Genomic DNA, 244,096 nt, shown 5'->3' on the forward strand with positions numbered 1-244,096 from the left:
TCTACTGAATGAGAGGAACTTGCAAAGGTGATGGTCCTGTGGACAGCTGTAGCACACAGCCAGGGAGGTCTGGGTATGGGTTCCAAATATGCACACCAGTGATCAGAGCCAAGCTAGTCCTCCTGTTATGACAGAGGTGAATATGTAAGTTCTGCTGCTCAGTTGGGCTGTGGGAGTGAACCGGTCCAGCTGGATTCCAGAGGTGCCCATTTAAAACACAAGGAACTGCTCACTTCCCATGGCTTTTCCAACCTGCAGTCAACTGGCCTGAGAGACTGTCACAGGAACTTGGGTGGGTCAGTGCAACTAAAGCCCAGGCCAGGAAACTTCCAAACATTGACATGCTGAGATCCCCTATCTCCTGGACACAGCTCCCAACCACGCTTCCTTTCTCAAGCTACAGCCTGGAGCAAGGAATGCCTTTAACCGCAGGCAAAGCAATGGGGTACCCAACCCACAACCCAAGCCAATGTTTTGTTCATGAGTGGCTGACATGAACCAGTCACCAACGGAAAGCCACGACACAGGGTTCTGCCATGCCTCCCAAAATCCCCCACACTTCTTCTTCCTTCAGCTCAGTCACCAGCACACATTGGGATTTGACCAGCTCAAAATCCTGGAACATCTACCTCTAAAATGCTGAAAGGGGGGGGGGGGGCACCTGCATCACACGGGCTCTGGAGGTTTGGGAAGGTTGCTCACCTATACCTGTTCAAGGGGCAATAAGGAATGCCCTCATCCCTCTGCGCTCATGCCGGTGTTGACCTCTGACTCTCCAGTATGTCCAAGGCTCTGGATATTCAGTCAGATCACACTGCTCCTCCGACAACAGTGACCCTCAAAGGACACTAACAGTGGTTACAGCACAAGAAGCCACTGTCTATATCATCTCCATGTAAATTGTCCCTCTCCCCTGCCCTTCCCCATTGTCCTGTATATTTTTTCTTTTTCAGATACTTATTCAGCTCCCTTTTAAATACTAACCTTGTGTTTTCTAACACAAAATTGTGAGAGCCAAACAATTTCAATGCAAACACACTCCAATCCTCAATGCTATCACAAGCTGTAAAGAGAATGCACACCAAGGTTCACAATCCTCTGGACACAAACCACACCTGCGGTTGCCCCTTTTGAACCAGGGACAGAACAGAAAGGTTTGGGCTTTGGTGCCAACCCTGAGGTTTCAGTGATGCCCTCTCACAACCAACTAAGGCTAACCTATTGGACTGCACACCAGAACCAGTGAGTGCTTTAGCCATAAGAACATAACAATTTCTAGGGTAGGGACATGTTCGGCACAGCTTTGTGAGCCGAAGGGCCTGAATTGTGCTGTAGTTTTTTTTCTATGTTTCTATGTCTCTATAACAACCAGAAACAGGAGTCGGCCATTCCCTCCCTTGTGCCTACTCTACCATTCAATAAGATCATGGCTGATCTTTTACCTCAGCACCACTTCCGTGCTCTTTCCCTATATCCTTTGATTCCCTTAATATCCAAAAATCCAACACAAGAATATAAGAAATAGGAGCAGGTGTAGGCCCTCAAGTCTGCTTCACCATTCAACTTCATGGCCAACCTTCTAGCTTAACACCATTTTCCTGCTCCATCCCCATTACCTTTGATTCCTTTAACTTCCAGCAATCTATCGATCCCTGCCATGAATGCAATTAATGGTTGAGCTTCCAGTTCCAAGCAATTAATATTGGCATAGATAGAGTGGACAGCCAGCACCTTTTCCCCAGAGTGGCAATGGCCAATACCAGAGGACATCAGTTTAAGGTCAGAGGAGGAACGTTTAGGGGAGATATCAGAGGTACGTTTTTTACACAGAGATTGGTGGGTGCCTGGAACGCACTGCCAGGGGTGGTGGTGGGGTCTGATACAACAGGGACATTTAAAAAACTCTTACATAGGCACATGGATGTAAGAAAAATGGAGGATTATGGGCTGCGTAAAAGGGAAGAGTTAGATTGATCATGGAGTAGGTTTATATAGGTCAACACAACATCGTGGGCCGAAGGGCCTGAACTGTTCTTTGTTCTAGTTCCAGTCTTCAGAGGGAGAGAATTCCAAAGATTCACTGCCTTCTGAGTGAAGAAATCCCTCTTCATCTCAGTCCTAAAAGCACACCAGATCCATCCCTTATCCTGAGATCATGGGTTCTCATTCTAGACTCCTCAGCTAGAAGAACCGTCCTCCCTGTGGAGCATCTGTCTTGAATAAACTCAGCAACTCATCCTCCACAGCCCCCTTGGAAAGAGAATTCCAAAAATTCACCCCCATGTGGGGGGATGGAATTTCTTCTCATCTCAAGCCCTGAATGGTGTCCACTTATTTTGAAACTGTGACCCCTGACGCCAGACAGGGGAAGCATGATCCCCGTCAAGCCCTGTGAGGATTTTGTTTGTTTCAATGAGATTGTTTTTCTTAAATTCTGGAGAGTGTGGGCCCAGTCTGCTTAATATCTCTTCCTCGGACAAACCCTCCATCCCAGGAATCAATCTGGTGAATCTTTGCTGCACTCCCTCTCTGCAAGTATTTCCTTCCTTATACCAGGTGTGGTCTCAGTCAGACTCACAACTCCTGTACTTATATCTTCTTGTAATTAAAGTCAAGGTACCACTTGCCTCCCTAACTGCTTGTACCGTTAACTTCCAGTGAATGAAAATGAAATAAACTGGCAGGTGCTGGAAATCTGAAATAAAAGCAGAAAATGCTGGAAACTCTCAACAGGTCGGGCAGCATCTGTGGAAAGAGAAGCCGAGTTGATGGAAGACTCTTCATCAGACCTGTTTACAGCATTTTCTGTTTTTATTTGACTTTCAGTGGGTCTGTGTCCAAGCACACCCAGGTCCATCTGAACCACCTTCTCCCCAGCTGGGAAACTCTGCTTCCTCTGTTTCTACCAAAGTGGAAGACCTCACATCCCCCCACGTTATCTCCCACCTACCAGTTCACCGTCCATTGATTCACCTGAAGCGCGGGGTTACATCGACTGATCCTCCACAGTGGGGAAAAGACATGGAAAATCGGGGGTGGGGTGGGGGGGGGGCGGGGTGGAAATATCCCCCCGCCCAGCCTGACTCCGAAGGCGCAGAACTTCCTACCGGCTGGAAGCGCGGTTCGACCCGGGAACGGCGGGTGGTCGGTGGTTGGAGCCGAGCACGGAATGTAACGGCTTGGATCGCGGAGAGGGTGGCCGGGGGTTAGGGGAGTGTGTATTCTGGTCACTGCCGAGTCCCTTCCCTTTACGCCGGCCCCTGGGACTTCTCTCCCCGCCTCTCGGTGCCCTACCCTTTCTGGTTTGCGTACGGCAGGGCTCTGTGGACAGATGTCTCCCCCTCCCCGTCCCCCTCCCTCAGAGTTTCCCCGCACCGCTGCTTTCCGGACCTTGGTCAAGAGAAAGGACACCAAAAGGGACTCAGACATCGAGTGTCATAGGGTCACACTGCAGGGAAACAGGCCTTTCGGCCCACTGTGTCCGTACTGACCACCAAGCACCCATTCACACTCCTCCCGTTGTAAGCTCCCCACATTCCCAACAACCGTCCCCAGATTCTGCACATTAGAGGGGCAATTTACACTAGTCGGAGACACACCCGGGGGAAACCCACACCATCCTGCAAGCTCCACACAGACAGTGCTGGAGGTCAGGATCGGTGAGATAGCAGCTCCATAAGCTGCGTCGGCAGGTAATTGTGTGCAGCACAGAAATTCACAACACGGACGAAGGCCGCTCGGCCCATCTTGTCAATGCCAGTTGAATACCAGCTGCTGAATGCCAGCTGCTGAGACTAACCCGGTGTCCGGCCCGCAGCCCCCACTTCTGTAAGGTGGTCCCCGCTTGCACCAGCCACACAGGCAGCGAGTCACAGACCTCCGCGGCAGAACCTTGCAGCGAGATCCTGGTCTTCCCTGGCGGAGGCTAGGGATGGCGTTAACTGGTGGATCTGAGGATCTGGTTTCAACAAAATCGAAGCATCTTGAAAGGGAGGTCCAGTTGGGCCCAGCACAGTTTGGGGTTGGAGCGGGGCAAATGGGAGAGGACTATTGAAGCGTGGCTCCCTTGGAGATGAAATCCAGGCGCCCACTTCACTTCCTGACCTCGCCATCCAGGGTCCGCTTTGACCCATCAGCGTTCAGTAGTTCACCGCAGGCGGGAGCATTACCGACGGGCGTCATCCGCTGTGATCAGATCTGCGTCTCCATTCCGTTACAATGATATTGCGGTACCGGGGTCTGTAATTCACAGATCGAACAAGCTGAGAATCCTCAGTGTTATGGAGCAACGATCCATCTGCCGGAGGGACTCAGCGAGTCGAGCAGCCGAGTTCCTCCGGCAGATTGTTTGTTGCTCCAGATTCCAGCATCTGTAGTCTCTTGGGTCTCCACAATATTATGAAAGGGTTTGATGGGGAAAATGTTTATGTTCATAAGCGGCACCTAAGTCCATTAATCTCACAGGGTCACTCCTAAATGCAGGCGGGAATTCTGAAGAAACTCCCTTTCCCCAGAGCGGTAGAGATGTAGAACTCACTTCCACACACAGAACAGCTGAGGCAGATTTCAGGGGAAGCTGGATAAACACAGGAGGAGATGGTTCGGGGTGTTGGAGGGGATGGGAGGGGGCTGGTGTGGAGCACACACGCCGGAATGGAACACAGGGGAACAGGTCCAAGTTATTTTTAATTTAAAATATCTCTTGCAAACCCGTGTGGGCACACTCGCATTTAATTCTCCGTACCAGGTCTGCAGAACGTTCCTTCTTTCCACGGTACCTCCGGGATTCATCTCAACCAACCGCCCCCGTCCTGTGCACCTCCGCCCCACCCTCAGCCCCGGCAGACATTTTCAGGGGAGAGGCACAGATATCTACAGAAGCCTCTCTTACAACAACTGATGTCAAGACAAGCTCTTACTCCGTAGGTTTGGCTCAGCGGTAATGGGCAGTGAGTCTTCGCACTCGCTCGGATCATCTTCTTAATAAGTATAACCATGGTGTTGCGGTGTCGCCCTCCCCTCCCGGAACCCCCCCTTGCCCACCCCGCCCTCACACGCTGCTATATATACGTACCCCCCTCACACCCATTCACCAAGTCCCGCTTGTCTTACCCCTCCGGTTCAACAGAATGTTACCTTCCACCCCTGTGGGGCAGAAAGTACGGTAGATTTTTGATGATACGGCGAAAGCAGAGAGCACCCGACAAAAATTACAGTTTAACTGGATATTTCCCGTCGCTCTCACACACACACTGACAAGGACGCGCACCCAACATGCAGATACTGATTCTCTCTCTCACACACACACAGATGCTGTTACACACTCTCTCTCTCATACACAGCTACTGTTACACACTCTCTCTAACAGATACTGTTACGCACTCACACAGATACTGTTACACTCTCTCACACACTGATACTATTACACACACTCCCTCTCACACACACAGATACTGTTACACAATCTCTCGCACACACACAGATACTGTTACACACTTCACACACAGATACCCTTACACACTTTCTCTCACACACACAGATATTACACACCTCACACACAGATACTGTTACGCACTCTCTCTCTCTCTCTCTCTCTCACACACACACACATAGATGGACAGACATTTTCACGAAGACCGACTAACGTCCACACATAAACACAGGCACGTACACACACCTATACACAGATCCACACTATACGCAGATAGGTTTACGCACACGGACAGACCCGACCAACGGTTAATCGCACCAACATATCTAAGGGCAGCAGTCAACACAGTCCAGATCACAGTTCACATAAAGGCAAATTGTGTAAAAAAAATCTAAAAATATTCATTTAAGAAAAATACAGATCACTTGCTTTTTAAAAAAAAGATCGACGAAACCTTTTAAACTTTTTTCTGCATCCGAATAAAAGTCCAGTTTCGCTGCTAACTGCTTACGATTCGATTAAAAAGGCATCTGATTTCTTGTTCTCTCTGCTTCAGTCCGCCCGGTGTTTGCCTCAGCGTCTCGATCCATCCAGTTAACACCCTGCAGTTCGAGCGGCAGCCCTTTCGCCCCGTTCCACCGCGGAGCGGGAGGCTCCTTTATCTCATTTTGTTTTGTTGCAAATTTACAATGAAAATGGAAAGGTGCAAACACTCCCCCTCGCTCTTCCCACGCTCGTTTCACAGGATTTTCTGCTCGCGTTTTCCGCTCGCCCTCGTCCTCTCGCTGGCTCCGTGGGACAACCCTCGCTCGCCAGCGATAGGATTGGTGCAACTTTCTTTTTGTTTAACCCTCTCCTCGCCCGGAGGGGGAAAACTCGCCGCGTTGTCTGTTTTTATTGTTCGGTTGCTCACGGTAGAGGCTGTCTCTGACCAAACCCCTGAACCCCAAAAATATCCCCTTCCCCTCCCCCACCCCAGGGGTCCAGCCTCCGAAGCCCTACCTGGTTGACGTTTAAAACAGCGGGTGATCTGTTCAGATCAGAAAATAAGAGTTGGTATGTGCGCCCGGCGGAGTTTGTGTTATGTGGCCACTGACACACCGGCACTGTCCTCCTGCTCCGCTCCGGAGGCCGTGGTTCTGCCCTGGTCCCCCTCTGCCGGGACCTCCTCCGCAGGGAGGCGGCTGGGTTCTCCCAGCAGCTCCGGGTCGCTGCTCTCTCTCTCTGTGCCCCCCGTCCCGCTCTCCAGGCTCTTGCTGGTTTGGGAGGGTGAGTTGCTCGTGGACTGGCGGCTCTCGGACGACTCGGAGAAATCGGTGACCGACGTGCCCATGGGACTGCAGCTATACATGTCCTCGAACGAGCTGCGCTCGGCGCTCTGAGGGCTCAGGCTGTCGGCTACCGCCAGCAGCTCACTCGTCTCGGTGATCCTGTTGTCCACCTCGGAGGCCGGCGAGGGCGGGCTGCGAGGTATCATACTGTGGAACCAGTCGCGGTTGTCCTCCAGGTTGTCCAATATCTCCTTGGCGTCGGGGTAAACCAAGTCAGCCCAGGTCTCCCAGAGAGGGTGTACGATGAAATCAATGAACCCAACCTGCGGGAGAAGCAAGGATCGAGTCAGGACAAGTGTTCCCTTTCACGGCGCCCACCACACCACCAACTCCTTTGATGACCTGGACCTCAGCACCACAGAGCCGCAAGATTCTCCCAAGGAGATACCTAAACACCACCTTCCCAAAGCCTACAATGACTCCCAGCTTTTCGTTGGAGGGGGTTCCAGGTGTCCTTTCACATTTCATTGTTAAAGTTATGTCCGTTAACCAGAGAGAGTCGATTGTCAACTGTTGAAGAGCACAGAACGTACAACAGAACAGCAGAGGAACAGGCTCTCCGGCCCACGAGGTCTCCGCCGACCATGGCGCCACATTAAAACTAAACCTATCTGTCTGCATGTCATTCCCGTCCCTCCATTCCCTGCAAGTTCATTTGTCTGTCTAAATTCCTCTTAAACGCCACTACCGTATCTGCTTCCATCGCCACCCCTGGCAGCCCGTTCCAGGCACCTACCAATCTCTGTGTAAAAAAAACTTGCTCCACACATCTCACCTTAAAGATATGCCCTCTAGTATTTGACACTGGGAATAAGATTCTGACTACTCAGATGGATCCTCAACATGATATTCAACAGGTGTCCAACACTTGGAGATTCAAACACCTCTTCTATGGGCTCAGCCTCATCTCCAACACTCACCCTTGTGTCCTTCCTCCAATATTTTTGTAGCTCTTTGAGCCAGAATTTCACTCCCCTTCCTAATTACCTTGGAGTTTAATGGTTTGCTCAGCAGGAATAGTCAACCACATTGTTAGTCACATGTAGACATGATCGGATGATACCAAATCCCCTTCTCTAAAGGACTAAACTGAGCTTTGGCGACAAACCGGAATTTCAGGGACAACCTCTTGCTTTTCCAGAATTTATTTACTGGCTGAATTTAATTTCCCCATCTGCCGTGAGCTGGATTTGAACTGATGTACCCCGATCTGTAGCCCAGGCCCTTGGATGGTGAATGTAGTCGTGTAATCACCCAAACAAAATCTGCACAGAAAGTAAGACTTGCATTTCTATAGCTCCTTTCACATCCTTGGGACATCTCAAAATGTTGTCCAGCTAGTGAAGCTCTTTGGAAGCGCACTCACTTTATAACGGAGGAAATGCGGCAGGGACAGCAGGATCCCACAAACAGCGACCTGATAACGAGCAGGCCATTTGCTCCCGTGATGAATTTTGACCCAGCGAGAACCCTTCAACCCCACCCCCCCTCCGCCCCAACCCCGCTTTCATCTTTAATTCCCGGGGATTCCACAGAAATCCTAGAAGTGATGGAAATCTGAACTCCTAGTGATTGAATCCTCTGCCAACTATTGGAGAAATGGCCAGCAGGGGGTGGTGCAGGTCTGCAGAAAGCGTCAACATGCGGATTTTCCGCGTTGCAAACAGATCACTTCAAACATTTTCGTTTATATTCTGAACGCCCCTGATCTGATCAGGGAAACGGATTTGACAGGCAGGTTGAATTCAACCGTCGGACAGAGCTGGATTATCAACTAATGGCAGTCAGATAACACAATGCGCTAGTGGAACGGGGCTACTGAGTGACTTATGAAGTTGGATGAACATCAGTGGAGATGCAGTCAGCACCACAGAGTTGATGGGTGTCTGGGACAGTTACTGTGTGAGTGAGGGCGCTGGATTGGTTTTATGTGGTGTTGCTGGCATAAACAACATTTATTGTCCATTCCTAACTGTCCTTGATAAGGTGGTGGTAAACTGCCTGCCTGAACCACTGCAGTCCCTCCAATGAAGATATTCCCACAAGGTTGTTGGGCAGGGAGTTTCTCACTTTAGATGCAACCATGATAAAGGAATGGTGACATATTTCCAAATCAGGGTGGTGGGTGACCCAGAGGGGAATCTGTAGGGGGAGGTCCTGTAGACTTGCTGCCTTGTCTTTTTTGGTGGTAGAGGTGGGTTTGGGAGGTGCTGTTGGAGCTACAGAGTGTTTTTGAAGATGGTGCACACGGCAGCCACTGTGTTGTGGTGGTGGAAGGAATGATTATTGATGGTGGCTGATGGGGTACCATTAAAGCAGGCTACTTTGTTCTGGGTGGTGTTGAGTTTCACAACTTTTGTTGGCACTGTATTCAACCATGCAGGTGGAGAGTATTTCATCACACTACTGAATTCTGCCTTGTAGGATGGTCAAAGGGCTTTGGGATGTCAGGAGGTGGGTTACTCAACACAGGATACCCAGTCTCTGACCTGCTTTTGTAACCATTGTATTTATTTGGCTGGGTCTTGGTGAACTTCTGATAAATGGTGACCTCCAGGGTGTTGCTGGTGGGGTCTGAGTGATGGTAACAACATTGAATGTCAGGGGTAGGCGGTTAGACTCTCCCATGTTGGATATAATCACTGCTTGGCCCTTTTTGGCACAATTGTGACTTACTACTTAGCAGCCCATGTCTGAATGTTGTCTAGGTCTTGCTGCATGAAGACATGGGCTGCTTCATTTGCTGAGAAGCTGCAAATAGAATTGAACATTGCACAATCATCAGTGAGTATCTCCACTTCTGATAGCAAACATTAGTAGATACATCAGAACACGGGACTGTGGGGTTACTGAGTGATTGTGTGAAACAGCTGGATCGACAGCAGTGTTTGCAACCTTCGTAACTCAAGGCCCTGGTGGAGCGTGGTTACTGAGTCACTGGATGAACATCAGTGGAGATACAGTCAGTAACACAGGGTGCTGGGGATGAAGGGTTACAATGACACCATTTACTGTCCAGTACCACTTGTCCTGCGATGATGGGCTTCAAACCTTGACAGTCTGTGCAGTGACAGTGCTCCCAACATTTTAATTCCAAGAGTGAGGTTTGCACCCGCAAACATCTGATCCAGAGCCAAGGGCCATAGACAGATCAGAACCAAAAACCAGTGGGGAGATGCTAGTAGAAATCTTGTAGATTTCATTCCATGGCTCCGTGCTTCCTGCTGTCTTGTCCCAACTTTCCCACTATTGGTTCCCTGTGTCAAACAAACACTCCACTCACCAAGCACCAAACCCAGTATTGTCACTGAACCTGCTGACAAGGGCAGTGTCATGTTGTGTTTGGCAAGCTGACCTCCACCTCACAGAAGCTGAACACAGGCTCTCTGACACCTCCTCCTACCCTCCTCAGGGGCCCAAGCACTCCTTCCAGGTGAAGCCCTGATTCACTGCTGCCTCTTCCAATCTAGTGTGTGCATGTGGTGCTCACAATGTGGTTTCCTCTTCCTCTGGACCACAGTACCGCCACACAACATGGTCTCCCAGTTACTGACTCATTTCCTCAGGAGATCTTCCCCTCCACAGTTTCCGACCTCATAGTCCCCCTCCCACACACAGCCCTGCACAGCCCACTTCTAATTCCACTTGAAAATTTACAAGCAGGACTGTCCGAGTAGACCTATTGTTTCTGCCTGCTCTTGTGCAACAGAACTTACTATTTCCTACCTGGACTCTTGTTTCTTGTCCGTTCCATTTCCACTCACCACCTATATCCATGACACCTCCTTTCTAGACATCTTCCTGCTTCCTTAAGCATGGCTTGTCCTCCACCATTGTTTACGGCCTCTCGACTGCATCTGTTCCATTTCCTACACTTCTGCTCTCACCCCACTCCTCCCACCCAGAGCCAGATAGGGTTTCCCTTCTCCTCACCTTCCACCCCACCAGTCTTCATATCCAATGCATTTCCTGTCACCATCAACATAATGCCACCACCAGATGTATCTTCCTCGCTCTCCCGCTTTCAACATTCCAAAGGGAATGTTCCCTCTGCAACTCCCTGGCTCACCCTTCCATCTCCACAAAAACCCACTCCTCTTCTCACAGCATCTTCCCCTGCAACAACAGGAGATGCAACACATACCTTTTTACCTCTTCCTTTCCCACCACCCAGAGCCCCAAACACTCCTTCACTGGTGCCTCTTCCACTCCACTGTATGCTTGTGGTGTTCACAATACAGTCACTGCTACATTGGAGGAAGCAAAAACTGAATGGAGGTGTAGTGACTGCTTTGCACAACACCTCCATTCAGTTTGCAAGGGTGACCCCGAGATTCCAGTTGCCTATCACTTTAATTCTCATTCCCACTCTGATCCTCTCTGTCTTTGGCTTCTTATGCTATTGCAATAAAGCCCTTTGTAAGCTTGAGAAACAGCCCCTCATCTTCCATGTGGGCATGTTTCAGCCCTCAGGACTAAGTATTGAATTCAACAATTTCAGGTAACAAGCCATAGCGTCATACAGCACGGAAACAGACCCTTCAACCCAACTCGAACATGCCAACCAAGATGCCCATCTAAGCTAGTCCCATTTGCCTATGTTTGGCCCATATCCTTCTAAACCTTTCCTATCCATGTACCTGTCCAAGTGTCTTTTAAATGTTGTTATTGTATCTGCCTCAACCACTTCCTCTGGCAGCTCATTCCATATTTGTACCACCCTCTACATGAAGAAGATGCCCCTCAGATCTCCTCTAAATCTTTCTCCTCTCACCTTAAACCTAATTTTTGATTCCCTTTCCCTAGGAAGACTGCGTGCATTCACCCTATCTATGCCCCTCATGATTTTATACACCTCTTTAAGGTCACCCCTCAATCTCCTATGCTCCAAGGAATAAAGTCCTAGCCTGCCCAACCTCTCCCTATAACTCAGGCCCTCAAGTCCTGTCAGCATCCTTGTAAATCTTCTTTGCACTCTTTCCGGCTTAATGATGTCTTTTCTATAACAGGGTAACCAAACCTGTACACAATACTGCAGGTGTGGCCTCACCAACATCTTGTACAACTGCAACATAATGTCCCAACTTCTATACTCAATGCCCTGACTCCCCAGGGCACTGCTGTTCATGTGGAAGTCCTATCCTGGTCTGATTTTGCAGACTATATCAGAATTGGCCAGTTTTGTTGAAAGTTCATTAACTTGTATCATTAACTCAGATTTCCTTTCTCCACAGATACTGCTTGATTTGCTTGGTTTTTCTAGCATTTTTCCCCCATTTTTAATTTTAGCAACTGCAGTATTTGGTATCTCACAGTGCCAGCACTTCTGTCTTCTCCTCTGCCCTCATCCAACCATCTTCATTTACACCTCCTCCTGACAGGTCAGCTGCAACAGGTCATGCTTTCACTGCCATCTCTTTGCCTGCATTAGAACCGTCTGAGTCATTCAATCCCTCTTGGTCTCAACCCTTTTGAATTCTGATGAAAGGCATGAACAGGAGATTAGTTCTCTTTCTGCAGATGCTGCCTGACCTGCTGAGCATTTGCAGCATTTTCTGTTTGTACTTCAGGCTTCCAGTACCTGCAGTTTTCTGACTTTCTATCCTCACAGTAAACTTGGTTTGAGAATTCCATACAATGAAACAATCCTCTGCAATTCTCTCTGATTTGTTTTTAGAAATAATAATTAACTCTTCAAAGAAAGTGATAAAAATCACATAATTCCTGAGTTGCAGGGCTGTGTAGTCTCCAATGTGGGGCTGCACTTGGCGGCTGAAATTCACTTCCATTGAAGTCAATGGAACCAAATTTTGGAAATGAAGAACGACATGGAACTGACACACTACTCTCTAAGCAAATAATAAACTGCGACCATACAATACTTTTAACTTTCCACAAAGTTCTTGCAATGTTGAGCAGCTAAGCATGTGGTGTGGGCCTCAGGATTAACCCCTATCATCAGTGGAGACTCCAGGCCAAGCCTGGGTTGGTGACGTTCGATCTCTCCCCCCTCCCATCCATCTGCCTGGCACTTCTGCCATCTAACCTGGGATTTCTCAATAGAAGCAGTATGTTTGTCACACATTGGGCTGATATCCATGCCCCGCTCCCGCTCTCGATCCCCCTGCTGGAAGAATTCCATCATGATTTTATCCACCCACGTCCGGTACAGGTGCAGGGGCTTGGTGGGATTGCTCAGGTCGGCACAGTGCACCATGTTCTGCAGAACCTGTTGGAAAGGAACATCAGAAGGCTCAATGCATTTTCCAAAAACCACAGTTCAATTCCACCCCACCCACAGGCACCCCATCTCTTCACCACTCTCACAGCAGAAACCATCAGTAGCATTACAGCCACAGGCCTTGAGTAAAAACTTCATCCAGTAATGGATGACAGGTCTGTCACTGAGTAACACTGGGCTACAGTAATGATGGGAACAGGTCTATCTGTAAGACTCGGGATAGTAGTGCTAGGTACAGGTCTTTTACTGTACAGTGGTGATGGAACAGGTTTGTTGCTATGTAACAATGGGACACAGTATTCTGGGTAGAGTTGATCCTTATATAACACTATGTTATAATAATGCTGCAAACCACTGTAAATGTCTGATTCTGGGGCACAGTACTGGTGGTTACCTGTCTGTTATTATTCATCACTGTGTTACCATACTAGTGGGTACAGGTCTGTCACTGTACAGCATGGGTTCAGTACTGGCAAATGCAGGTCTGTCACTGTATAATACTGGGGTCTAGTAATGGTGATGCAGTCTTGCAAGTCGTGGCCAACACACTAGCACTGAGGCCCTAGTTACGCACAATCACCTCCGATGGGCTTGACTGACATTAGACTCTTGAAGCAGACAATCTACTCTGTCACCAGATGAGATTATCTGGTGAACAGAGGAAAACATCAAAGCCTTCTCGAAAAATTGCAAAATGCCCTCACACATGACTGCCAAAGTGGAGAAGGAGCATTCAGGATGATACTGTGAGCCTCAAGGCCGTGCACTGGGTGCACACAGAAACTCAGTGTAAATGGTGGAAGGAGCGCACCACCTCACATTCTACCCACCCACCTCCCACCCCACCTGTGGAAGAGTCTGACGTTCCCTCACTGGCCTCATTAGTCACTTCAGTGTCCACAGAAGTGGAGTTGAAACAAATCATCCTCTATCCCAAGGGACTGCCTAAGAAGAAGAAGGTGTGGTGGAGATCATGTCTATTGACCCAACAATTCTGTCAAGCTTTCTTGTTGCAGTGTTGTACCCTAATTCCACCAAGAATGGAGTTAATCTACAGGTAAGTGGGAAATGGTTCAATCTATGTTTCTTCACCTTCAGAACCACAGTCACTCCGACTTTAATCATTGAGCTGCACTGTGCAGACAAAGTTTGCATATGTGCATGTTTGGAGGAAGAGCTCCAAGTTATTGTTGATTCATTCATTGAAGCACATAAGAGACAGGGCCTGTCACTGTGTAACAAAGGGGCAAAGTGCTGGTGAGCTCAGGCCTATCACAGTGTAATACTGCTGTACAGTACTGGTGGGGGCAGATTTGTCACTGTGTAGCATGGATACAGTACTGGTAAAGTATTGCACTGTATCATTCTGCGGTACGTTTCTGGTAGGAATAGATCTGTCATTGCAACATACTGAGGTAGCTGATTGGTGGGGACAGGTCTGTCACTGTGTGATACATGGGTGGAGTACTGGTTGGCATTTGTCTGTTGCTGTATAATAAAGGGGTATAGCCCTGGTGTCATAGTCATAGAGTCATAAAGTCAAACTGGTGGGGACAGATTTGTCACTGTTTAACACTGAGGGGCAACACCATGTAACAGTATGGTGCTGTTTGACTGTTTGTTTATATTTGGTTCAATGTTGAAACATTTACATTAAAAAATCGACCAAAATTTTAAACAACAGGAAAAAGTTCAATGTAGCAGTGATGAAAGCTGGGAGAGTCTGTACCTGTATCCGGTCAGAATAATTATCCAGCAATAAGACTCCTAAACTCGTAACTTTCTTTGTCTCCACCATTGTCTTCAAGTCTGCCAATAGGTTCATGTGCTTGGTCATGTCTGTTGCCAGCACCTAGATCAGGACAGGGTAGGGTTAAAGAGAAACATAACCAATTACCAAAACAAGAGGCATCTCACTGTCAGGGTCCCCATGAAAGAGAGAGTCTCTCCCTCAAGGATCCCATTCACGTTTCATATTACTTTCACATTTTACCAGGTCAGACAGAAGAAATAAAAGTTGGAGAAAGTTTAAGTAACAGAGATTACAACATAATCCAGTTTAAGATGATTATAGTGAAGGATATAAGAATTTTGAAAGCAAGGTTTATAGAAAAGCTGATTTTGAGGGGCTGAGAATGGGAATATAAACGGGCGATAATACTGGTGTAGAATAACAATCTAAAATGCCGTTCAGCAGTGTGCAGGAAGAATATACTGTGTTAAAAGGAAAGAACAAACTAAACACCCTTGAGAATTCTCAGATGAATAAAGGCACGGGGAATGGTTGAGGGTAAGGAAACACATAACAAGCATTCCTCTGCCCTCTAAAGAGAGAATACGACAGGATTAGGTCGGAAGTTAAAAAAAAATTAGGAAGGTAAGGAAGAACTCTGTAAGTAAATTATAATGAAGTATAAAACAAAATACTAAGTACATTTTATTTTATTGTAAACAAAGGCTGGGATGGGAATGGTGCCAGTAAAGGATAGACAAAACAATAATATGTAATGATAGAGATGGCAGAGGTATGAAATCATCATTTCCTTTAGTGTTTACCAGACAGATAGAACAGATGGACATGATGCCTGATGGTGTGATGAGTAGTGAGACAATAAAAAAAGTGTATATATTAAATAAACTAATCAAACTCAAATACGATATAACCCCTGGTCCAGATGGATTGCAACCAAACATATTAAAACAATTTACGGAACAAAGATATTACCACAGATTTTTAATAATTCAGTACAAAAAGATGTGATGACAATATTTATGTAGAATGATAGAACATGCCCTCGAAATTATAAACTAGTCAGTTGAGTGTCTTTGTCATGAAAAATAATGGAATCTTTACTAAAGGAAAGAATAAAAGAACATCTGGAATGAAAACTAATAATGAACGTGGATTGATGAATGAATAAGGTGAGGAGAATGCAGAGTCAGAGGACAAATAGCAGATTGGATTGCTCCTGGCCTTAAGATAAAAATGCATCATCTAAGTACATGGGAGGTGGAGTGGACTTAAGGCAGGAGCAGTTGGGGAAATGAATGGCTAAAGGTTCAACAACTGAGAAGCAATTCATCACATGGTAGAATCTTGAAGTTTACAGACAGTGCAACAAAGGCAAGCTCCACAGAGTTTAAAGGCCTTGAAGCACTGCTCAGAGCTCATGGAATACCTTGTTCAGCATCTATGTATCAGTTAGTAAGATGCAGGTCTGAGTCATTGGGCCAGATTAAAGAAATCCCAACTACTTTCTTGAGAGAAAGCTATCAAATAGGCACTGGCAGAGATCTGTTGAATCCAGGATATTATTTCAAGGTCATACAGAAATAAATCAAATTAAACTCATGGGAAGTCAAATTAAAATAGATATTAAGAAATAATTATTCTTAAATAAAAGGAAAAATTAGAACAATTTGGGAAATATGTATGGCTGGGCTGGCTGGGAAGAGTTAGGGAATTAGAACAATAGCTTGCTGATTGAATTCAGACTGTGATGGACGTGTGGAGGAAATTGTTGTACAAACCATGTCAATGGCCATTTTGCGAAGGTTCTGAAGTTCTTTCTTGCACAGGTTCTGAAAGATGTTGCAGTTCTCTTGCTGCAACAGTTTAAAGCCCACAGCCAGGTGATGGTTCTCCAAAACTGAGGCATCATTGTACATCAGTGCTAACTCGGAGTCTGTGGAACACAACAGAGACCGGATAAGCAGTGGGGAGATAGACAGAGTTGGCGAGACAGAGGGAGAGTGGAAAATCAGGAGCAAATGTGGAGGAATTCAAGGGGAAGAGGGAGACATAGGGAAAGGGATAAGAGGCAGGAAGAGTCAATGGGAGAAGAGGAGACACAGGGACAAGGAAAGATGGAGCAAGGTAGGGAAATATAGGGGAAGACAGGGAAGATAGGGATGGCAATACAAAAGGAAACCTGGTAAATGAAAGTGATAGAAAGGGGGGAGATCATAGAATAAGACACTGATAGATAGGATTAGGAGAGAAAGGGAAGTGTTGGTGGCGCATGGGGAGAAAGAGAAAATAGAGGAGGAGAAAGTAGGAGAATGGGACAACAATGGAAACTGAGAGATAGAGCAATGGAGAAAGAGACACAGAGAGAATCGGAGGAAGGATATGGGTGCACGTAGAGGCAGGCAGGTGGTGTGGTCCATGTCAGAGAGAAATGAAAAGGTATTTTAAAAATAATTATTCAAATGCTGAAAATATTTCCAACAATATTTTCTAAGTATAATAAACTGTTCATTACTTCAGAGCATTATAAATCTAACACACTCCTTCTTTCCCTGGAGCACAAACAAATATCATTATTAAAATGTTTATATGGAAGCATATCCGAGAATCTAATTCAAGGGTTCAGAGGTCTGTTGCATGGGTATGGTAGCACAGTGATTATGTTGCTGGAGTAGTAATCAAGAGTTCTAAGATAGGGAGATGAGTTCAAATCCCACCTAAGCAGATGGAGAATTAAGCCAGTTAATTAAATACATCTGGAGTTTATAAAAAACTAGTAGTGCATCAGGGACAATTAAACAACTAGATTGTCTCTTTAGAGAAGGAAATCTGCTGTCTATGTTATTCCAGATTGAAGTAACTCTTAACCACCCTCTGAAATAGCCTAGGGAACCACTGTGTTGGGTAATTAGTGATGGGTATTAAATGATTATCTTCTCAACATCCTATTTTCAAATAACATAACAAATACCCAGCAATGAGTAGCTGGATAAAACTGAACTGAACATTTTTGGAAGTTTACAGCCAAAGAGTGAATCCCTTCTGACTACCACAGCCATGGACAATACTTACTGGTATTGATGAGGAATTGGTTGGAGACACCTGGATGGTCAACATCGTGGATTGCGGAGGCAAAAATTGCAGCCATTACCTCAAGATCGGTGAAAACTGCCTGGAAGACAGAGTCAGGAGAAATCGCCAATAGTACTTTTAATCACTGGAGGAAGAGCCTGGAGTTTCCTGAGAAAACTCCGGCAGTTACCCATGTAATTGGTTACATTTCCCCATGTAACTGTGGGGAAGTTTAGGGTGATCACTGACAAGTAACATTGGCACATCAGATACCAGACAATGACCATCTCCGACAAGTAAGAGTCTAACCCTTTATCCTTGACATTCAAAGGCATTATCGTTGATGAGCCCCCACCATTAATACTGTGGAGGTGGCCATTGACCAGTAACTCGTCTGGACCTGCCACATTGAAATGCTGCAGACCATGTGGTGATGGTGCTTCTACAGTGCTGTTGGACAGGGGGTTCCGAAAGCACTGTGGAAGCATGTTCATTGGAAGGGCTGCAGCTATTCTAGAGGAGTGCCCATCTACCCAGCTAGTCACGGGCAACTGGTGATAGGAAATAAATTCCATCACCAGCTACGATCCTTTAGAATGCAGGAAGAGACTTAATTGAGATGCACAAAGTTATGCAGGTCCAGTCAGAATTAATAGGTAATAGTCAAGAACCAGAAGACATGGTTTTAAAACAATCGATGGTAAGAGTAGAAGAGAGGGGAGGAAACTAGCTTCTAGGACTGCAACTCAGTTGGTAGAGTCAGAATCCCTTATCACATTTAAATGGGACTTGGTTGTGTACATGAAGAGGGCAATGGATGTGGTGCTGCAAGGTAGGATTAGGCTGGATGGTTCTTTGTGGACTGGCATTGACATGAAGGGCAGAATGGCATCCTGTGTCAGAAATTTTCCATCATTTTATGAGACCCAGAATGCAAAAGATGATATTGCAAATTCAACCCTCAAGACTGAGAGCTGTTGAAACCTACCTCAAGTGCTGGAGACAGAAGCAAGACATGTGTGGACTGAGTCACATCTGCAGCATGATAATTGTTATGGTAGCACACATCTGGATGGTAGTGGTCTTCGAGAGTCAGCATGTACGTGATGAAGGTTTCCACAGGGATCTTAAATGTCTTCAGCAGCTGTCGCGACTTCAAGATGAAAGCAAAGAATGGAAATTCATTGCAAAGTAGCTGATATTTCATAACATGTTGGCTAAATCATGTTGGAAAATTCAGCCTGATTTGCTGTAAACTTTTTGGGCAAACTGTCAAATGTCATAAATTTCCAGGAGTCAGGTGGGGTGGGAGTGTACTGAACTCAGACCCAAACCTTCTACCCCTGGTACCTCAGTTCAATTCCAGCCCAGGTCTAGTGGAAGCCCTTTATGGAATGCCGAGGGTCAGTGGAGATCAGTTTCTTGTGGGCCCTACCAATCTACTGCAGAGAAAAAGATAATTCAGCAGTAAACTTCTTGGCATATTCTAGATCAATAAGGGTTGAAAACCTCTGAGGATCTGTTGGGAATGTACCAAGGTCAGAAGTAAGGGTGTCAAGGATAAAAAGGAGTGATTTGTGGGATTAGTTGTAAATGAGTGGCCATGAGAGGATGGTGTCAATGTTAAGAGTCATTTTGGAGAGAACCTTTCTCTTTAATAATGGACTAAACAATATACTAAAGAGATATAGATCCAAGTTTGCTGAAACACAAAGATGTGGTTCATTAAGCAGTGTTGGCAGGAGTACAAAATTACACAGAGACATTGACTGATTAAGCAAAATACTGGGAGATGGACTTCAGTGCAGGTTAGTTGTGAACATGTATATTCAATCTAAGTATTATAATGGTGAAAAGCTGCAAAATAATGTAGGGCCAAAGAAATTAAGGCGCCCTTAACTACTAAAAAGTAGCAGTCAGGCACAAAGATACAATCAGAAAGGCCAATTCAACATCAGCCTTTATAACCAGTGGGCTAAAATAAAAAGGGAAGTAAATGTAAATGCTGGATACTTATTAAAAATATCTACTGTACAAATCCTGCATGGGTATGGAGTCACATATAGGCCAGACTGGAGTAACAGTGGCAGATCTTCCCCAAGGGGGATTTATAAAGCAGATATTTTTAATAACTATCCAGCACTTACATGGTCACCATTGCTGAAATTATCTTTTTAATTTCAAATTTATATTCCTCAGCCATCAATTTAACTCATATCTTCAGATCATTAGTAACTTGCTACCACAATACCATTATATTCCTGGAACAACTGAGGCATTAAAAAAGCTTTTAGTTCCCATTTTATTTGATTAGAATTTTTATTCACAAGAAAAAGCCTGTTTGATTGATACTCAAGAATTATCCAATTAAAGGTCTGTTCATTTTGCCGAGGGAAGGTGGGGTCTCATATGGTTGGATATGTCAATGGGGAGGATATGGACGGTGAGGCTGGAATCATGGCAAAGTGCGGCACTAATCCCTCCAGGAGTCACTATCATCCTGAAAGTTGGCACATCTACATTCCCTTTACCCTGTAGGGTCTTGGTGAGAAACTAGAATTCCCAATGGATGGTCAACCAATCAATGCTAAGTGCTGGGCTTGGGAATCCTTCCTAAGTGATCTAAGGAGATTTGGGAAATTGCTAAGCTCTTAGAACAGGACAGAATGAGCCAGTGAGGTCCATCTTCCTGAAATCCACATTCTACACTGAGCTCTGAAGAACTGGATTACCAGCCACTTGTGAGATTACCAGACAAGCAGGTGTCAAGCAGTTAACACAAATAATTTCTTAAAACCACAGAAAAATATATTGATTGTTTTACCTTGAAGATGGTGTACATTGCAACTGTAAGTGGTCGGTGATTGGAATACTCCCCAATCTTAAAGATATCCAGGCCCCAATCATTGATATGTTCCAGTTCCTAGAAGACCATAAAATCAACACCAGGGTCAGTTAATAAACAGACAGCACATGTTCGCTGTACACCATGTCCATCTGTCTATATATATGTTGCCCACTCTTCCTGAGTGCTACAATCTTACTTCAAGGATCAAGCTCAGTTTCCTCTGTCACTTCATAAACAAATATAAGGAAACAAGGCTAACGTAACTGATTGCAGCCAGAAAATCTGCAGTCTCACCATTGCATGTGTACCTATTACTGAAAGAAATTTGTCTTTGATTACTAATGCTAAATGCATGCAAGCCTATTGACTTCAAAGACAAATTCTTCCCCCCCTCCTCCCTTGATGTTTACTCATTTAAAATTAAGGCTTGTGGCCTAAAAAGGACTTGAACCGACAAGTAACCTGATAAAATGTTCCTGTGTTAGCACTCCGTGAGATTTTGCCTGAGAGGTATCTTAAGAAATTTATACGTAATGTATTAAACAATAGTAAGTCAGGAAAAGTGTGTGTTGCATTTCAGCTGTTACACACCATACATTTTGTTACTGGTACAAAAGTAGTTGTAATGGAAGGTTATTTGTGACAGGAGTTTCTGGCCAATTGTGCAGAATATATTAATCAACAAAATTCTTAGAAAGGACTGAAATTAACCTCCAGTGAATCTTGATTGCTGTTACCTGATTGGAACTTCAGGACCAAGATGGGTAGAATATGTGTGGTGTCCATAAATGAAGCAACCATTTCTTACAATACTTGTCAATTCTTAATGCACTATCAATGTCACACATGTGCCAAATAAAGACATATGCATAAACTGTCAAAGCTCTGATATACAGGTTAGAATTCAAGCTGTTTTTAGCAAGAGTTTTGCATGATGTAATGCACCAAGCCCCATATTTGCACTCAGTTGCACTAATCTTTTATGATGCAATTGGCCCAAGATTGACCAAACTCGTGCAGAAGATCATGACATTTCAAGCACAAATTACTTCCAGCATCAGCAGGATCTCCAGGACTTCTTGCATCAACAGGGTTGCTAGGATTTCTTACAGTGGCTTGAAACCCTTGGCACTGGAAATTCAGCCATCTGTGAACATGCTCCAAACACATTTCCACTATCACGGAATCATGGAGATTGACAGAAGGAGACATTCTGCCCATGCCGACACAACTAAAGCCCTAATCCCAATTCCTAACTCCCTGTCTTTTGAAGTTTAGTTAGAACATAAGAAGCAGATGCTGGAGTTGGCCTTTTAGTCTGCTCCACCATTTAATATCATAGCTGATTTTTCACCCCACTGTTACTTTCCTGCACTAACCTCATATCCCATGCTTCCCTTAATATCTAAAAATATCAATCTCACATTTGAATATACGCAGGGACTCCATGGTCCTTTGCAGTATAAAACTCAAAGATTCCTTACCCTGTGGCTAAAGAAATTTCTTCTCATCACTGTCACGAGTGGTCAACCCCTTACTTTTAGATTGTGATCCCTGGTTCTAGACACCCCAGCCAGTGGAAACATCATCCTTGTCAAAGCCCGTGAGAATCTTTAGTCATCAGGAAAAGTTGTTTAGACTGGGTTTGTTTTCTTTTGAATTAAGGAGACTGAGGGAGATGCAATTGAAGTACATAAAATTTTGAGGTGAGTAAAAAAGGCCCAATTTCCCTTTGCAGTGAGGTCAATAGCTAGGATTTATGGAAATTGATAGAAGACATAGGGAGGAGGTGGGTTAAAGGGATAAAGGAGAGTTGAAGAAAACTTTTTCTATGTTCAAGAAGTAGTGGAACTCCAGAACTCACTGGCTGAGCAACACGTGGAGACGCAAAAAATCCTGATTTGAAGGATGGCTGGATAAGCACTTTTATCTTAAGACACTTCCATTGTTCAACTCTATAGTTCCTGCCTCCTGCACCCTATCCCCCTTTTCCTGTGCATTCTGCCATAACTATATACACCATGATTAACTCTTTCTCAACCTCCTCAATTTAAAGATAAATGCTTTTTCCCTCACAATAAACTTCTCACAACATCCTCGTAAAACTCTTCTGAACCTTCTCCAGCTCAGCCTCATCAGTCCTGTTGTGCCCAGCCTGTTTTTCATACAGGTCAACTTTGGTTTTGACCTCTTGGCTCTTATGTTAAATGAACAGGTTAATAAAGGCAGGAGGTTCATTATGTTAGCCTTTTTGATGTAAGGTCCTCAACAGGTACATTCGAAAGCTTTTAATCATTTTTTTTAATTACAAGGAAACTGATCACTGCTCACAAAAGGTGCCACAGTAATTGCCCTGTACAACTTTTAAAGCAAATTTTCAATTATTTATAATCAGGGATTTCAGAGATTAGTGAAAAATTATTCATATATTTGTGGTAAATCCATTTGCAGCAAGATTAATCTAACTGCACCAAATTAACACCCTTAAATATATTGAAATACTTATATTTAATGCAATATTTTTAAAAATGAGTTCAAAAACATTACCTGATTAGGTTGGTTGATGAAAAAAAATTACAAAAAGCAAAATAAATTGGAATTTTAGCAGAAATTTGAGAAAGATAATAATACAATAAAAAGTAACCTGTGCTGTCAATGTCCTGGGAGTGTTTGATGGAACAGTGTAGAGGTAGTTTACTCTCTATCTAATCTGTGCCGTCCCTACCCTGGCAGTGTTTGATGGGGTAGCATAGAGCGAGTTCTAGTTTGTATCTGAGCTGCGATATCTCCAATATCTAAATGTTCCACTGTGCACATAATTCTCCACTTGACACAAAAACAAGTCCCCCAGGATGATGAGTTAAAAGGTGTAGAAAGTATTTCTTGTGTACCCTCGCCAGCTCAGTCTCCTGGTTGGACTGCACACCAAATCGTGGAACGTCAGCAGACGAGATCACACTCAGGCTGTGTTTCAAGCCACTGATTTGTCCCATGGTCTCCAGCTTCTTCTCTCTGCCCCTAGGCACTTCCATTTCATGTGGCTTGTCTTTGAAAGAACAGAACAGACGTTTAGAAAATATAAAAAGAAAGTGGTGCATTTCAATACTGCTTTACACAATCTCAACACAGACCAAATGCTTTATAGCCAATGAGAGACTTTTTGAGTCATGGAGTCATCTGGCACAGAAACAGGTCCTTCGGCCCAACTCATCCATGCCGACCACGGTGCCCACCAAGCTAGTACCATTTGCCCACATTTGGTCCACATCCCTCTAAAATCCTCCTATCCATGCACTTATCTAAATGCCTTTTAAATGTTATTATTGTAGCTACAACAGCCACTTTCTCTGGCAGCTCATTCCATGTACACACCACCCTCTGTGTGAAGAAGTTACCCCTCAGGTCCTTTTTAAATCTTTGATCTCTCACCTTAAACCTATATGCCTTCTAGTTTCTAATTCCCCTTCCCCGGGAAAAAGACTGTGTGCATCATCCGATCTATACCCTTCATGATTTAATACACCTCTATAAGGTCACCCTCAATCTCCTATGTTCCAAGGAATAAAGTCCTAGCCTGCCCAACCTCTCCCTATAACTCAGACCCTCGAGTCCTGGCAGCATCCCTGTAAATCTACTCTACACTCTTTCCAGTTTAATGATGTCTTTTCTATAACAGGGCAACCAGAACTGTGCACAATACTCCATGTGCGGTCTCACCAGCGTCTTGTACAACGGCATTGTAACGTCCCAACTCCTATACTCAATGACCTGACTGATGAAGGCTACCGTGCCAAACACCTTCTTCACCATTCTGTCTACCTGTGACGCCACTTTCAGTGAACTATGTACTTGTACTCCTAGGTCCCTCTGTTCCACAATACTCCCTAGGGTCCGGCCATTCACTGCATAACTCCTACACTGGTTTGACTTCCCAAAATGCAACACTTTGCACATCTGAATTGAAAGCCATTTGCCAATCTTCGGCTCACTTACCTAGCTGATCAAGATCCCCCTGTGATTTTTGATGACCTTCTTCACTGTTTATGATAGCACCTATTTTAGTATCACCCGCAAAGTTACTAACCATGTCTTGTACATGGGTCGTAGTCACTTGTGTCAGAAATGCAGCAGCCAAATTGTCCACAACAAAATCCCATGAATGGCAATGTGACAACGATCAGAAAAACTGTTTTAGTTGTACTGATTGACCTGGACACTACAGAAAACTCCTCTGCTCTTCCTCAGAATTGTTCCTTGTGTGGCGACTCACCGTCTAGTCGGGCGAACCGGCTCGGCAGTCGGGTCGCGTGGCGTCGGAGCGACGAGGCCCAAGATGGCGGCGGGCCTCGTCTTTCCAAGCGATGGGGAGAACCCGCGCGCGGGAAAGTCCTGATGACGTAGGACTTACGTTATTGCCGGTTGTTTTGGGCGGGAACATTCTCCCTTAAAGGGCCCGCGCAAGGCGGGAAAATAAACCAGTTCTGTTTGGCAATCCTCCGAGTAGAGTCTTGTTTTATTCTGCGGTAGCAACCGCTACACTTGGGTCTTTAAAAGAGTAACTGGAAGATTAGATGGGGATCAGGTTTTCTCACAGTGCAGCACCCTCTCCGTACAGCAGTAGGGTGCATCAGCCTAAATATTTGTACCTGAGCCCCAGGAGTTGGACCTGAGCATATAATCTTCCAACTCAGAGGTGAGAAAGAGTGAAGCTCATTGAATAACACAGACTCTCTTACTGTGATAACAGACTCTCAGGTAATAATTAACTGTGATAATTTCTCACTTCTGAACCTGTCTGTCTGCCTGACATTGGCACAGGTACATTGCCACGAGTACACTAGCACTGACAGAGGTAGACTGGCAGGAAGCACTGGCACTGGCATAGTTATACATCTACTGAAGTGGTGCAACACTTGCGAGCAGGCGTCCAGAATTCCAGGAAAAAGTCCCAAGCAATGTTCAGAATACCATAAGGGCCTAAGCACTGAATTCTAAATATAAACAGCAGCCTTGTCTCTGCTTCGTCATCCTGACAGAAGAGCATACATATGAAAGTAATGGGTTAGAGTGGGGAAGGGGCTGGTTTGTATTAGCCTCCATATCAGATTCTTGTTGTCCAGTCCCACACTAGTCACTTCCATGACTTATAGGAGCTGAGAGGAAAATGTTCCAGCACAATTTATTACTAAGTATATAAATCACCTAAATCTTTCTACAAAACTGCAGGATGCAGCTCTCTTCTGACGATCTGCTATTTTACATATAAACCACCTGAATTCCTCAATTGGACTTCAGTCTACAATTCACTCCTGGGTATCTTTCTTCGATATAAAAACCCACCAAACCCTTCGATTAGGTTTCAACATGCAGCTCAATCTCAGGCACCTGTTGTTCTATATGTATACCCACCAAACTCCTCAATTAGATTCCAGCATATAATTCAGCTATCTATATATAAAACAGTCAAAACCTCTTGATAAAAGTCTGGCCTATATATCACGCCAAGGCATTCCCTTCAAAGGCAAAGTACTGATGATACTGGAAATATGAAATAAAAACAGAGAATACTCAGCAGGTTAGGTAGCATCTGTGGAGAAAGAAACAAACTTAATACTTCAGGTCTACGTCTTAGCCAAAAAAAGAACTTCTTCAGAATTCTCTTTCTCCTTTAGAAAAAGTGGCAATTTTGAACTTTCTGAATAAAGCTCCAATTTTTCCTTTTGGAATCAATAAGCCAAATTAATCCCCAGGTGGAAACTTGGCCTTAGATTGCATTTGGTAAATTTGCCCTTTGAAGAAAATCTGTGATGACTCTACCTTGCCATTTGATCTTAAGAGTGAGGTGGAAGCAGCACCAATGGAAGCTGTTTAACCATGCTCATGGTGTGTATAAACTGCCCTTGCTCCCCTTCCATACACAGGAGTGCCAAGTACACAGGCTTTGCATATGAACTTTTTGGTTTGATGGACAGCTCAGGGCTATTGCTTGCTCTTTTAGTCCCTTCTGAAACTGATAGCAGCTTTTCCGATGCAAACATTGAATTCTTCGTCCAGTGAAAGGTTGGTGGTCTCTGCAGAGCTGAGGTAGCTGAACTTTTGAATGACTTCTAATTGGTCCTCATTAGGAGTGTTGGTGGATCTTGCAAAACTTGCGGTCCTGGTGCAATTGTTTCTTTGTGCCGAGGGTGAGAACAAACGCCTGATAAACCCTTGAAAGGAAATCCACAAGATTTTGTAGTGGATCTTGGTTCTGGGTAAGAAGGGCAGAATCTTCAGCAAGTAAGAACACCATGCTTAGTATCTTTCTGACTTTAGTCATCACCATGAGTCACTGAGGTTAAAGAGTTCCCCATTTGATCTTGGATGTAGGCATACTCCACTTCCTATGTTTATAAGTGCATGTTAGTTTGGGAGAGTCAAGAAGATTCCAAAGACTGTAGAGACAAGGGCACATCCTTGCTTTCACCTCTAAGTTGAATGAAGTGGAGACTTCAAACTGATTTGTAGCCTTCATGTCACCATTGGAAAAGGCATGTAAGACTTAAGAGGATCAATGGGTGTCTTGTTTACTATAGGACTGTAAATAAACCAGTCTGCTCAAGGTAACAAATGCTTTGGTTAAATCCACAAAGGTAATGTACGATGGTTGATTTTGCTCTCTGTACTTCTCTTAAAATTGCCGCATGGAAAATATAATGTTTATAGTTGACCTTCCAGTCCCAAATCCACACTACGATTCAGGGTAGACACAATTTGCCAGCTTTTGTAGGCATGCCAGTCTAACCTTTGCAAAAATTCTTCCCGCTTTACTTAACAGTGAGATACCACTGTAGCTGTTACAGTCACCTTTCTCATTTTTATATAGAATGACTGTGTTTGCATCACACATCTTGTTTTATATTGCCCTCATTTCAGCATTTAAACAGTAGCGATGGAGGTGCAATAGCAGACCTTCTTTCCCACATTTAAGAGTTTCCACTGGAATGCCAATTTTGTTTTTAAGGAGCCTTGCCTCTTGGCAATGAATAACCTTGCTTAGCTCTTCTCCAGTAGATGCCACATCTGACCCATACAGATAGTATTTGGTCCAATGATTTGCTGATGATATTTCTTTCTTATGAGTATAGCCCTGTGTGGTGTTCAATCCACTTGGACATTTGCTTGCTTGAATCTGTAAAGGCTTCACTGAACTTCAGGAAAGCCAGTCTTGCTGAACCGGAGTGATCAGGATTACAGCCGGTACCATGAAACGTGTCAGTCTCCTGCACTGAAGGGAGATCACTCCTGTGAATAATAATAAGCCTGGGGCTTTCCTCAGTCCATTACGCATGACTTTTAGATTTCCTGCAGGTAAAGATCTCTGCACTGGCAGCTCCTGCAGCACAGCCAACTCCAAAGGTGTTGACTTGCATCCTTCCTTTGGATCAAAGCAACGAAGCCAAGAGTGGGATACTACTTTCCCCTTGGTGAGTTCTACTTTATTTCCATATTTCTCCTTATGGTTCAGGTGCTGGCTGCTGCAATACATTTAACCTTGGCTGCCTACAGCAATAACAACTTGCATCTACATAGTGAATTTCACTTGCAGTTTTCAGCAATACCAGACAAAACTTGAGATCAAGTTACACTTGCAGACCACAGTCTTTCCTAAAGAGGAATGTTTTAAGTAGTATTTTAAAGGAGAGAGAGAGATGGGAAGATTCTGGATTTTAGGGCTCAGGTAGCTGAAGGCATGGCTGCCAATGGCAAAACATTTAAAGTTGGGAATTACTTAAAACCCCAAATATAGGAGCACAGCTCTCTCAGGAGGCCATAGAAATGGAGGATGCTAAAGAGGGAGGGTTTTGAAAACAAGGATGAGAATTTTAAAATTCAGGTGATGTTTAATTGGGAGCCAGTGTGGATCAATGATGGTCGACGGGTGAATGAGACCCAATGCTAGTTAGGATATTGTGCAAGGTGAGTCCAGCTGGTGAGATATAAGCTGGGAGAGTGATGGCCTGGTCTCAGCAGAATGCCCTCAATATTAAACTGGAGTGTTCCATTCACTCTAACCCCATTATCATAGAGTCAGAGAGCATGGAAACAGCCTTTAGGCCCACTAAGTCAGTGCCAACCATCAAGCACCCAGCTACACTAATCCCACATTAATTTCATATTTTTATTCAACTCACATTCCCCTCAACTCCACCTCCCGCACCAGATTCTACCACTCATCTACACACTAGGGACAATTTACAATGGCCAATTAACCTACTAACCCACATGGGATGTGGGAGGAAACCGGAGGTAATGCACGTTGTGACAGGGAGGACATGCAAACCCCATGCAGACAGCGTCGGAGGTCAAGATTGAACCCGGTTCTCTGAAGCTGTGAAGCAGCAGCTCTGCTAACTGCATTACTTATATGGGCCAAGTGAGAAAAAGTATTGCGGAGAAGAGTCAAACCCTCTGCCAGGGTAGCATTCCTTCAGTATTGCACTGGGAGTCTCAAATTAGGTAACAGGCTCAAGCTTCTGAAGTGAATCACAAACCTGCCATCTTTTGTTTGAGAATCAAGTGTGATACCCATAGAACCATACCTGACAGCGTACAACAGACACATACATGCACATGAATACTGGACATTATACTCACCTAAAAATGTGTTGGATATGAACTCAGAGACCTGGTTTCCCGAACGGCTCATTTCAGATAGCTGGGTTAATTCACGGTTCAGCATTCTCTTAAACTGTTGAGAGAAGTAATGTGTTAAATAAAGGTGATGGTACCTCTGGTAACATTGGAGTGCTATTACTGAGCATAAGACAAGGAGTATAGGCACTTTACTCAGGAAAATTTCTCAATACATTAATTTCTGAATTAGTTAAATCCAATTGCATAGAAATCCAAAGGGTCTGATTCTTAGTCATTCCTATTGAACACAACATCAGTGGATCAAATCTCTACATATTGATGGCTATTGTGTAAAATTGCAATGGATTGAATTCTTCCTGTTCACTCCCATTCTATGGAACTTTAATGGATAAACCTACAGCTTATTAGACACAGACCCAATCAATCAAATTACTCCCATTAACAGCATTGCTTGTAACCCACGTAGATTTAAATCCTTTCTTATTTTTATTCTTTCATTGGAATCTTCATGAAAGCCAGCAAGCCTTGGATTCCTAAAGCACTTTTCATTATTGTTTCAACAGCTAGACAGCCAGTGATTTCCTTTTGAAGTGCAGTCACTGTTAGGAGTGAATTATTCCTTTTTACCTGCTGTGTACTGAATACGTGAATTCTGTACGTCAGAAGGCTGTGGAGGCAGTTGTTAAAGATATTCACAGTTCTGATATAGGTTTTTAGACTGCACAGGAATGAAGGGACCTGGAATCAAGCAGGAAAATGGAGCTGAGGTCAAGACCAGATCAGTCATGACCTCATTGAAAGGTGGCCAGGCCTGAGGGGCCAGTTGGCTGTTCACTGCCCTCATTATGTTCATATGTATGAGATGTTGCTGAGACACACACACCGGCTGGATAGTAGCAGACAAGAGCGAGCTGTTCCGTTTTACCTACTATACACTTTATACATACAGGAGCTGATACTGAAAATTTGCAATAGGTTAAAATGATCATGATAAAATAAAAAATAATATATACTAGAATAGCTCTCTATGTAAATATAATTATAATTAAAGATAGAATTGCTCCCTCTCAGCTCCAGTTACCCGGGTTCAATCCTGCACCTGGTGCTGCCCATGTGAAGCTTCCATATTTTCCCTGTAACTGTAAGAGTTTCCTCTGGATGCTCTGGTTTCTTCCCACATCCCAAAGAGGTGCACGTTAATGGGCCACCATAAATTGCTCCTTGTGTGTAAGTAAGTGGTAGAACCGAGAAGGAGTTGGTAGGAATGTGAGGAGAATAAAAATGAGGTTTGTGTAACTGGGTGTTTGATGGACGCTAGGTTGAAGGGCCTGGTTCTGAGCTGCATGACTCTGTCTATTGCTTGGTCGTTGTCAGGTTTGATGCATTTTACCTTAATGTGACTTCAGCAGAGGCCGCAGACAGTTAACATTTAACCTCGTAACATCCCTCTACTTTCCTAGTGTCCTGGAATGTCATCAGCCAGAGTCCTTACACCTCTGACCAGAGGCTGAAGGATGATGGAGATTACTTTGTGAAGAAACCACCTTGATGACCCACACATGGAGTCCCAAGATTCAGTACTTGTGACAGCACACAAGAAGGGATATGGTCCGGACTCAGGTAGATGGGACTAGGCAGATCAGGCGGTATGGACTAGATGGGCCGAAGGGCCTGTTTCTGTGCTGTAGAAGTCTATGACTCTACAAGTTCACTCGCTCCATGCAGAGAGGATGGAATTAGGTAAGTGGTGATGTGGACCTTCACTGGGATTGTTGGCTCAGAGACAAACCGTGAGAGAGAGGGGGAGAGGGCGAATCCCTTGTTCATCTTCAAATCTAATACCATGAGATCTTTGCATGTACCTGAGAGGATAGGTAGGGCCGCCATTTAAGGTCTCAACTAAAAGGTAACACCACTGATGATGCTGGGCTCATTCAGCACTATTGTGCACCTTGAGGTAGTAAGGGAGGTGGGGGAAGGACAAGATTGACCACATCAGTTTGGAATGGCACGTGCATCTGAAGCACACACTTTATCTGTTAACCATATTTTGCCCCCCCCCCCCACCTCCACAACCACCCTCCCCACCGAAGCCCACTCCAGCAAAGAAAGGGTTTCCACCCTGATTTAAATCCTCAACTGTCCTGTCCATTACCTGAGCAGACCCCTTTGTGGGTATGGGGGTGGGGGGGTGGGGGGGTTGTGTGGAGGAAAAGGAATCATCAGAACGTGATGGTGACACTACAGTGGGCAGGAGGAAGCTCATTGTCTGTGTCTTGTACAGAGCTGCTCCCCCCCCCCCCCATCTTGCCACCCCTCACACTCCATCCCACGTTCCCAGCTCACCTTGTTGGACGCCATTTCACTGACAGAATGCCTGGTGTGCAGGGTCTCCAGCTGATCCAAGCACCAGTCCAGTTCCTCCAGTGTCTCGATGGCCAGCTTGTGGGAGCTCTCTTCTGGAGACAGACAGACACACAGACAGATATTCAGGTAGGTCGGCGAGCTCTGTCCCATCACCAGAAGCACTTGCACCCATGATGTGATGCAGGGTGGGCACTCTGTTTGGGCATCCCCCTTCATCCCTCAACTCCTGGGCACAGGGAGAAGACACTCCACATTCCCCAGTCCTGGTGTAGAAGGTGAGAGCCCCTTTCTCCGCCAAGGCTGACCTTGTGCAGCCAATCAACAGGACACCTATTGCCTGGACTCGGAGGATAGAAGCTGCTATTCCACATGCAAACTCCCAGTGCAGATCCTCTCTCCATGGGTACTGGCTCCTGAAAGGGCGGCTTCAACAATTCAATCTTCAGTATATTAAAGTACCTTTGGTAAAGGTTTTAAACTCCCTGCTCCCTAATTGGCCCTTTTTTTGGTTAATTCAGTCACTTTTCAATTCTGCCGTTGGTTGTTGTTCATGTTTGTTACTCTCTGCATCGAAACAAATTAGTAGGCTCTGCTATCTGACAGGTCAATTAGGGGATGGATAGCATTCAGGGTGTCCCAGTGACCGATTAGGAAGCTTATCTAATCCACAGTGGGAGGGGAGATCCCCAAATCCTCCAGCCTGCTTCCCAATGCCTGCAGTGGACAAATGCTTCTCGTGACCGAGCAGTTTACTGGAAAATCAGACATGGAGCAGTATGGACTGGCAGATGCTGAACTGTAATTGAAAGCTATTAGACTCCAAGCACCTTGGACAAGGCTCAGGTGATGGTGTGAGCTGTTGAGCTGCCAGCACCAATGAAGTCCCCAGAGTGATCCCCAGCCTTGCCTCAGCCAAGGTGATGGGTGGACAGCAGAGGAGGGGGCTGTGGTTGGAACTCCTGGGCTGATGGCACAGAGGTTCTATTGATAGGGTAGTAATCCAGCATCCTGGACTAATGAGTTAGAAGGTAGAACGTAAAACAGTAAAACACAGGAACAGGCCCTTCAGCCCACAATATCTGTGCTGATCATGATGCCAAATTAAACTAATCCCAACTGCCTGTACATGATCTATATACCCCCATTCCCTGACTGTTCGTATGTCTGTCTAAATGCCTCTTAACCATTGCTGTTACATCTGCTTCCACCATCTCCCTAAGCAACATATTCCAGGCACCTACCACCCTCTATGCAAAAAACTTGCCTTGTAAATCTCCTTTAAACTTTCCCCCTCTCACGTTGAAGCTATACCTGCTAGTATTTGACATTTCCATCCTGGGGAGAAATCTCTGAATATCTACCCTTTCATTTTTGTACACTTCAAATCCTACCATGGCAGCTAAGAAATTTAAATTTAGGTATAAACCTGGAATGAAAGGCTAGTGCTAGTAATAGTGATCAGGAAACTAGCAGATTGTTGCAAAACCCTCTGATTCACTAACATCTATCAGGGGATGAAGCCTGCTGCCCTTACCCGGTCTGGTCTCTATATGACCTTGGACCCATGGCAAAGGGTCCTCTGAAATAACCTAGCAATTAGAGATGGGCCACTGAATGCCAGCCTTGGCACCTGCTCTCTTTGAACGAACGAAACAAAATCCAGCAGCTCATGAAAAGTGCACAGGGAAGATGGATGAGGAGAGTGGGAGTCCTGAAGTGGACTTCCTTGCCTCACAACACAACATCCACTAGCTCTCAATACATTCCTGTGAGTCAGGGCATTTAGGCAGGAGACAGGAGCACAACCTATGGGAAAAAGGGAAAATTTCACCAGAAGGCAATCTAGCCAAGGGGAGGAGGCATGCAACAAAATTAAATCAGCTAGAGGAATGATGAATTTAACAATGACAACTTGCATTGACATGGCACCTTAAAACCTGGTTAATCATGTCAAGTCACTCCACAGGAGTGTTGAAGGAGATATTTAGGCAGGATACAGAAAGCTGTATTTTTGGAAATTATTTTAAGTTTGAAAGTGTGTGAAAAACGTCCATTATTTCTTCCATCTCCATGTCACCTGCAAATTACTCCGGCATGAAATCTGGTGAGATTTACACAGTCTGCCGACACACAAACACATTATTTCTTCCCATTACAAACATTCCCTTTGTTTCACCTATTGCCCTCCCCCAACCTTCCCTACTACCTAGACTAATTTGTTTTCTCTCTTCTCAGTTCTGATGAGGGGGTCTTCAACCTGAAACATTAACTGTTTCTCGTTTCATAGATGCTTCCTGACCTGCTATTTTCCCAGCATTTTTGTTTTTATTTCAGGTTTCCAGCATCTGCAGTTTCTTTTTTAAAATTTTTTTTTTAACGTGACACATGCCCCGACTTTAAAGAAAATTTACTAATCCCAAAGCAGATTACCTGCCCCCACTACAAAATCAGGGATTTCTTACACATGATTTTTTACAGATGTAATGCATCATTGTGAACTTGTAATTATACATCATTTATTCTCCGTCTACTCTGTCCAATCAAACACTCCCAGGATTAGTACAGGATGGGTTAGATACAGAGTAAAGCTCTCTCTAGGATTTGTTCTGTCAAACACTCCCAGGGTAAGGAGTAGCATGAGTTAGATCTACAGTTATCCAAAAGAACACCTTTGATCATAAGTGAATTGTACTGTGGTCTGAACAAAATGTCACCAGAGCCAAGCGGGGAAATAAATGGTGGTTCCTGTTGGGTGGTTCCCCAAGCAGATTGTCAAAGACATTTGGCAGAATGCCTCATTACCAAAGAGTTCAAACAAGTACCAAGACCTTTCCAGGTTGGTGATAAGAAATGTCCTCCCAATTAGACCTTTCATGTATGATCTTCATATTGGCCACACCACATGCTGCCCTTGTGATGGCTGTATTGGAAATGAGACCACTCCCCTTCTCCTTAGAGAATGCGTCTTTGCCGGTAAGACCCGGGAAGTGATGCAGGGGTATTGATCTTCGTGCTGGACAGTTTTGGTTTCTGTGCTGTAAGGACTGTTCCCAGGGACTCACATTGACATAAGTATCAGCTGCTGTTAAGAAACCACCAACACAGTGTAAGATATGCCAGGAAGTTGCAAGTATTCCAGAGCAAGAAGTTTTCCTTGACCCAGTGCTGTAAACTGCCTGCTCAAAACTCTAGGTTATGTGCTGGGGGATGAGCTGAAGTTGGGTGCAGTCATTGCAATGGCTCAGTGGGGAAAGGTCACAGTTTAGGGTCCCACACCACTGCACACTATTTAGTTGAAACCTGTAATAAAGCCCCATGAACTATTTGCCTTAAGATTCCAAATGAATGATAACTATTAACGATAACTGCTAATGTTAAGTAACAGGAATAATACATTAAGAAAATGTTAACTTGAATGTTCTATAATACATGTTTTTGAGATTTTGATGACTGAAGCATATTTTTAAATAAAAAATATAAAAACATTAAAAGACGTGAATGGCATCCCCACTCACACACAAAGTGAGCTTCTGATCCTCCACCACTATGGTTACCCCTCACCACCCCTCCAGCCCGTCTCAGACTATCTGTTGTATTACTTGTCTTCTGTTACTTCCAGATTCCACCAATTCAAATTTATTCTGCTAACCTCCCTTTTATATCCTGTGGTGCATTTAAACTCGGGGTTCTTTTATTTCCACTTGAGAAGGCAGTCAGAGCTTTGGTTTACTTTCTCATCCAAATTATATCTCCTCCAACAGCCCAGCGCTTCTTCAGTAACAACGCTGGGAGCAGCAACTGAGATTATCGGCTCAAACCTCAAGATTAGGATCAAACCTATGAACTTCTACAGAGGGGCAAGGGTTACGCCCACCCAATTAAACTGATACTACTGGCAAGAAGTCAATGATGCCCACCATGGCTCTGAGCTCTGAGACTCCTCTGTTCAATTTACTTTACAGCTGATTGATTGGACAGGAGTGCTGGGCATGTGTATATTTAGTAACCTAACTGTCTAACAGCTCCCCCAGGAGCCATTAGCTGCGTTATCGCTGGGGGCAAACTGCAGATTAAGCAGCACAGAGCCAGACCTGGGTTTAAACAATTCCCTTTACTGAAATGAGTAAGAGCTGCTGCCACTTTCCTCAAGAGGGCAAACCAAAGATAATTTGATGATTTGGAAGATAACCTGAGTTTCTTGGAGAGTAATTATTGCAATTATCCTTGATCTGCAATTTCAAAAGGGCCCTTGTGAGAGTGCACCTGGAATATTGTGTACCGGTGTCTGGTCTGTGTAAGGAAGGATATGTTTGCACGAGAGCGAAGGCAATGATGGTTAACCTGGTTTTCAGGATGGGTGTATGTTGTCTGAGGAGAGATGAAGTAGATTGGCTCTATTTTCTCTTGAGTTTAGAAGAATGAGGTGCGATCCCTTGAAACCTACAAAACTCTTATGGGGCTTAGCAGGGTAGATGCAGGGATAATGTTTCCACTGGCTTCAAATCTGAATTATTCTCAAATCGGGGGGGTGGGGGGGGGGAGGTTCACAGACTCAAAATATGTAGCCAACTAGTCAGGACTGAAACAAAAAGAAATGTCTTCACCAAAATGGTAGTGAACCTTGGGAATTCACTGCTGTGGAGGGGTGTGCAGGCTCCATTGCTCAGAATATTATTGATAGAGGTGATTAGATTTTTGGATTTTAGAAGGAGTCAAAGGATATGAAATTAGTGTGGAATGTGGCACAAGGGAAAAAGGTCAGTCGTGATCTTGTTGTATAGCAGAGCAGGCACAAAGGGCTGAATGGTCTCTTCCTGCATCTATTTCTATATTTTAAGTAAATTCTGGGCTGTTGCAGGCCAAACTGCACATGACATGGATTTGAGCATGGATGAAATTTGGGATTTTCCATTCAAATCTCAGCCCTTGCAGAGAAGGAAATCGCCAACCTTGGTCTCCGGTTTTCATCAAGTTAAATGACCTCACCAGAACAGCTATACTGGGGGAACTGCTGGTAGGGGGGCAAGTGGGGCAGGGTGGGTGCTTGGAAAAGGAAACCAGGGGCTCAGAGGAGGGCAGGATCCGCCTTGGCTGAGACTGGAGGCAGCTGTTATTTGACCTTGGAGGCCATTACAGCTAACTCCAATCCCATCCTCATCGCACACACGCACACCCAGGAGCCTCTGGGAGAAGATCAGGGGGTGGGAATTCTGCATGTATTTTCTGGTCTCTGTCCCAGGAATGCTGAGGCCATTTGTGGCCCCACTCTTGCTGCTTTGGCTGTGACCTGCCATCCCAGCACACAACCAGGGTGAAACCAGTCAGCATGCTGGGGTGGCTCAGTCTCCACTCCAGGCTGTGTGTTCACCCACTGTGCCACAGCCAACTGCAGAAATCTCTGGTGCTGCTATTCTAAGGGTAACAGCGGCATGTCTGTGGTTGCATGCTCAGTTTGTTTTAGTTTGTTACAGAACTCCAGAAAGGTGTATAAGATGGATAATGAGACCCAACCTCGCAGGTGGACCACTGGGATTGCTAGGGACTGAGCTGTGAAGAAGTTCCCACTCTCACCAAGCCCTAAAGTGAGGGGTAGGAACAGTTGGCATTGACCTTCCCGGCAGGCAAGGAGCCTGAAGCTGCGATGTGAGTTATCCACCAACAGCTCGAGGTTGCCAACAGACAAGCAACATGAGGCCAGTCTACAGAGAGCAGCAGTACCCCTTTAAATATGCAAACAAGGGGTGCCAGAAATTGCTCAGTGGTGTGAGTGGATGTGAGAGGCTTCAGACCTGGAGATCATCCGATGGGCACCTTCCAGCACCTCGGTATGTAAAAGGGTTAAGCCGGGAGAGGACACCAGTGATAGATGACGGCGTGACTGCCTGGGATGGGGGGGAAGGGCAGCTGGCATGGTAAACCAACAGCTGGGAGCAAAGAACCAGCTTCAGGAGTTCTTATTAATGGCCCTCTGCTGACGTCAATCGGATAGTTAGCATACTCACTGCAAAATGAGAGGCAGCCCTGTGTGGGCTCCCCAGGTACACTGCCAGATGGTGGAAGGAAAAACCCGACCTGGAATTTACTGCTCTGAACTAGGAATGAGGTCTAGGGGGCATGGAATGACTCGATCCAATTCCTGGGTTTTCATGGATCTGTGGGCATGCCAATGTGAGTTCAAAGCCCAGAAGATCATTTCACAATGTACCATCTCTGCCCCCCGCAACCTTAAGACAGTCAATTGTGGATTCAAAACTCGACTCCTGAGACCAGGGTACTGAAATCTAGGCTGGTGTTCCAGTGTAGTGTGGAAAGAGTGCTAAACTGTCAAAGGTGTATCTCTTGCTTACAATCTTATCCTGAGACTCTGTCCGTCCTCTTAGGATAGGTGTAAAAGATTTCATGCACTAATTCAAAGAAGAACAAGGGAGTGCTCCCCGGTGTCATTGTCATGTTAGGACTGGTGACCAAAAGCTTTGGGTTTTATGGAACATCTTACAGGAGGAGAGAGGCAGAGAGATTTAAGGGGGGAATACTGGATGTTAGAACCCAAGCAGCTGAAGGCACAAGTGCCAATGGTGCAGTGATGGAAATAGGGTATTAATCGAGAGCCCAGAAGAGGTGGAGTGCAGGGTCGAGGAATTATAGGGCTGGAGGAGGATACATAGGGAGGGAGGCATTTGAGAACAAGGATGGGAATTTTATACGAGGTATTGTGTCAACTGGAACATTGAGAAGCCTGGAGGTTGTGAAAAGTGCTGGGAAAATCTTTTTCATCCCATCACCAACCAGAAATTGTCCTTAATCCTATTCCATTGCCATGACAGGGTAGAGTGAGCCATCTCCCCAAACTTTTGATATATTTGTCCAATTAAATATCAAAGGTGCCGGCCAGGTGAGTCCCAGTGCAAATGGTGGTGAGGGTGGTACTTGTGGCCAACGGGGCTGCTGCAAGTGAAACACCTCCCACTTTTTCCACCTTAAAGGACCCTTCACCCCTGCCTCTTGCCACTGTACAGTAAACATCCCCACATGTCCCATCTGTGGAGAGATGAAAATCCTATTTGTTCAAATAGGGCAGAGATTCTTTACCAACCACACTGGACATCGGTGGGAGTACTGTGTTCATTTCCGACACCATGCTAGGGAAGGCGCCAAGGCCTTGGAGAGGAGATCTATCAACATGTACCAAAATTAAGTTAAGTTACTCAGAAAGACTGAAGGATCTTGGATTGCAGTCGCAGTAACGGAAGAGGCTCTGCGTACAATTAGTTGAGCGGTTCAAAATTATAAAGGGCTTTGACTTTTGAAGGGTTTTGAAAGGCTTTCAATCTCCAGTGGCACGATTGAAAGGGATCAGCAAAACACCCAAAGGGGAGAGGAAGACAAATATTTTTATGCCGCCAGTTGTTAATCTGGAACGTGCCACCTGAAAGAGTGGTGGAAGCAGATTCAACAGGAACTTTCAAACAAATAATTGAACAGGGTTGTGGGATGGAGCAGGCAATGGAACTGATTGGAGAACTTATTCAATGAGCCAGCAGAGGCCCAAGGGTCTGAATGAGCTCCTCCTGTGCTGGGAGGATCCGTGGAGTTTGAATAAACAAGACTTGCAAAAGTAGCTGCTCTTTCCCTGCAGGGTCAGGGCAGACAGTAGGAAGGTCACAAATTCAGGAGGCACAACCTCAAACCGATTAGCTCAATCAGTTCCACTTCTCCTCACCCTCCCACAACCACCAGTGTTGTCCCTACACCTCCTAGAGGTGCGAACGTTCTCTGATGTTACATGGATGGCAAAGATCACCACATTCTGTGCTCTTGACCTTGGGACTATTCTGAACCTCTGGACAAAGCCAAGACTGATGACTGTTCGCTGCAGCGAGAATCATAATGGAGCCTGTGTCCAGCCACAAGCCTGTGTCCAAGCACTGCAGCATGCTGATGAGTGCCATAGCTTTGAGAGGAAGAAAAGGGGATCTCCAGTTAAGGAGGATCCAATCAAATCTTTCACTCACCGAGTGGGATCGGCCGCATGACCCCTGGGCTGCATCCTGTCGATCGCCAGCTAACGGATGAAGCAGAAAGATGGATGAGAATCATGTCCATTGCCAAGTCCCTTCATGCACACTCTCAGGTTAACCTTAAGCCTCGCTCATGGAAATAGTAAATGGAACCTCTCATTAAAGGTGGCTATCCTGTCAGACACTCCTGTGTCTGATAGAGTGCAGACAGACACAGAATGAAGCTCGCTCTACCTGTCCCAAGCAGGGACAGTGCTGAAAACAGTATGGGTTAGATGCAACAAACCTTCCTCGACATTGCTCCGACAAACACTCCCAGGGCAGTGACAGCACAGGTTACATAGAGAGATAAACACCCCCTACAGTGTCCTTTAAATGTTCCCAGGGGAAGAACAGTCTTTGACTTCCTTTTGGGAGCCATGCGAGGTATTTCTATATACGAATGATATGAACTTGAGGGTGTTTGATGTACACTTAAAAATCTGCACGGAACAATACATTTTACAAACTGGTGTTCCTGAAAGAAATGTAATCAAATATATATAAAAAAGTCATTTGATAATGATAATGTATTATTCAGTAGGAGTAACATTCACTCCCTCTTTCCAAGAGAAATAGCTTTTTCAATATTCTATTCTTTGTCCCTCTGCCCTGGTTCCCATGCTTCACATCAACTCAAAGCATGTGTGGGTAGATAACTGACGACTCAGGCAGCAGTTTCTGTCAATCCTAGTCCCAGTTTATCCACTTCAGCCACTGTACGGCAATCCAAGAGCAGGCAGCCCCTGTTCTGCCCCTTCCCCAGCCCAAGCGACTAAGACAGTTGTAGACAGCATAACCACCATCTACGCTGACAGCCAGGTCAACGTTGACCATGAGGGGAGCTGGGACCTTCCTGCTCTGCTGGGCTGAACATTTCAAACTTTGTGTTCCAACTCCGCTGGAGGAGTCAGTCCAACACTGGTCAGTGGGAATTGAGGGGAAGGCCTGGAGCAATCATGGTCATGGAATGCTTGTGTGGTGCTACCTGCCCTTCAGAGAAGCTCCAGTGCATGTTGGTATGTGCTGCCCATTATGCCCAAGTTAGCTCCTGGCTGCATTTCGTGGATCCCATTCTAAACCAGGAGCATGATCAGGAGCTGCAGGTGGAGAGTGCATAGACTGTTACTCAAATTGTTTGACTGAAGTACCTGAACAAATGTTCCCACTGTACCTTCCCCCCAACCCAGAAGTAAAACCCTTACTTGCTCTTCACTTGATCCTGTAGATTTGTCAGTGTGGCAAAATTATGCCTCACAGTCCGTAAACTGGCCAGCACCTGGGGAAAGACAGCAAACAGAACATGATTTACCAAAAGTAACCTCAAATCAAGAACTCAGGTAGTCCACGCAAACAAATGTCCCTCAGCAATCTCTGAGCTAGGTTAGGGAGCACTAGAGAGTGAGGATGGAGGTGGTTCATGGGACAAGAACCAGTCATGATCCAATGACCAGCTGGGTGAGGTTTTGGAAAGCAACCAATGGGCGATATTGTTGGAATCTGTGCTCCTGCCTAGCTGCAGGGAGAAGCTTGGACTCCAGTTACAGTCCCAGTTACAAACCAATCCTTAATCTGTTTGCTTTTCCCAGGTCCCTGATCTCCCTTTCCCCTTTGCATCCATTTGCCTGCCCCTCTGAATTTCTTGCCAGAGTTAGAAATGTACAATTGGTATCATCCATGCCTGAATGGGCAGCACTCACACTGAAGTCCTGTGCAAATACTCAAACACAAATGTAGGCCAACACTCCAGTGGAGGACTGAGGGAGCACCTCAGTGCCTGAGGTGTCATATTTTGGGTGAGACGTTAAACCAAGCCTCTGCCTGCTCTCTCAGGTGTCTCTTCTCTTTGAAGGAAAGCAGGGTAGGAATTCCCATTGTCCCTCAACCAAAAGGACTGAACATCTTGTTATTTAGTGATTATCCCTTAGTGATGTGTGGGAGTTTGCTGTGTACAAATTGGCTGCTATTTCTCTTACATTACAACAATGACTACACTTCAAAGTATTTCATTAGCAGAGAGACTATTTGAAACATTTTGAGATCATGGAAGGTGCTGATGATTGCAAGCACTAAAGAAGTTTAGGGCCGATGCATATACTCAGCATGTGAGACTGGCACAGATGCAGGACAAGAGCCCTGCACAGACTCAGGATGAGAGCCCGGCACAGGTTTGGGACAAGCCCCTGTACATACAAGGAACCAGTTATCTGCACACACTTGGGATCAGGTCCTGTACAAACACTGTGACCTGGACAGATTCAAGATCAAGTATTGCCATAGACTTGGTTACCTTTTGACAGTCAAATCCATCTGTAGGCTCAGTAAGATCTAAACCTATGGGTAAACTGTCTGGCCAGTCCTTGTCCTTGGACTCAGGCTCAAGCTGAGGTTCAGGCTCACATGCTGCTTTGGACAGATGGGTTTCTGATTTGCAGCAGCAGCAGCAGCAATTTCTAAGCATGTTCAACTCTGCCATAAAGGGCCTGTGTTTCCTAGCAACCTTCAAATGAAGTCATATGCCAATTTCGGAGCTTATGATTGGCTTATGTACCAGGTGTGTAGAATTCTTGATTGTTCTCCAGTAGGTAAGAACAGTTAATTCAAGGAATTTTGACCAATCATAAGGCTGATTCTATGTGGGGTACAATGGTGTCACACAGGGCTTCTGACACTGGAATGGGCAGCAGACAGGGGAGCCTAAAAGGTTAACTCATCATAACAGCAATGGGCAATGTGGAATCTTTCCATGCACTTTCATGCTATGATTCTTTATCGTTCTAAATCTATGAATGATTTGAAAATCTCTCAAAATCACGGAATCTTGTCCACGTTTGTGCTGAATCTGCCCCACTTTACAGACTGTGCGAGCACTTCCACAATGTGTGGCATTGGTATTGGTATCGGTTTATTATTGTCACTTGTACCGAGGTACAGTGAAAAACTTGTCTTGCATACCGATCGTACAGATCAATTCATTACACAGTGCAGTTACATTCACTGGTTCAAGAGGAAAGCCTTTCATCAGTCTTCTTAGGAAGCAGCTAGTAATAGGCAATAAACACTGACCTTGCCTGTGATGCCCATAATTACCAAGAATGAATTAAATAAAACCATCACTATTGAATCCGATCTTCATTTTCCACAAACTTACAGAGAAGGTTGCTGGCAAGTGATTGGAAGGATCAAATCTGTCCAAATTGATTTTTTGTTTTGTTTGAGGATCATTAATTTTACCAAGTCTATTGACTGGAGCAAGGACCTTGCAGTTGTCTGGGACCAAGCAGACCAATGCCACCGGGACATGCAAGTTAATTTTACTGTACGGCTAGGGGGAGTCTATGGGACTGACCATGACCTCTGAATCATATTGGTTGGACATGTGGTTTAAAAACACTTCTAGAAATCCATGCTGACCTTTTAGTTGTTTCTTCAACGTTTGGCAAAAGTTAAAATTTGCCTTGACTACTGTCCATCAAAATTCTACATGACCAGAACTTGGAAGTTTATATCTGTTCTTGGACATAGTGTGTCATTGCTGAACCATTTTCAATTGGATTAAGAAAACACTTCCACTAATATGGTCACAGAATGGTTGGGCTGGGAAAAGAACAAAACATCCTTCTGATGTAGAATGGACCAGCTCTTGAAATTAGGGTTGAGATAACTTTATTCTGCATCTCACATTGTCTTTGTCCTGGGAGTGTTTGATGGTATGGTATAGAGGGAGATTTACTCTGTATCTAACCTACGTTACCTTTCCTTTGGGAGTGTTTGAGCCAACAGTGTAAAGCGAGGTTTACTCTGTACCTAAGATCATAGAACCACACAGCACAGAAATGGGCCCTTTTAGCCCACCTTGCCCATACTGACCATGACGTTATGGCCACATTAGGCCCGTATCCCTCTATGCCTTTCCTATCCAAGTAACTGTCCAAATGCCTTTTAAAGTTGTAATTGTATCTGCCTCCACCACTCCTCTGGCAGCTCGTTCCAGACATTCACCATCTTCTGTGTGAAAAACTCACCCCTCAGATATCCTTTAAATTTATCACCTTAAACCTATGCCCTCTGGTTCTATACTCCCCCTGCCCCGGGAACAATGATTCTGATTATCTATCCTATCTATGCCCCTCATAATTTTATAAAACTCCATAAAGTCACCCTTCAGCCTCTTATGTTCCAGTCAGAACAAACCCAGCCTGTCCAATCTCTCCTTATAAGTACAGCCCTCCATTCCAGGCAACATCCTGGTGAATCTCTTCTGCACTTTCTCTAGTGATACCACATCCTTTCTGTAGTATGGTTACCAGAACTGTACATAATACTCAAAGTGCAGTCTAACAAATGTTTTATATGGTTGCGATGTGACAGCCCAACCTTTATACTCAATGTCTCAGCCAATGAAGGCAAGCATACCTTCTTCACTAACCTGTCCATCTGTGTCATCTCTTTCAGAGAGCTATGGACTTGCACCCAAGGTCTCTGCACCATCATCAGCACCTTAAGATCCCAGCCACTAACTCTATATATGTCCTGCCAGAATTTGACCTCCCAATGTGCAAGATCTCCCCTCGTTCTCTCCATTCTTCTAAACTCAAGAGAACATAGTCCTAGTCTACTCAATCTCTCCTCATATGGCAAACCCACCTGGAGTCAGTCCAGAGAATGGAAACTCTGTATCTAACCCATACTGTTCCTGCCCTGGAAGTGTTTGTCAGGAAGTGTGGATTAAGATTTACTCTCTATTTGACTCCTGCTGTCTCTGCCATGGAAATCTTTGATTTTTGACAGTATTGTCATCCCTCCAAATTCTCTTCACTGTCAAGCACCTGGTTATTCAGTCCCAAGCCTTTCAATTCCTTTGGTGTCCAAAAATACCACTATACTATGAATGGCAGTCACCGTACACTTAGGGACATTAAACCAAAGACTGCCTGCCCTCTCAGGTAGATCAGCGTTCTGAAGAAGAGCAGAGGTGTTATCCTCAGTGTTTTGGCTCAATATTTATTCTCGAGCCAGGATAATAAGAACAGATTATCGCATTTCCTCACACTGTTGTTTCTAGGATATTACTGTGTGCAAATTGATGGCCAAAGTGACCATATTTCAGAAGGGGCTTCATTGGCTGTAAGTCTCTTTGGGAAGCTCAAGGTGCTGAAAGGCAGGGTGGAAATACAAGAGTTTTTCTTACATGTTCCAGGAGGTGGCTGGGCTACTGCACAAGCCTGAAGAGAAAATGTCTGTGCTTGGGGCAATGTGAGGTGGAGAGTGGGAGACAAAATTGGAAAACATTTCCCTCTCTCTCATTCAAACAGGGACCCAGTTGTCCTACTCACCTGAGCAAATGGAGTCACAATCATGTCTTCTGTATGACTGAGCACAAAAAGAATTAAAGAGTTAGAACAGAGGTCCTCCATATATTCAACACATTGCAAACTTGCAATGAACCAAATACTCAATGAACAAAGCTAACTAAGTTTCAGCAAAGCAGAAGATGTTGAGGTTCTCCCAACAAACCAAATCCCACTGCAATTCAAAGTTTTATTTGGGTTGGGGACTGTCTTGGGATCAGCACCTCATTGTACTTCCATATTTCTTTATGACATTGAAGGAGGTCACTCAGTTCACCGAGTCTATGCTGGCTTGCAACCCAATCACATTCACCCACTAATTTTCCCTGTAAACTATTCTCCCACATTCCCATTAGTTTTACCACTCACACTAGGGGAATTTACAGTGGCCAAATAAACTACCAGGTTGCTTCCTACCCACTCTGCAGGACTTGAGCAATAGTTATTGCATCGTTGGGTTGAATTCAAGACTCCACATAAATCTTCTGGTCCAACAGATCAATACCCCCCCTCAATTAGCTGAAGATCGGTGGACAGTACTCTTGCCTCCTAACTGAAAGGTTCCGATCTCACCAGAGGCTGGAGCAGAAAACCTACACTGACAGTCCCAATAACGCACAGAGGGGGTATTGCACTGTCAGAGGTGCTGTCTTTTAGATGAGACACGAAGCCAAGACCCTGTTGTTTTTCTCAGGTGAATATTTTATACCTCGCAGTTTTTTTAAGGGAGATTGCCCACTGAGTTGAATGAATTTACCTTCAACCAACATTATGAAGGCAGATGATCTGGTCACTGTCAACAACTTGCCTTTATATTGTACACTTAGTGTGACAAAAACATCTTCAAGCACTTCACAGGAGAATTGTTAAACAAGGCTAGCAGATAACACATTGCTATTGTTGGGAGCTTCCTGTGCACAAACTGGCCATTGGATTCCCTACATTAGAGGATGTATTTAATTTGCTGTAAAACACGTTTAGCAGCAGCAGGAAGCAAGTTCTGAAAATCTACAGTCAGCATCAGAATTTTGATTCCTCTTCCACTGACCTTTTACTACATAATGGACCATTACTGAAACCACAATCAGGTCAGGCTACATATCAGCAAGCTGCCCTCTCACCCTATTACCGGCTGAGAGAACTGAAGGATATATGAACTAGAAATGCAGCAGAGGATAGGGAGAGGAAGACATTAAAGAGCTTTTGATATTTTTAGGAGGAGTTTTCTGCAGAGGGTCATAGAGTCATACAGCATGGGAACAGGCCATTTGGCCCACTGTGTCCATGCTGATCAGTCGGCATCCATCCATATCAATCCCATCTTCAGTCTTCGATGTGTAGGCGGTTCAAGTGCTCATCTAGACACTTAAATGCTGTCAGCCACTCTGCTTCCATCACTCTGTCAGTCAGTGTATTCCAGGTACTCACCACTGGGTGACAAAAGCCCCCCTTAGATCCCCCAAAGATCTCTTACTCCTTACCCTAAATCTATATCCTCTAGTTTTATCTACCTCTGATATGGGGAAATGTCTCCTTACCCTAAATCTATATCCTCTAGTTTTATCTACCTCTGATATGGGGAAATGTTGCCTGTAGTCTATCACTGCACAGAAATTAGTGACTCACTCATCGCTGCTGCTCAGAGTGAACCAGATTCTTTGTAAGACCTTGGTGTCATGTTTGACTCCAAGATGTGCCTCAAACCACCATGCTATCATTGCAACTACTACTTCCACCCCTGTACATTGATGCAGCCTCTGCTCATCTGTTGCTGAAACCTCATCCCTGCTATCTCTTCTTACTGCTGGATTTGACTATTCCAACACACTTCTGGCTGACCTCTCTGTCCTACTCTATGTAAAACTTGCGTTCAGCCAAAGCTCTTGTTTCCGGGTCCCAACACGTGTCGAATCTGTTCGTCTATTACCCTTGAGCTCATTGACCTACGCTGGTTACTGATCCAGCAATACTTAGATTTCAAAATTCAAAATCCTTGTTTTCAAATCTTTCCGTGGGCTCAAAAATAGCATTTGTTTCTTGATGTGGGCATCACGGGCAAGGCCAGCATTTGTTGTCCATCTCTAAATGGTCTTGAGAAGGTGGTGGTGAGCTGCCTTCTCGAACTACTTCAGTTCTTCTGGTGAATGTGCTTCCAAAATGCTTTTGAGTAAGGATTTAGACCCAGCAATGATGAAGGAAGGGTGATATATTTATAGCACAGGATGGGGTGCAACTTGGAGAGGAACCTGCAGGTGGTGGTGCTGTCCTGCATCTACTGCCCTTGTGCTTCTTAGTGGCAGCAGTTGCAGGTCTAGAAGGTGCTGTCAGGTCAGCCTAGACCAGTAACATATATATTGTAGACGGTATACATCAAAGCTACTCTGCAACAGTGGTGTAGGAAATGAATAGGCTGGTAGATGTGATGCATACCAAAGTAGCTGCTTTGTTCTATATGGCATTGAGTTTCTGAAGCTCCTGCCTGACACACCGTACATAGAAAGGCCTTAGTGTCAGTAGGTGAGTTAGTTGCTGCAGCATATCCAGCCTCTGGCCTGCTATTGTAGCCAAAGCATTTATGTGGTTCATCCAATTGAGTTTCTGGTCATTGGTGACATCTAGAATGTGGATGGTGGGGGACTTGGCAATGGCAATGCTATTGAATGTCAAGGATAGCCCACTATATTCTCTTTTATTGAAGATAGCCATTAACTTTTGTGATGTGAATGTTTCTTGCTGGTTAACAGCCCTTGTTTAAATGTTACCCAGGTCTTGCTCCATGAAGACATAGCCAGCTTCATTTGTTGAGGGGTTGCGAATAAGATTAAATTTTTGTGCAATCATCAGTCACCTTCGGACTTTATGATAGAATTAAGGTTGTTAACAAAACAGCTGATGACATTTAGGCCTGGGACACTACTCCGAGCTTCTGCAGTGACGAGGCTGGGATGACTGATCTCCAACAAACACAACCACCTTTCTTTGTGTGAGGTATGACTCCAACCCCAGTTAGAGGGTTCTCCCCTTGACGTCTATTGAGTTCAGTTTGAACGGGGCTTCTCTTGATGCCACACCCAGGCAAATGTTGCCATGAAGTCAAATGAATTGAATCTCACCCCACCTTTGGAATTCAGCTTGCTTGGTGAAGTGGGTTGGAGGTGTCTGATCTCAACAAAACCTAAACTGGGCATCAGTGAGCAGTTTATCAATGAATAAGTGCTGTTTGATCGCACTGTTGATAACACCTCCCATCACTCCGCTGATGATCGAGAGGAGATAAACTGTATATTAATTAGCCAGATTGGATTTGAGTTGCTTTTTGTGGATTGGGCATATCTGGGCAGCCTTGATCAACAATGACTGGATGCCAGTAACTGTCCTGGAACAGCTTAGTTGGAGGTACAGCAAGTTGTGGAGTGCAAGTCTTCAGCTGGGATGTCTTTGCTGTATCAAGTGTTCTCAGCTGTTTCTTGATATCATACAGGGTGAAGAGAAATAGTTGGAGACTGACTATTTTGACGGGAGGGATCTCAAAAGGAAGCCAAGTCTGCTTATCCACTTGACGCTTGTGTCTGAGTATGTTTGCAAATACTTCAGTCTTGTGTTTAGCATTCACATGCTGTGCTCTACCAATATTGAGAATGGGGATGCTCTTAAAGCTTGCTCCTATTGGTTTTGGAACAAGTAATTAACTACTTACAACAAGATAGTAGAGCTTTGATTTGATCTATTGGTTGTAGGATCTGTTTGTTATCACATGTTGGTGTTGCTGTTTCGCAGACACTGTTCCTAGCTACAGCTTCACTGGGTTTGAACCTTATTTTTAGGTATGCCTGGTGCTGCTCCCAAATGACCTTCTGCACTGCTCGTTGAACCAGGGTTGAACCCCCAGCTTGATACCAATGGTAGAGTTAAGAATATGCATTATAGATGGGAGGTTCACATTCTACTCATGCTGGTGGTTCACAGTACCTCAAGAATGACCAGTTTTGAGTTGACAGAACTATTCTGGGACTATTCCATTTCGCACAAGTGCAGTGTCACACAGCACAATGGAAGGTGTCTTCAGTGTTAAGATAGGACTTTATCTCCACAAGACTGGGAAGAGGTCAGTCCAACTAATACTCTCATGGAGAGATACCTCTGCAACAGATAGACTGGTGAGGGCAAAGTCAAATAGGTTACAATAAATTAATCCCTTGTGTTGATTTATTCCCTACCTGTCACAGACCCAGTCTGGCAGCCATGTCCTTCAGGACTTGGTCAGTGTTAATTCTATGAGAGAGTCTTGGTGATGGAAATTGAGATCCCCCACTCAGAGAGGATTTAGTACCCTCATTACCCTCAGTGCTTCTTCCATGGAAGGAGCACTGGTTCATCAGCTGAGGGAGGACAGTAGATCATAATCAGGAGGAAGTTTCCTTGCCAGCATTTGACCTGATGCCAAAAGACTTCATGGACTCTGGAGTCAATGTAAAGGAGTTTGGCATCAACGTCGAGGACTCCCAGGGTTACTTTCTTCCTGCCTGTATACCACTGTACTATCCATCCGGTGAATCTATCCTGCCGCTGGGACAGAATATACCTGAGCATTGTAACTGTGGACAATGATGGTGAAGCATGATTCTGTGACTATGACAATGTTGGGCACCACTCATCATATGTTTTTAGGAAGATGTTGCAAGGACAACTTGGCTGTGAACAACTCTGCTGTGTCTGAAATTGTTGTCTAGATCTGGTTTTCTCCTTACTCTGTTTCAGCGTGGCAGTTATGAGACTACTGAAAGGCTTGATGGGCTGGTTAAACAGCAGCTGAGGTCGAACCACACTGCAGTGGGTATGGAGTCACATACAGATCAGAATACATTAAGGATGGGCAGTTTTCCTCCCCGAGGGTTTTTTTACATCACCAGTATGCAAATTAGACTTTAAAAAAAATCTAACTGATTGATTTAATTAGTCATATTCAAATATCACACCCTGCTGGGGTGGGATCTGAACTCACATCTCTCGACTGTAAACCAGGGTTCCTGGATTACCTGTCTAGTTAATTAACCATTGCAGTACTGCTAACTAAGACGTGCACATCGTCACATATATCACATGAAGTCTCACCTTCCAGTACCCACCTTTTGGTAGCAGTCTACTGTTGGTTCATCTTCAACCAAAGAGATTGTCCATTTGCTTGGCAGAATGTCCCCAATTCACCTCCATGAACAGAATAGCTCCTTCTCTATTTCAACTTTTCCTAGGAAAATCTACAGCTCCTCCTCTTTCCTATTCTACTCTCCTTTCGATCGATAGGTTTTTGAAATGCCAAATCAGTGTTGGCACAAGTGCCACCTCTAGAACTGTATTATCTTCTCTCCCATTGTTTCATGAATCAAACCAGAGCCCCCTTCCTCATGGTGAGCAGTCGAGTAGATCCAGTACCAGACTCAGTTGGAAGGCAGAGTTCCTCAGACACGTTCTTCCATTTGCCCAATCCCCAAATTTAATCACTCTTCCATTGGTGGCCTGGGCCTCAAGTTCTGGAATTCTTTTCCCCAACCGCCCTGCCAATTCCTCTCTTTTTTAGGACACATCTTAAAACCTATATCCCTGACTAAATTTTGGCCCTTTGTAGCTCAGAGTGAAATTTTGTTTGCTAGCACACCTGTGAAATATGTTTACTACATAATTGGTGTTATTATATAAGCACAGGCTTTGCCAGAAACAGCAGCTGGTTGCACAGCACTTCCAAAGTTTGGTCCCACAACAGGACCGAATAGTAAAACGTACTGTTACCATTACAGAGTACACTTGGCATGAGTGTTTCTCACACTACAACCTTGCCTACACTTGGGAAGTACTTCACTGCCTGGGAAGTGTCTGGGGTGTTCTGAGGTTGTGGAAAGCAATGGAGAGGCATCCATTTGTTTACTCCCTCTTTACAGCACAGAACTTTATAAAACTAAAGGTAAAGTTTAAGTAAATTTTAAAAAATGAATAATTTCTTTAAGAATGAAAACAAACAGAATAGGACAAACAGATGGTGTTTTTTTTAGGAATTCTGCAGTTAAGTGTGTGAACGGTTGAGGCAGCGTGATGATTGTGTGGATGGGACAGTCACCACTGTTCAGACTGATGAGTCCCAAGTCCACAAGCTCACTTGTGAGATCAATGGGTTTGATGTGCAGGGACCAGCACCTGCTCCAAGGTGGATTTTAACTGGGAAAAGGGAATCTCTTCATTAAATGCTCTGATATGCAAAACTATACTTTAAAAAGTCTTCATTTTTTAAAAAATCTTCATCTCCAAAGGATTCCAACTAACGTCCAGTGTATTTCAACAGCCAGGGGGAATGTGCATAGGGGAAGGCATAACACTTCCACAATAAAAGTGGGGGGGGGGGAGGGTTGGGGAGTGGATCTACTCTGCAGGCTGTGGGAAGGGGTGCTGATGCAGTTCCAAGGCGGGTAAGCACAGTTGTATGTGTGTGAGGGAGAATGCAGTTCCACAGGGCTGCCTTTTTGATTCATTCTCAAGCCCAGTGCTATTCAAATAGTTTTTTTCTGAGCCATTCCTGCCACCACCTAGGCTTCTATGGCTCAATATGACAATGCAAGCAGCCCCTGAACCCTCAGGAGATGATCTTTTCCTTCTCCTGCGAGAGCTGACATTGTATATCACAGAGCCACTCAACTATGTCAGCTGAGGAAGTCAACCCTTCCCTGCAATGCAGATTGGTCTAAATATGAGGGCGCACAAAGTAAATCGAGTAAAAACTCTGTGAACTGCCACAGTGTCAAGTGCTGGGTAAATCCAGCAAGACCGAATTTTTCTAGCAGTATTTCTTTCCTTGTTCAGTTTGTAAATGAACATAGTTCAGGAGGAGCAGAGGGGTGAGGACATATGTAAGGAAAGAGAGGATGTGAGCAAGACTGAGTGTGGGTGAGAGTGAGGTTGGGGAGGGTGCTGTGGGTGGGAGTGATGGTGGGGGAGGGAGTGAAGGTTTCTGTGGTTAAAGTGGATGGACAGAAGGAGACCTGTATCAGGAGCGATGCTGGACTAACTCAAGTGAGCACCATCTGGCCTGCTTGGTGTGTAGAGTTGAGGGGAGTTTAAATCACCTATTCCCTTGGAACAAAGGGGTCAAGTCTCATCCATCTGAATCAAAGTCAGTGGAAGTGAAAACTGTGCATGGTTTAAAGCTGGCTGCTGATTTGCCAGCACCCTTTCTTATCTAAGGTCAATTTCACCACCAGTGTTAGCTTTGTTAAGACCTTCATAGAGGGGGATCTGGGCCACAATCTGATTGCTGGAACACCGAGGTGTGGTGAATACAACATCAAGGGGGAACCCATCTGATGCAGACTTTCCCACGTCTCCTTAACGCAGAGTGGGGAGAATTTCAGTAGGTGCATGCGCACTGCCTCTGAATGCTGCCAGGATGGTCACTGATGTTTGCTGAACATGTCATTGGTCAGTTGTCTGACATGGTGCCTGTCCAACATAGAGTATGTTCCTAACATGGAGCATAGTGTTTCTAACATAGAGTCTATTAGGTGCCGTGCATATTACAAGGATAATCCTTACTCTAACATAGAGTTAACCAACATGGAATTGCAGGTATTGATTTTGAAGCACAAAATGTCCAAAGTCTTGCTGGTAGGATTAGCTGAGGTTGTCACATTTAACCTCAAGCAGCATTAATCCAAGACAGCAATTCGTAGTGGTTAATAAAAATAAAAAGCCCCGAAATGTGGGGAGGTATGAAAACCCTAGGCTATCCCACACTCACTACCATTCCCCTCCCTCATCCCAAGTCTCACACACCAATACTCAGGACAGTGTTGCCTCATGGTTAGTAGACTGTGGTAAGGTGGACAGGTGAAAATCTAACTTACTTTCCCAGTGTCAGGGCAAGGACAGGCTCTGAGCATCGTGAAGCCAAGGCTTGTCTTGGGTGAGCCTTGAAGTAGTTACTCCTGGTACCGGGTTGTTGGAGGGGAAGATGAAAGCCATTGGAGACAGTCAATTTAGTTTCATTCCCCTACCCCGTCTTGTCAGTTCCTGTTGACAGATGACCTTCAAAAACCAACTCCTCCACCCATCCCAAGTCTATTCACAATTACAACTGCCCTCCAAGCCAATTGGATCAAATAGTTACCAATATTCTAAGACATCTGGAGTCTCCAGGATTTAAAGATTAATTTCCAGGAATTTGGGCCTGCAAGCAAATGCCCAGGTGAAAAGTTATCAGTGGGCTTAAAGAAAAGTATTATTTTAAAATTTTCTCAGACTTGTTTATAAAAATATTTGTGATGAAGAAGAAAATGCTATTTGACTGAGACAAGAGTCACCCAATCAGGAAATGGAGGGTATCACAAAGATGACCAGTGGAAGTGTGGGGCAGGATGATAGAAGGCAGGAGGTCATGTGATGAAATAGCCAGGAATATGTCAAAGCAGAGTGGGCAACACGCTCTAGATGTTGGTGGTCCATATGGATGGCTGCCAGGATGCCATTTCTGCTCATCATTCCAGTCCCAAGGCCTCTGAAGAAAGCCTTCTTTGGTCAGGTCTCCAAAGCAAGGCCTGGAACAGCCTCTCACTTAGGCCCTCAAAAGCAGGCCTCAGGCTTGACATCATTAGTCAGGCAAATTTCTCTTCAGCTTCTGATTTAGAGCAGCGATCTAATCAAAGTTACCACAGAGAAAACAAAAGTAATATCACTTACATTTCGCTGGTGATTGAGGAGTTCCGGGACACATTCTTTGGGGAGATATCATAATCACTGTCGGAACGGTACAGGAAGGACTCCCGTCGCTGGCCATGTGCAAAGTTCGCCTGCAGCACCAGCCCCGAGCTGGGACTCGCCTGAGGGTCGAGAGGGCTGCGTGCCGCTGTGAGTCCATTCTCCACATCGAAACTGCAGAGGAGGACATGGGTGTGAGGTCAGAGCAGAGCGGAGGACTTGTCGGGTTTACCAATCCATTTGGAATGAGCGTTGTGGCTGTCAGAGTAAGTGTGGAGTACCAGCCCTTTCACCCCAACTAATGCCCAAGCAAGCATCAGGTCACTTTACTAACACATGGTAGTGTAGCAGTTAGCGTAATGCTTTACAGCACCAGCGACCTGGGTTCAAATCCGGCCACTGTCTGTAAGGAGTTTGTACGTTCTCCCTGAGTCTGCATGGGTTTCTTCCGGGTGCTCCGGTTTCCTCCCACATTCCAAAGACATACAGGTTAGGAAGTTGTGGGCATGCTATGTTGGCGCTGGAAGCGCGGCGACGCTTGCGGGCTGTCCCCAGAGAAAAACTGAGCAAAAAGATGCATTTCACTGTGTGTTTCAATGTACATGTGACTAATAAAGATATCTTATCTTATCACAACACAGAGGAAAAAAATTCAGCTTGACTTTCTCCAGATATAGGAAGAGGCCTCTTTTCCCCTCAGGCTTGCTCTGCCAGTCATTTGTTCAAGGCTTATCTATGTCAATTCCATTGACTCACATTGATACCCTTACCCAACAAAAGGCCAGTGACCTCAGTCATGAGACCTCCAAGTGAGCAGAGAAAACACGATTCTCAGTACCGACCCTGTCAAATACATTCACCATTTCCGATGGCTTGGTATCTGGGTCCGATTCCAGGGCACACCCTTAAGGATGGTTGCCATGGCGTTGAAGAGGATGTGGAAAGGATTTACGAACATGGTCCCAGGGCAGAGGGGCTTCAGTGACTTGGACAGACTAGAGCTGGGAGTAGAGAAGGTTAGAGGAGGAAACTTATTTGACGGTTCAAGACTATGAAAAGTTCTGTTAGAGCAGATAAGGAGAAATTGTTTCCAATGGCAGTAGGTCAGTGACCAGAGGACACAGATTGTAGGAGATCAGCAAAGGAACCAGTAGGGAGAGGAGGAGAATTTATTTTTCCATGCAGCAAGTTGTTGCAATCTGGGATGCATTGCCTGAAATGGCAGGGATATATATTCTACAGAACTGTTCAAGTACCACCAGATAAAGGCTCGAAGGAGAAAAATCTGTACAAAGAAAGCACAGGGACTGTGACAAATTGGAGACTCTTTCAAAAAGCCAGCAGGAATGCCTCCTTCTCTGTTGTACAATTCCATGATTCATAGAGGTCTCCTTAAGAAAACCTGTGTGCTCAAAGAAGGACTGTTCTGTAGAACCAAAAACCCTGAAGCTCAGAGATGGGCCTTTGAACCAACTGATATTTACACTCAACACAAACCTCCTCCACTCTCATTAACCCTTTCTCATTTGTCTCTCTAAATCCAAGCATTTCTCTGGCCCGTTCATACTAAATGGAATGGAAATTCGGTGACCAGACTAAAATCTGCTGGGTGAGGAAAACAAAGGGCCCCAAGGAGTTTTCCACCAACCAACTCACCTGAATCTCCTGACCCCAATGTAAAATCTTCATGATCTTAACATGATTGAATCACCCCACTCCCAGTGTCTCTGCACTGTGCATGATGAAGACATTTTATTATCTCCACTGCAATTAAATGTTCTTGCTCCTGACACTTGCCACAGGAGGAGGCACTTGAGCCTGTTCTGCCATTCAGTGCTATTGCCACTCGTCTGAATTTTAGCTCCATTCATCTGTTAACCATTTGTTAACCAATGTTATTTAAAATCTGAGATTGATGGATTTCTGTTAACTAAAGGAATTAAGGCATCTGAAGTTAGGTCACAAATTAACATGATCTCATCAAATGGCAGAATTGAAGAAGTTGGGGAGGAATTTCTCTGAATTCTGTGTTTCTTCAAACCCTCAAACAGCAAAAAAAAATTGATCAATCTCAGTTCTGAACATTTTCATTTGGTTATAGCCTCCAGCATTCACAGCTTTCTCAGGGGAGAGTTCCATGTTGAATTCACCAAAATACATCAGTGTCTCTCCCTCTCTCTCTCCCCCTCTGGGTGACAAACTAAAAAATAAACAGCAACCATAGTCATCAATCTCTGAAGAAGCTGGGATTTGTCTTGCTTTAATTTCACCTGGTGGACACATTCCAACCGATGGGAGTGATTTTTCGTTCAATCAGTGCTCCTTCAGGGATTTATAAAACCCTGCTCCTACTTCCCTCCTTCCTTAACCCTGACAATGAAAATATATATAATTCCTCCTACAGAATGGAGTCGAAATTCAGGGATCACAAGTTTTAACTCCTTTTGCCGTGGTTATAGACCACCTCTGAGTCAGAGTTTGAAGGTTTGAATGCCACTCTAGAATATCATAGCCCATAATTTCATGTTTCTGTGGTGTGTGCTTTTGGAGATAACCTGGCCTCAACTGGACCAACTGTGACAAATTGGCACTGGGCCAAGGTCAAGTCCAAACTGACCCCAACCGAGGCTGGGTCCAAACTGGACCCCCATCACAGTCGATCTGAAACCAGTCCGACTCAATCGCAGGCCAATGCCAACCTGACCTGACCACAGTCATTCTGAACTCCATCCATCCCTGAGTAAATGCCATCCATGAGTAAATGCCATTTAATCGTATTATTGACTACACATCCGTCACTGTGTTGATGATTGAGAGAAGACATTTGGTATGTCACCAAAGACTCTAGCAAATTTTTACAGATGTACGGTGGAGAGCATTCTGACTGGTTGTATCATTGCCTGGTATGGAGGCTCCAACGTGCAGGATCGAAAGAGACTGCAGAGGGTTGTAGACTCGGCCAGCTCCATCACGGACACAACCCTCCCCACCATTGAGGACATCTTCAAGAGGCTGCGGCACATGAAGGTGGCATCCACCATTAAGGACCCTCACCACCTGGGACATTCCCTCTTCATGTTACTACCATCAGGGAGGAGGTACAGGAGCCTCAAAACCCATACTCAATGTTTCAGGAACAGCTTCTTCCCCTCTGCCATCAGATTTCTGAACAGTCCATGAACACTACCTCGTTATTCCTCTTTTGCACTATTTATTTATTTTTGTAACTTATAGTAATTCTTATGTCTTTATGTCTTGCACTGTACTGCTGTCGCAAAACATCTAATTCCACGACATATGTCAGTGATAATAAATCTGATTCTGATTTTGATTCTGACAGATCAGGCAGTAATTAGCTGGATTGGATTTGTCCCGCTTTTTGTGAACAGGACATAATTGCCCAATTTTCCACTTTGTTGGGTGGATACCAGTGTGGTAACTGTGGTTGCACAGCTTGGCCAGAGGTATGGTCAGTTCTGGACCATGGGTCTGCAGTCCCACAGTTGGATGTTTTCTGGTCCCATAGCCTTTGCCATATCCAGTGCTCTCAGCAGTTTCTTGGTATCAGGTGAATAAATTGAAGTGGGTGGAGATTGGCTTCTGTGAATGAGGGGATCTCAGGAGGAAACAAGGTGGATTATCCACTCCACACCTCTAGCTGAACATGGCAGCAAATGCCCTAGCTGTGTCTTTTCAAATTATGGGCTTAGCCCTCCCATTGTTGAGGATAAGGATGTTCTTGGAGCTGCCTTTTCCCATTGGTTGTTTAATTGTCCACCACCGTTCAGAAGCAGATGTAGTAGAACTGTAGAGCTTTGCTCTTATTGTGATTGGTGAGGTTGCTTAGCTCTGTTTATTACACACTGTTTTTGATGTTTACCACTCATGTAATCCTATGCTGCAGCTTCACCGGGCTGGTACCTCCATTTAGGTACACCTGGTGCTGATCCTGGCAATCCTAAAACTTCATAATGGTAGTGAGGATCCGTCAGCCATGAGATTACAACTGCAAAACTTCCTTACGCTTGTACTTAAATCATCTCTTATTAAAAGCTAACACACCATTTGGCCTCTTGATCGCTTACTGCACCTGCATTGTTGGCCTTCAGTGACATGTATACACGGAACAGCTGTACCATTAATCCCATGAATTTTATCTTTCTAATGTCTATTGTATGTCTAGTGCCTTTGTGAAAGACCTTTTGAAAATCTATACCCACAGCTTCAAATAGACTGCCACATCAATCCTCTCAATTACTTCAGCGAGAACTCAGTCAAGTTAATCAAATGCAATTTGCCTTTAACAGTCCATGCTGACTTTGATTTATAATCCCTTATATTTCCAAGTGGTAATAAATTTTGGCATGGATTAATATGCCTTTTAGTTTCTCAACACCAATGCTGGGCTGACAGCCCTCCTGTTGCTGAGTTTATCCCTCTGCCCTCCCTAAACAACGGCACTTCCCCATATATAAGTGCTAAAAATGATTGGAACCAGTATAATTTCCACCCTCTTCTCAGTACCCTTGGAAGAATCTCATCCGGACCGGGTGACACTTCTACTTTGTGCGCTGCCAGCCTTCCAAGCACCTCAACTGTGCTTATTTATATCCCATCCAATGTTGCTCCCACTCCTTCCTTGCAGCAGCCTCCTTGTTGATGAAGGTAGATGCAAAGTCCTCCTTTAGAACCTTAGCCACACCTTCTGCCTCCATTGGAAAATCTCCTTTATGTCTTGTGGTTAACATCCACCCACCCCATCCCGTTTCCTTAACTGCTTATGTGTTTCGGAACTTCCTTCTGTCAGCTGCAGTTCTATTCTGCTGCTCTCTCTTTACCCATCCTAATCCCCCCTCCACTCTCTGCACCAGCTGGGACCTCTGCTCCATTATAGGCTTCATTTCCACCCCTTCCGTCATCCAGAGGGACCAATCATTTGACATGCCCATCTGGGGATGTGTCTACCCTCTAAAGGGACCATCCCCTTTGTAAAGGCCTCTCATCAGTCGGTGACGACAAACCCCTGCCCAACCAGAGCCAAATGCTACCAAAAACAAGAGGGCATAGTTTTAAGGTGAGTGGTAGTCAACTTAAAGGGAACCTTAGGGATAAGTTTTTTTTCACACAGAGAGTGGCTGATATCCGGAATGTGCTGCCAGAGGAGGTGTGGAATCAGATACAATTACTACAATTAAGAGGCATTTTAATAGACACTTAAATAGGTAAGGGAGAGAAGGATATAGTCCTAATGCAGGCAAATGGGATTAGTGTAGGTGGGCAAGAAGGTTGGTGATGGGCCGAAGGGCCAAGTCCTGTGTTGTGCAACTCTCTGACATTGTGCAGGGGCAGGAGGGGATGTTTCAGTGCAGTGGAGAGGGTGAACCGTTCCCTGACAATCAAACACTGAGAAGGAACAGATGATGATCTCCACAGCCAAATAGCGAACCAGATGATCACTGCCTTGACTTGCCAGTGAAAGTCAGAAGTCAACTGGTACGAGGCAGAACAGCAGCCCGTCTGGGATCAGCAACAACTGACAGAAAGGGAGGCAACAGAGAGAAAAGTTGCACAGAAGCCAATTCTGTTCCGGCAGATTGTGCTGGCAGATGTGGTGGGAATGTCATGGTTATAATGCTGAACTAAACTGATCTCTCTCTCTCTCTCTCTCTCTCTCACTCTCTCTCTCTTTCTCTCTCTGTCCCTCCCTGACTTCTTGCTTCGTGACTATTTGCTGCCTGCCTTTACAGGGTGGGGATTGACGTCATTGACAACATCTGTTTTTGCGCACACTGTCTCCACGGAAACATAGTGACACGGCATTCACCAATCCGAAACACCTACAGCATTTCCTCATTAACCCTCCACACTCTTGCAGTTTTAACCATTTGCCGCTCATTGCACAAACCCTGAGGGCTAAATTTGAACTGTCTGAAATCAGTAAACCCTTTGCAATTCTTTGTTATTCTAACCTGCAGAACAACTCCCTGCTACCCCAAGCCTTTAGTCTGGCGTTATCTTTCTCAATTTATAAATTTTCTTTCTCTGCACCGCCCAGTCACACATTTCCCAATCGGGACAGTACGGGTTAGATCTGGAACAAAACACTAGCTCCCCAGTGATGCCTTAGAATGAGACTGTCTTTGTTTTATAACATAGGAAGCCATTCAGCCCACTGTGTATATACTGGCTCACAAAGCAATCCCATTCTCCAATTAATTTTTCCCTGTAAACACTCCCCTCACATTCACATCAGATTCGACCACTTACCTGCACACTAGGGGCACTTCACAGTAGTCCATTACTTTACCAACCCATACACCTTTGGGATGTGGGAGGAAACCAGAGCACCCAGGGGAAATCCATGCAGTCACAGGGAGAACGTGCAAACTCCACACAGACAACAATGGAGGTCAGGATTCAATCCAGTCTGCTGGTGCTGTGAGGTAGCAGTGCCACACAAAGTTGTAGGTTTTGGGAGGGGTGTAATGAATACACAGGAGATAATGTGCTGCAAATCCCACAGTCCACATTAGAAAACTATGAGTGGGTGAGGCAGAGCTGTGGGAAACAGGCTCTGTCAAATGTGAGGGATCTGGAACAAGGCCACATTGCTATTCCAAGGGATCACACAAACGTGCACAGAACCAGGCCATTCTGTCCCACTACATTCTGCTAGTGTTTCTGCCCCACACCCAGCCTCTTCCCCTTTAACCCATCTCTCTTATTTGCCTCAACCCCTCCACGTGAGAGTAGGTTGCACTGCTGTTTGCAGAAAGGGGTTTCTCCTGAATTGCTGATCTCAACAGGTCTTATTATGATGGCTGCTGGTTATATGAAACCCATCAGACATGGAAGTGTCTTCTATAGACTTCTGCTATCAAACCTTTTCATACTCTTAAAGCCCCTGGTCAGGCCAGCTCTCAACCTTCTCAACTCAAGGAAGGAACCTCAGCCTGCTCAATCTTTTCTCATAACTATCACCTCTCAGTGTTGGCATCATCCTTGTTAATCACTTTCATACCTACTCCAGTGTTTTGTGTCCAGTTTGGAGACTATACAGAGGATAGTTCTCCAAGTGTGATCTAAACAAGGACTGATAAAGTTTAACAGAACTTCTCTGCTTTTCATTTTTATCCCTGTAGAAATACACCCCACCACCTCTCCATCACAAGACCTTGTTTTTATTTATAGCTTAATTAACCCAAGTCACCACCTTCAGACATTGTGCACAAAGTCCCCAGCCTCCTTTGTGGCTCTTCGAATATTTTTAAGCAAGGAGAATGTTTCTTTACTTGCATGATCAAAAGGCAGGACCTCGCTCTTAAACATATGGAAATTCATTTCCCCATTCTTGTACTTTGTTCTTACCCCTGTCTTTATTAACATCATCTCCCAATTTGGCATTTTCTACAAGTTTAAAAATTGTAGATGGATTCGCAGGTCCAAACCGTTTATATAAATGGAGGGCAGTGGGGTTCCTGCAGTGGTCCCTGCACTGGAAACAAATCTCATCGCCACCCTGATTAGCAACCATGAACTCATACTTCCTGTTTCCTGTTTCATCTCCAGCTTGTTCCCCGCTCTGCCTTCTGTCCCCTCACTCTGCAAGATCTGACCTTAATCAGTATCTGCTATCAAAGGCTTTCAAACCTCTAAATATATTACAACTACTACATTACCCTTAGCCATCCTTCCAATTAGTTTTCAAAGAATTCAAACATGCAGCATAAGCATGATCTCTATTGGAGCCTATGCTGACTATGCTTCACAATATTTACATTTTGTAGATCTATTTGTCACATCTTTGAATAGAGATCAATTATCATTCCATGCCGACTTTCATCCATTTGACCTTTTGTTCCCTGGACTTGTTCTGCCTCCATCACTCGTACACATTTCAGTGACATCTTACAGGTTTATAAATGTGACCGTTTCCAGCAATACATGAAAGCAGTGAGGAGCGAAGGGGGGAGGGAGAGCAGAAGAAGGTGAGGAGAAAGGAAAGAGCGGGGAGAAGGAGTGAATTAAAGGAGGGATAATGCAGGGGGAGCGGAATGGAGGGGTGGAGTGGGGAGCGAGAAATGGAAGGGGAGGGAAGGGACTGGAAGGGGAGGGAAGGGACTGGAAGGGAAGGGAAGGGACTGGAAGGGGAGGGAAGGGACTGGAAGGGAAGGGAAGGGACTGGAAGGGGAGGGAAGGGACTGGAAGGGGAGGGAAGGGACTGGAAGGGGAGGGAAGGAACTGGAAGGGAAGGGAAGGGACTGGAAGGGGAGGGAAGGGACTGGAAGGGAAGGGAAGGGACTGGAAGGGGAGGGAAGGGACTGGAAGGGGAGGGAAGGGACTGGAAGGGAAGGGAAGGGACTGGAAGGGGAGGGAAGGAACTGGAAGGGGAGGGAAGGGACTGGAAGGGGAGGGAAGGGACTGGGAGGGAAGGGACTGGAAGGGAAGGGAAGGGACTGGAAGGGGAGGGAAGGAACTGGAAGGGAAGGGAAGGGACTGGAAGAGGAGGGAAGGGACTGGAAGGGAAGGGAAGGGACTGGAAGGGAAGGGACTGGAAGGGGAGGGAAGGGACTGGAAGGGGAGGGAAGGGACTGGAAGGGAAGGGAAGGGACTGGAAGGGGAGGGAAGGGGAAGGAAGGGGAGGGAAGGGGAGGGAAGGGGAAGGAAGGGGAAGGAAGGGGAAGGAAGGGGAGGGAAGGGGAGGGAAGGGGAGGGAAGGGGAAGGAAGGGGAGGGAAGGGGAGGGAAGGGGAGGGAAGGGGAGGGAAGGGGAGGGAAGGGGAGGGAAGGGGAGGGAAGGGGAGGGAAGGGGAAGGAAGGGGAAGGAAGGGGAGGGAAGGGAGGGAAGGGACTGGAAGGGGAGGGAAGGGACTGGAAGGGGAGGGAAGGGGAAGGAAGGGGAGGGAAGGGGAGGGAAGGGGAAGGAAGGGGAGGGAAGGGGAAGGAAGGGGAGGGAAGGGGAGGGAAGGGGAGGGAAGGGGAGGGAAGGGGAGGGAAGGGGAAGGAAGGGGAGGGAAGGGGAGGGAAGGGGAGGGAAGGGGAGGGAAGGGGAGGGAAGGGGAGGGAAGGGGAGGGAAGGGGAAGGAAGGGGAAGGAAGGGGAGGGAAGGGGAGGGAAGGGACTGGAAGGGGAGGGAAGGGACTGGAAGGGGAGGGAAGGGGAAGGAAGGGGAGGGAAGGGGAGGGAAGGGGAAGGAAGGGGAGGGAAGGGGAGGGAAGGGGAGGGAAGGGGAGGGAAGGGGAAGGAAGGGGAGGGAAGGGGAGGGAAGGGGAAGGAAGGGGAGGGAAGGGGAAGGAAGGGGAGGGAAGGGGAGGGAAGGGGAGGGAAGGGGAGGGAAGGGGAGGGAAGGGGAGGGAAGGGGAAGGAAGGGAAGGGGAGGGAAGGGGAGGGAAGGGGAGGGAAGGGGAGGGAAGGGGAAGGAAGGGGAAGGAAGGGGAGGGACAAGAGTTGGCAGATTCAAACAAAATGATTTCATGAAAATAGATGCATCCAGAATCCCAGTTTCTCTGAGCTGCAACAACAAAGAAACAAGTAAGAACGTTTTTAAGTTACATATATTTTTGAGGTCAACATGGGAAATTGCTTTATTCAACAGTCAACTTGCGGACTTCTCATCTGTCCCCTTCTAACCCTTTTCCCCATTGACACCCTTGACTCACCCTGTCACATAGTCTCCTCCAACCTCCACTCCTTCACAGACATTGCTGCTCCCTCCTAGCCCCTCTTCCTATCCCTCCCTCGCCCGACCCCTACTCAATCTCACAACCCAAACCTTTCCACCCCCTTGGTCTGCGCCACCCTGGTTTCCCAATCTAATCCTGTCCCCTAGTTCCTCCCTCAGCCCCATCCTTTCATTCCACACGCGTGCGCCCCCATCCCCACACCCCTCACAAGATCACGTAAAGCGCGGAGAAGTGGATGGAGAAGATGACAGCAGCATTACCGCCTTCGCTTCTGCACGATATTGATGGGATGGTTGACGGAGAAGGGTGAGCCGCTGCCACCTCCCAGCCCGGGCACCTTTTCCACCGTCGGCAGGAACGTGCAGCTGCTGGGCAGACTCATGTTGCTGCCCAGACACCGGCCTCTCTGGCGGAGCCAGCAGCTGCTCACCAGACAGAGACCCTGGCCAGCGTTAGGGGTCAACTCCCGCCACACGGATGCATTGCCGCGACCCTGTAGGTCCCTCCATTACGTCCGGAAGAGCACTCCCTCTGTGTCCAACTGCCTCAGCACTTTCCATGCTCCTCCCTTGCAGTGGGAGGGGAGGCTGGCTTCTCTCTGTCCTTTGCAGCCGCCCCCCAACCCCCAAACCCTCCTGCTCCCTCCCTCCACACTGAAAGCTGTCTCCGGACTAGCAGCCAGCAGTGACTGCGGGTTTCTCTGCAGTTGGAGCCACTCACAGTTTGCCTCCCGCACAGCCGGCACCGTGCGTCACAGCCCCAAGCAGGGGTGGGATCTCAGAGCTCAGTTAACCCCTCCGGTTCGTGTTACCCTCACAGGCTGTCCTGTCCTTCTGGCTGGCTCCTCTCCTTCACCAGCTGAATGGGGTTTTGGGCCAGGGATCACCCCTCAACCCTTCCCCCCACCGCCCCATTCCACCACTCAGCTCTGCCTTTACATGCGTCTGTGGCCTCCCTCTGTTAATATCAGCAGTTTAACTCCTAATTGGTCCCAGATGTCAGTGGCTCCAGCATCGCCCATTCTTCACACATCTCCAGTCTTCCCTCTGCTGGTTCTAAGAGATACCTCCTCAGGATCACTCACTCACACCAGACACACATACATGCACACCTACATACATGTGCTAACAGATACACATGCACTCTTACACATACATGAGCACGGGTGCACATAAAACACACCCACATGCATGTGGGCACAACACAGATACATGTGCAAACACACACACAGGTGCACATGCAAAACCACATGAACATGAACACACATGCAGATGCAAAAACACGTGCACACACAATAGATGGCCTATTACACAATAGCTGGCCAATAGATGGCTACACACAATAAATGGCCTACACATGTGCACACAGAATCATGAAAAATGTTATTTTTTCATAAGATAAGCTCCCCACACACTCACGCTTCCACACACACTCATGCACTAATCCATCTGGACTGTGCATGAATGTAGCTGCAAGTGTGCTTTCCTTACACACTACGTCACACCAGTGGTGGGGTGTTTAGAGTTGAGTGACATTTTAATCACATTATGGAGTTTGGTCGGGTAGCTTTCCTGCACTCACACTGTGTTAGGGTTACAGCCATCACATTTACTGCTTATCTCTGATTGCACGTAAACTGAGGGGCTTTCTGGGTAATGTCAGAGGGCGCTAAAGGTTCAGATATTGCTATGTGCCACAGATAGGCCAGACTGTGTAAGGACTGCAGACTTCCTTCCCTGGACATTAGTGACTGGTTTCCAGAAAGTCTGGTGCAGCAGTGAGGCATTTCAGTTGTGGCCCAGGCCTTGGGCATGTGACTGGGAACCTAAAGTGTGCCCTCTGGCCTCCTCTTCCAAGGCTGAACTGGGGATGGTGACCACAGGCCAATTACACATGTGCCCTCACCAGTGCGCAGTAGGAGTGAAGAATGATTAATGGCAGGACTAGGCTACTGGCCGCAAAACGAGTAGAAACGTCTCGGCAAGTTACCCACCACAAGAACAAAAATATTTAAGGATCTTTTGGGCACTGTCTAGACTGATAGAGTGTCTGGCCATTCTATGTTAATGTCAGGAAGTGCATCTCCTCACAAAGGACAGTGAGTATCTTAAACCCTCTCCCCTCCTCTCCCACCCACAAGAAACTGCTGAGACTGAGGGTCAAGGAAAATTACAAAAGGGAGTTTGATTTCTCTTATGCAAAAGGATATTAAGCACCCTAAATGAAGGCAAATAGAATGGAGATAACAATAGGTTAAAGGGCTGAAAAACCTCCTCATTCTAACCCCTCCTGCCGTAGCTCCCTTCCTATTCCTGTCAACTTCTCCAGCCCCACCACCCACTCCTCCAATCCTTGCCTCTTCATCACCCCGTCCTTCATCATCTCACCATGGGTCCTCAGCTGCCATGATCCTGAGCTCTGGAGTTCTCCCCCTAAATTCTCCACTATTCTCTCTTCCCTTAGGACACTCCCCGTTTGATCAAGTTTTTGGACATGTCCTAATATCACCTTTTGTGGCTCAGAATTGTTCTCTGTTCTTGTGTGCCAACTTGGGACATTGGAAGCACGAGGAAAATACAAGTTCCTGCCTCTTCTGCTCTGCATTGTTCCACAGGGGACAGGATCAGGAGCCAGTCAAGATAGGTGTGGGGGGTGGGGGGGGGTTGTTGGCGGGGAGGTTGAAAGTAAATAGGGACTGCAACAATCTTTTCAACATCTGGCGAGGTCTAAACAGCAAAGGAGACTGAGTGGCCTGGGTTATTCCCCATTGCCCCAAGCTAGTGGTTACAGTAGAGGTTTCCAGTATGAAGCAATCCTTAAGGATGGAGACACTAATGGAAAAGATGACTGGGTTGGTCACGATGTGGGACACTGATTCACACCACCGAACAGTTTGAAAACATTTGTGCCTTGCAAAAGGCTCAGAGGACAATGGGATGGGGTAGGGTGAGGAATTTAAAGGCACAGTGAGAGGGAGTCAAGTCTGACAGTCCTCCCACCCTCTCTGCCTTGGCGGGGAGGGGTCAGTCTGACCATCACCCCAGGGTGGCTCACAGTCTGCTTGTCCCCGCACCACTCTGTGGTGGTAGTTATCATCTGAATGGGCTGCTCGGTGCACTAATTACACTGTGGTGCAGAGAGCTCGATCTCAGTCTCTCTTCAAGGTTTGAGTATACAGTATCTCACTCCATTTGACACACTTTTATTTTTTCAAAGTATGGCTTTGGCACTTCAGAATGTTCCAGAAGTCTCTGCAACTCCATGTGATTTATTTGCCGTAAGAGACTGGGCCCATAGTTCTGGGCTCACAAGAGACTGCAGGTGCTCCATAGCACTGGGCTGTTACTTCTGTGTTGGGGTTCATTTGGCCAATAAAACCACTTCCACTGAACAACCTTCTTCTCAACACGAGATCCAGGAACAATGACCCCCTAAAACCCTGATATCAGAACACTAGCTACAGATGTGTTGTTCATTCTTTTACTGCCCTATGAGAGAGGTCTGCATTTCCCTAGAACCTGTCATCAATCCTAAAGTGCCTCACAGTTGACGAAGCACTCTGAAGTGTAGAGACTGCTGTAGTGTAGGGGACAATTTGAATGCAGCAACATCCCATAAACAGCAATGTGAGAACATCCATATAATTGGCCCACAGTTAAATATTAGTTCCAGGACACTGGTCCTCAAGGTAGTGATTGTGGGATCACTTCCATCCACCTCAGTCAGAGGATTGTGGCTCCAGCCCAGCTTCAGAGATACAGACACATGATTGAGGCTGGCTCTCCCATCGTGGGACTGAGGGAATGCTGCATTGTCAGAAGTGCTGACTCTCGGATCAGGAGTCAATGCCATGGCATGACTCGGTTTATTTCAGTGACCTCGGGTGGAACACAACAAAGTCCATTTCAGCGTTGTTTTGCATCACTTGGAAACTTTGACCAGCCATCTCTCCACCTTGATTTCTGTCGGGGCAGCACATGAAGCGCTACTCCCCATGCAACTTTCCCGTGGGAGCATCGAAGGGAACGAAGGACAACAGTGTCCCTGGGTGCCCATCATCTGGCAGTCCCAGGACAACTTGGTCCCACACTGAAAGGACCCACCCAGGACACCTACACCAAATTTCCTGCATTCCCATTCCCCACCTCCCCAACCCACTAAATCTATGCCTCAAACCTATCACCTCGCAGAGTTCAAACCACCCCAATTTGTGCTGATATCCCGGCCTCCGCTCCCTTGTCCCACACAATTCACCAGCACCAGAGCTTCCCCACAGGCAGTGCCAGAACGTCCCTGATCCTAGTACTGTTGGTGACCTCCCACCTGCACCCACTCTGCCCCCTGGCATGGCATCGGGACAGGAGGGAGCGCAGCTCAGCGTCAACCATGAAAACATCCAGCACCCAGCCAGCAGGTGTGATGATCAAAGGAATTGATTTTGGGTGGGGAGATTGAAGGTCTTTCGTCTGGTGTAGGGGCCCCAGAACAAGAGGACAGGACATTAACATGTGTGCCCAGCCATTGGGTCTCTTCCTCTCAGAGAGCGCAGGGATCCTCTCAAGGCTGGGAGGTGAGTCACCTGAAAGTGCCACTGTTGAGCGCGATGGATATTTGGTGGGATCTGGGGATAAAGATCACTGAAGCAAATGGGTGCACAGTGTTAAGACACTGATCAGTCACGGTCTGATTGAATGGTGGAATCTCCTGTTGCTGTGTGTCCAGAGCAGTTTTATTCTCTCAGTCACAAGAAGCCAGATCATAACTTACTATCCCTGGAGAGCTTGGAGAGGCAGTAAGGAGGAATGTCTGATTGTGGTTTTTTGCACTGATGTCTTTTGTATTCTTCACTGTTTTGTACAATTCATGCATTCCATGTTTTGATGGTTGTTGTCTGAATGTACATGTCTGTGATACTACTGCAAGCATTTCATTGTACCTGTACCTCACCATACTTGTGCATATGACAACAAATTAGTATCTGGCACTGTGGTGAAAGTGGGATCAACAGCATTTCCAGCAGCCAACACACAGTGGCAGCAGAGAGCTACACAATTCTTGTCGCTCCATTGCTCTACTCTTGCAGGAGAGATAAAACTGTCAGTCTGCATTTAATATGGACTGTTGACAAGCTTTGGACATCCCAAAGCAATTCAGACCCCTGAAATCCTTTTGATCTGCTGTCACACTAATAGGAGGCCTGCTACACCAACGGATCACAGGCTGCCTTCGGCTGAATCAAATCACTTGGACAATCACAGACCCAACAGGCCATTCAGCCCATCTTGTTTGCGCTGGTTCCACACTCTCTGCCCACATGTGCACAACCGCACTATATTAGCATTCTTATTCACCTACCAGATTTGATTTTTAGATCAAACACGTAGATTTTGTCTGCAAATTTACATGTGGGCTTCAACATTTGCATGATGATTGCACTGTTGTTGTTATTGTGTCCAACACCCTTCATGTAAGGGGACACCTACGACACCTCACCACTACCAGATGTCAGCTGGGAAAAGATATCTCTTCCGATTCTCATTGGTTGCCGTGCCTTCAGCTACCTGGGCCCGAGATCTGAATTCTCCTCCCCAAACCTCTCTGTCTCTCTTCTCTCATCACTTCTTAAACCTGGCTCTCCCACTGAGGTTTGGTCAGCAGTCCCAATGTCTCTGGTGTCAGACGTTAGTTTCAGACTCCTTCTTGTGAAGCTTCTTGCATATTTTGGTCCATTAAAGGCAACATATCAATGGATGTTTTTGTTGTAGTTGATTTAGAAAACAAACCTACACTTGCAGAGAGTTTGTCACATCCAGGACCTCCCAGTGTGCTTATTGTGCCAATGAAGTTTGAACCACAGGAGTGAGGGTTATACAGGGATTGAGCGAATGTTCAGGAGTTTGAGGCCATTTGATGTAGTTAGTTCGGGGAATCGGGTCCAGCAATGGGTGAACCCGTGACCAGAGGAAGTTCAACAGGAGGAGGATGGACAACAGTCAGGGAGGGACGGGATGAACGATGCGCTGTAGGGAGTCATTATGACCTGCAGTGCACTGCTTGAAAGAGCAGTCGAAGGAGATTCAATATTGGAAAGATATTGAAAAGGGGAACAGAATCACAGCGCAGGAGGCCATTCAGCCCAATGAGTCTGGAATGGCTTTACACAAGAATTATCCAGCTGGTCCCACTCCCCTGTCCTCTTCCCACAGTACGGCAAATTCTTCCCTTTTGGGTACCCTTCCAGCTCCCAGTGCTACAATTGAATCTGCTTCCAGGACTAGCCCTGGCCATGCATTCCCCACCCAAACTACTTGTCAGATTAAAAAAAAGTGCTCCTAATATCACTTGTGGGGAAAGTACAGTGGAGTGTGGCTTGACAAAGAGCCCTTTCAAAGAGCTGGCAAGGGTTTGATGGGCCAAGTGGCCTTCTGTGTTGCAAGGTAACAGTTAAGCTGCCAGATGCTGTGTAGCTGACAGTAATGTCCACGGAGCCCTATAGCTGACACACAATGCTTTGTAGCAGAAGCATTATGTGTCAGCAATAGGGCTCGGTGGACATTGCTGTCAGCCCCAGTCAGGAGGCCATGGATTCGAGCTCCACCCTCAGATATGGAGATCTCAGATCGTCACTTGACCAGATGCAAAAGACGCCACTGTCTGAAGAGCGACATTCTCCATGCGATATTTCTACCCCCAACCAATATCACTAACAGATTTTCTGACCAGTATTGCTACATTATTTGTGGGATCTAGCCGTGCACACACTGGCTGCAGCCCTTCCACATTATAACAAAGACCACCCTTCAAAGCATTCTTTAAGGGCAGTGTTGGTGAGGGACACCCCCCCCCCCCCCAACAGGAGTGTAAAAAATTGCTGCAGAAATGTAAATCTGTTTAGTCATGACATCACTGAGGGCGATTGGCAGTGCAGGGAAAATTCTATGGTCTGTGAGAAGCAGGATCCCAAGCTCCAGTGAGAACACTCGACTTGAGATAATGTTTTATAAGCACACAACCTGCATTTATAAATACATGCTAAGTGATCTATTATTTTAGAATCTTGTCTCTCAAGGGACAGTGCTCAGATCGGGCTGGGTTCACACAAGTCTGAGAAAGGTCCAAACTTATTTTCTCAATGAATTCCACTGACTGCTCCAGCAAGGCTGGAGAAAGACTTTGATTTCCCTTCCAACAGTCATGGAGGACTCTTCATGTTTTATTTAGAACCTAAAGATCAGCTGAGGTTGTTGACGCACTGTCCCAGGGCAAGTCTGCAGGGAGTTCAGGACTTCATCAGAACAGGGAAATAGCAGGCTCCAGCTTCACACATAACTTTCCAGCAGCATCTGGTTTGACTCTTTGCTGACCCTGGCCAGTGTCTGGGCCAGGATGGGGAAAGGGAGGAGTTCCTTCATCCCAGGAATAACTCTGAGGGCTAGCCCTGGAATATCGGACATCTCAGCACACCATTGGATGCAATGAGGCAAGAAAAGTCCCACAAGAAATAAAAGTAGAGGGTGCTAGAAATAGTTGGAAGATCCAGCAGCACTGAACGAGAGAGGAAAAAAGTTCAAGGCTCAGGTTAATCCATCTGAACCATTAACTCTGTTCGCTCTCCACAGATGCTGCCTGACATCCTGAGTGTTTCCAACATTTTGGTTTTATTTTTGATTTTCCGAATCTGCGGGTTTTTGCTTTTCAATAAGTCAGAGCAACCTGCCCTATCCAAATACCTCAGACAGGAGAATTCCCAATGGAAAACCCAAGAGTTAGGATACACCAATTAGAGATGAGAAGGAATAAAACCAATCAGCACAAGTTCAAACTAAATGTGAGTGGCTGGGTGAGACCTACCCCTCTTAGAGCTGGTGCAAGAACTGATTGATTCAATGAATGATTCCTTGTCTAGAAAGGTTAAATCATGAGGATAGTTTGTACAGACTACACATGTAACCCCTGGAGCAATAGAGACTGACTGGGGAATTTGCGGTGATTGTGACACACGAGAATGCAGATGCTGGAATCTGCAGCAACAAACAAACCGCTGGAGGAACTCAGTGGGTCAGGCAGCATCTGTGGAGGGAAACAGACAGTTGACCTTTTGGGTCGAGACCACCGACTGCCCATTTCCCTCCACAGGTGCTGCCTGATCCGCTGAGTTCCTCCAGCAGCTTGCTTGTTGTTTAAGATGATGAATGGATTTGTTTGGGTGGAGAGATTGAAAGTCCTTCCTGTGGTACAGGGGCCCCAGGACAGCAGGGCAGAACCTAAAAACGTGTGCCCGACCATCAGAGCTGATGGCAGGAAGCTCTTCCTCACTCAGAGGGCAGTGGGATCCAAATTGTCTGCACTCCTGGAGGCTGGGGATCACCTGAAAATGTCAACGCCGAGAGACTTAGATGTTTGTAGGGGTCAGGATTAAAGGTCACTGGAACAAGTGGGTGCCTGGACAGATCAGTCAAAGTCTGATTGAATAGTGGGACAGACTAGAGGGGCTGAATGGTCTTCTCTTGCACTTGTGTCTCAGGGACAATTTTCTTCAGTCAATCGCAGGAAGCCAAATCATTTTGCTACTTGTGGGAGTTGCTGTCACTGTACTCCAACATTGTCCATGTCTGTGGAGAGCTCAGAGATACAATGAAGTTACATGTCTCAGGCTGGTACCCGGTGCTGGGGTGATAGAGGGGACCAGCAGCAGTTCAAACAGCCAGAACATGGTGGCAGCAGAGAGCCACATGACCTTCACTACGTCTAGCTCCATTTCTCAACCCCTAGAGCAGGAAGGATAAAGCTATTAATGTGCATTTATATAGTACTTTGAAATGAGATCTTAAACCAAGGACCCTGCTGCTTTCTTAGGTGGATGTTAAAGATTCTACTGCATTGCTTCAAAGTAGAGCGTGGGGAAGTCCTTTCCATTGTTCTGGGACCAATATTTATATCCCAATGAATATCACTAACACTAGGAGCAGCTCTGGGCTCCAAGCCTTTGGGAGGATATATTGGAGGGACCGAGTGCAGTGTGGATTTAGATCAGTGATACTGAACTTCAAGCATTTAATTACAAGGTGAGATTACGCAAACACAGACATTGTCCCAGGAATACAGAGATTAAAGGGAGATTTGAGTGAAGCTTTCAGGATATTACGGAGAATTTATAGTACAGAGAGAAACTTCTGCTAGTTGGGGTGTCTGGGATCAGGAGGCAGAGTCTAAAAATCAGTGAAGTTTGGAAACACCCCTAAAGCTAGAGAGTGGGGGGGGGGGCATCTGAAACTTGCCCCATAAATAGTAATTGTTAATGATTGATTTCTGTTAACTGAAAGGATAAGGGATGCAGGTAAATGAGAGGTGAATGGAATTACGTCACAGATTAGCTACGATCGTACTGTACGGAGGAACAGGCTCGAGGGGCTGGATCACTTCCTCATATCCTGCGCTGCAGTTATCCATTTCACCCCGAACCAAATCTGTGCCCCTCCCCTCTGCCTGCAATACTTCTCAAACCTTAAAAACATCAGTTCAGCTGATATCTGCAGCCCAGCCCCACAGCACAGTGTCACAACACGAGTCTCCCAAAGATCAGCCAGTATTCCCTTGCACCTTGGAACAAGGATTATTACCCTTCAGCAGGTGATAAAGGAATGTTCCTACAAACATTAAATGCCCTGAGCCTCTTACAGTGGAGAAAGTACCGCATGGGATTCACAAGGACACCCTGCCACAGCTGTGAGGATTTTTGTCACAATTTTCATTTAAAAAATGACAGCCATGTCCTGCTCACATTAGAGAGTAAAGGGTCTACCACTGAGGCATTAGCATCTCCTACTCTGCTAACCTTGTCACCCCACTCCTCCTCACCCTCACCCTGGGCTGTTGCACTGAGCTCCTCTTATAGCTGAGGCATTGTGGCTGATGTTGGGTTATGTCCATCAAAGACAGGGAGAAGATGTGGACAGGAGGAAGCCATTCAATAGGATAATGGTCAATCAATATTTTATCCACCTGCATTGCTTCCATTCTCTTTACTGGAGGCTGAGGGGAGACCTGATAGAAGTTGATAAAATTATGAGAGGCATAGATAGGGTATACAGCCAGTATCTTTTTCCCAGGGTTGAAATGTCTAATACTAGAGGGTGTGCCTTTAAGGTGAGAGGGGGAATATTCAAAGGAGATGTACAGGGCAAGCGTTTTTACACAGAGAGTGGTGGGTGCCTGGAATGCACTCCGAGGTGTGGTGGTAGAGGCAGATACGATGGAGGTGTTTAAGAGGCTCTCAGAAAGGCACATGAATATGCAGAGAATGGAGGGATATGGACCATGTACGGGCAGAAGGGATTCGTTTAATTTGGCATCACTATCTTGATTGGTTCTGCACAACATTGTGCAGAAGGACCTGTTCCTCTGCTGTACTGTTCTATGTTACATCTCTATCGATCCCAGATTTAAAGTACGCCCTGACCCTGAATTTGTAGAACAACCAGCTGTTTGCAGCCTCATTGCCCGTCACTCCTCAAACCCGGTGTCTTCCGTCTCTGTAACATCACCTTTGATCATCCATGTCTCCAACTCTTCTTGCTGCCTCTGCCATCTTCAGATGGCAGCCTCCTGTGTTCCAGCCTTCATAACCTGAGGTGCCCATGTCCTACCTCACACCCATCACCTTTCTTCCCAATCCCCTCTGTGTCTCTGCAAACCCTCCAGCTCCATAACCAATGAGATCCCTGCACTCAGGCAGCCTCTTACTGACCTCCAAATTGAATCGCTCCAACATTGGCAGCCCGAACCAGGCCAGAACACTGGAATTTTTCTCCCTAAGCCTCTGCCCCTCTCTCTCCTAGGCAGGCACGGTTGTGTAGCGGTTAGCATAACGCTTTACAGTGCCAGTGACCCGGGTTCAATTCTGGTCACTGTCTGTAAGGAGTTTGTACGTTCTCTCCCCGTGCTGCGTGGGTTTCCTCTGGGTGCTCCAGTTTCCTCCCACATTCCAAAGACGTACGGGTTAGGAAGTTGTGGGCATGCTATGTCAGCGTCGGAAGCGTGGCGACACTTGCAGGCTGCCCCCAGAACACTCTACACAAAAGGTGCATTTCACTGTGAGTTTCGATGTACATGTGACTAATAAAGATACCTTATCTTAGCTTACCTAAAACTATCTCCTTTGACCAAACATTAAGCGGCTCTCCTACTCTGCTGGGAGTCAGTCTGTAGGAGCATCTGAGAAGACTGAAAGTGCTCCAGAGTTGCCAGCAGTTGCTGAACATAACCCAGTCGGAACACATCCCGACAGCAAGGGAGGCATCCCACCATCAGGGGGCAATATTGAGATGCCTCCAGAGGTATTGGATGGGAGAGTAAAGGTTTCTAAGGGGGAGCTGCTCATGGTTTCAGTGCTGGGAGGAGGGTTGCCACCGGTTCAGTGCATCGGACAGTCAGAGAGGGAGGTCGGGGAGACAGAAGGGGAGAAGTTGGTTGAATTTTATCAGTGCCTCAGCCAGAACCAATTGTGCAGCAGAAGCAGGAGAAACGTGTTGCCAGATGCAATGTGGTGACCCTGCCTCAGCCCCAACCCCAGACTGGTGTGTGTCGCCTCCCACATGACTCTAGCTGGCTATTCATCTGCAGTAGGCATCGCAGACAAACTCCAACCTGCCCTTATGGGTCATCTGCAGAACCGTTGCCTCAGATACCAGGGCAGTCGGTACGTGTGGGGCAAGGAGGAGGCTTGGACTCCGTGGGTCGATGTTCACTTGGGAAGATGAAGTGAGTCTGCTTTCAGGCAGGAGGCAGGGAGTCAACAAACCCACCAGCCCACGCCAGCCGCACAGGCTTCAAGACTTAAGTTTAAAAGGTTGCCTCAAAGTGCCACACAGCCAATGTAGAGTGCAGGCACGTCTGGACGTCTGGCCTGCAGTCATGGCTAGATGTCTGGGGGCAGTCGTGGCTGGAGGTCTGGGAGGGGGGGTGGGAGTAGACACTGCTGGACTTGTGAGGGGGTCAGACATGGCTGGAGGTCTAGGGGGGCAGACACAGCTGAGGGTCTGGGGGGGCAGACATGGCTGGACCTGGATGACCGGTGGGAGTGGGGGTGGGAGTGGGGGTGGGGGGGGGGGGGCAGCAGACACTCTGGACATAGGAATGCTGCAACCAAAGTCTGCACAGCAAGCTCCCACTAAATGCATGTGACTATAAGCCAATAATCCGTTATTTATCAGTGATGGCCAAGGAACTGAGGCAACTGCTCTGCCCTTCCTCCCACACTCCAGGGCCGATAACTGGGTGTGCAGACAGGGCTGTGGTGTAAGGTCCTACCCTGGTAGTGGGGTAGAATTGCACAGGAACATCAACCTGGATTCCCTGCACCAAGCGGTGGTGTTTGAAGCCACGACCTATTTACTTGGGGGGCGGGGGTGGGGGGAGGTTAGAGAAACAAACAATACCTACAGCAGCAGCCACGCCCGCCATCACAATCTGCCAATATCACCGATCATTGCCAACACAAGCTCAAGCCTTGCATCAGTGCCCACGTCTAACCCAGCAGCTGGCCTCTGGATCAATGCACATACAGCCTGAGGCAACATCCTGCACTCAGACACAGGAAGACCGACATGTAGTGTTTCCACAGCCCAACTGACACTGTCAGAACTGAATGAGATGTCTCACATGACAAGAGGTAAAACAGCTTGTTGCAGAAAGCATTACTGGCATAAGGAGTGTTTTAAAGGCAGTGGGGGTAAGGAGGACAGGGTTGGGAGGAGGGTTTAAGGATCGAGTTCCAGACAGTTTAAGGGATGGCCGGCAATGGAGGGGCGATGGAAATTGATACGTGCAAGAGGCTGGAATTGGAGATCTTGGAGGGTTTTCAGGCGAGAATGGGATGCAGGGATAGTGAGGGCAGAGGATGGATTTGGAAGCAAGAGTGAGGATTTTAAAATGGAAGCATTGCTTAACCAGGAACCAGTGTAGGTCAGTGGGTGATGGGTGCGTGTTAGGCTGCAGGGTTCTGAATAAGCTCAGGTTAATGGAGGGAGTAACGTAGACAGGGGCTGTGGCTGATGGAGTCTGTCCTTTGAGAACCTGTGCCAACAGGTGCTGCAGCCGGGGATGTTGGACTGTTCTCCCTAGAGCACAGAGGGTTAGCTGACAGACTATTTGGGCTCTTCTAAACCAGGACAACTGAAGTTCTTCCCAGTGATGAGGGGTGGGTGGGCTGAGAGGGACACAGGTTGAAGGTGATCAATGAAAGAACCAGAGAAGAGAGCAGAAGTGTTTTCATGTAACAAGTGGTTTTGGTTTGAAACCTACTGCCCGAAGGGCAGAAGAAGCAGATTTTATTTTTAATTTTTTGCTGCCAAGATGTGGGTATCAAAAGCTGGACTCAGCATTCAGTTTCCATCCCTTGAACTGGGCGGCTTGCAGGGCCCTCTCAGAGGGTGGTTAAGAGCCATCTCATATTGGTTTGGGTACGGTAGTGTCGTGGATAAGTTACTGAACTAGCATCCAACACTTGGCATGATGGCCTTTACATACCTTTTGAAATCCCACCACAACAGCTGGGATATTTGAGTTCAAAAGAAGTTAAATAAAACTGGGATAAAAATCTAATAAGCATTCATGAACATAAGAAACAGAATCAGGAGTTGGTCATCCAGCCTCATGATCCACTCCACCAGACAATAAGACCTAACCTTAGCCTCAGATCCACTTTCCTGCCTGTTCTCTGTAACCCTTGACTCTGCAGTAGAGCAAAAATGGGTCCATCTGGATCTTGAAGACCTTGCATCAGATGCTGCCTGACCTGCTGAGTTCCTCCAGTAGTTTGTTTTCTGCTCCAGATTACAGTATCTGCAGGCTCTTGTGTCTACATTCTATTTGCCTTTCTAACTGCTTGCTGTACCTTTATGCTAATACCTCGTGTTTCATGTATGAGATATAGCCTAATGATAAGCAGAGTACATCAGAAAGAGATAGTGTGTATAAATATAAGAATATACTCCTAGTTAGAGTCAGGACAGGGAAAATTTATCTGAAGGTCAAATTAAAGGATCTTTATCCAAACATGAACACTATTCATAACTTTTTAAATGAATTTCCAAAGAAATAAATGAGTACGATCTAATAAGCATACAGATGTGTAGTTGCAAAGTGACCAAGAGTGGGAATTAACTATTCAGGAAACTTAATTTTTGCAAGAGATAGGCAAAATGACTTAGGAGGAGAGGTAGCCCTGATGATAAAGGATGGGTTGAAGGCAGCTGAGAGAAAGGATCTTAGCTCAGAAAATCAAAAAGTGTGGCTGGAGCTAAATAACAAGGGGGCAGAAAACATTGGTAGGAGTTGTCTATGGGCCCCTAAGTAGAAGTGTTTATGTAGGATGTAGGATGCATGAGAGCCCTCTGTACAGCAGCATTTTGTAATCTCTCTCCATTTAAAAAAATCTCTGTTCTTCTATTCCTCTTAACAAAGTACATAACTTCACATTTCCCTTTATACTCCATCTGCCCTTTTGTTTACCCACAAGTTAACCCATCTATATCCCTTTGCAGACTGTTTGTGCTATTGTCCTGATTGCATTCCCATTTATATTTGTGTCATCAGTAACCTTGGCTACAATGTACTCAGTTCCTCTATCTAAAGTCATTAATGACGTTGTAAATGGTTGACACCCCAATACTGATCCCTGCAGAACCCACTAATTACAGCTTGCCAACTTAGAAATGATCCATTTATCACAATTCCATTTTCCACTAGTTAGCCAAGCCTCCATCTATGCTCATAAAGTATTCACAACGCATGAACTCATATCTTGTTCAGTAACATTGGTGGCATCTTACTGAGTGCCTTTTGGAAATCTAAATACACTACATGTACTGGTTTCCATTTACTGTCCTGCTCATTACATTCTCAAAGGATGCTAATAAATTTATTAAACACAACTTCCATTTCACAAAACACATTGACTCTGCTGGATGGTATTATGATTTTCTAAATATTATGCTACTACTTAGTATCGTATTCTGCCATTTTCTCAAATGACCAATATCAGGCTAACTGGTCTGAATTTTCCTACTTTCCATCATCCTTTTAAGGATGTTACTTTGTGGTCTTCCCATTACCCGGAACCCTGTCAGGATCCAATGAATTTTCTACAGTTGTAATCATAAATATATCCACAATCTCTGCAGCCATTTCATTTATGATCATGGAATGCAGACCATTAGGACCTCAGGACTCGTCAGCCTTTGGTCCTATTAGTTTTCCTAAAACCTTTTCCTCCTGTGATAATGACACTGGATTTTCAGCTACAAAATATTTGTTCAGTGTCTTTCCTTATTTCCTATGTTTAACTCCCCACTGAAGTGGTCCTCCACACCATTGCTGCTAATTTGGTTATCCCTGTCAGCATGTAGATTAAAGCCTCCACGATTATTGTACTGTCCTTGTTGCATGCACCATTAATTTCTTGAATGACAGTCCATCCTAAACAGTTGTATTTAGGGGCCCATAGACAACTCCTACCAATGTTTTCTGCCCCCTTGTTAATTAGCTCCAGCCACATTTCTTGATTTTCTGAGCTAAGATCCTTTCCTCAGCTGCCTTCAACCCATTATTATCAGGGCTACCTCTCCTCCTTAGCTGTTTTGCCTATCTCTTATAAATATTTAAGTATTCTGAGTAGTTAATTCCCACTCTTGCTCACTTTGTAACTACATCTCTGTAATGGCTATTAGATTGTACCCATTCATTTCTACAGAGTTTGCATTCAGATAAAGATCCTCCAATTTTACCTTTGCAGAATATTCCCCTGTGCTGACTCTAACAATGGGTATATTCTTCTATACTCGGTGCCTCCTACTGAGATACTCTGCTCATCTTTAGGCTCTCCTGTACTATGACCTTTCCTTTCTCAGACAGAGAGCAGCATCTCTTCCCCCATCACAAATGCTTTCACTCCCCCAGTTTGAATGGCCTTTTGAGCTACACCTTCATGTGCAGACCAGAGCACCCTTTAGAATTCTGATGAAGGGTCATTGATCTGAAAAGTTGGGTCTGGTTCTCTCGCCTGATCTGCTCAAAGGCTGACCAAGTAAGAGAGAGCTGGTGGCACTGCCGCTCCCCTCACGTTGGACGGGACCCCCGGCTGTGGGGCTAAACCCAAGAACCCGTGAGGGGAGATGAGGGGAGGGGAGGGGAGATGAGGTGTCAAAGTCCACCGGCCACCAAGATGCTCCCCCATCCCGTTACTCGGTTACTCACCAAATCCACGAGTGCCTGCGGCTCGGAAAGCGGCCGAAAGAAGGGGGTCTCAGGCGCTCGGCGTCCTCCCGACCAGCCATCGCTCCCGGACTCTTGGTGGAACCGTCCGGCCACTCTCCTCGCTAGGCGGAGGGGGGCATGTCGGCGGGCCGGTGGGACCGGGCAGAGAGCGGCGCTGAATCCCGAGTGTCCCGGAGTGGGACGGGGTCGGGGGGGGGGGGGGGGGTGGTGGTCGCGGCTGTTCCGAGCAGTTGGGGAGGGGAGTGGGGCTGGTGCTGGGTTTGCTGCCGCCGCTGTCCGCCAGCCCCACGTCCCGATGCCAGCCCCGGAGACCTGGTTCGGCCCGGCACTCGGGCAACTGTATCACCCAGTCCACCGGGCGCTCGATGTGCTTCCCGGACCGTTCGGTCCCGCGCCGATTTCCGGGTAAGGAGGTGGGCTGGGGGGAGGTCAGTGTCCCACGGCGCTCTGCTCCTCTCACTGAGTGTGAACCGCTGCCGGTCTCCGCCCAGCTTCTCACCTGCTGCCCGCTCCCTGCCACAGTTCTCCACCCCCTGCAGTGGGAAATCCCCTCCCCCTCTCTTCCCCATTCCCCTCTCCCCCTCCCCTCCTCTCTTCCCCCACACTCTTTCCCCCTCTCTCTTTCCCCTTTTCTCCTTCCCACCTCTCTTTCCTCCAATCTCCTCCTCCCTCTCTGCCCACTCTCTGTTCTCCGCTCCCCCCGTTCTACACTCATTCTTGACCCCCCCCATTCTCTCCCCACTTCCACAGAGAGCCCGATTTCTACTTCATTCTCACTTCCTCAGCCTTGCAGTGACTAAATAAAACTCCGATTTTTTTTATTGCATTGCTAATCCATGCCACATTTCTCAGGATAAGGCGCTGTTTGTTTTACAGGGTGTATCAATGGAGTGCGCAAAGTTTTATGAAGACAGTTCCAACTATCTCAGGCACTCTTGGAGATAACAAGAATCCCATTTTCCAAAACCTGCCCTGTATCTCGGGCGGGAAACTCAAAGTACTGACGAGGAAGGAAGACGTGGATTCTCCCAATGCTTTCCCCTTTGGCCCAGAGCGCTCAGTAGCTATTGTATTGGTGTTGGGGTTAAGGCCAGCTGCAGTGCTTTGGAGTATCTCATCGGAAAGCTCCACTTCGGAGCACCGAAAGCTGGTTGACCCGCCCCCTTCCCATCCGGGGAGAGAGGAGCAATGCATTGCCTAAGAAATAGGAGCAGGAAATGAAATGTAAAGAAAAACTCTGCAAGAAATCCGAAATAAGAACAGAACCTGCTGAGGGTTACAAGCCCACATGTAGCTACCTTGCCCAGCCTCCTCCCAAACTGCTTCCTGTAAGGACCATTCCATGCTCGCAGTTTCCCTGGCTCCCATTTATTCTGATAATATCTTCAAAGTCAGTGCTTCTGCAATGTCTTCATTTTCCTTAACTACAGCTTCCTCTCTACCATAGTTAGCAGGGCTCCACTGCATCTTCTTCATTCCCCACACTTGCTCTGATCCCCATCTCCCAGCCACTGTCCTCACATTCCACCTCACCAGTCTTCACATTCAACCGATTGTCCTCTGTAACTTCCATCACTTTATGAGGTTGCATCACAGACACATCTTCTCACCTCTCCCTTTCAGCATTCCGAAGGGGCCATTTCCTCTGCAACCCCCGAGTCCATTCTCCTATCTCCACCAAACATTTCCCTTCTCACAGTACTTTCCCATGCAATCTCAGGACATGTAAGATCTGCCCTTTTACCTTGTCTCTTCCCACCAACCAGGGAACCAACCATACCTTCCAGGTGAAGCAGCAATTTGCTTGCATGTTTGTGTATTGGATTTGGTGCCCAAGACATGGTTTCCTTTACACTGAACAAACCAAAACACAGTGACCGTTTTGCAGAGCACCTCCATTCAGTCCACAAGGGTGACCCTGAGCTTCTAGTCACCTATTACGTTGTCTCCATCTCACTTTCACTGTGATCTCTCTGCATTTGGTCACCTATACTTTTCCAATGGAGCTTGATGTAAACTCAAGGACCAGCACATCATTTATATCTGAAATTATTGAATTCAACAATAACCAGTGCGTCTAAATTGGCCAATTCCAATGTAACATCAACTCTCAGGTTTTTTTTTTCAGCTGGATCTGCTGACCCTATCCAGCATTCTCATTTATTTCAGATTTCCGGCAACCAGTGTGTTCTGTTTCTCGTAGTTCCAGCATGTTTTTCTTTTGGTTTTATCTCTGCTGCCCTCATTCACCTTCTTCTATTCACACTGCTCCAGACAGATCAGCTGTCTTAGATAGCACCAAAAGCAATTGTGTCACCTGGGCAACCTTAATCTCCATCGTATCTCAGACATCCCCTTTGTTCTCTCCACCACTCCCCGTCTATGCAATTTAGGCACATTTGTTTTCTCACTTTTCCAGTTCTGATGAAAATTACTGACATGAAAATTTAACTCTGTTTCCCTCTCCGTATATGCTGCCTAACCTGCCGAATATCGGCATCAATTTCTGTTCTTATAAACAGGAGCGGGAGTCTGCCTTATGGACCCTTGTACCCGCTTCATCGTTCAATACGATCAGATCAGTGGTATCCACTCTGCCTACTTGCTGATCCTTGTGACTCCCTGATAGAAAGGGAACATGAGAGTAAATCAACAAGAAATATAAAGACAACCTGGGAGAGCTGCTGTATGAAAAAAAGAAAAAGATTGGCTAAGACACACATGGGTTCTTTATAGAGAGAAGTGGAAGACATTTTATGGGGAATAAGGAAATGGCTGAGAGATACACAAACACTTAGTGTCTGCCTTCACAGAAAAATCAAAACAATCTCCCCAAGAAATAATCATAAACCAAGAATCCGGGAAGTAAAAGAAATTAGTATCGGTAAAGAAATAGAACTAGAGAAGTTAATGAGCCTGACAAATTCCATAGTCTTGGTGATTTGCATCCCAGAGTTTTAAGAGGTGGCTGCAGAGAAAATGGATGCTTGTGTTATAATTTTCTTAAATTCTCTGGATTCTGGAAAGGTCCCTGCCGATTGGCGGATAGCAAGCACAACCCCACTATTTAAGAAGGGAAAGAGAGAGAAAACAATGAACTACTGTTGTAAAAATGCTGGAGTTTATAAGGGAAGTGATATCAAGACACTTAGAAAATAATAATATGCTTGAACAACAAGGATTTATAAAAGGGAAATCATATTTGCCTATTCTTTGAGGATGTACCTTGTAAAGTAAATGATGGGAAAGTAGTGGATGTGGTGTATTTGGATTTTCAGATGGCTTTCAATAAAGCCTCACACGGCAGGTTAGTGAACATAAGAAATAGGAGCAGGAGTAGGCCATCTGGCCTATTGAGCCTGCTCCGCCATTCAATAAGATCATGGCTGATCTGGCCATGGACTCAGATCCACCTGCCTGCCTTTTCCCCATAACCCTTAATTCCCCTACTATGCAAAAATCTATCTAATTGTGTCTTAAATATATTTAATGAGGTAGTCTATACTGCTTCCCTGGGCAGAGAATTCCACAGATTCACTGTTCTCTGGGAAAAGCAGTTTCTCCTCATCTCTGTCCTAAGTCTATTCCCCTGAATCTTGAGGCTATGTCCCCTAGTTCTAGTCTCACCTACCAGTGGAAACAACCTTCCTGCCTCTTTCTTATCTATTCCTTTCATAATTTTATATGTTTCTATAAGATCCCCTCTCATTCTTCTGAATTTCAGCGAGTATAGTCCCAGGCAACTCAATCTCTCCTCATCGGCTAACCCCCTCATCTCCAGAACCAACCTGGTGAACCTCCTCTGCACCGCCTCCAAAGCCAGTATATCTTTCCTCAAGTAAGGAGACCAGAACCGCACACAGTACTCCAGGTGCGGCCTCACCAGTACAGTTGCAGCATAACCTTCCTGCTCTTAAATTCAATCCTCTGGCAATGAAGGCCAACATTCATTTTCCTTCCTGATAACCTGTTGCACCTGCAAATCAACCTTTTGTGATTCGTGCACAAGCACTCCCAAGTCCCTCTGCACAACAGCATGCTGCAACCTTTCACCATTTAAATAATAATCTGATCTTCTATTTTTCTTTCCAAAGTGGAAGGCCTCACATTTACCAATATTGTACTCCATCTGCCAGAGCCTTGCCCACTCTCTTAACCTATCTATATCTCTCTGCAGACTCTCCGCATCCTCTGCACAATTTGCTTTTCCACTCTATTTAGTGTCATCAGCAAACTTGGATACGCTACACTCGGTCCCCTCTTCCAAATTGTTAATGTATACCATGAACAGTTGCAGGCCCAGCACTGACCCCTGCAGCACCCCGCTCACCACTGATTGCCAACCAGAGAAACACCCATTTATCACAACCCTCAGCCTTCTATTGGTTAACCAATCCTCTATCCATGCTAATACATTACCCCCAACTCCATGCATCCTTACCTTATGGATAAATCTTTTAAGCGGCACCTTATTGAACGCCTTCCGGAAATCCCAGTATACAACAACCACCTGTTCCCCTCTATCCACTGCACTCATTACATCCTCAAAGAACTCCAGTAACTTTGTTAAACAGGATCTGCCCTTCCTGAATCCATGCTGTGTCTGCCTGATGGAACCACTTCTATCTAGATGTCTTGCTATTTCTTCCTTAATGATAGCTTCAAGCATTTTCCCGACTACAGATGTTAAGCTAACTGGCCTATAGTTACCTGCTCGTTGCCTACCTCCTTTTTTAAACAGTGGCATGACATTCGCTGTCTTCCAATCCACTGGGACCTGCCCAGAGTCCAGAGAACTTTGGTAAATTATCACAAGTGCCTCTACTATAACTTTCTCCATTTCTTTCAGTACCCTGGGATGCATCCCATCAGGACCAGGGGACTTGTCTACCTTTAGACCCACTAGTTTGCTCATCACTGCCTCTTTAGTGACAGTGATTGCATAGAGATCCTCACCTCCCATCGCATCCATAACATCTCTCTTTGGCATGTTAGACGTGTCCTCCACCGCGAAGAGGTCGTTCAAGGCCTCGGTCATTTCCACATTACCCAATATTAATTCCCCCTTCTCATCTTCCAAGGGACCTACATTCACTTTAGCCACCCTTTTCCGCTTTATATAGTTATAAATCTTTTACTATCTGTTTTATATTTTGTGCTAGTTTACTTTCATAATCTATCTTCCCTTTCCTTATTGCTTGCTTAGTGGTTCTTCCTTGCTTTTTAAAGTTTTCCCAATCTTCCAGTTTCCCACTACTCTTGGCGACTTTGTATGCATGAGCTTTTAGCTTGATGTCTTCTTTTATTTCCTTGGTTATCCAAGGCTGGCTCTCCCCACCCTTACTGTCCTTGCTTTTAACTGGAATATACTTTTGTTGAGCACCATGAAAAATCTCTTCGAAAGTTTTCCACTGTTCCTCAACTGTCCCACCATATAGCCTGTGTTTCCAGTCTACGCTAGCCAACTCCTCCCTCATCCCATTGTAGTCTCCCTTGTTTAGGCATAATACACTGGTTTCAGATCAGACTATTGCACCCTCCATTTGTATGAGAAATTCAATCATACTATGATCACCCTTTCCAAGAGGATCCCTAACTACAAGGTTAATTTTACCATTGCACAGGACCAGATCTAAGATAGCATTTTCCCTTGTAGGTTCACTAACATGTTGTTCAAGAAAGCTGTCACGGATGCATTCTGTGAAGTCCTCCTTAAGACTGCCTCGACCAACTTGATTCACCCAATCTATGTGTAAGTTAAAGTCCCCCATGACAAATGCTGTTGTGATTACGTTGTTAAAGCAAATGGAATTGAAGGGTCAGATACTAGCATGGATTGAGAGTTGATGAACAGATAGAAAATGAAGACTAGAAACAAATAAACCCTTCTCAGATTGGCGGACTCTGGCTAGTGGGGTGCCGCAGGGATCAGTGCTTGCATGCCAACTATTCAGAATCTATATCAACAATTTGGCCGAGAGGACTAAAGTAACATTTTTAAGTTTGCTGATAAAATGGAACTAAGTGGGAATGTGAGCAGTGATGAGGACACAGCAGCTTCAAGGGGATATAGACAAGTAAGTGAGTGGGCCACAGTATGGCAGGTAGGAGTGCAATGTAGAAAATGTGAGGTTATGCAGTCTGAAATAAGAACAGAAATGCTGAGGTGTTTGTTTATATAGAAGTTGGGAAATATGCTCCAAGGGCCCTGGGTGTCCTTTTGTACACAGACACTGAAAGCTAATTTGCAGATGCAGCAAGCATTTGAGAAGACAAATGGCATGTTGCCCTTTATTATGAGAGGTCCAGAGTACAAGAGGGAAGATGTCTCACTATAATTACATAGGGCCTTTGTGAGATCACACCAGGAGTATGTATATAATTTGGGTCTCCTAACCAAACAAAAATGATTAAACTTGCTGTAGAGGGAGTACAGCAAGGATTCACCAGAGTGGCTACTAGAATGTAGGTCTGGTATATGAGGACAGATTGAGTAGACCAGTCCCGTATTCTCTTGGGTTTAGAAGAATGAGATCTTATTAAAACATTCAAAGCACTTGGAGGGAGGATGTCTCCTCTAGTTAGGAAGTCTAGAATGAGGAGTCAATGTTCCAGAACAAGGGGAAGGCCATTTGGGACAGAATTTCACTACCTGGAGAGCTGTGGAGACTTAGTTATTGATCGCATTCAAAACAGAGAGCAATAGACCTTTGGATATTTGAGGAATGAAAGGATATCAGGAAAATGGTATAGATGCGGAAGATCAGCCGGCTTGTTGAACGCCAGAGCAGACTCAAGAGGCCAATTGAGCTCCTACTCTTCCCATTTCTTATGTTTTCCTTTACTCCAAAAATCTATCACTCCCTTGCATAGACTCCAAAAATTCCCAATTCATTCTCACCTTAGTGTTAAGATAGTACTCGGTGGGGCAGGCATGGGAGTGTAGTGTTTAGCGTAAAGCTTTCACAGCGCCAGCGACCTGGGTTCTCCCCATGACTGTGTGGGTTTCCTCCGAGTGCTCCGGTTTCGTCCCACATTCTGAAGACGTACGGGTTAGGAAGTTGTGGGCTTGCTACGTTGGCGCCGGAAGCATGGCGACATTTGCGGGCTGCCCCCAGAATATTCTATGCAAAGATGCATTTCACTGAGTGTTTCGATGTACATGTGACTAATAATGAAATCTTATCTTATCTTATCCTGAAATTATGACCCCTAGTTCTAATTCCCTGTTTAAGGGAAAGCATCCTCTCGGCATCCACTCTGTCAATACCCCTCAGGATCTTCTATCTCCCAATACAATCACCTCTGATTATCCTACACTATAGGCCCAAGTGCCCAACTCCTTCTTATAGATCAATGTTTTCATCCCTGCAACCAACTGTGGCACTGCCTTCACTTAAAATGTTTTTCAGAAAGATATAGAAGATACCATGGGACAATGAAAGAGTCGAGGACTTCTTCCTGGTGTCTCAATAAACATCAGTAAAATAGATGACTATTAGTGGTATCTTGTTGTGCACATCGTGATTCTTGCAATTCCCTGCATGACGACTTCAAAAGTACCCTACTGCTGTGTGGTGCTTTGGTACATCCTGAGGCTGTGAAAGGCATCATGGAAGCACTTTTTGTTTTAACTTGTCCAACTCCCATTTAAAAATGTTTATGGGATCTGTTTGTTCCTCCACATTTTCAGTGACAGTGTTTCAGATTGCAACCACTCCAATGAAAAAACATTCCCCTTCAGCTTCCATCTTGTTCTTTTGCCACAGATTTTGAATCTGTGACCTCTAGTTATTGACCCACATGCCTGAGGGAATAATCTTACTTCGATCTCTATTGAAAAGCTCTCATCAGATTGAAATTTTCTATAGGGGCCCTTCTTAACCTCCTAAATTCCATGGGAGACAGTCCTAACATATTCAACCTCTGTTTACAATCTAAATTCTTTACCACTGTCAATTCCTGGTAATTTCCTCTCATTTCTGCAAGTTTTCAGGTAAAATGCCCAGATATGTACCCAACCATCCAGGCGAGGTCCAGCCAGTGTTTCTAAAAAAATCCTGATATGGAGCAGAGAAGGTGATACTTTAGTTACACAGTCCTCTTCTAGAAGCTGCATTCTGCTTGGACACCACACCTGGGTAGGATATATTGGCCCAGAGTGGACACAGCAAAGATTCACCAGAAGTTTAAAGAATGAATTAAAAGGAGAAGTTGCATTGACTAAATTTGTATTCCTTTTAGAGAGATTCTTTTTTTTCTAAGTCTCCACAGAGACTGTCAAAAATTGCCAATGTCTACTATATTCAAGTCGTCATAGCGGGGCATTGGGAAAAGTTTTCAATAAGCAATAACCGCGCCTCAGGTAAACCTCGGCTATGATACTGCCACTGCACAAAGCTTAGAGAGATTAATGGGTGATCTTATTATGAGGCGCAATAACAAGACGGTTATTTTGGAGTAGTGAGTTCAAATGCCACCAGCTGGACAATTTAAATTCCATTAATTAAATCACATGGAATAAAACCTGGTATTAACAACAATAAACATGAATCATAAAATAAAACTAGGAGATTTAAATGTTCAAAATTATTCAGGGTTTCAGCAAGATAACCAAGGAGAGATTGTTTACAGTGGCAGGAGGGCGGGTGACCGGAGGACACGGATTGATCGGCAAAAGAACCAGAGAGGAGATGAAGAGAAATGTATGACGCAGTGGGTTGTTGTGATCTGGAACGCACTGCCTGAAAGGATGCTGGAAGCAGCTGCAGCAGGGACTTGAGCCTACATTTACCTGTCCTGTGGCCTGTGAATATCTGTCCCAAAGTGAGTAAGCTCTGGTTTCTGTGTTTCCAGGCCAAGTGCCCCAAAGGGTAACAAATAGGAGACAGAAGAGACTGCAGATATTGGAATCTGGAGCAACAACCAAACTGCTGGAAGAACTCAGCGCGTCGAGCAGCATCTGTGCAGGGGAAAGGAATTGTTGGTGTTTCAGGTTGAGACCCTACATCAGGACAATGAGTAGTGCTGCTCCTCATTGTCTAGTTTCTGTGAGGGTAGATAAATCACTTGCACAGCTGAGGGGAAGCTCATGCTCGGTTTGGAAGACTGTGATTGGTGGCCCAACCCAACTTTCATTCCACCATTTCTGGGCTGAGGAATGTTGATACACGTTAAGGGCCATAAAATGGGTACAACCAGATCCAAAGTCCAGGCTGCCCAATCATCTGCTTACTTGAAGGAGGATGACTCCTCGAGATGGAGAATGAGCATTGGGGTGGCACTGAGAATGCTGAGTCCATTCGCTGGGAGCACACAGAAGAATTGTGAATAGAAGGAGTGCACCATCTCCCAAGCTTCCCACCTGTCCAGTGCAACTCCGGCCTCACCTGTGGCAGAGTCTGCAGTTCCCACATTGGCCTCACCAGCCATGTCAAAACCCAGACAACCCAGATAACTATTTTTCATAGGCAATGTCTCCCAGCCAGTCATCCGCAACTGCGAGAGACTGTCTAAAGAATACAAATTAGCTCATGGGGCAAGAAGAGGCATTCAGCCCCTTAAGTTAATTCTGACATTCATTCAGATCATAGCTGATCTGGGTCTTAACTCCATCTGCCCACCATTGGCTCCACAACCCTTGGCACCCTTGGCATATAGTTTTCCAATATCTGATGAGCCTCCAGCCTGAAATAAACAGCAGGTGGAAAATAGGAGAAACAGTGCAGTATGGTCATCAAAACACCTCCAAAAATGCTGATCTAGGTTGATGTAGAATAACCATCATAACATTTAAATGACAGCCTACATTTATATAGCATCCTTTTCATAATAAAATGACCCAAGTTATTTCACAGAAGGTTATGACAGAAAATATGACACTGAACCACATGAAGCAACATTAGGACAAGCAATCAAAAGCTTTGCCAAAGAGCTAGGTTTCAAAGGGCATTTTACTAGGGAAGAAAGAGATTGAGGGGAAGAGGGTTAGGGAGAGAATACCAGGCAGTAGAGGCAGAGCCGGCTATGGTGTCATGATGGAAATCAGGAATGTACAAGAGGCTAGAACTGGAGGAGCCAGAGACCTCAGAGGGTAGTAGGACTATTGTTACAAAGATCAAGGAAGTTAAAATATTTTTCTCTGCACTAATACTGAACTTAAAAATGCAGACAAACAGGAACAACACTGGAGATGTCAATGGTGTTAGCATGAGGAACAGAATGACGTTACAGGGCTTGTAACTACATGTTGTTAAACTGCAAAACACGGGCAAAGAGCAGACAAGAGATTGTATGAGATGATGTGGTTTATGTGGAAGGGAGTGCCCTAACTCAAACAAGTAAAGTGGATTGGTTAGTAATCTGAGAGCTGGGAAGTGCAAATAATCTCTCGGATAATTGGTAATATTTAATTTCTGTAAATAATGGGCTTGAGTTAAGCTTTGGATTTCCTTGTCAGCCTGTCAGCTATGTCACGCAGAAAGCAAGCAAACGCTAGTGGCTGGATAAAGTAACACGGTTAATGTAAGACTAGCTGTGATCGTGGAGGCCACACCAAGCTAAACATGTAACTTGAACCGCACTTTTCACCAACGTTCCGAGACTTGTATGTTTCTCCACCCACAATTCAGCAAGTGTGCTCCCTCCATATTCCCCTCAGCGCTGTCACTCTTCCTCCATACTCCATATCAATATCATCACTCCCCCCCCACACTCCTTTGTCAGTCATCACTGTCCCTCCACACTCCCTTTAATGCCGCTGATCTCCACGTACACTCTCCCAGCTAATGATGTTTCCCTTCTCATTCCTTTTGTTAATATTGTCACTTTCTCCTCCATGTTTGCATCCTGTTCCTCTTTGAATGTTCCTGTGGAACCTTTTTCCAACAAACCCCTGGCATTGCATTCCTGGTTACAACAAATCACTGTGTGAGAAAATATCTCCCTCCTCTCCTCTCTGTATCTTTTAACAATTTTATTGAATCCAAGTCTACTGGCTCTCAACCGTCCTGCCACAGGAAACAGTTCATCTTTATTCCATGAAAATCCCTCAAAATATTGAACAACATTAAACTTCCTTTTAACTTTCTCTGCTCCAAGGAGAACAACTCTAGCTCCTCCAGTTTCTACAAGGACAGAAGTGAACACAATTCTCCAGATGAAGCCTAATGAGTGACTCTGAATGTTGAAACATCGATCCTCCATGACGAAATCTCTCTCACAGTCATGAATCCAGCTCCAAGGAAGTAGTTTTGGAAGCAGGAAAGAAATAATTGCATTGATATAGTGTTTTAACATTCCTTTCAGGATGCCAAAGAAGAACTTGGAGAGCACAGTTACTGTTGTAACGTAAGAAACACAGCAGCAAATTTGTGCACGGCAAGCTCCCAAAAACAGCAACGCAATAGAAACCAGATGTTACTTGTGAGTGAGGGATTAATGCTGGCCAGAGAACTCCCCTATTCTCATGGAATTTCCTGAGAGAATGAACAGCCAGCATTTCATGGTTCATCTAATGAACATCACCTTCATCAGTGTACACTCTTTTACTAGAGGGTCAACTACACCTTTATGCTCATATCTCTGGACAAAAGATCAGAAGAAACAGAAGCGGGATTACGCAACACCTTGTGCCTGCTCCACTAGTCAACAAGTTCACAACTGACCTTTTACCTCACCACCATTTTCTTGCACTAACCACACGTCCCAAGATTCCCCTAATATCTGAAAAATCCATCATTCTCTTCCTTAAGTATCCTCTGTGACCGAGCCTCCATGTGCCTCTTGGGTTGAGAATCCCAAAGACTTACAGCCCTCTGGTTGAAGAAATGTCTTCACACTTCTGACCTGTACAGTCCATATTTTATTTTGAGACTGTGACTCCTGGTTCTAGATACCCTAACCAGGGGAAGCATCGACCCTGCATCTACCTGTTAAGCCGGAGAAGAATTTTGTTTTCGATGCAATCACCTCCCATTCTTCCAAACTTAAGAGATATAGACCCAGTCTGCTTAATTTCTCCACATAGGACAATATCCTCATCCCAGAAATCAGTCTGGTGAATTTGTGTTTCACTCCCTCTATTCTTCTCTTAATAGGGAGACCAAATCTGTACTTTCCAGGAGCAGTCACACCAGAACCCTTTATAACTAAAGTGGAACACTTTTCCACCTGTCCTCAAATAAAGACCAACATACCATTTGTGTTCTGAAGTGGGACTTGACACCAGAAACTTCTGATTCAGAGGCACGAATACTAGAAACTAAGCCCAGGTCAGCACTTAAGCATCATTCTACTCTCCACCCTATTACAGGGCTTTCACTGAGGGCGTGAAAGAGAATCTAGCCATTTCTGATTATGGGAAGGAAAACCATAACCTGTATCTCTCTGAAAGCTGGAGACCAATCAGAAGGCACGAAAGACCAATCTGTGCTGTCCCTCTTCTGTAAATGTTTGACGGGACAGTGAAGAGAAAGCCTTACTCTGCATCTAACCCATGCTGTTACTTACCTGGGAGTGACCAATGGGACAGTGTAGATGGAGCTTTACTCTGCATCTAACCTGTGCTCTACTAGTCCTAGGAGTCTCTGACAGGACTTATGCTCTCCCTGTCCTGGGAGTGTTTCATGGGATGACCCTCAGAGCTTTATATCTAACCCTTTTGTTTAATACTCAGACACTGAGCCACATGAGGAGATTCAGGGGCAGGGGAATGAAAGGTCTGTCAGAAAGGGAGGTTTTATCTACCATTTTCTGTATCCAGCCCCTCCCATCCCTGATTGACAGAACAGTGCAGAAGGATTTACTCTGTATCTAACCTCTGATGGCCCTGCTCCTGTATCCCTCTGGGTTGGATCTTTTTCTGTTTGTTATTTTATTTTAAAATATATTTATTAAGACATAAACAAAGCTTAAAATGTTGTCCCCCTTGTCCAAGATGCATTCTAGCCCCTGCAGCCCTCACTGGTCACATCGGCCTCCAGATAGCCAGCAGTTATCATGCGCTCCCTCTCCAGGGACACCCAGGCACAAACACAGTCAGCACCATCACACCCCCTGACAGCCCTCTGTTGAAAGTAGTATGGAAAACAACCCTTTCTGCTGCAGGCAAGAAAGGCAGCAAGGATGCTCTCAGGTTCCAGACTGTTGGTAATTATTGTAAGTTGATCCTGTGGAATGGAAAGCTAATCCTGCAACCTCCTCTTCCTCATCACTCTGCCTCTATCTGTTCACGGGTTGCTGAGCAGCCAAAGCCAACACAGTTGAGCAATCCCAGGTGATAACCCCAGACAATTTGATCAAACTAGTTCTCTGAGAATCAGAAATTCTTGTAACTCAGTTCACCAAACTCGCAGTGGTAAAACTATTAGGTTTGGGTCCTGTTGCAATCATTTACTCTGTTTCACTGGAGGTTTTTATTTATTGGGCCTCAGGTGATCTCAACATAATTCACGGAAACCACCCCCCCCCACCCCCCCGCAGTCCAGTCACAGTTGCGATGGGAGCCAATATGTGCACAGCAAGATCGCACAAAAGTGAGTGTGGTGAAGGTCAAGCAATAACCAGGTATGTGCTCAGATCATTAAAATGGTTCATGGGTGCAGAAAACAATCACAAAGACAAATGCAGTGCTGGGCCTTTTATCTCGAAGGCTGGAGTACAAGGGGTATAAACCATGCTGCAGTGATACTGGTGAGACCACACTTAGAACACTGGGAGAGCAGCCCTGGACCCCTGAGGAAGGATCTATTAGCCTTCAAGGAGATACAACCAGAATGAAGCCTCCAAGGGTTAAATCACAAGATTACACAAACTATGGCCATAGTTAGGAGTTAAGAGGTAATTTGATCTCTGATTTCAAGATACTAGGAGCAACTGAAAGGGTCAACCGTCAAAGATGCCTTCCGAGCCACCCCTCTTCCTCACTTTGGGAAATCAGACCACCAGGCTGTGCTCCTTCTCCCTGCATATAAACAGAAACTGAAACGGGAGGATCCAGTACAGAGAGTCGTGCAGTGCTGGTCTGAGGAAGCAGATGAGCTCCTACGTGACTGCTTTGAAACAGTGGACTGGTCCATGTTCAAAGACTCAGCTGCCAGCCTTGATGAGTATGTCACCACCATCACAGACTTTATCAGCAAGTGTGTGGAGGACTGTGTACCAAAGAGGACAATACGGGTGTTCCCAAACAGGAAACCATGGATGAACCGGGGGATCCACTCCCTACTAAAGGAGAGGACTGCTGCACACAAATCTGGTGATCCTGATCTGTACAAGAAATTGAAGTATGACCTTCGGAAAGCTATCAGGGATGCCAAGAGGCAATACCAACTCAAAATAGAGTCCCTGACCAGCCGCCAGTTATGGCAGGGCTTACATGCCGTAACAGGCTACAAGATGAAGTCGGGCTGTATAGCTAACAACAGCGCATCCCTTCCTGATGAACCATGCATTCTATGCGTGTTTTGAACAAAAGGGAAGTGGATTGTCACCATCCACCCTGACAGCCACCAATGCAGCTGAACCTGTGGTCACAGTGAAGGACGTAAGATCAGTCTTCTGGAGAGTGAACACGAGGAAAGCACCTGGCCCAGATGGTGTCCCAGGCTGCGTGCTCAGATCTTGTGCTGATTAGCTGGCAGAAGTATTTGCAGACATATTCAACTTATCCCTGCTTCAATCTCAGGTTCCCTCCTGTTTTAAGAAGACTGCTATCATGCCGGTACCAAAGAAAAGCAAGGTAACATGCCTCAATGACTACCGACCAGTGGCTCTGACATCCACCATCATGAAGTGCTTTGAGAGGTTGGTCATGGCATGCATCAGCTCCAGCCTACCAGACAACCTGGACCCATCACAATTTGCCTATCGGCGAAACAGGTCTACAGCGGACACCATCCCCTGGCCCTACACTCAGCTCTGGAGCATCTGGACAGTAAAGATACATACGTTAGACTATTGTTTATTGACTACAGCTCTGCCTTCAATACAATAATTCCAAGCAAGCTTGTCACCAGACTCTGAGACCTAGGACTCAACACCTCCCTCTGTAACTAGATCCTTGACTTTCTAACAAACAGACCACAATCTGTGAGGATAGGCAGCAATACCTCCGGCACGATTATTCTCAACACTGGTGCCCCACAAGGCTGCATCCTCAGCCCTCTACTCTACTCCCTATACACTCATGACTGTGTGGCCAGATTCTGCTCTAACCCCATCTACAGGTTTGCAGATGATACCACCGTTGTAGGCCGTATCTCAAACAGCGATGAGTCGGAGTACAGGAAGGAGATAGAGAGCTTAGTGGAATGGTGTCATGACAACAACCTTTCCCTCAATGTCAACAAAACTAAAGAGCTGGTCATTGACTTCAGGAAAGGGGGTGGTGTACATGCACCTGTCTACATCAATGGTGCTGAGGTCGAGAGGGTTGACAGCTTCAAGTTCCTGGGAGTGAACATCACCAACAACCTCTCCTGGTAAAATCACGTAGATGCCACGGCTAAGAAAGCTCTCCAGCACCTCTACTTCCTCAGGAGGCTAAAGAAATTTGGTTTGTCCCCTTTGACTCTCACCAACTTTTACCGATGCACCATAGAAAGCATCCTATCTGGATGCATCACGGCTTGGTACGGCAACTGCTCTGCCCAAGACCGCAAGGAGCTGCAGAGAATTGTGGACACAGCCCAGCTCATCACGGACACCAGCCTCCCCTCCTTGGACTCTGTCTTTACCTCTTGTTGTCTTGGTGTAGCAGCCAGCATAATCAAAGACCCCACCCACCCGGGACATTCTCTCTTCTCTACTCTTCCATTGGGTAGAAGATACAGGAGCCTAAGGGCACATACCACCAGACTTAAGGACAGCTTCTACCCCACTGTGACAAGACTATTGAACAGTTCCCTTATACAATGAGATGGACTATGACCTCACGATCTACCTTGTTGTGACTTTGCACCTTATTGCACTGCACTTTCTCTGTAGCTGTGACACTTTACTCTATACTGTTATCGTTTTTACCTGTACTACATCAATGCACTCTGTACTAACTCAATGTAACTGCACTGTGTAATGAATTGACCTGTATGATCGGTTTGTAAGACAAGCTTTTCACTGTACCTCAGTACAAGTGACAATAATAAACCAATACAAATACCAGACAAGAACTGTTCCTGCTGGATAGGGGGTTTTGGACAGAGGGCAAAGTCTGAATATTCGAACCTAGATTTCAGATGTGAAATTTGGAAATGCCTTTACCATCAAAGGTTGAGGGAGATTTAGAACTCTCTTCCACGAATGGCAAATTAATTGTTAATTTTAAATCTGATGCATTTTACTCAACTAAAGAAATCAAGGGATATGGGGCAGAGGCAGGTGTGTGAGACGAGTTCACACATCAGCCACAAGCTCACTGAATGGCAGGAAGGGCTTTTGGGGTTGAATGGCCTCCTGCTCCTATGTAGCTGGTTCTTTTTTATGTGATGTAGTTGAAGGATAAATATTGGACCTTTGGCCATTCCCCAGGGATGCCTCTGCTAAACCGATGTTGACAGATGTTCAGGTGCACTCTCTGCCCAACAGAAAAGACTTTGGGCTTCGCTCAGCAGTTGGCTCAACCTTAAGGTTGGCAGCACATAATCCAGTCACCATCTTTCAGATCAGACCTTAAACTGAGACCGGTTGGACCCCTCAGACAGATGCTAAGGATCCCATGGCACAATCCTGAAGGAGAGCAGGAGAGTTCTCCCTCTGTCCTTCATGGATTAAAATTGAGATTTGTTTGTTAACACAAGATTGCTACATCTTGCCCTCTGATTTTGGAATCACATAATGTGAACTCCTTAACCTGTGGGTGGATAATGTTGGCTGCCACATACTTTTGATAGATTAATTTTTCCACATATCCTTCCTGTACAAAGTGCTGGCCTGATATTAAGAAGATACAGAGTTCCAGATTTTGCAGAAGTCTTTGAAGCCATGCCAGCTCCATGATTTGAGTTGGAATGCATGGCATCTTTCAGGAGCTGTCAGACTAAATAAGGAATGGAGCTGGCTGCCTCAGCCATCTCCTGTTATTTTTAACATGTGTTTCCAATTGACTGCATTCCAGTACATTCAAAATCAGCGCTAAATGGTTTTCAAACAAAAACCTCTCTAACGAGATAGGAGTTGACCAGGAAACCCTCACGTCTTGGCTCAAGAGTAGTTCTGAAACTGGGAACTAGACTATGTTCTGTTGACGTCTCTCAATCAGGTAATTCTGCAGAAAACATTGAGCAGGAAACAACCATCCAGGAGGTTTCAGGGCAGGATGATAATAACCTGTTGGCTGTTCAAGCCCCTGTCAAGCACACATTTCCAGAACTGAGGGCATACTGCACTGCCAATGGTGCCAACCTTGCTATTGAAGAAGCACAGCATCTTTACAGTTCTGAGCAATTTTTATCCTGCTACGAACAATCACTGAAACAGACGATCTGGTCATTCTTGCACTCCTGTTTACATGATCTTGTTGTGCATCGGCGGACTGCTCTATTTCCTATGTAACAACAGCAAATGAACTACTAGTAGTAGTTCACAGGTTGAGTTTGGGAGGTCCTGGATCATGAAAAACATCATGGAAGTGCACAGCTTCCAGCTGGAAATTTTATTCTAATGGAGTGGTTGACGAAAGGAATCCAACTCCAATTAATCCACTATTGAGCCAGACAAAAGATGAGGATGGTGAGTGTTGGCAAACTTTGACCCACCACCCTGAAATCAATGCAGTCAACAAAATCCACAGTAATACTTTCCTTTTGATTTTTCTGCACTGTTTAACTTTTTGCTTTGTTCTTTATTCTTTGTGACAAAAACTTGGCTAAAGAAATACAGATTGACCACAAAACCCTCACACCCTGGCTCTGGAGTAGTTCTGAGACTGGGAACAAGTCTGTGTTCTGTTGGTGTCTCTCAATCCAGGAATTGTGCAGGAAACACTGAAGGGGAAAAATAAACATCCAGGAGATTTCAGGGTGTGATGATAATAACCTGTTGGCAGTTCAAGCCCCACTCTAGGAGCAATTCAACACTTCCAGTACCAAGGGAGTACTGCATCCTAAATCAAAACGTCCTGTTCACCCATTACCCCAGCACTCCTTGCCCTGACTTTCGCTACACCAGCGGCTCAATACAAACATTCTCTATTCTCTAAACTTATCCCATGCTATATCCACTGATTACTTAGTGCTCTTCTAGTTTTGGGCCACTTCTACAACCCTAGCTATAACTCCTAATTCCTATAAGTCCTTGTGACATAGAATGAGCTTATTAAGTCCATTGAGGTCAGCTCTTACAGCATCAACATCAATCCCATTCCCCACTCATTTCCATGCAACCTATTCTCTCTCACATATCCCATCAACTAATTCCCCTACCATCCACCTACACTGGGGGTAATTTACATGAACCAATTAACCTACCAACTGGCATGTCTTTGGGCTGAAGGAGCAAACTGGAGTACCTGGGGAAACCCATGCAGTCACAGACAGAAGATGCAAACAGGCAGCAATGGAAGTCAAAACTGAACCTGGGCCACTGAGTCCGCACCATTACCTGTAGAGCCAGTGTGTTTCCCATACCAGGTCATCTGTTTGGAAACCGAGAATTCCACGCGCTACTTGTACTACCATTGGTGATTGTACCTTCATTAGTCAAGGTCCAACAGTCTGGAATGGGAAGGGCTGTGGTCCAATGGGATTCTACATAAGGGAAGCAAATGGCAAGGGGTTTGATCCTTATATACAATGACAAGGTAAAGGTACTTTGGGACTGAGTGAGAGGGCTGCCAACGGAACCTATCTAGCCAGACTAGATTGGCCAAATGGTTTCCTTCTGTGCTGCAACAACTGTATGATTTCATAATTACTGCATTGGTAAGAAGTTGCACAATCGATAATCTGGCCAAAGCCATTTGCTAAATTCCAGGCAAATAACCAGTAGCAATGAGCACGATCACTATTATTTTATAATATGCCTCCTACAATCATTGCAGGAGTGGTTTGTTGGTGGCTTAGGAGGGAGTCGGGTGGGGGTGGATTCCCTGGGCCGGCCAGCAGTGGAGATATCACAAGAAGACCCCAGCGGGTGGTGTTGTGTGTATGAGTGTGTGGGGAGGGGGTAGAGTGGGGGTGTGGTTGATGAATGTGTGGGGTATTGTTATGGTTTGGTGCAAAGGTCTTAAGGCACAGGATAGTGAACTGTATTAATGTATAAATACTGCAGTATTTGAAATTATTAACTATCATCAAGTAAACTCTTAATATCATTCAGATTAAAGCAAGAGCATTATTTTTATATAAGTGCTTCAGTTAGAATAGACTGAGAGAAATGCATAGAATGTTATTTTACCCACCACAGAGGCAGGTACTCAGTAGAATGTGTTCAGCTCACACACAGACCTATTGTTAGCTGCAATACTTCTTTGACATCCAGTTATAATCTCCAGATTTTTGCCAATGAGGCAACAAGGCCAGTGTTCCAAGGGAAAGTGGGTAAAAGGACCATAGGAACAGCAGAAAGACAGTCAGCCCATTGAGCCCGTGATCTAACTCCGCACACCCATGATTCTATCAGATCCCTTTCTGCATTCAGTTAAAAGAAAATCAATTTCAAATTTAAAACTAACAGATGACCTAACATCAATTGCTGTTTGCAAACCTATCATCCCCTGTGTGTAGGAGTGTTTCTGAGATTTATTCCTGAAACCCAGACTCCAGTTTTTAACATTGGCCCCTTAATCTCAGACTTGCTAACCAACAGAAATAGTTTCTTTCCATCCACTTTATCAATTCTCCTTAACTTCCCAGTTAATTTTCAATTAACTCACTCCTTATCAAGAGAAACAAAGGACTGCAAATGCTGGGATCTGGATGAAAAACACAATGATGCTGGAGGAACTCAGCAGGCCAGGCAGCATCCGTGGAGAAAAGCAGGCGGTCAACGTTTCAGGTCAGGACCCTTCTTCAGGACTTCCAGCATCCTCGTGTTTTTCATCACTCCTTATCAATCTAACTTCCAAGAAATAAGACTCCAGTTTGTGAGATCTTTTAACTTAACCCTTCTGGTTCTGGTAAGTGTACCCTGCAAACACTCTGAGGTCAATCTCTCCTTTGTAAGAAGGACTAGAACTGGAACAGAACTGGACCATGTGATCCATGTGTGATTCAGCCAGGGCTTTGCATCACTTTCATCACTGGTTATATAGGGTGACATTGGTATAGTTGTTTTGATTGTTTTCTTTACCTGTAAATGATCTGCATACCTGGAGCCCTCTTTGGAATTTTACTATTGGCATCTTTTCGCCATTTAGAAAATACTCAAGTTCTATCTTTTCAGTTCCAAATATGAAGACTTCACATTTTCCTACAATGAATTCCATTTTCCACAATTTTGTCCAATTGTTTATTAATACCTTTTTTTAATTTTATGCTTGACCAAGGAATTTATTGATCATGGACTTCTGGAAGGGGAAGTTGGGAGAACACACACCAGTCCTCATTGAGAGGTCAGCAGTGGAAAGGAGGAGCAGCTTCCTGTTCCTGGGCATCAACATCTCCTGGGCCCAACACGTTGATGCAATCACAAAGAAGGCACACCAGCAGTTCTACTTTGTTAGGAGTTTGAGGAGATGCACAGGATTGCAAAAGGCTGCAGAGGGTTGTAGACTCAGCCAGCTACATCACGAGCACAACCCTGCCTGCCATTGAGCACATCTTCAAGTGCCTCAAGAAGGCAGCATCCATCACTAAGGACCCTCACCATCTGGGACATGCCCTCTTCTCGTTACTACCATCGGGGAGGAGGTACAGGAAGCTGAAGACCCACACTCAACCGTTCAGGAACAGCTTCTTCCCCTCCACCATCAGATTTCTGAATGGTCCATGAACCCATGAACACTACCTCGTTATTCCCTTTTTTTGCACTATTTATTTATGTTTGTAATTTGTAATAATTTTTGTCTTTGCACTGTACTGCTGCCGCAAAACAACACATTTCATGTCATGTAAGTCAGTGATAATAAATCTGATTCACAGAATCACGGAACTGTTACAGCAGAGAATCACACTGTCAAGCTCCTCACATCTATGCCAGCACCTGGCACAGCAATCCCATTAGTTCCACTCCACTGCTCTTTTCCAATAGCCTGCAAGCTATTGATTCTTAAGTGACTACTTAGTTCCCTTTTGAAGGAAAAAGCAAAAAACTGCAGATGCTGTTAATCTGAAATAAAAACAGAATATGGTAGTGAGAGTTAAAGTTTCAGGTCAACGTTTTTCCTTCCATTCGTGCTGCTTAACCTGCTGAATATTTCTAGTATTTTCTGTATTTATTCCCCTTCCAAGGCCGTAATTTGACCACGTTTTCCCCACCCCCACTCCAGCAACCAGTGAGTTCTCTGAATAAGATTATTTTCCTCACACCCTCTTTGTACCTTTCACACATTTAAAATCTGTATCCTGTGGCATTTGAACCATCTGCTAATGAGAACATCTTTTCTCTATTTACTTTTTCCAGACCAGTCATGTTCATCTATATTTCTATCACATTTCCAAGCAGAACGGTCCTATTTTCTCCCGTCTTACCTTGGATCTGAGATCCTTTATGGCTGGAATCACTCAAGTAAATCTAATCTACATCTCTCTTGATGTTCACATCCTTCCTACGGTTGGGTAGCCTGAATCGGACACAGTACTCCCATTTGTGGATTAACTAGTGTTTTGTCCAGGTTCAACCTAACCTCCCAGCTTTTGTACTTTATGCATCTACTTATGAATTCCAGGATCCCATATGCTTTACCAACCACTCTCTCACATGTCCTGCCAATGTAAAGGTTTATGCACATGCACACGCTGTTCCTGCCGATCCTTTAGAACCACAGCCTCTCCTTATACCTTTTATTAAAAATTCTGCTTACAATGGTATTTTTATGTTGCTGGCCATGTGGCTTTTTATCTCAACATCAAAGTTAATAAATATGATGAATTGTTGTGACCTAAACACTGATTCTAATGGTATCCCACTGCCAATTTGAGTACCTGCGCATCATCCCTACTCCTTGTGTCCTGGTTCTCTTTCCTCTTGTAGTCCTGTAATCAGTAGTTTGGTCAGTGCTCTTCCAATTCTTGCCTCGTGTACCCTATCCTTACCACTTGTGTCTGTGCCTTCAGCAGACAAGCTCTGCAGGTCGGCAATGGATTGGGAGGTAGTCTATGGGGATTTTACACAGCAAGAATGTTTAACCTATAGTTAATTGGAACGGGAGGGAAATTCTTGGCCCATTGGGATGTTTGAGAGCACTTCCAACTAAGTCTACCAAGAGCTGTCATGGACTTGATGGGCTGAATGGTCTCTTTCTGTGCTGTAACAATGTTATGATTTGATAACTGATTGCAAGAGTTTGTGCAACTGATAATTTGGCATAATAATGTTTGGTGAATTCCAGGTGAATAATTATTTGCAAAGAACAAATACCAACTGTTTTGCACTAAGCTGCCTGGAATTACTCCGCCCCCACACAGCCAGAACTTTGAACACCTCCAGTTTATGCCAGAACACCAGATCTTGTAGTCAGTCACAAGTTACTTCTGGATTTTTTAAGAGTGTGCCGAGCACAGGGCAGATGTAGAGCAGGAAGAGCTGAGCTCAAACACAGGGTGAGCTGTAGAATCATTGGAATCTAATTATAATCTCCAAGGTGTTAATAATGTAGACCAGCATTCACAGGCAAGGTGCCTCATCCTTGGGTTTGGGTCAGATGCTACAATGGCTCACTGTTGGTCAGTCCTCCAGCACACTCACTCAGAGTCTCTCAGCAGCTGTGGGCTCCTGTCACACCAGTGTATGTCTGCCTGACACTTCAGTGAGAGCCGCACTGTCAGACAAGGTGATAATCTGAGCCCCTTTCAACCCTCTTCAGGCTGATAAAAGGCTCAAACTACTTTGAAGAAGACAAGAAGAGTTTTCCTGGGTGTCCTGGCTGATACTTATCCTCAGATCATGATATACCATTTTCACAATGCTGTTCCTATGAGTTTGCTGTGCATGAGTTGGGTGCTGTGTTTCCTACTCTGCAAAGCTGAATGCACATCAGATTAGTTTATTAACCACAGAGGACTTTGGGAAGTTACTGGTATGGCAGTATAGACACTCAGAAAGATGAGCTCACCTCTCACCTCTCACACAGGGCTATCAATAGCACCAAAACCTCGGAGATTATCCAATTAAAATCTCTGTGGTTTTGATGGTGTGAAGTTAACCATCAGTTTATTCGAGAAGGGAGGGGTTGTGGAGGGGGGAGGTGATGTGTTGAGTTTCTAACTGGAGGTCATCAGGACTGTGCATGGAGAATGTTATTGTTACTACCTGAAGAAGGCAACTTCATCACTGCCGTGCCTTGCTGATGCCACTGATCGGAGACCTAGTCCCTCATGCACACCCTTGCAATGGGTCCCATTCACCCTTGTGTCCCTGTGCTCACAGACCCATACTGCTTCCCAGTTTGGCAATGGTAATTTGAATTTCTGACACTTGTTTTCAAAATTCCCGCATTGTCTCAGCTCCTCCCATCATTACTCTCGCTTGTACTACAGCTCTCGGTGCTCTGTCGATTACAGGTTCACTTTGATCGTGAGCAGCCATCGGCTTACCCCCCTGAGATTCGTAGGGGATACAGTGGTGAGGAGTAGTTATATTATTGGACCCACAATCTGTAGGTCTGAGTTCAAATTCCACATGGAAGTATTATTATTGTTGCATAATTAACAAAAACTGGTCATTGATAATGATAAGTACATCTGGTTCACTCACATCCTTCAAGGAAGGAAATGTCCTTACTCGGCCTGGCCAATACGTGACTCGAGACCCACCAATGTGGTTGACTCTGCAATGGCCTATCAGGACACTCAGCTCATGGGCATTAAGAATGGGCAATAAATACTGGCCATGGCAATGATGCCCAGAACCTGAAAAAAGACTAAGCAACTACATTAACAGTGCAATATAAGTGTAGCTTGTTATTCTTGCAGTGTTATGCTTGGCTTAGGCAGATCCCAGATATAAACGTGTGATTGCAAGCTGAGGTTTCCACACTCACTAACCATGAGTCAGCTCAGCAAACAGAGACAGCAGCTCACAAAGCAGCATTCCATCCCCAGGTCACTTCTGCAGGTCTGTACTGCCATGCTGAATAGCAAGGGCAGCGGATGCATTGGTATCTCAATGGAAGTGAACAAGGAGTGTTGTCCATGGGAATTTGAAACATTAGCAATGAACGGGAAGGGCAATGGGACCACTGTGATAGCATTCAATAGGATGAACAGGCAGGGTTCGGCCCATTAACATTGTATAGGGTGGTAAAGGAAATGTGTCTGTTCAGGTTGCACATACCAAGTGAATCATAGTGTTATATATGAAAGAAATTGTGCAACCAATAATTTGTCTGGGAATGCTCTCGGAATTCCAGGTAAACAAATATATTCAATGACCAAAACTATTGTTTTGCAATGTATTCCCTGCAATTACTCCAGCCCCTCACTGCCAGGGATCTAAACTTCTCTTGTGTAATGCAACAAAACCAAATCTTAATGGAATATCCTAAATCACTTATCATGGTGGGGTGGATTGAATTTTACACTGAGCACAGAGGAAGGTATTCAGAGAATGCATTCATTTCTCACACAGGGCTATCAATAACACCAAAACCTTGAAGATTATCCAGTTATAATCTCTTTGGTTTTGATGGTGTGAATGAGGCAGCCAGACCCCACTCTAAGGTGAGGTGTTCCTTCAGGTGGATGGACTTGGGGAAGGGTGGGTGAGAAGTCAAGCTTCTCAATGGAGGACAGCAGGGAAAGGGCCTTTCAGTACAGGTGGGTGGAGGTGACCTCAGCTCTCTCACCTCAATCTGAAGGCCATGGACTTAAGTCTCAAAACAAAGGCTGAAGACCATATTTCAGGCTGACACTTCCTGCGCCAATATTGAGGGAGTGCTGCGCTGTTGAAAGTGCCATCTTTCAGTTAGGATACTAAATTGAGACACTACCTCATTTCTCAAATGGCTGTGAAAAACAGTTTTAAATGCATCTCACTAGTGATCCAGCCAATATTTGCCTCTCAATCAAAAAGTAAAATCGATTATTTGGTTGTTTACTTCATTCATGAGGATGCTGCATTTTCTACAATGTACAGTGGTAACCCAGAGGGAGCCGCAAAGAGACCGCATATGCTGGAGTGTGGAGCAAAAAAACCCAAACTTCTGGAGGAACAGCGGGTCAAGCAGCATCTATAGTGGCAAAGGAATCATTGACGTTTTGGGTTGTGACCCTGCATCATCTACCTGCATTACGACCCAAATGCAGGGGTCCTGATGCAGGATATTTACCCGAAACATTAACTATCCCTTCGCCTCCACTGATGCTGCTCAACTCACTGAGTTCCTCCAGCAGTTTGCTTTTTGCTCTAGTAACTTAGAGACCTGGACTAACTCTCCAGAGGTGTAAAATTCAAATCCCACTACTGTATCTGTGGAATTTAAATACAATTAAAAATTATATGGAATTTAAAAATACTATTTGGTCTTGGAGCCGATGAAATCACTGGTCTGTTCACTAATATCTTTATAGGGAGGAAACCTGCAACAGGTGGTATTGAATCGCTGTTAAAACTCCAGCACCTTCTCAAGGGCAATTAGGGATTGGCGGTAAATTCCGGAAGTGGAATAATAAACATTGCCATATACGGAGTCCAAGTTTCAATGGTAACTCCTTGGCTGTAAAAGTGCACTGAGAGTCCTGAGATTCATCTCAGGTAATGCCTCATAAACCTGAGAGAGAAAACATGGGTGACACAGTGGAAAAGTGAGTAGAGCAGCTGCCTCACAGCGGTAGCGACCCTGGTTTAAGCCTGACCTCAGGTGCTGTCTGTGTGGAGTTTGCACGTTTTATGCATGGGTTTCCGCCGGGTGTTCTGGTTTCCTCCCACATCCTACAAACATGCAGATTGGAAGGTTAATTAGCCACTATAAATTGTCCCTAGTGTATGGATGAGTGTTAGAATCTGTGGGGAGCTGATGGTAACGTGGGAGGAATAAGATGGGATTTGAGTAGGATTACTGTAAAATGGTGCTTAATGGTCGGCACAGACTTGGTGGGCTGAAGGGCCTGTTTCCACGCTGTATAACTCTATGGCTTTAAAATAGAAGCCTTGGGTGAAAGAATAGTCTCCAGTTGGTCAAATAGCAGCATTCCACCATTCCACCAGAATACATGTTAACCAGCTCAACTTAAAGTTACAAAGCTATGTAGATGCAACCTTTAAAAACAATTAACTGGATGTAAGAAATAAATTTAAAATAAATTAACCCTGTCCCCTTCTTCATCCAAGTCCATGCTCAGATGACTGCTGAACTCAAACTACATTTACAATGATGATGGATGATTTGCAACAAATATACACTCCTTAAAGGCACAAAGACAACAGAAAAGGTGGTTCAATCATAGATAACAGGAAAAATTATAGTACTAAAGCTAAGGAAAGCTTTATAAATTCGCTAGTAAAAGCAGTAAGTCTGAGGAATGGGAGTGTTTTTGAATTCAGCAAAGATTACTAAAAAATTGAAAAAGAAGAGAAAATAGAGATCATGACTGCAGATTTACATCATTCCGCCACTGGTGGACCTACCTTCAGCTGCCACTTTAGATACTTTGGGATTCTACGCCATGGAAGTACATAAGAAGAGGTTTACGCCAAGTAATTGTTATCTCAATGTGACTTTAGTCCATGTCAGTGTGACTACTTCCCTATCCTCACCACTGTTAAGCCCTTTCTGTTCACACACAGACCTCTCTACCGTGTGTTTGCTTCCTCCAACTCTGTCCCTTTGACTTTGCTTTAAAGCTTGTTCTCCCCACGCCCCCAATTCCAGTTCCTCCACTCCCCAGTCACAATGCTTATCCCACCCAATCCCTCCAATCCCAATCACAATCCTTGCACCTACCCAGCCCCTCTACTCTCAGTCACGATGCTTGTCTTGGTCCAGTCTTTCTTGGCTGCTGAAGAGGTGTTCAAGATTACAACCGGTTTTTGTTAAAGTTGAAGCAGTTGCAAATGTTTATATTAAGTTAATTCAGGTGACAGAAGCAGGTTCAAACATTTCAAGCATGGTTTATATTTTGCAAGGAAAATTTAACATTGATGTAAACACTGCATGTAATTCAAATGTTTCCGTGCAGTAATTCTAACTTTATTGAAACTTACGTTAAACTTAAGCATAACTTTTCGTCAACCTTTGTAACAACTGCCCTTGAAGTTTACTGATTCACTTGAAACTTCAAATGTAAGCCTTTGTTAATTAAAGGCAGTTGTACCTGACTCACAATAACAACTTGCATTTTATAGACCTAGACATGGTAAAACATCCAAAACACCATTGAAGCAATTACCCAACAAAATTTAGTAGGCAGTCCAGAATGGCAAGATTTGGTGGGGGGAATTAAGGCTCGATTCTAGAAGGAGGATTAAGGAGCTTCTTAAAGAATAAGTGAGAAACAGAAAGTTTAAGAAGAGAATTCTACAGAGCAGGGGCCCAGGCAAACTAAAGGCACAGATACCAGTGGTTCCAACAATAGAAATCTGGGATCTAGGGGGGCCAGAGTTGGAGGACTTCAGAGGTCTTGGCTTTTTTGTAGGCCTGGGGGAGATTATAGAAGCAGAGAAGGGGGTGAAACCCTCAGGCCATTTGAACATGGGAATGAGGATTTTTTTTTTAAATGAGAAGATGCAGTTTCTGGAGTAGGACTGAAACAAGGACCATTCAATGTAAGTCAGTGAGGCCAAGGGTGATGGGTGGACAGCATTGGGTGTAAGTTATGGTAAACTGGCTCTCTGAGAAGTGCTGGGGTGAGGGAGGGGCAACTCCCACCCGCACACCCCCAAACCAAACCCCAGAGCTCTATTAGCTTCCAAGAGGCTCTTTGAAACTGTAACAGAACCCTCAATCATCTCTTTGTGAACCGACTGGAGCCTTTCGCTTCATTCTGGGTGAGGCAAAGGGGTTCCATGAACCATTTCAAAAACCTTATCATTGGATTGTCTGTCCACCCATCGGGCCTCTTCCTGTCTCAATGAGATTCTCAAGAATTCTGTACTAACTGGACTGCGAGAGCAGTACCTGTGAGACAGTGAGTGCCAGGAAATGTGATTTGATGGTTTCCGAAGCATTAGTGCTATGGCATGTTCTCTCCAAGAAAATGGCACCTCTCATTGGCATTTAGTTTTGGTGTCTTACCAGAGTGGTCAATTTTCACAAGTTGTTCTTGCTGTCCAAGTTATTCTCTTCAAACATTTGAACCGCTATTCTCTTCAAACATTTGGTTCTTGAACCAACCATGATCTTATTGAACAGCAGAGCAGGTGTGAGGGCAGGTACCTGATCAGAATCAGCTACTCAACTCAGCACAATATCCCTTCTGACTCTCCCCTGGCTGCACTCCGACCATCCTTTAGCTCTTCATAACCAAAGTGAAATACTCTTTGAAATATTCATTTCAAAGTGTAATGCAGGAAATTTCAGAGCTAAGCACACACAGCAAGATCCCACAAACTGCAAATTGACAATACCCAGATGATCTGGTGGTTTATAGGTGTGTGGAGTGCCATTTTTCAGATGAGTCACAAACCCAGGCTCTATCCCTCTCTCAGAAAATCTCATTCCATTGTTTTGAAGAAGAGCTGGAAAGTTCTATCATCCCAGGCCAAGGGGAAGCTGGATAAACACAGGGGGATGAAAAGAATAGAAGAAAAGGGTGATATGGGGAGATTGAGAGATGTGGGGAGTTAGAGACCAGCAAGGAGCAATTGCACCAAATGCCTGCCTCCGCGTGCTTTATGTTCTAAGCACCAGCATTTAACTTTATCAACAGGCTGGTGCCTGCATGGGAATCTGCTGCCACCCAGTGGTGCAGTTGGAAAAGGCTTTGTCCCAAGAGCTCAACTACAGAAGGCAGGACCTCCGAGACCTCATTTGGTGCTTTCACCACTCTAACCCAGACCAAGTCACATGCATTGATGTTACAAGGAGGATTCAGGTAATTCGGCCTTCCCAATCACACCTACCCAACGCCTGACTCCTCATCCTATACTTCTTCATCCTGTTATCCACAAGCATGTGTGGGAATGTGATCTGCAAGGAGGATGCAGAGAGGCTCCAGGATGATTTAGAGTGATAACAGGCACAGAGATGTACGGCGCAGAAACTGAACCTTCAGCCCACCATGTCCATGCCGACCGTTTTGTCCACTACACTAATCCCATTTGCCCATGGGAGGAGCCCCTCCTGCTTGTTGGAAGTGCGGGTCCCATCTGATGGAAAGACGGTGATACTTGGTGTGGGTTCCCAGACTTCCCCTATAATTCCCAACTACAAGGCCAGGAGCTCTGGGCAGGGTTTTCTAGCTCATAGGATGAGGTTAGCAGGAATTCCCTAGTGGATCTAACCCTGGGCAGACTGAAGGCAGCCCTGCAGTGGGAGAAGCTGCAGACTCCTAAGCACTGTTTCTTCCTCCACTGCTGGGTTCGGCATCCTGGCTGAGGAGAGGTGGCATAACTGGCATAGGTCAGGCATATCCACCTAAGACCAGTGCTACCTCAGTACTCTTGACCCTGCAATAATATAAATATTGTCAATGTTCCCCATCTCCTAGACCTGTGGGATGGAGAGGGAAAATTTCTCTCAATCTCAGAACCAGGCTCCTGATAGCTTTCACAGCTGGGGACAGTGGATCCTCTTTAGCTGGATGCCAAGGCAGGGACGGATCCTGGTCCCATATTGCCTGCAAGAGCAGGAGGTCAGGGAGGATTCCTCCGCTATTGACCTAAGGGTGTGACCTTGATGGTGGTGGGGCCAGATAACACAGCCAAAGCACTTGCTGCACTACGTGAAGTGGGTGTGTAAGCCTCTCGCAGCAACTGTCTAGAGGAAGATAGGGACAGTGTGGAGACAGGGAGGACTTAGACTCTATCACCATCAAAGCTGTGGACACCCTCATGCTCCCTAATGAGGCTCCATTCAACACCACTGGGGAGCTCTTGGATTTCCAGGGGTTATTGCAATAAAGTCCATCTAGCTGTTGACTGATGGTTGGAGATGATGCTGCTTGTGAGGGCTACCCGTACTGTCCTCAAAAAGTTTGAGGACAAGGGCAAGAGCTCAATTAAGCAGTGGAGATTCAAGGCTTTCCTCGCTGGGCTGCTGAGGGGGTAGAGAGCAATGAACACTTGTGCTCTCTCCTCACTGCAAGATGCTGTTGACTGGATTTTAAATAAGTTTGCATAAAGATAACCATGGTCAGCCTCAACATCAGAGGGCCACTCAGCAGATTTATTAATCGCTCGGTCTTCAGGGAAGGGGGATATGCAGTGAATTTTCTGCAGGGAAAATTCTGGAAGCTGAAACCATCTGGCTCCTGGATTGGCAAGATGAGGGGAGTCTTCATGAATCAGCTCAGCTCTTTTTCCAATGAAGTAACGAACTTGTTAATCCCCACTTTTCAGCCAGAGATTTGATAGGTTCAGGAGCTCGTGCCATTTGCCTGAACAGTGAGCTCTTACATTTTGTGAACGTCTTTTCTCTCCAGGCCTGGCACTTTGCAAACTGTGTCCACACTCCTGAGCTCCATCAATCGCAGAAGCGCATCATCCTTGGCAGGATGGACTTCAACATAAGGTGGGGTATTGCTCTGGTCCCCAGTGTGGCCAAGTGTCAGTGGAGAAGTTGAGGGAACTGGTCAGTTTTCATGAGTTGGTGGATATATGGTGAAATCTTCATCTTGGCTTCAGCACTCTCAACAGAGGTCTGGAGGATGGGGATCCTTAATGGATTGCCTCTAAGCTTCACAGGCTTGTACCTACTGTGTCTCAGTGGCTTCCACGCGGCTGGTGTTGTGCTCAGACCACCACCGTGTATCAGGAGAGCTCACCTTGCTGCACTATGGGCGGGGTCTATATACTGGCACACCTTCAACCAGAGGGAGGACAAGCATTTACAGGATTCATTCTGCTTCTCGACTAACTAGAGAAGGAAGCAGGAGGTTTTTCCCTTCTTGAAGCTGGGGTAAAGGGCGAGCAAAACACATGTTTGTCAGGAGTAGGTAAATGGGTCAATTAAGAGGTGGAGGTCTGAGACTGAGCATCTTGAGAAGGATAGGGTAGATGCAGATAAAGCTCCATCTACTCTGCCCCATTAATGTGCCTCAGCACCGTCCCCAACATAGCACCTCCAGTACACCAGTGTGACCATTGTTGTGATGTTCTGCAGTGTACAAGAGCAGTTTAAGTGGAATAAGCCCAGCCTTTTTTGTGGCTTTTGCCCACTTGAAAATCCTGCCTAAGGGTTTAAGCAGATACTATGCGCTGTTGTTATTTTAATTTTAATTGGTCCTCCTTATCTGAAATCAATGATTCTCTAACAGCTGCAGATATACTGTCAAACCTGGCTATTTTACAAAGAGTGCATCACCACTGCCTGATCTCCTCAACTGATGTACTGACGGAATCACAGAAGGGGATGTGGATGAATTAGAATTGGTTTATTATTATCACATGTACCGATGTACAGTGAAAAACATGTCTTGTATACTATTCATACAGATCAATTCATTACACAGTGCATCGAGGTAGTACAAGGTAAAGCCATAACAGAATGCAGAATAAAAGGCTTGATGGTTGTGGAGGAAGTGAATTGAAGGTCATGGGGAAAGATGGGTAAATGGGGTTGAGGCACATTAGCTGAATGTTGGAATAAACTTGAGGGATGATGTGCTGGCATTGGAGAGAGTCCAGAGGAGGTTTATGAGAATAATCCTCAGGATGAAAGGGCTAATGTATGAGGACCATTTGATGGCTCTGGCCCTGTACTCACTGGAGTTTAGAAGAATGAGGGGGGATCTCATTGAAACCTACTGAATACTGAAAGGCCTGGAGAGTGGATGTGGAGAGGATGTTTCCAGTAGTGGGGGAGTCTAGGACCAGAGGGCACAGACTCAGAATAAAAGAACGTCCCTTTAGACAGGAAGTGAGGGGGAATTTCTTTAGCCAGAGGGTGGTGAGTCAGTGGAATTCATTGCTACAGACAGCAGTGGAAGCCAAGTCATTGGGTATATTTAAAGCAGAGGTTGATAGGTTATTGATTAGTAAGGGCGTCGAAGGTTACAGGGAGAAGGCAGGAGAATGGGGTTGAGAGGGAAAGATAAATCAGCCATGATCGAAAGGCGGAGCAGACTCAATGGGCCAAATGGCCTAATTCTGCTCTTATGTCTTATGGACAGAATGACTCCCCTGCTCCTAGAGATATACTCAGAAGGTAGATGCCTCAGCTCTTGGTCATAGCTTCAAGACCCATTGCAGAGATTAGATTCCATAATTCAGGCTGATGCCCTACAGGAGAACAGAGGAAAATTTTTAAAATTTATTTGTTCACAAGGATAAGCTCATCACTGGCAACACCAGCATTTATTGTCAGAAGTGGACTGAATTCATGGGCCCTGAAGCACATACAGGTCAGACCAGATAAGATCTCCTCACTGAAGGACATTAGAGAACCAGATGTTTTATAAAGACAGTCTGAAAACTGATTGTTACTGAGACTAAAATATTTTTTCAGATAAATCAAGATTTATTTAATCACATGAATTTAAATTCCCTTGCTGCCATGGTGGATTCACTCCAATCTCTGGATCACTGGCCCAGAAATTTAGCTGCTGGCCCAGTAACTTAACCACCAGGCCTCTGTACCCCAGTGCAGCACTGTCAGAGGTGATGCCTTTTGGGCTGTGATGCAACATTGACGTTTCATTTGCCCTGTGACGTGGACCAGAAAGATTCCATGTCTCTGTTGGAAAAAGGGGCAGCGAGGCAGGGTTTATTCCCAGCACTCTGAGCCTATGTTTATCGCTCAACCAATACTTCCACACGTCAGGTTTAAGGTGCTGGGGAGTAGGTACAGAGGAGATGTCAGGGGTAAGTTTTTTACTCAGAGAGTGGTGAGTGCGTGGAACGGGCTGCCAGCAACGGTGGTGGAGGCGGATACGATAGGGTCTTTTAAGAGACTTTTGGATAGGTACATGGAGCTTAGAAAAATAGAGGGCTGTGGGTAAGCCTAGTAATTTCTAAGGTAGGGACATGTTCGGCACAACTTTGTGGGCCGAAGGGCCTGTATGTGCTGTAGGTTTTCTATATTTCTATGTTTCTCTGCTCTGCAGCTTGTTGTTTTATGTGAAATCTTGCTGTGCAGAAATTGGCTGATTATTCTTCCTACAATTTACCAGCGCCTTTACAGCAAAAGCATTTTCACTGTCTGTAACGTGCTGTAGCTCATCAGGAGGTAGTGAAAGGCACGATAGAAATTGCAGAACTCTCCTTTCCTCTCAGTTTCACCCCGGTACCCTGAGGAACTCACACCAGAAAACAAGGGCAACAGAAAGGAAAACAAATCCTACTCACAGGTTCTGCTGTTGACAGGGCTTTGCAATCACAGTCTAAACTATCTAAAAATAACCGTCAAACGGTAAGGGAGTGATTCACTGACATTTATAACTTGGTTACATTTTCATCTAAACACCAGGCTTACGCTTGACCAGTGGAGAATTAAACAAATCATTTTTTGCAGATTGGGAGGATCCAAGTTGACAGAATGCAGAACTTCAAAACTGTCTCTATTCTATTAATAATCATTTGGTTGCTCCTGAGCATAAACGTCCACAGTCGTCTTCCTCTCATCATCTCTCTTGTTCCGAAAGCCCCTGATTCTTGCTGAGGATGACAGAAAGAGAAAAACAAAAGAAAGCGATAGACAAAAAGGAGAGAAGCAAGTGAGTAAGACTGAGCAAGAGAAGGAGAAAAAGAAACAGAGAACATGAGAAATAAAGGTGAAAGAGAAAGAAAAATCAGAAAGAAAGAGAAAAACAGAGGCAGAAAAAAGAGAAAGAAAGAAAAAGGAAAGAATGAAATGAGGGAGAAAGAGAGATACTCAGTGGAACAGTCTGTTATTTTACAAGGTACACAGAGTCTTACACCCAGTGACGCATGGTGTGTTATTACAGAGCCTCATACTCACATTATTGCTCAATGTATACAGACTTTCATACCTAGGACAAATCAGTGTTATTGTATGCTGTGCACAGGGCGTTACACCCAATGTCACATGGTGTACAATTGTATGATATATACTGGGTATTATACTCAATGAGACACACACCATAGAATGTTATTTTAAGATTTAAGAATGGTGACAATCACCATTGTCACTTTATGTACATTATAACCTAGTGACACAGTGTGTTATTTGATAATGTACACAGTGTAATACCAGTGACAAACGGGGTGCTATTGTATAACGTACACATATAACACCCAGTGCAACACTGTGTTGTGGTATAATGTGCACCAAGTGTTGTGTCAGTGACAAACGGTTTGTCATTGGATAATGTACACGGGGTGTTGTATCAAGTGGTAATGTTACCGGTAAATGTACCTCGTGTTTTATGCAGTCACACACGAATAATCCGTGATTCACGCAACAAACCGAATCGATTTAAAATTGCATATAACTTTCTTTCCCGCCTGTAACTCGCTGCGCCTTTCAAATCTGCGCCGTTTACCTGGTTTGCGCCACTGTGAAGCGGCGCTGCATACGGATGCTCCTGTTCACCAAGAGCTTGCGGAAGAGCAAAGGGGAATTTCGCGGCGACGGTCTTGGGGAGTGGGCCGGGGACTTCCCGGGACCTCGGGAGGAGGCCATCGGGTTCTTTGCGCCGTGGGACCGCTCGTCCGCGGTGCCATCGTCACGCAGCGGAGTCACCGGGTCACTCTCCTCCTTCGCCCTGGCCATAGGGAGGACCGATCTCCAGCCGGCGCCTGGAACCGAACCCGGCGCGCACTCTCGCCCGCTCCAGCCTCCGGAGCCGCACGGGAGACTTCGCAAACTTCGGCTCTTAAATCCTCAGAGAAGCGACGGGGTTTTGTGGAGAGAAAACTCTCACACTAAAACTTCAGAACCATCGCCCGCAGCTGAAGTCAGGAGCTGGCGCTGATGTTGCGGCCATCTGACTCTAAATCATTTGGACCTTTGTTGAATTGAGTATAAATAACTCTATCAACGAGACATCCGCAGAGCAAAGGCTGCAATGAATCAGGCTCACAGCTTCTGGGGAGGGAGGGAGAGTCTGAGCCGACCCCCAGCTCCACTTCGACCGAGAGCAAAGTTTTCAAAAGTTGCCCCGCTCACACTGCCAACCTCTCCACAGTTGCCTCCGAGGAGGTTCCGAAGTCCACGGGTCGGACTGCAGCCTGGGTCCAACCCCTCTCCAAATAAAGAGATTATCACCTAAACAGTTCGAATCCAGCGACTGCCGCGGCGAACGAACGCTGCAGCACACAACCCGAAGGAAAACAAGTTTAGGCACGGAAATGGAAAGTTCAGTAAAACCCTGGTTAGTTTGGGCTTCTCCTACTCAATGTGTAAAAGCGAAGATTCTCCCTCTGTCTCTCAGATCCCGGCTCCAGCCTGTGTCTATCAGGAACGTTATATGGTGTCGGCAACAACAGCTTTCATTTCTTTTAACACTTTACAGAAAGTTCTACTGTGCTTCACAGGAACCAGAATCAAACAAGAAAATGACTGACACTCGGGCGGCTTGAACAAAGAATATTGAGCAGTGTCTCAGAGAGAGAGGTTTCAGGGACAGGTTTGGTCATTCTCCAAACTCTGGCCCCTTTGAATAAATATACTGGAATAAACATGATCTTTAATTCCTTCTATGTCACCTAGTCTTCCAAACATCCATGAATTTTAAGAACAATCGGATTGTTTTCCAGCATTTGCTACCTTATGACAAATTGTCCTACATGGTTATATCGGACGCATTAAAATATAAAACTTTGTGTCAGAAAACTACAGCTGGGGGGAAAGGTTGAAGTGACTGCTGAGAATGGAAAGAGAAACTGAATGTGTGAGATGGGAAGGTTCAAAGCGACTGGTAGGTGGCACAGCATTCAGATGGGGTGAATGGCCTATCTCTGTGCTGTCGGCACCGTTCAGTGCTGTAGAACTGAAAGGAAGAAGCCACCCCACCATGGCACCACTCACAAACCCTGCCCCCACCCCCAGCAGTGGCACCGTGGTGCAGACAGTGGCCTCAATGCTGCTGATTCGAGCAGTGATGGATTTATGGTGGGAGCTCTCTCTGTAATGCATGATCTTCTCCCAGCTGTGGGCAGTTACAGTCAGGCTTCACTGGTTCCAGGTCAAGCGGGTAGACCGTGTATCTGCCACTGCTCATCCTCTGCTTCTCCCCGAGTCCTGGTCAGTAACTGCCTGTTATCAGAAGGTCGGCAGAGTCCAAACCAGCATTACACCTTGTCTAATCCCCACTGAGAGGCACACTTGGGCTGTGGGGAAGTCCCACAGCTGAATAAAATCTGTATTTGTATCGGGGTTAAAAGATGTCCCAAGACACTTCACAGGATTGTAACAGGGCAACATTTTACACCGGAGTGATATTAGGTCATGTGACCAAAGAATAGGTTTTAGGGAATATCTTGTTGAAAGAGAGTCTGAGAGGTAAGGAATGAACTGCTGAGCCAGGGTTGATTGGAGAGATAAAATTCAGGACGGTTAAGAGGCCAGGGTTGGAGGAGTGCAGAGATCTTGGAGGGTTATTGAAAAGAGGGAATTGCTGAGTGGAGAGACCTTGGAGAAATTTGAAAATAAGGACGAGATTTTTAAAATTAATGGCTAGCTGGATTGGGAGCCACAGTGGGTCAATAGGAAGGAGGCGAATGGGTGAACTCCATCTTCTCCACTAATTACTCTCCCTTGGAAACAAGATGTTTTCTTCCACAAAAAAAATACATTTACATGGTCTGTTTTCACTAAGGTTCAGAAGAATGAGAAAAAGATCTCATTTAAAATGCACAACATTCTGACGGACTCAGTAGGCTGAATGCAGGAAGGATGTTTCCCTTGGCTGGGGGACTTAGAATCAGGACTCTCAGTCTCAGGATACAAGGTAAGACATTAGGACTGAGCTGAGGAGAAACGTCTTTGCCCTGAGGGGAATGAACCTCCAGGATTCTCTACTACGGAAGGCTGTGGATACCAAGTCACTGACATATTTGTGAAGGAGATGAATAGAATTCTGGACATTAAAGATATCAAGGGCAAGAGTGGGGATATGGTATTGAAACAAGGGATCAGCAATGTGGCGGAGCAGGCTTGAAGAGTCGACAGGAATATTCCTGCTACTATTTTTCTGTACCTGTGCTTCTATCTGGAAAAAAATATTTGGCCTTCAGGATAGAGAGAGAAACTTTCAAGGAGAAATCATGGAGCAACTGGAGTTTGTAGTTTGTAAAAGATAGATGAATTATTAAAATTGGTAAAATTGGTAAATTGGTTTATTATTGTCACATGTACCGAGGTGGAGTGAAAAATTTTGTTTAGCATGTGATCCACACGGATCATTTCATCACATCAGTACATCGAGGTAGTACAAGGGAAAGGCAAAAATTCAAAAGGGAAAGCAATAGCAGAATGCAGAATAAAGTGTTACAGTTACGGAGAAAGTGCAGTGCAGGTAGACAGTAAGGTGCAAGGCCATGACGAGGTAGATTGTGAGGTCAAGAGTCCAGGTTATGGTACAAGAACAAGGACATTAGAACAAATAGAAATAAATTTGTATACCTTAATAGCCATTACACATTTACAAAATAACCAAGGCTGGGAATTAAATATTTCACAATTCTAACCTTCAGAATAGGCAAAATGGAAGAGGGGAGTCGGTAGTCCTGATAATAAAAGATGCAGTAAATGCTGTAGAGAAAGAGGATCTAAGCTCAGAAAATCAGTAATAGTGAGGATAAGTTCATGAAGTGTAATAAGGATGGTTTTTAGCTCACTATGTTGAAGAGGGAAAAGGCTATTTTTGGATTGAGAGTTGTGCAGTGAGAAAGTAATTAATAATCTCGTAGTTATCAGACCTTTGGGAAGGATGATAATGATATAATAAAATGTCATATAGAGATTGAAAGTAGTTCACTCTGAAATCAGGACCTTAAAACTAAACAAAGCAAATTATGAAGCATGATTTGGCTGGGGTAGATTGGGAAACTATATTATAAAAGTCTAACAGAAAAGTGGTATATCCATGCCCGGCAAAGGCTACATATGGCATTAGATCAAGGAAGAGGCTGGAAAAGAGCAATAAGGCTGAAGATTCATGAACTTTCAGATTTCAGCAAAGGAAGATTGAGAAGTTGAACAGAAAATGGAATGTAGGATATGGGAGCAATCTAGCAATAAACCAAAACAGACTGTAAAAGCCTTTATGGATATGTAAAAAGCAAAAGATTAGGGACTGAGACAGGCACAATTATATTGAAGAGTAAGGAAATGGCAGAGAATCAGTTTTGTGTTTTTCTTCATAGAAGAAGACATAGCAAACCTCTTGGAAATAGTGGAGAACAGGTCTAGAGTGAAGGAGGAGCTGAAATAAGTTAGCATGAGTCATAAAGCTATTGGAGAAACTAATGGGAGTGAAAGTCAGTAAACCCCTAGGACCTGAAGAGTGGGCAAGAAGTTGAGGTGGCTGCAGAATTAATGGGTGAACTGGCTGTTGTTGCATGGTTTCTAGAATGGATCTCATAGATTGAAAGCCGCACATGTAACCCCACTATTTAACAGGAGAGATAAAACAAAGAAATACAACTAGCCTGACTTCAGAAAGATGGAAAATCTTAGAATCTATTATTAAGGAAGTGGTAACAGGTAACAGTAACAGAAAACAGAAAACCTTTACCAAGTGAGTAAGAATGAGATTACAGAGTACGACAGGGGTCTGTTCCAAAGAACTGTTCGTAAGTCAGAAATGAACAGGAAGAGCTGTGACGAGACAGTGAGCAGGCATGAGAAGAGTAGCTGTCAGCCAGTCTCACTGACTCAGTGAGTGAGCGAGTGAGTGAGTCTGCTCAGTGCTCCCAGCTCTACTCGGCTCGACCCAGTTCCTGATTGTTGCAGCTTGGTGGGGGGGGGCGGTGGTGGTGAGGAGAGAAGGCACATGGAAATGTCCCACTCCCACTCAGCCCCGCAGCATCCGGCAAATCCATCCCCAACTGTCCCACCAATCTCCCACTCACTCGTATGTACAGGCTGTCCATTAGTCAGATGTTCATAACCTGATAAGTTAACATCCCAATGATTCTATCTGATCATTCTGGGGGAAAAACATACTTTTACATTATTTCAGGATGACATTTTTTAAAATTTTAGGCACAAATACAGCTTTTGTAGTTGATCAACCCTTGACCAATGAGTGTGGACAGACATGCTGGGAGAGGCAGTGGGTGTATCTAACAAAATTAGGTGCCGGCCTGGTGAAACTGTAGCTACATACGAGCCAAACAGTAGAACTAAATTAAGTGATCCCAGAACTAATAGATTCGATTAAAGCTCTGTAAAGTACTGTAAATGGTGGTGGACAATAAACCGTCTAATAGAAACATAGAGCTTCAAGAACATCCCCATTTTCAATGGTTTGGGCCCTGCATCTGAGTGCTGAATACAAGGCTGAAACATTTGTGGTTATGTTCAGACAGATGTGCCATGTGGATGACACATCTCGGCTTCCTCCTGAAATCCCCACCACCACAGAAGCCATTCTTCAACCAATTCATTTTCACAAGATCACAAGATCACAAGATAAGGGAGCAGAAGCAGGCCATTCGGCCCATCGAGTCTGCTCCAAGGAAAAGGGAAAAAGAAATGGGGTGGGAAAAAAGAGAGAGAAAAAAAAACTATTCTAATCCCATTTGCCAGCCTTATCCCCATATCCCTTGATACCCTGACTATTTAGATATCTGTCTATCTCCTCCTTGAATACCCCCACTGATCTGGCCTCCACTGCTGTGCGTGGCAAGGAGTTCCACAATTTCACCACCCTCTGGGTAAAGAAACTTCTCCTCATCTCTGTCTTGAAACTGTACCCTCTAATTCTAAGATTGTGCCCTCTGGTCCTGGACACGCCCACCAAGGGAAACAGCCTAGCCACATCTACTCTATCCTTACCTGTCAACATTTTAAATGTCGCTACGAGGTCCCCTCTCATCCTTCTGTACTCCAGCGAGTACAGTCCAAGAGCCGACAAACGCTCATCATACTTAAGCCCTTTCATTCCTGGAATCATTCTCGTAAATCTCCTCTGAACCCTCTCCAACGTCAGCACATCCTTCCTAAGATGCGGGGCCCAAAACTGCGCACAGTATTCCAAATGAGGCCTCACTAGCGCCGCGTAGAGCCTCATCAACACGTCCTTACTTTTATACACTATACCTCTCGAGATGAATGCCAACATAGCATTCGCTTTCTTAACCACTGATCCAACCTGGTGGTTAACTTTTAAGGTATCTTGTACGAGTACCCCCAAGTCCCTTTGTACTACCGCACTATCAATCTTCTCTCCTTCTAGATAATAATCTACCCGCTTATTTCTACTTCCAAAGTGTACAACTGCACATTTCTCAACATTGAATCTCATCTGCCATTTCCTTGTCCATTCTCCTAAACTGTCTAGGTCCCTCTGCATTCTTTCTATTTCCTCTATGCTCCCTACTCCTCCACTTATCTTGGTGTCATCCGCAAACTTAGCCACACAACCATTTATTCCATCATCCAAATCATTGATGTACAAGGTAAAAAGGAGAGGCCCCAACACCGACCCTTGCGGCACACCACTAGTAACCGGTAACCAACCAGAACGAGATCCTTTTATTTCCACCCTTTGCTTCCTGCCAACCAGCCAATTCTCCACCCATTTTGCTACACTGCCCATAATTCCATGACCTCTCATCTTATTACACCACATGATAGCAAGAAACAGTAAAAGCTATGAGTCTAGACAACATGGCTGCTATAGTACTAAAGACTTGCACTACAGAACTAACTAGGCTTTGAGATAAGTATGCCCTATTTACAGAAGGCAGGGCAAATCCAATTCAGGTGATTACTGCCCGATCAGTCTACTCTCAATTGTCAACAAAGTGATGGAAGGTGTTGACAATAATGCTATCAAGAGGCCAATCAAGTCATCATTTGACTGAGTGTGGCATTGAGGAGCTCTGGTATAACTGAAGTGAACTGAACCACAAACATCTTCTTTAATGCCATGTATGACTCCTAATATTGGATTGTTTTTACCTTGATGCCCACTGTCTTCAAAGAAGATGTTTCTGGTTATTGGAGTTCAATCATTCCAGTGCAGGAAATTACTGCAGAAGCTATACTTGCCAGTATCCTGAGTCCAACCACCTTTAACTGCTTCATCAATGACCTTCCTTCCATTATAAACTCAGGAGTGGAGAAGCTGACTGATGATTGCACAACGTTAAAATTTCATTAGCATCTCTTGAGCAAATAAAGCAGTCCATGCCTGACACAGCCAGACTTAGATAACAGTCAGATATGGACTAATAAGTGCCAAGTAACATACACAATACAAAAGAGTCAATGAACATTTCCAACAGAGTGAGCTTAATCGCCTACCATGACATTCAAATGGGATTACCATTGCCAAGTCCCCACCACCAATATCCTCGGTGGTCACTATTGATCATAAACTCAACTGGACCAGCCACATAAATACTGTGGCTACAGGGGAGGGTCAGAGACTTGGTAAACTGTGCTGAGTAATTTACCTCCTTACATCCTAAAGCTATTCCACCATCCACAAAGCACAACAGTACACTTGCTGGATGAGTGCAGTTCCAACATCATTCAAGAAGCTCTACGCCATCCAGGACTAAGCAGCCTACTTGTTTAGTACCCAGCCCACCACCACATTCATTCCCTCCACCATCAGCACACCACAGTGCAGTGTGTACCATCTTGCTTAGCCCACATTGACAACATCTTCAACACCCAGAGCATCCACCACCACAGTGGACAAGGGTTTGTGATGCATAGAAACACCACCATCTGCATGTTCTCCGCCAAGTCACACAGGGTCCTGACTGGGTAATATATTGTCATTCCTTCATCGTCGCTGGGTCGAAGTCCAGGAACTCCCTATCTATCAGTACTGTGGGCGTGCCTTCACCAGAAGAACTACAGAGGTTCAAGTAGGCAGCTTATCATTATTTTTTTCAAGGACACTTAAGGATGGGCAGAAAAAGCTGGCCTCATCAGCAACGCTCAGATCCCAAAAAACAAATACATAAACAAAAAGATTGAGAAACATAAACAAATCTGAAGTCTTTTGGAGGGATGTGAACATGTCCTGGAGCCTGGTCTCTGGCTCCCGTTAAGAGAGGGACCTATGCTGGGTTGGAGTCGAACCATTCTTTATGGTCTCATGGGAAAGAGATGTATCCTGGCTGGGATATATTCACAGGAGTTAATCATAATAAATATGACTGGAATGCATTCATTACTAGCATTAGACATAGCTAATATGGTTTAAAATCTGTTTCCAGTATTTATAACTATCACGTCAAAACCAGCGGGCATTAACTTTCTGTAGACAATGCCCCATTCGCCTGCATTTTCCATGTAAGTCTTTATCCAATTCCCTTTTGAAAATGCATATTGAACCTGGGTCCCTCATCTGTTCAAGGAGCATCTTCTGGATCACAACAACCTGACTTGCAAAAGAAATTTTCCTTGGATCCCCCTCTACTGCGGATTATCTGAAAACTCAGTTGCTGAGTTTCCTTGCCTGTCTTCCTCATGGAGGACAACATACTGTACCTCCTAGTGATGTCATCCAAAACAAAGAACGTAATATAACAACTCTAAAAATTACTTCTGTCAGCATTCAATTATTTTATATGTTTCCATCTGTTTCCTGATAAACATGTCCTTTTCCCACCCCTCCTTGGAATGTACACAAAGGGCTTGCCAGAATGAGAGGTGATGCAGTCAGAACAACAATCCTCCTTTCCTGAGCAGGGTCAAGTGCTCTTACAGACAGAAAGCCTGCTTTCTGGATGGAATTACAATTGGTTTCAAGACAACACTCCGTTTAGAGAAAACTCCTGCAAATCCCATGTGAAATTCTCTCTTACAATTTCTACTCTCTTGGCTTCAAACACTGTGATTGGTGTTTGTCTAAGACTTGAAAGAAGCTTTTCTTGTTGCTGTGACCTTTGGTTAAGCAGTAATTGAAGAAAGGTATGGAAAGAACCAGGCTGGGTGAGAGAAAAGGGGTGAAAAGAGAGAAAGAGAGAGAGAGAGAGAGAGAGAGCTACAAGAAATAACTGAAACAGAGTGAGAAAATTAGAAAAGTCAAAGACAGAATGAAGCACAGAGAAAGGGATGGGGAGACAGAACAAGACAGACAATGACACCATTGAGAGAGAGGGAGGGATGGAGAGAGTAGAAAACACATTAGGAAAAGGCTGAGCAAGAGATACAGAGTGTGAGCGAGAATGACAGAACACTAAGACAAGAAACAGACCAGAAAATACTGAGAGTGGAGGGAGAAAGATCAGAGAAAGAGAAAAAGTCGAAGTGAGAGAGATGGAGAAGAAAAAATGGACAGTCTCTCAGATAACTCGATGAAGATTGAGGCAGACATTCAGAAAGCGAGAGGCAGAGGAATACCAGAGACGGAATGGATAATAACACTATGATAATGAAGAAACCAGGGAAGGAAAGCTAGAGAGAAAGAAAAGAGGAAAATGGTGTCAAAAGTATGGCGAGACCAAGAAACCAACAGGAATAATACAGACAAAGGTGAGCAAAGACAGGGAGCTACATTTCAAGCTTATACCTTGAATCCTCATAAAGTCATAGTCATAAATTTATTTAGCATGGAAATAAGCCTTTCGGTCCATCTTGTCCATGCCAGCCAGGATGCCTTCTTCAGCTGGTCCCATTTGCCTGCATTGGGCCCATATCCCTCTAATCTTTTAATTTCCATGAACCTGTTCAAATGTCTTCTAAACATTGCAATTGTACCTGCATCTACCACTTCTTCTGGCAGCTCATTCCATATACTCACCACCCTCTGTGTGGAAAAACCTGCCCCTCATTTCTCCTTCAAACCTTTCCCCTCTCACCTTAAACCAATGCCATCTGGTGTTAGACTTCCATACTCTGGCAAAAAGATTGTGTCCATGCAGCTTATTTGTGCCCATCATGATTTTATAAACCTCTATAAAGTCACCACTCAGCCTCCTTCACTCCAGGGAAAAATATTCCCAGCCAATCCAGTCTCTCCACTTAACTGAATCCCTCTAGTGCTGGTGAATCACATCTGTATTCTTTCTAGCTTAATCACACCCTTCTTATAATGTGGGAACCAGAACCGCACACAATATTCCAGGGGTGGTTTCACCAACATCCAGTGTAGCTGTAACATGACTTCCAAATTCTTGTACTCAATGCTCCATCTGATGAAGGCAAGCACACCATATACCTTATTCACCACCTCGTCTCCATGTGTTACCACTTTATGGGATCAATGTACGTGCATCCCTAGGTTTCTCTGTTCTACAACACTCTTCAGGGCCCTGTCATTTACTCTGTATATCCTGCCCTGACTTAACTTACTTTGCACTTGTCTGAGTTAAATTCTATCAGCCATTCCTTTGCCCACTTTCCAGGTTGATCTAGATCCTGTTTTAACTTTAGACAACCCTCTTCACTACCCACCACACCACCAATTTTGGTGTCAACTGCAAACTTACTAATAATGTCACCTACATTCTCAACCAAATGGGTTGTGGATTGAAATCCCTGGCAGTTTGTTGGGCAGCTTCTGTGGGAGTGCAAAAAGTCCTTTCCCCAACCTTATCCCAGGGGATATTTGGCTGATGATTGTAGTAGATTTGCAACCCTCCAGAAGATGGAATCTTTCTGTGAGCTTGAGTACCATGGCATAAAGGGTGGATGTTAGGGTTAGTCATCATTCACAGCCACTGGGAACATGGGGAGACCAGAATGAGACCCTCTCAGTGGCTTGTCTTCCCTCCACACTTTCTTTTTCAAGATTGTTGCTGGAGGGTTATAACCTGGCTGTAAGATGAAAAAGTAGCCTCCCAGTGAACCCAAAACAGACAGAATTATGTTCTTTGTCACAAATCTTGAATTATCCTTTGTGTGTTCTCAACACTGTTAAATTAGAGTACGAGCTCAGATGAGTCATTCAGTCCTGCAGTTAATCCTGCCCCAATCATACTATTCCCCAACAGAGGAGGAGATTCTACTTTTTGAGTAAGGGTGAATGAGTGGTGCTTGGCACCATGGTTGGACCATGTACAGAGCCCACAGCTGATACTAGACTGTAACTCTGTGTCCATCTCATTCTCCTTTCAAGTTTGGCTAGCTCATTAGCACTCCACCATCTCATCACCTACAAGGGCTACCAATTTGGCAAAATCACCATTTTAGAAGTGTCGTTTTGTTTTAAAATCTCCCTTTTGCCTCTTCACCTCCCTAACTCTAACCTCTTCCATAGCTATAAATTTGCCATTCACCCAATGTCTCCAACATGAAACATTTCTTTCCAAGATAGTAATGGTCGCACTTCAACAGTCATCAGAAGGAAATCACTTTGTCTGTAGGAGACACTTTATAAATACAGGTCTCCTCGGTCCTCCTCAGAGTTCCTTGATCTGAGTTTTCCCCAAGGTAAACTGTAAGTGTGATCAATGTAAAGAAGCTAAAGATGCATCAGGTATATATATTTATTCCCAGTTCAAGGACACTTGCTGTTGATGCTTTGTTGTTATGACAATGACTCATTCTAAACCTGGAGTTCAGCAGAATGAGACAAGCATAATTTCTGAGAGGGATTTACAGAGAGATGCTGAGGTGCTGCTTCCTCAGGCTGTAGAATCTAGAACTGGGAGCACTATCTAAACACATGTGGTTGGCTATGTAGACTGAGATGAGGAAGAATTTATTTTCTCACAGGTGATGAATAGAGTCATGGAGAGATACAGCACAGAAATCGGCCCACCAAGTCTGCATTGACCATCAAACGCCTATTTTCACACCAACCTTAACCTAACGCATTTTATTCATTCCACATTTCCATCAACTACCACCATGCCCCAGCAAGACACCCCCTCCCCCCCAGATTCTATCACTCATTCTATCACACTGCACACAAGGGGCAATTTACAATGACCAATTAACCTACCAACTCACATGTCTTTGGGATGTGGTTAAGAAACTGGAGCACCCGGAGGAATTCCATACAGTCACGGGGAGAACGTGCAAAGTCCACTCACTCAGCAGCTGAGGTCAGGACTGCACTCGGACCCCTGAAGTTGTGAGGCAACGGCTCTGTTAGCGGTGCCACTGTGCAGCCCTAGAGATACTTTCAAGTCTTCCACCCCCCCCCCCCCCCCCCCCCCCCCCAGAGCTGTGGGTGCTCAGTCATTGAGTATAGTCATGTTTAAGACTGATGGATTTGTGGGGTTTGGGGGAACTAAAGGATGTGTGGTCGGGGTGGGAAAGTGGACAAGGCAGAAGACTGCGTATGATCTCATTGAATGGTGCAAAGGGACAAATGGCCTCCTCCTACCATGTTTCAAACATTTCTAAAGGAGGTTGGTGAATTGATGTACTTAAGAGCAATCCAGTACACACACGAAGAAAAAAGACACAGGTAATACTGATAGATTGAGGTGAAAAGGATTGATGTGTAGCATGACCACCAGCACAGACAGGGTGGCCAGATGGATGTTTCTGTCCTGTAAATATGATGTAAGCAAAGGACTTAGACATGGCAAAGGAAGAATTATATTCTGGACAGAAGATTGAAAACAGGCAATTTAATATTCCTCAGAGTAAAAGCTTCTGCATGGAGTTACAAACAGGTCATTTGAAAATCAGCAGCATTTAATCGAAAGGTGTGGAGAGAGCTTTACTTTGTATCTATTTTATTAAAAAATCTTTATTTATATATTTGCAATATTTACATTGTTTTCATTTAAGTATTTACTAAAGTTACAGCACTTTCAAATTAAAATATTATGATTCTTGTCCAGGATGCACGCCAGCCTCTGCAGCCCCCATTATTCCCAGAAGGCCTCCAGAGGGCCAGAGGACACGGCGTTCTCCGTCTCTAGGGACACCCAGGCTTGCATTAATACTCAGAAGAGGGCAGGCAGTCAGCTCAGATGGACCCCTAGAGGGCCCGCTACTTGGACCTGTGAATGGCCACATTGGCTAGGTCCACGAATAGACTGATGAGGTCTCATGACTGACTCACCAACCCCCTGCCCTTCGCACAGGTATTGAAAGATTGGGACCTCTGGAGGATGGGGCTGAAGTGCAACCAGAACTTGAGAAGCAGCCCCTTCCAACTCTCAAACAGGGACTACAACCTCTCATATTCCATGTAAATATGGAACAGGGGCTTCTCCATGCTGCAGAAATGGCAGACAGTCCTGGAGTGTGTGAGCCAACATATAAAACCTATTGCGTGACACTGCTCTTTACAACAATATCCAGCCCAGGTCTCTAACATAAGGAGGAAGGTCTCCCATATACAGAGAATTCCACTGGGATAACACCATGAGGGTCCATCCTGCCATCTGCCAGTGAGGGCGAGGGGTGGGTTGCAGATGAGGGCAAGGAAGTAGGCATTTCTGAAAGGCAGCTAGGGGTGTGACTGGCTGCTGCCCCAGCTCTTGGAGCATGTGACAGAATGTTGAAGAGAGAGCTTTACTCTCTATCTAATCAGTGATATGTCCCTGCCTTGGGAGAGTTCAATGTGTGTGTTGGAATTGTAAAACACAGAGAGCATTTGGAAGTAAATCTGAGGGGATTGTTTACTGTTTGTGAGAGAGCTCCTCCGAGTTCTAAATGACTGATAGAGGCCAATTTAATAAACCTAATCAAGTCTTTATCTTGAAATATATAAATCTACATTGCTGCACAGTTTGCGGCCTTGTGTACTTGTTAATCATCTCTAGGTAGTTTTTATGATATCTATATTGTTCCCATCTAAAATCTCTTGGCAATCTTTCTGCCTTTTAATCTAAAAGATTCAACAGAGATTCCTCTCACCCATATGCCAACCCAGAGTGTCATTGAATTACACAGCATGAAAACAGGCCCTTCTGCCCAACTCATCCATGATGACCAATGCATTTTCTGAACGAGTCCCATTTGCCTACATTTGGTCCATACCCCTCTAAACCTTTCCTATCCATGAATTTGTCCAAATGTCTTTTAAATGTTGTAATTGTACCCACCTCTGCCACTTCCTGCCCCCTTTCACCTTAAACCTATGCCCTCAAAGGATCAATGGTTCTCTCAAACTATATCATGTTTAAACTTGGAAAAAATTAGGAGGGGTACTGTTGATCCTTCGCTTAAATTTGAGGAAGTTTGGAGTCCATTTATTCAATATTTTCACATGATATAGATCTCCTTATAATAACCTTTCAATTTAGAGGAACAGAGTTGACGACATAATATTGCTCTGTTTCTATTGAGAAATTTTAGTCCAGTTTTTTTTTGCTTTTTGAATTTTTTTTTCTTTAGCTTAGTTTGGTTTGATATATTGTTTATGATTTTTCTTATTGTTTTGGGGATTTTTTTTCTTTTATATTTTATAATAAACCTTTTTCTTTTATATTATATTCATTCACTAACAGATCGTTGGATCTACAGTTTTTTTTATACTTAATTGTTCTTTATGATTATCCATGTCATGATTGTCTCTTGATCTCTTTGTATTACATGTATAAACATTGATATATTAATCTGTACTAATTTGAAAACTAATAAAAAGATTGAAAACGAAAGAAACCTATGCCCTCTAGCTTTAGACTCCTCTAACCTTAGACTGCCTACCATATCTATGCTCCTTATGAATTTATAAACCTCTTTAAAGTCACCCCTCAATCTCCTTCACTCCATGGAAAACAGTCCCAGCCTTTTCAGTCTCTCCTCATAATTCAAGCCTTCTAGTCCCAGGAACATGCTAGTGAATGGTTTCTGCACCCTCCCTAACTTAATCACATCCTTTCTATAGTACGGCAGCTAGAACTACACACAATATTCCAGGTGAGGTCTCACCAACGTCCTATGAAGCTGTAACATGATGTCCCAACTCTTGTACTCAGTGCCCAGTCCGATGAATGCAAACATGCCATATCCTTCCTTACCACTTTGTCCACCTTTTTCAGCACTTTCATGGAACCATGTATTCGTACCCCTAGATCTCTCTGTTCTAAAACACTCCCCAGGGCCCTGTCATTTACTGTCTAAGTCCTGGCTTAGGACTTAAACAGTGCAAAGCATCACTTTGCATTTCTCTGATTTAAATTCCATCCGCCATTCCTTTGGCTACTTTCCCAGTTGATATAGATCTTTTTGCAAACTTAGACAACTTTTTTCATTGTCCACCACACCACTAATTTTGGTGTCATCCACAAACTTACTAATCATGCCACCTATGTTCTCATCCAAATCATTAATATATATGACAGACAACAGGGGACCCAGCACCGATCCCTGCGGTACACCACTGGTGACAGGCCTCCAATCTGAAAAACCAACCTTCACTATCATCCTCTGACTCCTTCCTCCGAGGCAACTTTGTATCCAACTGGTTAGCTCATCCCAGATCCCATGAGACCTCACCTTCTGGACCAGTCTACCATGCAGGACCTTGTCAAAAACCTTACCAAACATGTAGACATCATCTACCACCCACCCTTTGTCAATCCTCTCAGTCACCTCTTGAAAATACTCAATTAAATCTGTGAGACACAATTTCCCACGCACAAAGCCCTGCTGACTGTCCCTAATCAGACCTTGCCTTTCCAAATGCAGATAGATCCTGTCTCAGAATTCCCTCCAGTAACTTACCCACCACTGGTGTTAGCCTCACTTGCCTGTAGTTCCCTGGCTTGTTCTTGCAGCCCTTCGTAAACAAAGGCACATCAGTCACCTTCCAGTCTTCTGGTACCTCAGCCATGGCTAAGGAGATAGAAAAATCTGTCAGGGCCCCAGCAATTTCTTTCCTTGCTTTCCACAATTTCCTAAGGTACACTTGGTCAGGTCCCAGGGATTTATCCACCTTTATGTGCCTCAAGGCCACCAACACCTTTTTTGTAATATTGATCTGTTTCAGGGCATCACTGTTCTCTTCCCTAAATTCCTTGCTTTCATGAACTTCTCCATGGTACATACATATAAAAAGTATTCATTTAAGACCTCACCAATCTCCCATGGCTCCACACATAGATGACCACCATGATCCTACAGGGGCTCTATTCTTTGCCTAGTTACCCTTTTGCTCTTAATACACTTACAGAATTCTTAGGATTCTCCTTTACCTTATCTGCCAAGGATATCTCACATCCCCTTTTTGCCCTCCTGATTGCCTTCTTAAGTGTACTCCTACATCCCTTATACTTCTCAAGGGACTCCTTTGATAGCAGCTGCCTATACCTATCAAATGTCTCCTCCTTTTTCCTGACCAGACCCTCAATATCCCTTGTCAACCAGGGTTCCTAAACCTGCTAGCCTTACCCTTCACTCTAATAGGAACATGTTGACCCCATGCTCGGCCTATATCACCTTAAAGAGCCTCCCACTTGTTAGACGTTCCTTTACCTGCTAACAGTCGCTCCCAAACTACCTTTGCAAGTTCCTGTCTAATATCATCAAAATTAGCCTTGCCCAAATTTAGGACTTTAACTTGTGGACCAGTCCTATCTGTTTCCATAATTATTTTAAGACTAATAGAATTATGGTCACTGTCCCCAAAGTGCTTCCACACCGACATTTCAGTCACTTACCCAGCCTCATTTCCCAAGAGGAAGCCAAGCCTCCAGTGGGCTCAACTACATCTTGCTTGAGAAAACTTTCCTGAACACACTTAACAAATTCTGCCCCATCTAATCCCTTGGCACTGTGACAGTCTCAGAAAATACTGGGGAAGTTAAAATTACCTACTGTTAAACCCTATTATTCCTACAGCTATCAGCAGCATCCCGACATATTTGCTCTTCTAATTCCTGCTGACTAATGGGGGGCCCTATAAAGTGATCACTCCCTTCTTATTCCTAAATTCTACCCATACACCCTCACTGGACGTTCTCTCATCCTAGTCAAAAACACAACTTCCCCTCCTCTCTTACCTCCATCTCTATTACACCTGGAGCATTAGTACCCAGGAACGTTGAGCTGCCAGTCCTGCCCATCCCTCAATCATGTTTCTATAATGGCTATAATAACACAATCTCATGAGCTGATCCATGCTCTGAGCTCATCTGCCTTACATGTCAGTCTTCTTGCATCAAAATAAATGCAGTTTAGCCTATAAGACCTTCCTTGCTCCCTTCCTTGCTTGCCCTGTCTACTGAACTTGCTTGCTTTAACTTCTATATTTGCCTCAGCTTTCTCATCTGCTGACTACTTTGGGTCCCACCACCTCCCTGCCAGACTAGTTTAAACCCTCCCAAATAGCTCCAGAAAATCTCCCTGCCGGGATATTGGTCCCCCTCCAGTTCTGGTGCAACCCATTGTTACATATGCACGGAGCAAGAATGACCACGGTGCGGTAGAATAAATGTCTTTACTGATCCATATTAATCAAGATACAGAAAGTGAGCAACTTCCAACTGTAGATCCACAAAAAGATCTGCGGAGACCTAAAAGCACGCGAGTCCCCGAAATCCCTCACCAAAAGTGAAGTTGCGTGTGTCAGAGGGCGTCATTGTTCTGCCAAGCGACCGGCCAGCCAGTGCGCGCATGTGTACAGGCGCATGCATGCGTAGTGCCACATTCATGCCATCGGTCCGCTGGACGATCAACTGACCGGTATGCGCATGTGCATGGGTGCGTGCATGTGCATTTGCTGTGTTCTCCGTACGCTTCAACCCTCCCCCCTATAGGAGGGAACTGCAGGGGAAGAAAATAGTTTAGGTGAACAGAGGGAAACGTTGAGAATATTTTTCCGCCACTATCCTGCCTGGTATCGGCTGACCATCTGACACACCCTCATGGACCGCCACAGGGGGGCGGCTTCCGTCTCGGTGTCTCCCTGATTAGCCAATGCCGAGGTCGGTGGGCTGCGAGGGTCCTCCTCTCTGGATGAAGCGTCCATTGATTCACCTACTTGAGCGGTAGCTTCATCGGCAGGGGACGCTTCTGTGGCTTCGCCAGGTCCTCCATAGGTTCACTGGCGCACGTGATCCAAATGTCACCTGACAGTTCATCCATCCGGCAGTTCAAGTTCTGCAACTTGACTATTACATTGTCGGACGACGGCTGGTTGCCAGTTTTCTTCGTGTGTGAGTCGAGTGTAGACCTTGTCGTCGGCACCAAATGTTCACGGCCTAGTGTATGTATCATAGTTTTGTTTCATGGCCTCCTATTTGCTACAAATTCGTTCCTGGACAGCCGACAGCAGAAGATCCAATCTGGTGCGTAATGTGTGTTTGATCATTAATTTAGCGGGGGAAGTGCCCGTTAGTTCATTTGGGGTGATTCGGTAATGGAAAAGGAAATGGTTTAATTTCGTCACCAAATCACCCTGTGTTTGTTTAGAAAGGCCTCATTTCACCGTTTGCACTGCTCACCCAGCCAGGCCATTTGATGCTGCGTGATATGGAGCTGTTGTCAGGTGTCTTATACAATTCTTCTCTACAAACTCCTTAAATTCTGCACTTGTGAAAGCCAGGCTATTACGGATACAATCATTTACGGAATACCAAATGTTACAAAGACAGACCATAGTTCAGTTATAGTAGTTGTTGAGGAACATGACGTTCAGGTAGGTAATGCCTCTATCCACTTCGAATGGGCATCCACCATAACCAGAAACACATGTCCCCAGAATGGTGCAAAACAGTCGATATGAATGCGCTTCCACGGAGAATCGAGCCAGGCCCATGGTTTAAGGGGGACCTTTGGTGATGCTTTTTGTGTCTTCTGACAAACAGGGCAGGTGTGCACCATATTCTCAATATCAGTGTCAATTTTTGGCCACCACACACAGCTTCTTGCAAGTGCCTTCATTCTGACCACCCCAGGTGAGCATCACGCAGATTGCGGAGTATGCACGCGGCCTTGAAGGGGAACCACTACTCAACTGCCCCATAATATGCAGCCATCCTGTAGGCTCAGTTCATGTTGGCGATTTGTAAATGGTTGAAATTCGGGTGAAGGGCTGGTGGGCCAACCGACGTATAGTGCTCTTTTTACCTGCAATAGGAATGGATCACAGGCTGTCCACTGCCTAATGAGGTGACTTTTGACTGGTGTTTCATCTAGGCTTTGTAACAGGTGAACAACCTCGAACAGAGAGGTGCCGGATGCTGTGCCCTCGACAATTAGTAATCTGCTTAAGGTGTCGGCAACAACATTTTCATCTCCGGGGATACACTTCATTGTGTAGGAGTAAACGGGTAAGGTCAATGACCATCGTTGCATTCTCGGCGATGACATTTGTTGGATAACTCGTGTCTCCCCCATTAAGCCTAGAAGAGGCTTATGATCTGTGTGGATTTCGAGAGGCCGCCCAAGTATGTATAGGTGGATGTGCTTGATGCCAAACATAATAAGCTAGGGCTTCTCAGTCAAGTTTGGAAGATAGTGTTCACTTCTTCACAGCGGCCGTCTCCTTGTGTGGAGTTGACGGTTGAGTTCTGTCACTTTTCCGCGGCACGTTGCTTAGCGAAGCACACCTTCTCAAGGTGCCCTACCTTCTGACAGAACCGGCAGGCGGTCTTTGATACTTGCAGTTGGACCACTGGACATGACTTTCACCACAGCGATGGCATCTCTGTGAAGGCTGATGTGATTTTGATTGGAAGCTTCAAGTCTGCAAATGCTGGCAAACATTGATGTTTTTGGGAGGGAGCCCCTTGCTCCAGAACTGCCTGAATAAGTAGTGCTGGGGTCAGTTGAATCTGTGTAAGGCCTCTCTTGACTGCCTCCCTGTGATGAGCTGTGGAGCACGCTTTCTCCCAGGAAAAGTCGTGCTTTTTGAACAAGAGGTTCTCACGCGTCTTCTCATCATAGAATCTGATAATCAACGCTTGGATAAGCATCGCTTCAATGGATTTGTTTGGTTGGATGTCTTTGTATTTGCATTCCTGCACAGCCAGAGTTAATCTTGTGATGAAATTCTCATCATCTCATCTCATTCTCATCTCATCAGGGGTCTATCACAGCTGTGAGAACGCGAAGCGTGTCATAAAGACATTGTCCTGCATCCCCCAAACCTCAAACTCGCTGGCCAATTCAGATTTGTTCTATAAGTGCAGAGTGTCAAAGTATTTCTGCCCAAGTTTTCCCAAGTGCATGTGAAGCAGCTTGAGTTTGGTAGCTTCCTCCAGCTCCACCGTTGGTGTTAAAACTGGTAGAAGTTTGATGTCATCCTGGAAGGTTTTTTCCCATTGTAGCCAGCTTTCTGGTGTTGGTTTTGTCATAGTTGTGGCCCAGAATGGATTGGGTGCTTGAAGTAGAGAGGCCATTCTTGTTTTGATCCTCATTGCCAATTGTTACGTACTCACGGAGCAAGAACAACAACGGTGCAGTAGAATAAGCATCTTTACTGATCCATATTAATCAAAATACAGAAACTGAGCAACTTACAATTGTAGATCCATGAGAAGGTCTGCGGAGACATAAAAGCACGCGAGTCCCTTAAGTCTCGGGCCAAAAGTGAAGTTGCGTGCGTCAGATGGCGTCGTTGCTCCGCCCAGCGATCGGTTGGCCAGTGCGCACATGCATGTAGGTGCACGCATGCGTACTGCCACATTCGTGCCATCAATCCGCTGGACGATCGTCCAACCGGCATGCGCACAGGTGCGCACATGCACATTCGCTGCATTCTCTGTAGGGTTCGTCCATACGGTTCACCCATCTCTTGTATAGATCACCTCTACCCCAGAAGATATCCCAGTGGTCCAAGAACCTGAATCCCTCCCTCCTGCACCAGCTCCTCAGCCACACACTCATCTGCATTATCCTTCTATTCCCACCCTCACTAGTGCATGGCACTGGGAGTAATCTAGAGATTATCAACCTTGAGATCCTGCTTTCTAACTTTCTGCCTACCTCCCTACATTCACACTGCAGAACCTCATCCCTATGTTGTTGGTACCAATGTGTACAATGACCTCTGGCTGCTCACACTCTCCCTTCAGAATGTTCTGCAACTGCTCGAGGACATCCTTGACCCTGGCACCCGGGAGGCAACATACCATCCTGGAGTTTCATTCACGGCCACAGAATCTCCTGTCTGACCCCCTAACTACTGAGTCTCCTTTCACTACAGCTCTCCTTGACTCTTTGAAAGAACTCTCCCATTAGTCCCACTCCATGCTTTTTTCCCGCAACCATGCAGGCTTTTCCCTTCACAAATGTATTGCGTTATGATGAGTGGTCATTGACCAGAAATGTTAACTCTGCTCCTCTTCCCACTGACCTATCGTATGTTTCTAGTATTTTCTGTTTTATTTCTAATTCTAGCCCCTGCAATATTTTGCTTAAGAACTTTGTCCCTTTGAAGGTTCCTGACGACTCTGCTTCCACCAGCCTTTCAGACAGCATGGTCCTGATCAGACCAAATTGATGTGTTGTAAACATTTTTCTCCTTTCCCTCTGGCAGTCTGAGAATTTGAACTGAATTTTTAAAAAGTACAGGAACAGAGCTGGCTTTAGGAAAGGAGACGACATGGACCAGAATACCGCTTAAATCCACTGGGTTCGCTCATAACCCTGATATAAGACTAATTTGGCTCCAGCTCAAAGCAATTTGGCTGAGTTGAGCCAACTCCCTAAGACTCCCCCAATTTGTCTGAGCCAACTCCCTAAGACTTGGCTTTCAGTTGCCTCTGGTCAGAAGACAACTTTTCCCCAGGCAGGTAGAAAAGGGCAGTAAAGAATAGAAATTCACATGATAGCTACGGCCCAAGAACAAATATAAATTTTACAACACAGTGCGCAACTATCCACACATATTGCTCCCTGCAGGACCTCCACCATGTGTGTTCTCGGGTTTCCTGGGGTGATCCACACTTAACACTAACACTCTGGATGTTTTTGAGGAATGAGGAAGGGAGATTTCCTGGGACGTTCTTCCAAGCAGGAGATGCAATTCCAGCTGTTATCCCAAGGCGGGGAGGGAGGCTCAGGGTTAAAAATAGGGTAAAGCTCCATCTACAGCATCTTATCAAGCACTCCCAGGGCAGGGACAGCATGAGTTAGAAACAGTAAAGCTCCCTTTGCACTGTCCCACCAAATCTTCCCGGGAGATAACCAGCATGGGTGAACTCTGATAAGTACTTTTCCCAGAAGACTGGGACATATCAGACATTGATATGTATCCTTGGTTCCCTTTAGACCCATTTTAATTCTTGAGCTCAGATGTTGCAAGTTCTTTACAAAGAAAAGTTCTTCAATTTAAAATTGTAACTATCAGAGCAAAACGCCAAATACGGAAGGAAAGCACAAAGGGTTATATAGGAGCACACCACTAGAGGACTCCACACCACAGATGTGGAGTCCATTACAGCTGCATCTCCCGCTGGGGAAGGCGTGTCAGGAAACCTCCCTTCCTCATTTCTCAAAAATATCCAAAGAATCTGTGTTAACCACGGTTCAGGTAACTCTCCCTCACCTCTGAGTCAGAAAGTTGTGGATTCAAGTCTCAATCCAGAGACATGGCACAAAGCCCAGGCTGACATTCCTGGTACCAGTTCTGGAGGGGGTGCCACTCTGTGGAAGATGCTGTCCTTTAGGATGAGGTGGTATTCTGAGCTGCCTTCTGCTTTTTCAGGCGGATGAAAAAAGTTCACATAGTCACTGTTATGAAAAGGAAGGTATTTCTCCTATGCCATGGCTCACTATCATCCTTCAAGCAACATTAATTAATAAAAAATCTCATCATTATCATTTCATTGTTTGTGGGATCATGCTGTGTGCAAAGTGGCAGCCATGTAACCTTATTTTACCCTACATGTGCAGGTTGGTGACCAGCTACAGCCTCCAGTACCTCCTCTGGCATCTCCCTTGCTCCCTGGAGCAGGATCCTGGAATTAGATATGGTTTATTAGCACCATGTCTCAAAGTCAAGTACCACAGTTACCAAGGCAACCTTCAACCTCTACAAATCATTTTAAGCTACAGACTTTGGTCTTCTCTATACCTGTCAACTGGAGCGAATTCACCAGTGAAATGACAAGGGCTTATGATTTGGCCACAAGGACCCAATCTCCTCAAGCTCACCTTCAGAGTTAATGTTTAGGCCAATGATCTTTCTTCCATTCTGAACTGAAATCTGAAACATTAATTCTGCTCCTCCTCCACAGATCCTTCATGATCTGCTGAACATTTCCAGTTTTATCTATTTCATTTTACATTCTGAGAGGGATGGATAGGGTAGGTGTTCAGGGGCTGTTTCCTCAGGCTGAGGCATCCAGAAACAGGGCCACAGTCTCATGGTAAGACGTCAGACATTTGGGATAGATAAGGAGGAATCTCTTTATGCAGAGGTCATGAATCTTTGAAATTCTCCACCCAAAGACTGTGGAATCATTGAGCTCTCTGTTTACAAAGGCCTTTGAACTTTTAAAAGCCTCTGATGATAAGTGAAATTTAAAAACAGTTCAAAATGGTTTGTAATAAAAAAGCACAAAATACAAAAAATATAATTACTTAACAACATTTAGATTAAACAAAATAAATTTAAGAAAAGGTACTTGTCTGCACCAACCTTTTTAATCCAGGCCAACAACCCCATTCAAATAGACACAGCCATGTTATCTAAACCAATCATCCTGGCAAACACCATACCCAGTTTCTAAGCTCTCTTCATTGGCCAAACCCACCATCCCTGAACCCAGTCTAATGAATCTTTGCTACAATTCTCAATGGCAATTAAGAAAACCAAATCTGTACACAATACTCCAGGTGCAGTCTCAACAAGCCCCTATATAATTATAGAAATACATCTTTACTCCTGTATTCAAGTCTTCTCACACTGAAGGCCAACATAATATTTGCTTTCCTAATCACTTACTGCACCTGCAGGTTGGCTTTAAATGACTTGTGTACAAGGACACCTGGGTCCCCATGAACATCAACATTACCAAATCCCTCACCACTAAAAGAAAATGCTCTACCTTTCTATTTTTTGCATCAAAGTGGATAACTCAACATTACATACATTAACTGGCATCCGCATGTTCTTGTCCACTTACTCAGCTTGGTTGTAATCCCTTGAAGCCTATTTACATCCGCCTCCCAGCTCACAATACCACCCATTTTGTATCACCAGTAAACCTGAAATTTGACATTTGGTCCCATCAGCAAATCATTGACACAGATCCTAACCAGCTGGAGCCAAGCACCAATCCCTTTGGTATTCCATTAGTCACAGTTCACCAACCCGAGAAAAATCTTTGCTTACTGTCCAATAACCAATTCTCAATCCATGCCAGTGTATTATACCCAATTCCATGTGCTCTAACCTCGTTGATCAACCTCCTGTGTGTGACCTTATCAAAAGCCTTCTGAAAATTCAAATGCACCATATCCATTGGTTCACTCTTATCTATCTGCTAGTCACATTTTCATGAACTCCAGCAGATCAGTCAAACATGATTTTCATTTCATAAATCTATACTGACTCTGCTCAATCTCATACTTTTCAAGGCATTCTATTTTCACATCCTTCACTATAGATCAGTACTGACATTATGCTAACAGGTCAGTAGTTCCCTATCCAGTGTCCAAACCCCAAGTTTAGCATCAGTTGACAGTGTATTTAATTCCTCATGGTTACGAAAATTAAGTTTTGATTTTCCAGGCAGGGCTGCACATTATGGCGATGTGAACTGAATATCTTTGATATATAGGTGTCCCTATTAGGAGATGTCAGAGGCTGCTCATGGCTACAAAGCATCTTTTCTCTTAATTTTAAGGTTATTTACTCAGTCACTGAGAGGAAATGGAACAGACCAAAAGAAAAATATAGACACTAAAATTCATCCAAAATCTCATCAAAAAACCCAGCCAACTTCATTTATCGCACAAGTATTCTGGGTCTTCTCACGAAACCTGTCATGAAATACAATCAAGTTCTTGAACTTCAGGAAGATTTAAAGAGATGATGAATAAAGCAGAATGGTATGTATGTATGTTTGAATGGATCAAGACTATTTAACTATTTAAAACCTACCACTATGACCAAGTTTTTGGCTGCTAATCCCAATACCTCCTTCAGTGCCTCTGTGTTAATTTTTATCCAAAAACACCCCTACAAGGCAGCTTGAGATGTTTTGCTGTGTTAAAGATGCTTTAGAAATGTAAGTAATTGTTGTCTGTGTTTGTGTACCTACAGTACAGTATATGTAACTATGCACATAATTTACATGTATCATACACACATACATATGCACTGTAAAATCCTTACACACCCACACACAGCAGGGAAGCACTTAGAGTCTGCTCTGCAATAGCGTCAATGCTTTAGCCCACACACAACAGAAACTACCTCTGTTGCTGTGTTGACATCCAAGGACTTTCACTCCCACACACAGCAGTAGGGAACACGTGGCATATTCATCATTTGCTCCTCCCCCCCATGTTAGCTTGCCTTTGTTCTCTCCTAGATCCACCTCCAATGGCTAAGTAATTCATTCCAATCTTCTCCCCTCCTCTCCTGAAAGCAATGCTGCCTCTGTGAACTGCATCCTGAGAGAGCTTGATATCCTCTGAACTCACCAAAAGGATGCCACTCTTTAACATTAGAACCTGAAGAATGAGTTAAGCCCCTTTGTTACTCCAGAGGGCCCAAGTGTCTCTCTTACACAGGTACAGGAGAAGGTCATTCAACCCCTCAAACCTGCAATACTATTAGACAATGGTTACTCTGCACCTCAGCTCCATTTATCTGCCTTAGCTCTATTTCCTTCAATACCCTCATCTAAGTGGACACATCACCGAGCAAATGCACTCCTCTCTACTGAAGTATTGGGACTCCTACGTGCTTTCATCTTCTTTTCATAGTAGGCTGTGACATAAAAGGGAGAAAATTTTGGAAATACTCAGATGATCAGGCAGTATCTGTGGAGAGAGAAACAGTTAACATTTTGGGTGGGTAGACTTCCATTGCCATGATCGCAGATACACCTTATTTCATGTATTGTGTATTAGCAGTGAACTACTGTGTATCAAGTAGTTATGGTGGAGAAACCAAGCTTTGCTCAAGTACCACTCTTCCAGGTGAAGCAATCATCGAGCCTGAACCAACGCTGCTAACCATGCACTGGAAAGAATGGCTAGATTGTTAATACAATGCCTCATCAGCCATTCCAAGTGAAGGTGAAAGATCTACAGGCCACTTTGGCGATGAAGAGCAGGGAGTACTTGCTAATATCTTGGGACCAATACTTAAACCTCAGTTGACATCATCATAAGCAAAGCAAAACACTTGATCTGTTTATGGGATTTTGCTACGTGCAAGCTAGTTGCTATACTTTCAGTAACACAGATTACATGCTTCATAAAACTTAATTAGCTGCGAGTTGCTTTAGGAGGTCCTGAGGTTGTGAAAGGGTCCACAGAAACAAATTCTTGCTAAAGGAAAGTGTTAACTGTTCTGGCGATGCTCACGAGCTGGATATGCAAAGTGAGAGCTATTTTAGGTTAGATTCTGCTCTGTCGCATTGCCAACTTGTTGAACACAGACAAACAAAGTGGATCTGGCTCGTTTATCCTTTCACGTAGGAAAATAATACTTCAGTCAGAGAAAGAGTTACCAGTTGTGAGGAGAAAGAGAGCAGACATCTGAGGAACTTCAGAATTTTCCACCCCAGAGGACTGTGCATGCTTAGTTGTTGTGTAGGTTCAAGGCTGAGATGAATAGATTTTTGGGCACAAGGGGAATTGGGGGATATTAGGATTGAGCAGGAAAATGGATGAGGCACAAGATTAACTATAAATTTATTGAATAGTGGAGCAGGCTCAAGGAACTAATGGCCTCCCTTTCTCTCTGATGTTATGTCCTTAGGTGAATGAATATCTTATACAACTGGCTTCAAGCAGCTCAGTGCTAATCAGGGTAACCACCAGGGTTGGCCCTGTGCTGGGGCTCCCTGCATGCCTAGACACGATGGCCAACAGCTTATGTCTATAAAAAACATCACACTTAAGGCCATTTCTGTGGTTGCTGAGCAACGGATTGTCATAGTAGTATTAGCTGAGGGTTGTGAGTCTCTAACTCCAGTGTACAGTTGTCTTGTGTCCACGAAGCAGAAACTTCCAAATTTCTATGATAACAGGATTGTTTCTGGATAGCAGGCGGGAAAATGTCTCCAGTTAAGGAGAGGGTAAAGTAAACTGAATGGCTGATCCTTTATTTTGATACTGTGACCCCAGCCATGAGAAACATCTACACTATTGAGCCCCATCAGATTTTCACGTTTCATTGGATCACTGGTGAAATGAAGGGAACAAGGCTCGACTTTACTGTAAAAGCAGGGATGGCATCCAGCATTGGAGCTTAAGGGGAATGAGAGAGGAAAGTTTAGAGGAGCTATCAACATAGTCAATGCAATCAGCAGCAAAGCAGGAGACCAGGGGAGAGAGGGAAGGTGTTGGGCATTTGAGACTCTTATATCAAGAAATAATTGCACTTTGATGTGGCAGCACTTTCACTACATGGACTGCAGCAACTCAAGACCAGCCACCGACAGCTTCTCAACAGGTATTAAAGATGGGCACCAAATGCCAGCCATGCCACCAACACCTGCAATTTGAAAATGAATACATGGAAAGGTTTCAGGATATCTGACACAGGAAAAGGGCCACAGCTATATAAAAAAAATGATGGACCAAACAGGGAATGTGAGAGGAAATCTAGGATCTCTGAAAGTTAAAGTTTTTGGAACTGGAAAGTTATGTCTTGGTTGAGAAAGAAGTTTCATAATGAATCAAAAACAAGTTAGGAAATGTGTAAATTGGATGTGTTTTTATAATTATCTGGTAAACAAATCTATGTTTTACTTTGCGTTAAGTTGTACTAAGATACTTAAGTAAGTACAATTAACACCTGCAGTGATCAAACATCATGTGATCAAACATTTTGTGACAAAATGACATCACCTACTTCTGCGATCAAACTATCATTAAATAAAATTGGGAACTTACTGGAGGAATAACAAGAGTCTGCAATTTTCTTTCGGAGTCCTTTCCATGTGCCTGACGTGCTCAGATATGCAGTGTAGGTCCAGATGGTAGTTCTGTGACTTTGACTGGCACATCATTGCAGGGAGATGGTCTGGGTCTCTCAATCAGAAGCAGGCCTCCAAATCATGTAAGGCTTGTTTTGATGGAAAACAAATTTAAGGTCATAGACCTCACAGAGGTTCTCCTTCACATTCCCTAGCCTTTCCTAAACCTGATCATGATCACCACCTTTCCCTCAACCTGATCTGTACCCTGAGCACCACCCCAGCAGCTTGTTGTGACTGCCTCCTCCACTGATAAGCCAGCCTTCGAGATGCTCTGGGTTGCACAGTAGCACAGCTAGTGGAGCCATTGCCTCACAGCGCCAGAGACCTGGCAGAATATAGGGAGGTTCATGAGAATGTGGGGAGAATTTTAATTTACGCTGATCTTACATTAATTCCACTTTTTAGTTTAAATGGGTGGTTGATAATTGGCAGAGACTTGGTGGGCTGAAGGGCCTGTTTCTGTGCTATATCACTCTGTGACTTCTATTTCCTTACAAATCCTGTTCCAAGCCTCCACCCCCACCAGTGGGCACCTCTGCTCCTCCCCTCCCCAACCCACCCCACCATGGCCCCCAGGACCCTGATTCTCGACCTATGGGCTTTGCTTTGCTCAGCCTGCAGTGGCAGAGTACCTGGAGAAGAAGCCATTGTGTGCCGTGAAGTATTACGGCAGTGTATCTATGGTATTAGCTGCCATATACCGTTCATTTAATGTGCCTTTCCTGGTGCTGAGGAATTTTTAGACACAAATGCACAGCCTATTTGTATATCATGTGATCAAGAACCCCATGTTTAAACGTACAATCAAGTGTCATGGGATTGAATAACACAGTCTTCTGTGCTGGATGCTTACATGAACTCAGTTACCAGTTACTCCTGGAGCCATTTGAGGGAAGCAATGAATGAATTGTTTACATTTGCTTTAATTCCACGGGCCTGCTGCACGCAGAACCTCTTGTATGATTTCTATTTATTTAACAAATGAGAGCTTTGCATCTTTGGTAAAAGTGATGACTCATTCACTGCTGTCTGAGCCACTGCAATCAGGACGACAGAGCAAGGCCATGCCTAGAAACTGGTATGACCCAGATGAGATTTGTCCTACTTTGGACAGGACATACCTGGGCAATTTCCCATACTGTTGGGGAGATACCAATGTTGCAGCTGCACTGATACAGTTTAGATACAGGCTACTTCTGGAGCACAAATCTCCAGAAGTACAATTATCGTGTCTGGTTGCGTATATCGAGTCCTTGATTTATCCAATGCTTTCAGTTGTCCTTCGATATCACGTGGAATGAATCAAACTGGCCAAAGACTGTCTTCTGTGACAGTGGGGACCTCAAGGGAAACCAAGATGGATCATCCTTTTGATAGCTGTGGCTGAAGAAAGTTGAATGAGCTATATCTTTGGCGTTGATACACTTGGATCTGCCTCATTAAAGATGGGGATCCCATGGATTAGGGAAACTTGGGGGAAACCTGAGTGGAGCAATAAAACACTGACTCAAGTTGACTGGATGGAACTGTGATAAATATGAACAAACATTACTGAATGGAGGAGTAGAGAGCAATAGGATTGCAACAAACATGAAAGTTTCATCTCCATAACTAACTAATGGGATCACAGTGGGCCCAATGTTTAGGCTAAATTCAGAGCAATCCCAGATCCTGGAAGTCCTAGAGTTTCCCTCTCTCATCTGCTGCCTTAAATCTCTCCATGCTGCATCCTTCCAGTTGCTATTTTATGCATCTAGTGAACTCTGCTTCGTAAAGCTATGCTTCTTTCCCATGACTCTTCCTTTCTCCCACACTGAAAACAAAATCCCAACTTTTACTAGATCTGCCGATCTGGACCAGGCTGGGTTCAGATCATGTGTCCTTTTTACAAAGTACCCAATTTTACAATCAACTAAAATGCATGAAGTGAAATGGGCCATGAGGCCTGGACCTACCCTCACTTATCCACCCCAAGTGGGTTGCATTAAAATTGAGGCTTAATGTTCATTACTTCATCTCCCAACTCATTCTCTTTCTTCAAGGAGTCTGTCACTTCCCACAAATCCTGCAACCACCCACCTCCATACCCCTACTATCCAGGATCTTTTGATTTGAAGTCTGCCATCACTAAATCATTGCTGTAGGATAAATCTTATCTGATATTTTCATGTCAAGAAATATGAAAAAAAGGCAAAGAAATCAAAGAAGACACAATACTGAGGGAAGCCATTCAGCCCAGCATGTCTGTGCCTATCAAAAAGGCCTAACACCCCTTCCTAGCACTAGGTCTACAGCACTGAGGGAGGAGGAGTAAATCAGCTGTGATCTAAATGATTGATGAGAAATGCTACAGGATTTGAAAGGCCTCACCCCATACCCCATATCTATATTCCTAGATCACCTGATGAGTCAGAGTACAGGACGGAGATAAGGAGCTTAGTGACATGGTGTCATGACAACAACCTTTCCCTCAATGTCAGTAAAACAAAAGAGCTGGTCATTGATTTCAGGAAAGGGGGCAGTGTACATGCACCTGTTTACATCAATGGTGCCAAGGTCGAGAGGGTTGAGAGCTTCAAGTTCCTAGGAGTGAACATCACCAGTAGCCTGTCCTGGTGCAACCACGTAGACACCATGGCCAAGAAAGCTCACCAGTGCCTCTACTTCCTCATGAGGCTAAAGAAATTTGGCATGTCCCCTTTGACACTCACCAACTTTTATCAATGCACCATAGAAAGCATCCTATCTGGATGCATCACGGGTTGGTATGGCAACTGCTCTGCCCAGGACCGCAAGAAACTGCAGAGAGTTGTGGACACAGTTTAGCTCATCACCGAAACCAGCCTCCCCTCCATGGACTCTGTCTATACCTCTCACTGTGTTGGTGAAGCAGCCAGCATAATCAAAGACCCCAGCCACCTGGGTCATTCTCTCTTCTCTCCTCTCCCATCAGGCAGAAGATACAGGAGCCTGAGGGCACATACCACCAGGATCAAGGACAGCTTCAATCCCACAGTGATAAGACTATTGAACAGTTCCCTGATATGATGAGACAGACTCTTAACCTCACAATCTACCTTGTTTGATCTTCAGAAGATCACAAGACAAGGGAGCAGAAGCAGGCCATTCGGCCCATCGAGTCTGCTCCAAGGAAAAGGGAAAAAGAAATGGGGAATGGGGAGAAAAAAAACTATTCTAATCCCAATTTCCGGCCTTATCCCCATATCCCTTGATACCCTGACTATCTTGCACCTTATTGTCTACCTGCAATGCACTACCCTGTAGCTGTGACACTTTACTTTGTATTCTGTTATTGTTTTTACCCTGCACTACCTCAATGCACTCTGTAATGATTTGATCTGTATGAATGGTATGCAAGACAAGTTTTTCACTGAACCTTGGTACAAGTGACAATAATAAACCAATACCAATAACTAATCTAATGAGAAGGAGGCATGATTCTCTCTCGGCTGCGAAGACCTAACGAATGACACTCACCTTCTTCTGTTGGTTGCTAGCATCAAACACACTGCTGTAACCTAGTCAGCAACTTCGCCAAGATCCTGGGAAGAGATCCCAAAATCACATTTGAGTGCCAGTTGTAATGTTGTAGTTGCCAAGGCAATTCAAACCTTGTTGAATTCAATTTTTAAATTTCCGCTCCTTAATGGCAAAGAGCGAAATGGTCAGGAACCTTAAGCTGCAACCTTGGGCTTGCCTCACTGATATACAGTATATTAGAGGCACACTGTTCTGCTAACATTGAGGGAACTCTAATCATTATCTAACTTGTGCTGATCCTGCCCTGGCAGTATTTGATAGGACAGCGTGGAGGGAGCTTTAGTCCATATCTAAACCTTGCTGTTCCAGTTCTGAGTGTATTTGAGAGAACAGGTTTTATTTTGCAGTGCTGCACCACTAGTGACAGCTGCAGATATTTACACTGACTCTCAGGAGGAAGCTGAGTGCAGGCATGGAGGAAGAGGCAAAGCAGAAGGTTTGTTACATAGATGTGGACAACCTGATGTAGAGTAACCAAGCTTTGGGTGTCTGGAATGGATCTGCAATAATCTATGCCAAACACAGATTAATTCAGCAGGTTTGAGATGTGCATCTGAATCTTCTTCCTTCCAGGCTCAACAAACTGATCCCACAGCGTGAAGTTGTCACACAGTAGTCTGGACAGACACTTTGAATGCAATGTCATCATTGGTGGTGCAGATGAGGTAGGCTATAACTCAACTTAATCAAACTGGAGGAAACTGCTTGAGTTGGAGACAGGACAGTGTAGAAAGTGTGTCTAACCTGTGCAGCTCCCGACATGACTTGGTTTGATGGGGCAGTGAAGAAGAACTAATATTTGCTGTTCTTGCCCTGGGAGGTAAGATGAGACAGGATATAGGGAGCTTTATGCTATCCCTGTCCTTTACGCCATGCTGTCCCCGTCCTCTGTTTATTTTATATGGCAGTGTAGTGGGAACTTTACTCTGTATCTAACCCATGTTCTTCTTGGTCTTACATTGACCTGGGAACATGGAATGGACCTTGTGTTGGTGTTTTATATTACTCACTTTGTGAAAGCAAGAATTCACAGTAAAAATAAACATTTTCCAATATATGTATCACTCCCAGCACTGGTCTGCAGATACTATATCTCTAAATACTGCACCGCACACTGTACTATGTAATCAGGGCCATCTCACTTCTTACAGTTCTCTGCAGAGGGGGTGTGTGTCTGCACAGAACATAAAAAAATGCCTTATGAAAACCTTGAATAATAACCAGTGACTCAGAAGCCAATTACAAAAAGATAAAGAATGGAAATGAACAAAGAAATCTATTTCGAATGTAAAACCTCACAGATCTGAGCCCCAAACTATCTGTTGTACTGCCTAATCAAAATTTCTGTTGCCCTTGGAAATAAAGGGTTTAGGTACAAAGTTGCCAACGGTGGAAAATATTGAGCAACTGAAGCATTGGTGCCAGAATATCTGCTTGCATTTGCTTTCTGTGTGTGTATGTGAGAGAGATGGAGAGGGAGATGGAGAGAGAGAACTCATCACATTGATTGTGAGTTGGTTAGGGCCAAGCCTTAATTCAGAAATGGTGTGGGAGTGCAGGGATGGGTTCTGTAAGATAACATCCCCCCATACACTGAAGGTCTGGAAGTCTTTACTCATCTTTACAGTTTAAGTATCTTATTATGATCCCCATGAATAGCTTGTTTGTTTCTTTTAATAGATCTTTCCAGTTGGAGCCAGTTGCCCAGTTACTGCTTGCAAAATGAATTAATATACCTTAAGGTTTGGTGAGAGGTGGAACTTCATAAAAGGGTCAGAAAAGACCACTCTTGCAGTTATTTTGAAACACAGCCTCCGCTTTATACAGTAGTGCAAAATTCTAGCCTTCTGAGCAGCAGCTCACACATAACAACCTTGGTATCATGTGTTTCACACACTTCACCCAAAGCAAAAAGCACAAGAGGCTCGAACAACATACCAAAGAATTAGTCATTGTTTGCAGGTTTGAGCTCATCAGGTATTCAGCTCGCAATTTTACAAGTCAATGAAAGTGCTTTCTAACAAGCCTCTCACTTATGAAATTATTGCCATTACGTCCAATCACACTGGAAACAAACTCAACAATGATGCTGTGATTTGCTAACCCACTGAAAAAAAAATCACAGATTATTGGTATTATGTAAACCATAATGTGCATCAACATGCGGTCAAACCCTTGGTGAATAACTGGACTGCCCACAAATCTATCCCAATCAGCTTCCCCTCTTCCTGGTCACGGCCTGATGTTCAGCCAGACTGTTTGCAGCCTTTGTGTCCCATCTGATTCTAAACTGAGTTTCTAATCCTGTATCCACCCCACTGACAAATCACCTTCTTTCATATCATTTCTCCAATTCTGGCCTCTTGCACATCCCATTCACTGTCACACTGATTCTGTGTCTACAGCTACATGTGCCCCAAACTCTAAACTTCCCTCCCTAGATCTCTCCACCTCTTCACCTTTCCCTTCCTTTTATGATAGGGTTTAAAACTGACCTGATATGCCACTGAAGGAAGCCATAGCCCAGTTACCACCTGCAAAGTTCACCAATTCCAGCTACTAGTAGAGCAATCCTAACAGTCCTATTCTCCCACTCTTTCTCAATAACCCTGCATGATCTCCTATCCTAATGTATGGCTCAAGTGTCAAATTGTGCTTGATTACACAGCTCAAAATACCTTGGCTCTGCATAAATTGAATGTGGTTGGCACTTGAGGCAAGTGTTTGAGCAGAAATTCAATGGAAGAACATTGCCTTGTCCCCACTGTTTTGCCATGTGTAAAAGTCAGTTTTGAAACAAATAACTAAAATATGAATAAGCCATTCCCTGTGAAAAAACACACAATCTGGAGCAGAGCCCAGGGGGTCCAAGGCTAGACAAGTGCTGATGATTGATTTGGTTGAGTGAGATTAATTACACTCTATTTGCAAATAAAACAGAAAGAAACATTTGCTAAACACTGCCTCCTTAATTTGTTTTGTGAGTACAGACATGTTGTTTTCTGAGTGCATCCTCAGGTTATCAGAATCCATCATTATTCAGAGCATATTGTGACTATCACACAAAGTTGCTGCTTCCTGTTTGCAAATTCTGCAATTACTTCACAGCTACTGATGGCCAAATGGAGATGGAATATCTTTCCATTTTCATCCTTTATAAATGAATGGTTAACCCTCATCTGGAGGTTGGGTCCAAAACTGGCCACTGCACTTTGGGAAGGATTCCAAGTCCTGGAAGATTTGCCAAAATGCCACCACATGATGAATGGCTTCAGCTTTTCTGAGACACAAGAACTGGGTTATTTTCCTTAGTTAAGGGGAGATGTAGTCAAAAGTTTACTGTTAAATTTTCCAGAGATTTTAGAGTCATAGAGTCAACAGATATTCCCATCACTCATGTGCCAATGCATACAGTCATAGAGTTATACAGTGCAGAAACAGGCCCTTCAGCCCAACTCATCCATACTGACCAAGGTGCCTATCTGAGCTCTAAACCTGTCCTATCCATGTACCTGTCCAATTGTCTTTTAAACATTGTAATTGTACCCACCTCTACCACTTCTTCTGGCAGCTTGTTCCACATACCCACCAGTCTCTGTATGAAAAACATACGTCAGGTCCCCTTTTACATCTTTCCCCTCTCACCTTAACTCCATGTCCTCTAGTTTTATTCAACCCTACCGTGGGAAGAGACTGTGACCATAAACCTTATCTATGCCCCTCACGGTTTTATATACAAGGTCACTCCTCAGCCTCCAATGCTCAGATGGAAAAAAGCCACAGCCTATCCAATCTCTCTGTATAACTCACGCCCTCCAATCCCCGTAACATCTTTGTGAATTTTCTTTCTATAGCTATGTGACCAGAACTGCACACAATACCCCAGGTGTGGTCTCGTCAATGCCTTGTACAGTTGTAACATGACATCCCAACTCCCGTACTCAGAAGCAGGTGTAGGCTATGTGGTCCCTCAAGCACACTCTGCAATTTTATCTACCTCACCTTTACTTTCCCACCCTGTCTCTGTAACCTTTGACTTTTTGTAATGTCCAAAAATCTGTCAGTATCAATCTTGAAAGTACTCATTGATAGAACACCACAACCTCCAGTGTAGAGAATTTCAAAGGTTCACAACCTTTTGAATGGCAAGTCCCTTAGTCTAAAACTCTGCCCCCTCTTCAGCCTGAGGAAATAGGCCCTGAATCCACCTCACAATGGTACATATCAAAGAAATTTGCTCTCATTCTCCAAATCTCCAGAGACTATGGCCCATTCAAACCAGTACCCTTGAAGGGACAACTCCCTCAATGCAGGAAACAATCTATTGAATCTACATCACTACCTCCAAAGCAATATATGGTGTCTTTGATGTGGAGACCAAAAATGCACATGGGTGCGGACTCCCCAAAGTCCCATACAACCTACTCTTATACTCTAATCATTTGCAATAAAGGCCAGCGTTCTATCTGAATTTCTACTTGGGTGCTGTTAGCTTTCTAAGATTCATGAATCAGCACAATCAGTTCCTGTTATACACCAATGTTTATCATTTTCATGCCATTTTGGAAATATTCTGGTTCTCTTTTCTTCCTGTCAAAGTGAAACCTCACATTTCCCTACAATATATTTCATCTGACATCTTCTGGCCTACTCACTCAACTTGCCAATATCTCTTGACAGACTCTGCATTGTACTCAACTTCTGCCAAAGACTAAATCGTCAGCTTGGATAACTTGTATGCTGTCATTTTGAGCATTCAATTGTGATCCCTACAGCAGCCCAGTAGGAGCAGTCTACCAATCTGGTAATGACCTGCTTGTTCCTCCACCCATTCAAACTCTTGCTTCCCCAAGCTTCACCCTTGTTTTGAGGGACGTAAGCGTAGAAGGGTTTGTGTAGTACTTGTCTTAAACTTGGCTCAGTGGGTAGCCCCTTGCTTCTGATTTTAAGATCATGGGTTTAAGTCTCACTCACTGAGCATGTAGTCTAGGCTGACAGTCTTACTCTGTCAGGAAGTGTTACCTTTTATAGGAGACATCAAACCAAGACCCTGCCTGCTGTTCAAGTGGTAGTGAAAGGAACTATTTTGAAGAAATGAAATTGAGTTCTTCCTGGTTTCCCAGTCAGTATTTCAGCACTTAAAACAGGTTATCTAGTCAAGCATCTCATTTCTCTTTGAGGGAATTTGCTTGCATGAATTGTCTGCCATATTTCCTATACTGCATCAGCAACTATGCTTCAATTAGGTGCAAAACAGTTTGGGGTGTCCTGCAGTCATGAAAGGTACAATGGAAATGCAGTCTTTCTTCAGTGGTGGAAAATAGGAATTGATGACGAAGGTCCATCTGTTACATCCTGGTAAATGATAATGGAGTTATTAACTATTCACCAATGTCAAGTTCATCTGCAACAGATCAAGACATGAGATAAGTGGGGCACAGATTTGGAATCAGAGATCCATCCATTCCTCTTGAACAGCTGCACTATCCAGAGATCATGACTCAAATTACTCATTGAATGAGTCCCAAAATTTTATTTGTTGTGAGAAATCTAATTTCTAGTTAAATTAATCTATATTCCCAGCACTGTCTCCTCTGGCAGTCTGTTTCACATACTGACCTCTCATGCGATAAGCAGTGTAGATGTAAGGCTGCCTAACTCTTGGGTGTAACAAAAGCTACTAAGTTACATAGTCTTTTTGCATCTTCTTACAAAAATACGTCATGCTGAAGCCATGCACTATTGATCTCTGCCTTCACCTTCTCAACAATAAAGAAAGCGAGTCTGGCACTGGGGTCATCCTTTTCCAGCTACTGAACTAATCTGGTACCCATTCAGTAAAAAAAAGGAGCTGTTTTGCATCCTTGTATCAATACTGGGCACTGTTCTGATCTTCACATTGCAAACTGGACACATAGATACTCCAGAAAATGCATGGAAAACAAAGGATTCACAAGGATGTCAGAACTGCAAGGGTATATTTATTGGAGAATCGTGAACAGGCAAGGGCTTATGTCTCTAAAGGAGTGAAGACTGAGGGATAACCTACTGGAGGTCTTTAGCATTACAAAGGAGTTTGACAGGTTTGAGATGGAGAGGTGTTTTAGCTGTGAGAAATTAAAATGCGATGGTTATAAAATCAAGCTATACAATGGGGTTGGGAAACATTAAACAACTTGAAAGTAAGAGTAGATTGCAGGATTTTTCAAACACTTTAGGAAAGTGTGATAGGGAGCAACAAGAGTCAGTCTGACCTTATGCCCAGCACATTTTGCTCACATAGTTATGAACCTTTCCACAACAGAAGCAATTTGAATCAAACCCAATCTCATCAGGCTGACAGAAACATTTTCAGGCAACCTGCTGCCTTATAATTGTAATGATGCAATATCAAATCAGAGCCACAATTTGCCGTCAATATAGTCATTTCTTTTTATCCTCACTTTCTACAAGAGAATTCAAACGGAAATAACTCCAACCCATCATTACAGCCCTTCCAATTGCACAGTGGAATAAACCTTTCATTCTTTCACTTTTCCAAGTTAACATTGATAGATAAAGTACCTTTAAAAGAATTACTTATCTTCAATGACCAAGTGTGAATATACAAACAGGCCTTTTGCAACATCAGACCTATTCCATCTATTCTTTAACTCTCCACTCACAGGCTCTGTAAACTCAAACATGTAATCCCCCTGCCCACTTCTTTCCCCACAGCCCATGTACAGTCTAAACAGAAAATGCTGTGAAAACTCAGCACATCAGGCAGCAGCCATGGAAAGAGGAGTGGTCAATGTCTACGATCCTTCATTGACTCAGGTTCTGTCTGACCTGGTGAGTTTGTCCAGCCTTTTCAGTTTTTGTTTCAGATTTCCTGTATCTGCAGCTTTTTTTTATTTCCACATACAGTATACCCCCATGATAGACTCCAGCCATGCATTCAATCTCTCAGAGGTTTCTGTTCCCTTAAAGGTGATCAATCATATTAAGTGGCATCTTCACATCTCCACCATTCAATCTTTTCCATGACAAATCTGCCCCCTCACTCCCCAACAACAGATAACCATTGCATCACTGATGTTTTTACATGTTAAGCATTATAAGATTTTGTTAAGTAGATAGAATGTGATAAAACAGGTAGACTATGATAGAAACCTGGTCCATCTTCAGCTCCTGTTGAGGGTCATTGACTGTGGTCAGTGAGGGATGAATTGAAACTATAAATTTGAGGAAAGGGAAATGAAACTGTGAAAGGACAGTAAACAATGGGATCATGCAGGGGTCTGCGTAATGAAACAAGTTCCAACACCTCTCTCTCTGTTGATCAGGGCAGCCTTGTGACATAGCACTGTCCCCAATTACACTCTCAGGATTAATCTGTTTTATATAATGGAGTATGTGGCACATACACGTGCAACACACACAAGCAATCACACACCCATAGACTTTCTACACCTTGCAACCCATTAACACATTCAGTGCCACCTACAAACGCAAACATAAACACCAATGTTAAACACAACACCCACAAGCTATGTCAAAAAAAAAGGGTATTTTTAAAAGGATTACAGTCTTTCTTGCTCTGGGATTTATTTAACACATCTTTGGCGATCTTTCCGGTTGTCGCTTACCGTCTGAGCCCGTGGAAGGAAGAAGGCCAGGACATCCGTGGCTTCTTCAGCCCGGGTCTGTCACCGTTCTCTAGGGGTTGGTGGTTATCCAGAGCTCGCTGGTACATGTACCTCTCCGTGTCCGAGTAGAACCGCTGTTTGATCTTGATGTGGGTCCTGGGTTGTCTCCATAGATGTTTGGGAGGTTTGGCTGCCCCGGCCCCTTCCCTGAGCAGGGCTGAACATTTCCCCGGCTCCATGCGGAGACTTGGGGCGTTGCGTCTGAGGGAGAATGAGCCTAAATTGGGTTTGAGCGTTCGGCGCACCTTCAATGAAACAGTTGAATGGGTTGGACCGTAACCGAATCGACCTCCCTTTGTCTAAATCCTGAACTGATATTTAAAGGCAGCAATCAGCTTTTGTGCAACTCTACATACATTTAAACCTGAGGCGAGGAGGGCAAATTCTAAATGAACACCTGGGTTAAGATTCAGGTCGCTGTCCACAGCCCCGGGTTCTGAAAGTTCAGCGAGAAACGCAGTCCAATTAAATTTTAGACAAACCAATACATTTCCATGGAAGCGACACTCAGATTAAAAAACACCGGTCTGTATGACTAAAGCGAACATGTACCCTAGCCATCTATTAAAAGATTTGGAAGCCGATTACATCCAATAAATGTTTTTTTGACGAACCGGTGATTTATTGATAGAAGCAATTTACCGATTTCAGTCTATCGAATCAAATCAATAGCCCCAAAGATCAAATTTTAGAAAAAAAAACTTCAGATATTTCATTTAAAATCTTGGTCAAAGTTAAATAAAACTTTTTTCCCCATTGGAAACCACAGCATTTACAATCTCAACAAGGAATCTTTGGGAAGGATTTTTCTACATTTTTGTGTTAAAACTGATATATTTCTATCCTCAGATTAAATGTTGAGTGGCTGGGGTTGTAGCGAGGGCTGCCTGTTCCGCAGGAATGGCTCGGCGCTGCTGAGATCGGCAACAGACTTGAGTTCCAAGCTGCCCGGGTGGTATCTGCTCCAATCGGATTGAAGTTAGGGACGGGTTGACAGCTTTGACTAATCTTGCAATTTCAAATAATGAATAAACAATTAAGCCGCTGCCCGTTGAGCGACTGCGAAGGGCTCCGTCGTCCTGGACCGCGGGGAAGATGTATTCTCTTCTGTTTGATTCTCATCCGCGACCATCGCCAAGAGCAACACTAAACCAGGAGCCGGGATTGATCCAGTTGTTCTCCCACAGACTCAACCCTCTGGGAAGGAGCCTTCGTTGTGAGGAATCAGGAACCAGAGCTCGCAGAGCGCAATTACTGACACTGGCTTCTCCAGCCCCTTCCAGTCACACGCACAGTGGGATAAATAAATCAGGAGTCAAACGCCAGGTTGTGGAACTCAAACCTGATTCGTGGGCTTGGCTATGGATTTATTGATTGAAACACAGAGCTGACACTCCCTAAATCAAACCCAGAGACAGGGCCCCCCAAATACAAATAAAGATTAAAATAGCTAAAGAAATATTCTTCCCCATAAAGTTCCATGGAATTAGATCATCGTTCAAAAATAATGTTATAGACTTTGAACAGGAGAAGACGCAATAAATGTCGTTATTCGGGGCAGATATTTGTGGTATTCATTCATGGGAATGACGGCGTCATGGACAAGGTATTTATTGCCCATCCTGATCACTCCTGAGAAGGTGATGAGCCGCCTCCTTGAACATGAAGTCCCTGTGGTGAAGGTGCTTCAATGGTGACGCAGGGAGGTAATTCTAGGAGTTGGACTCGGCGACAACAAAGGAAGGACGGTATATTTCGAAATCAGGATTGTTCGTGACTTGGAGGACAATCTACCGGCGGTGGTTTCATCTGCGCCGCTGCCCTTGACTGGTTTGAAGGGAGAGGTTGTAGACTTGGGGGATGCTGCCGATGGTTATTGCAAATTGGGCGTGGTAGCTTTACTCTTCCACTGGGGAGGCATGGACTCGGGGTATGATCAACTTAACAGGAAGAGAATAGAGCTGGAAACTGAGCAGTCCCAACTTTCTATCCACGAATACAAAGCCAAATCCCACACTAGCTGTTTTCCTGCACTACCATCTAAATAAGTGGAAGTTATATATCCAAAAAGGGACTGGGATTTGACTGCTGGGTGACTGGGGTGGAAGCAGCTCCCGCTCCCATTCATTTATCACACCCCAATGACACCTTGCTGGAAAAAAAACCTGCCATGGTAGTTGAGGATCAATATATTGTACCCAGTTTACATTATGATACCCCAATGATCAAATAGCAAGCTGGCAGTTACTATCCAGTGCTGTGACTGAAGTGAAGCTACATGAATGGGGTGGCATAGGAAATGGATCCCAAGAGCACTCAATGAGGAAAACCGAGGGACAAAGATCCTGCTAATAAAAAAATGATGGAAAGTTTCCTTTGGAAAAAAACACTTGGCAATGTCTCAATAAATTAAGATGTCAGAAAAATAAACTGAATTTTAGCTGTATAAAAGCCAACTAATTGGCAGTATTTGATACTGAACAGATTGAACAGATTGTTGCACAAGAGGTTTTGAAGGATTGATGCCCTGATTCTGAGATTAAGTGAATGAAAATGAGATTTTGTCTGGTAGAATTTGTCTTATCTTGTTCCCTGGTATGAATGCAAACACAGAATCAGTTGGATACCCAGGAAAGTTAAAGAAAATTGGGAAAGAGCACAGGTGAAGAGAATAGAGAAGTCAAGGCCAGGGAGAGATTCAAAAATGAGGTATAGAATTTTAAAATTGAAGTATGGTTGTCAGGAGGCACAGGGGGTGATGGTGAATAAGAATTGGTGTAAATTAGGATATGGGAGAGTTTTGGATCAGCTCAAGTTTACAGGTCCAAATGGCTGGGCGGAGGTGTGCTGGAATAGTTGAGTCTGGAGAACTCAATCACTCTTTGCTGGTTACAACACAGGTAAGTGCACAAGAAGGGAACTTTCACTATGAGGCTTCCAAAAGGGTCGCCTTTGGTGACAATGCTAATGTCATTGTTTTTCCACATTAATGTCAGTTTGTCCACTGCTGCAGTTCCTGTTTGCTTCTCCCGTCTTTATTTCAAGAACTGATATTCAATCTGGTGTGACAAAGTAACAAATTAAAGGTGTTCATCATTTTCAGCTGAAGGCTATGCAGTGTTATTTTTTTCTCATGACTGAATTGATGTTAATTAGAATATAGCTTTCTCTTCACATTAATCTCTATTCCATAAATACCAGATATTTTCTTGATTATTGCTAGAAGTTGCAATTTTAGATCACCTCCAGCAATTTGTAATAGGAAAGTTCAGAGCTATGTTTTCCAGGTCAACCTTCATCCATTTTAGCTATCCAAAGCCCTGCTACTCGAGAATGATGTGCCTTTGACTTCCCCCATTAACCCATATGGACTCACTCTATCAGATACATTCTCTTTCTCCTACCCATCCCTCCCACTGACCTACTGACCATTTCCAGCATTTTTTTTAACTTCAGATTTTCAGCATCTGCAGTTTTGTGATTTTCCCCCAGATGTCCATACCCGAGTTATCCATCATCTCCTGTACCTGATGATTGACTCTGCCTCTTGGTGCAACAATTCATAATTTAAAATTCTCATCTTTGCTTTCAAATCCCTCCATTGTCTCTCTGCTCCCTATTTTCTAATCACTTCTAACTCTATAAATGCTGTGATCTCTGTACTTTCCCAATCCTGGCCTTCTGAGCATCCTAGTTTCTTTTGTGTAAATCATTTCATCATTGTTAGCCATGCTAAGCTCCGAATTCCCTACCTAAACCTCTCTGCCTTTGAGATGCTCCTTAACGCTTAGTTTATCCTAATATCCCATTTGTTGTCAAATGTTGTTTATAAGTCACTGCTTTCAAGCATCAGGGGACATTTTACATTGATAAAGGCCTCATACAAATTCAAGTTGTTGTTATAAATGACTCAGATAAGTTCAAGTGCAGTAATTGTTACTGGAATAATCTGCGTGTGGGGAAATTATTGATATTTGTGTCAGGATCTGTACTTATTTAAACAAGCAATTTTTCGCAGAATCATAAAATCATTGCTGTGCAAGGTAATTATGGCCCTTCTGCAGACTCTGGTATACATACTGACAATGCTGCAATATTTGATTAAAGGCAATGATTCTGCATTATGCACACTCATGCCAAGCAGACAAGTTTCAGTTATTGCAATTTTTTAATTAACTTTGAATTCAATACATGTTGCTACTTTCTATCATTATTTAAAAGCACTAAACTGGTCAGTCAGATAAGCCCACACAGAGTTTATCTGATTATTTCAGTCTTACTGAGCTTTCTGTTTACTGTGTGGATTAAGGACAGTGATGCATTGAGATTTTTTTTACCTGGGAAGAGGGTCAAATGAAAATTTCAAAATCAAAACAGATAAAATTTTGTGGGCATGGGGTTTATGTGAAATGAACCAAGGCAGGTAGATGGTATTATTGTAATTAGCCATGATCTAAATGGTTGAGGGGAGAATGACCTCCTGTTTCTATACAGTTCCACCAGCAGCACCAACAATCTGTTGTGATAACATAGGCGAGCACAAGGAAACTAAGCAGCTTTTGATAGCTCAAATCCTGTAAACTCACTGGAAACTGCACTGTGTGCTGTTCACATCCATGTTCTTCCTGAACTTCAACATCTACAGGTCCATCAACATTCACATCCACAAGACAGACTTGCTGTAGAGTTGCCACACCCTAGCTCTGCGCACTCACCATCCAAGAACCACTCCTGGATCATCCACTCTTCCTATTCTAGTCCTCATCCCATTGTCTTTCACTCCATCACAAAATCCTATCACTCACTGCTTCTCGCTCTCTGATCCCTGTCCCCTAGAAACCTTCTCCCTTTGAAATACTCTTCCCAGGGCCCCCATCTCCCTGAAGCACACCTCCTTTGCCTTCATGTCTTCCTCTCCTCAACCAAATTCCTCTTTCTGTTCTAGGCTATTTTTGTCTATTCAATGACAATGGAATAACTTGGGTTAAGTTCCTACTTTTGATCTGCTTCATGGGTTTGAGTGGAGCCTGTGGCAGCAATCACTCCATCCTGCTATCTCAGGCAATTAGTTAATAACATTATTTCATTCTCTTCAATGTGGTCTAATAAAGGAAATGGATGTTGCATCTGTGTGGTATGATTTCTAAGCAAAGGCTTTTATCCAACTTAATTCCGTACTTAATGAAAGTGATCTGTTTTGTCCGGTTAATGTGATATAATTTTCTACCCAAACATGATTTAAGATATTTGCTTTTTCCGTCTTTTCAAGGATATATTTCCCTATCACTCACTCGTTTTTCTGTGTGTGTGTTTTTTTTCTGGTAGGTTTACTTTAAACCCATTTCAGATTAACACCAGTGTTGACAAAGCGGAGAGCAGGATTTGAAAGGGCCCTGCATTTGCACCTCCCCTTGTGCTGGTTCCAATTTTATCACCACTATGTCCCCTTCCCATTTTTCTCTCTCTCTTTATTCAAGCCACCGTCAGCTCTTATCTCTTCCCCTCCCCATAACAGATACCTTCCTCTCCACGGTACAGCCACACTGTTACATCCTCTGTTGTTCAGATACCTTTGCCCTCAATAAACCTTTATTGGGCTGTATTGTTTACATACCATTAAAATCAACCTAAGGTAAATGAGGCAACAGAATATAATAAGTCACATAAGAACATAACTGTATGAATAGTAACTTTGTCAGTCAGCAAACCTGTGACTTTTAACAAAACACAAAAAAACTAATTAAATAAAATCAGATAACCTTCAAATTTCCCTTGTGTTTGAACTTGATTAGTAGAGAACTTCAATATTTATTAATGTTGAAACACCTGCTGTCACCTTCTGCAAATTCAGCAGATAGGTGCCCTCCAATTGCTTACTTTCAGGAATAATAATATTAGATAAAATAAATACTCAGCAGGTCAGGCAGCAGTTATGGAGAGAAAAACAGAGTTAACTCCTTAGGCCGAGTGCCTTCACCAGAACACAGCCTAGCAGTGTTATTGGTTTTAAACAAGTATAGAGGCAGGGAAAGTGAACCATGGCCCAGAGACACAAGTTCAGATCTCACTATGGTAGCAGGATAGATTAAATTCAGTTAATTCAATCCAGTTCATTTATTTTCAGTAAGGATGACTATGAACTTATTTTTAAAACATAATTTGTTTCTCTAACACTCTTCAAGGAAGGGAAGTTGCTGCCCTTACCTGATTTGGGTCTATTTATGGCTCCAAATGTACAGAGATCAAGGGAATCATGGATGGGTAACAAGTGCTGGCCTTGTTAGCACCGTCCACCATTTTTACACCATGAATGCATTTAAAAAAGACCAAAAGATAAGGCAGGAGAGGCTAAATGACGAATGGGATCATCATGCAAGGCAAAAGATGGAGGTCAAGGGAAATAAAAAAAGAACTCAAGAAGGTTGACATTTCATCCAGGATAAAGCAGTCCGTTTGATTGTCACTCCATCCACGACCTTGAACTTCACTCCTTCCACCAATGGTGCATAGTAGATGCAATGTGCACCGCCAACAAAATGCACTCCAGTTACTTGACTCAGTTCCCACCACCCCACAATCTTTGCAACCAAGAAGGATAAAGACTACAGGCACATGACAACGTCACCCACTATAGAGCTCCATTCCAATTCAGACACTGACTGACTTGGCAATATATTGCCATTCCTTCATAGTCACTGGGTCTAATTTCTGGAATTCCCATCCCAAAAGCATTCTGGAGCAGCTTCACCAGAAGGACTGCAGTGGTTCAAGAAGGTTACGCACTATCATCTTCTCTGGGCATTCGGAGATAGGCAATAAATTGCAGCCTTGTCACCCTGAGAAATGAATAATTAAGTCAAGAAGAGGTGTAACTGGAATGCAGAAGCATGTGAAATTGTTAAACTCAGTGCTGAGTCTGGGAAGTTGTAAAGTGTAAAGTCAGAAGATAAGGTAGCATTCCTCAAAATATAATGGAGCATCAGTGGATTGGAAGTGAGGTGGAGAATTAAAAGAATTCAGGATCAGTCTCCACTATACAGAAGAGACATTGAATGCCACTCACTGCCCTAGGAATTGGGCTTCACCCATCTCTGATGTGCCAAACCGTCACTGCATCCAGCCCTGGCACTCAGACTGCTCCACCACTGTCTCAATCTCCAGCTGAGCTGGCTGACAGAACCCAAGTCACAGGTGTCAGGTCCCTGCTGCCTTCATGCTTCTCCTCAGAGTCAGCCCTCTGCTCATGAAGAGCAGTGTGAAGAGGAACATGCCTTAGCTCTTGCAGGAGAGAGACGAGTCTTGTATGCAATTTCTCTTTCCCTGCAGAAATATCAGTTTTTCAACGTATTTCCCTACCTTGTTGTGTTCATTACTCTCAGCTGCTGTGGCTACTAATCTTACTGACCACCAATGATATTCAGCAGCAGTTCAAAGGCTTCAGAATTGTGACCAATATTCAGACCTGCAGAGTGGAGCAGGTCCAAGGAAAATGTATTTGTCCAGAGGTCACAGTTATCACAGCAAGTGCCACTCATCAGGAAATTATTATTTAATTTGAGACATTGACAGCATAGGGTTAGGGAATCATTCATATTCAGTGCTAGTCTACATGCACAGACAGATGTGAAACAATTTTGTGCATCAGTTGGGCTCACCTTACTATGTTGACATTAAGAGGCTCTCTTGCTTTGTGGTGGGGTCTAGGATTTTTCATGCTCCTAATGAAAACTGTCTCTATTAGGAAGTCCCTTATATCCATGAAGATAATATCTACCCCCTCCACTTGGCTGGGAGACGAGTTATAGATGCTGAGCAAAGGCATCTCCTCCTGCCTTCTGTTCTCCAGGCTCTGCAGCCTCCTTGTTCTTCTTGCTCTGGCTGCTGCAGCTGTCTTTGATTGATTCAGGTGCACAGTATGCAGCACACAATGATGAAGTATGAACATTTGCTTATCATGTACTTCGGAATAATACAGGCATTGAAATCTCATCATCAGGAAACCTATGGCACTTTGCACTGTGATTGTGGTATTCACATAGCTCTCATGTGGGTGGAGGGTGCACTGAAATGGGATTCAGGAAATGAAGACAGATCATTATTCCCCAGGATCCAGGCAGTGGAAAATGTCTGGCAGTGCAGACTTCCTTAAGATGAAGGAGTCATCCATGCTTCCCAGAAACAAGGCATTCACCATGTAGAAATTCATTGGTGGATTGGAAAACTTTTTCATCCATAAAAGGGTCCAGGTTGTTAAGGGAAGCCCTTATGGGCACATGAGAGCAGTCAATGGCTGCCTGCATTCATGGGAAGTATTCCAAACTTGTCTTTGTGTTCCGGTGGTTGCTATGTAATATGGGACGACTTTTCTCTATTGCTCTCACTCCTTTGTTCACCTCATTCCTCTTCACTACTTCAAAATGCTTGTGCCTATTCCCCTGACCATTTAGTTTAAACTCTCCCAACCATACTAGTGAACCTCCATGCAAGAATATTGCCCCCATCTTTTTGTAGTGCAACCTATCCCTTTTGAATTGGTACTTCCTGCTCCAGAACCAGTCCTAATGCTCCAAGAATCCAAAGTCCTCTCTCCTGCACCATACCGTAAACCACATCTTCCTAATCTTCCTACTTCTATTGTTGGTGGCCTGTGGCCAGAGATCAGTACCTTCAAGGAATTACTTTTAATGTCCTCCTTAGCCCCTGAAAGTGTGACCATAGGACCTCAGAACCTGCCCTCTTTATGGATTAGGTACATGTTCACCATTAGTACCATGGTCACAGCTGCATTGCTTCAAAGTATTGTCACTGCCAGCAGTCTCCATTGCTGTGCACCAGTTTCAGAGTGTCCCACACCCTGAAGAATCCTACACTTCCTGCCTCTTCTCTTCTTCTGGATGGTTACACAGTTACTGTCCTGAACTCTCTGCAGTTGTGAGGTGGTTATCTCCTAGAACACAAGACCCAGGAAACTTTTAGCCTCGGCAAAAACAAGCTGCTGGAGGAACTCAGCGATTTGAGCAGCATCTGTGGATGGAAAGGAATTGTCAACCCTCCGGGTCGAGAGCTTGCATCAGGACTGAGAGTGGAGAGGGAAAGTAGCCAGTATAAAAAGGAAAGAGGGAGGGGTGAGGCAGGTGATAGGTGGACCGAGGAGGGATGAGGAATGGTGGGCAGATGGAGCAAGGGAAGGGTGAAACTCAGCTCCTCAATAACTGTAGCTACTCCTCCATTTCAGAAACCCTGAACTTGAGCTCAAGTTTCTGGAGCCATTTCCTGTACATCTGACACATGAACTTTCTGCATGGTGCAGTAATTGCAAGCAACATTCCCGCTCTTCTTTTCCCTCCCAAACCCCTTCCTCAGAGGCTGACTTTCATGAGGGTAAGGCGTAAATGTTCCATTATAATGCACTACAATAACACAACAACATCCACCTGCAGAGCATCTTTGAAGTTATGAAATCTCCCAAACTGCTTCACAGTAATCAAACTTTTACTCCAAAGACTGCAAAGAGATATTCAGACCAGTGACCAAGAACTTGGTCAAAGGTGGAGATTTAACTGTGGTGAGACTGCTGGGAATTTAAAAAGGGAATTTCAGAGCTAGGGGTCTGAGGCATGTCCATCAGTGGTAGAAGAAAGGAAATCCAAAACATGCAAGAGGTCAGAAGAACATGGAGAGTAGTTGGAATGAGACTGGGGAGGAGCAAGAAAGGTGGTGGTGAGGTTGAGACAGAGGATTAGGGTGTCCCATTGGGCAGGAGAATGAGAAGAAGGTGGCAAGAGGTGGTCTGAAGTGCAATCGAGTGTGGTGACAATGTGAGAGTGTGGGACAGTAACAGCTTGGGTTTTGGCCTCTTATGCTCAAAGTTCTTTGAAAACCTGAATAACTAGCAACATGATTATAAGAAATGGATGTCCATTCAGATTTCTAGAAATTACCACAAATTGAAGGTGAAAAGCTAAACATTTTCATTTCAAACCGTAAAGTTGAAAGATATCTGGAAGCTTAATAACCACACCTCTCATCTGTTCAGACTGAGGTCTGACTGTTGGATGGACCCCCAACAATCACTTCCATTCATCCCGCACACCATGAACTACCAGGGGAGTCCACCCTACCCTGAAACCACCTCCAAGGACATAGTCTTTCAGAGTGGACTACAAACTAAAAAGAAGAAAACAGGAGTTATAAATCAATCAGGCCTATGTCCTCCATAGGTCTGGTATAACGGAGCCCATCACAACACAAACCAATGACTCAACCCATACCTCCATATACTCAGTACAACACAGAATGCCATGATGCAATCAACTCAACTCCTTTCCTCCACACACCAGGTTCAACATATTCCATCACAAACCCCACCCACTCAAAGGACATTGAACCATCAAAATTTATTCATTGAAACATTCTTTTTTTTAAATCCTTATCCCACTTAAGAGTTAGCAAACAATTGACACTGTCTCTGCTGTAATCTGTCCCATTGCCCATTATCTTGTGACTGTGGTTCAGTGAGATGCACTCTGGATCAGGTGACCCTATAATCTAGGATGACACTCCCAAGGCAGTTTGAAGGAGTGCCACACCCTCAAGAGGTGATGAGATGTTAAATCCAGGCTCTGTCTGCCCTCTCTGGTGGGCATGAAAGAACCCATGGGATTATTTTGAAATAGAGAAAGCAAGTTACCTCTGATATTACAGACAGTTGAGCCTGTAACTTCATAAGAGAAGCTAATATCATGAGAAGGTTTGACCTACGGGCACACGCGCTTACAGCAAAGGCAGAAGCAACTGCAACAGTTCAACCAACACACAGCCAACATTTCATGGGCAATAGGTCCCAGGATGGTCAGATCCCCAGCCCCTCCTACCTTGTGCCGCTGCCATGTGTTGGCGGTGGTGACGTTTCTCCTTGCACAAGGACACTTATCCTCATCCCTGAGTCTTCCTTCAGTGTCCAAAAGCTGTCAGACAGTCTGGACTGTCGCCACGACAGTGGAGGGAGCTGCAGAGTTCCAGATGAGCGTCTCTTAACTAGGCCAAAAGTGGAGGGCTGGCATGGTGTCAGCTGATCGGGGGAGTCCCTGTGTTTCTGGGAAAGGAATGACAGAAATGGAAAAACGGGGTGAGAAAAACAGGACAATTATTTGTAACAGGAGGGAAGATGCTGGATGCAAATAAACTTTTTGGAAACTTATTGACTGCAAATAAGCAGAGTGATATTCACATCAAATACACAGAAACAAAGCCGAAGTACCATTAATTCCAAGAATGGGCCCATAACTGTCAAATAGTCAGACAACTGGATTGGGCTTTCATTTAACATCTTGTCCAATACACTGGACTTCTAACAACATAGTATTCCCTCAGAACTGCACCTGCAGCATCAGTACTCAATGCTCTGTGGTGGGCTTGAACATATGACCTACTGACTTGTAGGCATGGATATTCTATCCACTGAGGTCACCAGGAAGAGGAAGCAGGGCTGATCACCAGTGGCAAAGCACAATCTTTACAGGTGTGTAGTGGAAGGGAATGGAAAATCCATGCTAGAGGTGAGTGGCATTGAACTTATCACACGGTGCTACGCTGCTGTGTGTTACTGCTGCTACTTGGTCTTGCTGAAAGTTGAGGAGTGAAAACCAGATCATTAAGTCTCCAGGAGCCATAATAAATCATAGCTCTATTCTCCAGATGGAGATTCAAAAGTCATTGATCACATGGTAACGGAACAGCCCATACATTAGGAAATGTGTACATAATTGAATCGACTGTGGTCAAGGCAATAATTCGAAACAGCAAGCAGATTAAAGGGTTCAAACAATCAATGAAACCGTTCACTTGGAAAACAAGAATAATTTAAAAAGATAGATTGCAAATATCAGCTGGACAAAGCTGTGATCTTTACTTCCCTCAGATCTAACTTTGTGACAAACATTATGCAATTAGTGTGTGTGTGTACACATGTGTTATATACCTGTGTCACGTGAACAGTGGCAAGGAGAGTCAACGTTCATCAATGAGAGAACTACCTAGACAGTGACAATACTTACAGAAAGAAATATTAGAGATAGGGAGAGACTGATAAGCAGTTAGAGCAAGATCAAGAGACAGAGCATAGGTGGGGAAGTGACAGAGAAAGTGCACTAGAGGTAGAGAGCAAGAGAGGGTGTGAGAAAGAGGAAAGGAATGAGAAAGGAAAGGGAATGATGGGGGGGGAGAGGTGGGGGGAGAGGGGGGAGGGAGAGGGGGGGGAGGGAGAGGGGGGGGAGGGAGAGGGGGGGAGGGAGAGGGGGGGGAGGGAGAGGGGGGGGAGGGAGAGGGGGGGGGGAGGGAGAGAGGGGGGGAGAGAGAGGGGGGGGAGAGAGAGGGGGGGGAGAGAGAGGGGGGGAGGAAATATTTAAGCCAGGTAAAGAAGGCAAAACTCAGTTTACAGCAGATCTATTCAATGGGCTTCCCACATTACACCCTCCTCCTCAGGCTCCAGAAAACACCATAGTTTCATCACTGAAGGTGAGAGGCTGGAGCACTGAGCCATCAGCCCCCTTCACGCAGCACAACCCATCACTCCCCATCCCCTCCTTCCCACTGTATACTGTGCTCTTCCCTCTCCAGCACTCCCACCAGAACTCCAACTTTTCTGGTGTTACTATTTGGTTGGTATGTTATAGTGTCATGGCCTGGATTTCAATGCCTTTTACCAAATTTGCATTTTACTGGAATGAGCAGAAACATCAGGGTCAAACTGCAGTGAGCAATTAGTAATAGAAGACACACTTAAAGTGGTTTAATCATTAACAACACCTAACTCAACGCAGGCAAGCGATCCAGCCTCAGAGTGAATCAGACCCCTGCTGCGATCGGGAGGCTTTATTCTTTCATGGGATGAGGACTTCACTGGCAATGCTGTCATTTTTTGTCTTTCCCGAATTGCCCTTGAACTAAGGAGACAGCTGAGAGTCAGCCAGATTGGGGATCTGTATTCGCATCCAGGCCAGACTGGGTAATGATGGCAGATCTTTTTCACAAAAGATGCCAGTGCACCAGATGGATTTTGACAAAAATCTGGTAGTTTCTTGGCAATTGCAGTTAAACAAATCTGGAATTAAAGCTGATTACTTGAATTTAAATTCCCTGACTGCTCTGATGGGATTCAAACTCAATGTTTCTGGATCAATGGTTCAGAACTCAGGCTTTTAATCCAGGAACTAATGTGGCCCCGTGATTTCTGTGTGCTGGAGAGCACTGCAGGTGCCAAAGCCTAATGCTGCAGGGTGAACACAGACTTTGCTGATCTGTCCCAAACAAGAGGAGGGAAGACACAACTTGCCTCTCTATTCCTTGATCAAAGAAGGGGTGGTAGGGGAACAAGGAGCAGAAACCATTTCACAATAGAAGTATTTATTTGAAGCCAATTTTTTGTACAATAGGCACTGTGGCAGCCAATTTGCACACAGCAAGATCCCACAAACAACAGTGTGATTAATGGCTGGAACATCTTGGGTTTATTTCTAAAGAAATGTTGATTGAATGGAGAGGGAGACCCAGTCAGGTCTCCAATTCCTGAACATAATCCCTTGAGGGTGACAGATGAGAATCTTGGTGTGATGCCTTCTCTGGTTGAACTGATCAGATCATATTCACTATCTAGCTCAGTAATGAAGGAAGAACATCGGGAGAGGAGGAAGCTGCTTTGCAAATCAATGTCTTTGATAAACCTCACCTTTTGATCTTTTCCATTTTACTCAGTTTAAAACTCAATTAATTCCCAAGAGACCCTGCGAGCAGGAACATAGATTGCTTCTGCAACATTAGAGGTGAATCACATCTCTCAGCAATTTGTTAAAAGAGGAACGTGACCTCTTCCTATGCTCTGAGCGCCTAATCAAATCTATTTAAATTCAGAGTTAGTAAGAGCGCTACGTCACTTAAGCACACAGCAATGAATCTGTATCAGTCACTGTTTAACAATTAAAAAGGGCAACAAGATCTGGCGCTTTCAGATATGACGTTCCTGCCAATGCTCCTGCAGATATGATGCTCATTATCCATGCGTTTGTTAACTCAAATCTGATGATTCTAATACACCATTGGCCAACCTCCCATCTTGAGTGCTTATCCAACACACTACTGACTCTACCCTAACTCTGACCAAGCCAGGTACACCCAGCACCCAGTGTGCTCACTGAGCTACACTGGATCCTGCTCCTACAATGCCTCATTCTCATCCTTGTTTCAAATCTCTTCATGACCTTGTTCCCTTCCCTGCCTCTGTACTCTCCTCCAGCCCACAACTTCCTGAGATAGCTTTGCTCCAATTCTACCCTTCATGCAACCCAACTTTTAAGTGATCCACCAATGGAGTCTTCTATCTTCAGCTACCAGTGCCCTAAGCTTTGGAGTTCCATCACCTTCCCATCCTTCCTTTAAGATGCTCTTTAAAACTTCTCTCTTTGACTTTGGCTACATCATTTAATCACTCTTTAAACAATGTCTCTGGGTTTTATGCTGCTCCTGTCTTTAATCATTCCACAAAATAATGGCACTTTTGAATGCAAGTTGCTATTGTTGAGGTTGATTGCAGGCTGGTGACAGAGCAGTGGGTCACACAGGCAACACATCAGACACCAAGTTTCCCAGTATGGATATCCTCTCTGCCCAGTGTAAATAAGCTCCACACCAGCAATGGAAAAGTTTTCTGAAGAACTGAAGGTCAGAGTGCACAGAACATTATTGCAAGTAAAAAGCAATAAATTCCTTGGTCACAGATGAACTATACCCAAAAACTCTGAGTGATGTCAGAAAAGGAAACGAAACAGATTCCAAGAAGTTGGGTGGAAAATGGAACTGGTGCCAAGAAATATCTCTGAAATAATGATACTCCCTGGCCAGACATTACATCTGAAAGATGTTTTGCAGAATGGGATCTGTGAAAACAACATTGTATTCCATGCACTCAAACACTGGGAATACAGGAGACTTTCATCATGTTGATAAGAGTAGGTTAGTGATTCTAGGACTGGGCTAACAGCTGAGGTCATAGTTGAAATACAGGGCATTAGACTGAAAACTGATAGATGGTACCAGGGGTTAAGAACTGATACCCTTTTGGGAAGGCAGCCTGTTAATCCGTAACTAGATGCGAGTCCAGACTCAAGTTCCAAGGGTGATTTAATATCCTCAGTCCAACTTGGAATTCATCGTCTCATTTCCTCATTTTCTACCCCACCTACCCATCTGTTTGCATTTACTGCTGGCAGACCCTCACCACCTCTGGTCCTCAGCATCTTCTCACTCTCACCACTCTCTTTGAGTTCATCAGCCTCCTGAGATCTCTCCCTCCACATGAACCCTCCAGTCTATGCCTACAGACCACCCTCTCCACCCAAGCATCTCACAAACCAATGACACACAAGGATATCTTGGAAAAGAACCTCATGTCCAAATGATCTGCTCAGATGTAAAATTAAAACCCAACCTGAACCCAACTCAACCAAGGCCAGGCCAAACCCACAGAAGCCCAAGGACATAGGACATAAATCAATTGGAAAGTTTGGTGGAGAAGTGGCAGACAGAATTTAATCTGGACAAGTGGGAGGTAAATCATTTTGGGAAGTCAAATGGGGCTAGGACATATGCAGTAAATGGTTGTGCAATAAGGAATGTTCATGAACAGAGAGACCTTGGAGAGAGTCCATCGTTCCCTGAAAGTGGCAACATAGGTCGACAGGGTTGTGAAGTAGTCATATGATATGCTTGCCATACATAGTGAAGGACTATAAATTGGGACACAGAATATAAAAGTTGAGATGTTATGTTGAAAAATTACAAAACACTGGTTAGGCCGTACTTGGAGTATTGTGTTCGTTTCGGGTAGCCACACTATAGGAAGGATGTGGTTGGGCTGGAGAGAGTGCAGAGGAGATTCACCAGGATGTTGCTTGGATTGGAGGAATTTAGTTATGGGGAGAGAATGGATAGGCTGGGTTTTCCCTGGAACGAAGGAGACTGAGGGGTTGACCTGACAGGTCTATAGAATAAGAGGCATAGATAGGGTAGATAGTCAGAATCTTTCTCCCAGTGGTAGGGCTATCAAAAGCAAGAGGGCAAAGGTTTAAGGTGAGAGGAATGAGTTTTAAAAGGGATCTGAGGGGTAGGTTTTTTTTATGCAGAGACTTGTTGATATCTGGAATACACTGCCAGAGGAGGTGGTGGAGTTATATACAATTACTATGTTTAAGAAACTTAAATAGACAAGGCATAGAAGTACATGTTAATAATGCTGGCAAATGGGAGTAGTTAGATAGGCAAAAAGGCAAGCATGGATGTGGTGGGCCAAAGGACCCATTTCTGTGCTGTTCAATTCTATGACTCTATTATATTTTTTGTATTCAATTCTTTGTGACGTGCCTGTGGACATTGTATGGAAAATCCCAACCTGGCTACGGAGCACACCTACAGCGCTGTAGACAAGAACAAACTCTTGCTGGAATGTGGTTGATGTTATTCAGCATGTACTGGGCAGGCTTGGCATGGCCATACCTCACCCAGCCTGGCTTGGCCCAAAAGCCTGAGGACTAACATTTTTCATGTCTGACTATATCAGAAGCCAGCCCTTATGCTCAGGTCCTGTAGGTTTGGGTTGGGTAGCTGAGCTTTATTATGTCCCACTCCATTCTCCTCTTCCACCTCCCTAATCACCCTTCCTTGTCTTATAGTAGATAAATCTCTTTCAGCTCATTTGATGCGTAACTTTTTAAGTTCTCATCTGCTCAACATTCACTCTTCAATCACCATGCCCATTCTACTTGACAAACACTCACCTCCAGTTTAGTTGCTCTGGTTCCCATTAAAAACAACAATCTCTCTCACTCTGATTGTTCCCATGATAGGTCCCTTATCTTCATTCCCTTAAATTCAGTTGGGCAGATATGGCTGGGAGGTGATGGAGAGTGATGGGGTTGTACTGTGGGGAAGAGGATGGAGAGTGAAAAACACGACGATGCCGGAGGAACTCAGCAGGCCAGGCAGAATCCGTGGAGAAAAGCAGGCGGTCAACGTTTCGGGTCAGGACCCTTCTTCAGGACTGAAGATAGGAAAAGGGGAAGCCCAATATATAGGAGGGAAAAGCAGAGCAGTGATAGGTGGACAAAAGAGGGGAGGCGGGCTGGGCATAAGGTGGTGATAGGTAGATGTAGGCAAGAGATAGTGATAGGCCGGTGTGGGGAAGGAGGGGAGAGCAAGGGAATAGGGCAAAGGTAAGAAAGAGAAAAAGGCTAGTAAAGGGAAAAAGAAAGGGGGGGTTGTGGGGAAGGGGGATGGGGATTACCTAAAGTGGGAGAATTCCATATTCGTGCCATTAGGCTGCAAGGTTCCAAGATGGAAAATGAGGTGCTGTTCCTCCAGTTTGCACTTGGAATTCTCCTGGCAGTGGAGGAGACCAAGGACTGACATATCAGTGATAGTGTGGGAGGGGAAATGAAGTGACTGGCAACGGGAAAATGCAGATCGTGGCTACGGACAGAGCGCAGGTGTTCTGCGAAACCGTCACCTAGTCTGCATTTGGTCTCACCAATGTAGAGGAGGCCACACTTGGAGCACCGAATGCAGTAGATGATATTAAGGGAGGTGCAGGTGAATGTCTGGATGGAAGATGGAGAGTGATGGGGTTATACTGTGGAGTGGAGGGTAGTGGCTCAGTACTCCAGCCACTCCACTGGCTATCACTCACCTTCGGTGATGAAACAATAGTGTTTGTTTACTGTCTGTGGGGCCTGAGGAGGAGGGTGAAATACCTTTATTCCTTAATATCCAGAAATCTGGTAATCTCTGCTTTTTAAGAGCTCAGCATCTGAGACTCTATAGCCCTCGGAGGTGGAGAATTCCAATGATTCACCACCCTTGAAAAATGTCCAACCTCTCCTCATTTCCATCTTAAATGTCCTGCACCTAAATGGGCTAAAGTCTGATAAGTCTCCCGGACCAGATGACATGCATCCCCGGGTTCTGAAGGAGGTGGCTTTAGGGACAGCGGAGGCATTGGTGATCATTTTCCAGGAATCGATAGACTGCGGCATGGTTCCGGAGGACTGGAGGGTCGCAAATGTAGTTCTGCTGTATAAGAAAGGTGGGAGGCAGCATAAAGAAAATTACAGACCTATTAGTCTGATGTCGGTGGTGGGAAAGTTATTGGAATCAATCCTTAAGGATGAGGTTATGGAATACCTAGAGGTGTAAGGCAAGATAGGTCCTAGCCAACATGGTTTCATGAAGGGAAGATCCTGTCTGACAACCTATTGGAGTTTTTTGAAGAAATCACAGGTAGAGTGGATAAGGGAGAGGCAGTAGATGTCGTGTATTTAGACTTTCAAAAGGCCTTCGACAAGGTGCCACATAAGAGACTGATTAATAAGATGAGAGGTCATGGAATTACAGGTAGGATAACAGAATGGGTGGAGCATTAGCTGGTTGGCAGGAAGCAAAGGGTGGGAATAAAAGGATCTGGTTCTGGTTGGCTACCGGTTACTAGTGGTGTTCCGCAGGGGTCGGTGTTGGGGCCGCTTCTTTTTACCTTGTACATTAACGATTTGGATGATGGAGTAAATGGTTTTGTGGCTAAGTTTGCGGATGACACCAAGATAGGTGGAGGAGTAGAGAATATTGAGGAGACAGGAAGGTTGCAGAGAGACCTAGATAGTTTAGGAGAATGGGCAAGGAAATGGCAGATGAGATTCAATGTTGAGAAATGTGCAGTTGTACATTTTGGAAACTGAAATAAACCGGCAGATTATTATCTAGAAGGAGAGGAAATTCAAAGTACAGAAGTACAAAGGGACTTGGGGGTACTCGTGCAGGACACCTTAAAGGTTAACCACCAGGTCGGATCGGTGGTAAAGAAAGCGAATGCTATGTTGGCATTTATTTCGAGAGGTATAGTGTATAAAAGTAAGGAAGTGTTGATGAGGCTCTACGGGGCACTAGTGAGGCCTCATTTGGAATACTGTGCACAGTTTTGGGCCCCATATCTTAGGAAGGATGTGCTGATGTTGGAGAGGGTTCAGAGGAAATTTACGAGGATTATTCCCGGAATGAAAGGGCTTACGTATGATGGGCGTTTGTCGGCTCTTGGACTGTACTCACTGGAGTACAGAAGAATGAGAGGGACCTCATAGAAACATTTAAAATGTTGAAAGGACTGGACAGAGTAGACGTGGCCAAGCTGTTCCCCTTGGTGGGTGAGTCCAGGACCAGATGGCACAATCTTAGAATTAGAATGTACAGGTTTAAAAACAGAGATGAGGAGAAATTTCTTTAGCCGGAGGGTGGTGAATTTGTGGAATTCCTTGCCATGTACAGCAGTGGAGGCCAGATCATTGGAGGCGTTTAAGGAAGAGAAAGATAGATACCTAGTTAGTCGGGGTTACAAGGGATATGGGGATAAGGCCGGAAATTGGGGTTAGAATAGGTTTTTTTGTCCCTCCCCACCCCCACCCCCCCCCCCAAATTTCTCATTACTTTGTCTTTCTTCCTTTTCTTTGGAGCAGACTCGATGGGTGGAATGGCCTACTTCTACTCCCTTATGATCTTGTGACCTTATTTTGAGACTGTGTCCCCGGTTCTAAACTCTGCAGCCAAGGGAAACATTCTTTTTGCATCTAGCCCGTCAGGCCCTTCAACAATGTTGTAAGTTTCAACGAGATCTTCCCTCATTCTGCTAAACAACATAGAATATAGACCTTGTCCATATCTCTCCTCAATCAAACCTGTCACCTGTGGAACCAGTCCAGTGAGTCCTCACTGCACTCACCCAGGGCAAGTATATTCTTTTCAGACAAAGAGACCAAAACTGTACACAATACTCCACTTGTAGTCTCACCAAAACCTTGTATATTGCAGTGGGACATCTTTACTGCTGTACTCAGATCCTCTCAAAACAAAGGCCAACATACTGCTTAACTTCCTAATCACTTGCTGCACCTACATGCTGACATTTAATGACATCTCAGAGGACACCCAGGTCCCTAAGCATATCCACATTACCTAATTCTTCACTATTTGAGAAACACCAGGCTTTCCCAAGTTCTGCACCAATCTTGATATTGTTCCGCATTATGTTTCATCTGTCACATCACTCAGCACGTCCACGTCCCATTGAAGCATCCTCCTTCTCACTCACGATCCCACCTAGTTCCTATCCAAGCTTGGAAATGCGACATTTGGTCTCTTTAGCCAAATCATTGATGTAGGTTGTGAGTAGCCTGGGGCCCCAGTACCCTGATGACCTGGCAAAGATCCATTTATTCCCATTCCGTGCTTTCTGTCTGACAACGAATTCTCAATCCATGTTAGTATTTTACCCCATAACTCGAACTTTGTTGACGAACATCCCACATGGGACCTATTGAAACTCTTCCAAGAATCCAAAATGCACCACATCCACGGGTAATTTAGTCAAAAATGATTTTCCTTTTATATACCCATGCTGACTCTGGTCAATCCTATTATTCTTTTCCAGATATGCTGTTATTATGTCCTTCATTATAAAGTCCAGCATTTTCCTTCCCATTAACATTAGGCTACAGGTTGGTAGTTCTGTTTTTCCTTCCTTTCTTAAATAGTGGGATAATATTTACTTCCCTTCAATTTACAGAAACAATCTGTAACCACCTCTTTCAAAACTCTGGGATGTAGATCATCGAGTTCTTCGGATTTAACAGCTTTCAGTATCATCTCTAGTGTCCTTTTTTAACTCATACTTATTTCCTCTAGTTCATCATTCTCGCCAGATGCTTGATTCTCTGGTGTCTCAGACAGGTCACTTGCGTCTTTTTTCATGAGAACAAACACACCGTAGCTGTTTAGTTCCTCTGCCACTTCCATATTACCCTGTATAAACTGGCCCACTTCCATCTTTCAGGGACACGCATCTACGTTCACAAGTCTTCTCGTCATTCTCCTGCCCATCAGTCCATTTCCCCAACCAGGTTTCTCCTGCCCTACTGTGCATTTGCACCTTTTTCCAGCTCCTCTCCCATCTCCCTTCTCTAAGCTCATCCTGTGCAGGAAAACCATCTATTGATATTTTTACCACAATCTCTGAGCTTCTGTCACTGCAAACCGAGCCCACGTTTCGGCAGTTAGTGCTGAACTCTGCTGAATCAGCTCAGGTAAAAATAAAACAAATTACCGGTGAGTATTGAAAGGGTTAAACTTCTCGTTGCAATAATGTGTTGCAGTGACGCTATCCTGCTGGTTGAGGTTATAGGGCACCATTGAGTGGGCGGCACAGAATGAGTGAAAAAGCTAATTAACAGACAAATCAATGGCCATGTGTCATGATATGGAGCATAAACACTTTCAACAGTGCTAGGCATGACAGGCGGCTGAGGAAACTCATTAACGCACTGGCTAGTCAAACCAACACATGCAAACCGCAGCATTCTGGAAGCGACTGCCTGTGGCTGAATGGCCTCCACAGCTTATAGGGGCTGCAGGTCTTATCCAGCCTCAAGGGGATAGACACTGAGAATTCAAAGCAACCAAACTTCAAGCAATTTCAAGTGGGCAGGTGGACCATGCTAACAGACAAATTGGTGATTCATGTAGTGGGGAAGGTGCAGGGACGTATTTTGGAGTGTAGCAGTGAATAGGGTGCAGTGAGCGGCCCTGGAAGGTTGTTTTCAGCAGGCTGGCCAGGAGTGGTGGTGGTGGTGATGTTTAAGCTTCAGTCCTCCTGCTCCAAACATCAGTCTCCCTGGAAATGTCAGATAATGTGGCCATTCAGCCCCTCAATCCTGTCCATGTGGTCTATCAAACTACGTCCGCTCTGCATTTCAGATTATTGGGACTCAACACTTTCCTGCCATGACAAATGTTGAAATGGAATCATCTCACTGAATAAGAGACCATTTAGTTTCTTGAACCTGTGATGCCATTCATTTAGTTGATCCAATCTGTGCAACTTTATTTGCTAACCTATTCTTTGGTTATAATAATGATGATTGACAAACGTTGAAAGCTGGTTACAGCAAGTATGGGCATATTAGGTGATCAATGTCAGAACAGTGGGGGCAGGGTAGCGGGAAACGATGTCTGAGATGAAGCCAATGATCATCCAATTGGAAATTACAGTCCTAGGCTACAATCAAGGAGAACAAGGAGGTCAATGTTCAGATGTAGATACTGCAAGTCCAGGCAGAGAACACCAGAGGGCAGAGGGGATAGTCAGGTAATGTTCAGAGAGACAGAGCAGGAAGAAAGGATCTGGCCATGGTGGGAGGTACAATGGAGAAGCAATGTCATGGTCATGGCTTCCAGCTAAATGACCATGCTCAATCTACACTTTCTCCTTCATTCATTTCCCTTTCTCCAGTCCTTCCTCTCTCCTTGAGTTGTTCTCTTTCTCTCTCTTCATGCCTCTTACCTCCTCCTCTCTCAACCCTTCCAGGACAATCAAAAAGGAGACAGAGAGGGACAGAGAGGGGGGTGCGGGAGTGCGTGAGACAGAGAAAGGAGTGAGAAAGAGAAAGCAAGAAGGAAAATCTGATGAATGAAAGGAGAGAAATAGACAAACCATTATAACTGCCACTCACATTATCTCAGACAGTGGCTTCTTGTAATGATTTTGCTGTTGCCAATAACATGTCCTCTCAAGCAATCCATTGTTTCTTGGATTACATTATCATATCTTTAATACTGTCATCTCTCCTGTCAGCAACCCCTCCCACATTACCCAAATCTGTAAAATTTCTAACTTTCTTTCAGTTCTGATGGAAGTCCATTGACCCGAAAAGTTTCTTTCTCCAGGCCCTGCCTCACCCACATGATGAAGGGTCTCGACCCAAAATGTCGACTGTTTATTTCTCTCCATAGATGCTGCCTGACCTGCTGGTTTTCTCCAGCACTTGTTGTGTGTGTCACTGCCGGTTTCCTGTTTTTTTTTGTATTATATGGGTTGAGTTGCAGATTCCGTACCACGTGGCCCAATAGGCTTGAGGGATGAATGAACTGTTTCTGTGTTTCTATGTCAATGACCTGAAACAATGATTCCTGGTATTTTTGATTGAAAGCAAAACTTGTAAAATAGCAACTAGCAACACTTCCCCCTCCCTCCCCTTCCCCACACCACCACCACCACCACCACCAACAACCATTAATGCCTGGTGACAACATGAGCCACTCCTTTTAAGGAACCAAGACTAACCTGGAAATTCCCAGTGACCATGATCAAATGCAGAGCTAAGGCAGCTATCATTCTGAGTATATTTTTTGATCACTTTCATGTGAACCAACTAAATTGCCTCAATATTATTAAAGCTTCTCAGACAATCCTGCAACCAGGTAACATTCCCCCAACCAAGTGGGTCATTCACATCAGGTTGGGAACTACTGATCTAGAAGCAATCCCTTCCTGTGGTGCACTTGACTCCCAGTCTTCCCTTCACGCAGTGCCCACACAGGCAGCCGCATTGGCTGTAAGGATTCTCAGCTGTGTCAAACTAAATTCAAGACCCTATTCCCAGCACACACACATCCAGAATGAAATTCCCAATGCCAGTACCAAGGGTGTGTGGTACTGCTGGAGGGGACATCTTTCTGTTCAATCAAGGTTTTGCCACTGTCTGTCCTTCTTCGAATCTCAGCTTAGTGCAAAGGGAGCTTTGAAGATCAAAGCTAACTTTGGTCAAGTATCAAGGGATTACTGAATGGATTCCCCCTAGAATGTTGAGATCAAACTCAACAGAGACAGTGAAGAACATGTATCTTACTGTTGGTTTGTGTGTCCTGTTACCACACTGGCATTACTCATTCCAATAAATTTCCCAAACAGTTTGATGCATATCTGGAATTCCTCCCCAAAATGAGTCATTGGCATTGGGGGTCAATGGGAGATGGATATGATTGGATCTTTGTTGGGAAAGGGTTTCACAGGATCAGGGAGTAACGGTCAGTTAATGACATGCACATGATGTGACTGAATGAAGGTACAGACTCAATGGACTGAATGGTCTCCTCCTAGTGACTGCTAATGTGGGAAACATGAGGTTTTGATTGATGAAAGGACAAAAATAGAACAAAGCTTTCCTATGTGAGACTCCAAGGGATCGTGTCCTAGTTACAAACCCCTGAACAGAGTTTGGTCTCAAGGGTACAAATATCAGAAGCCCATTCAGGAATTAGAGAGGAACGTTGAAGGAATTAGATGAAAGACGTTGAAAACAGGTAAAAGAAACAGAAGCTTGGGATATCTGGAAAAGCAAAAGAGAGGTAAAATGGGGAGTTGGACAAAATCCATCTTAGAACATACAGTATAACACAGAACAGTACGGCATAGGAATAGGCCCTTCAGTCTATGATGTCTGCTGACCATGATGCCAATTTAACCCGTACATCTGCCTGCACATGGTCTATATCTCCATTCCCTGCCTGTTCATGTGTCTGTCTAAATGCCTCTTAAACATTGCTATTGTATGTCCTTCCATCACTACCCTCAGCAGTGCGTTCCAGGCACCTAACACCCTCCGTGTGTAAAAAAAATCCTTGCAAATCTCCTTTATGCTTTCACCTTAAAGCTATGCCCTCTAGTATTTGACATTTCCATCCTGGGAAAAAGATTCTGACTACCCTATCTATGCTTCTCATTATTTTATATACTTCTATCAGGTCACTCGTCAGCCTCCAACACTAAAGAGGAAACAATCCAAGTTTATTCAATCTCTCCTTATAGGTAATACTCTCTAATCCAGACAACATCCTCGTAAACATCTTCTGCACTCTCTCCCCATAATGTGGTGACCAAAACTGCACACAATACTCCAAGTATGGCCTTACCAAAAAGTTTTATATAGCTGCAATATGACTTCCCAACTTTTATACTCAACACCGCAACTGATGAGGGCAAGTATGCCATAAGCCTTCTTTACAACTCTACCTATTTGTGTTGCCACTTTTATGGACTTGCACCTCAAGATCCCCCTGTACCTCAATACTCCTAAGTTATCACAAAAAAAATCTTGTTTACTGATGTCCTTCAGAGGAGGAGTTCTGCTGTTCTTACCTGGTCCAGCCTATGGATGATTCCAAACCATGCGACATTTATTTCCCCCTTCAAGTAGGGAATGGGCATAAATGCTGACATTGCCAGCAATCTCTACATCCCATGAACAGATAAAAAGAAACCCATCTGGAACTCCCCGGATTCTGGGCGGCTTCTTTGGAGACAGGTGGGTGAAATGGCACTGCACAAACACAACCTCAGCGAAATATCTAAACTCGGATCGAAACACTGAACTGAGGTGGCTCAGGAAGAGATCACCAGACAGACAAGCACAGTGGGTTGTATTTAAAGGATTAAATGTCTTTTAATTGAGTGCTACTGATGGGGGGGGGGGGGGAGGGGAGAGAAGAACAACATGAATCCAAACGCTCAGCAAACTGTGGGAGGAATTAATCCTCAAACTGACTGCAGAGCAGATTAACTCTGCAGCACTTGGTTACCAGGTGATGTTTAATGTAGTGACAGCAGTAAGGCGAAAATGGCAAGATTGCTCGATGCAATTAGCCTGAGAAGATTCGGTTGTGGGCCCCTGCAGAGGTCAGACTTGTGAGATTTTAGCAGCTGTTTTCATCAGCAGTTGGCAGCGAGATTGAGGCCTCTGCAGATGAACTGCCTGAAGCAGCAGCAAATCTCACTGAGTGGCAAAGCTTGTAATTTGGGTTGCAGTCAACCAACAGAGAGGGATACAAGACTTGATTGGGACCGCACTTAGCAGAGGAGCAGCATTACATCCAGGCAGACAGCACAGAGAGGGAGAAAGCACAAGAAAGTCATTGAAATAGGAACAAGGGCAGAGTTGGGGTTCAAATGCAATTCTAGTAACTAAAAGGAGAGGTAATTAGCTTTTGTATAGTGCCTTTCATAACCTCAGGAAGTCCCAAAGTGTTTTACAGAAAATCAGGAACTTTTTGAAATATAATTACTGTTCTGATGCAGGAATCTCAGCCCAGGTACACAATACAAACAATAATGAAACAAGTAACCTGATCATTAGACCTACCAACATTGATTGAGGGATAAATGCAGGCCCAAGGCATCCTGCTCAACTCCTCTGCTCATCTTTAAGATGAAATAGGATCCATCTGGATATAATCTTAACTCTCTACCTCATCTCCACTCTTAGGCAGATCATATAACCTCTATTTCTGGAACTCAGCAAAACCGAGAAAGGTGAAAAGAGGGGTAGGTAACATTCTCAATTGACCAGGAATTTAACTGAATTACCCATATTATAAAAAAACAAGGGCAGGTCAGAGGCCAGATATCTGGTGCTGAACAATTCACATCTTGATACACTTTCCACCATTTGCAAAGCACAAGTCAGCAGTAATGATGGAATATCTTTCATTTGCCTGGATGAGTGCGGGCCAACAACATTCAAGAGTCTGTGAACCATACAGGATCAAGCAACCCACTTGACTGGTACACCATTCACCACCCTACACATTCCTTCTCTCCACTCTGACACACTGGGGCTATAGTGTGCAACATCTTCAAAATGTACTACAGCTACTCATCCAGAGTATTCCAAATGTGCATCCCAAATCCAAGAAGAGCTGCAGCACATGGCTAACTCTTCGAGCTACACGTCATCTTGACTTGGAAATGTATCTCAATTCCTTCATTGTTGCTGGATTTAAATTCTGGAGTTTTCTCCATAGCAGCACTGTAGAACAACTTTCACCACCCAAACCCAGTGGTTCAGGAAGGTTCACACTCCATTTCTCAGAGGCTGTTAGTGTTCAACAACAAATGCCCAGCAATGCCCACGTTCTATGGGACAATTAAAGTAAATCTGATGATTAGTAACTGGCAATAGAAAAGGTGAAAGATAAAACCTCACACCAGTAAGGGAATTGTCTCTGACAAGAGACTCACAACTGTTCTCCCACAGCTGAGAAAGCCACCTATCACCTTCTCACGAATGCAACAATGTACAGAGAGCTTAACTCCTGCCTGAGTGTTTGATGGGACACTGTGGATGGAGTTTTCCTCTGTACCCAATGCTGATACTGCTTGCTAGGGTGGAAGAACGTTCAGTCCCTTATTCTAACCTTGACGTAAAGGATACAAGTATTAAAAAAAACTGAATGTCTGTAAATCCAGCTGGCACAAGACAAAAGCATCATTGAATTTAAGTCAATGCAATCTAGATCCAGACTTAAACCAAAAATTATTAGCTTACCAACAGGCACTGTTTGAATTTAGTTTTCAACAAATTCTGCTAAAAGAGTCTCATTTAAAGGTCATGACAACAAAGCCTCCTTAATCTGCCAATCAATCGCCTAAAGCAAATTTGAACAGTGCAAATCTAAATCAAAGGCATATTTAACATAAAACTGATTTGATTTTTGGGCAGATTATCATCTTCAGATCAGGAGCAGGGCAGCCAAATGGCCCTCAAACCTGTTCTACCATTCAGTAATGTCATTACCAATCTGATCTTGGCCTCAACCCCATTTGCTTGTTTCCCACTAATTTGGGTTCCCTACAGCTCAGACTTCTGTCCATCTCAATGCTGAAATTATTCAATGACACAGTTCTGGTATTAGAAAGCTTCAAAGACTTACAAGCCTCAGAGAAGAAATTCCTCCTCAACTTTGTCTTAAATGGACACCCCCTTATTCTGAAACTATGTCCCCCAGTTCTAGACTTTCCCCAAGGGGGTGAAAACATCCTCTCAGCATCTACCTGTCAGAATCTTATATGTTTCAATAAAATCACCTCACCGTTCATTCTGGGAAATCTCAGTGAGTAGAGGTCCAGCTGTTCAACCCTTCCTCAAAAAGCAACCCTTACATCCGGCAATCAACCCAGTGAAATTTCTCTGGACTGTCCCAAATGCAAGTATATCCCTCCTTAAAAAAGGATCCCAAAAGTGCATGTTGCATTTTGGTTCAGTCTCAAAGTCTTGTACAGTTGCAACAAGATTTTGCTACTTTTCTATGCCATCCCTCTTGTAATAAAGACCAACATTGCGTTTGCTTTCCTAATGACTTGCTGCACCTGGATGTTAACTTTCAGTGGTCTACGTATGGGGAAGTGATCCTTCAGTTTTTTCTGTCTTGGTCAGGCTCCCATCTGGAGTCAGTTCAGGAATCACCTCAGAATAGATACACTCTTCGTGCTGACCTACACTGGCTCCTGGTCTGGCAATGAGTCTATTTCCCTTTCAAAATCCCTCCAAACCTTCTCCCCTCCCTTATCCAGCCCTATGACACACTCAGACCTTAGCAGCCTTCCCAGCACTAGTCTCTTGCCCATTCACTATTTTAATTGCTCCACCACAGGTAGTCACATCTTCGGCTGCCTGAGCCCTGAGTTCTAGAATTCTCCTCCTTTAAAATATGAACAGAAATGCCTCAATGACCAAAGTATTGGTCATCTCTCTTAATACCTTCTTGTGTTTCAATTTTTGTTTTGCATAACATCATGAATACCTGGTGTTTTACTATATTAAAGATGCTTTACAAATTGTTGACGTTATTGCTGGCTGTGGATAGAGTGCAGGTCAGATTCACTAGATTAATGCTGGAGTTTAAAGGAGTAAATCTGGACAGTAAAGACACCTACGTTAGACTATTGTTTATTGATACAGCTCCACCTTCAGTACTACAATTCCAAGCAAACTCATCACCAAACTCCGAGACCCGGGACTCAACAACTCCCCCTGCAACTGGATCCTTGACTTTCTGACCAACAGACCGCAATCAGTGAGGATAGGCAGCAACACCTCCAGCACAATTATTCTTAACACTGGTGCCCCATACGGCTGCGTCCTCAGCCTTCTACTCCCTTTATACTCCCTTTAATAAACTCAGAGCAGGAAGTGAGCACGAGTCTCTCGGTGTTTGAGGTTCACAGTGGCCTTATTCATTCAGATTAACTGCTCTAATGAAACAAATTGGTCTGACAAAATAACTTCAGTTTTCCACAACAATGGCAGAGTGAATGAGGGCTAATTCTGCCATCTACAGACCATACGAAGCATCTGTTAACCCAGACACGTTTCATTTTCCATAGTTATCTATTCCACCAAGGAAGTTAAGAAAGGCTGGGGTCTGTTACCAGAATCTGTAAATCCAGAAAGGGGTAGTTGGGGCAAGGTTTGGGAGTGGTTGGATTAGGGTGACTTGATGGGTCAGGTACAGATTGGAAGGCGGCTCTTTGATAACTATGGTTTCTCCCGTAATCATTGGGAACTTGGTTGCAGAGCGCAGTATCCCAATGTGAACATTGAGATTTGAGTGGCCTTCAATAAACAGGGCCTCTCATTGCCACAGTTCATTTATTATTCATTTTCTGTGAATCTGAGTGTCACTGCTGAGGCATTTATTACCCATTAAATGCCCTTGAAGTGAGTAGCTTTCTACGCCATTTCAAAGGGCATTAATGAGCCCACCACATTTCCTCCCCTGAAGGAATGAACCAGATGGCTTTTCTCAACAATCCAATTATTTTGTGATCATTACTCGTGACAAGTTTGTTTTCTTTTTCCAGGTTATCAATCAAATTGAAATCCACAGCTGCCGAGGTGGAATCTCTGGATTGTTAGTCAAGGCTTCGAGATTTTTCATCCAGAAGCTAGTCCTGGTTTGTGAGCTGCTGCAACACCACTAGCTCAAAGTTCCTCAGTCACCAATAGAGCACTGGAAGTGGCCATTCAGCCATTCTGTTCGTCTTTTTCCCTCCAAGGAAGTAACCCCTATTTTTCTTCCATTATTTCCATATTTCAGTATGAAATAGAAGGAGTCCATTTCACTGACTCCATGCTGGCTCACAGAGAAATCCTATTCTCTACTAATTTCCCCTCGGACCTATACTCCCCACAATCCCATCAACTCCTCCGACTTTATCACTTCCCTACATACCAGGAGCAATTTACAAAGGCCAATTAACCAAACAACCACATACCTTTGGGGTGTGGGAGGAAACCAGAATACCTGGAGGAACTCCACACAGACAGGTAGCGGTTAATGTAACGTTATTACAGCGTCAGCAACCTGGGTTCAATTCCAGCCACTGTCTGTAAGGGGTTTGTACATTCTCGCAGTGTGTCTGCATGGGTTTCCTCCGGATGCTCCGGTTTCCTCCCACATTCCAAAGACGTACGGGTTAGGAAGTTGCGGGCATGCTACATTGGCGCCGGAAGTGTGGCGACACTTGCGGACTGCCCCCAGAACACTATGCAAAAGATGCATTTCACTGTGTGTTTCAATGTACGCGTGATTAATAAAGAAATCTTATCTTATTTGTCAGGATTGAACCCGGATCACTGGAGTTCTGAGGCAGCAGCTCTGCTAGGCATGCCTTAAAGTCTATCCATGCCCCTGAAATCTCTGTCAGGATCAATGCAATTAACATAAAAGGCAACTTGTTGAGGGAAAGTGAATCTATCGTGTATCTTGAAGCAGAGAAAAGCAGCAAGTCAGGTGGTTATTGGGGATCTGTAGACAGGGGAAGTCAGTTTGATTTCCTGTGATGATGTAACTCAGAAAGTCCATATTCCTGATTCTGTTTCCCCATGGGCTACCAACTCACTTTCACCAGTAGTTTGAGATCTAAAATTGGGAAGAGCTGGCTCCACTCAGCACCCTAAATCTCCCCCAACTCACACTAAATTCTATTTAGCCATCACAGCCACATCCTGTAGTAAAAAAATGTTCAACCTCATTTCCAGATCTCTCCAAGGTCTTGCCTCTCCCAATCTGGGTAATCTCCTCCTGCTCTCTGAGCTCCCTTAATAAAGGCCTCTTGTTCATCCCCACATTTAATTGCTCGGCCATTGGCAAGCATAGGCTTCAGCTGTCTGAGCCCCAACCTCTGCAGTTCCCCCCCAAATCCTCCCTGCTTCTCTTCTTTTTTGCTCCTTAAAACCCTTAGAATTTGGTCATCATGTGGCTCAGTGACAAATTCTGGAAATGTTCATGTGAAGCACCTCAGAGGTTGTTCGTGCTGTAGAAATGCAAGTCATTATTTCTGCAGGAAATGAACAAGGATTGGTGAGGACAGATCCAATAGGGGTAGCAGGATTTGGTAAAAGGCAATTGTAGCTTGGACACCTTGTAATTGGTGCTGGGGGGTGTCAGCAAGGAACAGGCTGAAATCTGAAAGGTCACTGATTCCAACGCTCAACTGAGGTCATGGTGGGAACGAGGTGACATGCTCAGTGATGAGGAGAAGGCTGTTCATTTAAGGTTAATCTGAATTTTCTCCTCAAACTATCAGAGGACAGGTGAACTGGTGTTCAAGCTTTCTACTGCAATGGCTGAGGAAGAGTGGGGTATATCAGATCAAAGGGTCAGAGCATGAAATGCTGGTCAAATAGAAGCTTGGCTACTTCCACTGTTTTAGCTCTTCCTGAAGTTCTTCAACAAGCATCCATCATCAATTGGACAACCTTGGTTTAAGCTCGCCCTTACCTCCAGGCTGCCTACACAGAGTGAGCTCCAGCTTTTCTTCATTGTGGAGATTCCTGGTTTCACCGTCCTCTTCTGAATGAACTGGATAGTGCCTGGCAAGAGGAAAGACAATGCTTTTACACTTCTTTTGAATACCATACCTGAGCTTTATCCCATGAGGCACCTTCTCAATGCTTTTGTTAAACATCCTTTCATTTTCTGTGAGCAAAATTCCTATTGGATGTATCATTATCAATTGATGGGTAACAATTACACAATGTCAACATTGCTAACAAGGCTGGCACTCATTGTCCATCCCCTTTAAGCCTTGAGAACGACACAAACCTGATTTGTGAAATGTTACAGAAGGCAGCGAGACTGGAGTCATATTTGGGCCCAAAATGAGTAATGACTGTAAATTGCCATTCCTAAAGAATACTTGTGAACCAGAATAGTCTTTACAAGTATTCCACTTCTGGAAGACTCCAAAACTAGGAGCTGAAAATATCAGACAAATCCAATGCAGAATTCCAGTAAAATCTTTGCAGAAGGGGGAAGTGAGAATGTGAAACTCAGCCACAAACAACGGTCAAGACGAGTAATTTGGAAGCTTTCTGAAGGAAACTAGGTGAGTTTGTGAGAGCAAAGGGGATTAAAAAGGATGCTTAGATTAGTTGGATCTGTATAATTAATGCTGACTTTTGATATCTTGCTCAACCCTCTTAAAAAGTCGAGAGAACTGCAGTGCAATACTTCTCCAACCACTATAACTCTTCCAACATAACAGCCCCAACTCGCAATCTTTTATCACAAATCCCTGGGTTATGAATGCCTGATTTACAGACACCCCTACATACAAACAAGCTCCCATAATATTAAATTCAAAAGTCCAACATACATACATGTTTGCTCCTACAAATGGCAAAACTAGTTCTCTCTCCCTCTCCACTTGTAGTACTTGTTCTTTTTGATGTTTCTTTCTTGTGTTTTTAATGCCGTTCATTACAATACCATGGGAGATATGGTTACCATATCGAGTGATTTTTGTGTATTTTCCAATTTATGGACAAAATTGACTTATGGACATCTGTAAAAACAGAACCTGTTCAGTCCCCAAGGACAGCCTGTATCAGGACGGAGGGGAGTACAGCGAGCCTCCAATATTATAATTCTTGTGAACAAGGAACAATTTCTACACATTGACTTTCCACTGTGGCATCAGCAAGGCTGAGCTCAGTGTAATGATAGTGTTTGGCAGTGCAACACCTTCATGCCTGCTCATAAAACAACAATAAGGGTAGGTCTTATGGCATGACAAGTGTGCCGGTTTATTCCTCAGTCTGCTTTCCAAAAGCAACCAGTCCCTTCTTTACAATAAATCACAAAATGCAGATGCACAGACAGGAGTAATGTGGATGCGAGGTGACTGACAGTGTTGGTGGGGGAGATTCATTCATATTCAGTCAGACATTGTGGGAGTGCCAAGGTTTCCTGTCCCCTCTCCTGAGTTAGCTCGGGGAGTTGGGAGAGGAGGGTACAATGGCGGACTGGTGGATGGAGGTGTGAAGGTGCCAGGGTGGGCAATCAAGAATGGACGACATTGTTTGGAGGCAGGCCAGATGTTTCAGTATGGATCCAGGAGGAAAAAAGGACTTGCATTTCTTTAGCACTTTTCACAACCTCAGGATATCCCAAAGCCCTCTACAGCCAACTAAGGACTTTTCGAAGTACATCCACTGTTAAATGAATGTAATGGAGGAAATGTGGCAATCAGGAATAATGACCAGAAGACTGAGGTATTGGTTTGGAATTAAATACTGCCTGTGAGGACTCCACCTACTCCTCTTGAAAATTATGTCTGTAGCATCTTTTACATCAATCGATGAGGCCAGAAGGGGCCTCAAGTTTAACACATCATCCAGCCTAGAAGAATGGAGTGAATCTCTGGAGCAGGAACTTGGAATCTGTGGTATGGCGAACATTAACCTGTCTGATGATTGCCTCCCGTGGCCCCTGTAAGGGTGACTGCTGCACACTCCGCAAAACTAACCAAGGCACCAGCTACTCACTGGCAACATGGTTTGCCTGAAGCAGAAACCCACCTTCCAAATCCCCACCATACACAGCACAAGCTACAGGGCCCAACACTCGAAGCAGCCAGGCATACTTGCCAACTTGGGGCTGCTCTAAACAACATGGTGGATGGGTGTATTCTCCAGCAGACTGATTCCACACACACACCACATTGGTCTGGTTTTCCACCAGAGAAAATGTGTGCTGCGCCAGACAAATTCCAGGCCAGAAATTTTGGGAGTACAGTAGTCTAGTGATCACATATCAAAAGCAAAATATGGTAGATGCTGAAAACACTCAGCAGGTCGGGAGGAATGTGCAGAGAGAGAGAGAGAGAGAGAGAGAGAGAGAGAGAGTTGAGGTTTCAGACTGATGAGCTTTCATAGGAGCTGAAAACAATTAGAATTGAAAAATGTTTTAAGTTGCAGAGAAGGGAAAGGAGTGGAGGGAACAAAATGGAATGTCTGAATTAAAAGGAAGACCATGAGAGACTGTATGGCATAAGTGGGGGGTTGATCACCACTGTGATGCCCTCTTTGCCACTATTGCTGCCTGGGACACTACACCCATGTGACCTGAATGATTGAAGGGTCTGGGCATGTCACGTAGGTTCTCTATCAAGGGGGATATCCCAAAAAGAATTGAGGAGGAGGAGCTTAAAGTGTAGCAGTTAGCGTAACGCTTTACAGCACCAGCGACCCAGGTTCAATTCCCGCCTCTGTCTGTAAGGAGTTTGTACGTTCTCCCCGTACCTGCATGGGTTTCCTCCGGGTGCTCCGGTTTCCTCCCACATTCCAAAGACGTACAGGTTAGGAAGTTGTGGGCACGCTATATTGGCGCCGGAAGCGTGGCAACACTTGCGGGCTGCCCCCCAGAACACTACGCAAAAAATGCATTTCACTGCGTGTTTCGATGTACATGTGACTAATAAAGATCTTATCTAAAAAAAAGATCTTATCTTATACTCCATTCCCAAAGCTGGTTTCCTACCTGAGTTTGGAGAAGAGAATAAAGATGCAAGAAGCTGAAGGGTCAGCTGATTTCAGTCCAGCTCTGATAGTGCGAGGATGATTCATTGTGTAGCCAACTCATTTAACTTCAGTCTTAGGGTGGGGCATCACTGGCAGAGTCAGCATTAATTACTCATTGTTAGGAGGTGATAGGGAGTCATCTGAGGAGGCTCTTCTGAAGCAGGTGAGAGCCAACCATTCCTGGTGTGGGACCGGAGTCACATAAAGGCCCAGAATGGGTGAGGCTAGCAATTCTATAAATGAGCCTGTTTGATTTTCTAATGGCAAGCTGACAACTTTACTCACTATTCTTATACTTTTATTCCCAACTTTTCTCAGTTAAATTCAAATTCTTAAACCAGCCTGGGTTAGTAGTCTTGTAACTTGATTATAACTCTAAATGTACCTGCATAAACTTGGACTATTATCCCTTGAACACTGCACAGTCTATCACTGGGGATGATGACCGGTGGTTTACCAGAATGGTCCCGATGATTAGGGGCTTTTATCCTACGGACAGAGTGGAGGAGTTGAGGTGATGTTTCCCTCTGAAGAGAGAAGAGTGCAGGGCATTTTAATCCAAGTGTTCAAATTCAGGAAGGCTTTAAATAAAGGGCAAAAACAGAAGCTGTTTCCTTGGCAGGAACATCAGTAACAAGAGGATAAAAAAATGTTGCACAGTGAGTTGTTGTGATCTGGGGCACACAGCCTGAAAGAGCAACGGAAGCAGATTCAACAGGAACTTTCAAAAGAGAACTGGGGAAATACTCAAAAGGGAGATAAAAGAAATGACAGGGTTATGGGCATAGAGCAGGGAAGGAGGATTATTAGAAAACTCTCATGAAGAGTCAGATCAGGCACCACGAGCTCAATGGCCTTCCTCAGTGCTGTGGTTCCATTTACGTAGAATATGTCACATGGCAAACACACTGTACTGTAACACGCCACCCAACAATGTTAAATAGTGATGGCTCAGTGACTCTTTGTTTCAATAAAGCTTTCACTGTTTTCCCCGTCCTTACATTCAGCATGTCACGAAGCAAAAGCTTGCTTTAGGGCAAAATTGATTTCCTTGTCTACGTTATCTTACAGATTGTGATAAGCTTGTTCATTCTAGATTAAACTGAAACAAACCATACAGAGAGAGGTCAATTAAAAGGCACAATCCATTCCCCTTCACAAACAAAGAACTCTTGAAACTGAATCGCTGGTGGAATGTCAGGAAAAGAGGCTGCCAGTGACTCAAGGTTTGAAGGACTGGGGATGAGTGGGGGAGAGGGACTAATGGGACAGTGCCTTTGGCGAGCAGGTGCAGCACAATGGACTGAATGGCATCTTTCTGTTAAGGTCGCACGACAAAGTAACAAGTCGATAATCTTTTTTATTAACATTGTTTGAGGAATAATTGCAAACCCAGGAGAATATTTATAAAATAACTGTGGGAAAAAATGGCTCTAGAGCATTGGCTTCTGATAACATTCCAATAGCTCTTTGGGGAACAGAACCAGTTAACCAGAGCCAGGTTGGCTTCTGTGCCATTCATCACAAATTTCCTCATTGGCTCCAAATGACAACAGACAAAGCATGCAGCACACATCCCAGCAATGGATGATATAAAGCAAACAGGCAGAGAGTCCTGGACCAAAAGTAGTCACCTCCACCCACTGCTTTCCCCAGTGGAGATCAGTTATGTGAGTGCAACCCCAAGGTGGAACCCAGGAAACGGTAGGTCTATACACCTTGCAGTTGGTCAGTGGGTGGAGCTCTTATTTTCAAGGCCTTGCTGGTAAGACAGCACTCAGCTGCACTATCAGAGGAGATGTATGGTGGTCCAATCCAGTAACTCAATATAACAATGTATTATTCCACATTTCTACATTTCCTTATACCATGAAATGAGGCCATTCACCCCATTGAGTCTATGCTGGTTTACAGAGCAATCCCATTCCCACTGTACTAGCCCCTTTAATTTATTCTCCCCACATTCCTATCAACTCCTCCAGATCCTATCCCCATCTACACTAGGGAGAATATACAGTGGCCAATTAACCTACCGATCCTTGGAACATGAGAGGAAGCTATAGCACCTCGACAAAGCCCACGTGGTCAGAGGGAGAAAATGCAAACTCCACACAGGTCACTGGAGCTCTAACGTAGCAGCTCCACAAGCCGAGCCATCACTATTTAACTTGTTGCTGGATGGCATGGTATTGTACAGTTCGTATTCATTCTCAAGATCTGGGCATCACTGGCAAGTCCAGCATTTATTGTCCATCCTTATTGACCATGAGAAGGAGGCGAAGAGCTGTCTGCTTGAACTGCTGCGGCCTTTCTGGTGCTGGTACTCCCGGTGATGAAGAAGGAACAACAATGCATTTCCAGCTCAGGATGGTGTGAAATTTGGAGGGGAAATAGTAGATGGCAGTATTCCCATGCACCTGCTGCCCTTATCCTTCTTAGTGGTACAAGTTGTGGGTTTGGGAGATGGTGTCAGTACAACCTACAGGATGCAGTTTACCTCCCACTACAGCGCAAATGGCACTGCAGCCATAGAGTGCCAGGTGGTGGACAGAATGAACATTTAGACCGGTGGATGAGGTACCAATCAAACTGCTCCACCCATGATGTTGAGCTTTCTGAGTATAATTGAAATCATCCAGGAAAATGGAGAGCACTCTGCTGCATTCCTGGCATGCCTTGTAGATGAAGATAATACTTTGAGGAGTCAGGAGGTGAGTCACTCACTGCAGGATGTCCACCCTCTGACCTGGTACTTATGTAGCTGGTCCAGTTGGGTTTCTGGTCAATGGTGATGCCCAGGATGTTGACAGTATGGGATTCAGTCAGTAACACCATTGAACATCAAGGGTAGGTTCTTAATCTCTCATTTTTGGAGCTAGTAATTAGCTGCCCCTTGATTGATAAATGTAATCACGAAGACGACGCACCAGCACCTCTACTTCGAGAAGCTGAAGATTCGGCACATCACCAAATACTCTTAACAAACTTCTACAGATGCACAGTAGAAAGTATCCTGACTGGTTGAATCATGGCCTGGTATGGTAATTCCAACACACAGGGACGCAAGAGACTGCAGAGAGTAGTGGACACAGCCCAGCCCATCATGGGCTCAGCATTTCCCACCATCGAAAGCATCTATATGAGATGCTGCCCCTCAAAAGGTGGTATCTATGATCAACGATCCCCACCATCTGGCCTATGCCCTCTTCTTACTGCTACCGTTGGGCAGGAGGTACAGAAGCCTGAAGTCCCACACCACCAAGTTCAAGAACAGCTACTTTCCAGCAACCATCAGGTTCTTAAACTGACCTGCACAACCCTAATCCTACTTCAGCAATGGAACACTAAGGACCACATCTTGCACCACATTGGGCTTGTTTCTAACTATGTTTTTGTACTAATGTCCTGTTTTGTATAGTCTCTTTTTTCACTGTCTTGTATAATTTATGTTCTGTGTGTTGTCTGAATCTACGTGCCTGTGATGCTGTTGCAAGTTTTTCCATTGTACCTGTACCTCACTGTACTTGTGCACAAGGCGATGAACTGGATGACTTGACTTGATTGTAAAAGATCTTTTAGCACTGTTGGAAGAGGAGATGGAGATTCTGCCAGGTCACTGATTCATCAATTAAGCATGAAATGAGGAAATAGTTTCTCACACAAGCCTGGTACTTCTCCTACCTTGCTGAATGTGGTGGAGGTAGTGGGGTAAAAGAAACTTCCAGGACAAGGAATGAAAGACGTTTATTAGGTTTCAAGCAACAGGGAGCAGAGGTGGGAGAGTGGAGTTCAGGTCGGCCACGATCTCATCATCTGGTGGGGCAGTGCAGATCCACGCACTCTCTTCACATGGACCCCAATACTTTGCAGGCAAGTAAAGGTTATTACACTGCTCAGAGAGGAAAGCTGTGAAAAGAAGTTGCACCTTTCACAACTTCAGTGTGACTGCAAAGAGATTTACAGCCAATGACAGACTTTTAAAGTGTGGTCACTGTTGGATCCTGTGGCAACTAATCTGTACACAGAATAATCCCACAAAGAGCACTGTATCAATGGCCCAATTGTGTGTGGGATAAATATTGGACAACATACTGAAGAAAACTCTTCTGCAAAATACTTTTAGGAATTCTTTTTACGTCCACCAGGGAGAGAATGGAGCTCATTTTAATGACTCATCTGGAAAGAAACTTCATCTCCAAGTGTGCAGCACTCCTTTAGCATTGCACCTGAAATATCAGCCTGGGATTATTGTTTTTGTTTTTATGTGAAGTGCCATCCAACGTCAATCAAAACCCAGGGGAGTCACTGTTAGAGGCCTCAGTGTCCAAGTTACAGCTGCTGGCCCACTGGGTTGCACTCTCACCTCTGGGTCAGAGGGCATAAATTCAAGACCCACTCCAAATATTTGACAAAATTCTCAGGCTCTTATTCCAGTCTCACACTGAGCATGTGCTGTTAAAGATGCCGTTCTTGAATAAATCAAAGTCACATCTGCCCTCTTAGGTGAGTGCAAAAGAACCCATAGCCACTCTTTCATAGCAAGTCCACTGTAATGTTTAGGGTGATACTTATCCATCACCCCTTGTGACTCAACGAACTTAATGGTTTATTGCTTTGCTGCCAAATTACTCTCTTTTTCCCCAGTCATTACACAGAAGTTGCACATAATGCAAGTTCTTGATTCTCATGCAGTTGGTCTGGTTACCTGGTTCAATGATTCAATGGCAGCTGACTCATAGCCTCCAGGAATTTGGGATTAGAAAACCGAGAGCAGCAGCCTCTCTTGATTCCAGAAAGACAGACAGTAAGAGCATTTTCAAAATGAACTCTGAATTGCTAGCTGCTTCTGGAACATACTGACACAGCACAGACACGTTCTTCCTGCAACTCAGAGAAATAGCTTTGAGATGATTCTAGTAAGTGTTTATCTCAGCACTGTCGGCCCCCTCTCTTGAAGGAATTGACTCCCCTATCAGAGATTTACAGATAGATTGACCATCTTCCTTCACTGTGGGTTACCACAAGATATCAGCAGATTAAAACAACTTATACTTCCAGCAACTTGACATCCACCCACATACGTAGATATTAGGATAAAAGGTCAAGGAGGATCTTAAATAAAAGAGAGGTAGAGATGTTTATGGAGGGAATTCCATAGTTTAGGGCTTTGACAGCTGAAGATATAGCTACCACTGGCAGAGGAATGGAAATTGGGAGAGGTTACAATTAGAGCAGAGATTTCAAAGGATTGTAGGTCTGAGCAGGTTAGAGAGATGGAGGGAGTTGATGTAAATTGTAGAGAATAAAAAAATGGATTGATGTAGAATTAGTGTAAAGGGGTGGTTGGTGGTCAGTATTGGCAGTGGTCTGAAGGGCCTGTTTCCATATTGGATCTCAATGATTCTATGAGATAAGGGAGGGGTGAGACTATGGAGGGATTTGAAAGCAAGGCTGAGAAGCATGGCAAGCACAAGGATAGTGAATAAATGGCCTTCCCAGTTAGTCCTTCCGCTGATTTGGGACCCTACTGCGTAAACGACACTGAAAGCAAATCATGACGACAAAAATGTTGAGAGATTCAATTTGATGAAATCAACGCAAAACAGTTTAAGGAAACACAACGCTTCATCTGTATGTTTAAGAGGCTTGCCACACAATCAAACAAGTCTTGGAAATTTGCATATTGGAATCAGCACAACTTTAATAAAAGAACTTTAGAGAATTCTAAAACCTGTCTGACCAGGAGGTTTTCAGAGCAGATTGGTTACTGAGAGCACAGGACAGGGTAATTCCCCATGGATTGGGCAGGGATTGCGATTCCAGGAAAACATTTCCTTCGCAAGACAGGATTATAATGCTTGTTTACATGCTTGATTAGCATGGTCAGTGACTGCCAATATTTCCCGTCAATAGAGTGTTTTTTTATCTGGATGCCTTTAAGAGGAAGCTAATCAGTACATGAGCAACATTGAAAAAGAGGCAATTCAGCCCCTTAAGTCTGTGTGCCATTCAACAACTGACCTGGAGCTTAACTCCATTTGCCCAACTTGGCTTCATATCCAAGCATCTACTGCTATTTTTGGGAGACAATCTCAGATCATTACCCTTCCCACCCTTTTAATTCCTTTCTGAACTTAACCCACCCACAAGCCCCACTCTCACCTGTCTAGTACTTCAGTTACTTCCTCTAAATTCACTTAGGTCAATCAGCCATCCTTCACAAGTCCATGCTGGCTTTCTCCAAAGGAGAAGAAAGATTAGACAGATAGTGCATATTTTAGAATATTAAAGACTGATTGAAAATAAGTTGAAGATGAAAGAATTGAAAGGGTGGATTGAGAGAAACTATTCTCTCAGCTAGGGGAGTCCAGAACAAGGAGACATGATTGTAAAACTAAACTCAGGCAGCAAAGGATGGAAAGAAATTAATGGGAAAATTGTACCATGTTAGGCACAAAGAATGTTGCCAGGATTATGCGTTCAAGTATCTGGAGATGGGATAAACCATGACCCTATGATTTGCAGATGACAGTCCTATCCTTCTCACAAAACAGCTTTTTTGGTTATGAACACCTTCATTTCATCACGTGGGTATTACTCTGTTGATCTCTTACAAATCTGAACTCGAAGATGCCACATATTATCAGCTGGATAATTCCTTGTTTGGTATTGGTTCTGTGTCTCCCTTGTTTGGCAGAGTGCCCATCCTGGCCACAGGCATCAGTTGCTGAGCTAAACCTCACTTTATGGCTGCTGACTGGAAGTGGACAATGACATATCAAGCATAGGAGTATCACTGGTCTGGTCCTCAAACACCATATGCATGCACACAAGAACATGAGCATGTGGGCAGACATAGGAACATACAATCCAAGACAAAGAAAAACATGCATACACCAAGCTGACAACACCCATAAACACCCACAGGAATCTGCATGTGCGCACACACACACACACACCCTATGCATTTTTTTCTAGACTGTCGTCATAAGCAAGAACCCATGCAGCTTCTTCCTCTTTCTCGTTCTAAGGTACTGAAACCTAAAGCTGCTCTTGTTCACCATTTGGTTGAGAGACTCTCTGAGGAACTTTCAGGGAAGGAAATGTAACAAAAATTTTATTTATTCAGCTCACTGGAGTCAGGAATGTTTGTGGTTAGGAACAAGACATTCAAGTTCAGTGTCAAACACAGAGCAGGGACAGCACAGGTTAGATATAGAGTTAATCTCCCTCTACACCCTCCATCAAATGCCCCAGGGCAGGAAGAGTGCAGGTTAAAGACAGAGTGAATTTCCCTCTCCACCATCCTGTCAAATGCTCCCAGGCCAGGGGCAACACAGGCTGGATGTAGAGTAATGTTCTATCTGCCCCTTCAAACTATCCCAGCCAAATCCCAAAACAGCAGCTCATGCTACAGCAGTGAGATGTTTTCTCATTCCCTGAACTTACTGTTCTGAAACCTCTGCACAGTTTCCAGTTTGGTTAGATTATGGGAGATTTTGCTTGCCCATTTTGTGTTTGGAGAGTTTGTCTATGGAGTGCAGACATTTGACCTGAAACACTGAATTTTGCACTGGCTGTCCAACAGTCAGACATTGTTACCAGTCCTTCCCTTTGGCACCCGCCATCCTGTCTCATGTCTTAATTGTTGTCAAGGAAGGGAAAGGCAGAAAGAAGAAAAGTTGCACAGAAAGGACCCCCTAGTGAAGTGGGGTGAATGAAACAACCAAGCCTTGGCGTACCTCTAGAGTGGCTGTGGGTTATGTAAACTTGTTTGTTGCTCTGACTGCAGAGCTTCGAATCAAAGCACAGAATAAAATTATGGGAAGATGATTTTCCAATGTTACTTGGGTGTAGAATTGCAACGATATCGCTGTTTCTCCCAAACCTCCTCCAGCTGTGCAGCCCGCCAAGATTTCTGCACTCCTCCAGTTCTTGCCTCTTACAGCCCCAAATGCAATTGCTGCACTGCTGGCAGCTGTGCACTCAGCTGCTGCAACCCCCATGTATAGCCAAGGCTGAGGTGGACTTGACCCTTAACCATAGGGAACTTATGGGTTACAGAGGACAGGCAGGAAAACAGAGCCGAGATATGTCATAACCTTACTGAATGATGAAACAGGCTCAATGGACAAAATTACCTAATCCTGTTGCTTTTTCTCGTAAGCCTCTCTCGCTCTCTTTCTTTCTCCCATTTCTTATTCACAAAGCCTCTCTAATGCAACATTTTGAATAGACTTTTTGAAGCCTTCTAATATTTCATTTATCTTGGTCTACATTTCCATCCGTTTAGATGCCTGTGATTTTTTTGCTGCAATTGAAGGAATATGATAAATTCAAGTTCTTTTTGTAATTATGGCAATCCAAAAAGCCAGGCATGGTGTTTCAGTCTTTCTGGAACGGGCTCAAGTCACGATCTGCATTCTCTGGTTAATTTTCAAGGAGATGTGCAGGCTACATTAATTCTGCGGACTGTCTTGGACTCTACCCATGATTACAATGAATGATTAACCCAGTCATGGTCAAGAAGTCTCCTCTGAGGCTGATGACACCATTTGTGGAAGACTGTAAAGAGGGGAGGTTGGGGGGGTGGGGGGGGGGGGGCGGTGATTTTTGGACATCTTTGGCAAAATGGAAGCAATTGTTCAGTAAGAGATTGGCCGACTAAAATGGAATTTCAAAACAGGCAGAGATTCCACGTTCATCCCCTCTCTGACGAGGTTAGAGACTGGGATTGGCAGTGGTGGTACGGAGTGTTGTGTCCAATTGTAGTAATTTCTCCCTGAATAACTGGCCGTAGTGGAAACTATACAGTTTTCTTTAATCTGATCAGCTATCCCGATTCCTGGGGTGACACAATCTTCACTATCTATCCAGGGCAGTAAAGCTAGCATTACAATCCCACTGACAATGCAGCTCACATCTCAATCCACACCTTGTGTTCCAATACCCTTAGTTATCCATAACCTGTAAACCCACATGTCATTTATCAATTTTGCAATCACTCACATCCTGTTATTCCAGCTGCAGATAGCCCATTCCCATTTACTAACGCCTATAATTACATAATTTTCCTGTTTCCTGGATAATGGTTCAGCCTTAGATTGTCACTGTAGTCTGGGGCCAGGTTGCCATTCCTGTTCCATTAGTAGCTTCATTTTCAATCCAAAGGCAGGCAGTAACACAGGTATTACAAGAGGCCAAAACCTCTTACTACGACATCAAAAGTGAACTGTCCTGCACCCCTCTCACATACAGTCAGTCATCCAATCCATTCCTGAGTGAGGAATTGCCTTGAGGAAAGATTGAGATTACACCTACAATATCTGTGGTTGGAAACAATGAGAGGCAATCATATAATGGTTAGCGCACAAAAGGAGGCCATTCAGCCTGTCAAGTCTGTACCAGCTCAAGGTAAGAACAATCTAGTTAGACATATTCCCCCACCTCTCCTCATAGCCCTACAAATTCTTATCCAGGTCTCATTTGAATAATACAATTGAATCTGTCTGCACCTCGACCCCTGGCAGTGTATTCCAGTCATTAACCACTCATTGTATTATTGACTGGATTTTTCTTCATGTCACCCCTGGTTCTTTTGCCAATCACTTCATTCTGTACCCTTTGTTCTTGACTTCTCCACTAATGGGAAAGTTGCTCTCTATCTACACTGTATAAGCCCTTCATAATTTTTAAATACCTCTATCAAATCTCCTCACCACCTCCTGTTTTCTACAGAGAACAGCCTCAGTTTTTACAGTCTATTCACTTACCAAACTCCCTCATCTTTGGAACAAGATTCAGTAAATTCTGCACCCCAAGTGCAGTGCCCAGAACTGGACACCATACTCCGAGGCCTCACCATTGTTTTAATAACAGGGTAGATACCGTGACGAGATTTTCCTCTGCTGGGAGAGCCCAGATTGGAGGGCATATTCTCAGCATAAATGATCAGCTATGTAAGAATAATGACTGTTTCTAATCCATGTCAATGAACTCTTTCTCCTAGTCAAGGGAAAGAAACATGGCCAATGTTCTGGGAACGGTGGATTGTCCCAGACCATACGGATATTGTCCTGAATGGACCAGTCCATGCCTAAATAGCCGTGCCAGGGTGGATCATATGGGCCAGTATGATGCCTAGGCAGATGGACATAGCCTGGGTAAAGACCCTCAAGGAGAGAAACAGATGTCATTTCCTGATAAGGCAGAGATTCTCCCTCTCAGGCAGCAGGATGATAACGGTGCTGAGTCATGAGAAAGACAGCTCTCTAGTTGCCAGGCTTTTTCCCAGGACGCACAGTCGACCCAAGGATATCCATGGTCAGTCCATCCAGCCCCAGGGACGTACCTTCCAAGGTCATTGTTTACTTCCTCCCAGGTCAGGAGAACATCCAATTGATTGGCACCCTCAGTACTGACCTTAAGTTGGTCCTCCAACAAAAGTCTGCCCAATCCTCACTATATAGGTCCAGGGGGGAGCCAACCAAGCTATCAATTCCTTCCAGGTCCATGATGAAACAGATCCATTGTTGGTCAGTAGCTCCACAAGCTGCTTATGCAGCTTCCACTACTTTTCAGCAAGTAGAGCAAAGTTAAGGAACAAAGGTAAGAAGCTGGATCCAAGGCCTCAGTTACACCCCTGAGAACCCTACGAACTGCAGGACCCTCAGTGCACCCTTCTGTTTATATGTCTGCCCAGGAGTGGCAGTTTCAACCAGGTCACCTGAAAGTCCCAGGCCTTCTCCTCCTCCTGCTGCTCCACAGGTCAAGCTACAAAGCTTCAGCCAGGCTTTTCCAGCTGCCCTGGGCCAAGCATCAGGGATGGTGAGGAAGTTTATGGTAAAACACAGTGCAAAGTACAAAGCTTCTCTATTGAGTCATGCAGCTCTGCTCCCAAGCCTCTAGATGTTATATCACGTCATCCACTCACCAACAATCTTCCTGCACACAGCCACCACCTCATAGCTTATACAAGTGTTCTTCACCGACCTCAGAATAAAGCTCTTTTTCTCCACTTATCCATGAGCAAAAGTACGTGAAATACATGATTCTTCATTTTCTCTCTCTCTCCCATCACTGACAAAAGTAGGGTGCTTCCAACCCCATTCAACCTGTTCCTGCCCTGAGTGCTTTTGACAGGACAATGCAAATGAAAATTTATTCCGCATCAACACTTTTTTTTAAAAAAAGAACTATGCAGCGGGAGTTTTACTCTGTCCTGTAACAGTGAATAATATACATTTAGTCTGTACCTAACCCATGACATACATATTCGGCGACACTTATAAAATTTGTCACATGCCACAATGCAAGTTCCACAGTGTTCCTTTTTGCAAGGACAGTTGAACAATGTTTTTGTTTCAAGCAATTTGCTGGGTGAGAAAGAAACCTAATCTAACCACATGCATCAAAAAATGGTACATTGTTGCTAGGATTTTCAGAGGCTCCCGCTGAGACATACGTATATTAAACTCTAAAGTCAAAGGTAAGGAAACTAATGATAATTCTGCAGTGCAAGCTATTTTAACTGGATAATCTTCTTCATAAAATCATATAGAACACAGAACAGTACCCACAGGAACATGCCCTTCGGCCCACAATGTTGTGCCAAAATAATTAAGCTAATAACACCCAATCCCTTCTGCCTGCACATGGTCCATATCACTCCATTCTCTGCATACTCATTTGCCCATCTAAGAACCTATTAAATGCCTCTATCATATCCACCTCTACCATCACCCCTCCTAGCCCATTTCAGGAACATAAGACGGTGTAAAAAAAAACTTGCCTGGCACATATCCTTTGAACTTTCCCCCCTCACCTTAAATACATGCCATCTAGTATCAGACTTCTTGACCCTGGGGAAAAGATGCTGGCTCTCTACTCTCTCTATGCCCCTCATAATCTTATGAACTTCCATCAGGTCTCCCCTCAGCCTCTGCACTCCAGAGAAAACAACCCAAGTTTGTCCAACATCTCCTTATAGCACATGCCGTCTAATCCTGGCAGCATCCTGGTAAACCTCTTCTACACCCTCTCCAAAGCCTCCACTCCTTCCTACAATGGGGCGAACAGAATTGAATGCAATGCTACAGATGCGGCCTAACCAGAGTCTTCAAAAGCTGCAACTTAATGTTCCGACTCCTGAACTCAATACCCCAGCTAATAAAGGCAAGCATGCCACACACCTTCTATACCATTCTACTGACTTGTGCAGCCACTTTCAGGGAGCTACGGACTTGGACTCCAAGATCCCTCTGTACATCTACGCTGTTAAGGGAACGCTGTACTTTCCCTTTACATCTGATCTCCCAAAGTGCAACACCTCACACTTGCCCGGATTAAACCCCATCTGCCATTGCTCCTCCCATATCTCCAACTGATCTATATCCTACTATATCTTTTGGCAACCTTCTACACTAGGCACAACACTGCCAATCTTTGAGTCATCTGCAAACTTACTAACCCACCCGTCCACATTTTCATCCAAGTCAATTATAGCAGAGGTCCCAATCTGAATCCCTGCAGAACACCACTAGTCTCAGACCTCCACCCCAAATAAGACCCATTGACCACTACCCTCTGTCTTCTATTGGCAAGCCACTTCTGAATCCAAATGCCCAAGTCACCAAGGATCCCACGCATCTTAATCTTCTGCAAGAGCCTTGGTGAATATGGATGCAAAGTAGTCATATAGGACCTCACCCACGCCTCCGCCTCCAAGCGCATGTTCCCTCCTTTACCTTTGAGTGGTCCTACCCTCTACCTAGTTATCCTCTTGCTCTTGATGTATGTTTTGAATACCTTGGGATTGCCTTTAATCCTACTTTCCAAGGACTTTTCACCACCCCTCCTGGCTCTCTTAATTCCCTTTGAGTTCTTTTCTGACTTCTTAATATTCCTCAAGACCCCTATTCGAATTTAGCTTCCTGAACCTTACATATGCTTCCTTTTTCTTCTTGATTAAATTCACAATCTCTCTCGTCATCCAAGGTTCCCTTACCTTGCCATCCGTGTCCTTTCTTCTTACTGGAATCTACCAGTCCTGTGCTCTGTGCAGTTGGTTTCTAAACAACCCCTATATGTGAGATGTGGACTTAGCCAAAGCAGCTGTTTCCAATCAACTCCCCCAGCTCCTGCCGTAATTTACCCTCCCCCAATTTAATACTTTCCCACAAGATCTATTCTTATTGTTACTCATAGCTGTCTTAAAACTTAAAAATATGGGCTGAAGTTTTTTGAAATAGTTTTTCATAACTAATTAACATGAAACTCAGTGCACCACATCAGTTCCCCATCCTCCTCTGGAGGGTCTTTGCTTGTAACCAACACAACTGTGCAGTGATGTCCCATCTTGCATTTACTTTGCATTAATCCACCATCTTTGTCTCCAGTACTGAGAGGGATTTAAACCTTCAAAAGATCACCACCTAGCTAGACTATTCTTTGCACTAATGCTTTGTGTGATTATTGATGGAAGAAAATTCTGGGAAACTATCAGAAATTGTTGCTCATTGAAAAAAAATAAAGGAACCTGAGGCTATTCACCCCCCACTAGAGCCTAATGTGCCATTCAAATCTTGCCTGGTTTGTTTTTAAAGCATCTCCCCATCTTGGTTCTACCACCCTTGCTCGAACAAAAATATCTAACCATCTCAGTTTTAAGATTTCCAATTAACACCCAAGTTCAGCTTCTCTTTTGAGCGAGAGAATGCCAGATTCCTATCAGCTTCTGTGTGAGATTCTTGGTTTAAGGTTCTAGTTCTAGTTACCACCATGCCTTGCTCTTCCCCCTCCCCTCCCCCCCCTCCCCCCCCCACAAAGCCCTAGAAATTTCTCTCTCTCTCTCTCTCTCCCCCCCCCCCTCTGTCTGTCCAACCAAACAACAGCTTTAATCACAAATTAGATCAATGTTTAATCTTCTACACACTGGGGAATGCAATCCCAGGTTGTGCTACCTCAGCAAACAATGCAAGAACATAAAACATATGGTCCTTTCAGTCTACCCAGCACTTAATCAAATCATAGCTGATTTTCTACTTCAACTGATTTTCATGCCCTATCCACATATCCCTTACATTAATATCTAGAAATCTATCAATCTCTGTTTTGAATTAACTTAACCACTGAGCCTCCATGTATGGTGGTGAATTCAAGAATTCACCAGCCTCTGAGTGGAAAAAATGTCTCCCTATGAGAGTCCTGAATAACCTACCCCTTATTCTAGGATGGTGGCCCCTGGTTCTAGACTCCTCAGCTGGGAAACATCCTCCCCACATCCAGCCTGTTGATCCCTGTACTGTTGAATTCTGCACTGAGATCTTCAATCATTTTTCTAAATGCTGGAGAATATGGTCTTAGTCTAATCAATTTTTCATCATGTGGAAAAACCACCATCCCTGGAACCAGACTAGTGAATCTTCACTGCACTCCTGCTATGGCTACATTCTTTCTTAGGTAAGATCATCAAAATTGTACACAATAGTCTAGATGTCATATCACTAAGGCCCTTTGCAATTCAGTAAGACTTCTTTGCTTTCAGATCCTCCTTACCTTCTGTGTACTATCTGAGCCAATGTTTCTTAAACCAGAGCTCAGGCTGGGAACAGGCTGACTGGAGGAGTTGCCTCGGCTGACCGTTCTGTGCTCCGACCAGTGGCACGAAGCTCGAATGTACTGCCCTTATCACTAGCTCACTCCACCCAGCACCACAAAAACAAGTGTTGCTAAAGCACCTTAATTTATCAAAATACCCCAAGGCATCTCACAGGAGCAATACCTAGTGCAATTTAACTGCAAGGCCCATCCATGGCATGCAAGCAAATACTGGGCAAAAGAGGGAGGTTTTAAGGACTATCTTAAAGAAGGAGGGAGGTTCAGCGAGGGAATTCAAAGGCTCAGGAGTGAAGACAATGGGGAGCACTATCCTGTGGCAGAGAGATGGAAATTGGGGGATGACCACAAATGAAACTGGGGGCAGCACAGAGACCTGGGAGGACTGGGGTCTGGCAGGGATTTTAGAGATAGGGAGGAGACTGAGAGCATGGGGGAGATGTCCGTGAGTAGGGAATGTTTGTGAAATATTGAATATTTTTCCTAAGGCCACACTGTCATTACCTGCTGCATAGAAGTTGTCCAGGGCAGTCCCTTCCACACACAGCCCTCTGCCCCATTGATTGTACAGCTGGAAACTGCTGGGGGATTCCCTCAAGCAGCAACAAGTTTCTGGGACAGATGTGGAGGCACTCCTCGTGGCTCACAACCTTCTCCCTCCCTTCCCTGTGTCCTGCTGCCTCCCTCACGTGAAACACAACACTGCCCATGAGCCCTTTAAATGGGCGCATCTGGCCAGAGATTAGAAGAAGAGGCCAATTCTGGCCCTGATTCAGAGCAATTAACGCTGCACAATGAGAATCCTCGTCACTGGAGCAGTGGGAGCGTTTCTCCACCTGACTCCTGCAAATACTCCCCCGTCAGAGGGTGACAGGGCTTGGGGAAGCGCAGTGATTGGGGGGGTGGAAAGATTTTCAAAATGGAACAGGAACGTTGCTTCCCCTCACCCCAAAACTCGGCTCACTCTGAATAGAAAACACTACAGATTAACATTGAATCCACTGTACAGGCCATTTGACCCGTCCACACAAGCCTCATTCTCATCACAACCCCCTATCCCTCTCCCCCTCCTGTGTTTATTCAGGTTGCCGTTATACCCCTCTCTGCTCATCACCCAACCCTTTCCCGTGGGTATGAGTCTCACATTACCTCACTCTGAAGGGAAAGTAGTTTTTCCAGAATTTCTGTCTGGATTTACGGGTGACTGACTCACACTTTACAACTCCCACAAATGGAAATATCTTCTCCACGTCTACTCCGTCAAACTTGTCCTTTGAAAGTCTTCTGTTACTCTCTCCCCCGCACCCCCCCCCCCCCCAATAAGGCTTTGTTGCTCCTGTTCTGTGTTACGGGGGGTCCGAATGGTAAACTATCCTGTAGCCTAAAGCTTAATCGATGGATGAACTTCAGGCCATTAGTCGGACGCAGCCTCAGCGTTAGCTGACACCCAGAGAACCGGTGACTTAAAACAAAACTTTGGCGGTGTTTTCTTACCTGTCTAATCGGCTGTCAAGGCACTACCTGCCTTTTGTGGATCAAAACGTTCCTGCCTTCGCTCTGCTGCTCTCCGGGACAGTGACTGGAGCAGATTTCTCCTTGAAGAGGATCGCTGCTTCCTGCCAGCGCTCAGCGCTCTCGCCCAGTGTCGTTCAGTGCTGACAGCTTTCTCCCAGCCGCCAGATCCTGATGTGTGCGCACAACATACCCGAGTCTGTAAATATCCCTAAAATCCTACTGTTTATCGGCAAATTAAACATTCGAGGCAGCACCCGGTTAACTCTTTCGGTGCACAAAGTAGCGCTGGCTGAAGAATTACTTAGACTACAAGTCGGAGTGTTGCAGATAAAGGCAACAGTTGCCGCTTACAAAGTACCTTTAATGATACAAAAGGTTCCAAGGTGCTTCGCCAGGGAGGGTTGTGAGACGGAGTTTCACTTCCAGGCACGTGAGGAGATAGGAAATGAAGTGACTGAAAGTTCCGGAGGGGGTCTGGCAGGGAATGTCAGAGCCCGGGGCTCAGGCACGGTGTGGGTCGGAGGTGGGCAAGAGGCCAAAACTGAGGAGGCTCGGAAGGTTCCAGGGCTGGAGCGGCGAGTTCACGGAGGGGGTTAAATACACCTCCTGCAAGTCCCCTGTCACGCAGGATTCCTTCAAGCCCCTCCGTCCCTGAGAGATGAAGGACAGTGGCTCAAGAGATGCCCCCTCCCGCACACGTTCCCGTTCATTTCACCGTCTCGGTGGCAGCTTGGAACCCACGTGGCCGAGGCTGGCGTTACAACACAGGTTTTAAAAAAAAGTTTTCTAAAGAACATTTCTTCACCTCAAGATGGCCTTGTACCTCTGCAATACAGTTACTGTTGCAATGTCGGAAAAGCAGCAAGCCGATTTTGAGCACGGCAAGATCCGATGAAAAGTAATAGCCAGATAAAGTGTTTCGATGGAGACACGAGAGACTGCAGGTGCTGGGATCTGGAGCAAAAAACTAATTTGCTTCGATGCTGTTTAAGAACTAAACGCAGGAGGGACCCCCTGTACTTCAGTACAGTGGCTGTGGGATTATCGATGCCCACTTAAGGATAGCACAGGTTTCAAATTAAATGACAGAGGCACGTACAGGAATTTCAATTTGCCTTATTTTGAAGGGACAAGTTAAAAATATGATACACATACATGAATATCTAAAAAAACACCCTTTATATGGTGAAAGTTTGAACTAAAGACAGCAAATGCTGGAAATACCCAGCAGGTCAGACAGCATCTATGGAAAGAGAACCAGTAAACATTTCAGGTCAAAGACCCTTCGTCAGAATTACTGAGTGTTTCCAGTTTTCTTTTTTTTAAACGCATTCATGCGTGTCCTTAACATGCTCAATGATCAGTGCCCGGGTTGATGATGCAGCACTCCCTCAGTACTGAGATAAATGTATGTACATCACTTGCACTGTTGGTGTTGAAAGCCCCTTCACATTTTATGAGCAGAGAAACCACATGCTAAGTGATGGTCAGGAATAAAAAACAGAAAGGACTGGAAATAATCAGCAGGCCAGACAGCATTTTATGAGAGTAACAGAGCTAATGTTTCAGGTTGAGGACACTTTATCTCTGTTTCACTCTCTACAGATACTACATGACCTGTTGAATAGTTCCAGCATTTTCTGTTTTATTTCAGATTTCCAATACCTGCAGTTTTTGCTTTTCAAGTTCCTGCTGAATCTATTTCCACCGCCCTTTCAGGCAGTGCATTCTAGATCGCAGCAACTTACTGCAGAAAAGCATTTCGCCTCAGCTTCTCTCTGGTTCTTCTGCTATTTATCTTGTCCTCTGGTTACCAATGTTGGTAAAAACAGCTTCTCCGTATTTACTTGATCAAAGTCCTTCATCCTAGAGTGGGTGTGAGAGTGGTGCGGAGGTTGCCAGAGTGATTTGGATACGTTGAACGAGTGGGCAAATGCATGACACATGCAGTATAATGTGCAGTCTAGTCCACTTTGGTGGCAAAAACAAGAAGGCTGATTATTATCTAAATGGTGAGAGATTAGGAAGGGGGAGGTGCAGTCAATGAAAGTAAGTATGCAACTGCAGCAGGCAGTTAAAAAAGCAAATTGTATGTTGGCCTTCTTAGTGAGAGGAATTAAGTATAGGAGCAGGTATGTCTTGCTATATTTGTACCTTGAGTATTGTGTGCATTTGTGGTTTCCTTATTTGACAGACAGATGTTCTGGTAGGAAAAGGGTACTGAATGTGAATGATATGGCCATGATCATATTGAACAGTGGAGCAGGCTTGAATGGCCAAAAGAACATGAGAATGAGTAGCCACCTGGCCCCCTCAATCCTGTCCTGCCATTCAATATGAGTATGGCTCATCTGCCAAGGTGTCATCTCCTCTTCTCTGCAACTTCCCCATAGCCATCAATTCCCAGATCGTTCCAAAAATTATCTTTAAATTCCCCAATGTTCTAGACTCCACAACCCTCCAGGCAAAGACTCACTATCCTCTGTGAGAAGAAGTTCATATGCACCTCAGTTTTACTTGACCAGCTCTAATCTTGTAACCATGTCCCCTGTTTGAGATTCTCCCGTTAACGGAACCATCTCAACATTTACCGTGTGTGTGTGTGTGTGTGTGGGGGGGGGGGGGGTGTGTGGGGGTGTGTCTGAGAGAGAGAGAGTTGAGGGAATCAGGAGAGAGCATGCAAGTGAGTGAGAGAGAGAGAGCATGCAAGTGAGTGAGGGAGTGAGAGCATGCAAGTGAGTGAGAGAGAGAGAGCAAGAGCATGTGAGGCAGAAAGAGAGAGAGAAAGAAAGAGGGAAAGAGAAAGAGAAAAAGGCAGGGTGTGCAAAGCTGTCACCTCCAGGACAGTCCCGAGAAAAGTGCCTTTGGAGGTGCAGTATCATCTTTAGGATGAGAGATTAAACCAAGGCCCCACCTACCCCCCACCACCCATGATGTTTATGAATAAGTCCACAGCCGATATCTTGAAGAAGAGCAGACAAGATCTCCTTGGCATCCCAGTATAAGTATGTACCTTCAAGTCACATCTTTAAAAAGAGATGATCATCTGCTTATTATCATATTATCATCTGTGGGATCTTACTGTTTAAAAATTGACTGCTAATCTTTCCAACCCAACAATGGTATGCCAGTGGGGGGAGGGGGGGTGGGGGAGGGGGTGGTGTTAGGTGAAAGGTGCCAGAGAAATGCAGGTCTCTTCCTTTTTGTATTCAAGTGTTACACATTGTTTGTTGGATTGCTAGCATCACTGCAGTTGGCTCCTCATTACTTGTGTTTAAGAAACTGATTATATCCCAATGTTTATCTAATAAGGGTCAAAACACCAGCATGAGCCAGACACTGGTTTATATTTTAGCTGTTTAATGCCTCCCTTTGATCAGCAGCTCTACAGACTCTCTGTGCTTTTGGATCCTTAAGAGCTGTTATGGACAACCTCCAGTCTGTTTATTGGACTCTCTGCCTTGGCTGTTTCAAGCTTACACACAAGTTGCAACCCAAAAAATAACAAGAATCCCTTGCAGACTAAATGTGTCACTATTTAACAGGAGGAAAAGGAAACTGGTAGATTATCACACGTTACTGCTTTACTGAGAAAGATTCACGTTGACCTTACAAGGATATTATTAAAAAAACAACAAATAGGACCTGGGAAAGCTCCGATATACCAACCAATCTATTCCAGAAGGCAATATCATTTCCATCTATTAGCCTGCTCTCCCCCATATCCCTCAATTTTAACAAGTCACCTCTTTGTAGAAGGTCCTCACCTCTACTATTAGTTGTTCCTCCCAAATCCCTGGCACCACCAATTCCTCCCACATCCCTCAGCCTCAGCAACTCACCTTCTCCCTATGTCTCTTAATTCCAGCAACCCACACCTTCTCCATGTATTTCTCAAATCCATTAACTCACCTTCTCCCCATGTCCTTCAACCTACTGATCTACACTCTCCCTTATCCTTCTACCCCAATGACTCACTTTTGCCATCAATCCCTTCAGTCCCAGATATCCATTATATTGGTTTCCTCTATAAAAACAACAAGAGTATTATCCTTGAAGTAGAAAGTTGCTCTATGGCACATCCAAGGTAAACAGAGGCAACCGTGTATCACGGCGGAGAAAGAGTGACCTAATGTTTGATCTCAAGGATGAGGGATCCAAATTAAGGAATGTTTTTGAGAAAGACCAGCAGATGGAGAGGAGGACAGGTTTTGGGGATGCACAGTAGCATAGCGGTTAGCGTGACGCTATTACAGTGCCAGCCATCGGGGTTCGATTCCCATCGCTGTCTGTAAGGAGTTTGTACGTTCTCCCGTGTCTGCGTGGGTTTCCTCCGGGTGCTCCGGTTTCCTCCCACATTGCAAAGACGTACGGGTGGGTTAATTTGGGTTTAAAATGGGCGGCGTGGACTTGTTGGGCCGGAAGGGCCTGTTACCACGCTGTAAATAAAACTTAAAAAAATATAAGAGAGCCGGCCCATGTGGTGGAGTGAGGAGCAGAGTGGGAGGCCCCAGAGAGAGAGGGATTGGAGGATCAGAGAGTTGGAGTAGGCAAGGTGATAGCTCTACAGGAAAGCATTGAGCCAGGAGGGAGGAAGGCTGTGGGACTTACATACCCCTGGGACAGTGTTTGCCTCTGGTGTTCTGATCTGTGCGGTAGAGAAAGGAAGGGAACTTATCAGGCTGTGGGTGAGAAAACAGAAACGCAAGGCCCAAATGTTCTTGAAAACAGACTCACAAAGTTGAAACATTAGTCACTGCTGCTTTTTTTTAAGGTTACTATATTCTTTGAGTGTCATGAAAATTCAGTGGTATGCTTTCTGCTCAAGTCAGAAAACTAAGGGTTCATATTCACATTCCCAGAAACATTGAGGCTAACTCCAGGCTGCAGTAACAAGGGAGCGCAGCACCGTTGAAGGGGCAGCAACAAAGGAACATCGCACTGTCAGAAAGGCAGCAAGGAGGAAGTGTTGCAGTCTCAGGAGGCAGCAAAGAGGGAGAGTGGCACTACTGGAGAGGCAGCAACAAGGGTGCCTCACACTGTCGGAAGGGCGGTATTGAGGAAGGTCCATACTGTTGGAAAGGCAGAGTTGAGAGTGCTGCATTATCAGAACAGTAGCAATGATGGAGCAACGCATTGCTCGAATGGCAGTAATTATGGGCTATTGCACTGTTGGAAGGACCTTCATTCAGATTTGATGCCAAAATGATACCCTAGAGTCATACAGAACGGAAACAGGTCCTTGGGCTCAACTGGTCCACGCCAACCAAGATGCCCATCCAAGCCAGTCCCATTTGCCAGTGTTTGGCCCCTACCTCCAAAACCTTTCCTGTCCATGTGTCTGTCTTTTACCCGGTTTGGTCTCAAATAAACATAAAAATATCCCATGACCATTGCCTTCAAGATGAGCATGAGAGCTCTCCCCTTGTGACCTGGGCCCATTATTTATCCCTCAGACATTATCAACAAAGGGGACTATTGGGTAATTATCACATTATTGTGGGATCTTGCTTTGCACACATCGATTGCTGCTTTTTGTACACTACAACAGTGACGACAGTTAAATACTCAACTAGTCCTCTGGAGAGTGCACCCTCGGGAAGCATTTTACCTGGATGGAGTCCCCGGCTGTGTCCTTAGATCCTGCGCAGGTCAGCTGACGTGGGTATTTGCAGATATTTTTAACCTCTCCTTACTTCAAACCAAGGTTCTCACCTGCTTTAAGAAGACCACTATCATCTTGGTACCAAAGAAAAATAAGGTAACGTGCCTTAACATGCCGCTCGGTGGCTCTGACATCCACCACCATGAAGTGCTTCGAGAGGCTGGTCATGGCACACATCAACTCCAGCCTTCCAGGCAACCTTGACCCACTTCAATTCGCCTGCTGCCAAAACAGGTCCACAGCGGATGCCATCTCCCTGGCCCTACACTCATCTGGAGCATCTGGATGATAAAGACTTATGTCAGACTACTATATATTGACTACAGCTCCATCTTCAATACCATAATTCCAAGAAAATTCATCTCCAAACTCCTAGACCTGGGACTCAACACCTCCCTTTGCAATTGGATCCTTGACTTCCTGACCAACAAACCACAATCAGTGAGGATAGGCAGCAACCTCTACCACGATTATCCTCAACACTGGTTCTCCACACTGCAGCGTCCTCAGCCCCCTGCTTTACTCCCTATACACTCATGACTGCTTGGCCAGATTCTGCTCTAACTCAATCTACAAGTTTGCAGATGACACCACCAATATGGGCTGTATCTCAAATAATGATGAGATGAAGTACAGGAAGGAGATAAAGAGCCTGGTGGCATGGTATCATGACAACAACTTTTCCTTCAATGTCAGCAGAACAAAAGAGCTGGTCATTGACTTCAGGAAACAGGGTGGTGTACATGCTTTTGTCTATATCAGTGGTGCTGAGGTTGACATGGTTGAGAACTTCAAGTTCCTAGGAGTAAACATCACCAATAGCCTGTCCTGGTCCAACAACGTAGATGCCATGGCCAAGAAAGCACACCAGCATCTCTATTTCCTCAGGAGGCTAAAGAAATTTGGCATGTCTCAGTTGACCCTCACCAATTTTTATAGATGCGCCATAGAAAGCATCCTATCTGGATGCATCAGCGCTTGGTAAGGCAACTGCTCTGACGAGACTGAAAGAAACTGCAGAGACTTGTGGACACAGCTCAGCACATCACAGAAACCAGCCTCCCCTCCATGGACTCTGCCTACATTTCTTGCTGCCTCGTAAAGCAGCCTACATAATCAAAGATGCCTTCAACCCCAGACATTCTCTCTTCTCCCTCTCTCATTGGGTAGAAGATACAAAAGCCTGAAAGTACGTGCCACCAAACTCAAGGACAGCTTCTACCTTGCTGTTATAAGACTATTGAACAGACCTCTTGTGCAATAAAGTGGACTCCTAACCTCACAATCTACCTCATCATTGCTGGCACCTTATTGTCTGCTAGCACTGCACTTTTCCTGTAACTGTAACACTATATTCTGCATTCTGCCCTACCTTTTCCCATGTACTACCTCGATCTACTGATGCGATGAAATGATCTGTCTGGATGCCATGCAAAACAAAGTTTTTCATTATACCTCGGTACATGTGACAATAATAAACCAATTTACCAATTTTAGTTCTAAAGCATTTGAGACATCCTAATGCGGTAAGAGACATTAAAAAAATGTGAGACTTTGGTTATTTTTAGGTTTATTTTTTTGAGGTGCTTCTAGCAGAACATGGGGGCACGAATGGAACAGATCATATCTTCACCACTTCCGCTAGTGTTAAATTGTCAACTCATAATCTCTGTGGCTCATCAAAACATGAAAGGAGTTGGACTGCAAACTTTGCAAATGTGACTCTCGCTGTTATTCTTTCCCAGCAGCTCCCGACTGTGAAAGGCTTCTCTCTTGTCACCTCCAACTCACACTGTAGTGTGTTCAACCCTTACTCCAGACACTTACGTGCAAAAATCAGACTGATACCTCCAGTGTAGTACTGAGGGAATGCTGCACTGTTGGAGGGGCAGTAATGAAGCACAGTTCTATTGAGGGAATACTTCACAGTCAGAGGGGCACTAGTGAGGGAGTTCTGCATTGTCAGAGGTAGTACTGAGGTAATGATGTACTGCTGAAAGGTCAATATCATTGGAGCGATGTTCTTCTGTCTTCCGACAATGTGGCGCACCCTTGTTGCTGCCTCTCCAGTAGTGACACTCTCCCTCATTGCTACCCCCTGAGAGAGCAGCACTTCCTTCTTGCTGCCTTTCTGACAGTGCAATGTTCCTTTGTTGGTAATTCTCTAAACACTGGAAGTCCAGTTTTGATCAGTACAGGGTTAAACATGTGGGGCAGAGCTTGTGATGTAACTGCAATGTTACATAACTGATACTACACAGAGGTCAGACATGCTACATAGAGGCCAGATTTTCACTGATACTACACAGAGGTTAGATTCTCACTGGTCCAATTTTGCAAGGCTCTCAATTTCATTGGGAACTATTCCAAGTAAATTTGAATTGTCTAAAAACAGGCATTATTTGTTCCAATTTCAAGGCAAATAAATGGCATTTCCTGTCAGCTAGTTAATAAACTTCCATGGATCCAGCCCTTAATTAACCAGGGCATGGTATATGATACCCAGATCCTTTGAGCTGTGGAATACAAATCATAGAACATAGAACATTACAGCACAGTACAGGGCCTTTGGCCCACAATGTTGTGCTGACATTTTATCCTGCTCTAAGATCTATCTAACCCTTCCCTCCCACATAGCCCCCATTTCTCTATCATTCATGTGTCTATCTAAGAGTCTCTTAAATGTCCCTAAAGTATCTGCCCCCACAACCTCTGCCGGCAGTGCGTTCCACACACCCACCACACTCTGTGTAAAAAACTTACCCCTGACATCCCCCTTATACATTCCTCCATTCACCTTAAAATTCTGTCCCCTCATGTTAGCCATTGTCGCACTGGGAAAAAATCTCTGACTGTCCACTCGATCTATGCCTCTTATCATCTTGTACACCTCTATCAAGTCACCTCTCATCCTCCTTCTCTCCAAAGAGAAAAGCCCGAGCTCACTCAACCTATCCTCATAAGACATGCTCTCCAATCCAGGCAACATCCTGGTAAATCTCCTCTGCACCCTCTCTAAAGCTTCCACATCTTTCCTATAATGAGGCGACCAGAACTGAACACAATACTCCAAGTGTGGTCTGACCAGAGTCCTATAGAGCTGCAACATCACCTCATGGCTCTTGAACTCAATACCCTGACTATTGAAGGCCAACACTCCAATACTCCTTGTTAACAACCCTATCAACCTGTGTGGCAACCTTGAGGGATCTGTGGACGTGGACCCCAAGATCATTCTGTTCCTCCACACTGCTAAGAGTCCTGCCATTAACCTTGTATTCTGCCTTTGAATTCGATCTCCCAAAGTGTATCATTTCACACTTATCTGGGTTGAACTCCATCTGCCACTTCTCAGCCCAGATCTGCATCCTGTCAATGTCCTGTTGTAATCTACAGCAACCTTCTACACTATCCACAACACCACCAACCATTGTATCATCATCAAACTTACTAACCCACCCTTCCACATCCTCATCCAAGTCACTTATATAAATCACAAAGAGCAGGGGCCCCAGAACAGATGCCTGCGGAACACCACTGATCACCAACCTCCAAGCAAAATACGTTCCATCTACCACCACCCTCTGTCTTCTATGGGCAAGCCAATTCTAAATCCACACAGCCAAGTTTCCCTGGATCCCATGGCTCTTGACTTTCTGAATAAGCCTTCCATGAGGAACCTTATCAAATGCCTTACTAAAATCCATGTACACCACATCCACTGATCTACCTTCATCAATGTGCTTTGTCACGTCCTCAAAGATTTCAATCAGGCTCATGAGGCATGACCTGCCCCTCACAAAGCCATGCTGATTGTCCCTAATCAGCCTATGCTTCGCTAAATGCCCATAAATCCCGTCTCTAAGAATCTTCTCCAGTAATTTGCCCACCACTGATGTAAGACTCACTGGTCTGCAATTCCCAGGGTTATCCCTACTCCCTTTCTTAAACAAAGGAACAACATTTGCCACCCTCCAATCATCTGGCACTACTCCTGTGGCCAGTGAGGACGCAAAGATCATCACCAAAGGCACAGCAATCTCTTCCCTAGCTTCCTGTAATAGCCTTGGATATACTGTATCCCGTCCAGCACTGGTGATTTATCTATCCTAATGTTTATCAATAGTTCCAGCACATCCTCTTTCCTCACACCGACATGCCCCAGCATATCAGTCTGTTGTACGCCATCCTCACAAACATCAAGGTCTCTCTCTCTGGTGAATACTGAAACAAAGTATTCATTAAGGACCTCCCCTACCTCTTCCAACTCCAGGCACGTTTCCTCTTTTATCCCTGATCGGTCCTACCCTCACTCTAGTCATCCTCTTATTCTTCACTATGTGTATAATGCCTTAGGGTTTTCCTTGATCCTACTCGCCAAGGACTTCTCATGCCCCCTTCTAGCTCTCCTAAGACCATTCTTAAGTTCCCTCCTGGCTACTTTGTAACTCTCCAGAGCCCTGTCTGATCCATGCTTTCTAAACCTCAGGTAAGCTTCTTTCTTCCTCTTGACAAGATATTCTACATCTTGTGTCAACTACGGTTCCTTCACTGTATCATCCTTACCCTGCCTCAATGGGCAAACCTATCCAGAGCCCCATGCAAGTATTCCTTAAACAACCTCCACATTTCCGTTGTGCACTTCCCCAAGAACATCTGTTACCAACTTACACTCCCAAGTTCCTGCCTAATAGTATCATAATTCCCCCTCCCCCAGTTAAATACTTTCCCATATCGTCTGCTCCTATCCCCCTCCAAGTCTATGGTAAAGGTCAAGGAGTTATGGTCACTATCTCCAAAATGCTCTCCCACCGAGAGATCTGAAACTTGACTGGTATTGGTATTAGTTTATTATTGTCACTTGTACCTAGGTACAGTGAAAATCTTGCCTTGCATGCTGATTGTACAGGTCCATTCATTACACAGTGCAGTTACATTGGGTTAGTACAGAGTGCATTGATGTAGTACAGGTAAAAACAATAACAGTACAGAGTAAAGTGTCACAGCTACAAAGAAAGTGCAGTGCAATAAGATGCAAGGTCACAACAAGGTAGATCGTGAGGTCATAGTCCATCTCATCGTATAAGGGAACCGTTCAATAGTCTTATCACAGTGGGATAGAAGCTGTCCTTAAGTCTGGTGGTACGTGCCCTCAGGCTCCTGTATCTTCTACCTGATGGAAGAGGAGAGAAGAGAGAATGACCTGATCAGGCTCACTGCCTAGTACCAGGTCCAGTATGGCCTCTCCTCTAGTTAGCCTGTCCACATACTGTGTCAGGAATCCTTCCTGTACACGCCAAACAAACTCCATCCCTTTTACACTAAGGAGGTGCCAATCAATCAGTTTGGATGATTATCCCATGGCAGCAGGGAAAAAAGGACCAGGACATCCATTCCTTCAAGACTGTTCCATCACAAAATTAGATCATGGCTGGTCTATAACTTTACATGACTAATACTCCATTCACGACCTGAAACCTTTATTTCCTCCACTACCAGTGCACTATGGCTGCATTGGGTACCATCTCCAACAGCGTCATTCTGGTGAATCTGTGCTGCACCTTCTCCAGTGCCAATATATCCTACCCAAAGTGTGATGCCCAGATGCAAGCACAGCAATCCAGATAGAGATTAGTGATGGGGACACACCAAATCCAAGATACCAGAAATCATAACATTGACCACATGAACTGAAGGAGACTCAGTGAATCTGCAAAACAACCAATGTGTTAGGAAATGGAAACTGGATTACCAGGATACTTAAAAGATAGCTCTCTTTCTCTGTCACTATAAAGTGAAATGTGACTTTTATTGCCATGAATTTTAAGATTTGCAAAGTCCAGTGTTTAATTTGCACTGTATTTTCATCTCTTGGAGATTTCTGATGAGGAGAGACTTCTTTTTCAAAGATTGACCATCTTGTGTTTACTCAATCAATGCTGCTTGACCTGCTGAGTTTCTCCAGCATTTTCTGGCTGAGATTTCTGGTGTCTGCAGCATTTCAGATTTTCTCCCTAACCTGTTGTAAATCAAGTCCAATTATCAGCCACTTAGCAGAAGGTATGCAAAGACTCAGGAGCAGACAGTGATTTATTACACAAGCAAGATATCTGATCAGCTGTTCTTATACTTCCCATTTGTGTAACCTCACTCTGTCTGGATGCTTAATCCTGAATTTGAAAGGTTTGTTTATTTTCATTCATTAACCCTGGACTTCCAGCCAGAAAAATCGAGTTGCTGCTCAAACTAACCCAAGCGGTGAAATAAATCTTTAATTTAAACAGTTCTTGATCTCTAATAATTTCCTCCAGTAATGTCCCTTGCTCTGTTGAGTTGTTTTACTGATAAGGAAGGAATTTCAACATATCTAGATGGAATTGAAAGTAACAAAAAACTTGTAAGCCCTTCAACTGGAAGTACGTCTCTGGGTTGGAGAGTAGACAATTTATTGGTGAGGTTGTCCCTACCTTGTTGAATTGATTGTGAATGTGATTTCAGTCTGAACTAACCACTGTTTCCCATTGTCTTTCAGACTGGGAAGATATAACTGTGTGTCACTTTATTCAGTTCTTCAAGAAAATTCCAGAGTGGATCGGGAGCAAGCTGATACTCTGATAAAATTCCATTATTGGCATTGGGATAGGAGGCAGATTGTCCTGGAAGAGGTCAAGACTAGCAAACCATGAACTTGGTTTTATGTGACAAAAAAACAGAAAAGGCTGGAAACACTCAGAAATGAGAAAGAGTCATCAATCTGAAATGTTAACTCTGTTTCTCTTTCCACAGATGTTGCCTGACCTGCTGAGTGTTTCCAGCATTTTCTGGCATTGCTTCCGATTTCCAGCATCTGCAGGTTTTTTTTGCTTTTCATTATGATGTTAGTACTGGCCTAAAATTTCCTGTTGAGCTACAAGGATCAGGCATATGTGCATGGATTTTCCAGGAGTAGGAGATGGCTAGCTACATTTTGAAGTGCCTAGAATTAGAGGCAAAACTGTGACATGGACAAACCAGAGGAGAGTAGTGAAGGATGGGGTAAAATCCATCACTGGTTGGTGGGAATTGGTCTGTTTATTACAGGGCTTTGCTGACAGTGAGATAAGATATCTTTATTAGTCACATGTACATCGAAACACACAGTGAAATACATTTTTTTTTGCATAGAGTGTTCAGGAGGCAGCCCGCAAGTTTCACCATGTTTCCGGCACCAACATAGCACGCCCACAACTTCCTAACCTGTACCTCTCTGGAATGTGGGAGGAAACTGGAGCACCTGGAGGAAACCCATGCAGACATGGGGAGAACGTACAAACTCCTTACAGACAGTGGCCGGAATCGAACCCGGGTCACTTGTGCTATAATAGCGTTACACTAACTGCTACACTACCGTGCCTGCCCACTGACCCAGGCTCTACATCAATGTGCTTCTAAATTGCTTTTAACTTTTATCATAGTAAAACATTCCAAGACACCTCATGCAAGTATTACAAAACCAACCTGGTACTTACCTACAAGATACCGCACAAGTGATCAGAGCTTTGTTCGAAAGGTAATTTTTAAAGTGTCTTAAAGAATAATAAAGCAAGGAAGTGTTGAAGCACTTTGTTCAGATCAGTGTCATTTGGAATGTTGTGCTCCATCTGCAGATAGTGTTGTGAATCAAGTCCACTAGTAATATACTGTATGTGAAGCAGGTATCCTGGGTTAGAATTTGAAATCATAACATTGTCAAGAACTTCAATGATCTTTGTTAACTAACTCCATCCATATTAACTTAAATCTGTTGATCTTTCTCATCCATCCAACATATTGACTGCACCCCCACAGCTCCCAACCACTGCACTCCCACAAACCAGACTGGTTGGATGGGAGATTGAGCTGTCAGCAATGCTGTGAGCAAAGATGTGTGTAAACCACGGTTTGCTGATCTGCACAAACTCTGCACTGAGCTCAGACTCTCCTGTAAGTTCCTGATACCACCTCTCTCACTTAGAAAGACTTCTGCGTCTATGATCCTTTCTCGACCCATGACTAGTTTTCCAGCCAATTCATTCCTCTTTAACTTAGCAAGGTCCCAGGAATAGCACCAAGACAAATAAGAGTCTTTCTTTTACTAGAGTTGGTTTAGAAGGCAAATGTTTCCTGAAAACATCCGGGAACATTTGTCTGTTCTTCAAAATATGACTATTAGATCTTTTATTTTTATCTTATTGGCATACAGAACTTCATACATCAACCAGAAGGCATTATCTTTGGTATGCAGCTCTTACTCAGTATTGCACTGACTACAGGCCTGAATTATGTACTCATGTCTCTAAAACAGGCTAGTTCACAGTCTCATAAGTATGGGTGAACGGAAGGTTGTCATGAAAACTCATTATATTGAAATGTCCCCGCTTTAAGTCAGCTTGCATTAATCTTTCTTAAGAGATCAACAACACTGTATCTCACTGCAATTGAACAAGCAGGTTGAAATGGGACAGATGAAGATGAAATTGGAGTGGCTTTTGCTCTAATTCTAAATTGGTGCCTACATTATTCCTGGAGTTAATCTAATCTGACACAAAGCTGGCCAATCTCTGCAGCACTTGGACTAGATATATTTCTAGAATAACCCAACCCTGAGACTTGACGCTCAGAAGAGTCTCGGCATTGGCTCCCCTTAAGTAAATGGTCTTTATTCTCTTTCACTCGTGAGCCACTAGTAGGAATAAACAGGTGACGAAGTTTGGAGATCATATCACTGACCCGAGGAGAATAGGTGGTCACAAGGTTGGCCTAGTTGTCCTCGAGAATTGCTTAGGGTCCTTGAGGATGGGCTGGAGCTTGTCTGCTTTAGATTTTTTACTCTAGATTTTTTTTTGAGGATTCTGAGATTAATGGTTCCACACAAAGTGAGAAGGAAAAGGGACTAAATTCCAGGAGTCAATGCTTTGGTAACAATTATCCCATTTTTAAAAATTAAATCTCAGTGACAAAATACATGGAAATCAAAGTGTAAATCATTAAATTGGTTTGTGTTTGAAGAATTCAACGGTTGATCTGATTAGATATCACTGAAGGAGTCCATAGCAAAACACTCAACTGTAAAATATGATCCAAACCAAACTTGAATTCCAGACATCCTTTGCAGTAAAACTTAATTCACTGGTTTCCCACATCTCAATTCACTGGAGACCTGTAATGGGTTTTCTGAAATATGTAATTTCTCAAACTGGAACCACAGAACATTTCCAAAAGAAAATAATTACTTTCCCTAAATATTTTGAACAAAGGTCAGATCTGGGGTTTAAAAAGAGAAGTGGGGGGAGGAGACTGATATGGGACTTTACTAATGTTTAGTGTAAGGAAAATGGGAGAATCTCTGGATAGCAGCCTCCTTTTTGTCAGGAGAAGGAAGGTGCACTGCAACTTCCAGTTGGCAGATCTCTGTATCACTCTGATACCATTGGATAGCTAAAATTTTGCGCTACGTGTTCAGTGCTGACCACCTCGGGAACTTCCTGCCTTAGCCTTATAATTCTGTGTCCAATCCATTCCAAGTGCAAGACTTAACATCCAGATTAAATAAAGCCTCAGTTTATAAAAAGCAACATTAATCATTTGGATTTTGTTACTGTGGTTTAAGTTGTTGAAAAGAACATAAGTGCATAAGAATTATGACCAGGAGTCAGCTTTTCACTGTATTGTGGTACACGTGATAATAATAAACCAATACCATTCGGCACCTTGAGCCTGCTCCATCAAGGCTTATGTGAGTGTGGCCTCAGCTCCACTTTCCTGTCTGTTGCCTGTAACACTTGTTTCCTTTTTGAAGTAGAAATCTGTCTTAATTTACTCAATGATTCAACTTCCACAGCTTCCATTGATTTTCAAAAAAAATCTCATTTCCATCTTAAATGGGCAACCCCTTATCCTGTTGATTAAACAGGAAACATTTGCTACTTCAGATCTTCCAGTAACTTAAATTCCTTCCTATTAACTGTAGTTAAATAATAGATATTTTTAATGACTGACTTGATATGGATCCAGTTGCCACAACTTTTGAAAAGCTTCTTTTAACCCACCATTTGATTTTGAGGATGATGCAAATAAAACAACTTAAATCCAACCATATTCAATGCTTCAAAGTAAGGCAGTCTGTATCTGCATACAGCAAGACCTGGACAACTGATAAGATATCTTTATTAGTCACATATACATCGAAACACACAGTGAAATGCATCTTTTGCATAGCGTGTTCTGGGGGCAGCCTGTAAGAGTCGCCACACTTCCAGTGCCAACATAGCATGCCCACAACTTCCTGTCCTGTAGATCTTTGGAACATGGGAGGAAACCGGAGCACCCGGAGGAAACCCACGCGGACGCGGGGAGAACATACAAACTCCTTACAGACAGCGGCAGGAATTGAACACTGGTCGCTGGCGCTGTAAAGCATTACGCTAACCACTGCACTGCCATGTGGAAACTAATAAAACCAGAAAATGCTGGAATCACTGAGCATGTCAGGCAGCATCTATGGAAAGTAATACTCATGCCATACAAGTGCCAGGCAAAGACCATCTCCAACAGAAATGTGTAACCAGCTCTCCATGAAATTCAAAGGCATTATCATTACTGAATCTACAATATTTACATCTGGTGGTCACTGGAAATGCAGCTGGACTAACTACATTAATAGGATGGATAAAACTGCAACATAGAATGCCCTACCTGCTGACTCCATGATCTATCCACCATCTACACAGCACAAAGTGGAAGCATGATCCAGTGCCCTCCACCTATCCAGATGAGTTCAGCTCCGACCACACTCAAGAGTTTTGACATGATTAGGGACAAAGTAGCCTATTTGATTGACAGTCCACCCATCCTACATATTCATTCCCTTTCCCACTGGTTCTCTGCTGCCGACCACAGTTACTCACTATATTTCCTCCAATAGCACTTCCCAACCCTGCAGCCTCTAGTACTGAGGAGGACAAAGACAGCAGGCACAAGGTAACACCACCCCCTCAGATTCTCCTCAAAGTCACACACCATTTAAACTTGGAAATACATTGTCATACCTTAGAGACACAAGAGACTGCAGATGCAGGAATCTGGAGCAAAAAAAAACGAGCTGCGGGAGGAACTCAACAGGTCAGGCGGCATCTGTGGAGGGGAATGGACAGTCGATGTTTCAGATCGAGACCCTTCACTGGACTGAGAATGGAGGGGGAGGGGCGGGACAAGAGCTGGCAAGTGATAAGTGGACCCGGATAAGGAGGGGTTGATTGGCTGATGGACTCAGGTGGGGGAGGGAAGGGTGGAGATCGTGACAGTGAGAAGTGGAGACAACAAAGGGCTGCAGATTATGGAAACAGGCAAGAAAGGAATGTGAAGAGTGGAACCAAATGAGGGAGGGGTGGTGGGCAGTGGAAACAGGGGAGGGGGGCCCAGTGAGAGGTGTGTGGATGATGGGCAGATGCAGTAGGTGGGGAAGAAAGAAAGAAACTGGGTAATGGAGGGGGGGGGCGGAGGGGCGGGTTGGAAAGAAGGGGGCTACGTGAGTGGAACACAACTCCATCTGCCAATCAACCCGTCCTATCACTTGCCAGCTCTTACCTCTTTATACTGGCTGTCTCCCCTCTACTCTCAGTCCAGATGAAGGGTCTTGACCCGAAACGTCGACTGTCCATTTCCCTCCACAGATGCTGCCTGACCCACTGAGTTCCTCCCGCAGCTCGTTTATTGCCATTCCTTCACTGCCTTTGGAACTCCCTTGCCAACAGCACAGCGGGAGCACCTTCACCGCACGTTGCTGCAGTTCAAGGCAGCAGCTTGTCACTGCCTTCTCGAGGAGAGTGAGGGGTGGGCAAGAAGTAGCAGCCTTGCCGGTGAAGCCAGCATCTCATATGTAGTGATGTTCAAATAAAAATGTTGGAAACGAATTGGTCCTGCAAACAAACTGAAGTTCAGAAAAAGAGACAGGAGTGGCAGGTGTAATGAGTTGCTCTACATGGTCAATTTAGTTACAAATTAAATGTTGCCTTACCCAGCTGGTGCCCTCTCAAATACATGTTTAGAAAATATGGAGTACAACAGAACAATTGCAATAAGGACTATCGTGTATAATTGATTCCATATCCATTATTTCAAAGAGAAGGACATTCTCCACACCCATCTAGGGCAATATTTATCCCCAAACCAACAGCACTAAACATTGAACTGACCGTTATCACAATTGAGACTTCTTTTGAGATCTCGCTGTCCATAGATTGGCTGCCATGCGTCATAGAGCCATACAGCATGGAAACAGGCCCTTCGGCCCAACTCATCCATGCCGACTGTGTTGCCCAGTGAGCTAATCCCATCTGCCTGCATTTGGCCCATAACTCTCTAAACCTCTAGATAACCACATACTTATCTATGCCCACCTTAACCACTATTTCTGGCAGCTGATTCCAAATACGCACCACCTTTTGCATGATGAAGCTGCCCGATGTCCCTTTTAAATCTCTCACCTCTGATCTTAAACCTACGCCTTCCCTAGGAAAAAGACGATGTGCTTTCATCCTTTTTATGCCCCTCATGATCTTATACAGGTCTACCTGTCAGGTCACCCCTCAGTCTCCTGCATTTCAGGGAATAAAATCCTAGTCTACACAACCTCTCCTTTAACTCAGGCTCCCAAGTCCAGGCAACATCCTGGTAAGTTTTTTCTGCACTCTTTCTAGTTTAATAACATCTTTCCTATAACAGGACGACCAAAACTGTCCACAATATTCCAAGTGCAGCTTATATAACTGCAGCATAACTTCCCAACTCCCATACTCAGTGCCCTGACTGATGAAGGCCAGTGGTGCCAAACACCTTCTTCACCACCCTGTCTACCTGTGATGCTGCTTAAGTGAACTATGCACTTGCACTCCTAGGTCCCTCTGCTCCATTACACTCCCCAGGACCCTACCATTCACTGTACAAGTCCTACCCTGGTTTGATCGCCCAAGATGCCATACCTCACATTTATCTCGATTGAAAGCCATTTGCCAATCCTCAACTCACATAATTAGTTGACCAAAATCCCCTGTAATTTTTCATAACCTTCTACACTATCCACACCACCACCTATTTTAGTATCATCTGCAAACTTACTAACAATGCCTTGTACATTTACATCCAATCCTTTATATAAATTACAAACAACAAAGGCCCCAGCACCGAACCTTGTTGCATACTGCAATATTATTGCAGTATCTGCATTCCAAAAGTACTTTACAAGCACTCTGAACATTTTTGGTTATGAAAGGTGCTAAAGAAATCTAAAATTGATTTTTGAGCCCACACACCATGGATTATTTCAACTACACTGGTCAGATAAATATCTGGTGGGAGTTTGAGTTTGAACTTCTCTGTTCAGAAGGCATGGCTCTTGATTAATCTGGTGTGAAATCACTAGATCTCTTATCTCAAAGCACAAACCACAGGCAACAATGCAACATTTCCCCACCTTCTGTAAATATTGCATTTGAAAAGAAACCTCATGACATATGGGACAAAGAATCAGCAGGAAATGCCAATAGGAGAGACAGAGGCATGGTATGAGACCCAAATGGGGCAGAAACACTGGCACAGAGCAGGTGGACCACATGGTCTGCTTCTGTGTTTTAATTCCTATGGTTTCATTTGAAGGGTGGCAACCCTTTCCCTTTAGGCTTGAACCCAAGGCCCGTTTATCAACTCCAGGCTTTAGCACCTACCAGTCAGTTGGTTACATCTTACTTTTGTTTTCAGTCACAACCTACAGAGAAATTCTGCAAAAGCTTTCTAAGATTAGACAGAGTCTCACACTTAGCACTTCCAGTCAGGGCACGAGCAGGAAATGTTAAATAGACTTAAGTTTCCTTTGCAGTGTCACACTGCACTTTTGGAGACCGGGGACAGCATGGGTTGGTTGACTGGAGTTCACCGATCAGGGTGAACCAACTGCGCTACAGTATGTTGGAGAATGGGACTGAGGGACAATGGAGAGAGCCAGGGCACCAGAGAGAGTGTGAGATTGTCTTCCAACTACATTCACTGGTCTGAAAATGAAGAGGAAGAGACTGAAATCTGGTAAAAGACAAAGAGTTTAAAAGGAGCATGTGAAACACGGCCCCAGTGAATTTAAACATGTATTTAGCTCAAACAGCTAGTGAATAAAAAAAATTCCTTGGGGTTAGTAAAACTAAGTAATCTAACTGGATTCTATTTAAAGTATATTCTTTTGTTAGTTGAGTTCATCCAATAAATAGGGGCGAGGAAGGGCATCTCAGATCTATGGAATGCGCATCCTTTGCGGGAACTCCACAAACCAAGGGGAGAATTGCAGGAAGAGTTGTCACAAACTCAGAGTTATGGAACTTGAGCAACAGCTGATGTCACTGCAGTCTATCCATGAGGGCAAGTGTTTCATGGCTAGCACACTTCAGGAGGTGATCTCCCCACAGCTCAAGAGAGGGCAGAGAGAGGGTGAATGGCTGACTGCCAGACAAACCACATCAGGCAGGAAGTTCGGGAGGCACCCCCTCCGGAAGGGCACCTTCTTCTCCAACCAGGTTCAGTTCTGAGTACTAATGGAGAGACGGTAGCCCTGGGGAGTGCAGCCAGAGCCAAGACCATAGCACCATGAGTGGCCGAGCCACACAGGAGGGTTGTGAAAGGTCAAGAGATCATTATTTATTGGGGATTCTAGTTAGGGCAGAAGACAGGTGTTTCTTTTGTTGCAGAAGCCATTCCAGAACGGTACATCATCTCCTTGGTGCTAAGGTGAAGGATGTTGCTGACAGCAACAGTAAATTTTGGAAGTTGGGGGGGGGGGGGGGGGGGGAGTGGATTGTCAGAAGTTACGATTCATGCAGGTACCCAAGGACATAGCCAGCGAAAAGGATGAGATTCTGCAAGAAGATTTTAAGAATTTAGGAGAGAGAATAGCCAGCAGAACCTCAAATGAAGCAATCCTAGGATTAGTTCCTGTGCTAGTGAGGGCAGATATGGGAGAATGATGCAAGAGGAAGGGATTTAGATTCCTGGAGCTTTGGGACCTGTTCTGGGGGAGGTGGGACCTGGCCAGACTAGACACATTGCAGTCAATAGAGTTGATATCAGTGTCCTCACAGGAAGATGTGCTAGGTCTGTGGAACGGTTTAATCTGATTTGGCAGGGTGGGGGAGGGGGGATTTGTCCTCGGGAAGGAAGCATTAAAAAGGAGAGAAAAGGTGAAAAAAGTATTGATAAATATCAACAAGACAAGTATTAGAACATTTTTGGACAGAACCACACTAAGGGAGTGGCTAGCTAACAGAAAACAGAGGGTTGGGATAAAATGGTCTACCTGAGCCCTGCTGAGAAAGCTCAGCTGATATGCTGCCAGGTCTTAGCTGTGAAAGTCTCCACTCAGCTAGGATGCTGGACAGTACTGCTCTTAGTGCTCTCCTTCAGCAGCCAGAAGTTGGTCATAAACCAACCAGTTGCCTCCAGTTGTCCTACCTCCTGCCATTGTTGCCAAGACCTGGAAGAGATTCATTGTTTTCTTTTGGCACAAAACACTAGGTCTTTGTTTCAGTTTGAGTCTCCCAATTGAAGGTTGTGGTCAGTTCCTGGAGGACATTAACAGCTTTTTGATCCATGGCGTATTATCATCGACATACTTTTTACCCGGGGGCTCAGATGTCATACACTTATATAGCAAATTAGGACATTGTTTGCAGCCAGTTCATATCAGTCTTCCTCTCTACCCCTTTGCTAAGAATGTAAGGACAAACCCAGCCTTCACAAGCCCTCAGTTTAAACTTGGTAATGGAGAAGCTTTTTGAAATAATCACTGGGGAAAAATATCAAGTCACTTGCAGAAGTCCTAATTGAATGTTTCGAATGAGGTAATAGAGAGGTTTAACGAGGGTAACATTGTAGATGTCATCTATATCAATTTTAAAAAGGCATTTGACAATAAAGTTAGCTAATAAAATTAAATCCCACTGAACATAGAAGGATATATGGCAAATAGATAAAAAAAAATTAGCAAGGACAAAAAACATTTGCACATTAGAACAGCAGAAACAGAAGCAGACGTAGACCATTTGGGCCCTCATGCCTACTCCATCGTACAGTATCAGGGCTGATCCTTTACCCGAGTGTCTTGAATATACTCCATGACTGAACTAGTCAAATAGCCTACACCTCTTTTATTACTATGACCCCTGGTTCTAGATACCCCAGCCAGAGGAAACACCAACTTCAGAGTTTTGTACATTTCAATGGTAGATTGTTCCTGTTAAAACTGGAGGTAAGTGGACAGTGATGTCCCCAGGAGTTGGTGGTGGGACCACTGACATTATTGACAGAGACTAACTACTATAGATGAATTCTTGATCTCCCAATGGACTTCATCATGGCCCTTGCACTTTATTTGTTTACCGCACTGCACTTTCCCTGTAGCTGCTACGCTATATTTTGCCTTCTGATTTTTTTTACTACCTTAATATACTTATGGCATGATCTGCCTGGAGGGCACACAAATTTTCCACTGTATCTCGGTACTCGTGACAATAATAAAACCAATTCCAATTCCAACTAAGGCACGAGTGTGTGAGGTAAGAATTCAAAAACCTTGCAAGTGCAGTAAACAATGTTGAGAATAGACTGCAAGAGGGTATAGAATGGGCAGAGAATGAGCAGGTGAAATTTAATGCAGATAAGTGCAAAATGACAGATTTTACCAAAACAGGGATGGAGAATATCGATAATGATGGCAGTTATAAAAGGGATGCAGGAGCAGAGGAAGCCAGGACAAGTGTGCCGAAATACTTGGTGGTGGTAGTACATGCAGAGATTGGTTAGCAGAACATGTGGGATCCTGAGCGATAAAAATAAATGCAAATCTTCTCCAAAGATCAGCCATGACCTTATTGAATGGCAGTATAGGCATAAAGGGCCAAATGGTTTCCTTTGGTCTAACAGGGAGGCTGTACTGAAACTGTGTCAAACACGATTGTGTCCAAATCTGCTCACTGCACTTGTGAAAGTGCAGAGGATGCAGAAAAGCCTTACTAGCATGGATACAAGGATGAAGTATTTCATCTACAAGGTGGACTAGAAAAGCTTGTAGCAAAGATGGAGAGATTTGATAGAAGTGTACAAGATGACAAGGGTTTCAGGAGAATAAGCTCAGTGATGGTGCTGCCACATCCTATTTCCCCACTTGTTTCCTGTAACATATTCTTTCACACTTGTCCACTAACACCCACACCCTCCAATTCTCTCAGTTACCACCAACACTAGAAAAAATTTACAGAAGTCAATTAATCTCACAACCAGCACATCTTGGGGATATGGGAGGAGACCAGAGGAGGCCCACAGGGTTATGGGGAGGACATGTAAATTTCACACAGAGAGAAGTGAAGCAGGGTCACTGGTCGCAGAGGTACCACTGTGCTGCCCGTGGACAATGGAGTCGCTCGGGGTACATTATGCACTCAAGTTCATTGTAGTGCTACTTCCAAGTGTTGTTCAATGAAGAGGAGCACTGATTCTTCAGCTGAGGAAGATGATAGGTGGTAATCAGGAGGTCTTCTTACCCATGTTAGATAACACCATGATTTTTCCTGGTCCTAAAGTCAATGTTGAGGACTCCCAGGGTTACTCCTTGCATTACCACTGTACTATCACCCCAGTGGGTCTGTCTTGCAATTGGGATAGGAACCTCTGAGGAATGTGATAGCAGTCTGGTATGTTGTCTGGAAGTACAATGGCCTCAGCCTGTTGCTCAACTTGGTAGGGCAGCCCTCCCAATTCAGTTGCCAGTTTCCAGATGTTTGAGGATTTTGCAGGGTGTCCTGGACTAAATGTGCCTTCATCAAGTCCAAGTCTGGTACCTCGGTTGATATCAGGCACCCCGATGTTTTGCTACAGCTGCTTGGTACAACCCAGTGCCTTGCTGGCCAATCTCAAAAGGTATGGAGTCACAAACGCTGCGCCAGGTAAGAACGGCAGATAACCTGGATGGCACATGCTTACTATTAATGAACAGCAGCACTATTACTCACTGTTTACCTAGTTAAGTGAATTTTAATGCCCCAGATGTTGTGCTGAGATGTGAAATCAAGTCTCTAGCTCTTTAGTCCAGGCCCCAGGATAATCCAGTACAAGCGTGACTTTGCCACCATTGCAGGATTTTAAACTTCTCATCTGGGCATCTCTATCATTCCACTTGAACCCACACCTCCCCTCTCCCCCCGGAGGAAGCAGCCCTTCTTTGTTCACCCTGTCTAATCCATCAATCATCGTAAACATGTCAGTAAGATCTCTTCAATCTCCCACACTCAAGCTGACTCTGCAAAACCAGTCTTTGCCATTTAACCCCTTCAGCCCCTGTGTAATTCTGGTAAATGTGCATTACACTACCTTCAAGGTCAAAGTATCCATCCTGAGAACTGTGGTGTCCATTCGAGCTCTAACCTTGCAGGGATGGGGAAGGAGACTGGGGTGCCTACTACCTGCCCAGACCACCCTCATCCACCCCTCCTTCCTCCTGCCAGATTTGGGTGGAATCAGATGATCAATCCAAATCTTCACTGGATGGACTGAGGGTTGGAGGGGGAAGAGGCAGAAGGCCCACCTGCTCCATCTAGTGGCAGCTCAGCATGTTGCACACTCTCCTCCAGACCAGGAAGTTGGGCCTTTGTCTGAATTCAGCACGAAATTCCAGCCGCCGCTCTTGGGACTGCCCTGAGGGAGGCCAGCACGGTCAGAACCCTGCTTTTGGGTGAGTCCTTAACCAGAGGTCCCATCTGCCCTCACTGGCAAATATAAAAGACAGCAGATCCTAGTCTGAAGAGCTGGGTAATTCTCTTCCCAATGACCCAATGCCAATATTCTCCTTCAGTCAACATTACTTAACAAATGGCCTGATTATACAATTTCAATTTGCGAGATTTGCTGTGTGCAAATTAGCTTCTGTTTCACCCATTACAGCAGTAACTGCAAAATGTATCTCACTGGATGGGACATCCAAGGTGATGAAAAAGCCAACCAAAATGCAAATTTCCTGCATACTTAAAATATAATTTAATTTCTCAAATAATTCAGAATGGTAAAAATTTCTATTAAAAATAACTATAACCAGAACATTCAGCAATTCTTCCTCAAGTGGGATGATAGGGAAAGTGTGACTGGTTTACATTGGCCAACTTCCATTGAATCAGAGGTTCCAGGCCCTCAAGTCCACCAGGCAAGGCTCTGAGGCAGTGTTACCGCTCAGTTTCCTGGGGCGAATCAGAGGACCCCAGCCCTGTCCTCTGTCCATTCGGAATATCAGTCTCCTCCAACAAGGCTGCTTTCTCTGGGTGGACCTGAGGAGGGAGGAAGAAAGAAAGAATTTGCATTTACTTGGCAACTTCCACCACCTCAGGGCATCCTAAAACACAGCCAATGACCACATTCCAAAAGTAGACCACTGCTTAATTTGTGGTACAAATTAGTGCACAGCAACTTCTTTCAAACAGCCACATGACAATGAGCGGATACTTTGCTTTTATTTTTAAATGAAGTTGCTCAAGGAATAAGTATTAAATTAAATGTCTAATAAGCTGATCGAGGGACAAGGGATTAAATGGCTAAATGGGTTAGGTTGGAGAAGCAGAAGTTGTTTCGCTTCCAACAAAGACAGTTGAGAGGAGATTTAACAGAGATGGACAAGATCACAAGAGGTTTTGATGGGATAAGGCAGATAGTTCATGGATCAGGGACACAGATTTAAAGTTCTGGGCAAAAGATACAAGATGAAAACAAGAGTAATTTTTTTTTACTCAGAGTAGTTAGTACCTAAAGTTCAGAAGTCGCGGTGAAACAGAATCAAATCACTACTTTTGAAAGGGAATTAGATAGGAACCCGAGGGAGAGTGATTAGCAGAGCAAGGGGGGAAAACCAGGGGAAGTGAGATTAATTAAAGAGGATTTTCAAAGAGCCATAGGCCAATTGACACGCTCATTAGGTGGAAAATTCTACTAGATGACAAATTGACTTGTATAGCGAGTTAAAACACACAGTGGCTGGTGGCGATAGTTTGCTCTCCCTCCAACATCGATGCTGCTGTGTGGCATTTCTTCCAAGAGTTAGGCAATGACTTTTCCCCTCCAGGAGCAGAGTTCAATCTTACTTCATCCTCACTTAGGGCTGAATTCCATTCGGAATTATGGTGATTTGTGACCTGATCTTTACCGAGTTGTGCGGGCATGGATATGTCCCCAACTAAAGACCAATTGTAAACTGCACATTTTCAGTCCATGGGTGTGAGTCACTCACAAAAACAAGTACAGAAGGCAGGGCTTGAATGTTGGGTTAGGATAGCACTGAGTGACCTTTACTCTGTGACTAATCTGTGCCATCCCTGCCCTGGGAGTGTTCGACAGGACAATGCACAAGGACCTTTGCTCTGTATCCACACACACACAGTGCTGGAGGAACTCAGCAGGTCAGGCAGCATCTATGGAGCTCTCACTGCTCCTCCTATGTGATCTCTCCACCAGCTCTTCGACCACGTGCTCTTCTTACATCTCCCCCCTCCCCCACCCACCTTCCTTCCCCCTCTCACCTGGACTCACCTATCACCTGCCAGCCTTTTCTCCTCCCCATCCCCAACCTTCTTATTCTGGCTTCTGCCCTCTTTCCAGTCCTGATGAAGGGTCTCAACCCAAAACTTCGACTGTTTATTTCCCTCCAAAGATGCTGCCTGACCTGCTGAGTTCCTCCTGCACTTTGTGTGTGTTGCTCCTGATTCCAGCATCTGCAGAATCTCATGTCTCTGTTTTGCTCTGCATCCAACCCTTTTTGTTGCATAGGGAGCTATAGTCTGGTATCTAATCCATACTGTCCATGGACTGAGTGTGTGTGTGACAGGTCAGCATAGAGAGCTATAGTCTGGTATCTAATCCATACTGTCCATGGACTGAGTGTGTGTGTGTGACACGTCAGCATAGAGGGGGCTTTACTCTCATCTGCATGGGGTTGGTACAGAGAGATAGACTGGAAATCACATACCTCATGTTTAAGGTAGGAGAGGAAAGTATCCCATCCAACTGTTAGAAAATTCACATACAGGACACGATACTTTGGGGAGAGAAAGTAGAAGTTGATCATCTGTGCTGCAGGCCACACCGTCCAATCCGCCTGGAAACAACGAGTTCAGTGAAACGTTAGTTCTGCAGTAGTGACCCCACATCAGGAGGCCCAACTATTGCACTGGTAAGTGGGCAAGAGCAACAAAGGCAGCTGCCTCCCTCTCCCTTGCTTTCTTGTGACACATTCTCCCCTCGTGATGCCCAGAACAGAAGCTAGGGCTGTCCCTTGTCCTCAGGGCACAGAACTAGGTTAGTGTCATGACTTCGGACACAGAGTGCAAAAGGAAGAAACAACCCTCGGCCGTACAAAGCTATGACCAGCGCGCAGCCTGAGCAGCATATTCAGTCCGGGACACCACATTTCGGTCAGTTTCAACCTCCCTCAGAAAGGGTGCAGAGGCTCAAAGGGTTAAATTATGAGGGCTGGTTGCACTGAGTAGACTGGTGTTTTTTCCAGTTTAGCAGATTAGGGGACATCTAATCGCACTGAGAGAAGTTGATAAAGGGTAGAGAAAGAACCTTGTGCTGTTTAGGGAACCGAGAGAAACATTGGCAGGGGTGGAGCGATGTCAGGACACCGAGAATAGGGAAGCCTCTCCCATAGTTTCAACTCAAACACAGCTACAAAATAAGGGGCTGATCATTTAAAACTGAGGTGTGTAGAAACTTCTTCTCCCAGAGGGTAGTGGATCTCTGGAATCCTCTGCTCCTGGGTTGGTGGTTGGGGGGGGGGGGGGGAGGGGGGGCGCTGCGGGTTGAGGCTGGATCACTAGAGATATTTAAGGTGGAATTGATAAATATTTGAAAGATTGAAGCAGAACTGAGGATGAGGAGTTGAGGCACATCGAAAGGCAGGGCAGGCTTGAGGGGCCGAGTGGCCTTCTCCTGCTCCTATTTTCTTGTGTTCTATACTGGATCTGAACTCTGTAGGACAATTATGAACATGCAAACAAAATGCAGACTGCTTGGCCCCTTGAACCTGTCCCATCAGTTAATATCAAGATTGAACTGACTGTAACTTCAACTGCACCTGCCTGCCCACCCCCCAGTAACCTTTCACACACTTGTTTATCAGCTTTCAAAACTAAGACAGTTCAGAGATAATGTTATCAAAGGATAATTAAAGCTGCCTGTGAAGCAAAGGTAGATGAAGATCAGCTTTCATCTCGCCGAACAGCAGAGCAGTTTCAACTGGCTGAATGGCCTCCTCCATTTCTTTGGCTACAGAGGCATCACCTGACCCATGGTTGAAGCTGCCTCTCTGGGGAGGGATGGGAGCTGCTTCCCAAACCACAGGAGGGGACTGAAGGAGAACTCAGCAGACCCAAGGCCAGCAGACTCAGCACTCATCCCCACCACTGCAGGGAGGGTTGGGTATATTGCTGGCCACAGTGAGCTGACTCATGACTGTGTCTTGCAGGTGGTAGATTTATGATGCTGCACTCTCGTGAGGAGACAGCGAGCTGGATACATTGCAGAAACACAAGCAGCAATGGGAGGATAAAACACCCGGAGAATCTCTGACACAGAAAACCTCGCAATTCCACAGCACCTTTCCAACCTTAAGATGTTTCAAAGCACCTCACAGCCCATGAAGGAACACTGGAGCTTGGTCGCCAATGTAAACTTAGAAACACACAGCAAGATCCCACAGCAGTGTGACAGAGACCAGGCTCCTGTTTTGGAGGTAGTGGTTGCAACATAATTTAAGTATACGTTATTCACCCCTGCCTCGTTTCAAAGCACAGAGAGAGGGAGCAGGAGAGAAATGTTTCAAAATACTTCACATTGGCAGAGAATGCGTGTGCAAGGCTCTCTTCACAAGAGATGAGCCTTTGATTCCATGACTGTACCTTGTAAAATTCCCAGAACTTGCTCCTGAATTCCATCATGCAGTCCATGGCACTGTGGCCTTCTAATGTTCCCATTCCTGGCAGAAAACATGTTAACATTCATGTCATTTGAACTAATCAATACTTCATTCACCCATCATTCCTCCACAAGATCCCATAAACACCTGCCACTTGCTCAGGAGGAAGTGTGTTCCAGTTTCCCACTGTCCTCTCTTAGAGGATAGAACATTACAGCACAGTACAGGCCCTTCGGCCCACAATCTTGTGCTGACGTTTTATCCTGCTCGAAGATCTATCTAACCCTTCCCTACTACATAGCCCCCCCATTTCTCTATCATTCATGTGTCTATCGAAGAGTCTCTTAAATGTCTCTCTTGATGAAGAGCTTTTAACATCACCCCTGAAGCATTCAGCTCCCACTGCAAGGCTTATCCCTCATGTCCCGGTATTAACTCCTTTAAACTTCATAAGCACATCAATAAGATTCCTCCCTCAGTCTTGACTATTCTAGGGAATCCAAGCCCAAACCCCTCAGTTTAACTCTTGCAGCCCTGTAGTATCATGGTGACTCTGTCGTGCATCTCCTCCAGGGAATCCCAGCTTCCTAAGGTATGAGGCACAAACTGTAAAAGGCTTGTTCAAGCCTGAACTAGCCTGCAACTAACTGAAGCGGCCTTTTCTCACTGTGTAACAATGACAGATCTGTACACTCCAGTACAGTACCCCAGTATTATACTGTGACAGACATGTACCCACAAGCACAGTGGCACAACTAATGAAGCTGCTGCCTCACAGTTCCAGCAATCCAGGTTCAATCCTGACCTCCGGTGCAGACTTTGCACGTTCTCTCTGTGGTTGAGTTGGTTTTCTCCAGGAACTCCTGTTTCTTCCCACATCCCAACGACGTGGGATGGGAAGTTCACTGGCCACTGTGAATTGCCATTAGTGTGTAGATGAATGTAGAATCTGGGAGGAGTTGATGTGAATGGAAGGGCAGGGCAGGGAATGGTGTGAAGGGAGAATAAAATGGGATTAACATAGGATCAGTGTAAATGGGTGTTTGATGGTCAGCATGGACTTGGTGGGCTGAAGGGCCTGTTTCTGTGCTGTACGATTATTACGCTGTTGTAACTGAATGAACCACACAGAGATTGCACCTGTAGATGATGTAAAAGGTCCTTATTCAGAACAAAGACATTCATGAGGAGACCTGGAGAAAGACTCTCTTCTGGGAGAATCCTCAGTAAAACCTCACTGAACTTAAACTACACTGAGGTTTTACATTCCTTAAACACCAAGATTACCAGATGATTAAATACTGCTTCAATAGTTTACTTCAATACTTTGGGTGCTAGCAAGTGGGTCTGTAGCATTACATATTTACAGCGGGAGCTCATCTCAACTGACAAGAACATCTGCATATTCAAACAGTTTTGTTGGTAATCCAGACACTCAAAACAGCCTGCTTTTACCACTATATCAAAAGATGGCTCTTACTGCAGACAACAGTGCTTATTCACACAGCTATCCTGGTCCTAGAGTGAAAACTGGTTCTTGTCTTTATTAACTGGCTGCCACCTCCATAAGTCCTGAAGGACATCATCTACCTAACAATCCTTAACACTCTATGACTCAAATTATTTCAACACACGTGCTCCCTCCAGTACAGTATCCAATGCTATACAGTGTCAGACTTGTTGCAATCAATTCTGGTTGTTATATGTACAAGACATTGGTGAGGCTGCACCTGGAATTTGGTGTACAGTTTTGGTTACCCTGTTACAGGAAAGGCATCATTAAGCTGGAAAGAGTGCAAAGGGGATTTATGAAAATATTGCCAGGACTCAAGGGCCTGAATTATAGGGAGAGGTTGGGCAGGCTGGGACTTTGTTCCTTGGAGTATAGGAGACTGAGGGGTGACCTTACAGAGGTGTATAAAATCATGAGGGGCATAAACAGGGTGAGTGCACAATCTTTTTCCCAGGGAAAAGGAACCAAAAATTAGAGGGTATAGGTTTAAGGTGAGAGTTGGATGATACAAAAGGGACCGGAAGAACAACTTCTTCACACAGAGGGTGGTGCGTGTATGGAACAAGTTGTCAGAGGAAGTGGTTGAGGCAGGAACAGTAACGACATCTGAGGTGGAGATGGTTGAGAGCATCCAGGTCCTAGGCACAAATATCACCAATAGCTTGGCCAAAAAAGCACAGTAGCACCTCAGAAGGCTAAGGAAATTCAGTATGTCCCTGATGACCCTCACCAAATTTTACAGATGCACCACAGAAAGCATCCTATCTGGATGCATCACAGCTTGGTACTCTGCCCAAGACCACAAGAAATTGTGGAGAGCTGTGAACCCAGTCCGGTCTATCATGAAAACCAGCCTCCCCTCCATTGACTCTGCCTACACTTCTAGCTGCCTTGGGAAAGCAGTCAACGTAATCAAAGACCCCACCCACCCCAGACATTCTCTCTTCTCCCCTCTTCCACTGGGCAGAAGATACAAAAGCTTGAAAACATGCACCATCAGACTCAGAGACAGCTTCTATCCCCGTTATTAGATTCTTGACTGGACCTCTATTATGGCAAAAAAGAACTCTTGACCTCACAATCTACCTTGTCGTCGCCTTACACTTTATTTGTCTGTCCACACTGCACTTTCTCTGTAACTGTAAAACTTTATTCTGCATTCTGTTATTGCTTTTCCTTTGTACTACCTGGATGTACAGACGTGGTGAAATGATCTGTCTGGATGGCATGCAAACCAAAGCATTTCAAACTGTATCTCAGAACATGTGACAATAATAAACCAATTAAAAAGACACTTGGACAGGACGTGGATAGAAAAGGTTTGGAGGGATATGAGCCAAATGGAGGCAAAAGGGACTGGCTTAGATAGGCATCTTGGTTGGCATGGATGAGTTGGGCCAAAGGGCCAGTTTCCATGCTGTATTACTCTATGTTGCATGGTTTGCTTTACACATTGTAAGGGGCTGGAGGATGACATCGATGTAGCCCCATCGCCAGACCCTGGGATTGGGCAGTGGCAATGTCCGAGAGAACGCCAAGACTCTCGGGACACGAGGCATCATCATACTTACCGAAGAAGTAGATGAAGCCGAAGATGGGTGAAGCAATGAGCTGGTCCAGTAGCACCTTCTTCAGGACCACAGTCGTGCTCCGTCCCGGGAACCGACCATCCAGTGCCTTGTACCAGAAGTGCCCAAAGGGGCCAATTAAACACCCCGTGGCAAACATGCGCCCTGGGGAAAGAATGAGCGCACAATCAGAATGGCTAAAAACAAGTGTTCATGTACCCCAATGGCCACTTTCCAATGGCTTGCCCTGGTCCTACCAAGTAGACGATGCTATGGCCAAAGGAAGCACACCAGCACCTCAGAAGGCCAAGGAAATTCAGCATGTCCCTGATGACCCTCACCAAATTTTACAAATGCACCACAGAAAGCATCCTATCCAGATGCATCACAGCTTGGTGTGGCAACTGCTCTGCCCAAGACCGCGGAAAATAGCTGGATCACTGGAGTAGCTTCCTGATCGACAAACCAGCCACCTTCTGCCTTTCCACAGATGCTGCCTGACCTGCTGAGTTTCTTTTCCCCACCACAACATTTTTGGATATTTCCAGTGTCTGCAGCTTTTTTGATTTTCAAGTTAACACAGTGCTGGATTGCAAGGACAGAACATCATGGTCATAGAACCACAAAGGCCCTTCTACCCACTGTATGAACCAACCATCAAGGACCCATTTACGCCAATCCTTCACCCATCCCATTCTATTCTCCCAATATTCCCATCAGATCCCCACTGATTCTAACACTAGGTACAATACTAGGGACAATTTAGAGTGACCATTTAACCTACCAACCCCCACATCTTTGGGACGTGGGAGGAAACTGGAGCACCCAGGGGAAACCCACATGGTCACAAGGAGAACGTACAAACTTCACTCAGACAGCACCCGAGGTCAGCATTGAACCCGGGTCGCTAGAGCTGTGAGGGAGTAGTTCCACTGGCTGTACCACTGGGATGCCCGAGGAAAGGTGATATACTTCCAATCAGGTCTGTGACTTACAGGTAGTGACGTTCCCCTGCACCTGCTGCCTCTGTTATAGAGTCATACAGCACAGAAACAAACCCTTCAGCTCACCAAGTCCATGTTGACATTTTTATGCCAGTCTTACACTAATGCTATTTTGTTCTCCTCACATTAGTGTAGCGGTAGTGTAGCAGTTAGTGTAACGCTATTACAGTGCCAGAGACCCAGGTTCAATTCCTGCCGCTGTCTGTAAGGATTTTGTATGTTCTCCCCGTGTCTGTGTGGCTTTCCTCCAGGTGCTCCAGTTTCCTCCCACATTCCAAAGACATACAGGTTAGGAAGTTGTGGGCATGCTATGTTGATGCCAGAAACGTGGCGACACTTGCGGGCTGCCCCCAGAACACTCCACGCAAAAGGTGCATTTCACTGTGTTTCGATGTAAATGTGACTAATAAAGATATCTTATCAACTCCCCCAGATTTCACCACTCATCCACACTCTTGGAATTTACAGCTGCCACTTAACCAAGCAAGTTGCAATTTTTCCAATGAGGGAGGGAGCCAGAGCACTCGTAAAAACTCTATGTGGTTACAAGACAAACGTGCAAGCTCTGCACAGATAGCACTGGCGGACAAGATTGAATCGGGATCCCTGGAGCTGTGAAGCAGCAGCTCTGCTGGTTGGCACCACTGTGCCATCAAACTGTGGTGTAATTGCAACTCAAGCTTCAAAACAATAAACAATCCCTACCTTGGGCAGTAATCTCACCTCAGAACCAATTCCACCAAACACATCAGCACAAGCCTCCTAAATTTACATGCCAGTGCAGTGCTGAGGGAGCGCCACACTGTGGGAGAGTTGCAGTGCCACAGGTAACACCTTTCAACCAAGTTTCCATCCACTCTCCGGCGGCTGTAAAAAAAATCCCAGAGCAAAATTTTAAAGAGGAGCAGTTGAGCTCCTCCTAGTGGTTTGGGGCCAATGTTTATTCTTCAACCAGCATCATTAAAACAGCGGAGTGGGGCAGTTTTACATTGCTGTTTGTGGGAACTCACCGCGTGCAAATTGGCTGTCGGAGTTCATATATTACACCATTGGTTAAACTTCAAAAGTTCATTCCTTACCTGTCCGAGACCAATCCCGCTGGTAGGTCGCATCCCGCCGGATTTCCCGGGTCTGCTGGATAATATCACCAGCTGCCATCAGACCCCCACAGCTAACGGTGTTCGTTAAAAGCAGAAACTTGCCACTGAAGAGAGGCTTCCAGTAGCCAATCAGGCGGACAAAGAGTCTTCGATTTGGGGGCACCGACATCCTGGGTACCAGGGGAAGCGGGGGGGGGAGGGGGTGAAGATCAAAGCTGAGGGCTCAGATACAGAGACCGGCTTCAAGACCCTGCCTCTGCTAGCAATCGTTACTTATCTCCAAACAATATCTTACTGCTGATAGATCCTGCCAACCTCCATTTTGAGTTTCTCAATGTCACCCTGAAACTTTGTGCCCATGTACGATGAGAAATTGTGACCAACAATCCAGACAGCTACTGTTAACAGCTAAAACTGCAGATTACAATCTAGCCTTGACAAATTTGACAGCTGCAAGAGGTTAATCCAAACATTTAATATTTAATCTTCATTGCTAATGATTACTTGCAATGAACATACAATTAAAATTCTTTCTTGCTGATAATATTTTGGCAAACACATTTAAGGCGTGGTCTTGTGAAACCCCTGCACTGATATTCAATACAAACAATGGGGATTTGGAATTACTCCTGCGCCCCAGCTAAGGAGTGTGCATCTCTGTCTCTTTCCAAAAGTTGTTCTTGGCCAGTTGTAAGGAAGCTTTACACTGAGAGTCTATCTCAATCAATCCTGCTTGAGTAAGAGTTAAGCTCTGAGCCTCAATGTACCACTGCAAACTCAGACTTCACTGTCTTTTCACCTACTTGTTTTCCTTCCCCCTTCAAACCTTACCTCATTTCACACTTGTCCAGCTCACACGTTACCACCCTCCCATTCCCTGTTCCTGTAATCCTTCCTCAGACCTATGTGTCTCACTTCCTACTGCCAGTTTTTCCTCTGGGTCTCCCTATCCCAAATGAATATCACACTCCTTTTTCCTAATCTGATAATTGTATGAGTTCCTTTTCTGTCCCATGTGTCCGTCTCCGTTCATTCACTTTGACCTATTTCACTCTAATCTGCCGGTTACTTTCCCTTTGTACCCACCTCTATCCTTCTCACTGTCCCCGTCACTAACCCTCAATCGCCTACCTCCAACCGTTCTATTGTCAGTCTCGATTTTCTCTCTCTCTCTCTCTCACTCACTCACTCTCTCTATTTCCACGTCTAATTGTATTCTCCCCTTTTGCTCCTACTTCTCCTTTGCATCAGAATCCTGAATCACATGGCTTCAAATCCGGAAGGAAACCGCTCTGTAACAATTCTTGTGACCAATCAAATCAAAGTTTTGCCTTGATTGATGCAAACACTGGCCAATGAATGGGCAGTACCGGCCACGTCCTGCCGGCTTTCTTCACCAATGATACATTGAGTATTAAACCATGCAGAAGGGTGCGGCTTTGTTACGTCACTGGTTATTCTACATAAATTAATATTTAAATTAACTGCTGCAAGGGCATCCCTTTGTCCAGTTACGTCACCGCTCAAAATTTAAGGCAGTCCTTTTCCTTAAATCTTATAAAACTTTATAATTGATTAATTTAATTAATTAGTGATGGATTTTGGCGAACACGAAATAAATCCACGGCATACACAGAGAAGAAGGTCCCTAGGGTATTTAAAGTGACGTTCCTTATCGTGATCACAATTAAAATGAAACAGGAATACTCACCGGGTCAGGCAGCATTGCTGCAGAGAGAAGCAGAGTTAATGAATCGTATACACCCTGATTTTAAAACACCTGAAACGTTGACTCTATATGTCTCTCTATCTGACCTGCTGAACGATGTGGGTGTGCTTTCGACAGTTGCCGGACACAGGTGACTGAGCAACAGTCTGTCAGGGACTGATTTCTGGACGTTAAGGAAATCAAGGGGTCTGGAGTAGGAAAATGTTTGAGATAAAGGATCAACCATGATTTTGTTGAACTGTGGAGGAGGCTCAAGGGGCCAAGTGACCTGCTCTCGCTTCTATTTCTTATATTGCTATGTTATGGTGATGATGGTTGAAGGAAGAACATTGCCCATGTAGAACTACCGTAGTTGTTTCCATGCGGTGTGACAATGTGTTTGGTTTAATGTCTCACCTTTGGAAAGGCATCAAGAGTGCAGCATTCCATTAATACTGCATTCCTCTTCACCTCACTCTAATTCACCCATCCCCAAATCCACAGCCTGAAATTCACTCCCATTCCCGTTTGCTTCTCTCTCTTTGATCTAACAGGGTAAATACTCAAATGTGATAGTGGCACCTAGGTGGCAGTGTAGGACAGTTCAATTGCAAGGTATCAATGCCCTGAGATGATAAAACCAGATGGTTGTAAACATTTACAAGGGATGGCAGCTTTGAAAGTGAGTTGAACACTAATATCACTGAGAGAGAAGAAAAAAAAGTTATAGAGATAAAGCGAAAGACAGAAAGAATCAGAGACAGAAGTAGGGTTGGAGAGAAAGAGAGAGAGAAGACAGAAAGACACAAAATGGAGGAGTGAGATAAGCGGAGCACGGAAAGACCAACACAGGGAGATAGAAGAAGAGCAAGGTCAGAACTTATATTGGAATCATCCATTTCTACTTGCAGATTCAAATGAGAGTATAAATTCAGTGTTACCTTGCACCCCTCACTATAACACTCTGATACTCCCTACACTCTTCAGTGTCACAGTTAAATGCCAAACCCACCATTGTAAAACTCCTACATTCCCCAACCCCATCTGTGTTACACTCTGAAACAATGCATGACTCACTGCAACACTGTGATATAAACTGTAACCCTCATCATAGCACTCCCATAATCCTCACGTATATCGTTTTAACACTCCAGTGTTCCTCATATCTATCTCTGTAAAACACCCCAATACACCCAAAACCCTTCACTCTAAAGTTCTGATTTTCTACATCTCTTACTATAACTGTTTGACAGAGTCATAGAGTCAATGAGGCACGGTAGCACAGTGTTTAGCATAATGCTTTACAGCGCCAGCGACCCGGGTTGAAATCCAGCCGCTGTCTGTAAGGAGTTTGTACGTTCTCCCCGCGTCTGTGTGGGTTTCCTCTGGATGCTCTGGTTTCCTCCCACATTCCAAAGACGTACAGGTTAGGAAGTTATGGGCATTCTATTGTCGGCGCCGGAAGCGTGGCGACACTTGCGGGCTGCCCCCCAAATCACTACACAAAAGATGCATTTCACTGTGTGTTTCGATGTACATGTGACTAATAAAGAGGTCTTATCTTATCTTAATACAGAACAGAAACAGGCCCTTCAGCCCAGCTCATCCATGCTGACCAAGATGCCCATCTAAGCTAGCCCCATTGCCCGCCTTTGGCCTGTGTCCCACTAAACCTTTCCTATCTGTATACCTGTCCAAGTGTCTTTTAAATGTTCTTATTGTATTGCCTCAACTACTTCCTCTGACAGTTCGTTCCATATACACAGCACCCTCTGCGTGAAGAAGTTGCCTTTCAGGTCCCTTTTAAATCTTTCCCCTCTCACCTAAAACCTATGCCCTCTAGTTTTTGATTCCCTTTCCCCGGGAAAAAGACTGTGTGCATTCACCTTTTCTATGATCCTCAAGATTTTATACACCTTCATAAAGTCACCCCTTGGTCTCCTACATTCCAAGGAATAAAGTCCTGGCCTGCCTAACCTCTCCCTGTAACTCAGGCCCCTGAGCCATGGCAACATTTCTCATAAATCCACTTTGCACTCTTTCCAGCTTAATGACTTATTTCCTATAACAGGGTAACCAAAACTATACACAAAATTCCAGCTGCGGCCTCGCCATTGTCTTGTACAACTGCAACATAACTTCCCAACTCCTATACTCAATGCCCTGACTGATGAAGGCCAGCATGTCAAACATGTTCTTCACCACCCTGTCTACCTGTGATGCAACTTTCAGGGAACAATGTTATTGTATTCCTAGGTCCCTCTGTTCTACAACACTCCCCAGTGCCCTGGTCACTGTGAGAGTCTTACCCTGATTTGAGTTCCTAAAATGCAACACCTCACACTTATCCGAATTGAACTCCATTTATTGGTATTGGTATTGGTTTATTATTGTCACTTGTACCGAGGTACAGTGAAAAACTTGTCTTACAAACCGATCTTACAGGTCAATTCATTACACAGTGCAGTTACATCAAGTTAGTACAGAGTGCATTGATGTAGTACAGGTAAAAAAAATAAGAGTACAGAGTAAAGTGTCACAGCTACAGAGAAAGTGCAGTGCAATAAGGTGCAAGGTCACAACAAGGTAGCTCGTGAGGTCATGAGGTCATAGGTCATAGTCCATCTCATTGTATAAGGGAACTGTTCAATAGTCTTATCACAGTGGGGTAGAAGCTGTCCTTAAGTCTGGTGGTATGTGCCCTCAGGCACCTGTATCTTCTACCAGATGGAAGAGTAGAGAAGAGAGAATGACCCGGGTGGGTGGGGTCTTTGATTATGCTGGCTGCTTCACCAAGACAACGAGAGGTAAAGACAGAGTCCAAGGAGGGGAGACTGGTGTCCGTGATGCTCTGGGCTGTGTCCTCAACTCTCTGCAGCTTCTTGTGGTCTTGGGCAGAGCAGTTGCCATACCAAGCTGTGATACATCCTGATAGGATGCTTTCTATGGTGCATCGGTAAAAGTTGGTGAGAGTCAAAGGGGACAAACCAAATTTCTTTAGCCTCCTGAGGAAGTAGAGGTGCTGGTGAGCATTCTTGGCCATGGCATCCACGTGGTTTGTCCAGGACAGGTTGTTGGTGATGTTCACTCCCAGGAACTTGAAGCTGTCAACCCTCTCGACCTCAGTACCATTGATGTAGACAATCCTCAGCCCACTTACCTAGCTAATCAAGATCCCTCTGTAATTTTTGATAACCTCCTTCACTGTCTATGATACCACCTATTTTAGTGTCATCTGCAAACATACTAACAATTACTTGTATATTCTCATCCAAATCATTGATATAAATGACAAATAACAATGGACCCAGCACTGATCCCTGTGACACACCACTATTCACAGGCCTCCAGTCTGAAAAACAACCTTCCACTATCATCGTCTGCTTCTTACATCACGCCAATTATGTTTCCACTTATCTATTTCTGGCTGGACCACATGTGAACTAACCTTCCAGACGAGACTTCCATGCAGTACCTTGCCAAAGGCCTTGCTAAAACCCATATAGACAATGTCCAACCGCCCCACCCCCATCAATCCTTTTGGTTACCTCTTGAAAAAACTTTAATAGATTTGTGAAACACTATTTCCCACAAACAAGCCATGTTCACTACACCTAATCAGCTTTGTCTATCCAAATACTGGTGTATCCTGTCCTTCAGAATCCCCTCCGGTAACTTACCCACCACTGATGTCAGGCTCACTGGCCTGTAGTTCACTGGCTTGTCTTTGCTGCCCTTCTTAAATAACAGGACAACACTAGCCACTCTCCAGTATTCCGGAACTTCACCTGTGCAAATATCTCTGCAAGGGCTTCCACAATTTCTTCCTTAGCTTCCCACAAGGTAATCTATGTGTGGTCCAAGGCATCACGACTCATTTGCCTCAATTCCATAGCTTCTATGATCTCCTCCACAGTAAAACTGATGAGAAATATTCATTAAAAATTTCACCCACCTCCTGTGGCTCTACACGTAGATGGCCATGCTGGTTCTCTCCTTAACGACCATTTTACTTTTCATATACATGTTGAATCTCTTGGCATTTTTCTTAACCTTGCCTGCCAGATATTTCATTCCCTCTTTTTGCCCTCCTAATTTCCCTCTTAAGTGTACTCCTACACTTCTTATACTCATTGAGGGACTCGCCCAATCCCAACTGCTTAAACCTGACGTATGTCTCTTTCTTTTTCCTGACCAGAATCTCAATATCTCTCATCAACCAACATTCCCTAAACATACCAGCCTTGGCCTTCACCCTAAGAAGAACTTGCTGTCGCTGAATTCTCAATATCATACTTTTAAAAGCCTCTCACTTGCCAGCCATGCCTTTACCTGCAAACAGTTTCACCCAGTCAACCTCTGCAAGCTCCCACCTAATGCCTCCAAAATTGGCCCTGCCCATATTTAAGACCTGAATATACCCCACACCTTTCATTGTAACAATCCAATCCATTCTGCACACTTCATGTGAACACTCCTGTATACTCAATATCCCTT

General features: G+C 44.7%; 2 protein-coding genes and 1 non-coding gene across 6 annotated transcripts; all 3 read right to left on the reverse strand.

Moving 5' to 3' along the window:
• Positions 1 to 5,073: 5,073 nt before the first annotated feature.
• Positions 5,074 to 204,763, reverse strand: LOC127582419 (cAMP-specific 3',5'-cyclic phosphodiesterase 4C-like). Of its 4 annotated transcripts, XM_052037638.1 has the most exons (19): positions 204,016 to 204,763; positions 184,823 to 184,914; positions 164,215 to 164,435; positions 153,281 to 153,541; positions 53,804 to 53,995; positions 52,972 to 53,052; positions 45,071 to 45,107; positions 40,940 to 41,013; positions 39,690 to 39,739; positions 31,657 to 31,769; positions 29,311 to 29,404; positions 23,565 to 23,719; positions 20,650 to 20,748; positions 18,814 to 18,978; positions 17,826 to 17,925; positions 16,535 to 16,689; positions 14,733 to 14,855; positions 12,809 to 12,991; positions 5,074 to 7,025 (listed from the first exon to the last, which is right to left on the reverse strand). In XM_052037638.1, exons 2-19 carry the CDS (start codon positions 184,862 to 184,864, stop codon positions 6,513 to 6,515), a joined length of 2,658 nt encoding a protein of 885 aa, XP_051893598.1. In that variant the 5' UTR covers positions 184,865 to 184,914; positions 204,016 to 204,763; the 3' UTR covers positions 5,074 to 6,512. The 4 variants fall into 4 exon arrangements, with proteins under 4 accessions (XP_051893598.1, XP_051893599.1, XP_051893601.1 ...); XM_052037639.1 differs by lacking the exon at positions 153,281 to 153,541; XM_052037641.1 differs by lacking the exons at positions 153,281 to 153,541; positions 164,215 to 164,435; positions 184,823 to 184,914; positions 204,016 to 204,763 and adding an exon at positions 79,758 to 80,271.
• On the reverse strand, positions 88,044 to 88,180 carry LOC127582779 (U4 spliceosomal RNA). The gene has a single exon (XR_007958169.1). It is a non-coding gene; the product is annotated as a U4 spliceosomal RNA (small nuclear RNA).
• Positions 204,764 to 228,763: 24,000 nt separating the features above from the next.
• On the reverse strand, positions 228,764 to 239,180 carry mpv17l2 (MPV17 mitochondrial inner membrane protein like 2). Its single transcript, XM_052037910.1, has 5 exons — positions 237,871 to 239,180; positions 235,791 to 235,952; positions 232,690 to 232,766; positions 230,757 to 230,885; positions 228,764 to 229,068 (listed from the first exon to the last, which is right to left on the reverse strand). Exons 1-5 carry the CDS (start codon positions 238,058 to 238,060, stop codon positions 228,967 to 228,969), a joined length of 660 nt encoding a protein of 219 aa, XP_051893870.1. The 5' UTR covers positions 238,061 to 239,180; the 3' UTR covers positions 228,764 to 228,966.
• Between the last annotated feature and the right edge of the window lie 4,916 nt (positions 239,181 to 244,096).

This window comes from Pristis pectinata, chromosome 24 (assembly GCF_009764475.1).
Source record: "Pristis pectinata isolate sPriPec2 chromosome 24, sPriPec2.1.pri, whole genome shotgun sequence".
Taxonomy (NCBI): domain Eukaryota; kingdom Metazoa; phylum Chordata; class Chondrichthyes; order Rhinopristiformes; family Pristidae; genus Pristis; species Pristis pectinata.

Excerpts from the sequence above, each read along its gene's own strand:
- LOC127582419 (XM_052037638.1), bottom strand. The coding sequence starts at position 184,864 with ATGAAGAAAAGCTGGAGCTCACTCTGTGTAGGCAGCCTGGAG. Across the intron at positions 153,542-164,214 it reads ACACATGGCAGCGGCACAAG|ACGCAACGCCCCAAGTCTCC; the intron begins GTAGGAGGGGCT and ends ATTCTCCCTCAG. Across the intron at positions 18,979-20,649 it reads CAATGTACACCATCTTCAAG|TCGCGACAGCTGCTGAAGAC; the intron begins GTAAAACAATCA and ends TTCATCTTGAAG.
- mpv17l2 (XM_052037910.1), bottom strand. The coding sequence starts at position 238,060 with ATGTCGGTGCCCCCAAATCGAAGACTCTTTGTCCGCCTGATTGGCTAC. Across the intron at positions 235,953-237,870 it reads GCGGGATTGGTCTCGGACAG|GGCGCATGTTTGCCACGGGG; the intron begins GTAAGGAATGAA and ends TTCTTTCCCCAG. Across the intron at positions 232,767-235,790 it reads CGGCTTCATCTACTTCTTCG|GAATGGGAACATTAGAAGGC; the intron begins GTAAGTATGATG and ends GTTTTCTGCCAG.